Below are 243793 nucleotides of genomic sequence, written 5' to 3'. Positions count from 1 at the left end.
CCAGGACACTGTCTCCCAACCATTCACCTGCCTGCTTGCCTGATTGCCCCTAACTACTACTGCCTGCCAGCCTGATCATCCCCTAACCATTCCCCTGCCAGCCTGATTGATGCCTAACTGCTCCCCTGCCAGCCTGATTGCCCCTAACTGCCCTCCTCTGCCGGCCTGGTCGCTTCTAACTGCCCTTCCTTGTTAGCATGTTTGCCCCTAACTGTCCTCCCCAACTGCCCTCCCTTACTGGCCTGGTTACCCAACTGCCCTCTTTTGCCAGCCTGGTTGTCCCCAACTGCCCTCCCTGCTGTCCTGGTCACCTCCAACTGCCCTCCCCTGATGGTCTGGGTTCCCCCCCCCCCCAAAAAAAAAAATGTCCTCCCCTGCAAGCCTGATCGCCCCCAGCTTCCCTCCCTTGCAGGCCTACTCCCTCCCACTGCCTTCCCCTGCTGGCCTGATCCCTCACAATTGCCTTCCCCTGCCAATCATCTTGTGTCCACATGGGGGCAGCCATCTTGTGTTGGAGTGACATTCAATTTGCATATTATCTATTATATAGGATACTAGAAGACACATATGTCTGGGGATACTTTTGCATTACAATGGCAGAGTTGAATAATGTTTTGTAGAAAATGTTTGCTGACTGTTGCTCTAAACTGAGGCCATAATGATCATTTTAATATTGCAATCTGAACACTCACTGCCCTACTTAATCTCTTACAATGACTTCCTGTTGCCCTTAGGACAAAGATCAAAATCCGTAACATTGCTCAAGGACATGCATGATCTGATTTGAGTCGATCTTTCCTACATCATATCCTGCCACAACCACCACACCCTTCCACTTTCAATGCTTCAACTGTACTGTACTTTTTTCAGTTTCTTTTTTTTTATTGGGGCAACACTGGGTAATAACATTATGTGATTTTCAGGTACACAATATTATAATTTGACATCTGTATACTCTTATCGCATGATCCCCATTTGAAGCCATTACCTTGTTAGCATATACACTGAGTGGCCAGATTATTATGATCTCTGAACGCATAATAATTTGGCCACTCAGTGTGTGTGTATGTGTGTGTGTGTATTAGAGGCCCAGTGCATGAATTTGTGCGTGGGTGGGGTCCGGCCAGCCTGGCCAGGGGACAATTTGCATATTAGCCTTTTACTATATAGGATATACACTGAGTGTATATGACCCCCTTAACCAACTTTGCCCTTCCCCACCCTCTTTCCCCTCTATAACCACCAATCTGTTGTATCTGAGTTTGTTCTTGTCACTTTTATATTCCACGAGTGAAAGCATATGGTTCTGTCCTTTTCCATCTGACTTATTTCACTTAGCATGATATTTTAAAGATCCATTCAGTTTCTGGAATGTACCCTGTCTGCCCATTGGTTCCCATAGCCCTAATTTGCTGATAACATCCATTTACCTATAGAGTGCTGCTTTCCACTAGACTGCAGGCAGAGACACTAACTTTCTGTCTTGTTCATTGTGGCATCCTCAGCATTTAGCTTAGCATCTGGCACACAGTAGGCACTTAATATTCCTTGTTCTCCCTTACCCTACTGAATTCTGTCAATTCTCTTCTGCTATTGTCCACTGCTTTCTGTCTCCACCACAACTCCCCTAGTTGAGCCAACTGTTACATTGTGTCTGGATTCTTTCAATAGATACCTAGGCAGGTCTTCCCACTCTGGACTTTTCTCCACAGTGCAGCTGGACTAACTTTACCAAAATGCAAATCTGATAGCTTCCTAAAGAGTCTAAAACTCTTAGAAGACTTACAAAAATCCTTTGTAATTTAGATTTTTTACTTCTTTCTCAAAAGTACCAATATTAGAGTCAAAATGATTCCCTTTCAAGTCTTCAACTACAGATTCTCAACTCTGAATCTCGCAAATGATTCTCTTCACCTGCCTAAAACAGTATTCCTCACACCTTCCCTTTCACCGGGCATCTCCTACACAGTATTTGGGGATCATCTTTAGACATCTCTACCCCTGAAAGCCTCCTCACACTCCCAAGTCTGGTTAGAGGTGCCTTCTTTAGTATCCTATATTCCATTGCCCCCAATACCCCCTACACACACGACTTGTAGAATTACACAAAAAGCTTTGTGAGAGAAGGGACTGTCTGGCTTCTTTTCCATTGTATTTCCAGTATTTATACAAGGCATGGCACATAGGAGACAAAAAAAATTTACTAAAGTGAATTTTAATGCTTCAACATTAAAGCAATTTTCATAATTTTGAAAGAAAACTTTGAAAGCTTACATTAAATCTTGTGATTTATAATATTTTACCCTTCAATTTATCCCACATGGACCCTACACTCTTTTCAACTAGCACCCCCAAATTTCTTACTACCTTACATTGTACTCACCTCTCAAATATCCAAAACATGAATTTAGCAGTCTAATTTCTACCCTTGGGATCCTAGACTGCTGGGCTCAGGGACTTCATAGTCATAAAACCTTTCTAATTGGCTCCATTAAAATATGGCTTCTAACCCTACGGGATCCTCAAAATGACTTCTATGGTGCTTTCTATTCCCAGCCTATTCTCTCCTACAATATGTCTAAACTTTTACCACTTACCTCAAGTCCCCAAATTATTGTACACCTGCTCACTCTCAACAGATGATCCCGCTATTCTATCACCGAGGTAAGCTAAACTTTTTCTTTCTCTTGTCCCTATTCCTTCCTCTCAAGCTGAACCATTTATCTGTGCTCTTGAACTACTTCTCTGGCCCACTCTTGAGCTCTGCCACATCAATCTTGGTATTGTCATATTTCGTATTAAATTAACTCACGGTATCACTATGCTTCTTCATTGAGTTGCATCAGCTGGAGTGGAATCCACTCCACTGCTAGATTACTGCACACTAAGATGTACAGCCCTTCAATACTTGATATACCTCATTATCAAGGGTGCCTGAAGTTGACAAACCGAGAAGTGATGATGTTGCCATCCTTCTGCCCACTACAGCTCACCCCTGATAAGCTTGATCCAGTCAGATCACAAAGATAAAAGAAAGGACTATGTGCTGTGAATGAGACTGAGACAATAACAAGTCTTCTGCTCTCCCACTAATTCTCAAGTGTCAGGCATAACCCCAAGCTACAATACATGTATCTTGTCTTGGTGATTCTAGTGGTTAAAACTATGTTGCATTGTTTTGGGTTTTATTGACCTCAAATATGAGCCAAGAATGGGAACTTGAGAATTGGCAAAGATTCCTGGGCCACATCTCCTCTGGTGCTGTTGTTCCCTCCAAGCTTTAAGTGCTTCTATCAGGTTTTTTTCTAGGTCAAAGAAATCAATAAATATCAAAACACATAAAGCAGAAAGGTTTGTAAACATAAGTGAATTCCTAACTGGCTGGTGATGATTGGCTGGTGAGCTCCAGGACGGAGGGGCAGGGATGAGAACTGTCGATTCAAACACCACCACAGACCATTCAAAAAGGCCATTATCCCAAATCACTTCAGATTTCTGAAGTCCAGATGGGAGTTTTCAGCAAGCAAGGACCACAGCAGTGTTCCTCAGATCTGCACCACCATTTCTTCTCCCCACTCCTTTCCAAAACACATGCACTTAGCAAAGGCTTTGCATTAATTTTAACACAAGGATAGCAGAAATAGGAACTAGCTCTGAAAAGCAAAAAGAAAAGGAAAAACAAACCCTTTACACTTAAACTCTACCTTAAAGCAATTATTAGTTGTTATACTTTCATCTTTTGAGCCTTGCTCACTTACATACATTATTGTCAATATCTTTGAAAAAACATGTAAACATTAAACATTTTAAGGACCTTTCACAAACCAAATGACAGTAGGTTTTTATTAACATATCTTACAATGTTGATTATTCCTAGTTTTATAATTTCTGCTTAATTATAAAGATTGATTTAGCTTCTACAGTAATGTACTGTATTTAAATGATCATTCATACAAGGTATCACACCAGTACATTTTTTGAATAATATACACACAGCACTCTAACTTGGACCTGTTATGTTTAAAAGTGAATTTATAAATGGTACTTAAAAAAGTTATGGGGGGAAATTAAAGTTCTAGTTTAGCAGCATGCATGTATGAATTCAAGTACAATTTTCAACCAAGTGCTTTTTAAAAATTTATTGGTGACTAATTCACCAATATCAAAATAAACACTATCAAACCAAAATTTTAATGTTAAGGCTAATATTTTCACTCCACATCCATATGCACAACCATAAAACATTCCATATTAAATATGTAGTAATTAAAGTCTGAATACATTATACCATGTATATATAGCATCAGAGTTTCAAACTGTAGAATTATTCAAGTTCATGAATCCTGAAACAGTATTTACTAGAGATGTAAACTAGCATTTTTCTCTTCAACCACACTTACAAATGGTCTGGTATTCATAATGACTGATGCAAAAAAATATGACAGGCTGAACTTATGATACATTACTATAAAAAGTAGTAATGAGTTGGAAAGGACAGCTATTTAGTTAAACAGAATCATTCTAATCTTTCAGAAAGTTATCTTAATATTTTGGAAATGTATATAAAAATAGCAAGCTATTTCCATGTATTTTATTGTAGAGCTATAGGTAACTTTTTGACTTTTTGAACACATTTGAGTATGTATTGTTCTGCTCTCTTTATTTTAACCAAGGCCATCATTTAATGTCCACTTGTATATTCTGTAATATCATGTCATTCATGATTTTTAGAAGCTAGGTCTGACTTAATTTTTATGTTTTATCATTAGATTTTTTTTAGGTTATTTTTATGTGTAAAAATGTAATTTTATATAACAAGCCATGTTCAGTCCAAAGTATCTGGAATTGTTTGATAGCGCTAAGTATGAAATAATCATCAACTTAATTATTTGGAAGAAAAAAAACAGCAGCAAAATATAACATGCTTCTCTGTAATCTTCCTTCTGTTCTAATCGAGTTTAGCTCAATCATTCCCATTCTGAGTTAAAAACTCTACAAACATAAATTGCTTTTCACAACAGCATTTAAGAATGCAGATGTGAGGCTCGTTCATGAGGGTCCTCACCATTGAGCCTTTGCCTCCCCTTCAGGAAACCACGCAGAAATAGCAGTGATTACATTGCACAAATACATAGATGAACCCCTTGAGCTGAAAGAAAAGTTCCAAAACTGGGGAAGTCTGAGCATTTCCAATCCAGTCATTAAAAAAAAAAAAAAAAGGTGTGGTTGATAAAAGTGGGCATGAGCAGATTCAAAATCCGCCATGTGTATGCTCTTAAAATTTAATTTTATAGTCAAATCTATTTGTTACTATCTCCAGTAATTCAACCAACTGAAATGGAAAATTTTGATTTTTAAGGACTCCCTTCCCCAAGCACTCATGTATCTCCCAAAATGTACTGTATTATATTAACAGCAGCTACCTACTTATTTTACAATTATTTCAATTATTTACCTGGGGAGAATATTTATGAAATTCCTGAGAATGAATTAAGTTTTCAGCAAAGCCTTCAACTTTAACAGATTCCTCACAATAAGAAAACATTTTAAAGTTCTACTATTAAACCAACTTTTACTATACAATATTTCACATAAATCATGTTTTACAATTTTTTTCTAATTACATACAGCAAAAATCTCAAATCAACACAAGAATGGTGAGGGAAAAAGATGCATTATGTTTAGCAGATGCAAATTAACACATATATAAAGAAGCAGTAAAACTTTAAATAAATCACACCCACTCTAAGTATCAATGAATCATTGATATGCATTGCTGGGAGAATCAGTTTTAAATAATTTTGTCAAATTGTGCTTCTTATTAATTGTAGATTTTTAAAATGACCACATAAAGAATGATTTAACTTGTAGCTTATGTTCTCCAGATACTTTTTAAAATTATTATACCATTAATGCGATTACCAAGCACCTAATTTTGGAAAGGCTTCATAACGTATGTTTTCTTTTTTTCCCTCAGCAAAAGTGTTAATCCCCCAAATTAAGTTAAAGCTTATTGTTGATAAATTCTTAATGAAAATGATAATATAATGCAGTGCTGCGGTGGTGAGTCAGAGCCCATTGTAGTGTGGACCCCATCTTTTATTGATGTGATCAAAAGTATGAGAGATCCACTGCTGTTCAAGAACTTTGTATCTTTCCTTACAAATGTAGAGAGGCTTGCCTCGCCTAGGAAAAAAAAAGAGGGAAAAGGTATTAAAAGTAATAAAATACAATGAAGATTTCATACATATTTTTAAAAACAGAATTTTCATGGCAAAAATTTCACATAGTAATTTGGTTTATTTCATGTTTCCTTAGCAGGTTGATGAGGAAAATATTTCAAAACCAGAAATAGCTCTAAATTAATGACTGTCAGAATTTCTTAATATAAAACCTTTATTATTACAAAGCTAGCAATGGCACACTGTTCTTACCAGACCGAATGTCAGTGACACCCTGTGCCACCCGCACTCTCACCTGAGATCCCGGTCTTCCTCTCCGTGCGCGTCCAGGTACACCGAGCCCCACAGGCAGAAGCGGTGCCCCCGGATGATGATGATCACCGATGCGTTGACCAGAAGGAAGATTCCCGTGCCGGCACCGCAGTTCTGAGAATGCTGAAAGATTAAAAATACATCCAATAACTTCATAATCAAATGGACTTTACATTAAAAAATCAAGAATCCCTTAAGTAAATTTCTTCTAAATAAAACAGGCATGTTTTTAAAATTTTTAATAAGATTTTATCTAAGTTAAATTTACAATCTCATTTCTAACACTTTACTAAATACATTAGGAGGAATTTGGGTAAGGATTATCTAGAAAAACAATTAAAAGTCAATGTAAGGGTGGGGAGTACAATGGGGCAATAAAGGACATATATGTAATTTCTTAATCAATAAAGAAAAAAAATTAAAAATAAGCAGGCACACACACACAAAAAAAGCCAATGCAAACCTAATTCAGAAGTTAGCATCTACATTAGATTATTTGACTGTGGTTTCATTGCAGAACATTCAAAAGTATCCTATATAATAAAGAAGTGATATGCAAATTGACCATCACTCCAACACACAAGATGGCTGCCACCATGTGGTCAAAGATGGCTGCCCCCATGTGAACACAAGATGGCCAGCAGAGGAGGGCAGTTGGGAAGGAGCAAGCCTGCAAGGGAGAGCAGTTAGGGGGGGATCAGGCCTGCAAGGAAGGGCAGTTAGGGGTGACCGGGCTGGCAGAGGAGGGCAGTTGGGGGCAATCAGGCCAGCAGGAGAGGGAAGTTAGGGGCGACCAGGCCTGAAGGGGAGGACAGTTGGGGGTGATCAGGTCAGCAGGGGAGGGCAGTAGTAGGAACCAGGCCTTAGAGGGGGATAGTTGGGGGTAATCAGGCCTGCAGGGGAGGGCAGTTGGGGGGAACAGGCCTGCAAGGGAGGGCATTTGGAGGACCAGTTCAGCAGGGGAAGGAAATTAGGGATGACCAGGCTGGCAGAGAATGGAAGTTGGGGTGACTGTGCCAGCAGGAGAGGGCAGTTGGGGGTGACCAGGTCTATAGGGGAGGATAGTTAGGGGTGACCAGGCTGGCAGGGGAGGGCAGTCAGGGGTGACCAGACTGGCAGGGGAGGGCAGTTAGGGGTGACAAGGTCAGCAGGGAAATGCAATTAGGGACTACGGGCCAGCAGGGGAGCAGTTAGGCGTCAATCAGGCTGGCAGGGGAGCGGTTAGGGGGTGATCAGACTGGCTGGCAGAAATGGTTAGGGGAAATCAGGCAAGCAGGCAGGCAAGCGGTTGGGAACCAGCAGTCCTGGATTGTGAGGGATGTCCAAGATTAGAGAAGGTGCAGACTGGCTGAGGGGCGCGCATCCCCGGGCACAAATTCTGTGCACCAGGCCTCGGGTGTATCAGTAAAGGATAGTGGGAGTAGGAAGAGGAAAATTGTATTGTGAAAGGTTTTACTCAAAGCCTCAGGTGTTTTGTTTTGCTTTGCTTTACCCTTTTACTGGGTTAAAAAGAAGAAAAACAAACAAGAACAAAAAAGAACGAAATCTTTACATGTATTGTTTCACTCAAAGCCTAAACTTTTAGAGCTGGCTTGACCATATATATGTATCTATATAGCACACATCCATGTGATATGAAATTGAGTTTTCATAAAATAGCTATTATTTACTAATGCTTACCAATACACATTCGCAGTAACTTTGTTGCTTGCAGCAAAGTCCTTTCAGGCATACAAAAGTGCCACAAACAAGGCAAACAGCAGGATCTTTAGGAACCTTGGTGCAGACACTGCAGGTTTTTCTGTGGTAATACTGGAAAATGGTATTATAATTCTCAGGCAACTGTAGTAGGTGTGGTAACTTCCATCTTGACTCTTGGATAAGCAAGGCCTAAAACATTATCCAAAAATATTCATTAGTCCTAGGTATTTAAGTCATTAACACAAAATACTTATTTTTTAAAATGTTTTTTTTTAAGAATGGAAAAATCTGTCTACAAAAATGTGACTTATTTTCTTTATTAACACTCTTCTCATTTCCATTTTACAAATGATCAAAATAGTATTTCAAAAATTACCATTCTTTATTTTTAATGTTGTTTCCATTTAAAATATGATGCAAGATTTAGATTAAGCACCCTAAAAACTTAAACTTGTTATTACTTTAAAAGAAAAATAGTAAATATAACTAAGTATGCATGAAAAACATATCTAGATATACTTGTTTTATATATGCTTTTAAACAGTTATACATTTCTTAAAACCAAGTTTTGACCTTTCTTAACTAAATAGCTCATTGGCTTTTCTTTAGGGAAAGTCAAAGTTTTCACTCAGTTCTATTTCAATCCTTTATAACCTCGAGTAGGGGGTGGGGAGGAAGGAGACCTTTTTTCTATCAAGGCCATTTGGATCTTTATAACATCATTCTTGGGCCAGACCAAGCTATCCACTTAAAAATTAGCCTGCTGTATTCGGTCTAACGTTTAAGTAACTCATCCCTAATGCCTTGGCACAGCCAGACCACCTGACTTCGCCAGCCTTGTACATCCCGAGGGTCTTACATATATAAAGTACTGATCTCCTTCCTAGAAGATATAAAATCTTCTTATACCTCAAGCTAAGATATTTTGTCTTGATAAATTTGCTTACTTTTTTAAAAAAAGACAAATTAGTTCAATTTTCCTGCAAAATATACTTTATTGATTGTTTACAGGGATATAAAAATATTGGTAACAGCACTCATTTTTTTCTAGATGCTACTTCATGAACACAAATCAGATGTAGTATGAATCTGTTACCTTAAGAAACCGTAAAGATGGCAGGCAACTCTTATGTTGATCATCTCACATTATCTACAGCTATAATTCATCTAACTCAATGCAGTGGCTAAGTAGCTAACTTGGTGTTTATCAATAAGTTCATGGATAAAGTGACCATGGAAGGAAGATAAGGACAATATATGGGCCTACAATATGCTATTTTGCCAATACTCAATGCCCAACCCTGGACTCCAAAAATTGTTATTCCATAGGGGATTGATTATATTGGAACTCTTCCATCAGTGGAAGGAATGCAGTTTGTCCTCACTGAACTTGATACTTAGCTAGATTAGGCTGTGAACTGTCCAGTAACTCACACCACATGGCCTCTAATAAAAGAATCTTCTTCTATATAAAAGTGATTGTTCTCTCACAGCTAAAAACGCATAGATTAGGAAACTAGGGTTTCAAGGTGGTTGTGGCATCTTACATGATTTCATCTAAAAATTCAGTTTTTAATATCTACACCAAAAATCATTCATTTAAAATGTATGCCTGATCTTATACTATCAAATAAGTTATTTTTTTTAATATATTTTATTGATTTTGTACAGAGAGGAAGGGAGAGAGACAGTTAGAAACATCGATGAGAGAGAGTCATCGATCAGCTGCCTCTTGCACACCCCCCAACGGGGATATGCCCGCAACCAAGGCACATGCCCTTGACCGGAATCGAACCCGGGACCTTTCTGTCCCCAAGCCGACGCTCTATCCATTGAGCCAAACCGGCCTCGGCAAATAAGTTATTTTTACCTGTTGCTTAACACATGGCTCATATGAAAACAAAAATTTTAAATATGCTCATTACTTTTTCTCCTGTCCTGGTTGTACAATTAGACCCATCTCTTATTCCAAGTCATGCCTCATAGGTTTTCAGACATCAAAATATAACTTCAGATTCTAGCTACAAACTATGAATAAAGAAACTACTGGAGAAAAAAAAAATTATATGTAAGATTTCAATTAACTTAATGAATTTTCCAATCCTTTAAAAAAAAAAAAAGTATAAAGTGATATATTATCTCTTCAAGGACTTTGACAAAAAATAGAAATGAGTAAAAGAGACATTTATTATTTAATGTTTATCTTGCCTTTATTGTTCACTTCAATGTTTTAAAAATTAAGTGTAATAAGACACTTTTATCTAAAATACTAATCTTTTTACTTTCCCTTTGATGTTAAAATTAAAATTCTATTTTTCCCTGAAATTTGGTTCCATTCAATAGTTCTATTTCAGCCAATGACATCCTACCACCACTAATTGTTCCACAAATATTAGTTCACTAGTCTATGGCTGGCACTTTATAGAAACTAGGGATTCAAGGATATACAAATAAATTTTGCTTTGTGGAGCCACAAATCAGACATAATAAGCAGTGATAAATATGGCAACTGTAAGAGACAATGCCAAAAGTACTGTGATACAGCACAACAGTACTGTCATACAGAACAACAGAGGGAGGGGATTAAGCTTCAGAGAAATACGGAGTATCAGACAAAGCTTTACAGAAGAGGTAACAAAACCTTGATGGATTAATTCAGCAGGAGAAGGGTAGGAAGTTTACTTTAGATAAAAGTAACAGCAACAAGCAATAGCATAGGTGTTTGAAGATATATAGCACAGCTAAGAAACATTTTTTTTGGTTTGAGCAAGGTTATGGGCAGTGGAGTGGTACAGAATAATGTTAGAAAGATAGGCAAGATGATGAAAATCTTTGAATGCTACTCAAAGAATACACTGATGGGGCATCATCAATGGTGTTTAAGCAGGAGCAGGTTCCTATCAGAACTATGTGTACTCACTACTTTTCTTCTAATCATTTGAGTTCAAGAACATATCTATATATGTTCACCAAGTCCTATTTATTTTTCTCAAATGTCTCTTGCATTGGTTACATTCTAATTTCTACTATTAGGACAATAGTACAGAGTTTCTTCAGTACCTAAATAATCATCTCTGGCTTCCCTCTCTCCTTACTTCAACTTACCTGCTAAAAAAACCACCAGGTTATCCCATAAAACACTTACTTCCCTCATATTATGCCATTTCTCAAATACTGTACTAGCTAAAGAAAATGTCTGAGCACCAAACTATGGCATTCAACCACCCTCTGCTACCCCAACTCTCCAATACAAAACCTTTCTCTAGCTGAGCTGGCAGCAATAGGCCAGCAAATTTTGAAGTTCAAGATGTGACCTTTAAGACATGCTAGTCCAAATCTTTTATTTTTTTGTGACAGTTCACTTTCCAATAAGCTTACAAGTCCCTCATCTATCTTAAAATTCCTTTGTATCTTCCAAGACTAATGATATGATTATTTAAGGAAACAATAAAAACCTGACAACCTAAAACAAAAGTGACATAGCAATTCCTTAGCTTTACTGACTGAAATACTTCCGCTTTTACACTCAAAAACCAATATTATGTAAGTAAATCATTTTTCAATGTAATTAGCTTAATAAATGCTTCCAAGAATAGATGACCTAAAGTTTCATTAACCTCTTAAATATTAAATATTCATAAAGGTTCATTAACCTCTTAAATATTAGCACATCACCTTTACTGCAAGTGACCACTACTCCTTTAACATACCTTTCCTTGTTCTGCATGTCTTTCAGTAAATGAATTTATCTCAGAACACCACTGAGCTATAATATCAAATGCTGGAACTGGCCAATCCAGACAGGAGGCACTGATGAAGGGATGTTCTGTTTGGTAAAATGTTGGCAGAAGTCCCAGGCAGCTGGAAAGAACTGAAAATTCTTCTTCTTCCTTTTAGACATGAAATAGAAAATTCTCAAGACATTTCATCATGAACATTTCTCATTATAGATATTTTAAGTGTCATTATCATCAATTATTTTTGGATAGTAAGAAAACTTTCTTAACTAAAGGAAAGTACAGGGAGTAAAAGAAAAGAGAGAAAGGTCCCTGGCTATTATATCTAAATATACCCTTAACTCGTCCCTCACTAACTGCCCCCCACCCCCCACTGCAGGCCTGGTTGTAGGCAGCCATTTTGTGCGGGTGTGAGGGTTAATTTGCATATTACCTCTTAATTATATAGGCTATTTCCCCCTGAAATTTAATTCCCATGTGCCATAGCATCTGCTTCTTTTATACATTTATTTTCTAAACTAGAGGCCCAGTCCATGAAATTTGTGCACTGGAGTTTGGGGTCCCTCAGCCCAGTCTGCGCCCTCTCACAGTCTGGGACCCCTCAGGGGATGTCCACCTGCCGGCCTAGGCCCGATCTCCAGGCAGTCAGGCATTCCTCTCACAGTCTGGGGCTTTCAGTCCGGGACCCCTCGCTCATTACCACCATGAGCCCGGTTTCTGGCTGAGCAGTGTTCCCCTATGGGAGCGCACTGACCACCAGGGGGCATCTCCTGCATTTAGTCTCTGCACCCTAGTGGTCAGTGCACGTCATAACGACTCGTCGTTCTACTGGTGGTTCTGCCATTCGGTCAATTTGCATATATAGTTTTATTATATAAGAATAGTATTGTCATATAACTGATGAGTACAATTTATAGAACCATATATACTCTGAAAGTAAACATTAATTTAGGACAAAAGCAAAGTGACTCTCAGCGTAGGGTGACTATGCCGGCAGGGCAGCAGTGTCGGTGTGGATGAAGAATAAGAGTAAAAACATGGCATACACAAGAGGCAATGCTAAATAATTTGCATGTGAAACAAAGAGTTTTAAAGAAAGGAGGCCCTTGCCAGTGTTGCTCAACGGGTGAAGTGTTGACCCCCTGCACTGAAGGGTCTCAGGTTTGATCCTGTGCATGTAAGAGGCAACCAATTGATGTTTCTCTCTCTCTCTCTCTCTCTCCCCCCCCCCCCCCCCCAACCCTCCACCCTTCCATTCTCTCTAAAAAAAAAGAAATCAACTGAAAAAATATTCTCTGGTGAAGAGTAAGAAAAATAAATAAATAAATAAATCTGCCAGAAACATTTAAATAAATAAATAAAAATAGAAGTGAATTTTTTAAAACTTCCGAGATCCAATGTCAGTCAATCTTGAAGCTCCACTCAGTAATAACATAACCAGAGAAATAAGCCATCCAAGCACTGACATTTTAAAAGTTTATTTTTAAGGAGTTTGTTAGTCTTGTGAAAATCAAAGTATACTCCCTAATCCCTTTTTATTTAACTGAAAAAAACCATTTCTGAGGCTAATGTGTCTACTTTTCTCTGTCCATTGGATCAATTCCTGCCATTCTTCAAATCTTTCAGCTCCCCAGAGAGGCCTCCCTGATCCCTATTAATGAGACTCTACATTACTCAGTCCCATTCAGATAAAAGCAATCCTTCCACACCTTGTACACACCTCTCTTCTTGGATATTTGCTATTGGTCAGTTTAAAAATAAATGAGCCTTTCCTGTAAGGCTGTGGGAGTGGTTCCTGGGTGTAGGAGCTCTGTCTTGCCAGGGCTTGGCACATAATAGAAATTCAACCAGCATCTCTTTGCAAAAATGAACTAATTTTCTAGATTAGGTACAAATTTGAAATATGGTACAAAGATAAAAAGGCAAAATGATAAGAAAGCTTAAAAAATGTTAATTTTTTTAAATCTCTAGATGTAAAGCCACAAATCCCCCATTTATATACCTATGCAAAGAGGGCATTTTAAAAAACGACTTTGTTGAGGTGTAACTTCCATAACCATAAAATGAACCAACCTTAAGTGTAGTTTGATGAATTTTAGTAAAAGTATAGTCATGCAACTACTGCTACCGTAAAATTTAGGAAGAATTCCAACCAAAAAAAATATTCCTTTTACCCCTATGTAATCAATTCCAGCCCCTTCTTTTGTGTTTGTATTCTTTTGTGACTGGCCTCTTTCAGCATAACATTTTGGGATTAATTCATGTTATAGTGTGTATCAGTAGTCCATTCTTTCTTATTACCGAGTAGTAGTCCACTATATGAGCATACCACATTTTGTTCACATGTTCACTTGTTGAAGGACTTCTGGGTTATTTCCAGTTTTTTACTACTATAAATTAGGCTGCTATGAACATTCATTTACAAGTATTTATGTGGATATATGCTTTCATATCTTTTGGTAGATAAATAGGAATAGAATCATTGTGTTATACAGTTAAGTGTATGCTTAATATTTTAAAGAAACTGCCAGAATTTGACTATACCACTTTGCACTCCTACCAGCAATAAACGAGAGTCTATCCAACTCCTTATCAATACTTATAACATTAATTTGTACTCCACTAATCAATAATGATGTTGAACATTTTGTCATGTACATATTGGCCATTCATATATATTGTTATAAGAAGTGCTTGTTCAAATTTTTTTGACCACCATATGTTTTTTGTTTTCTTATTATTGAGTTATAAAAATTCCTGATATTTTCTGGATACAAATCCTTTCTCAATATATACATTTTTTATTTTTTTTATGAAAACTACAAACCCACAGATCTCAGAAGCTTAATTAATCCAAATCAGAGGGAATATAAATAGGTCCATTACTGGAGTTCTCAATGTTAAGGTGATAACATTATAATGTTACAGCATCAGTCCTTCCAACTAAGATGACAGTTCTAAATTAATATTTAGAGTCAATACAAACCTCCCCCACCCCAAAAAAAATCTAAGTAGGCTTTGTTTTTTATAGAAATTTCCAAACCGATTTAAAAATTTTATGAAAATGCAATGAATTGCCAAAACATACCTTGAAAGAGAATAGATTTTGAGAACTTATATTGTATGATCTCATGACTTACTATATTTTTTCAAGATAATATTTGGAAGAAAGGTTCTACTGCTCAAGTGTGTTAGAAAACTCCTGCTGCAGTGTCATGGGACTGAAGGGAGGGTGTGATGAGCCGTAGCAAACTGTGCTGTAGTCAGATGGTCCTTAGTACCATCTGAGGCTGCAGGACAGCATTGGCAGGCAGAAAAAACAGATTCTGGGGGGTAAGGGGGGAGTGGAGAATAATGCGGGCAGCTGGTAACAGACCACCATTGGAAAGAGAAAGACTGAATGTAGGTAAGTGTCCTGGCTGGGCAGCCCTCCCTCATGCCCGTGCTCACTAACATCAGTGCTGGGGGTAACTTCTGAAGTTAAAGGCATTCCGATTAAAGCTGGAGTCTTCAAGTGAGTTACTTGATTTGACAAGACCAAGATTCCACAGGTCTCTCACTCTATCCACTCTTTAGTGACTACAAAATCAGTCCCAGACAACCCTGATGTATGGCTGGTTAAATCATCACCATTTATTTTAGAAATATTTGTACTTTTAAAGTCACTTTGGCAACCCAGTGCCTGAATTGCTGTTAAAAAAGAAAAACCCGCCGAAACCAGTTTGGCTCAGTGGTAGAGCGTCGGTCTGCGGACTGAAAGGTCCGGGGTTCGATTTCGGTCAAGGGCATGTACCTTGGTTGCGGGCACATCCCCGGTAGGGGGTGTGCAAGAGGCAGCTGGTCGATGTTTCTCTCTCACCAACGTTTCCAGTTCTCTCTCTCCCTTCCTCTCTGTAAAATATCAATAAAATATATATATATATTTTTTTAAAGAAAAACCCCACAGCTTAATCCCTACTTTTTGATTAAGGAGATTCTCTTAGATTATTGGTGTAATACAGTGATGTGAAGAATTTTTGAAAATTTTTAATTTGTTCAATATCTTATAATCCTAAATATAAAGTTTTGGGGACAAATGTGTAGAGTTTAATCTCAAATCATTTGATAAAAAACAAAGCATACAAACTATGCAATGGCCAATTACATAGGAGAAAAGGAATAATTGAGTTTTAAATTCTGATATACTTAAGGCTTCGAAGACCATAAATATAATAAATATCTTAATGGCCACATCAAATTCACTGAAAATGAATGGCAGGTAATGCTAGAAACATAAGCCTAAAAGCTAATTTGGTTTACTTACCTTCCGCTTTCCTATCCTGTCACTGTCTTGCCTACTCATATTGACCAACAGTTCTAAGAAATATACTAAATTAGTGATAACTCATTCATCCAAGTTTTAATATAAGTGGCTATAAATCAAACATTTTGTTGTTCTAAATTACATAAACATAATCATATCTTCAGATAACCAGCTTTCTGATCAACGTAACTTTTAAAGGATATTAAAAGCAATTAGTGACAAATTTATCAATAGAGATAGTGATAACTATATCTATTGAATATGAATACTATGATCCTGTTAAAGTATTGGGCATTTATTATCACTGATCTAATCCAAAACTACGCCAATATCAAACATTAGTAATATTATCATAAAAATGAATGATGGTAACAAATAAAAAATACAATAACAATAAATATTCTAAATACTTATTCCTTTCAGTTAGACTAAAACAATGAATGCACCCTAATCTCTATCCCAAATTATACCTGGCAGCTAGGTAAATCTTCCCCAAAAAGGTGATGCTGAAGAAGGCTGGCGATTCTGAGGAAAGGTAAGCAGAAGTCCTGTAAGTATTTTTCCATGGATTCAGAAGACCAAGCAGTAGGGCTAACCTAAAGTTAAAAAAAGAAAACCTGAATAATTCATTCTATAACAGATATAGCTTTAAAAATTATATTCATAATGACAACAAAGTCTAAATTTTTAACTAAAAATAACCACTACATCTAACCTTAGAGAAAACATACCATTGCACATTCCTGAGCTCCTTCTTCATGGTATAATTTTCCTTTAGATAGTTCACTTATCACAAAGCTCAAAAGCACTTTATAAGACTTTTCTCCATCACACGTATTCTAGAAAAAATTAAAATATTAGTTATCTCAGTCACTAAATTTACAAAAGGTTAACATTAAAAAGAACACTTTTTAAAGAGTGCTGCATAATTATGATTACACTAGAAGCCCGGTGCATGAATTCATGCACTCTGAGAGGAAATTAATTAAAAGAAATATTTTAATATCGCTATTCACCCTTTCTCTATAATAGAAGTATTAACCAAGTTCATGACAACGACAGGTGGAAACACACATATGCGATTGGTACCAGCGAGGGCTTTATATGTATCATGCATGCACAAGTCAACTTAGCCTTTTATAGATATAGAATAAACTTGGTTAATTAGACTTGCTTTCTGATGTTGCTAAACCTCTTCCAGCCCAGTGAAGGGCCCCAACTTTTCTTTCAGGTAATTGTCAACAGCACAACAGTAAATATCGACATGAAGCAGATTATTATTGTAGATCATGCAGAGAGAACAAAAGGTAATATATTTAACTGCAGCCATGTCTGACTATATTCTGCACAGTGAGAAAACCTGAGGTCATTTTCAAGGTCCACCATTTCTTACTTCTTTTCAGTCGGGTCAAGTTTCTAAGCTTTCTAAATCTCCATTGCCCAGCTAATGAAAAAAAAAAAATAGCCAGAGAATCCAAGATGGCTGCTCGGGTAGGCACCTAGCCGCAGCCGCACGCAACAATTTCAATAAAATACAACTAAAATATAAAATGGACATTACCCAGAACTACAGAAAAGTCGACTGACTGGAAATTCTACAACGAGAAGCAAAGAGAAAACCAGAAGGAAGCGCGGAGGAGCTGTAAAAGCCCAAGGTACGGAGACACGCGGCGCGCGCGGAGAGGACGGAGCTGGAGAGGAGGGAGGCCGAGTGCCTGGCTGGCGTTCCCTAGCGGGAAGGAGATAAACACTCGGACTGTGCTGGGCCCCCAACTGCTCTGAACCCCCGTTCTAGGCCAGACCCCGGGGACCCAGGCTCATCCAGAGGGAGCTGGGCTGTAAGGCGGAACCCGGGGAAGCGGTGAAAGGAGGTCCCAGAGGCACGCACACTGCGCGCAGAGAAGGGCCGGCCGGCTGTGCCGTAGGACTGCCCTGGCGGGAAGGAGACAGGCTCCAGACTGCTCTGAACGCCACCTCCAACTCCACTTCCAACTGAACTGAACCCCAGTTTCGGGCCCATTGTGGGAGAGCTTACACTGTTTGGTAGCAGGCGAAAATCGAGGGCACCTTTCTCTCAGAGGTGCTTGCAACAAGTACTGAAGGACCCTGAGTCTCAGGAGTCGCATAGGGCGGGGCTGACGGAAGCCGAGGCTATAGGCTCCACCCTGAAACCCCGCCCCATCAGAAAAGCTGCATGCGAAAATGCCTAAACCAAATAGATCACAAACGAAAGAAATGGAGGACAAAAAGCGACTGGATATAGAGTTCAAAACCACACTTATAAGGTTCTTCAAGAGACTCCTAGAAAAGGCCGATAAAATAAATGAGACCTATGAGGATATGAAAAGGACTCAACAAGAAATGCTAAGGGATCAACAAGATATAAAGAATACATTGTCTGAAATAAAAAATATTATACAGAGTCCTAAAAACATAATAGAAGATCGCAAGAATCAAGTCAAAGATTTGGAACATAAAGAGCCAGAAGACACTCCTCTGCAGAAGCTAGTAGGCAAGAGAATCCAGAAAATAGAAGATAATGTAAGAAACCTCTGGGACAACTTCAAACGATCCAACATCAGAATCATGGGGGTCCCAGAAGATGAGAGAGAGCAAGATATCGAAAACATACTGAAAGAAATAGTGACAGAAAACTTCCCCCACCTGGGGAAAGAATTGGACTTACAAGTCCAGGAAGCACACAGAACTCCCAATAAGAGGAATCCAAAGAGGACCACACCAAGACAAATCATAATTAAGATTCCAAGAGCAAAGGACAAAGAGAGAATATTAAAAGCAGCAAGAGCTAAGCAGGTGGTTACCTATAAAGGAGCACCTATACGATTGTCAGCTGATTTCTCAACAGAAACCATGCAGGCCAGACGGGAATGGCAAGAAATATTCAAGGTGATGAATAGCAAGAACCTACAGCCAAAAATACTCTACCCAGCAAAGCTATCACTCAGAATCGAAGGTCAGATAAAGAGCTTCACTAATAAAAAAAAGCTAAAGGAGTTCATCACCACCAAACCAGAATTACATGAATTGCTGAAGGGGGTTCTTTCAGAAGAGAAAGTAGATAAAGATAAAAATTATGAACAACAAATACGTAACTATCAACAAGTGAATCTAAAAACCAAGGAAATTAAAAAAAAAAAATCTGATGAACAATATTAACTGTTGAATATAATAGAATCAGAGGTATGGAAGGGGAGTGAACTAATGATTCTTGGGGAAAAGGGGAGAGGGGAATGTGGAAAGAGACTGAACATAAACTGTGCACCTATGGATGAGGACAATGGGGAGTGGGGAAAGGGCAGAGGGTGGGGTGGGAAGCGGGGGGAAAGGAACACTTGTAATAATATGAACAATAAAAATTTATTAAAAAAAAAAAAAAAAAATAGGATTCCCCGAGTCTCCTATCTACCTACTCCAGGATTTCTGTGATGATCAAATGAGATGAGGCATGGGAAAACACTTCACAGACATTTGGTTAAAGTGTGAAATGTTTCCACCTGGCTATAAAGCAAGTCATGTTCCTGGACTGAAGAAACTGCAAGGAGGCTAGTCACTAGGGAGAAAAAGCCAGCATTGCTATGTAACATCATTACCCAGACATCATTACCTATACATTTACACAATGGAGTACTACTCGGCTATAAAAAGGAAGAAAAGTTTATGTTTTGCAATAGCATGGATGGACCTGGAGAACACTATACTAAGTAAAGTAGTCCAGACAAGTCAGAGAAAGACAAGTACCATGTCATTTCATTCGTATGTGGAATCTAATGAACAAACTGAACTGAGAAGCAAAATAGAGACAAAATTAGAGAGTAAGCAGACAGCTCTGGTGTGTGTGGAAGGATATTGGAGGCCGGGTGGTAGGACTGAGGTAAAAAAGAAAAAGAACTCATGAACATGGATAATAGTGTGATGACTCCAGGGGGAGCAAAAAAGGGTAGAGGTGGAAGAGGACATGAGAGGGGGATAAATGGTGAAGGGGGGAGCAAAGAAATCCTGGTATAAAATCTCTTTTAACAGATATTCCAAAGGGGAAAAAAATATGCTAACTGTAATGACCATTTTCCCAACACAACTGAACTTCCTTATCAAATTATCTCTATAATATTCTTTTAAAAAATATATATATTTAGGGAGGATCCAAGATGGCTGCTCGGGTATACACCTAGCCGCAGCAGCTCACAACAATTTCAAGGGAATACAACTAAAATGTAGAGTGGACATTGCCCAGAGCTACAGGTAGTCGACTGACTGAAAACTCTACAATAGGAAGGAGGGAGAAAACCAGAAGGAAAATCAGAGGAGCTGAAAAAAAGCCTAAGGTACGGAGACATGCTGCGCGCTCGCACGCACGCGCGCGCGGAGAGGTCGCAGCCCGAGAGGAGGAGAGGGCTGGGTGCTGCCTGGCGTTCCCTAGCAGGAAGGAAATAGAACCCCCAGCCTGGGCTGAACCCCCGAACCGGCAGCGCTGAGCCCCAAGTTATGTGCCAGACCCTGGGGACCCAGGCTCCGGCAGGGGGAGACAATCCCGGGGGACGGCGAAATGCGGGGCCCCCGGAGTCGCGCGCACATGGCGCGCAGAGGACTGAATGTTGACTCTGATGCTGGATTACCCTAGCCGGAAGAAACAAAGCCTCCGGCGGCAGCTCTGAGCCTCAGTCCAGACCGCCCCGAACTCCAGGTCTGGGCCAGTCCCTGGGGACCCAGGCTCGGGCAGGGGGAGACGGAGCTGTGAGGTGGAGTCCTGGGAGCGCGGCGAAAGGCTGAGCCCCTGGAGTCGCGCACACTGTGCGCAGAGGACAGTCTGTTGACTCTGATCCTGGACTCCCCTAGTGGGAGGGAGAAAGAAAGCTCCAGACTGGAGGAACGCCACGAGGAGCAGGAGCCCCTGCCGGACACCGGCCAGCCGGGCGCCAGCAAGGAGCCGGGCGACGGGGCCCCCAGTGGGGGGGGGTGCCCCTGAGCCTTCGACTGCTGAGCGCGGGCAACGGAGCCAAGGACGGGGGCTGCTTCCTGGGCGGCGCCGACCCCGGCAACAGGCTGGAGCAGCGCGGGAGCCCGCGGAGAACAAAGGGGTGCCACAGGCCAACCTGCTGAGCTCCCAGGACAAGGAGGAAGAAACCAAAGAAGTTCTCAATGTGAAGAAATCAAGTGAGAGCAAATGATAGTAAAATTACTTAAGAAAGAATACAAAGAAGATCTTGAAAAATCAAAGACTAAGTCAGAACTCAACGCACCAGCCAACATTGCAACATAAATGCGTTTTGTTTTTTTTTAAAAAAAGAAAAAAAAAAAGGAGAAAAAAGGGACAGAATGTTGGAACAGCGGCGACCAGGCCTAGAGTGGCCAGGCACAAGGCAGTGGCAGCTGGGCCCGGAGCAGCAGTGGCCAGGCCCCAGAGCAGCAGCAGCCAGAACAAGAGCATCAATGGCCAGCACTGGAGCAGCCAGACCTGGGGCAGTGGCAGCCAGGCCTGAGGCAGAGGCGGCCAAGCCCAGGGTGGCCAGTCCAGGAACACCCAGACACGGAGTGGCTGGGCCCGGAGAAGCCCGGTCCAGAGCAGCCGGGTTGGGAGCAGCCAGGCCCAGAACAGCAGTAGCCAAGCACGGAGCATCCAGGCTGGGAGCGGCCAGGCTCGGAGCAGCCGGGTCGGGTGCGGCCAGGCCCGGAGCAGCGGCGGCCAGGCTGGGAGCGGCCAGGCCCGGAGCAGCTGGGTCTGGTGTGGCCAGGCCTGGAGCAGCGGCTGCCAGGCTAGGAGCGGCCAGGCCCGGAGCAGCAGCTGCCAGGCTGGGAGCAGCCAGGTCCGGAGCAGCCGGGTCTGGTGTGGCCAGGCCCGGAGCAGCGGCTGCCAGGCTGGGAGCGGCCAGGCCCAGAGCAACAGCTGCCAGGCTGGGAGCGGCCAGGCCCGGAGCAGCTGGGTCTGGTGCAGCCAGGCCCGGAGCAGCGACTGCCAGGCTGGGAGCGGCCAGGCCCGGAGCAGCCGGGTCTGGTGCGGCCAGGCCCGGAGCAGCAGCTGCCAGGCTGGGAGTGGCCAGGCCCGGAGCAGCCGGGTCTGGTGCGGCCAGGCCAGGAGCAGCGGCTGCCAGGCTGGGAGCGGCCAGGTCCGGAGCAGCGGCTGCCAGGCTGGGAGCGGCCAGGCCCGGAGCAGCTGGGTCTGGTGCGGCCAGGCCGGGAGCAGTGGCTGCCAGGCTGGGAGCGGCCAGGCCCGGAGCAGCGGCTGCCAGGCCCGGAGCAGCCGGGTCTGGTGCGGCCAGGCCCGGAGCAGTGGCTGCCAGGCTGGGAGTGGCCAGGCCTGGAGAAGCGGCTGCCAGGCTGGGAGCGGCCAGGCCCGGAGCAGCCGGGTCTGGTGCGGCCAGGCCAGGAGCAGCGGCTGCCAGGCTGGGAGCGGCCAGGCCTGGAGCAGCGGCTGCCAGGCTGGGAGCGGCCAGGCCCGGAGCAGCCGGGTCTGGTGCGGCTAGGCCCGGAGCAGCGGCTGCCAGGCTGGGAGCGGCCAGGCCCGGAGCAGCCGGGTCTGGTGCGGCCAGGCCCGGAGCAGCAGCTGCCAGGCTGGGAGCGGCCAGGCCCGGAGCAGCCGGGTCTGGTGCGGCCAGGCCAGGAGCAGCGGCTGCCAGGCTGGGAGCGGCCAGGCCCGGAGCAGCAGCTGCCAGGCTGGGAGCGGCCAGGCCCGGAGCAGCCGGGTCTGGGGCGGCCAGGCCAGGAGCAGCGGCTGCCAGGCTGGGAGCGGCCAGGCCCGGAGCAGCAGCTGCCAGGCTGGGAGCGGCCAGGCCCGGAGCAGTGGCTGCCAGGCTGGGAGCAGCCAGGCCCGGAGCAGCGGCTGCCAGGCTGGGAGCGGCCAGGCCCGGAGCAGCCGGGTCTGGTGCGGCCAGGCCCGGAGCAGCGGCTGCCAGGCTGGGAGCGGCCAGGCCCGGAGCGGCCGGGACCGGAGCGGCCGGGACCGGAGCAACCGGTCCCAGAGCAGCCGGGTCGGGTGCGGCCAGGCCTGTAGCAGCAACAGCCAAGTCCAGAGCAACTAGGTCGGGAGCGGCAGTGACCAGACCCGGAGCAGCTGGTTGTGGAACGAACCAGAGCAACAGAGGCCAGGCCCGGAGCAGCCAGGCCCGAAACAGCTTGCTCCTCGCCTGTACCTGCCCACGGCTGCCTCTCAGACATGGCTGGAAACTTTTGCGGGAACTTGAGGGTCTGCTGAATCAAGTGATGAAGGCTTAGATCTGGATGTGTTGAGTTAGTATAGCGCTGGGGTGTTGATCTGTGAGTGCCTTGGGTGGGGCCTGGATGAGGCTGGTTGACCTATTTGAAAATGTCTTTTGTGTGAAGTGTATCATTGGGCATGTGGAGGTGTTATTGATATGAGAAAATGCTAAGTAACAGATTTACTATCTGAAAAGGGATTTACTATCGGGGAAAGGGAGGGAGGAAGAGACTGAACATAAACTGTGCACCTATGGATGAGGACAATGGGGGATGGGGAGGGGGCAGAGGGTGGGGTGGGAACCTGGTGGAGGGAGGAAGAAATGAGGAACCTTTGTAATAATATGAACAATAAAGATTGATTTAAAAAAATAAAAAAAAATAAAAATAAAAAATAATAAGTGAAAAAAAAAAAATATATATATATATATTTATTGCTCTAGGGTAGATTTGATCTGACAAAAATCTGTTTTCACTGGAATTATCATACCTGAGGATAAAGAATTATAGGGTGGGTTGAAATAAAAGAGGCTCAATGAAGAAAGAAAGGGATGAGAAGAAAAGAAGGAAGAAGGAAGAAGGAAAAGAAAAAGAAAAAAAAAGGAAGGAAGGAATGATACAGAAATCTAAGTAGGTACAAAAGTCACAATGATACATTTCATTACTTATATAGATGTTGCTATTATTTACTAGAGGCCTGGTCACAAAATTCATGCACCTGGGGGGGGGGGGGGGGGCGTTGCTCAGCCCACCCTGCTCCCTCTCACAGTCCAGAAGCACTATGGGGAGCAAGCCTAAGCCATCAGTCGGACATCCTTAGTGCTGCCACAGAAGCAGGAGAGGCTCCCACCACCACCACCACCATACTCACCAGCCATGAGCCCCACCTCTGGCTGAGCAGCGTTCCCCCTGTGGGAGCACACTGACCACCAGGGGGAAGCTCTTCCATTGAGCGGGTTGGGCCAAAACCAGCTCTCCAAAATCCCCCTAGGGGTCCCGGATTGTGAGAGGACACAAGCCAGGCTGAGAGACTCCACCAGTGCACAATAGGGGCCAGGGAGGGGCGCAGGAAATTGGCTAGCCTGGGAGGGACCACGGAGGGGTTCCAGGGCGTGTTAGACCATCTCGCTCAGTCCCAATCTGCCAGACCCCAGCAGCAAGCTCGCCTACCAATCAGTGTTTCTGCCCCCTGGTGGTCAGTGCATGTCATAGCAAGTGGTTGAGTGACCTTAGCATATCATTAGCATGTTACACTTTGATTGGTTGAATGGGCAACCGGACAACCAGCCACTTAGCATATTTGGCTTTTATTATATAGGATACTAGAGGCCTCGCATGCAAAATCACACTCAGTAGGCTGCCACTGCTCACAGCCCCACCCCACCCACCCACTGCTCACAGCCCCACCCACCCACAGCCCCACCCACCACCCACCACCCACCCTGTGGCACTCACAGCCACGCCCACTTGCTCATTGCTGCGCTGCTCGCCTGCCACTGCTCACTGTACTTGCTGATCCACCCACCTACCACCCGCTGCCGGCCTTGCTGCAGTCGGAGCCTGTGGGCCATGGGGGAGGGACTGAGAGGTGCTCAATGTACCACAATGTGACCAGTCATTTGGTTGTCATGGCTTTTTGTATATATAGATGCTACATATCTAAATATTTAGATCAACTGCAGAAAAAGCTAATAACATAGCAAAACAACCTACAGAATAATTATAAAGTTTCCTTTCATTCACTAAAGCCATTTATGTGGGTATAAACTTCTAAGCTACATCTGATAAGAATCTAACTCATGTTAAAGGTTTTATTAAGTATTTTTTAAATAGCTAATATTTATCAAGTCAAGAAAGAAAATTAACAGAAGTTACCTAAATTAGTTCATGTTCCTCCCATCATAGATTTATAATTGTCTAATGTTCTGTCATTAAGTCTTATTTTGCAGTTAGATTAATAGATTTAGATCCAAATGATATCAGGAAATGTTTTGGGGTTTTTTTGTTGTTTTTTTTTTTAAATATATTTTATTGATTTTGTACAGAGAGGAAGGGAGAGAGATAGAGAGTTAGAAACATCAATGAGAGAGAGTCACCGATCAGCTGCCTCTTGCACACTCCCTACTGGGGATATGCCTGCAACCAAGATACATGCCCTTGACCGGAATCAAACCCGGGACCTTTCAGTTCCCAAGCCGACGCTCTATCCATTGAGCCAAACCGGTTTTGGCAATATCAGGAAATGTTTTAAATACACAATTTTTCATTATTAGACAGTTTATTAAGAAAACATAGTTAAACAATGACATAGCATAAAAACTTAATATGCTTGATTTGAATGCTAACAATACAAATATCAGATTTGAGTGCATTCAGAAAACTGAAAGAATATTTAGGGGGGAAAAGAAGATAATTGCAGAATAAAAATTATCTAAGAACAAGGAGAAAAAATCATTGCAAGAAAAGACAAAAATCCATTTTGATAACTTAAAATAACAATTTCAAAAAGAGAGGCACCATTATAAATCATATATTCCAAATTCTCATTTACCTCTGGGAAAATTGAGGTTCATTGAGTTTTTATATCTTAACTAAAAAAGTAATATATATCTCTATTTAGTGGTAGAAGCTTGGCCTAGTACTTAGGTTCAATGGCCAACCACCCATATCCCTAATTAAGACTAATGAACATTGTGATGATACTATACTAAACTTTGTACACAAAATCATGACTTCAGAGTAAACTGGTGATAAAAGTGAAAGTTATGTTGAGTATATTTCATGTGTTTATAAATAATCTTCTCTCCCCTTTGATGTAAGTAATTTAATCCTCACCTGAGGATATTTTTTCCATTGATTTTTTTTTTTTTTTTAACAGAGAATGGGAGGTAGAAGAAGGGGAGAGAAAAGGAGGAAGGGGAAGAGAGAGAGAGAGACAGAAAGGGAGAGAGAGAGAAAGAGAGAGAGAGAGAGAGAGAGAGAGAGAGAGAGAGAGAGAGAGAGAGGTGAGAGAGACACAGCAACTAGTTGCCTCCCACTCAAGCCCCAACTGGAGCCTGGGTTCGAGTCTACAATCAAGATACGTGTCCTTGGTCAGGATTCGAATCCACAATCCTTCATCCCATTGGCCAGTGCTTTAACCACTTAAAAACCAGCCAGGGCAAATAGATATGATTTTAACAGAAACTTTTCAATGAGGTATAAAAACCTTTATAAACCTAACAAAGGTTTAATTTATACGACACCAATTGTTCTCAATTGTTTACATAATCTTAACTAAAGAGATCTCCTTTAAATTTGCTAAGAACCTTTATATTCCAACATTGGGGGGAGGGGGGGGGGAAGCAGTACTTAAAGAGGAATCATTAAGAAAAGGTTAGGATTATTTTTTAGGTTTAGTATATTTTATTTTTAAGCATATAAAGTATCTGAGAGGCAAACTTACAATCCCAATAGAACAAGAAAAAAAAAGCCTCAAACAAACTAGTAAGTACAGTAATTGAGTTACCTCAAACATAGCAGTTGTATTTATATGCAATACATTTCCAATACACCTTTCACCTTAGGATTTTTAAGTTTAGAAATGATAAGTGAAAAGCCATTTTTGGATTGTGACTGGGGACAGGGATAAGAAGAAGAAAAGGTGACATATAGTAAAATAAATAAATCTGCAGACACTGTGTTACTTCCTCACTGTGTTAACAAAATTTTTGTAACTTCTGTAAGTTTAAGACTTATAGCAAAAGCAAAACAAAACTGCCCAAATATAAAGGGATAAAAGCCAAGGTTTAGAAACAGATGCAAAAGACCTCATTGTACAAGGGAAACATTTTCAACGTTTTTAGCCTGAATGTGTTACATTTTCAATTAAAATGCTTTGTTAATAACTCATTTTATCTTTGAAATATCTAATCTCATTCATTCATACCTCCAACATAAATGAGTTCATCAAACTACTAGATGATAAATTCAGTTAAGACACTAACCTTTTTGAGAGCTCCTGTTTGTTTCCAGGCTGACCTATCTTCCTCATTGCATTTGACTGAAAGTGCCACAAGAGCTTGTGTGTACAGTAGGGCAAAAAGCACCTTCACAATGCAGGTGAAGTGGTCTACAAGAGAAAGAAAAGATTGTTATTTCTTTGGAATCTAGACATTTTACAGTCAAGACTAGAGGCCCGGTGCATGAAATTCATGCACTCGGGCGAGGGAAAGGGGGAGAAGTCCCTCAGCCTAGATTGTGAGAGGGCACAGGCCAGGTTGAGGGACCCCACCAGTGCATGATTGGGGCAGGGGAGGGATGCAGGAGTTGGCCAGCAGGGGAAGGACTGCAGGAGGGCTGCAGGGCGTGCCCGGCCCCTCTCGCTCAGTCCCATCAGCTGGACCCCAGCAGCAAGCTAACCTACTAGTCAGAATATTTGCCCCTGGTGGTCAGTGCACATCATAGAGATTGGTCGATTAGTCAACTATCTCCTCCCTGGTGGTCAGTGCACATCATAGTGAGCAGTTGAGCAGCCTTAGCAAATCATTACCATATTATGCTTTGATTGGTTGACTGGACAACCTGATGACTGGACACTTAGCATATTGGGCTTTTATTATATAAGATAATTTCACAAATATATGCCTTTCTTTGCATGTGTAGTTGATTTTTCTTCAACATTTAAGTAGTTAATAAAATGAGATGATAATGTGGTGATATACTTTCTACTCAACAAATCTGAAATTATGCCATCTAAGTTCCTTTATTTACCCACTGAATATATAAATGTGAGGCATTTAGCATAGTGGAAGGTGTGGTGTGTTTTAGAAGACCAGAGTGCTAATGCAACTCAATCTCAGAATAGCTGTGTAACCTTGGCAAATCCCCTACTAGATATCATGTATTTAACAATGTCTCGTAGACTGAGTGCTTAAAACCAATACTTCATCTACTTCTAATATGATATAGATCTTATAAATAATAACATAATATAATACAATATAATGCAATATAGAACTTCTAAAATAGAAAAAGAAATACCAATATTTTAGGTACTCTGAGTCTTAAAATGCAATGAGAATTATAACAATGCAAAAACAAGAGTAACAATAATGCAAGATGCTTGGTATATATTTTGTACTTAATAAATGGTAGCTTAATAATCATATAAGTAATTAATACTTATAAACACCTAATAACAGAAAATTTCCTCAAATGTCTCATTCAATCCTCAGAACAGTTTCAATTTGACAACTAAGCTTCAAAAGGATGTGCCAGTGGTAACAAAGCTAATAAGCACACAGGTCTGAACTTGAATCCACACACATCAATAGATTCACTGTTCCTTCTATTATTTTATGCTATTCAGTTGGTTGGGCATCATCCAATGCACCAAAAAGTTGCTGATTTGATTTCCCATCAGGTCACATGCCTGAGATTGTGGGCTGGATCCCCAGTAGGGGGGCATGCAAGAGAAAGCCAATAGATGTTCTGCTCACATCAGTTTCTCTTTTTCCCTTCCCCTTCCTCTTTAAAAATCAATAAAAATATTTTCTTTAAAGCCCTAGCTGGTGTGACTCAGTTGAGTGTCATCCCATGCTTTCAGAGTGATTTCCCATGTCTTTACCTCATCATGGACTAAAAAACTAAAAACAATAGACCTATAGGGAAAAAGCAATTTTATTTCATTGTCATTTTCTTTATTTATATGATTTCTATTTACTAAAAGTAGAGAAAACAACGCTATTTACTTCTAAATAATTCCACCAGATGAATGCTATATTTGTTGCTACAATTAGTAGAATATTCATTATTATACTATACAATCTAAGAATCTGAATTATAACGCTATACCTTTGCGTAAGGGTTGTGGCATCATTAAAATCTGGATGAGCAAAAGGGATGTAACATCATGATAAAGAATTGGAACCTCAGGCTGTTGTTCTTCATTTCCCAGCCTAAAAGAAAATGTATAATCACTTTAGACAGTATTGTACATCTTTTCTTTCTAATTCGTTTTCTATTTTATACATATATCTATGGAACAGAAATCAAACTTTCATAAGTAACTGAGAAATCTCAAAAGAAAAAGCTAGGGGGCCATAATTCTTGCCTAAAAAATAATCTTTTTTGTCTTTTTTAGTCCTCACACAAAGATATGTTTCCATTGACTTTAGAGAAAGGAAGGGAGGGGGGAGGGGGGAAGGGGCAGGAGGAGGGGGGGCGGGGGGGGGAGAGAGAGAGAGACAGAGAGAGAGAGAGAGACAGACTAATAGGAGAAACATCAATACTCATTCAGAAATATTTAAAAAATAAGATACCAACAGAAAAATGTACAGATGTCCTGAATATGTAATTCATCATCAATACAATAAAATTAAAAGGAAATAAATTTCATGAGGATTACAGAAAAAGCATATTTGAAATCTATATCATTAGACATACAATTTGATGTTGAAGAAGTATTAAAAGTGAGAAAATAGGAAAAGATACTTCAATTCTTAAAAATTTAATATTATAGATAAAAAACAGATGACATTATTAGTATTACAACTTAGTGAACTAATGAACCATACTGGAAATTCCTCAGATCTGTAGAGTAGCAAACAGTTAAGAAGTTAGGCCTCCAAAATCAGAAAGTTTTGGATTCAAATACCAGCTCTATTCCTTAAAAGCTGTATATCCCAAAAGAGTATGTTACTTAACTTTTCTAAGCCTCAGGTTCCTCATAGGTAAAAACTGGGATAACAATGGTACCTAGTGTATAGCATTATGGTGATGATAAAATGAGATTATATCAAAAATGCCTTACCATGAAATAAACACTAGGTAAGTTGTTCACAGCATTTACTACTATCCTAATGGGTATTTATTTTAGGGCTTAAAAAGAACACAACCCAGCAATCAATATTATGGAAAGCATAGTACCTATGTCTGTCCTTTCAATATATACTTTTTAAAATCTGAGGACATCCTTTCCATTAGTTTCTAGACAAATCAAGGCATGTGCCTGCTGATACAACACAGTAAAAAGAACACGCCGAAACCGGTGTGGCTCAGTGGTAGAGCGTCCGTCTGTGGACAGAAAGGTCCCGGGTTCGATTCCGGTCAAGGGCATGTATGTTGGTTGCGGGCACATCCCCAGTAGGGGTGTGCAGGAGGCAGCTGGTCGATGTTTTTCTCTCTCTCACTCCCTCTCTCTCTCTCTCTCTCTCTCTCTCTCTCTCTCTCTCTCTCTCCGTAAAAAATCAATAAAATAAATTTAAAAAAAAAAAAAAAGAAGAACATATTACTTCTATGGTATTTCTGGCAAAAGTTTATAGCTTGAATCTAATTACAAGGAAATAGTAGACAAAAAATTTTGAGAAATTCTACAAAATAATTGGCCTAAGCCCTTCAAAAAAGAAGTCAGTGTGATAAAGTACAAAGAAAAAGTCAGGAACAATTTCAGATTAAAGGAAACTAAAGAGATATGACAACTAAACACAAGCATGATTTTAAATTGTCTTTGCATTGCATTAGCATTTCCCAGGATATTACTGAAACAACTAGCAAAATCTGAATAGGTTCTGTATGAGGTAAGGGTCATATAAATAGTCAATTAACCAGCATCATTCACCATAAAGACTGCACTTCCCCCTCCTCTGAGCCATCTATACTATAAACCCAATATCTAGTACAACAAAAGAAAGGTTTTTTAATATCACTATTTTGCAGCATCTAATGAAATAACAGATTTAGGCAAGAATCATCAGGGATTGCAAAATCATTAGATGAAAGGCTGATGGGGAACTTTACAATGGAGGGATCAGACTTAGGCTATCTGAACCCACTGATCAATTCTGACATAAAAAGAGGCACAACCAGCTATTGTGTGTGTCCATTTGAATGTTTTATCTGTATTTTTCAAAAACAATTTTAATTAACTTAATCTTTCAATAATACTTACTGCGAATTCAATTCCTCTAACTGAGTGAGCTTTCTCCAGGGATTAAACTCAGAATCAATGCTATAAAGCCGCATGTGCAAGGCCAATACATGGAACAGCTGATCTAAATAAATTAAAGAAAAGGCAATTAGAAAGTTTACAAAATTCTTCCAGAACAAAATTCAGACAAAATGTCTAATTCATAAAGAAATATTTCCTATTCTTACAATTATAATTCACTAGGTTTAAGTACCAACTACTTCATGCTGTCTTTTAAGCTAAACTCTGAAGTATATCTAAACAATTTCAGTTAGTTTCTGGACTGTCCTTATACTCAATCTTAACAGGAATGGTTCCTTTTCCTCATCTGTCATAGACCTACTTTTCCTGGGCTTTGTGCTACAGCTTTACAACATGTACTTCTCACTATTGTGGTCTCATCCTAACCAAAATTTACTATTATCTTCATTACCCTGCCCTGAATAATACGGACAATAACAGCCATATAAATCAGTTAGGTGATGTTTTTTCTTTACTTAATATTTTCCCCAAAGTCTTTTTTAGGGACTTTTTAGGGGATTTTTACTTTATCATCTTTTGATTCAACCTAAAGAAAAAAATAAAAGCCCTGGTAGGTGTGGCTCAGTTAGTTGGAGCATCTTCCCATGCACTGATGGGTCTTGGGTTCAATTTCCGGTCAGGGCACATACCCAGGTTTCAAGTTCATGTTCATGAAAAACCTACTTCAAGTTCCATATGACACTTCTCTCAACTATACCCTTACAAGAAGTATTAAAGAATCATGCCACTTTACAATATAAAGTATATTCATAAATAAAAGCAAACATATATAACTTTAATAGGTTTTAACACATATACAACATAAATGCCTTCCTTAATAGTAGCTATATACTAGAGGAATCTATAGACAATACTAATTGTCATTATGAAAAGATTTTCTTAAATGTACACAATGAAAAAATTATTTTAAAAAATCCAGTTCAAGAACAATTTTTTATAGCTGAGAATAACATATTGTTTTAGAACCAATGTAAATCTGGTCAATTAGTATGACATTTATTTACTGAGTAATCACAGTACAGAAAGAGCTAAAATATTCATATGGTTTTTTTCTAAGTACAAGATTAATGATTTAAAGCATATAATCACAATTAAAATTGATTATATACAACATAAAAAGAATCTAAAAATATACCAAAAAATTACTTTGTCTCTATATGCTTTCAAAAAAGACATAAATAGAAAATTTTAGCACCATTTAATACTTACTTAAACAAGACCTTTTGCCAGCTGTGCTTGCACCCCCTGAACACAAATTGCCTCCTCGATGTATTAATTCAAGTTCCAAATTGGTTCTGTAAATAAAGCATTTTAATATATCTCACTCATTAGGCTGAAGCAATATTTCTTAATTTGTCTTATTGATATGACTGAGTCAACCTAAACAATAAAGTACAACTTTATTATTTGCAAAAGTATAATCTATGCAATATCAGTACAATTTTATTTCTGAAATTAAAAGGGGACAGCTTATTGTCCTTACTTATACAGCATATTCATATTTATAACTGCAAAACCACATGTCACAGTGTAATTGTTCAAAATTCCAAATGTTGGCAAATACTTTCCATATGGAAAATAACTACAATGCACTTCATAAACCTACAAATGAATCTAAAGAAAGAATCTGTATTCCAACTGTTAGCCACGGAGTAGGTGGTTACTATCAGACAACACACAAGGGAATACCAATTTTTCTATCAGAGAAATGGTTATCACTCATTGGAGCTTAGATGGTTCTAGAAATCAATACCAAGAAACAAAATCACTAACATAAAAATGACTAGGAACAACATAATTAACAGCAGTCTCTTCTGTGGACATCTACAATTAGTTTTATTAAAATATATTGTGTAACTGTTGATACTACTAAACATCAGTATTATTCATATAGACCTGAAATTATAAAACACTTAGCAATTATCAGCTTACAAAATAGCAATAATTAGCAAATTGACATTTCAAAAATCAAACCGATGCAGAATCTAAAGATTCACTCAAAAATAGTAAAAGTAAAATAGCAATTTTTGCCAAAATAATAAATAAAAATTCTGAGTCAAAACCTGTGTATTTTTACTTCAACAGTATTAATAATCTTAAATATACCTTTATTTGCCACTACTAACACTGAATGAAGTTGTTTATATCCTAGACATGCATTTGTCTCTAATAGTGAGCTATCCCCATTCTTAAGAAAAAAAATTAGGCGGCCAAGTTTCAAGCTTACTCTTTGTAAATGAATTCAAGAAAAAGTATTATGCTATTTTATTTAAAACAAACCACTTTGAACTAGTTCTGATTGTATTTTTGAACACGAATGTTTTGAAATGTTATTTTCATATATTTACTTAGAAATGCAAACTTTAAAATATTAATATTCCTAAGTCTGTACATTTGCCACCCATTTCTAAAGGAATGCTTTAATCCTCTCTATTTGTGGGGGTGTGGGGGACGGGGGGCAAAGGGGGAAGGAAAGCAATTTAACATCGATAATGTTCCTGCTCAGAGCCCCATCTGGTTGCTGCTGATAAGGGAATCTGTGTGACAAGGAAATTTTCCACCCTTCAGGCGATTTGCATTGCTCACTGAACTTCTAAAAACCTACCAGCAAGGAAGCAGGGACAAGGATTTCATATTAGTGGACAGAAAGCGAGCGGAGACCAGGATGTTTTCCTTCATCAAGGGAACATAAATGAGATCAATACATTTTGTTTTCACAAATCTTCTGTTGCCTAATCTGTAGGAAAAAATTAATGGCTATATTCTCTTATAAAAACTAAGATTTCCTAGACAGTACTTTTAAAGAGCTAACCAGAAACATGAGCAATTCTTACATTTGAATGTCAGAACTAGAATGTCAACTTTGATTTCAGTGTAATTTGCAAAAATATTCATTAAAATATAAATACAGGAAAAATTATGTTTATTCAACCATCAAATAAGATACTTTAAAAAATGACAAACGTTACTAGGAATTTTATTTTAATGAATACTTGACAGAAAACTACTAAATGTAATTAATTATTTCAAATTATGGTAGGACAATCTCCTACACAATATTATCTCTGAATTTAAAAAAAAAAAAAATACTACCTACCTACCCAAGGGGTTAGTATCATGTAATAATTTGTAAAACTTTAAAAATCAAAGTCAGAGGCCCTAACCATCAGCTTTTCCTTATTTCATTTATAACAAAATTTATCCTTTAATTTCAGACTTGCAAGAAAAGAGTCGCAAATGCATTTTGTTCTCCATGTCTAATCTTCCCTTACTGTTGAAAATCACCACACAATAGGGCTGGTAGCAGGAGTTTTCTGACCATTTCAATTTCTTCTTTGCTGCCCTCAGAAAATCTCCCAAGGTTTACCATATAAATAAAATTAAAAACAAAAAAATACTCATTATCCTATTAAAAATTTTTCTAAGAAATATTTATTTCTAAACATCAAAAAATTTAAGTTTCCTAAAGAGCAAAAAAAATTATGTAACCAGCAGGAAGAAATTCAGTTCTAGAAAACAGGTTGTAGTCCATTCAAAATTACTAATGTCAAATAAATAAACTTTTAAGTTCTAATAAACTCTACATTTAATAATCACAATGTTTGATTCAAAAGTAATTCAAATTAAGCTTACTCTAAATATTTTACTTAAATATCTAAGCATTTTAGATATTAATATGTTAATGCCTACTCTTTAGGCATAAAAATATTCATAATCTATAATCATAAGTAGTTATAACATAAGGTTATATGCTAGGTATAAGATAATTATGAACAATCTGGTTGTTTTCCTACCTTGATAAAATTATATCCTATTCAAGTAGGATATAAAATACTTTTTTCTTTCAATTCATGTTTTTTTTTCTGAGTCAATTTGGTTTTTGTTTGACTGTTTTCTATTTAGCGACTAAATAAAACTTAGAGAAGGCATGAAATTTTTTCTGTGAAAACTTGACAATAATCTAGGTAATTGTAACCAAAGGAAAATGAGGTTTTTAAGGATTATATACTTTCTCTTTCAGAATCTTTATTTTGCAGCTTTAGAGTTCATCATTAAAGATCAGAGAAGGGTGGGAAGAGGGAAGAGCATATTTTCTCTACATATATATATACCCTTATTAGTAAATAACATTTGACATTTGTTCCTACTTCTCTATAAAAGAAAAAAAAAACTGAAATTTGTGTATTTTAAAAGTCTCCTGAATTAGCAAACTTTATTCTGTAAGTTATTTATATATTTAAACCACAAATAGGAATCTAAATTTTCCACTAAACTAAATGTAAATTAAATTATTGGATTTATCTTACTATAGAAAAATTCCATATATAAATCATGCCCATTCAAACAGGATTTTCTTATAAGCCAAATCAAAGACATAATAATCAATGCTTTTGTGTGTGTGTGTGTGTGTGTGTGTGTATGTGTGTGTGTGTGTGTGTGTGTGAGAGAGAGAGAGAGAGAGAGAGAGAGAGGGAGGACACATGTATGTTTGCATAATGACATTTTGGTCAACACATATACCACCGTAATACCACAAAAAAATTTCCTATCACCTAGTGATGTCATAGTCATCCTAACATCATAGCACAACACATTACTCATATGTCTGTGGTGATGCTAGTGTGAACAAATCTGCCAAGTTGCCAATCGTATAAAAGCATAACACATACAATTATGGATAGTACATAATACTTGACAATGATAAATAACTATGTTACTGGTTTACATATTTACTACATTTTTATCATTATTTTAGAATGTACTCTTTATAAAATGTGTTACACTGGTAGCCACCACATATATCTCATGTTCATTGCATCTGTTTATTGCATTATCTTCCTGTAATTGATTTAATCTTGTGTTTGTTTTATACAGTAACATGCTATACGGGCTTATAGCCTGGAAGCAATAGGCTATATCATGGATTCTCGTTGTGTAGAGGAGGCTATGCCATCTAGGTTTGATAAATACATTCTATAATCTTTGCACAACAAAACTGCATATCAACATATTTTTCAGAACAGATGCCTATCATTAAGTAGCACAGAACTACCTATGTGTACACACACACACACACACACACACACACACACACCCCATAACTGAGTTGGTCTACATTCATCCCAATCTTCTATAGCATTATTACCACAATATAGTACAGGAGTTTTGTAGAATCTTGAAATCATGGAAAATTAAATTATATTCAATTTAGTTTTCACATAAAGCATATTTTACTGCAAGTATGCAATTGGTGACTCTCTAGAGACAAATATTAAATTAACTATTATAGCTTCCCCCAAAGCATTCTGGATAAATAATAATAGTCAGGAATGTGCAGGCTAGAAAGTTACTTCCCAGTCCATTAGATCCTTTTACATCAATCTGTGTCCAGCATTTGCATTCTTAAACCAAAGACTAACGTTTCCTTATCTTGAGCTCTAACTTGCTTGCAGCAATTTTCCTAAATCTGGTTCCATTTTTCCTGGGTTCTAAAGACTATATATAATTCATTTATCCTTTGTTATCGTCTGGTCCAGGAATGGGGCAAAGACAATGGCCATGATAAGCTACATGCATATATGACCTAAAAAAACAAAAACCTGAATGCAGGTGAAGAAAAAGGAGTATTGGAACCGAAAGAACACTAGACCGAGACTCAAGAGACCAGAGCTCTCGTCCTACTCCTGCCACTAATTTGCTGCATGACTTCCAGGCACGTTTTCTCTCTAAATGTTGCCTACTTGGACAAAATATGAAGCTTCTAGAGATATCCAGGGTCTACAAATCAGTTCTGGCAGAGCGAATTTACAAGTTCCTAATTTGCCCAGTTTCTTCCTTATTTCCTTCTTTTATGGCTCTCTGTTTTCATTCTATTAAGTTTTCTAAAATTCCTACTTGGAACTATTTCTTAGCCATTGAAAATCTACTCAATCGATTAGACTAATCCTACCTAATCTGAAAGATGAGAGTTATTTGCCTCTGTTTTCTTAAAACTGCTGCTAGCTACAAATAGAAGCTTTAGGACCTGCCTGATCTCGTATTTCTCTCCCTCACCTGTTTTTCAAAACCAATTATTGTCTTCTAGGATATTATTAGATCTTTTACTAGCTTATAACAAACAAAATAAGTTCTCCTTACTGTTCAACATGTTACAATGTTTTAATTCTCAATATTATTACTTTTTAACAACTTGAATAGTGATTTCTTTATACTACCTTTCATATATACAGTAATATTTACATGCTTTGAGGTAGATTTCTGTCTCAAAATGTGAACATATCCCACATATCCTACAATGCTTAATAACACTTAACTCAATATTTCACTAAAATAAACTCTTCAGAAAATGAAGGAAAAGTATACTTTTATAGTCCTTCTAGGAAATTCTAAAATCAGCCATAATTTCAACAAGCATTAAAAAAAAAATCCTTTCTTCAAATAAATATGAATGATAAATGAAATAAATCCAACTAAAAATAATAAGTAAATATAAAAGTATATACTGCATATACCTACCTAGCAACAGAATACATAAAGAGAAAATCATTGTCTGGTGAGCCTGGGGTCTTGCTATAGTCTCTATATTTCTTCTGAGTAGTATTTTTAATATCTTTCATTACAGATTCCATTTCTTTACTTAAGTTAGTTTCAGACTGTAAAAAATACAAACAAAAGTATAAAGTTTATTTATATCCATTTTCTCTAAAAATAGTCTAATACTATTGTTTATCGTATGAACATACTAGAAAATTAAAGTTAAAAAGTACATTAACTATCTATTATAAACGTATGTAGTACACAAAGATAAAACAGATCAAGAAATATTTTCTCTTATTTTAGGGATATTTTATCTCAATTCTATATTGTGACTGGTAACCCAACCACACAAACTATATTCTAAACAAATGAGTGGATGTCATTAAAATAATATTTTAGAACAGTTCCCATGTTTATAAAAAACCTGACTTTCATTTTCAAAGACTAATATTGATGCCCCTTACTTTAAGCAAACTATAAACACACAAATTTAGAAGTACCAAAGGGAAAAATCACAGACTCTCAAATTAGTCTTCAACTGAGAAAAAGAACTGCTAGAAGATGATTCTGAGTAGCTTTAAACTATGAATTTCAATTTCAAAAGTTTTCATAAGTTTACTGCAAAACCAGCCATAGCTGTCACTTCTCTCAAGAACTATCATAGCCCAGGCCAATGTGGCCCAGCTGATTGGAGAGCCATCCTATTCACCAAAAGGTTGCAGATTCAATTCCCAATGAGGGCACATACTTAGGTTGCAGGTTCGATCCTGATAGGGTGCGAACGGAAGGCAACTGATCGATGATTCTCCCTCTCTCTCCCACATATCCTAAAATCAATAAAAACATATCCTCAGCTGAGGATTAACTTTTTAAAAAAAGAACCATATCACAAACCTATAATAAGGTGAAATATTTAAGAGTTTAAATCAAATAAATAAATCCTACTGGATAGGATAAAAGATTGGTTCACTTAGGACAAATCACACAGTAAAATAGATCTGACTTATTAAATCAAGTATACAATATTCCTTCTCTTTAATATACATACACACACAAGTGTCTATGTAAATCTATAATTACACATATATAAAGTGTGTGTGTGTGTGTGTGTGTGTGTGTCTGTGTATCTTAATCCTAAAATACCTAATGGGCATAATTTTAAATGATTAGACTGTGCTTAACATCGCAAGATATATAGATATAATTTACTTATTTGTGTGGCTTTGTTTTTAAATATTTCAATATCTTAAAAAAGTTTAACCATATCTAAACTTATAGGATTTCATGATCTGGAAGATATATATTAAAACTATAACAATTAGACTAAGGCAAAGCATAGCCTTTGCTAATAATTTGTTCTATTATTCTCATTTTTATTTTTAATAATCACAAATAAGAGAAAAACTTCTAAAAGCAATTTCTATTAAATGTTAAAGGCACAGAATAATTTAAAAACAAAACAAATATAAAGGGTAAAAAGCAGAGCGGGGTTGACCAGGATGTTTCTGCCTTACACTGATGCTTACGGGGAAAGCTCCCGGCCGTCCCTGCAGCTCCTCCACTTCTTTCATGAGATCTTGCATGCTTTTGTTACTGGGACGTTGCCAAAGGTTATTTTCCATATTGCTTCCAGGATAACAAGGAAGAACACTGTTCGCAAACTGCCTGCAGAGAGGACAGGTGAATTCTCCTTTGTCCACTGAAAACCCCTGAAGAACCTGGTCATTCTAAAAGATGAAATAAACATACAGATGTATGATGCACACCTTTATATAAAATAAAATTACGCCACTACATTTTATGTAAATAAATGAAATATACAAAATAAGATATCTCTAATATATGCCATGAAAACATAAACAAAACCTCTCATTTAACTGTTGAAGCTTATCAAATTACCTCTCACAGCATGGCACTCATGCAATGGTTGCCATCACCAATAAACGCCTTAAGTATCCTACTCTTCTCTCAGAATTGAAACATTTAAATGACAAAAATTACTCTGAAATGTGGATTTAAGATAAAGAATAACTGAAAAAGCAGGCCACAGTAAAGTGGATCAACTTCTTCTTATACCTTGCCCTGCTTTCATAATCTGTAAGTGCCTAGTGAGAAGATTTTCCAAGTACCCATGTAGGTAAGAGACAGCTTTTGAGCATAAAGTAAGCCAAAAAAATGTGATGTGTCTTGTGTCTTAACTGCTGAAGACAACTGACTGGACTTTATACACAGCAGATCTGTTTAGGTTTCATGGACAGGAAAAAGATTTGGAGTATTCAGAACATAAATGTGATAGGAGGGGGATTAATTCCTTCCTTCAGATGTTTCTGATAGAAAAAGGAGGGAAAAGTAGAATTTTTGAAGCAAAGACACATAATGCACATATGCCTAGGAAGAAGCTCTTGCTTGAGAGACTGCAATACATCCTAACTAACCAGAGGACTTAAGACAGAAATTCAGGCTGATATATTCATTCCTTTCTTTTGCCTGACACCATCCCACTTCTATTTTGTTCTTGTAGGCCATTGCTGTTGTGTAGTCCTGTTACGTATATATCTTTTCCCAGTAGTCTCCCTCTTATTCTGTTAACTAGTATAATGCTTTTCTCAAAATATGTTTTTAATACATCATGTATATGTATGAATACTACAATATGACCATTATTACTAATAAGACAAAAATAATGAGAAAATAGGATTAAGGAAAAGAAAATAAATTTATTTGCCTATAGTTAATAAGGTAGTTAACGACAATGTCAGGATGAACTTAGGTTTTTCCACTCTTAATTTAGTGCCAAGTGATGGCATAAAGAGTTAAGATACATCTTCACTTAAGATACAAACAATTTTAAGGCAAACAGAAACAGTTAGATTATAATAATAATAATAATGTGATAAATGCAACAAAGAAGGCTTTCCAGAGAAGACTTGTGAGCTAAGTTTTAAAGATACAAAAAAAAAGAGTATACTACAAGATTGGGGCAAGGGACCTGATCACTGAAGGACATTCTGTGATTAGCTTCCCTATTCCTTTATTTTAAAAAATGGTAGGTTTACCTCCTTACCATGATTGAAACTCAATTCTTTCCTAAAGCCTCCCCAGAAGTCCTCTTGATTAGGCACTGCTCATTCTCCTACATCCCTCACATCTCAGCATCCTTCTCATCTCGTGATGGCTCGAGATAATTATCCTTGCATTCCCTGTCTTTGTGGCTCATGTCATTTAACAATACCATTCTTTCCTTCCCTTTTACTGGTCTCCACTACCTTCATTAACATGAGGACTTTGGTACCTAGTTCAGCTTTCCTCATCATTCCATCCTCCTATGCAACTTCAGTGTGTATGTGAACAACCCATCTTACTGACATGTGAGTCCTTCAACTACTTGGCCTAATCGGCTCCTATGGCTTTGACCTCCACTGTAACACCAGTACCACATCCTTGTTCTGTAATTGCCCAAAATTATCCATATCTGAAAACATTAAATTCATACGTCTTACTTTCTGACTGCCAACTCCTGTGTCCATTAGTTCCTCTTTTTTTGTTCGTTTATCAGGCCACTCCTATCCTGCCCGTACACCATGATCTGCCACTTTGAAAATTCTCAAGTCAATACTCCTCATTCCCTCCATATGTCTTCATCACACATACCTAATAAACATTCATAGAAAATTAATCCAATGTATGACTTCTCCAGTTCTGCATCAAACTGAATGCTGTTAGGGAAAACAGAAATAATTTCTTCTACAGTTTCCAATTTCAGTGGAACCCTGAATACTGCATGGCAATCTTGCTCCAACATCCTATGAAGCACTCTCTCACCCAATTCCAAAGTGGTTTTTCAAAACCACCTCTTCACTTGTAACATCCCTTTCACCTACCCTAGCTTCGTCCCCTGTTCTCTAGGCACATAAAGCCACACCTCCTGACTTAGAAAGAAGAGAATCATGGCAGCTCCTTCAGCTTCCTGACTTCTCCCACCCCAAATATGGAACTAATAAATCCTATCAGTCCTTCCATCCTCTTTCTTCCTTTATCCCGTTTGCTAATATCTCCTAATCACACTACTGTCTACCTACTGTGAGATTATTCCCAATCACAATCTTTCAATGATCACCATTATCTTTCACCTGATTCCTTACTCTCTTATGCTGCACATGCAATCTCAGAAGACCATATATATTCTATATATATATATATATATATATATATATATATTCTATATTCTATATATATTTCAAATATCTAACCTCTTCTCCATCTCAACTTCCATGACCAAGCCCAAGCAGCCACTATCTCTTGCCTCCTAAATGATATCACCACATATTTTCTAACTCTCCTGCAATCCTACAACAATCCCCTGCAAACACAACTACCACAATAAACTTTCTGAGCATGTCATATCTCTGCTTACGAGTCTTTAATGGCTTTAATGTATCTCTGGAAGGAATCTGTCTAGAGTCAAAAAATCCTTACATGGACTTTTACTATATGACCTCTGACTACTTCTCTCATCTTATCTCTCATCACTCAAGAACCTTACTTCATCAAATGTTCTAGCACTTTGGCAGATGTCCCAATAAGACCCTATATACACTTCATAATACTTAATACTTATATTGCAACTCTTTTTTTCTGTCTCACACAATGTATAGTAAATTCCTTGAGAGAAACTGTCTTATTCACTGTTGCATTCCAAAAATCTACCACAGTATCTGGGCTTTGAATAAATATTTGTTGAATGCACAATTGAATAAAGAGGTATGAAAATGGCATAATGTACTTACAGAGCTATTAATTAGCTTATTGATGCTAAATTAATGGAAGATAAAGCTAAAGCAACAGGCAAGTCTAGATCATGGAGTGCCTTGAATGCCATTCAGAGAAGAATAAACTTTATCCCATCAGGAATAAGTCAGTAAAGGATCTTTAAGCCATATGTCATCAAATTTACATTTTAGAAAGATCAATATAGTGATTAAAGTAGACTTGGATTAAGGAAACTGATAAGAACGCAAATGAAATAGTCAATAGGCATGTACAAAAAAGTAGAAGTGGGAACAATAAAGACAGAATATAGTCAAATGAGATTTTAGAAGGCAGAATCAATAGAATTTGGTAATGACTGAATGTGAGAGATACGGAATAGGAAAGGAAATAAAGAAATCCTGTTTCTGAGTTAGGAATACGGGAATAGACCTATCTAGCTTTAAAGAAGTTAAGCTGAGAGAAAGATAAAGTGACAAGCCCAGCCGGTGTGTCTCAGTGGTTGAGCATTGACCTATGAACCAGAAGGTCATGGTTAAATTCCTGATCAGGACACATGCCCAGGTTGTCGGCTCAATCCCCAGTAGGGGGCATGCAGGAGGCAGCCTATCAATGATTCTCTCTCATCATTGATGTTTCTTTCTCTCTCTCCTTCTCTCTTCCTCTCTGAAATCAATAAAAATATATATATTTTTTAAAAGACCATAGTTACAGGAAAATACAAGGTCAAGGGAAGAAATTTTAAATAGCAGACTTTGGTGTCCTTGTTAACTGAAAAGAAGGGACAGACCAGACCAAAAAAAAACTAAAGATACAGAAGAAAAAGAGGTTACTTACTGATAAACCAAAGCCCCTGTGGTAAAGGGGAGAAAGGAATACTACAGCATAAAAAGAAAGATTATTTCTGAACAGAAGAAAAAATACTACCTCAAAGAGTAGAAAAGAAAGAATTGGTTGAGATGCAAAGTCATTCATCAAGGAATATACTAAAAGCAAGGTAGGAAGCTACAGTAGTATGTGAAAGAGAACCACTGTTTTTGGTGAGAGGAAGAGGCAGTTTAGAGGGAAAAGGGACCTTGGGACTTAAGGGGGATAAGGGAGGCAAAGGTTTGGAATAGCTGCTGAGGAAACCAGCAGAGGAAACTGATTAAAGACAAGTAAATGAAGTGTAAGTGGTATTTACAGTCCATGACTTTAGTCCAGCAATTTTTAACCTTTTTCATCTTATGACACACATAAACTAATTACTGAAATTCTGAGGCACACCAAAAAATATATTGTTTTTGTGCCAATCTGACAAAAAAAAATAGTTATACTTTTTATTCATTCATACCAGATGGCTATTATTGTGTTGGGTGTTGTCACTTTTTTATTTGATAATCTGAGAGAAAAGAGGTGTCCTGACTAACATTTTTATGGCACACCAGTTGAAATTCACTGCTCTAGTCTAAGGCACTATTATAGAAAACCACAAATTTATGGAGATGACAGTTTACTTAGCTTTATTACTTTTCTAGCAGGGCTAGTTGCCTGGGTCTATGATCAGAGGAGGCAGATTAAACAACAGGTATTAAGAGTAGAACGGACAAAGTATAAGTAAGTGAGGCTAGGTAAGAGCTAATGCACCAGGGACAATGCACAAGGGTTAAAGGACTAGATATCTTGATGCCAGAAGCAAAACATAATAATAAAGAGTGAAAATAAGAGAATTTGAAAAATAAATAATATGGTGGGATAATAAAGCTTAATACTAATAAAGCTTAATATTTCAGAACTAGAATAGCAAAGTCTAAAATTACAGCCATGTCCTGGCGTCAACCTATGAACCAGGAGGTTCGATTCTCAGTCAGGGCACATGCCCAAGTTGTGGCCTCGATCCCCAGTAGGGGATGTGCAGGAAGCAGCCAATCAATGATTCTTTCTCATCATTGGTGTTTCTCCCTCTCCCTTCCTTTCTCCCTAAAATTAATAACATTTTTTAAAAATAAAATAAAATTTCAGCCTTGGACGTCAGCTACTAAAAAAATCCCTAAAGTGAAAGAAATGAAGAAACTGTGAGTCTAGATTGTTCACATAATGACCAAAATCACCCCAGATGAATTGGGATGTATATGCTGTAAAAATATTTAATATGAGGAAAGATACATACACCTTTAAAATTTATTCAATTAACTTACCCGTAATGATTCCATATAAGATTTATGACAATCTATATGTAATGTGTGTCCACAGGTTTGTACATAAACACCTCCTTCCCAGCCAATTGATACTGCTAAGAGACAAGAACTCTTAAAAAAAGAAAGACAAAATTCAATTAATTTTAAAGAAGTATAGACATATTTAAATATATCCACAGAAATCTCTGAATGATTTCATATTTGAACTTAGCATTCCAATTTGGTGACTAAATAGATTGTGGAGTTTTTAAACCCAGAGGAAAAGGAAGAATAACTTTGTATTTTTGTGATAAAGCAATACCAGATTTGAAAGCTCGAAGGCAATATCTTTAAACTAGAAACACCATAAAGATTTAGCTTCCAAATATCTATGCTTATATGAAAAATAATGACCAATTAGCCTTTCTCCACTCCATAAAATATAAGCTCTCACTATTATACTATAGTTCAGTGTAAACTATACTGCTATTGATGATAACTGTTTTATATGATACTTAATCTATGATTGCCATTAACAACTTCCCTCTTAAAGGGTCTACTTCCCTCTGACTTCTATAATGCGACTCTCTTTTGGTTTTACTCCCAACCCTTTAATCATTTGGTTTAGGCTCCTTTAAGTCTCTTCTTTCTTCCCCTGCCCCTTCAAAGTTTATATTCCTCAAGATTCTATTCTTAGTGCTTACTCACTACTCATTACAACTATTCTCCCTAAGTGATTTAATCAGTGAATTCACCTACCCTCCAAGTTAAATTAAATCTCTTGCCTGAATGACAGATACAAATAGCTGCCAACCAAAAATCTCCAGCTTGACATCCCTCAGACAACATAAAATTAATGTGTCAAAAATTTGTCATTTTCTCCATTACTCTTCCTTTTCCTCTGGGTTTAAAAGTTCCACAATCTATTTGGTCACCAAATCAGAAAGCTAAAGAGTTACTCTACATCACACCCTTTCCTTCACACCACAGTTTTAATTCCCAAATCATATGAATTCTGTCTTCTAAATAACTCATGACTTCAGCCTGACTTCTTCATTCTCTCTGTAACATTCAAGTCTGTGCATTGTTGGGGGTTGGGGGGCATGGGAATTCTTATATAAAGTATTTGTAATTGGTCTTCTTGACTCTGATTTCTTCTCACCAATCAGGGGCGGGCCCAGCCTGGGAAAGGGGCCTCCGCCGTTTGCCTACTGGCCTGGCCCGGCAGCCCCAACCAGGGTTAAAATGCCCGCTGGGAGTGGGGGTGGCTAGCGTGAGGGGCCTCAGGCATTCAGTCATTCTGCTGTTCAGTAAATTTGCATATTACCCTTTTATTATATAGGACAGTTGATAGTCAGTTAATAAACAAGCTGCTTCTTTGACCATGTATTATAAAAATATAATTAATTTTCTTTTTTAATAAAAGCAGTTAGCTGAAAATACTAAATCATTTGTTAATGTAACTGTTAGTTATCTTATTTGAATCCGCTGTAGTGTGGAAAAAAGGAAGGAAAACATTTACTAATATGAGATTAATGTTTTAGGAAGACTTAAATGATGTGTCCACCACTGTTCTAAGTGCTTATCATTCAATTTTCATGACCTCAATATTTATTAAAACCTCCTACAGTAAGTGGTAGTATCTTTTTACAAATAAGGAATACAAAAGTTACTAAGGTCCCTCAGTTATAAATGGTAGTAGAGCCCAAATTCAAACCCAAGTCTATCTGACTCCAAAGCTCAAGTTCTTCCCCTATATAAACACTTCCAATTTCAACACTTCAGTTTCAACAGTAATTGTACTGTCTTACATAACCAAAATTCTACACATCAACTCTATAAACTGCATGCATTTGATCTGAAGAGAGAAGAATCTACACAGCTTAATTCTATAATCAGTATCAATGCCCACTGATAGTAACTCCTCTTCTATATAGTCTGCCTGACAACCAAAATCTGATACTCTGCTGGAATAATTAAGAAATCCAATAAGTATCTACAACACACATAGCATGTGCTAGCCCCTCAGGAAACTATAAAACTAATATAAGAAATGGTCCCTGCCCTAGCTGGTTTGGCTCAGTGGATAGAGCATCGTCCTGTGGACTGAAGGATCCCGGGTTCAATTCTGGCCAAGGGCACATGCCTGGGTTGTGGGTTCCAACCCCAGGGTGGGTGTGCAGGAGTCAGCCGATCAATGATTCTCTTTCATCATTGATGTTTCTATCTCTCTCTCCCTCTCCCTTCCTCTCTGAAATCAATAAAAATATATTAAAAAAGAAAAAAAAAAGAAAAAAAGAAATGGCCTTAGTCCTCCAGAGGCACAGTCGAGGAATCATGTCATATACACATAAAATAAAACTATTGTATAAGAACACAAAAGAATTAATATAGGAAAATAATCTCACAATCACTAACAGAAACATAATAGATATTCAGTCCAGTTCATATTTCAGAACCTATTCATTAAAAATTTTTTTGCCCTGTACATGTAGCTCGGTTGGCTGGAGCTTTGTCCCAAAGTGCTAAGGTTGTGTTTTTGCTCTCCAGTCAGGGCACATACAAGAAACAACCAATGAATGCATAAATAAGTGAAACAACAAATTGATATTTCTCTCTCCCTTCTCCTCTCTCTCTAAAATCAATAAATAAAAAATTGTTATATAATTTTAAAAATTAAAAAAAGTTTTTTTCTGGAAATGAAGTAAGTATTCTGGCTGCAAAAAGGAGATACCCTAATTTTTCTCTTCTTTATTAGATCTCCTCTTCCCTCAAGATTATTTTGCTATTAGGTCTGGATTGTATTTTGAGTAAATCAAGTCATTATTCTGTTTGGCTTTAGGATGTATCTTCAACCATTTACTCTAAAATGATTCAAAATTATAAAATTAAAACCAAAATAATGTCAAGAAAATAAAATCAAAATAAAGGTGGTAGTAAATTTCTGCAAAAGCAGAACTTAGCACAATTTCACCATTTCCTTCAAAAAGAAGATACATATTCATCTGTGATTAATAAAATTATATGTGTACATACACATGGTAAAAATTTCAAATGAAGAAAAAATGTGTGAAAGTAAGTGTTTATATCTTTTTCCAAATAATGATAATTTCATTTTAAAGCCTCAAAACACAGTCCCCATTACCTAATCCAAACTACCTTGTAAAGCCTAACACCTGAGACCTCCTAAATGGGCTAGTTTGAGTATTAAAAACGCTTTATATTTATACTGACCTTTATTATATGTAAAGTGATCTGAAGTATTTTTAACCTGATGGGTTAAAAATTGCTACATAAAAGATCATTATGAGCCTTATATTACAGATGAGAAAACTGAGTGTTTATTGGCCAAGTTCACATTAAGAAATGACAGAATCAGGACCAAACCCATTTTTCTGATCTGGGACTTGTTCTACACTAGACAAGACCTCCTAACTAATTAGAGCCTTCTGCTTCCCCAGAATCCACCAGAAACCTTCTCCTCTGACCAGACCATTGAACCACACTAGACTCTGACTCTTATCATTAGGTCAGTTACTATTTATTCTCATTAAGCATTTTGTCTTCTACCCATCCTACTAGTTTCTTCCATTTAATCCAGTGCATATGGACCAACAAGAAAAAATTATATTTGAAAATCTATTAAGATAATCATTTCATATAGTTAAATAAAAATAATGCTTCATTTCACATTTTAAGCAATTTAAGTTATTATCATATATGTACTAAAATCAAGATGCAATATCCAAAACACAACAAGTGAAAGGAAACCCCATTTGGTAATCCAGTTAGGAAATGCTTAAAATGATACCAAAAAAGAAATTTTATAAAGAAATTAATGCTGTTGCTATTAAATAAATAAAGCTGGTCTTCCAAGATTTGTGACAGCTGAGTGCTACAGCATCTATGTGCAAAGAGCTAGAAAAAAGTCTACCAAGTTTACTAGAAACCATAGAAGCCATATATTAACCCTGCCCCTACTTCACATTTAAACAGCATCGTAATGGGATTTTATTGTATCCTAGAGGCCCGGTGCATGAAATTTGTGCATGGGTGGGGTCCCTAGCAACAGGCGGCAGGGGTGGTTCCTTTCCCCCTGCTGCCTGCCGTCACCACCACCAGCCCCGTCCCTGGGTGAACTACCAGTCAAGGGGACAATCTGCATATTGCGCTTTTATTATATAGGATCTTTAAGTGAAAGTAAAAAAGGAAACAAAAATCTTCATAAAAATATTCATGCCATATAGAAAAGTTTTTATAGTTAATACTTACGATTCCATTGTATTAAATTTGTATAACTCCCAATAAATAACATTTAAAACAAAGATATAACATTTATAACCTAAAATATTCACTTATTGACAGATTTCATTTCTTTACTATTCACATATTAATTTTTTTCCAATAAAGTTCCAGATTTTAAATCAGAATGACATTTTTCTAACTATGCGTCAGGAAAATATACATAAAACTCTGGAGTGAAATAACTATGAATTTTGAGACAAAAATACCAGTAGATAAAAAGGGTACTCACATCCTTAAAATAGCGTTGTAATAAGGAAAGCCTCACGTCGTGAACGGCTGCACATGTATCCCACGGGTAGATCTGTTCCTCTTCAGTGATAGGCAGCTTTTTTGGCTCAGTGTTGTCGCGGCACTGCCCCAAAACTACATTAACAACAGAGATAAGAGCTTATTAAATGGCCAACATATAGACCCGATTCACGTTAAGAGCCAAGTTATTAATATTATAATCAGCTAATTTTTGCACTATTAGACCCTAAAAAAAAAAAGTGATATTGTAGCGTTCTTCTAGAGAGTAAATAAAACTCCAAATATGCCAATATTTAATTTTTTAAAATATATTTCTTTATTGATTTAAGAGAGGAAGGGAGAGGGAAAGAGAGAGAGAAACATCAATGATGAGAGAGAATCATTGATTGAGCATGTCCCCTACTGAGGATCTGAAACCACAACCCAGGCATGTGTCCTTGACCAGAATCAAACTGAGACCCCTCAGTCAGCAGGCCCACATTCTATCCACTGAGCCAAATCAGCTGGGGCCAATATTTAATTTTTAAATTAGCAGTAAAATATGGGTATGAACTCTGGATGGAAAAATGGACCAATGGATTGATTGAAGGATCAATAGATGGACTGATGGTGAATGAATGGTTTCCAAAGTGTGTCCATTGAAAAAAGTCTAGAAATTATGACACTCCAGTAACAAATAATCTTTATTTCTAAATACACTATCTCTCATGAAAAGGAAACAGAGACCCTTGGAGAAAAACCTGAGTCCAAGGTTGGGAAAAGTTCAAGAAAAGCCTGGAATTTTGTGTAATAAAAAGTAAGGAGTAGCCCTGGCCAAACAGCTCAATTGGTTGGAGTGTCATCCTGTACACCAGTGTTTCCCAAACTTCTCTCATGATGAGAATCACCTGGTGGAGTTGTTAAAACACAGATTCCTGAATCCCAACTAAGAAGTGCTGAACTAGAATTTTTGGGAACATATAGGTAAAATTGCATACTTAACTTAGTGCTCTGTATATAAAATCTGTCTTAGAGCACTAGTTAAGTATACAATTTTACCTATATGTTCCCAAAAATTCTAGTTCAGCACTTCTTAGTTGGGATTCAGGAATCTGTGTTTTAACAACTCCACCAGGTGATTCTCATCATGAGAGAAGTTTGGGAAACACTGCTGTACACCAAAAGACTGTAAGTTAGATTCCCAGTCAGGGCACATACCTAGGTTGTGGGTTCGATCCTTAATAGGGGCACATATGTGAGGTAAATGATTGATGTTTCTCTCTTACATCAATGTTTTTCTCTTTCTTCATCTCCCTCTCCCTCTCCCTCTCCCTCTCCCTCTCCCCCTCCCTCTCCCCCTCCCTCTCCCTCTCCCCCTCCCCCTCCCCCTCCCCCTCCCCCTCCCCCTCCCCCTCCCCCTCCCCCTCCCTCCCTCCCTCCCTCTCTCTCTCTCTCTCTCTCTCTCTCTCTCTCTCTCTCTCTCTCTCTCTCTCTCTCATCAATGAAAATATATCCTCGGGTGAGGATTTTTTTAAAAAAGAGCAAAGCCGAAGCCGGTTTGGCTCAGTAGTAGAGCGTCGGTCTGCGGATTGAAAGGTCCCAGGTTCGATTCCGGTCAAGAGCATGTACATTGGTTGCGGGCACATCCCCAGTAGGGGGTGTGCAAGAGGCAGCTGGTTGATGTTTCTCTCTCATCGATGTTTCTAGCTCTCTATCTCTCTCCCTTCCTCTCTGTAAAAAATCAATAAAATATATTTAAAAAAAAAAAAAGAGCAAGGAGTAATTCAAACACTGAGGGGGCAGTCATTAGGATCTAAAGGAGTTCTGACTGGTCAAATTTGAGAAAATTTAAGTACTGAAAGAGTAATAATGGAAACAGATAACACATTCATTGATTCAGATGAGGAATCAAGTAAAAGGGTAAATTACTAGAGCCTCATCATATAGATTACCTACCACTTTAACCAAGTGATCAAACTTCACTGGCATCACCAATAATAGGACAAGCTGTCACTATGAGCCTCATTCTATAGAAGTGATTGGACTCATCAAAACTTTCTAAAGGTCTGGAGAAACTGCCCTAGATTAAAGTAGACTAACAGGAAATGACAATGAAATGCAATGCATAATCTTGGTTCTTGGATCAAGAAAAGACTTTGCTCCAAAAATATTACTGGGACAATTGAGAGAATTTTAACATAGAATATTAGATATTATTAATAACAGATTTCTTGGATATGATGATACTGTGGTTATAGTAAAAATATCCTGTTCGTAGGAGATACTGTCTGAAATATTTAGGAATAAAATGTCATGATGTATGCCATTTTCTTCTGAAGAGAGAAATAGAAAAAGAGAGTAAATAAGAGAGGGAAAGAAGGAAAGAAAAATAAATATGACAATATGTTAATTACTGGTGAGTGTAAGTAAAAGGTATCCAAATTTTCTGTAGATATAAAACTTTTCAAAATACACTTGAGAAGAGGTATATGGCAAAAGGAGAAAAACAAATACTAGGATTTTATAATTGTAAAAGCACAAAAAAGGGTAGTGAGGATATAAACGTACAGAGCCATACATTATTATAAGACTGATAAGCATAGGAAGAGCCATTCTTAGGGAAGGTAAATTAACCATAACACTCACTGTGGGCCCCAAGTTTTGGAGAGTAGTGGCAAAAAGAAGAGACAGAAGCAAGTAAATGCTAACAACTAAAATATGGTTATGCATTATGTATGCACTACTGTATTGGTTTGCTAGGATTTTGCTTTTGTGTCAGAATAATGCTGGGCTCCTAGAATAACTTAGGAAGTGTTCTCTCCTTTTTTTCCCTTTTGACAAGTTTGAGAAGAATTAGTGTTATTTAAATGTTTGGTAGAACAACCACAGAATCTATCAGGTCCTGGGCTTTTATTTGTTGAGATGTTTTTGATTATAGATTCAATCTCATATTTAAGGTCTGTCAAATTTTCTTTCTTCTTTTCTTAACTATTATTTTAATTGTCTAAAGTTTTACATAAGTCTCCTTTTTCCCCAATTGACCCCCTCCCCCACCTTCTATGTCTTCTTGAATCAGTTTTGGTAGTTTGTTTTAAGAACCTTTCCATTTCATCTAGGACATCAAGTTTATTAACAAAATTATTCGTAATATTCTCTTATAGTCTTTTTTATTTGCGTGTCCTTTTTTTCTTAGTCACTCTGGCTACAAAATTTGTCAATTTTGATATTTTCAAAAATGATTCTCTCTAGTGTTTTCCTTTTCTCTATTTCATTTATCTTTGCTCTAGTCTTTATTTCTTCCTATGTGCTAGCTTTGCAGTCAGCTTTTCCTATTTTTCTAGTTCCTAAAGTATAAAGTTACATTACTGATTTGAGATCTTCTTTTTTTGATGGAAGCATTTGCAGCTATAAATTTTCCTCTGTGCACTGTTTTCACCGCCTACATAAGTTTTGGTATGTTGTGTTTTCATTTTCATTTGTTTCAAAGTACCTTCTAATTCTTCTTTGGCCCGTTGGTTGTTGAAGAATGTGTTATTTAATTTACACATATTTGTGAATTTTCCAAGTTTCCTGCTATTATTGATTTCTACTTTCATTCCATGTGGTCAGAGATGATATTTTGGATGATTTCGGTCTTTTTAAAAGTATTGAAACTGTTTCATGGCTAACCCATGGTTTATCTTGAAGAATGTTCCATGTACAATTGAGAAAACTGTATTCTACTACTGTTAGAGTATTCCATACAAGTAGGCGGTATTTTTGTTAATTATTGTATAGTGTTATTTAAGTGTTTTATTTCTTTTTTTGATATTCTGTCTAGCTATTCTATCTATTATTGAAAATGGGAGATTAAAGTCTCCAACTATCGCCGAAACCAGTTTGGCTCAGTGGATAGAGCATCTGCCTGCAGACTGGGGGGTCCCGGGTTCGATTCCGGTCAAGGGCACGTGCATTGGTTGCAGGCACATCCCCAGTGAGGGGGGTACAGGAGGCGGCTGATTGATGTTTCTCTCTCATTGATGTTTCTGGCTCTCTATACCTTTCCCTTCCTCTCTGTAAGAAATCAATAAAATACATTTTAAAAATAAATAAATAAAGTCTCCAACTATCATTATAAAACTACTTGTGGCCTGGTTCACAAATTTGTGCACATTGAAAGGAAATTAATTAGAAGACATATTTTTATATTGCTATTCACCCTTTCTCTATAAGAGAAGTGTCAACCAAATTCACGATTGACAATGACAGATCAAAACACACATGTGCAATTGGCACCAGTGAGAGCTTTATATGTATTACACATGTGCGAGTAAACTGGACTTTTATATATGTAGAATAAATTACTTAATTAGACCTGCTTTCTGATTTAGTTTAACCTTTCCCAGCCCAGTGAAGCACCCCAACTTCTCTTTCAGGTAATTGTGAGCAACACAGCAATAAATATCAACATGAAGCAGATTATTATTATAGATCATGCAGGGAGAAAAAATGGTAAAATATTTAACTGCAGCAGTTTGCCTATATTCTGCACAGTGAGAAAACCTGAGGTCATTTTCAAGATCCATATTTCTTACTTCTTTTCAGTCAGGTCAAGTTTCTAAACTTTCTAAATCTCCATTTTCCAGCTAATGAAAAGAAAATAGGATTCTACTATGTCTCCTATAAATGTTCTATCTTCTAACCCTAATCATAACTCTACTTCAAAATACTTCAGTTTGAGAGAGAATAGAGAACATTCAGACAAATCCTTAAAAAAAAAATTTGTTTTGTTAACTATAGATTGGCAAACATATCTGTCAGTGGACTGTTTTAAAAATGGCACTTTCTCGTAGCTCAAGATATAAGGGCAAAGCTACCTGAATATGCCTTATGCAATTAAAATAATTAAGTTGACACCCCTGGACAGTGTGGCTCAGTTGGTTGGAGCATCATCCAGTGCACCAGAAGGTTAAGGATTTGATTCCCAGTACATATGGGAGGCAGCCAAAGGATGTATCTCTTACAATGATGTTTCTCTCCCTCACTCTCTTTCTTTTTCTCTCTTCTCCTTCCTCTCTTAAAAAAAAAAAAAAAAAAAAAAAATCAATATGTAAGTTGACAATATTTCTGGTGTTAAAATGCTTCCAGATTTTAGAAAAATTAAATTGCCAAGAATTCTAAACTCAGCAATTAGCTACCTAGCATTGGTAATACACCATATCATTTTAAGGAAAAAGACTGTAACGTATAAAGATCTCTTTCTGTTAAAAAGTTCTTCCAACTCATGTCCAGCAAGGTCAGATAAAACCAGATTAAGAATCTTTGCTATACAATTCTAAATCGACCCTTGTTATCTACATCTATAGTTATATCTAGACAAAGTTATAACTTCCATTCAATACAGATATTTATTACTCTGTTGTATATACTTTATTTCTAAAATATTCCCACTGAAAAAGTACTTTAATTTTACCTGAGGATGCTTGTAACAGAACAACCAATCCTGTAGGTCGGTCTTCAGAGGAAGGGCCACTTTGGCCACAAATAACACAATCATATACTGCCTCAGAAACTTGTGGTTCTGCTGTGGCGATCTCCATAGGAATATCATTCTCAGGAGAATCTGAGAGGAAAAATCTCTCTTCAATGAAAATGTGGGGAAAAACTTAGTTGAAATAATTTGGAGCTTCAATACCAATTGAGGTATATTGTAATAAAATTATGGAAAAATACCTTGCTAAAATAAAATGTTTACTTAGAAAAAGACAAAATATTCAAAGAGTTGATATAATGAAAGACTTTAAATAATATGTTTGTATTAAAATGTATTATTCACAAACAAAACTGAAAGGAAAAACACAGAAGCAAAGACATTTGTATTAAAAACACCTTTCAGACATTATAATTTAAGAAAATTGTTTTAATTTTCTTTGAGGCACCTCAGAAGGAAAATTTATTGACATCTCAGCTCTTGGGAAAAAATCGCAATATTTACTAGGAGATAAAAGAGAAACCAACTATTCCTCCTTTATTTATTCAGTTAGGTTTAATAAGAATTCATGGAGCCGAAGCCGGTTTGTCTCAGTGGTAGAGCATCGGTCTGCGGACTGAAGGGTCCCAGGTTCAATTCCAGTCAAGGGCATGTACCTTGGTTGCGGGCACATCCCCGGTAGGAGGTGTGCAAGAGGCAGCTGGTCGATGTTTCTCTCTCATTGACGTTTCTAGCTCTCTATCTCTCTCCCTTCCTCTCTGTTAAAAACCAATAAAATATAAAAATTAAAAAATTTTTTAAAAAGCCCAAACCGGTTTGGCTCAGTGGTAGAGCATCGGTCTGCGGACTGAAAGGTCCCAGGTTTGATTCCGGTCAAGGGCATGTACATTGGTTGCGGGCACATCCCCAGTAGGGGTTGTGCAAGAGGCAGCTGGTTGATGTTTCTCTCTCATCGACGTTTCTAGCTCTCTATCTCTCTCCCTTCCTCTCTGTAAAAAATCAATAATATATATATATATATATATATATATATATATATATATATATATATATATATATAAAAGAATTCATGGAGATAAACATGTATCTAATAGTTATTGAAAGTGAGGAAGGCCAAAATAAAGCTTTGAATAATTCCCAGTATTACAGAAAAATAAAAAGAAGCCAATAAAGAAATCAGAGAAAAAAATAATAATACATAAATAGAATGAAAATGGTAGCATAAACACTGGTACACTGCCTCCCACAATCACATCAAAATTACAACTAAAATACAGAACAACCATCATTCAGAAGCATCTGAAATCTGGCTGAAGGGAAGTCCTACAACTGGAGGAGTAAAGAAGAATGCACATTGAGACTATGGGAGAGGCAGGAGCACAGAATGGACTAGTCCGACACCCACACCTGGCATTTCGTTAATCAGACATCATCCAGAACCACAGGAAAGCTGACTGACTGGAAATTCTAAAACTAGAAGGAAAGAGAAAACCACAAGGAAAATCAGAGGAGCTGTAAAGGCCTGAGGTACGGAGACATCAGAAAGAACTTTCTAATTGCAGCTATTCAACAACAGAATGTACTTCCTATAGTAAAATTCTGATCTTCCATCACTCCATTGTTTACGTAAAGAACAGAAATAATCTCCTTGTAATGTTTAAAACTTATGGAAGATTAGACTAAATAGTGCCCAAAATAATAACTATAATTATGAAAGTTCTAAATTAATAAATCTTGACTTACCAACATCCATTGCAGTTTCCATAAAGCTTTTCTGTCGTGAAGCAAACTCTGCAAGCAATTTTTGCTGCCTCTCTCTAGCTTTTTGTCGCCTAAATTAAATAGAAATAAAGTGATAAGTACCAGACATGCTAAGGTTTATTTGCTCTCTTTTAGGAGTATATAATGTATGAAAAGGCCTTTGTACAGTTAACAGCAATAGGAATTTGGGATCTAATGATTTTTAACTCAAACAAAATGTTAATTTTCTTATTTGAAAAGTGTACTGTGATTATATAAGAACTAGAGGCCCGGTGCACAAAACTGATGCAGGGGAGGCGGGGGTCGTGTCCCTCAGCCCAGCCTGCACCCTCTCCATTGTGGGATCCTACCTGGATCAGGCCTAAACGGGCAGTCATCCCTTTCACAATCCAGGACTACTGGCTCCCAACTGTTCACCTGCTTGTCATGTAAATTGTTATTTATAACAATCTATAATAATAAAAGCATAATATGCTAATTAGACCAAGCTGGGGCTTCAAGGGAAGCCCAGGTCCTGGGTGCCTGCCGGCAGCTGGAGGGAAGCTTGGGTCCCAGGTGCCAGAGGGAAGCCAGGGCGGGCAGCTGGGGGAAGGAAGGCCTATTTTTGCATGAATTTCATGCTTCGGGCCTCTAGTTCCTATTATAAAGAACTAATAGAGGCCCGGTGCACAAAATTCGTGCATAGGGGTTGTGTCCCTCAACCCAGCCTGCAAGCTCTCCAATCTGGGACCCCTTGAGGGATGTCCGACTGCCCATTTAGGCCCACTCCCAACTGCTTGCCTGCCTGCCTGCCTGATCACCCCCTAACCACTCCCCTGCCAGCCTGATTGATGTCTAACTACTCCCCTGCCAGCCTAATTGCCCCTAACTGCCCTCCCCTGCAGGCAGGGTCCCTCCCAACTGCCCTCCCCTGCCAACCCAGTCATCCCTAACTTCCCTCCCCTGCCAGCCTCATTGCCCCTAACTGCTCTCCCCTGCTGGTCTGGTCCCCCCACAACTACAAACCTGGGTCCCCCCCAACTGCTCTCCCTTGCAGGCCTGGTTCTTCCCAATTGCCTCCCCTGCTGACCATCTTGTGGCAGCCATCTTGTATTGACATGGGGACAGACATCTTTGACCACATGGGGGCAGCCATCTTGTATCTTGGAGTGATGGTCAATTTGCATATTACTCTTTAACTAGATAGGATGAGAAATCTGGACTTTCCTATATTCATAATATTCCAAATCCTTTCATCTATACTTGTAACATAATGAAATCACATCAACAATAAAGTACAACTACATATGTGACTAAAATTGCTCCTGACACAGTTACCCAAAATGACTTCCTAACTATAAGGTCAAATGGAACAGCCAATCTTCTCTGAACTTTTGCAGCACTTAACAATGTTGAGAACTTTCTTCCTTCCTGAATCTCCTCATGATTTCTCTAATGCCACTCTCTGAAGTTCTCCTCCTATTCTAATCTAGCTTCCCTTTTCAGTTTTGTAGACACTCCTTCCTCAGTCACTCCCTTTAATGTTTTCTTCTTGAGTCCTATATTAAGTGTTCTCTTACTGTACACACTCTTCCATATACAAGGTTTTAATTATTACTTATGTGCCCAAATCTGTAGCTATAACTCAGAATTCTCCCCTACATGTCAAATTTACTTGACTGGACATCTTCACCTGGATGAACCCCTTAAACTCAGTAATGGACAAAACTGAGCACATCAATTTTACTGTTAAGCCTGAGTCTCCTCCTATCCTCCCTTATCTTGATAAAAAGGAAAATCATTCAAGAAAGATTTTTTAAATTTTATAAATATCAGGATTTAACAGCAAATTAAAGGCAATCTCAAGTTCCAAAAGCTAGAGCTATAAGTATGTTTTAAAACATTCCTTGCTTAATAATCAGTGATCACACATTGAAAAGAGTGGAAAGGACCAAAAGGAACTAAAATAGTCTGATTTTTATTTTCAGATATATTTAAAATATATTTTTAAATTTTCTGTACTCATTTAAAGTTAAATTGATAAAAGTTTTTGAAAACAGCAGGAGAGTTATTAGATTCCCATGGTAATTACAGCAGTTGCAATTTTCCACAGAGGCCTATAAGTTTAAGGCAGTAATTTAATGCTGGGGTCAGAAGCCTTGTTTTCTCAACACCAACTAACTCAAGCATACTACACACACAAGCACCAACTACGTTTGGTTCCATTTATCTTACAAAGCATTAAGCTATGATTATAGATACTAAACACCCAGGTCCTCAGATAGCCAATAAGGGAAGCTATATCAAATCTTTAACTGTACACTTCATGTTAAAAACAGTAAAAATAAAATAAATTACCTTTCTTCTTTGTCCAATGTTTTCTTCTCTGCTGCAGTGACTTTTCTGGGTGGTACAGGAGGGGTCACTTTTCTACATATCTCTTCAACGATACGTTTGTTCATTCTGCTTTGCAATGCAGCTTTTAGTAAAATTCTTTCTACTGCAGTTATACCATCTCCATGACTATATTTAGGAATTTCTGGTTGGATCAAAATTTCTGTGTCATCAAGCCAAGGAGGATAGTAGGAGTTTTGTTTTCCTGAGAGTTTGTGGTGAAGTTTAATTAGCAAAGACAATATGCTTTCTTTAATTTCCAAAATGGCTGTAGTTAACTGTGGAGCTGAACCAGGAGCAGACCATTTACTTGAAGTTTTAGGACGAACCACCTGATTTGCTTCATTGCTGCTACGATTGATGATCTCCTGAAACTTCTTTCTACGCTCTGCCACTAAGCTGAAAACTTGGGCTGTACCAGAATTCTACCATTAAAAAACAAAAAGAAAGAAATCAAAGAAGTTATTCAGTGCCGAGTTTAAAAACATATTAGTACTATTGATACATTTTCCAAGGGGAATGTTCAAAGTTTCATGCAGATATGTTTCAATAGATTTTCTTTTTAAGAAATCTGACTCTTTACTAAATATACTTAGACTCACTCAATCTGAAAATAACAATGAAGAGAAGAAAGGAGATAATCCAAGATAACACCTCTTTTGCAAACTCCTGAATCTATCTATCTACTAGAGAAAACAGACAAAGCTTGAGTAGTATCTATAGTCATATTAAAGAAAATTCATAAATTAAGTTCCTCATCAGTTTTAAAAAAAAGAAAAGCTGTTCTACCCAACATTCTTTCAAGAATACCATATTTGCCCTAGCTAGTTTGGCTCACTGGATAGAGCAACAGTGCAAACTGAAGTGTCCCAGGTTCAGTTCTGGTCAAGGGCACGGACCTTGGTTGCAAGCTTAATCCCCTGACCACACCAGCCCTATCACCCCACGGGCACATGCAGGTTGACAACCAATCAATGTGTCTCTCTCACATCAATGTTTCTGTATAGGTTTCTCCCCCTCCCTTCCACTCTCTCTAAAAATCAATGGAGCCCAGCCAGCATAGCTCAGTGGTTCAGCATCAATTTATATAACAGAAGTTCACGGTTTGATTCCCAATCAGGGAACATGTCCAGGTTTTGGGCTTGATCCCCAGGATGTACAGAGGTGTATAGGAGGCAGCCAATCAATGATATTCTCTCATCATTGATGTTTGTATCTCTCTACCTCTATCTTACTCCCTGAAATCAATCAAAATATATATTTTTTTTAAATAAAGATCAGCCGAAACCGGTTTGGCTCAGTGGATAGAGCGTCGGTCTGCGGACTCAAGGGTCCTGGGTTCGATTTCGGTCAGGGGTGTGTGCCTTGTTTGCGGGCACATCCCCAGTGGGAGGTGTGCAGGAGGCAGCTGGTCGATGTTTCTCTCTCATCGATGTTTCTAACTCTCTATCCCTCTCCCTTCCTCTCTGTAAAAAATCAATAAAAATATATATTTAAAATAATAATAAAAATAAATAAATAAATAAATATCAATGGGAAAATATCCTCAGGTGAGGATTTAAAAAAAAAAAAAAAAAAAAATACAGCCAAAACCGATTTGGCTCAGTGGTAGAGCGTCAGTCTGCGGACTGAAAGGTCCCAGGCTCGATTTCGGTCAAGGGCATGTACGTTGGTTGCGGGCACATCCCCAGTAGGGGGTGTGCAAGAGGCAGCTGGTCGATGTTTCTCTCTCATCGATGTTTCTATCTATCTCTCTCCCTTTCTCTCTGTAAAAAAAACAATAAAATATATATATTTTTTAAAAATACAATACTATACTAATTTCTAAAAAGTGTCATATTTTCCAGTGAAGAAAATTATAAATTAATTTTTTCTACATTAATAGGAACTGCTAATTAATTTCATTTTTAAGGAACTTCAAACATTTAAAAATTATTTCTAACATATATGCTTAAAATTATTCATATGAAATATAAAGATGAAAAATCAAATTGATGTGCTTCATATTTGAATGATTATAAATTGTTATTTGAACAGATTTTTAAAAACCATTTTTCTTAATTTAGATATAAATAGCCTTTATGCTAAAGCTGTCAATCTGCATTAGAGCTTTTAGAAATCATTTTTAATTAAGATACACATTAATTTGTTTAAGCAAGAATAAAAAGAATGCTCCAATGTTTTGATTAGTTAAATTATAATATACACTATTTTTCAATAGTCCAAACTGTTTTTCTAATTTTTTTAATCCTCACCAGAGGATATTTTTCCATTGATTTTTTTTTTTTAGAATGGAAGGGGGCAGGGGGAGAGTGAGCAAGAGAGAAACATTGATGTGAGAAGACACATGGATTGGTTGCCTTCCACATATTCCTTGACAGGCCCCTGACCCAAGCTGGGGATTGTGCCTACAAGCAAGGTATGTGCCCTTGACTGATAATCGAACCCGCAACCCTTTGGTCTTCAGGCTTATGCTCTAACAACTGAGCAACTTGGCGAGTGCCAAATTGTTTTTCAAAGTAATCTCTACCAGCATAAGAGGCAAATGCTGCCTCTTATAAAGGTTCTAATATTTTAATAAAAACTATTTATGATGTTCACAGCAAGAACATGTTGTCAAAGGCAAAGAAATCTCATACCACAGGACTCTACTATGAGAAATGTCTGATTCAATGTTCCCTACTCACAAAAATATAGATTGTAGGCATTAGGTGTTTAAGTTTAATTATTTGACATGTCACTGCAATATATTTCACTTCTGCTTTTTAAAAATTAATTAAGCTACATGCAATGAGAGCTGATTTCCAAAATGAATCCAAATATACAATATATGGAGTTTTAAGATTTGAGAGCTTATTTTACCAAAGTTAATTAATTGCCATAATAAAAATATTATAAATGGGCATGCTACCGGCAATTAAACATCAAATTTATTTTGATTTAGGAAACATTTATTTTTAAGTTGTTAGTAACAATGCTAAATGTAAACAGACCCAAATGTGCTGCTTATAATTAATGTAAAATACTACTAATACTACCAAGAAAAACCCACTATTAAACACTCAGTATTATTTTTTTAAGTTCAATATTATGAATTTCCTTTAAAATTATTCCTAAATCACTATATTAAAAACACACACGTATACATTAAAGAAACACCTCTTTAAATTTAACCATATTAATTAAACATACATATACACACACAAATACTTGAGTGTTTATCCACATTTCCGGTTAAAGCCATATTGCTAGTTAATGCAAATATCACATACATCTACCTCTCTTTGAAGAACTTTAGGCCTTCGTGAACTCTGGCAGATTAAAGGAAAAAGAGAGGTGAGGCAGAAGCTGCTTAGATATGTCAGAGAAAAGAAAAGACAATTTATAATCACCTACAACCACATTTATTTTTCTTTTGGATATCACAGGATGACCTAAACAAGATATCTGTGCGAACATAACATAAAGCCTTTCCTTTTTTTCTTTCTCCCTTTCCACACTTACATGTAAAGAACCCAAGCCATCAGAGCTGGTACTTGCAGGTGAGTCTCTCTTCACTTCAGGAGCAGTCTCTGGAACTCTCACTCTAACATAGTTTATAAAGTGTCGCATATTGGCTACTAAATTGCTGCCAGGAAACCAACTGTCGTGACAACGTTCTGGTCCACACACTGATGCCTAAAACATAAACATAATGAATATCAAGCCTTGTCAAGTCAGGTCTAAGGTACAAAGGAGATGTAACAAGCCCAAATAATCATCCACTGTCTGTCATATTCATAAATCCTCACAGCTTCATCCACAAATTATAAAGAGATAATAAAACCAAATTCAAACACAAATTAAAGAATAAATTTTTCAATACTAAGATAGGTAAATTCAAAGGAAGTCAGCTAAATTTCTCCTGAAAAGTATATTATAAATCTGAAAATACTTAACAGTACAGAACATTTTTCATCGCTCATTAGTATAACCAAATAATGGTAATATGGAATAATTGTAGAAGAATGTGTGAAAAATCAACTAAAAGTCTGACCTAGAGTTAGAGGAATCTTAATGATCCTTTAATATCTATGAAAGAATATATATTGATTCAACTGCCTAATCTTTTTATTTGTTTGTTCTTTGCTGTTGTGTTGTATTTTGTCGTTTTGAAGGGAGGGAATGAGGATGTCTTATATTTTAAAATCAATTTGTAGAAACAATTGCTTTTATGGAATGATACTTCTAAATTCCTGAAAGATCTTAACTTGTATACTTAAGTATTTTAAACATCCTATATAATAAAAGGCTAATATGCAAATAGACCAAACAGTGGAACAACCAGTCACTATGACGTACACTGACCACCAGAGGGCAGACACTCAATGCAGGATCTGCCCCCTGGTGGTCAATGTGTTCCCCCAGAGGGAGCGCACTCACCAGAAGCCAGGTTCACAGCTGGAAAGCACAGCAGTGGTGGCCAGAGCCTCTCTCGCCTCCATGGCAGCACTAAGGATGTACAACTGCCGGCTTAGACCCACTCCCCGGCTCAGACCCTCTCCCCGGGGGTCTAAGCCATCAGTCAGACATCCCCTGAGGGCTCCCAGACTGCGAGAGGGTACAGGCCGGGCTGAGGGATGCCTCCCAGCCCCTGAGTGTAAGAATTTCATGTACCCGGCCTCTAGTTCTCCCATAAAATACGATTCATTTCATTAACTTAAAATCTTAACCTAAAACATTTGCTTCTCAAAAATAATCCCTAATCAAATTATTAGACTTTCTAGACGAAATGATTATTACCAGTAATCAATGTTATTACCATAACACCAAAAATTCATTAACTACTTTTCTCAGATTTACAGATTATAAATTTGCCAATTTCAAATTCAATAATTCTTCAAGTAAAGTGTAATGTATCAGTGAAAATGCTAAAAACCCCTGAATTTAAAGATCAAAAACAGCCTTTTCCAGTAGTGGATAAGATCATATATAAGAAGATGATTTTGTAAATACATTTCAAGATGACATATTACCTGTTATAAACTTTAATGTCTAAAAATATATGAAACTACTTACTTCTTCATCTGATTCCTCATCAGATGAATTTTCAAGTCCTAATTCAATCAGATATAACACCATGCAGAGTACGTGTTCTGACAGATTTTGATGATCCATTAAAATCTTTAAAAAGGGAGAAAATACCTCATAATTACTTTTTTCCACAAAATATACATTTAAATACCCAAAAACATTTTAATGTCATAGATTTTAAAAATAATCATATATATGTATATATGTATATATATATATATATATATGTATATATGTATATATGTGTGTGTGTGTGTGTGTGTGTATAGCATGGTCAAACAAACATGTAATAAAGCTACATCTTGATGAAAAGACAAACTAAACCAAAAGTACAAGTTCCCTTGCAAGATCACATAGTATTTTAAGCAATATCTAAAAAATAAGAGTTCATTGAGTTCCTAAAGGTTAACACATTAAACAGTCCACTAAATCCATTATATAAATATACTAGCATCTGAAAAAATAATTTAAAGAGAATATTTTACATCTTAATTTGCTGACTCTCTTCTACTGATGACAAGGATATCAGAGCAGCAGTAAGAGTGGGTTGAAGGCTGGGAGGCAATAGAGGTCATCCTTTTAATCTGCTACTTTATAGAGAGGAAACCAAAGCTCAGACACACATTCAGTTGTGTAAGCAAAACTAGAACACAGATTTCTGACTCCCAAAGAATGTCTACCATTATTACACTGCCTCCTCTCAATAAATAAAATATTACTAAATTCAAATAAATTTTGGCTTGAAATCCTGTGACATTCTATCTTACAGCTTTAATTTCATAGCTAAGGAAAAAAAATCATTGTATTAGATACTGCAGAAAAATTAAAGTGACTTTTCTGGGAAATTTTATTAACATGTTCTATATTAATGTTTTAACAAGCATGGCAGGAGAAAAAATGTTTTATTGACATTGGCTTTTATAAAGTTGACTTGCCAATGCAATGTCAATTATAAAAGTTTTTTCTATAAACATTAAATTAAGAAAAGCTATTACAAAGTTCAAACTTTAAAAAATGTTTTCCTAATAACCTTATAACAACTAAACACTCCCTTTATATTTTTTATAAAATACTATAAAAATAAAATATAAAAATAAAATAAGCAAGCAAATAAAAGGTTGGAAAATATAACTTGAGAGAACATAAGTCATTCACAGTAAGACTTTAATTTTTAAATCATAAATTATTGACTTACTACTTATTAATTATAACAGTGCTCAGATTCACCATCTGAACTAGTTATTTAACCTCTAAAACTCAAAAATCATACCTGAAAAATAAAAATAACAATTGTAACTCATAAAATTTTTGCTAAAATTAAACAAATGTATATAAGGATATATAAAGCATTTGAAACAAAATCAAGCACTAAGTAAACATTCAAAAATGTCTGATATTTGTAAAATAAATACAAATATCATTTTAGTATGGAAAAATATTTTACTTTTTTAATGAAGAAAACAAAAATTTAAATCCTGTTACTGAATAATCCTCTTGGAAATTAATAAAAATAAACCATGTAAGATATTTTAAAACACACATCTAAAATCTTAACAGAAATAAATTGAAAAATTGCTCAGGTGGAAAAGAAGGGAGACATACAAAAATCTAAAAGGATTATTCCTTTACTAGTACATAGTAAATATTAATTTAAAAAATCGTGTTTATTTAACTAAGTTTAATAATATTTTCTTAAGTAATTAATAAATGTGTATGTAGTCATTGGAAATGTGCATAACAAATATGGTTATTTTTCTTTTTATGCCTTTTAATTTTTAATTTTTCAAATTCTAATTAGGAAGGACAGTAATTTTTCTTTGTATCTAATTATATAATATGTTTATATTTATAGGTACTTTGTAACTGTCTACAGTAATTTTATCTATATAACATGAGTATAGTTCTTTTGTCTTTCATCTCTTATCCAGATTACATCATAAATATGCCTGTTTTATATGCATACATATACTCCACAATATTATGCATATAATTTTTTTAGTACACTATTAAAGTTAGCCAAATAAATAAGTCAGTTTATGTGAGAAGAGCCAAGAATAAAACAAATTCAAGGTAAGAGAAAGTAAAAATATCATCTTTTGAGTTTCTAAGGTCTTTAACAGAAGCAAAACCTTAATGTGTCATATAGGAACCCATTCACATCCCTCTATGTCACATTCCTGGTAAGAGTTAAAAAAACAAGAGAACAACCTTAAACACAGTGTGACTGGCCCCATTGGCTGTCATCCTAGTTTTGTCATTTTAGTGGCTACTGGTGGTTTTTTGGTCCCTGTTGTTCATTCCAAACTTCCAGTAATCTCACCATATTACACTTCTTGTTCTAAAGAAGCCATTTATAAATATTCCTAATCTGAAACTTGGAAACTATAGTTATTCCATTATTTTTAACTTAGAATGCATAAACATGTGATTACAACATATCTTCATACATCTTAAATGTATAAATACACTTTGCTTTATAAATGGTACTTTCACATAAATATAATCCTTTAGCACTTCTATTTGAAAATTATGGAAATGAATTCTAATCACAATCTTTCAATTCAAATCACTACTGTACCTTGTAAAGCAGAGTGAATAGCACAATATGTAAAGTTTTACAGTGCAATAGTCTCATGAGGCCTTTATAGCTGGGATGGAGTGGTGTCCTTTTCTTATAGGGAGGCCAAGGATTTCCAGGGAACTTTCCATTCTGTTTTAAACTGTAAAAATAAAACAAAACTAAAATTAGATGATAGACTCAAGATTAAACTATAGTATAAACTGTGTTTTATTGTCATTAATTTTGTCACATTTCATATGCAGTATTTTTTTTTAATCCTCACCTGAGGATATTTTTCCAAATATTGTCCACCATTTTTAGAGAGAGTGGAAGAGAGAGAAAAAGACAGAGAGAAATATTGATGTGATAGAAACACATTGAGCTGAAACCAGTTTGGCTCAGTGGATAGAGCGTCGGTCTGCGGACTGAAGGGTCCTGGGTTCAATTCCGGTCAAGGGCATGTAGCTTGGTCGCAGGCACATCCCCAGTGGGGGATGTGCAGGAGGCAGCTGATCGATGTTTCTCTCTCATCGATGTTTCTAACTATCCCTCTCTCTTCCTCTCTGTAAAAACTCAATAAAATATATATTTTTTAAAAGAAAGAAACACATTGATTGGTTGCCTCCTACACGACCTAACCAAGGCCCAGGCTGAGGAAGAGCCTGGAACAGAGATACGTGCCCTTGATCAGAATCAAAAATAGGACCTGTTGGTCAGCAGGCTGACACTTTCCACTGAGCCAACAGGCTAGGGTTATGCAGTACTATTTTTAATCAATATGCAGTACTATTTTTAATCAAAAAATTTAAATAGGCCCTTGCCAGCATTGCTTAGTGATTAGAGCACCATCCTGTGCACCAAGGGGACTTGGGTTCCATTCCTGGTCAGGGCATAAACCCAGGTTGCAGGTTCAATCCCTTGTCAGGGCACACAGGTGGACAGGAGGAAACCGATTGATGTTTCTCACATCAATGTCTGTCTGTCTGTCTGTCTCTCTCTCTCTCTCTCTCTCTCTCTCTCTCTCCCCCTCTCCCTATTCCTGTCTCTCTCTCCTTCCTTCCCTCCTTCCTCTTCTTCCTCCCTCCCTCTCTCAATGAAAAAATACATATCCTCAGATGAGGATTGAAAAAACCAAATGAACATTATTATTGCCTTCTATATTGGATAAAAATGGGTGGAGAGAGCTAAAACTAAAGTTAAATATGAATGGAAAAATGTTAACAAAGGAAAATAAACGGAAAGAATACAAAGTAAAGAGCTAGGCAAACAAATTTCCAGTTGTGCCCTGGCCAGGTAGCTCAGTTGGTTTGAACATCATCCCCAAACGCCAAGGTTGTAGGTTCAATCTCCCTTCGGGGCACATACAAGGATCAACCAATGAATGCATAAATAATTGAAACAACAAATCAATGTATTTATCTCCCTTTCTCTTTTAAAAAAAAATCAATAAAAATATATTTTTTTAATTTCCAATCATAATCACTGAACAAAATAGATAAGCTAAAAATTCCCCAATACAGCTCGGAAAGCTGAATAAAACATAAAATATAACCTTTTGAAGGCATATTTGAAGCACAAAAGAGAAAGCAGAGTTCTCCAAAGTAATGGGAAAAAATTAACAACAAGCACTAACACTGTGCTTGCCAATGGTTTTCAAGGTGTTTGAGACCTCAAGATCTCTCACACAAGGTTCAGAGACGGAACTGAGGACCCACATAAAGTTGAGACCTGAAAAGCTTTACCTTCAATGAAAGGATAACTTATAATGAAAAATAAGAAAGTTTGTCTCTTCTGTGATGGAAAAATAACAGACTCCCAGGAAGATAATAATCATGAACTTATATGAATTAACAGCAGACTCAAAACAACAAAAGGCAAAATCTAAGAGAATTACACAAAGAAACTGACAAATCCACATCCTTAATAAAGGACATTAACATACTTCTAACAGAAAGCCCAATAAAAATAAATTGATAAGGATTTTAAAGATTTTTAACAATACAATTAACAATCTAAAAGAACATCCATTAATTAGAGAGTATACATAATTTTAACTAATTTTAGAATATTTATAAAAATTGAAAAACCAGTAAGATACAAAGTAAATCTCAACAAATATAAAAAGAACTAATATACAGATCACAATCACTTATCACAAAGCAAATAAAACTAGAAATCAAAGATAATCCCAAGCCCCAAACATATAGATCTAAACCAAGTTTCTCAACCTTAACACTAGTGACATTTGGAACCAGGTAATTCTTTGTTTGGGGAACAGACCTAGCATCTACTAGATGTCAGTAACAACCGCCCCAGTCAAGTGTCTGTGAAGGACAAAAATCATCCCAGGTTGAGAACCACAGGTCTAAATGAGCTCAATTAAAAGTCTATGTGAAAAATAAAAGATGCAATTCTGTTTGCTTCACAGAGGGCCTAGTATATAACAAGCATTCCATAAAGATGTATTGTTAAAATTCTCCCTTTAAAATTGATTATAAGACTTTGAAAGTTTCAGCCCAATCCTAGTCCAAATTTCTATTTATTACAATGTAAAAGAGAATAAAATTTACTATTCATTTAATTCTTATCTAATACTCAAATGACCAGCCACCACCACTGCCTCCTTAAAAAAAGGCAGAACCATTTAAAACAACAGTATTTAGAAAGGCCACATTAGGTTTTTCCATGCAAATGCTATCTCCCACCCATCTTTCATTTTTCAATGTGAACCACTCAAATTTGTTTATTCAACTAATATATTCTGATGCCTACTATGTGCCAGCACCGACAAGAGTTATTAAAGATGTAAAAGAGATATACAGACAAAAGTATCCTCCCTCAAGGAACTAACAGTACAGTAAAAGCATACAAATGTAAAACTTTAGACAATAAAAAAAACTGTAAAGCAAAAAAGCATAGGAGCAAGTAGTTATAAAACCACATGATAAGCATAGAAAGACACTGCTATGAAAGCAGGAAAAGGGGAACCTCAGACTATCCCCCTAGTGGTTTTAGAGAAAAATAGGGAGAAATGCTGATGAGTAAACCAAACCAGGTTTTGTTTTTGTTTTATTTTGGGGGAGGTGTATGGTAAAATTTGGCACCAAAATTTTCTTCCAACGTATCTGCAATGGAATTTAAATTCAACATATCTCTGTTATTACAAAGTCTGGCAAAAGAGGAGTTTCAATTATACCTAATACATTTATACTTTGATAGTTATCTGGACACTTACTTTTTTCAAAATTAAATCAATTTAAACTTGTTTTTAAATGTTTACCTTAAGCTTTAGAAAAGCAAAAATAAAATATGATGTTCAAAAATATAATATTAATTATGGAGGTTTAAAAATAAGTGGGAATAGTACATTTAAAATAATATACAACATACAAAATTGAATTCATTAAAAAGATATCCTTCAAACTTTATTTTCTGCAATCATCAACATTTTAAACTACTTTAAATACTTACAAGTAAAATTCATTTTATTTTGGCTATTTTCCCAGTTAATAGCAATATTACCACACTTTTTGATACCCATCATCTCTGATGTCAGACAATTTTATTCTCTTAACTTGTGCCTCCTCTAGTGGTTTAAAAGTAGAACAACACAAAACAATCTTTGAATTCCACTCATTTTATGTTTTATAAAATTTATTTTTATAATATTAAAATCAGATTTTGGATCAAGATTTTGAGAACATAAATCTCAGCCATATTTTTTAATATTAAAATATTTTCTCCTTTAAGGACTGACAGCATACTTTAACCCTTTGCACTCCGCTGTCCCCTCTCAGGGGACATCGGAATTCTAGCATATCACTCGGATGTCCCCTCTCAGGGGGGACATTGCAGTTTATTAGTGATTACGGGGAATTGAGTTAATTCAACGCACGTTTCCACCGCAAAGTAGTGTCGAGTAGCTGGTAGCCAATGTCCAGAATGGTTCGGAGTGCAAAGGGTTAATTAGAGCATATCACATTTGTGCTATAATTGAAGTGTTTCTATATAAATACAAAATGTCCTTTATTATACTAATCAATATAATGAACTTACAATGCTGTATATCTGTCCATTGCAGACTGCACATCTCTACGGTAAACTGTTCGAAGAATGACCATGACGGGGTCAAACTCCTGATCCCAGACTTCAGCTATTATTCAAAAGAAAGTAGAAACAAAACACTGACTTCATAGGAAAAAGCCAATCTCTAATTATTAATTACATTTAAGTATATTTTAAATTTAAAAGACAGGAGAGTTTAATTCGATATATTTGCTTTAATAAGCTTGATGTCATGAATAATTTCATCATTATGAAAGTCCTCAAGTTCACCAAGAACTAGTGAGCAAAAATTTTTATATGATAATACCTCACCATAAAAATTTAGTTCACTGGGTATTTTTTGTAAATTGTCAACTAGAAAGTGAGAAACACAATGCATTAACACTTTTCCAAAGTTGTCATGGTAATGACATATTGAAATTGATCTCCTTACCTTCTCTATAATTAGGAACCACTATCCTATGTATGATGGTACGCAAGATGATTTTTAAGTATTAACTGTACAAACCTTTTTTAATAATTAGATTAACATGTATTAGAAAAATGTACATTATAAATAAAACCTGTGATCTCACTAATAATCATGCATAGGATGAGGCAAAGTTTTAAAAAAAAAAAGTAAACCAATTTAAGAAAATGCAGTATACTATGTATATAATAATGGAAATGATATTTAGATGTGGCTAAATCTAAATAATTCTAGAAACTGCTACCTCTTTCCTATATTAAGCTTTTCCCCCCCTCTCAGTCTCTGTAGCAGAATTCTCAACATTTAAAAACATAGTAAGAAGCTTAAGATTCTTCCTACATATCTACTATAATTACATCTTTCTGTCATAAGAAACTTTTAACAGTTGTTCCTATTTTATTTTTATTTTTTCTTTATTGATTAAGGTATTACCTATGTGTCCTTATTCCCCTATTGCCCCACACACACACACCATACTCCTGGTGTTTGTGTCCACTGGTTAGACTTATATGCATGTATACAAGTCCTTTGGTTGATGGCTCCCCCTTCTCTCCTCCCTCCCCTACTTTTCCTCTGAGGTTTGACGGTCTGATCAATGCTTCTCTGTCTCTGAATCTGTTTTTGTTCATCAGTTTATGTTGTTCATTATATTCCACAAATGAGTGAGATCATGTGATATTTATTTTTCTCTGATTGGCTTATTCACTTAGCATAATGCTCTCCAGATCCATCCAAACTGTTGCAAATTGTAAGAATTCCTTCTTTTTTACAGCAGTGTAGTATTCCATTGTGCAGATGTACCACAGTTTTCTAATCCACTCATCTGCTGATGGGCACTTAGGCTGTTTCCGAATCTTAGCTATGGTAAATTGTGCTGCTATGAACATAGGGGTGCACATATCCTTTCTGATTGGTGTTTCTGTTTTCTTGGGATATATTCCTAGAAGTGGTGTTACTGGGTCAAATGGGACACGCTATTTGTCTTAAAATATCTTAATTATGATCTAAGATCCTTAAGATAGTCCTTCACAAAGACTTTTGCTACTGTTTCTATTATCGTTTATTGTCCTTCACCTTTAACTCCATTAATTTGTAAAATTAAAATGCCAATGCTTTTATTAGAATTATGAAACCATAGCAATGGAAGAAAACCTTAGTGCTTAACTAGTCCAAAAGGCTTCAAACAGTGTTCCACTGGAGCTGAATCTCCAGAGGTTTAACAGGGGCCACTTTGGAGCAAGGAGGTACCACAACAGACAAGAAGCTATATGTCCACTACTCACACACACCTTTATAAGAGTTGGGCTGCTTGTAGCAGGTTTGTATAGCAGATTTACTTAAGGCTTAGTTCTCCAAAATTATTAAAATAAATAAATAAATAAAGGCTTATTTAATCACTTTTGAAAACCTAAAAACCATTCATTTTGCAAATAAATCAAATCCAAAGATAAATTTTCTCAACATCACACAAGTAGCTAATACAATTCAGTACTGTGTTTGAATATGACACCCAATTTCTTGACTCTAATCTACAAATATCCAGTGCTCCATCTCAATGTCTAAAACTTTATTGTGTATGACAATAATCTTGAAGAGCTTGTTAAAAAAGCATACTCCTAGAATCCATCCTTAGCAATCTTAATGAGAGCAGATTTGGTTTTCAATAAGGACCTCAAGAGAGTCTGACAGAGGGAATTCCCACCACACACTTTAATAAGCACTGCACTATACAAGAACACCACACCCCTTGGAAGCTCACCTAAATTTTAGATACAAAAAGCTTTCTGCAACAAAGAAAAACTTTTCCTTTAATGGAATATATCCCAACCAGAAACTTGGGATTGTTCTTGGTAAACTCCCTGAAAAATCCCACACAATAAGGCTTATTCTGCTGTTTTGCCAAACACAGGACATACTATTTAAATAGCATGTAAATAGTGGGCATCAGTTTTTTGTTTAGAAAATGAGTATTAAGGAGGTCATGAAGCATGTAACTGTTATTTCTTTCAAAATTTTACCTTATATTAGAGAAAATGTGAAAGTGAAAAAGAAAAGACTGTGAATCAAGACTTCACCTACTCTTATCAAACATGTTATCTATAAATCCTGGGGGAAATCTTAGAAAATCAACCATTTAAGGAAGGATTCTGTTTTCAAAATGTAAGAAAAATGTTTCAGTATTCTATGTAGATTTTGATTTTACCTGCTTCAAATTAAAATATGGGTGGTAAGCCCAGACCGGTTTTGCTCAGTGGATAGAGCGTCGGCCTGCGGACTGAAGGGTCCCGGTTCGATTCCGGTCAAGAGCATGTGCCTTGGTTGCAGGCACATCCCCAGTAGGGGGTGTGCAAGAGGCAGCTGATCGATGATTCTCTCTCATCGATGTTTCTGACTCTATCCCTCTCTCTTCCTCTCTGTGAAAAATCAATAAAATATATTATGGGTGGTAAGAACTAATTCCAAATCAAATTTTGAGAGCAAATACATTCAAAATGTTTTAGGTATATATTTTGTTTTATAATTTGTGGTTTATTTACAGTTCATTAACTTATAAAAATGAACTAGATACAGTTCATATATAAAGTTCCTTTTATAATTCAGTCATATAAAAAGCTTTATTATAATATAAAAACCATAGATTTGTAAATAAATAATAGCAATATCACTGTATACCATAAAGTACAAACATACATCTATTAGAAAGTTGAAGAAAAAACCCAAAAACAGAATAAATAATAGGCAAAACATTTGTTTTCAGTATACACAACTTACCTTCAGGAAAACTGATATTTAAAAGAATATTTATGTATTTAAACGTACCTTTAGGAGTATACATGCCTTGTTGCATAGAACCTCCAGGTTCAAAAACAGGAGCCTTAAAATCAGCTACAGCTGATAAAACTGATTCAAAGCTATAACTGCCTGGAATAATGCCACTTTTGGGATTGGGATTTTCTGGAATATAATGTATGTGTCAAGAAAAAAAAAATTCATGACTAAAAGCAAGCTTCATAATCTTACCAAGGTACCCAGTTTCTGTTTTTGTTTAAAAGGCAGAATTATCTGTAATATATGAAGTTGGCCACAAGAGGGCTATATAATTCAATAACTTTATAATTGTGAATTTTAAAAATATTTTTAATCTGGATGCCTACTAATAAAGTATATGCTGAAATAGTCCCCAAGTATATTTCCCCAAAACAAATTAATCAAATTTCAGAAGAGGAAAAATAAAACTCTAAAAAAATTAATTTATATTTTCATCATTTTGAAAATGTGTGCTTTCCCTTAGAAAATCAGAGAGCAGACTAAAAATTAACCAAGATTTTTATGAGTAAAACACAAAATGTCATCCTCAAAGTAAAAAGAAATAGATGCTAAGCAAATTTTTTAAAAGAAGGAAACCAGAAAACCACAGATTCTTTCCCACTGGTTTCACATTAAAGTGTACAATTCCTTCAAATTCAAAATTTCTAAAATGCTTTTGCTCTGTTACAGCACTGATACACAGTATATAATTATTTCAAAAATTTCTAAAACAACGTCAAATGGATGCTGCTTATGAAAAATCTTCAATGTTATCAAGTAGGAATTTCAAGAGGAGTCATTTCACAAAACTGTAGCAAACTATTCCAAACATATTCACAATATATAAAGTAATTTAGTCAAATATTTACAAGAAAAATATTTATCACAAAATAACATGATGATCCTGGTCTAAGATTTTGTAACAGTAACAAAAAATAACATATTCATGTATGCTCAGTCCTATACAAGGAACCATAAGTTTTCAAAGTTGTAGACAATAGTCCTTTCCTTAAAAACCTCTTGGTTTAATAGTAAACTCGAAGAAAAAGTCCTTAGAATGTTTAAAACTCTGGTAATAATAAGTTAAACCTCTAAATTTTAACCAGAATTCCAGACAGGCTATACGATGAAGTACTCGCTGCCTTTTACAAGGTGTCCGGCTTTCTTTCACAAAAGCTGTCCTAGAAGGGCATACATATCCTCGGAGCCCAGAGTCATCAGTCCTGAGGTCTAACGGAGGCCTAACAAGAGCTTACTGAAAGTCCTAGATGGTTTGGCTCAGTGGACAGAACGTCAGCCTGCAGATTGAAGGGTCCCAGGTTCAATTCTGATCAAGGGCATATGCCCAGGTTGCAGGCTCGATCCCCAGTAGGGGGTGTGCAGGAGGCAGACGGTCAGTGATTCTCATGATTAATGTTTCTATCGCTCTTTCCCTTTCCTTTCCTTTCCTCTCTGATATCAATTAAAAAAAAAAATTTTTTTTTTTTAAAGAGCTCCTTGAGAGGTGACAATTAGAGGCAAACACATCTGTCACTAGCCCTGAACACACAATTGAACAAACATTTGGAGTTATTTTTTCCATACTATTTTCAAATTCAAATAAAATTTTAGTCAAAAAAAGTGACATATCTTTAATCCATAAAAAGTACTTATTATTTAGACCCTGCAACTATTAGTAAATTAAACTTTTAAAAGGATATGAGGTCCAGCAATGAACTATGTGTCCTGTCATTCATACACAGCTGGGCTACCATCTCTGCCCTAAGAATCTCATCATCAGACATTCCTAAAAATAATTAAAAACAGAATTAATAAATCTGAATTATCAAATTATAAAGAAACAACTTACCACACTTTTTATTAAGCTGTCTAACCAAAAATAAGATGCTTTAAAAATTAAATATCAAAGAATGCAAAGCCCCAAATATAACTGCATTTTAACTACCTGCTGTTTGCAGGTCCCTTAAATTAAGGGTCTTAACATATTAAATTTGAAACACTGTTTAAATATGTCCATATCCCTTTTTTTCCATAAGCCAATTATTAACACTGGGAGGGAGAGGAAAGAGAAGAAAATATTTAATACCCAAGTATTAGCATCACTGCTTTTTACCTAAATGTAAACGCAGACTCAAAAGAATCACAAGAAATGTAAGAGCGCCTTCTAACATTGACCTCTCATGCTCTGCATCAAGCACTGTGTTTTGATGTTGCGAAGCCATTGTCAACAAATCCACTACTTTAAATCTATGAGAAATATTTGAGACAAATTTTTGAATGTTAAAACAAAATTAACTTAAATTTCAAATACTTCCTAATATCTGTCTTATAAAAGTATGCTTACCTTTCAAAGACAGATGAAATAAAATAATCTGGGTCAAGTCTAGAAGCACAAACCTTAAAAAGACAAAAAAAATCTATTTTATTTCTACATATTCAATTTTACTTCTTACATCAATCACGTTGGGTGTGTTTAATTTTTTGCACCTAGGATGTTTTGAAATCTTGGGGATGCCGGAACCGGTTTGGCTCAGTGGATAGAGCGTCGGCTTGCAGACTAAAAGATCCTGGGTTCAATTCTGGTCAATGGCATGTACCTTGGTTGCAGGGACATCCCCAGTAGGGGATGTACAAGAGACAGCTAATTGATGATTCTCTCTCATCGATGTTTCTAACTCTCTATCCCTCTCTCTTCCTGTCTGTAAAAAAATCAATAAAATATATATATTTTTTTAAAAATCTTGGGGAGACCTTACAAATCCAACAGGAGATGACCCAGGTGCTCTCAAGGAGAGCTAACTCCAAAAGACAGTAAATAACTCCCTGGAGAGCCAGTCTCTTATATGCAAATCAGTCACCCCCTTTATCTAACTCAAATATAACAAGCCAATATGTCCCCTACAGTAAATCAATCTAGGACCAAGAACAGATAGCCAGGGATGGTCCCTATGCCGAAAAACTCCTCTAAAATTATTCAAACTAGCCAATTCTAACGTGTTTCCCCTACTCTGACTTGCCTTTCCTATGGAAACACCAATAAAAAAGAGAGAGAGTTCTACTCTTAAATTTCCCCCTCCGCCTGCTTCCACCTCCTGCACAAATCTAATGCTTCCTCTGAGGTCCTGCATGATGTGGCATGGCCCCTTCTCTTGGGAAATGTAACGAACTTTTCAATAGCAATGACCTCTCTGTGTTGTCACTTTGTCATATGGATAAATGAGAATCCTGTGGGTACAAATGAGACATTTCTAATCTAAAATACAACATCTATTATCAAGCTGGCTTACCTGTAATAAGTAAATGTCAGGATCAATCATGGAATTACAGAAATGAGATTGAACATAGGTCATGGCTTGTCCTTTGATTTGCAGACCATTTCTTACCCACATATTACTGTGGATTTCAGCAAGACTTGCCTAGTAAAATAAAAATTATATAAATTGGACAAAGAAGTCATCTAAATTCAATTTTTATAAAATATGTTATATTGAAAAATCACTTCAAAATATTTTATAACTTAACTGGAGGCCCAGTGCACGAAGATTCGTGCAAGAATGGGCCTTCCTTCCCCTGGCTGCAGGCACCGCCTTCACTATGGCCCAGAGCCGCATTTCCGCCTTCCCACACTGCCCAGAGGCCCAGAGTTGCTGGGGTGGTGTGAAACACGTGTGTTGTCGCAAGCATCCTGCCCCACCCCCCACTGCCTGCATATGCAAATTAACCCATCATCTTTGTTGGGTTAATTTGCATATTCACTCCTGGCTGGCTGGTGGGTTTTGCAAAGGTATTGTGAATTTGCATCTTTCTCTTTTATTAGTATAGATCACAGTATGAGCCTGACATTCTGTCCAATGTTTAAGACATTCAATTCAAATATGTACTTTAAATTTTTTAAAAGCTTTAAGTGGTCCCTTTTGTTGGAATTGTATATGTGAGTTCATTTTATAAAAGTTAGTGATGGCTTCTAAATATATTTACAGTAATATTCACTGAAATTTTCATAAGGAATCTATGAGAAATATTTGAGACTAATTTAATGTTTAATTCTTTCCTCCTCAAAAGAAAAAGCTTTATATAATGCTTAAAGAATATAGGAATGAGCATAAAACAAAGCTAAATGTTCAAAGTCAATAAATATAAGCAATATCTTTAATTCATCTTAACTCAACTTTCAATCCAAACTAGCCAACTTCCAAATAACTGGCAGATTAGACAGGATCAGATTAGAACAAATTTTCTTACTATATAAATATTTAATTCTTTGTTTATGTTCTGTATCAATTAAAACTTAGTCATAACTTCATCACTTATTTGTTCCAAGAGTTAAAGTTTAATAATGATTAACAAATCGAAAATTGCCAGAAAAGCAAATTGAAGTGCAAGTCTCTCTAATGTATATAAATTAAAGGTTGGCCCACAAAATTATAGTGTTAGAATGGAAAGAAACCACCGAGCTTATATAGACTGATTCTCCTCTCTTTTATGTCCTCTCACTTTACAAACGAGGAAACTAAGAATCAAGTAGGTGAATTACCCTAAACAACATGGATAATAAAATAGTGATGCCTCCAAGGCTATAATCCATTAAGTCTACTGACTCCCCAAAACAGAGCTATAAACTTTCCCTACAAATAAATATAGTGAAAATAATTCCTGAGAAAACTATAACTAAATGTAAATCTCATAAAAGCAAAAATCCCTAAATATAACCTGAAAAAAATATGAAAACTAAGTTTAATTTTTTTTAAATCTTTATTTTTTAAAGTATTACATATGTCTTGATCCCCCACTGACTCCTTCTAGCCCACACTTGCCTCCCACCCCCTGCCCCAGTAAAATGTTTTTCAAACATTTTGGCTACTAAAGCAATGATAATGGCATACAAATAAAATAAAGGAAGAATCATTTAACCAAAGAATTTAATCAAAATGCTTTAAGAGCCTGAATACGTACTTGAATTTGTAGTGGATGAATCATTAATTTCATTAACATTTCCTGATCTGGTAAAACAGAATCCAAATCTAGTTCTTGACATTTCACAGCCTAAAAAAATATGATTAAAAAGTTACTAATTGAATATTTACTTTCTAATATTAAAAAAATTGTTTAATGACAATCTTACCTTACTCAGAAACATAGCAAAGTAACGATGTAGTGGCAGATGAAAAGTGACTTGGTTGGGAGCTGGCTGGAATAAACAAAGAAAATCCACAAGTCAAAGGATGTTTTACAGAAGTTCAAAGAAGGTTTTAAAATGGTTAAACCACATTTTCACCTTGACTTATTCCGATATTTTTAATCAAGATTTAAAATTTTAGAAGTATAGCTTTAAAACACACATAGAATAGATAAAGCCATTCTATTTTAAACACCTAAATATAAGTTCCTGAAGGCAAAAATTGTATACTACTCAACTCTGAATCCTCTGAAGCCTTTAGCACAGAACAAGAAATGGGAGAGATGTTCCTTTACAACAGGCCACTTGGGAATCTTCAAACGCATGCATACCAAACACATAATAGTATCATGAACAACAATTGCAGCTCACCAACATTGAGCACTGGTCATGTGCCAGTCCCCACTTTATTCACATTACCCCATTTAATCCTCATAAAAATCCTGTGGAGTAGGAACTATTAATAATCTCATTTTATAAAAAGGGAAATTTAAGCTTAGAAAACTAAGTAACTTCATAACAAGTAGAAGTTATTCTGGACTCCACTGTTATATTCAGAGTGGTAAGAGCCTCTGACTATAGTTCTCAATTGAGTATAGCTGAAATGCTTGCTTAGTTTCCTTCATGAGCTAAGTGAGATGTTTCCCATACAGTGCTGAACACACAGCCTCCATAATTAAGCTTAGTACAACATATCTTAAGGACTTTGGGCAACCTTGTGACTATTATAGAATTTATATTTTAAATCTGTGAATCCCACGGGTCACACTATCACTATAGGGCAAAAGTACATGACAGCTGTCTTTTTTAAACAAATAAAAAAATTAAAAAATACTTCAATGCTTTTATAAATTTTAGTAGCTTTTTCATGTTAAAAAAAATATTATCCAGAACATTCAGATAATAATGCTAATTTAGTATCAGTATAGAATTATAAAGAACTGTAATATGTCATATCCGTGAAAGTTTTTTCAAAAATATGAGAATAGCATCTTCCTCTTTATGTGAATAAAAGTCTATAAATTAGTCTAATAAATATGTGTGCCTTCCATAAAAAGGAAGAAATTTCTGACACATGCTACAAGATGGATGAACCTTGAGGACTTTTTGCTAAGTGAAATAAGCCAGTCACAAAAAGATAAATACTATGTGATTCCACTTATATGAGTTACTTAGTCAAAATCATAGAGACAGAAAGTATAATAGTGGAGTAAGACTAGGGTGTAGGGAAGGGGAACTTAATGGTTTAGTTTTAGTTTTAAAAATAAAAAGATAGCAAAGGTTCCATCTGTCTAGGATTCAAAAATCACCCAGGGAATTGAAGTAGTCTGAAACATGGTCTTCCTTCTACATATGACATATTGTGATGCCACTTTATAAGAGGAATAAAAGGGACTTCTGATAGTAAAAGTGGCTAATTAATTAGAAGCAAGCCTTGTTTAATCCATACAGAGCCTGTTATTCATTATTAACAATCACCTTTATTCAAACCCACACAAGAATGATGACCAATTTAAAAAGTTGTGATACCCTTTCCATCAATATTCCCTATGCTCTTCACATTGTCATTTTTATCTTCAAATAAAACTAAGTTACTCCTGACAAATACTGAGACATACACATTTAAACACAGGAAAAAATGTCATGCCCTTCTCTAGGAAACAAACAAACAAACATAAGTAACGCTCTGTGTAACCTCCTAGATGTCAAAGAACTGGTGTCCCACTTCTTCCTTTTTAAAACTTAATGATATTATCCATTCTGACTTCTTTCCCTTGTCCTATGAAAAGGTATTCATTATTTTCAATGTTAAATGTAATCAAACAGTTCTTTTCTTAAATGCTTTTACATATATCAAAAATATACATACCTCATCTACAAAGTTAATTGCTTCAAACCATTCTTGAAGAGCTTCAAGGCAATATTTAACAACATTTCGAGTATATTCTTGGGTTTCCTAAAAAAAAATAAATTATACAGCATATATATATGTGTGTGTGTGTGTGTGTGTACTTTCAACTTCAAATTACATGAATACATAAAACTAAGTTATATGCACTATATATAATGGTAACATATTTTTTTCAAAACAAGTACATTTGTCATTTCAAGAAATCATCCTTTCACAAACAAATACTAACAATCAATGACAATTATAAAAATTAAAGAACACAATCTGCTACCTGTTATATAATATATTCCTTTAAATTAATCAAAACTGAGATAGATTTATGATATAAACCAGATTCCATTTTAAGATATATAAAAATATTATAAATTCTCTAATTTTATTGTTTAATAGGTACAGAGTTTCTTTTGGGGGATGATAAAATGTCTTGGAAATGGATAGTGATTATGCTTGCACAACATTGTAAATGTACTTAATGTCACTGAAGTAGGCACCTAAAAATGGTTAAAGAGGCAAAATTTATGTTTTATATATTTACTACAATAAAAAAGAACAAAAATAAAAAGGGAAGAATATATGACTACTGTAAGTAACCTATAAATATATTTGTTTGCAACAGAATTTAGAAGAAAAACTGAAAAGTATGTGCCACTAATGTTTTATGGAGAAATGGATCCAGTGAAATAGGTATCTATTAAGTTAAATGGGAAAATAAATGATGATAGACTTTGCAAACATAAACTGGGCAAAAAATTTGAATAGAATTTACATGAGAAGATGCTCAACATTACCAGTCATTAGAAAAATAAAAATCAAAGCCACAGTAAGATACTATCTACATAAACTAGGATAGCTATAATTTTAAAATGTAAAATAAAAAGTTGGCAATGATAGAAACTGAAACTCTCATACATTGCTGGTGGGTATGTAAAATGCCCAAGAGAATTAAAAGTAAATATATTTCCACAAAAACTTGTATACAAATGTTTACAGAAACAATATTCATAGTAGCCACACAAAAAAAGGAATCAATTCAAGAATGGACACGTAAAATCTATGTGATGGAATACTATTCAGCCATAAAAAGAAATGAAGTATGATTAACATATGCTGTAACACAGCTGAACCATGAAAACGTTATTAATTGAAAGAAGCCAGACACAAAAGTCCAAATAGTGTATGATTCCATTTATATAAAATGTCCAGGTAGACAAATTCAAGCAGAAGGGAGATCAGTGGTTTCCAGGAGATAAGAGGTTGGAATTGGGAGGTATGAAGCAGGAAGGGGAAGGGGATAAAAATGTTCTGAAATTAGTGGCAATGGTTGCAAACTTTGTGAATATACTGTGAACTACTGAACTGTACACTTTATTTTTTTAATATATTTTATTGATTTTTTACAGAGAGGAAGGGAGAAGGATAGAGAGTTAGAAACATCGATGAGAGAGAAACATCAATCAGCTGCCTCTTGCACACCCCACACCGGGGATGTGTCCGCAACCAAGGTACATGCCCTTGACCGGAATCGAACCTGGGACCTTTCAGTCCCTAGGCCGACGCTCTATCCACTTAGCAAAACCGGTTTCGGCTGAACTGTACACTTTAAAAAGGTTAAAATAGTAAATTTTATGTTATGTGAATTTTAAATATATTAATATGTAAATATCTTTTTACATATGTAAATTATTTTGGGCCTCTAAAGAAAGCTAAGTTTCACATTCATTGTTGACTTCTCCTTCATCCTGCTTAGTTCCCATGTCCTGTTAATTCTTCCTTGATATTATTATTTCATAAATTCACTCCTATTTCTACCTATTTCTGCTACCATCCAAACCAAATATAATTTATCTAGTTTCCTTGCCAATAGTCACTCTGTTCTAATCTATTCCATTTATAAAAATTTATCTTTATAAAAATATTATTTTAAATAATATTCTATTTCCCATCTCTTACAGGGAAAAGAAATCTAATGGCACTTATAAATTATAATAAATAATCTGTCATAACCAAACTAACTGGTAGATAATTCACGACTAAAGAAATTTTAAAAACCAAATGTTCTCCTACTTTATCAAGGGTTTGGGCAAAAGAGTACCATTATTCCTTCTCAACACTAATATAAACTGGCACAATCCCTTTGGAGAATAATTTAAAAAGGTGGATATCAAAACTCTTTTAATAAGTGGCCAGTTTATTATCCCATTCTTAAATACAGCATCTTACCTAATAAAAGAGAAACATGCAAATTAACCATCACTCCACTATGCCCACAGCCAATCATAGTGAGTATACAAATTAACCCAACAAAGATGGAGGTTAGTTTGCATGTGCAGGCATGGAGCAGTGTGATGCCTGCTATGAGGGGAAGGGGGGCAACGGATGGAGCTACAGAAGCGGTGCTCCGGAAAGAAGCTAGGACTTGCCGGCCCCCGGGTGGGCCGGGAGCAGGGATGTGCCAGCTCCTAGGCAGCTGGGAGTGAAGCCAGGGGAAGGAAGGCCTATTCTTGCACAAATATCGTGCAACAGGCCTCTAGTATTTAATAATCTGTTCAGATCATCTCTCTCCCATCTCCCCACCACTAACAAACCCACTCAAAAAAAATTTAGTATGCATGCTAACTACTTGTTAGTTTATTATCTTTGGCAATTTACTTAAATTGTATGAGTCTCTGTTTCTCCATATGTAAAAATGGGAATTAATACTACTTACTTCCTAGTTCTGTTATGAAGAAGCAAATGAAATAATTATGTATAATGCTCTATGTCAAAAAATAAATAAAATGCTCTGTGTCATAGTCTAGCACTACTTCTGACAAGGCCAGACACTTCTGTCAAGTATGCAGTAACCCAAAGTTGCCACTAGGTGGAGATTTTATAGCTTGTTCTGTTCAAAAGGCAAAAATTAATAATATTCTAGAAATGAGCCATCCTTTATCCATTCTATCATTATTAAACAATCTAGTACTACTCTTTTAACTAGCTCTTACCATTTTCAACAATCAAAGAGAATTCAGGGCAACCAATAGAAAGTAAGCAGAGAAGAAATATCCACAGAACTTAGAAAAGTAACTTAAGTATTGGGATGGATTACAAAAGAAAGAATCAGAGGCAGAAAAACAAGTTAAGAAATTGTCTTAACCGCCCAGATCTCTTAAATATACAGAAATGAATTAAGACAGAGGGAAGAAGTGGGAGGGAGGTATTTCTGGAATGGAAAAGAGAACTCGTGGCATCTCTTACATACTAAATAAGGCAGGTACAGCAATGGGAGAAGGTTTATAAATTAGCTGATTGCATCATTTAAGATACCATTAAATAACATAAAGGACGCAGTAGGAACAGATGATTTCAGAAGTCAGTTAGGGACCTGAGAAAACATGTACCTATAAGGAGATCTATCTACATGAGTAGCCAGAGCTGTTGGAAATTTGAACCTAGCAGGACAGCAATCAAGTTGTGAGTCATCTGCATTTAGAAAATAGCTCAAGTCATGAGAGAAAAATATAAATCTGCTTAAACACATACACCTAGCCGAAACAGGTTTGGCTGAGGGGGAGAGCGTCGGTCTGCGGACTGAAATGTCCCAGGTTCGATTCCGGTTAGGGGCATGTACCTTGGTTGCGGGCACATCCCCGATAGGGGGTGTGCAAGAGGCAGCAGGTCGATGTTTCTCTCTCATCGACGTTTCTAGCTCTCTATCTCTCTCCCTTCCTCTCTGTAAAAAATCAATAAAATATATTTTAAAAAGAAACACATACACCTAAAGAGTATATGGAAGAGAGCCTCATAATGACCCTGTGAAGAAGTTCAGGCTTTGCTGTCCTTCATTTTACTTTCTTAAAAATAAGGATAAAGACTGAGACTGTGAAGTTCAAATAGTTTAAAAACAGCAGGCAAAGTTACCTACGTAGAAAGAAGCAGAGCCCAACCGGAATCCAGAGTTTCAAAATATTTCCGCTATAAAATCTTGTCCAGCATGCTTATTGATACAGGCTAGCAGGTTGGACTTCTTGGTATTCATATAGCAAAATCTTAGTCAAATTCTTAGTTTAAGGATCAGGGAATTCCATTTTTCTGGATTATCCAAGGATTCTGCAGTCCCATCAAACCAATACTTAAAAATACAAAAGTAAGCCCTAACTGGTTTGGCTCAATGGATGGAGCATATGGCCTACTGACTAAAGGATCCCAGGTTCGATTCTGGTCAAGGGCATGTACCTTGGTTGCGGACACACACCTAATAGGGGGTGTGCAGGAGGCAGCTGATCTATGTTTCTCTCTCATCAATATTTTTAACTCTCTATCCCTCTCCCTTCCTCTCTGTAAAAAATCAATATATTTTTAAAAAATACAAAAGTAAAAATGTATTTGTATACAAAGACATAAATACACACAATTACAAATAAGCTTTTTCTTATCCAATTAAAAGAATTTATGTTGCCGAAGCCGGTTTAGGTCAGTGGATAGAGCGTCAGCCTGCGGACTGAAAGGTCCCAGGTTCGATTCCGGTCAAGGGCACGTACCTTGGTTGTGGGCACATCCCCAGTAGGGGGTGTGCAAGAGGCAGCTGATCGATTCTCATCGATGTTTCTCTCTATTCCTCTCTCTTCCTCTCTGTAAAAAATCAATAAAAAATATTTTTTTTAAAAAGAATTTATGTTGCTGCTATGTTACCTTTAGATTTTGTTTATAAACAATTGGAATTTGTATAAAATGTATGCTGATTTTGTGCTTGGGATCTTAAAAGTGTAAACTTTACTGGTAACTATCCTCATTCCTTGAAAGATAAGATGAATCAGGCAACTAACTGATGATGGGTAAAATGAAACAATAACGATGAGTGTAGAGATTTATATTCACAAGGGAAGGCTGGAAAGATCTGGTAATATAAATGAAGTCCAGCCTGCCTAAGAAAAATAGTTACTATCTCAAGTCAGCTTTCATAGAGATTAGTTCAGAACTAAACATTGCAACCTTATTATACACATGTATACAAATGTTTTCACATCTTTTTTCTTAATTGATTATTGTAAAGGCATTTAGAGAAATTAACAGAAGTTAGCATACCCTCACTTTACAATGTGATAAAAGCCCCCACATTGGCTGTGCACAGGCCTCAAGTTCAGCAGCAAAGGCAGCATAGTAGGTCTGAGACTCAAATTCCACATGCTCATTTAGTTCTCGCTTGTTTAAGTTCATACCTTACAAAAATTAAACAGATATAAACCTTATTAATGAGAATAAGATTTCCTATTAAAAATCAAATAAAATAGTTCCAAGTACCAAACATATTCTAATATGCACACAAATAGCAATGTGTATAGAAATAAGTAAATTGTTAAAAATACAACAATCTAGTCCTTTTAAAGTTCTTTACAAAATAGATTTTTTAAATAAATAATTTGCAAATTATCTCTTATATAACATAATTGAATATATTGAATTAAAAAGTCAAAATTATTTTAATTGATGATAGTTAAAAACACACATTTTTATGAAATTTTTATGGAAGCATTATGAATCTTCTTAGAAAATAGAAACTTCCAGAATAATGGTTTAAAATACTAAAAAAAAATACATTCTTATTCTCCTGTTTCCTTTTTAATATTCTAACATTTTTTAACTCTGATGTATCTTCATGAATACTTTATTAAAGTATTTACAAATATCAATTAATTAAAATGAGACACTTCACACATAACCCAAATAATGTGCTATTATCATTTAATTAGTAGTTGATAGCTCCACATTAGGCATTTGATAAAATAAATTAACAAAAAAATAAATTCATACCTTGAAAGAAAGATACAAAGCTCATCCATGTAACTAACAGACCATGGTCCTCCAAAAATTTCTTAGCCACACTTTGATGAGAAAGAATATTAATGAAATCACTGACAAGAGGCCAATAAGTGTTATTCTTCAGTAATGCTTCTCCACAGTTCACTACCAAATGGAAACTATTTTCTTCATCTAAAACAAACACACACAGACCAAAAATAAGTTTAAAAAAAAAAAAACTTTACAAGGATAGAGATTATACACTTTAGATTCAGAGACACCTAAATTCAAACCTAGTTTGCCATTTAATATCTATATGGCTTTAAGCATGTTAGATTCTGAATTAATTTACACATCTGTAAAATGGAAAAAGACACTATCTTAAGGGAATTAAATGAAATGTTAACATAATACTTAGCACATTATAATAATGTTTACCATATGTCCAACATATTATATGATACTGAGTTAACTATGTTTAGAAGACCATATTATTTTCTTGATTCCAATGATAAATGCAATATTTCAGTCCAAATCAATAAATATTTTTATTCCTAGATTAATCTCAATCCATCTTACCTATCAAACTTGTGATTTAAACCATATATTTAATTACTTTCTACTCAAAGAATATGTAAATACAATAAAACAGTATTTCAAAAATGAAAGAACCGAAAACATACATAAACTTTAGCCTTAAAAAAGCCCTCAAAAAAAAGTTTCAGTTTCAGTTTTTAAATTTTATTTTTTATTTGAGAGAGAGAAAAAAGGCGAGAAGAAAGGAGGCAGACAGAGAGAGACATTGACTTGTTGTTTATGCATTCATTGGTTGCTTCTTGTATTTGCCCAGACCAGACATTGAACCCACAACCTTAGCATATCGGAATGATGCTATAACCAATTGATCTACTTGGCCAGGGCAAAATCCTCAAAATTTAAATACATTGTTGGGGAGACAGTATGCTTATACAAAATCTTTTTTTCTTTACAAAATCTTTACTTATAGAAGTTATCACATAAATGCATTAGCACTCTTAACTAATTCTAATTAAACTGATTCACTGGACAAACAAGCCCCCCAATCCCACTGTAAAATATCTTAATACCCATAATCTACAGAATGCTTGGTATAAAAAAAAAAAACAACCTAGTATAAAAGCCAAGTACATATATGCTTATCCAGAGTCAGTTTTTGTTTCTGTTCATGTAAATTGTTGTTTTTATTATAATTAGAAAACTTAAATTAAAAGTATATAAACTGATGAAATATAAAAACATAGAGAAACATTACAAAAACTGGATCATAAGCTTTTAAGAGACCATAAAGGTGCCTGAAAAAATGCTAAAAAATCTTGGAGGGAAAAAAATATAAAAGCCTAGAAAGATTTGTTTTTGTTTTTTCTTTTTTATATATATATATTTTATTGATTTTTTACAGAGAGGAAGAGAGAGGGATAGAGTCAGAAACATCAATGAGAGAGAATCATCGATCAGCTGCCTCTTGCACACCCCACACTGGGGATATGCCCACAACCAAGGTACATGCCCTTGACCAGAATCGAACCCGGGACCTTTCAGTCCACAGGCTTACGCTCTATCCACTGAGCCAAAGCCTAGAAAGATTTGTAAACGTAGTGAAGCCATTAAGATCTAATGTTCCTATTCTACCTTAAGGAAACTGAAACTGAAAATCACAGATGATGCTTTACAGATGTTATATATATATATGAAAAAGAACTCTATTCAAGGAAACAATACCTTAAAAATGCTTTGCCCAAAATTAAAAGACTGGAGAAGGAGCATGCATTTCTGTTTTAGGTTAAAATGCCTTGTTTAAGATAATGTATCTTTTTGTTGTTAATCCTCACTCGAGGATATTTTCCCATTGATTTTTTTCTTTTCTTTTTTTGAGAGAATGAAAGGGAGGGAAAAAGACAGTGAGAGAAACACTGATGGGCAAAGACACATCGATTGGTTGCCTCCCGGACCTGGATAGGGGATCATACCTACAAACAAGATTCATGCCCCTGACCAGAATCAAACCCAGGACCCTTCAAGGGCCGATGCTCTACCCACTAAGCCAGGGCAATATGTATCATTTTAATGATTCCTCACTTTAACCAACTTTTTCAATTAACCACCTACTTGTCAAACTCATAAGTGAAGAGGGCTTCTACTGAACCTCTTAATTTCCATACATTAAATTTGGGTTTCAGTCTATTATATAAAATTATTTTTCCTACTCTTGATGTTTAATATGAATTCTTGTTTTCTTTTAGCAAGATTTATATCAGTTTTAATTTTTGCAAGGTATGAACTTAAAAAACTAAATGAGCATGTAGAATAATGCCTTTACTCCTGAACTTGAGGCAAGTAAGGGACTCTTTTCACACTGAAATTTAACTATATATAAGAACAGGACCCACAAACTTAAGTATACTCTCTTTTTTAGTGCTTCTCAATAGGATGAGCGAGGGTATAACTGAATGAGAAAGAGGGACTCAGGGACTTTCTATAAATAACCCACACCTGAGATTCAGAAATGCACTATGGCTGACAACTACTGCCACTGTAGTTGTGAGCCATTGATATTGATGGGAGAGTGCTTAGAGATGCTGGGATTTTAATATATTTAAACACTGATCACTATTCTATTTCATTAAAAACAGAAGATAAACAGAATATAATTACTCAAAATCACTATTTTTCTTGACACTACTTTAAATATTGGTCTTGTGATAAACACCTTCAAATCTTTAATGAAATAAAATGATTAGTCTTCAATCAATATGACAAGTAGAAGAGTATTGGACCACAAAAAGAGCAGAAAATCAGTAGTGTGAAACGCTACTGAAAATCAGACAAGATAAGGTCCAAAGAGTGGCCCCTGGTTTCTTCATCATGTCCAGGAGTAGGGAACATCTGGCCCTTGGAAGTCATTTGGTATGGCCCTGCCAAGCATGAGTGGTGAGTTGATTAAATGTTTGACCAAATATAGCAGGTTAATTTTTAAGTTAATAATGTAGCATGGCCCAAGAACGATGTTATAAATATCCAAATGGCTCTTGGCAGAAATAAGATACCCCACCCTGATGTAGGCCATAGAAAAGGCTACAGTGTAATTTATTAGATTAATTGGGACTCTTGAGACTTGAAGAGATTGTATTAATAACTATATCAGAACAACAGGCAAAATTTGGGGCTGTTTTGGGAACACATGATATGTGGTTACTGGAGTCGTCGACAATTTTAGAAAGAACAACAGAATGATGGAAGCAGACAATAGATTGAGGTGGGTTATTGAGTGATTAGAAATAGCATAACTTTAAAAACTCTCTTTGGAAAGTTGCCTATGAAAAAAAAAAAATGGGAGGCAGACGCATATACATCTTCTTCCCAAATATTCTTCTTTGTAGACCAAATAAAACCATATAATGTAAGCACAGCAAAATCATTTAGTCAACAAAATAGACTCCAGATTCTTTTCAAAAGAGCTAAATTTAAAAAGTTTTCTAGTTTATAAATTAAAAATACTATTTTTAAAAGGCTTTTTCAAAAATAAAAGAGCAATATGTATAGTTAAATCTCTAAGAAGTAAAAGGTCATCTTACATATAACACAAAGTGGATTTTAAATTTTCCTTTAAAGAAGTGAAGAGGTATATTGCTCAATGTATAAAATGTATTATTCTCCCACTACACCTACAATTGGAAAATAGGCCCACGGTGACCAAAAGTATGAGTTTTGAAGTCAAACACCCCGCTGTACCACTTGACAGCTGTAAAATTACAAATTATTTATTTAACTCCCTAAGCCATAATTGCCTGATTTATAAAATGGAGAAAGCAATATCTATAATACACATAAAGTACTAAGAAAAGAGCATAGCAAAGTGCTCAAAAGATAGTAGCTATCATAATTATTAGCTAGCTATTATTACACTGAGCATATATCAATTTTCAGGCTATGGTATCACATCTGAAAACAGGTAGTAAAAGCTGATATGCAGCAGGAGGCAACAGTGGAACAAAGCAAGTCTTAACTACAGAAAATGGGAAGGCCCTAAGATTTAATCTGAAGTACTGTTGTTATTTTAAAGGTTAACTCCAGGTGCCAACAAGAGAATACACAGTCTTATCAATGTTGGCCTGGCTGTGTCATGGTGAAGAACAAAAATTCTGAATCAGAGGAAATGAATTCTGAATCTTGGCTCTGTCATTTACTTGCCATAGAGTATACAGTTTAACTTCACTAAGCCTCAATTTATTCATCTTTAAAGTGGGAATAGTAACAATGTCAATCTCAGAGAGTTGTTCAGAAGTTTAATTAAAACAACATACAAACAGTATTCACACAGTGCCTAATACATAGCAAACACTCACATAATATATATTATTACAGGGAAGTAAAGTCAAGAAGAAAGACTACAGAGAAATGAGAATGTGATAAGGTCCTAGAAATATATGGCAATTTGAGACTCCTGGGCAGAAAATAAGAAAATCAAATATCTCACTATGGCATCACAGAAAAATCAAGATTTATTCAACTCTTACATTATAAAAAGTATAGGTATAGTAAAATGTCTGAGGCTGGTAGTAAAAATTTTATGATAAAAAAGGAACATATCTAATTAGGAAATGTTTAAATTATAGTAAAGCCATATGATATTAATTCCTGCAACCATTAAAAAACATATTCTTGGCACGTACACTATGGTAACATATTTTAAGTATGTATGTATATATACATATAAATATACTACTAGTGCATGAAATTGGTGCATGGAGGGGTAAGGGGGAGAGAAATGTCCCTCAGTCCAGTCTGCAACTTCTCCAATCTGAGATCCCTCTCATAATCCAAGACTGCTGGCTCCCAACTGCTTGCCTGCCTGCCTTCCTGATTGCCACTAACCACTTCTGCCTGCCAGCCTGATCACCCCCTAACGACTCCCCTGCCAGCCTGATTGATGCCTAACTGCTCCCCTGCCAGCATGATTGCCCCTAACTCCTCTCCCCTGCCAGCTTGGTCACCCCTAACTGCCCTCCTCTGCAGGCCTGCCCCACCACCACCACCACCACCAACTGTCCTTCCTTACAGGCCCAGTCGCTCCCAACTTCCCTCCTCTGCCAACCTGGTCACCCCTAACTTCCCACCCCTGCAGGCTTGGTTGCCCCCAACTGCCCTCCCTTTCAAGGCCTGGTCTCTCTAAACTGCCCTCCCCTGCTGGCCTGATAGCCCACAACTGCCCTCCCTGGCAGGCCAGGTCCCTCCCAACTGCTCTCCCCTGCTGGCCATCTTGTGGTAGCCATCTTTTGTGCACATGGGGGCAGCCATCTTGTATGTTGGAGTGACGGTCAATTTGCATATTACTCTTTTATTATATAGTATTATCAAACAAAATGACAGAAAATATCCCAAAATGTTAAACAAGTAATTTATTAATAACAACACTACAAGTGCTTTTAGGAGGCCAATGCCTTATCCATTAGGTGACTGGGGCTTCTAAATTACAGGTGATTTTAAAGTTTTATTTTAAATGTTACTGAAAATTTTCCAAAAATTTCTTTTATAAATAAGTACTATTTTATAATATTTGAAAGCTGCTTTTAAACATACAAGGAAGTTTTAAGACTAGGTATACACAGTATACTAATAAAACTAATTAAAATAATTCTGATTTTACCTTGTAGCTCACTTTTAATAAGGCAACTTTCCATCATGTATAATAGCACAGTGACCATAATTTCCAGCAGCTGACATTCTTCTGTTACCTGTCTTGCTAGCTCCTCATTGCTGAACAACTGAACACTAATATGAACAATTCTGTTAGACATCGTGTCTGATTCATGACTTTTTTTCAGTGTTTTCATAATGAAAGCATAATGCTGAACAAAAGTTTTTGTAAAAGCAACCTGTAAATGTTTTAAATAGAAAAAAACACACATTAGTTTAACTTTCTTTTATTACACATTTCCAACATATTATATTAATCATATTAAACTATTTTAGTTTGTGATGATGCCCAAGGTAATTGAAAAAATAATTTCAATGATGACAGTAGTTGTAAGTCATATTTCCCCATTTTTTGAAACATCAACAAAATATTTTGATAGTTAAAAAAGTTAATAGGCATTTTAAATTAAAATTTTAAAGCAATTACAAATATCATAGTTTAAAATACAAATTCTATGTCATAAATAAATCAATTTATTGTCAAAGTATTTTTCTTTGTTCAGTGCTACCTACTTTAAAAACAAAACCAAAAGTCTCAGCTAAAAACTATCACAGGTTTCATATAACTTAACAAGTGAGTCTATGTGATTACTCCAAAAGAAATATCTTCTCCTATTTGTTTGGAAAGCTGACCACTAATCTGACTGACTATTTTTTCTGTGTAACATGTACATTTATTTCCTAAGCAATTATAATGTCACCAAACAATGGCATTATTAAAGTGTTACTCCTAAAGAGGCCTTATTTCCTAAGCCATAAAAAGAACTACAGCATGATGCATTTCCGTTTTCATACACTAGGCTATGTCACTTTGCCATAACTATATAATGGTAACAGGTGGGTCCAGATACCCTGGGACAAGAGACTTCATCTCTCTACATGAGTACATCAGTCAATAACTGTTCTGTATTTAACTTTATGGAAAGCATAATCCAATGTTTTCCCATACCTAACCCCACAATCTAAACTCAATTGGTCCCATTACACATACTCATAGCATCTATACCTCTCCTTCGAAGAATTTGTAACAACATATTTATTTGAGCAATTGTTTTTATGTTTGTCACCCAGCATTCCCTTTGGATCAAGTTCTATACAGAAAGGCAACCCTTAGGAATTCTGTTTAGCAGTGGTGCTTTGCCACAGATCTTTGATACTATGTTTCCTCTGCAGGCTCTATGCTCTTTCACAGTGTTATATCAGTCCTCAGAGCTACAATACAATAAGCCACCGCTGAGAAATACATTTTTAAAATTTAGTAGAGAAAGGACAAAGAATATGGAGCAAAGTTCAGAAAGGAAGTGGGGGAAATGTATATACCTTATACTCTTGATCTGGAAGCATATTGAGTAAGAAAGTTACCATCTTCTGAGGGAATTCATATTTTATAGTCCAAAACAATAGTTCTTCTAGGAAACTTTTATGTTTCAAAACATCCATTATGGATTGATCTGTGTAAAAAAAAAATATTATCTAATGATTTAAGTTTCTCATTTCATCTAAACCTTACTATAATTAATAACCCATCAATCCCAAACATAGAAACCCACACCTGAAACCTATATATACAGTTATGTTGACCAATGTCACCATAACTGTATATATAAATTTAAATTAATTAAATAATTAACTAATTAGATGGTAATGATGGTTTTAAGCTAAAAACGTCCTATTAAGAACATAAAGTCCAAATCTAATTTTTTTAATTTTTAAAAAGAGGGGAAATCTTTACAAATTCAATAATTCTTCGAAATTATCCTTCATAAAAGAAATATTTATTTCACCAGAAAGAATAATTACTAATGCATTGCTTACTATAATATACAGAAGCATTTACTTTTTTCTAGTAAAAAATATACCAGGCAAAGTATAAAGAGTGTTAAATATGCTTACTTGCACTAGATTCAAGAGTTCTTCTTCATGTATACAATGCCCCTTTCTAATGAAAGTATTCAAAAGGGGATAAAATTATCTATTGGAAAGCCTATTTCTAAAACCAACTGCCACTCCTTAAAGGTTAAGGCTGTCTCTTGCTAATCTCTGAATCCTTGCCATACTTAGTCAACAGAAACATCTCAACATATATATGATGAACTAATATGTTTAATACTTTAGCTATCTCTTTTACTTTCTCCAATTTTCCCTCTAAAAATGAACTAATTCTTACTATTAATCTCTATTGGAGCAAACTATCTTGGGCTACTGCTCTGAATCATCATCTCTATATAAGGACATCAAAAGGATACAGCAAATATCAACTATAAGTAGACTAGTTCAGTGATAGTGCTTATGCAGGAACTGGAACTACAATAGATGCAGATTTGAAGGAAATAGTATCACATGCACCAAAATATGCAGGTGCAGCCATAACTACATTACAGTTCAAGTTGTCTTGCAGGATAACTTTGTAGAGTTTTTTCAATTAACCCTAACCAATTTCACAGTTTTTCTATTGTTGAGTAAGTGTTCACACCACATCTCCCTCAGGTAATGAGTCTATCCCAACTCAGATGTATCTCAAGGACTCTGGTAAAAACATGGACAACTCGAGTAAGTCAAAGGGCCAGGTAGCCATATGGGTTTCTATTTTTTTTCAGGCATCACAGCTTCTCTGCTGCACCAGGGAGAAGGGAAGCATGATTGTACCAGTATGTCTGCATCCTGGACTGCAGACAAAATTTCATGCCCTTTGCTAGTAGCCCACAAATTAAATGAACTAAGTAACTAAGAACACTTACCAAACGAGCCTCAACTAAAACTACCTGCTTATTCCACCTTTTCAAGCAGTCTTAAATATTCCACTTAATCAGCACCAGAAATAAGAAGCTTCTTTTCATCAAAATATTATTTTAACCTCTGATGACTCTACGAGACCATATTAGCCCAGACAATAGACCGTATTAAACTTTTGATTGTGGCAAAAATCCAAAGTACAGGCTTCCAACCAGAAACCAGCGTTCAGCTGCCGGGCCAGAGCGGCTCAGGAGCTGAGCATCACCCCGTGCACCAAGACGTCACTAATCTGATGCCCAGTCAGGGCAGACACATTTATTCACGTTCTCTCTTTCACTGTCTCCTCCTTATTTGTCATTTTTCACTTTAAAATGCATATGCCAGACTATAAAAAGATGTAATCCACATTAAAACTGTACACCTAAAACACTGGCTACAAATCAAAGAATTAATGAAATGACTTCTATTTTTCTGGCTCAAAAAACATAATAAAAATTTTATTTTAAAAAACATATAACAAAATCCCAATAGTAAGGGTTTTGCTTGCTTTTAAGGTCCCCCACAATCACCCCCTAAAAACAGTTTCTCCATTATTCAACAAATATAATTAAATAAGTCTCTTTTCAAACATATCTCAGATATCAATACGGATAGCCAATCAAGTGTTCTTAGTGATTAAGCATTTAGAAGCTTTTTATACAAGTTAAAAATAAAATATAAATACCTTTGGTGCTACTGCTTAGTTTCACCCTCTTTCTCTTGCCCAGACCTTGACTTCCATCCTGATCCTCCTGGAGGAAAACAGAATTAGCATTATAAGAATGCTATTAGTGAATTTATATATTTTACATTAATATATGTATGTTTATAAATGATTAAATATAATATAGTCATGCTTACATATTATTAATCAACACATTTTACTTTTCTGTCTTTGCTGTAATATCTTTTAATACTGCTAGTTTTTATTAAATTATATAATGAAAATCCTAGTATTAAAATATAAGAGCTCTTACACTTAATCTGTTCTTCTAATGCAAAATGCCTAAATAAAAATTTTTCTAACCTTATAAATATTTTCATATAAACAAAGAAGCTGAAGCGAAGTCAAGCTGATGGGCATAGGAAGAAAGGAGAGAAGAGGCAGAAGGCTAAAACAATCAATAAAGAAAAAGGCTTTGAAGAATCTATGACAAACAAAAGTCATAATCTGCACCTGGGGAAATCATTTGGATGCCCAGGAAAACATCTTGGAGTGGTTTGAGGCAGTCTCAAGGGACGGTACACTGCACCACAGCAACAGAGTGGGAAGCTAGGGAGTTGAGACAAAGCACAGGGAGGAGGAACAGAGGAAGCAGCCTGCCGATGGTGAAACCAAGGTGTGACTAGAAGTGTGCATCGGAGGGAGAAAGCCCAGTGCACAGGTGCACATTTCTAATTTTCTTTAAATGTTACTGAAAAGGCACTTGCTATCTTTGTAGCTGAATTCAGGAGTTCTTCCCCTCCAGCTAAATGTTATGATTCCACTCCATTTTCCCAGCTTTCCTAAACTAGAAAATTGCATATGAATTCAAAACTTCAATGCTATACTATCATTTTCCTATTTTCCAAACATATATGAGCCAACTGGTACTATAAGGACATGTATGGTAGTATTTTGGCATACAGTCTATTGTGCTAACAGTGGAGTTTGGTGGCATGTTAGAATGTAACACAAATTCCCAGATTTCCCAAGCAGAGCCCATCACATCTTGAAAGCAGAAAAGCAGTCTTGGATTCATGCTGCTGTTCTATCTACTATTATAGCTTCCTCGGCTTATACATCACAGTCTTAAATTCTGATTTCTATCAAGTCCAGCATCAGTCCTCAGGGCCAGTCTGGGGTTTTCCAGAGCTACATTCTACATTTACTGAGCACTATAATATGCCCTCCCTGTTAATCCCCACCCTTGCCAAGGCCTCCATAATAATCTCCTGGCAGCAGGACTAACAAACTACTACTCTTCCTCTGCCACCCTCACCCTTTGCATTGGAGAAACTCAATCAAAATGAAACTTGGAGCCTTAAAAGACAGAAAAGAGACACAGCCCTGGCCAGTGGCTCAGTTGGTTGGGCATCATTCTGTGCACCCAATGGTTGCTGGTTCGATTCCCAGTGAGGCACACTCTCAGGTTGTGGGCTTACTCCCTGGTGGGGGACATTCAGGAGACAGCTGATCGATGTTTCACTTTCACATCGATATTTCTGTCTCCCTCTCCTTTCCTCTCTCTCTCTAAATACCAATATTTTTAAATCTTTTTTAAAGAAGAGAATAATGTTAAATCATGCCACGGGATCCAGGGGATCCCACAGTTTGAGATTTTAGCCAATAGACATTTATTCTGAAACTGTTCTCCCAGCCCTGAGAAAAAAGACAAATTTGGAAAACTATGTTATATTCCAGGTTAGGATTGCTTAATTATTTCTCTTTTTTTAATATATTTTTATTGATTTCAAAGAGGAAGGGAGAGAGAGATAAAAACATCAATGATGAGAGAGAATCATTGATCAGCTGCCTCCTGCACGCCCCCTACTGGGCATTGAGTCTGCAGCTCAGGCATGTGCCCTGACTGGGAATTGAACCATGGCCTCCTGGTTCATAGGTTAACGCTCAACCACTGGGCGGCTTCATTATTTCAAATATAAAGTTCCTATGAAAAGTATATCCTTGATCAAGCAGTAGTCTTGGAAATACAAAATTTTATTAATTTCCCAGTCTTATAGTCTTATCTAAAAGACAAGTAAAATTAGTCAGACAAAGGAGGAGAACCTCATTCTAAAAAAAGAAGACAACATAAGCAAAGGTGCAATAACAAAAGTTCATAAACATAGGCCAGTGAGGTGAGCTGGACATCATAATACACATCAGCCAAAGCAAGGAAAGGAGATGATCTCCATCCTTGTATCTAAAGGAGACAAAGTATGCTATATTTACTGTGTACCTTGTTATTGAAAGCCAAATATTTTTTCCCCTGCTATAAATCAAATGTGATGAATACTTATATAGTTCCTATTTACTTTTGTCAAATTATTTCTCTAGGATAAATTTCTAGAACTGGAATTTCTGTTCCAATGATAAATACACTTTAAAGACTTATTGACAAATTGCTTCCAGCCGGCAGGAAGGCCCCAGCCAGCAGTCTGTGAGAAGGCCTCGGCTGGCACCCAGAAGGCCCCAACATGCCCTGATCACCAGCCAGGCCTAGGGACTCCACACGTGCACAAATTTCATGCAACAGGCCTGAATTTTATTTAGTACACTAAATAAAATCTGTTACTAGTAAAGCATACACCTTGTTATAAATGTTCAAAAAGACCATTAGTGAAAAAGGCAGAATACAGATAGCACATATACATGAAACCCTTAAAATATACTATATATGGGGTGGATTAAAAGTGAGTTCACAGTTGTTGGTATGAAAATAATACAATAATTAATAAATAATAATATAAGAATAAACTATTTTTGTGTACTTACAACTGTAAGCCTGCTTTGCCCACCCCAGTATAAAAATGATAGAATACAGATGTTAACAGTTAAGACACCTCTAAGTGATAAGAATAATAGGAAATTTTATTATATTTTTGTTAATGTCTATTTTCTCTTTACTCTATAATGAATATGGTCTAAATTGGCAATTTAAAAGCTAATCTGGAGAGCTTAGGCCAAGACAAAAATAAATGTTACTTCTTTCCTAGACACAGTAGAAATATCTGTGTTGAAGATCAGCTTTTCATGTGCCCACAAATCAAATCCAATTCGTGTAAATAAAGTCGACTTGTTAGCAAGGCTGTTGGATGCATAATGCTAGGTATGCTAAAATAATATGAAGATTTTAATCAACAATATAAGTACAAACATAAAATTATAGATTTTTCAAGATTATATCAAGATATTTAGATTATTTTAATAAAGTGCTCTGTAACATCAATAAACTATTTCATTATGTAATATTTTTCTAAAGTTTCTACTGGCAATAGATACAAGTAGAAACTCCTTTCCTATCTGCCTGGCTTTAGTCAAGGAAGTGCACACGCACCCATTCATATTCAACTCAGTATTCTCAGATCTTACCTTCTGAGAAGCCATTCCACCTCACCACAACAGTAATGTTATAAAGAACTTACTAGAAATATTTATTATATTAATAAACACTATAAAAATTGAAATTTCATATTGGCATTCTATTTTCCTGTAGATTGCTCTTTTTAATAATCCTTGACATATTAGGTATAACTTAGTTATATAATTAGAAAATCAGTTACATTTCATATTCTTTTAACAAGTTACTCTAGACTTCTCTAAATTTCTTAAGACAATTTCATTGTACTTATAACAGCAATTTGGATAAATTTTGGGCTAGCTTCCTAGAAGAAATGTTTGTCTATATCTCCTCCCACTTCTAAACTACTAAAAGAGAAATTAATTATAAACAAATAAAAATCTAAGAACAAGTTGTAGTAATACTTGTTCTGTCACTAAGTAATTATATGATCGTGGCTAAATTATTCCATTCTGAGCATCAGTTTCCTTGTCTACAAAATTAAGAATTTAAACTAGATAATATCCAAAAATCTGTACAGTTTTAAAACTTTTTAAATTCTATTTTTTAAAAGTTTTAAATTGTAAACCTCACCTCATCTGAAGAATCTAGTTGTGCCAATGTTCCTGTTGCACCTGCAAAACCTTTGAAAAGGAAAAGAAAAGTTGCCCTTCATAGTTGTTACATAATGCTTTACTTGCTACATCACAATGTCAAAAGCTAAGTTTTGTTATATTAAGACACTCATTCTAATAGTTATCTTGGCAAAGTTCAACATTTATCTTTAATAAATTTGGACCTAATATTCTATAAACTTTATACTTTCAATAGGAAATCCCAGTGAAATCCAAATATAATCATCACAAATAGTATTTCAAAAGTATCTCTATTTTTTCTCCTTTTTATTAAATTTATTTGGGTGACACTGGTTAACAAAATTATACAGGTTTCAGGTGCACAATTCTTCAACCCGTCATCTGTACACTGTATTGTGTGTTCATCACCCCAAGTCAAGTCTTCATCCCTGACCACAGCCCTTCTCCACACAGCTCCTTTCCCTCCAGCAAGCACCACACTTCTGTCCCTCCAGAAGTTTTTCCCTTGTTTTTTTCTTTTTTGCTCAATTCCTCCACACCCCAAAACCCTACCCCAACCTTTTTAGTTTTAAACTATGGTTTACTGCCGAAACCAGTTTGGCTCAATGGTAGAGTGCCGATCTGCGGACTGAAAGGTCCCGGGTTCGATTCCGGTCAAGGGCATGTACCTTGGTTGCGGGCACATCCCCGGTAGGGGGTGTGCAAGAGGCAGCTGGTCGATGTTTCTCTCTCATCGACGTTTCTAGCTCTCTAGCTCTCTCCCTTTCTCTCTGTAAAATATCAGTAAAATATATTAAAAAAAAACAAAAACAAAAAACTATGGTTTACTAAAATCCTGAGCTACTCTTAAATATAACAACTGCTACATTTTTTACTACTTAGAAAAATCTTTAAACTTTTATTACTCTTCTTACAAAGAATGACACATTATTTAAATTTCTCCAATAATGAGTGAAGTTGGAAGGGGGTTATTTTGTTTTAATACAGGAAAGTTATAATTATCCAAATTACATATTTAGACAAACCTGGTACTGTCAGAGTGCTAGTGCCAGCAGATATCTCCTGAATATCATATACAAGTTTATCCTCAGGACAGGTAATTCCAGAGCTCTTCAAAGCTATAAGATACTTTTCGTGACTTTTCTTTGCACAAGTATTTTCTCCAAGACCTAATATTTAAAACAAATTTAAAATAGGATTAAAATATTCCATTTGAAATATAAGTACAGTCAACTCAGTCACTAGAATATATATTATACATCTATAAATAGGTGAATATGCTGTTGAAGAGAAAACCCTAGAATGAATTATATAAAATAGTTTCACACCTTTGTGAACTCATGTTTGACATTAACAATCCCAGAATGTACAGCACATTTGTAATAAATAATGAAACCTACTAAGTAATTGAACATCTAAAATATGCCAGAGATTATATATAAGGCACAGAGGGGCAAAGATTAATAAGGCATGATTCCTGCCTTCAATGAATTAGTGGTAGAGAAAGAAGGATAATATGGTAAAAGACAATTATGTAGCAGATTTCACCTTATGGTTTGATAACCAGTGTTCTAATACTGTGCAACCAATTTACCCAAGCAGAGTATTTAGGACAGGCTTCCTGGAGAAGATAATCCCTGGATAAAATTTTAAAATATTACAACTGAAATTACTGTTAACTCCTGTTTTATTACCATATTTAAGGTATTAAAAGTATAATTTCTACAGAAGTATCCAAAAAATACTGAAAAGTTTAGGTTCTAGAATTGAACAATCCTAAAACTTTCACTTTAGTATTTCAGCTTATTATTGATAAAATTTTCTATTGTTTTGCTTTTTAATATATTATGGAAGATGAATAATAAAAGAAAATACTAATATTTAAGAATTCCTTAAAAGAAAAAAATCATTTTGTCTGAAAGCCAAATTACCATGTCATTTGCCACCTCTTCAGGCAGACTGTGTATCTTAAATTAAGATCTCAGCCTCTCTGATTATAAAAAGGTATAAATGTGTTTCTTTAGTATTTGCTGAGTTTTATTTCTCTCTTTACTAGCTTCAATAACAGCAATAGAACAGTTTTATTTTGTTTTTTAAATCTCTAATCTCTGAGCTGGTATTAAAACATAAATAAATGAATAAGTTTGCAAAGAATAAAGAACTTGTAGTGTTCTATGTAAAAAATGACAATGTCTCCTGAGTAATAAGAGACATATCTCACTAGGATAGATTTGTAATACCTTTTAGTTAACAAAATACATTTCATCAATCTCTCACAAGCCTGAGAAAAATGAATATATAAAATCTTACATGGTCTATAAGCATCTACCTAATCTAGAACTAGCCTAATACAGTAGCCTTTCTTTGTACCACTATCCCCATAACATACATTTCATTTCAACTTAACTGGCCTTTTTTATTCCTTTTTTAAAAATAAGCTCATTTTCACCCATAAATATTCCCACATGTACACTGTATTGTGATATTCTTTATATTTATCCTGTTTGGGGTTCAGTGAACATCTTGGAGAAATAATTTTATATTTCTTCATCTAATTTGGGGAATTACAGTCATGATTTCTCCAAATGTTTTTTAATGCCCCAATTCTAACTCACCTGTCGTGATATTTGGTCATCTGATTTTAATAGGTCCTTGAGGCTCTGTTGTGTTTTCAGTTTTCTAGGTTAAATAATCTATTGATGTGTCTTCAAATTCACTCAGTTTTTCTATGTTGTCTAATCTACTGCTAAGCCCATCCAGTATATTTGTCAATTAAGTCCTTGCACTCTACAGTAATTTTCAGTTCTAGAATTTTATTATTTATAGTTCCTTGCTAAGATTCCTTATTACTTCAATCATAATTATTTGAACAGGTTTTTCTTTAATTACTTAAACATCCTATCTAATAAAAGAGTAATATGCAAATGACCATCATTCCAACACACAAGATGGGCTGCCCCCGTGTGGACACAAAATGGCCACTGCAAGATGGCCAGTTGGGAGGGACCAGGCCTGCAAGGGAGGGTAGTTGTGGGCAATCAGGCCAGCAGAGGAGAGCAGTTGGGGGTGACCAGGCCTGCAAGGGAGGACAGTTGGGGGCAACCAAGCCTGCAGGGGAGGGCAGTTAGGGATGACTAGGCCGGCAGAGAAGGGAAGTTGGGGGCGGCCAGTCCTGCAGGAGAGAGCAGTTAGGGGTGACCCGGCCAGCAGGAGAGGGCAATTAGGGGCAATCAGGCTGGCAGGGGAGCAGTTAGGCATCAATCAGGCTGGCAGGGGAGTAGATAGGGGTTGATTCGGCTGGCAAGCAGAAGCAATTAGGGGCAATCAGACAGGCAGGCAGGCAGGCAAGCTGTTGGGAGCCAGCAGTCCTGGATTCTGAGAGGGATGTCCAACTGCCCATTTAGGCCCGATCCTGCCGAGATTGGGCCTAAACGGGCAGTTGGATATCCCTCAAGGGGTCTCGGATTGGAGAGGGTGCAGGCTGGGCTGAGAGACACACACAATGCCCCCGTGCACGAATTTTGTGCACCGGGCCTCTGGTATTTATAATAACTACTTTAATGTCTACCTGCTAAATCCAATATCTGGGCTATTGCAAGTGAGTTTCTACTGACTGTTTTGATAACATATTGAACATTGCTTTAAAAAAAAGAACAGTTTACTGATTTTTTTTTTTTTTTTTTGAGAGAGAGAGAGACAGAGAGAGAGAGAGAGAGAGAGAGAGAGAGAGAGAGAGAGAGAGAGAGAGAGAGAGAAACATGATGTGAGAGTGCAACAGCAATATGCTGCCGCCTCCTGCACACCCTTTACTGGAGATGGAGCCTCAACCCGAGCCTGTGATTTTGACCAGAAATTGAAATGGCAACTTCCTCATACATAAGACGATGCCCAACCAACCGAGCCACACCAGTCAGGGTGATACTGGATATTCTAATGACACATTATACAAGATTCTGGATTCTGTTATCTTCCTATGAAGAGTATTCATCTTATTTTATAAGACAGTTCAATTAATAGCCTGATCATGGATGTGAGGGCGATCTGGTTGCAATATATGTCACCTCATTGATCGTCAGGATTGATCCAGCTGATCTGGCTGGCTAGGCGGGTGTCCCCCTTCTCCCTCACCACCCATGTGCATCCCTCCCAAAGCTGCACACTTGGTCGAAGAGGACAACCTTCCCCACAGAGGAGAGGACCAGTCCTCGGTCAAGGGTATAGGAGTAGCTGCCCTCTCCTGCTAGAACCTCCAGACAAGCTTTCAATTAATAGCCTGATCACCTAGAACTCATGAAGGTTTGGTTTAAGACTTTTGTAAAGAACAGATATGTGGAAAGCCTAAGTTTCTCTATATGTCCTCTGAGCTGACAGAATAATCTCCATATTCTATCTTCCTTGCAGATACTGTCAGGGCTTTAGGCTTCATTTAGGCTGATCTAGACCAGCCTTTACTCTAAGGATTGGCCTTCTGTCTCAGCTAGATGCCTGAGTTATTAACAAACTCCAATGTCTCCCAATTCTACTTAACCAGTTTTATGTTGTTTATAGCATAAGGGATGGGCCAATAGTCAGAGAGGAAAATGGCCTCTACCTGGAATCTAATCCTATCCCATTACCACCCAACTCCTCTAGCCTTCTGTGAAGCTTCCTCACCTTCCCCATCAGTGCAATCGCTCTCTCTTTAGTATACACATGTCCTACCCTTTCATTGTATTTACTACAATTTGTCATTAGTCTGAGGGTTTTATTAATGTCATCTCACTCATTATACTATAAGCTTTATAAGGGTACAAATAGGATTATCAGGTTTATTAATTATCTTCTCTACCCAAGCTCTAATACCTAGCCCAAAGTTATACCACACGGTGAGTACTTAAGTATTTGCTGAAGAAATAAATATATCTGACTATCTCTAAATAACACATGATTAACAATAAACATGGAAATTATACCAAGAAACAAAACAAACTTCAATCTTCAAAACTTGCTATTTATGAACCAGTATAAAGAATGCCATTTAAAATATTTACAACAGATTTTTAAATAATTGATATGTTTATTGTACTATAAATTTGAGCTAAATGAACAGTATAGAAACTAAAATATTTTATATAACAGTATAGTATACTATATAAAAAACATACTCAACAATTCCAAGTTTTAAAACTTAAACTCTACATTATTATAAAATCCTAAACATTATTATTAAAATCCTAAACAACCCAAAAGTTTAGAATACCAAAGATGAAAACATAAAATGGTGGTTGTTATTGTTGGAAGGGAGAAAGAATATAGTTATGATATGTTGCATCAAAAATTAACACCCTAGCCAGTTTTGCTCAGTGGATAGAGCGTCGGCCTGCAGACCAAAGGGTCCCAGGTTCTATGCCAGTCAAGGACATATACTTGGTTGCAGGCTCCTCCCTAGACTGGGAGTTCTAAAATACACAATTTCTAATAATCATAGCAATATAAGCCAATTTTAACATTCTTCTACTCTTAACTCTTTACTCACCAGAAGTCAGATCTTTGTAGTTCTGTTGGTTTGTCAAAACCTGAGTAAGAACAGACCGCATTGCCCCTCCCATTTTAGTTAGATCTTCCAAAAAGGAAATTTGAGGTTCCAAAAGCTGAAGAACTTTGTTAAGGTCTTTTTCTGATGGTACATCAGCTGCTAAAGAAAAATAAATAAATCATTATAATTAACTTTCTTTAAAATATTTAGATAAAAATAATATTTTGTTCATTTAAAGTTATAGTGACTTAGATGACAATATTTTATAATCCAGTGTTTTTCAACCTTTTTTGGGCAAAGGCACACTTGTTTCATGAAAAAAATCACGAGGCACACCACCATTAGAAAATGTTAAAAAATTTAACTCTGTGCCTATATTGACTATATATAAAGTAATTCTCTTGAATAGGAATCAAATAAACACAAAGAAAGTATTTTATAATTACTTTATTATGAAATATTAAGTAAACAAAATAGTGAAAAATTATAAAATTCTTGTCTTGTCTGCACCTACGGCACACCAGGCAACATCTCGCGGCACACTAGTGTGCCGCGGAACAGCGGTTGAAAAACGCTGTTATAATCAAAAAAGTTAATATAGAAGCTGTGTGGAAATTAGGTATCCACTCAGCATCCAGCCCAGGGCAGACTTGGTCAGGCATTTGGTCCCATAAGAAAAGTTTAATGAGGAAAAAGACACCATAGGTATTATTTAATTTGTGAAAGAAGCATTTCATTTGAGGGCTCTATACTTCCAGATACATAAATGTAATCATAAGATCATTTCAACTTACATAGTATTTAAGAAAAAATTAAAAAGACCAAAATCAAATACATTGTACAAAATTATGTCAGTTCTGAATTTAAACCTGTGTAGCAAATAACACGTATTCCGAAAATACAGACCTGTGTTAGCTGTAGGTCAAAGCAACTAATATGAAAAATAATTGGCCGGGACCGGTTTGGCTCAATGGATAGAGCGTCGGCTTGGGGACTGAAGGGTCCCGGGTTCGATTCTGGTCAAGGGCATGTACCTTGGTTGCGGGCATATCCCCAGTAGGGGGTGTGCAAGAGGCAGCTGATCGATGACTCTCTCTCATCAATGTTTCTAACTCTCTATCTCTCTCCCTTCCTCTCTGTATAAAATCAATAAAAAATATATTTTAAAAAATAATAATTGTTTTCAGAAACATGAAATGTTTTTACTAAAACAATTTAAAAATACCAGACAATTTATGCCTAATAGAGATAGAGGAAGAAAAGGGAAACTTGCATAGTAACTGAAAAAGAATATTTAAGAGGAAAAGAAAACAAATGCTTTAGAGAAACTGAAGTCTGAAAAAAGAAGTGAATAGAGATTTAGAGCTTAGCATCTACACTAATAAAAGAGAAAAATGCAAATTGACTGTAACTTCGCAACACCCACCAGCCAATCAGGAGTATGCAAATTAACCCGACAAAGATGGTGGTTTAATTTGCATACACAGGCGCAGAGCAGCTGGGGGTAGGGTGGCTGCTTGTGCGCTTGGGGTCCCGGAACGACTCCCGGCCACTCTGGGCCTACACGGGCAGACGCTGAGCAGCCGGGGGCGGAGCAGGAATGCGGTGGATGTCCCCACCCTGAGGCACTGCACACACGCCGGCACCAAGGCGCCTGGGTCCCAGGGACAGGCGTCCTCAGGAGCCAGGACACTCTGAGCCTGTAGGCCCACACATAGGCCTGGAGCTGCCGGGGGCAGGGTGGAAACAATCCCAGGACCCAGGCACTAAAAGCCGGCATGTGCGCCAATGGCCAGGGGCGAGGCAGGAACGACCCCCGTAGCAAGCAAGCAGACAGCAGACTGCAGGGCCCTGCTTGCCCCTGGGCATGGCAGTGAGGGGCAAGCAGTTCCCCGAGGGTCCCCAGAGAGACCAGACACCAGGGCCCTATTTGCCCCTGCAGCAGCAAGCCAGAGAGCTGTCAGCAGGGCCCTGCTTGCCCCTGATCCCCGGGGCAAAGGGCAAGCAGGCCCCCACCAGGCCTTGGGTGTCGTAAAGCAGGCAGGTCCACAGAGAGTAGAGAACCACAGGAGCAGGCCTAAACTGTCAGTAGGACATCCCTGAGGGCTCCCAGATTGGAGAGGGTGCAGGTCACTGAGGGACCCATCCCCCCTCCCCGGTACACAAATTTCGTGCACCCAGCCCCTAGTAATTGGTTAAAAGAAGAATGAATATAAGGGAGCTAACAAGGTCTGGTGTGCCCAGTAAAGGGGACATCAATTTCATTGATTAATTCACCATCTACTCCATCATAGGCACTGAGAAGCAAAACTAAATTAGGACATAGTTACTAACCTCACAGAACTCACACCTAGTTCAAAGATAATGTGTGAATAAAATTCTAGACAATTATGATCCTGCGACCCAAACCAAAAGCCTTACTTTCTCAATAGAAAATTAATAGTATGTTATTCATCTTTATAATCTCCCCCGATGACTTATACAGTTAACATAGTAAATATTTAATTAACTTTGATTTTTGGTTCCTAAGAGCTCTAACACAAGTCTGACATTGGTTTGAGGATTGTAGGGTGAAATGAAAATGGAATTCAAGGCAACGGTAAAACCACAAGATCTCTGAACTTCCATTACCACAGATTAAATAATTTCAGGTCCTTTCTTTAATTTTAAAGTCTTTTTTTTTTTTCCCACAAACACAAGAAATTTATGCTAGGCATAATTAGTTATTTAGAGAGGAAAACATCATAAATCTAAGTTCATAAAGTTTATCTTAAGACAAAAAAGTGCTTTCATTCATTCCTTTATGTTTTCAATAATGGTAACAGATAATTATCAAGGCTATATATCTATGTTATCTACCTTTATAACTGCTAAATGTCACCATAGAAAAAAATAAATATAATGTACTTGTTTGAAATATTCTGTGATTGTGAGAAATCATACAGAAGGCAAGTTCAATAACTCAGATGGTCTCTGGTTCATTCATTCCAAAGACAGAGTAGTTTGGAAATAAATCAAAATAATATTTCTTTCTATATTTTACAAGACATACTCTGAGAAGAGTAGAAGTATTTAACAAAGGATTGTATAAACATAAGAAAGTGGCCCAACTCAAATTGGGACCCAGGTAACAGATAGAGACTTGACTGACAGCAGCTGCCCTCTCACTACAACAAGACTTGTTTGAGTTGTCTTGTACCTATGGTGTGGGGAAGTGGGTTTTTGATATCTAAATCTAGCCTACCACCAGGAACGTTCAGGGCCTACTCAAGAAGGCAAATAATCCTTTCCACTAATATTATAGGGTAAAATAAGATTGTTGTTAGAGTAATAAATTTGACAGTAAAAGAGTAGACAAGTTTTCAGGCTAATTTAAATCGGCTAATTGAAATAAGCACATACCCAAGAAAAATTAATTATACTGGACAAAAACCTGTTCCTAAAGTGTTAACTGAAATTTTTATTGGTAGTTCATCTCATGATAAAATCTCACAACAGGAAATGAACCTAAAGCAGTCATATTATAGTGCAAAAAATTAAAATTTTAAAGCTATCAAGACTACGTAATAGATGAAACCAGTTTGGCTCAGCGGTAGAGCGTCGATCTGCGGAATGAAAGGTCTCAGGTTCGATTCCGGTCAAGGGCATGTACATTGGTTGCGGGCATACCTCCAGTAGGGGGTGGGTGTGCAAGAGGCAGTTGGTCGATGTTTCTCTCTCATCGACGTTTCTAGCTCTCTATCTCTCTCCCTTCCTCTCTGTAAAAAATCAATAAAAATACATTTAAAAAATAAAAAATAAAAATAAAAATAAAAAAAGACTACGTTATAAAATTTTCAAAAGCTTCCTAATATTTAAATCAAAATAGGGGGGAAAGTAGAAGAATATCATGGAAGAAAAAATATCCTGAAAGTAAATTACATCTAAAAAATTTGTACTTTAGAAAATTAATTGTAATGCTAACAAGATACCATGAAAAACACACATGCTGTCAAAACAAGGCAGAGGAAAATCATTTGGGCAAAAAATGAAAAAGGATCCCAGGTCAAATTTATAGAAAATATTCCTTTACTAACTTTTGGTCGAAAATATGTTTGTATATTTTCAGAAAACAATTCCAAGACCATGAGGATTCTGGCAACAGAGAAGAATTGATAGGACTACTCCAGCCATGAAGACAGAGAGAATCAGCCCAAAGATGGAAGATGCTGATGACGCCTTGCCATAATAGCAGTCAGCAGCTGTGCATCACTGCAGGTTGCTCAGGATCAAACCAGAGAGGGTTGGACCTGCATTGCCACCATTTGTCCACCATCCAGAACTGAAATATCATTGCTGACATGTATACATAAGGAACTGTTTGACACTGAAATTAGGTCTCAAAAGAACTGGTGGCCAAGAAAGAAACTCACTACAGACTGATTCATTTGCCTTTCAGCATAACCATTATTGTTTGTCTCATTTTCGGTTCTTATATTTACAGTAAGACATGACCTCACTCATCTAGGGGAAATGATGAACATAGACTGATGAACAAGAACAGACCCAGAGACAAGGAGGCATGGACTGGACTGTTGGACCTCAGAGGGAAGGTGGGGATAAAAGGGAGAGATCAACCAAAGGACTTATGTGCACACATATGAGCCTAATCAGTGGTCAAGGACAATGGGGGGTGAGGTCATGAGTGGGGAGAGATGGGAGATGGAAATAGGGAATGAGGACAAATATGTGATACCTTAATCAATAAAGAAATTAAAAATAAATTAATTAAAAAAAGAAAGTGATTGCTCACAATGAAGAAAATATAATAGCTTTAGGAATAATAAAGATGCTATGTGATATTTCTTCACACCTAAAGGGTGAGGGAGATACAGAAAATAAAAATGTGTGCCATAGTTTCAAATTAAATCTAAGATTATAGCATTAAATAATTTAAAACCTCTAAAAGTAATGCAAAATGCCCTCCCTTATATAACAAAAATGCAAATATCATTAGAAAAGTAAAAAGCAACAAAAAATTAATAAATCTGTTTTACATCACTTGTGGATATCTGTAATCCACAATATCAGACTAACTAACAGTTAATAGCTAAATCCAAATATTTAACTAAAGTATATTAAGAAAGACTATGAATAAATCTTAAAAGGTAAAAAGAATATCTATAATTTGCATATTTCTTTTCTCTTTTTAACACTATCATGTTGCTTATACCACATACATTCTTACCAGCCATTTGACTCTCATAATATATAGAGAGGAACAAAAATATATAAATCCCTACAAAAAAGGGGGGAGGAGGGCAAAGCTATAGACAAATAGCTATAGATATTGGTGAAAGAGTATAATAGTTTAATCTTCTGAAAATCTAAGTTAAGCCAAAACCAGTTTGGCTCAGTGGTAGAGCGTCAGTCTGCAGACTGAAAGGTCCCAGGTTCGATTCTGGTCAAGGGCATGTACATTGGTTGCGGGCACATCCCCGGTAGGGGGTGTGCAAGAGGCAGCTGGTCGATGTTTCTCTCTCATCGAAGTTTGTAGCTCTCTATCTCTCTCCCTTCCTCTCTGTAAAAAGTCAATAAAATATATTTTAAAAATCTAAGTTAAATTCAAACTTTTCCAGGATTCATAATTCTGCTCTATCATAATATAACTGCAAATAAAGTCACTTTAACCCTGTAAAATGATTATTTCCTCATATGCAAAAGGCCAATAAATTTTATCAAAAACATCTTTGAGCTGAAACCGGTTTGGCTCAGTTGTAGAGCGTTGGCCTTCGGACTGAAAGGTCCCGGGTTCGATTCCGGTCAAGGGCATGTACCTTGGTTGCAGGTGCATCCCCAGTGGGGGGTGTGCCAGACACAGCTGGTTGATGTTTCTCTCTCATCGACGTTTCTAGCTCTCTATCTCTCTCCCTTCCTCTCTGTCAAAAAATCAATAAAATATATTATTTTAAAAAAAAATCTTTGATCCCAGGAACACAGAGTGCCAAACTGTGCCAACTAAAATGTTATTAATATTTAATGAGTTTTTACTGAATATTTCACAGTCTCCTATAAAAAATATTGCAAAAATATGATATCCAAAAAAAACTCACCTGTTATTAATGCTAAACTTTGTTATCTGGAACTTAAAAAGAGTACTAACAAAGAAGAGATTAAACATACCTGGTTCATTATAGCCTTCTCTTAAGTACTGAATGAGACAAAAAATAAATCTTGGAAGCACAAATTCAGACATCATTAGTAAGTCTTTGGGGACACAAGGGATATTTGAACTTGATTTAATTTGATGTCTTCTGCAAAACCTGTAATATGAAAAAAAAAAACACACAATTAATAGTGATGTCTTATCTGCCAAGAATACAGTACTTCTATTTACAATATCCATAAATGGAATGCAAGGCAATATCAAAGCCAATGTATTCTTCCTTTATAATTTTTAAGTCATGGAGTTAAAAGAACATATAGTTTTATTAAGTCTTTAAATTAAAAAATGGCACTGATGGATATTTCGTCCTAATAAAAGAATATACTAATTAAGTTCCCACTAGAATACAAAAAGAAAATCTCATTATACAATTTATATTTTAACTGCAATTTATTACTTCCAACTACTATTTTATTACTTCTATCCTTTATAAACCACTAAGTATAAATTAATCATTTCCCAAGAATTTGCATTCCTTAACTCAACTATTTCTAACTTTTTGCATTAACGAGTAAGTGATATAAAATGTTTATTTTTAAAGTTTATACTCTTGAGTATATGCATTTCAAATTTTTTTTATATTTATTTTAAAGTATGACTGGTATACTTGGGCAAAAAATGAAGAAAACTTCATTCACAATCCAAAAATCACAATTAAGGTATTTTGTGACTAAATACAAAATAACCACCACACTAAACATATAAAATGCCTAGAAATAATCTTAAGAAGGGTGTAGAAACTATTTTAGTTGAAAAATATAAAAGATCTGAATAGAGAAAACTACATAATCAAATGGGAAATCCAATTTTTTTAAAGTCTGTTCCACCAAACTTAATATCATTAGATTTAAATCCCAATGAGACTAATTACAAACTAATTGTAAAATTCAAATGGAAGAACATATGTGAAAAAAATCAGTACAAATGAAAAAAAATTGATAGTGACCTAGACCTTAAAAACACAGTACAAAGCTATTATAATTAAGTATCTGTGGTAATGTGATAACATCAATGGACCACAATGGAGTCTAGAATCAGGCTATGTAAATTCGCAAATTTAACATAATAAATGTGGCATCTCAATTCAGTGGGGAGATGACAAATGAAGTGCTTTAGGACAACTAATTATTTAAATGCAGAACGTAAATTTGATTTTTCTTATACCATAAGCAAAACATATTCCATGCAGATCAAAATCAAATGTGAAAAAAGTTATCAGGAAAAAAATAAACATATTCCCCTAAATAATCTCCAGGTCTTGAAACAAAACCCATAAAATATAACAATTAACTACATCAATCAAAAGCTTCTATGCAGAAGACAGTTACAAACTGGAAAAAATATTTACAATATGTAAAAAGATTAATATATATGATCTATAACTCTCAAAAAAAAATAAGAAAAAGAAAACAATTTGATAGAAAGGCCATGTATAATTCACAAAAGCAGTACTGAATAGCCAATAAACATGTGAAAAGATGATCAAGTTCCGTAATAATAAAAGCAATGAATCAATAATCAAATCAGCAAATAAAACAATGAATAGCCTCCCTTTTTACATTCATGTGACTGAAAACAAAATTAGGGTAATTCTGTACATGTTGCTTCACGAAATGCTTTATTCATAGTCTTTCTTAAGTATACTATTTATTTTATTTTAAAAAATTAAAGCAATGAATTTCATTAAAATAAAGTATGAGTACCCTACTGGTTTGGATCAGTGGATATGGTGTTCCCCTAGCCCATGGACTGAAGGGTCCAGGTTCAATTAAGTACCGAGGTTTTAGCTTACTGGAGGCAATCATCTCGCTCTGTCTCCCTTCCTTCCACTCTCTCTTGATGAGGATTAACAAAAATTAAAAATAAATAAAAATGACCACTTTAAATAAATACTAAAACATGAGTAACTAGAAAATGACCATTTTGTGATACCTACTGAAAAATCTGACCCATACTATGAAGCCACTAAAGGAAGGCTTGAGGGGAATTTTTTCACTTAGAGATCAGACTATTAAATCCTTACCAATCTATATGATCAGAAGTGAAAAAAATTAGGCTTGTAAAACACACAGCACGAATTTCAAGCACCATTTATGAAGTGTTCTTACCAATGAAGATGAATTTGAATGACACCACAACTCTAGAACTAGCCTCCATTTATAAAGTAACAAAGAGATAAAGGAACAAGTTAAATGACACCACAAAAAAGCAAAAAGACAAATCATGAATGTAGAACATTATATAGGACTTCACTAAGGGCGCTGGGCCCACATTCGGTGTGCAGATGTTTTATTTAGTTGTACATTTGAAGCCTGTATGGTTTTATGAGCCAATGTCACCCCAATAAATTCAATAATTAATAAATCCTATATAATAAAAGCCTAATATGCTAGGTGTCCAGTCATCTGTTCAACCAATCAGAGCATAATATGCTAATGATATGATAAGGTCGCTCAACCGCTCACTATGACATGCACTGACCACCAGGAAGCATGTAGTGAACCGGTCGATCAGTCATTATGATGTACACCAACCACCAGGAGGCAGACACTCAGACTGGTAGGTTATCTTGCGGCTGGGGTACAGCAGATCAGGCTGAGCAGAACGAGCTGGACATGCCCTGGAGCCCTTCTGTGGTCCCTCCCTGGCTGGCCAACCTCCCATGTCCCTCCACAGCCCCGATCGTGCACCAGTGAGGACCCTCAGCCTGGCCTGCGCCCTCTCACAATCTGGGGCCCCTCAGGGGATGTCAGAGAGCCAGTTTTGGCCCAACAGTGGAACAACCAGTCGATATGATGCTCAATGCAGGAGCTGCCTCCTAGTGGCCAGTGCAGGGGGAGTGCAGCTCAACCAGAAGCCGGGCTCATGGCTGCTGAGTGCAGCGGCAGTGGCAGGAGCCTCTCTCGCCCCCACAATAGCGCTAAGGATGTCCAACTAATGGCTTAGGCTCCCAGACTATGAGAGGGCACAGTCCAGGCTGAGGGACACTGCTCCCCAAAACTCCCACAAGTGCACGAATTTTGTGCACCAGGCCTCTAGTAAATAAATAAAATACAAAAAAAAAAAAAAAAAGACATACAGGATAACTGACTCAGTTTATTCAACCTGTCAAGGTCAGAAGAAAAAGGAGGCAGAAGGACTACTGTAAGATAGTCCCAATAGCCACATGTACTATGTAAACTGATTGTTAAAAAAACAACTTGAAAAGGCATTTTTCAGACAATTGGAAAGCCTGATTATCAACTTGGTACTAGTTCAATAGGTAATTTTATTAGATGAGAAAAGAACATTATGTTTACATGTTAATGAATATTTGATAATATTAAGGAATTATTTTGTGTAGGTGTGATGGGGGGACATATGTAATAATCTGAACAATAAAGATTTTTTTAAAAAAACTTATTTATAAGTTTGTGATCAAAAGGAAAAATTTTGTACCAAGAATAAGTAAGTGATTATGTATACTACTCATTTGGTTTTAGTTCCAAAATTTAAAGCATTAATTCTTAACCTCTTTTGGTTCATGGGCCCCTTTGAGAATCTAATGAAAGTCATAGCTCTTTCTTAAGAAATGTATATACACATATAAAAAATAAACCATTCAGAGGATTCATACCTGCTGAAGTCTATCTACCTTTAAGGCAGAACTTCTAATAGTTAGGTCCAGTAATTTATAAGGAAGAGAGATGTATTTCCTCAGTCCTCAGGGCAGACAGAAGGGCAGGGACTGAGTAGCCTCTTCAGTTGCCTCAGTCTCCCATTCAAACATCATTTCCATATTATGAAAAAGGATAGTAACTGTTATCCCTTAAGGTCCAAACCTTTATTAAAAAGGAAATTTGGCCCTGGCCAGTTTGGCTCAGTGGATAAAGCATCGGCCTGCAGACTCAAGGGTCCCGGGTTCAATTCCAGTCAAGGGCATGTACCTTGGTTGCGGGCGTATCCCTGGTGGGGAGTGTGCAGGAGGCAGTTGATGGATGTTTCTCTCTCATCAATGTTTCTCCCATCTCTCATCAATGTTTCTAACTCTCTATCCCTCTCCCTTCCTCTCTGTAAAATATCAATAAAATATATTTTTAAAAATAATAATAATAAAAATAAAAGGAAATTTGAATTTAAGAACCTCTTTCAGCTGGACATACAAAATCTAAGTAAAATCAAGAAAACTTTTTAAATGATACCATTTTTAATTTAAGAGCCTTTAAAAGACAACAAAGAACCTGGCCTCTGTGACAGCTTAGAGAACCAATGGTTATCTAAGATAGTTTAATTAAAGCACCTATAAACATAAGTGTAAAGAAGAGAAAACCGATGAAAGGAAAGCCAGAATAGAAGAATGAGAAAACACACTGGGCTGAAAGATTGAAAGATGCAATGTAAGGTTCAACAGCTTTGAAAAGCAAGAGAGAAAAAGGATTAAATAAAGGAGGGCACAGAAAGTTCTCTTAGATACTCAGTGCAGGAAAGAAATCAGTTCAAAAGAGCTACTGGGCAGAGTAAAGAACAATTTGAATATAGAGTGTCAAGTGGCTTCAAGGAGTAAAATTTCAACCTGGAACTAAGCCCAATGAACAGCAATAATGGTCTAAGCAAACTTTGGACTGGTATTACAGGAGTGTATCAGATGACTGTGGACTTAACAAATTAATAGCCAAAAGACTAAAGAACCAAGCTCTATGAGCCCATTTAAGTGATGTTAAGACTGTCCAACATGGATGGAACATACTATAAAATCTACAAATAGAAATGGTCTTTGTACTTCAGGCTGAGCAGAGTATGGGAACTAAGACATCTTACATAGCAAGTATTCCATAAAGGCTTGATGAAACAAAGACTTAATGTAACAGAACACCAAAAAATTATTTCAAGGGTGTCTAATTTAATAACAGGGAACCCATTTAATAATCCCAGGTTTCAAATATGCTTTGAAGTACCACTATTACACCTGACACTTAGACCGTAGGAGCATAGGGGCCTTGCTCTCATGGAACTAATTTTCTATTGGGTGGGGAGGAGATTAGAGGACAGAGAGAGAAACAAAAAATTAAATATGAATAATAAGCTCTATGAAAATTTAACATGACTTATAGAGTGCATCCATTAGGCTCTGTTAAATCAGATTTGCCAGGGAAGGCTTTTCTAAAGAGGTGATATATATGCAGGCTACAGGCCAAGTGACACGAAGGAGCTAGGCTAGGTATATAAAAAGCTCTGCAGAGAATACTGTTAAGAAGCCTGACAAATACAAGTATATATATTTAGGTACTAGTGATCTCTCCCCGAGTGAACAGGAGAAGAGCTTTCTAGACAACTAGAAGGGCTCCAAAGAAAAAATGAGGCAGGAAGCAATGTGTTCATCTTAGCAGTTTATAGATACTTTTTTCAAGGAACACAATGGTTTCTAATGATTAAGAAGATTAAATATTCCTTAGTGAAGTAGGATGTTATGGCAATAATGGAATGGCCCAATGAAATGATATAAAGAGACTAAAGGCCCAGTGCATGAAATTCATGCATGGCCGGGGGGGAGGGTGGGTGTCCCTCATCTCAGCCTGCACCCTTTCCAATCTGGGATCCCTCTCACAATCCAGGACTGCTGGCTCCCAAATGCTCGCCTGCCTGCCTGCCTGCCTGCCTGCCTGCCTGCCTGATTGCCCCTAACCACTTCTGCCTGCCAGCCTGATCACCCCCTAATCATTCCCCTGCCAGCCTGATAGATGCCTAACTGCTCCCCTGCCAGCCCGATTGCCCCTAACTGCCATCCCCTGCCAGCCTGGTCACCCCTAACTTCCCTCCCCTGCTGGCCTGATCACTCCAAACTGTCCTCCCCTACCGGCCTGGTTGCTCCCAACTGCCCTCCCCTTCTGGCATCTTGTGGTAGGCATCTATGTCCACATGGGGGCAGCCATCTTTGACCACATGGGGGTGGCCATCTTGTGTGTTGGAGTGATGGTCAATTTACATATTGCCTCTTTATTATATAGGATGATAAAATGACCTTATCAAGTTTAATTTTACTTCAAGCCTTTTTTATTTCTAGAGAGAATGGAAGAGAGGCAGAAGGGGGAGAGAGAAAGAGAAACATGGACATGAGAGAGACACATCAATTGGTGGCCTGGTGGCCTCCCACATGCACCCCCAACAGGGTCAGGGAACCTGCAATGAAGGTACATGTCTTTGTCCGGGAACCCTTCAGTCCTTGGACTAATACTCTAACCACTGAGCACAAGCCAGGGCTTACCTCAAGCTTTAAAACATTTCATTGAAGAACAACTGTTAGAAAATTGCAGCTTAGTAAAATATCACAAACCAAACTTAAATGACTAAAAGCAGAATTCTTGGACTTTAAGAAAGAGAAAGAAAGGGAATAGGAGAGGAGCAAAGGGACAGAGGATTCTGAAGTCTGCAAATTACGGAATCTTTAAGGGGAGTAGGAGTACAAGGAGAGGCTTTAAAAATTAGACAAGTATCTGAGATAAGCTCCCCTAAAAATTTGCCTTTGGTGTGCACATCCCATTCCCAACTTAGCACATATTACACATATATAAGCTACTTTGCATATAATTTAAAATAATAAGAGATTCTTAGAGAGTTGCCCCAAACTAAAAGACCCTAAAAATAATCTGTTCTCTTAATTTTACAGAAGGGACAATCTTAGGAACACTAAATGACAAACCTGTCTGATAAAATTGTTTTAAAACTCCTGAAACAGCTAACGGACACAGACAATAGTTGGTAAAGTCACAGGGTGGGGCAGGACTAGTTGGATGGGGGCAAAGGGAAGGAAAACAAGGAACATCTGTAATACTGTCAACAATAACAGGAGAAAAAGAAAAAGAAAGAATAATAGAAAAAAAAAAAACTCCTGAAGATCACAAAAGGCATACCATAAAAATACACGTTATCAACCTAAACTAATCTATAAATTTAATACGAACCTCAGTAAAAATGCCAATAAGGAATATATAAGTTGGTTGTAAAGTTTGTATGGAAAAGTACCAATAGTTAAGAAAATTCTGAAAAATGAGAGTTATGAAGTTAAAGTATCAATAGCTTTACCAGATATTAAAACTTACTATAAAATTTAAATAATCAAAACAGTGTATCCAGCCTTTAGGGAGCTTACATTCTAGAGGTTAGAGATACACATCTATGATAATAAAAGCATAATATGCTAACTAGACCAGATGTCCTTCCAGACGACCTTCTGGACCAGTGTTTCCCAAACTTCTCTCATGATGAGAATCACCTGGTGGAGTTGTTAAAACACAGATTCCTGAATCCCAACTAAGAAGTGCTAAACTAGAATTTTTGGGAACATATAGGTAAAATTGCATACCTAACTTAGTGCTCTGTATATAAAATCTGTCTTAGAGCACTAGTTAAGTATACAATTTTACCTATATGTTCCCAAAAATTCTAGTTTAGCACTTCTTAGTTGGGATTCAGGAATCTGTGTTTTAACAACTCCACCAGGTGATTCTCATCATGAGAGAAGTTTGGGAAACACTGTTCTGGACGAAGCCGCGGTGGCGGGGGCTGAGGCAGAGGCGGCTGGCACAGCGGAGGGGGGCCAAGCCCCTTGCACTAATTCTGTGCACCGGGCTTCTAATTAATGATAAATACAATTAAATAAACTATAGAATAAAGAAAGAAGGAGTCAGGTCATAAATTCAGTTCCAAATTCAAGAATATGTAGTCTTATGCCTCCACTAAAAAAGTCACCAAATGACAAAGAAAGACAGTGAAAGAGGAAGGAAGGAACAAAGAAACTAAAAAACAGTCAGAAAACAACAAAATGGCAAGAGTAAGTCTTTACCTATCAATAAATACTTTGAATGTAAATGGATTAAATTCTCCAATCTAAAGATATACACTGAGTGGCAAGATTATTATGATCTCTGAATGCATAATAATCTGGCCACTCAGAGTGTGTGTGTGTGTGTGTGTGTATCATTCAGCCATAAAAAAAGAAGAAAATCCTGCCATTTGTGACAACATGGAGGGCATTATTATGCTAAGTGGAACAAGTCAAACAGAGAAAGACGAATACTGTTATGATTTCACTTATATGTAAAAACCTGAAAAATCTGAATTCATAGAAACAGAGTAGAATGGTGGTTTTCAGGGGCTGCAGGGTGAGGAAAATGAGGAGTTATACTAGACATAGGGTATAAACTTTCAGTTATAAGATGAGTAATTTGGGGGACAGAAGAGGGCTTGAAGAAGTTTATGGGGGGAAAGGAAGACCTATGTAATACTTTCAACAATAAAGATGTTTTTTAAAGATGAGTAATTTGTGGGAATCTAATGTATAGTATGGTGACTACAGTTAACAATATTGTGCTGTATAGTTGAAATTTACTGAAAAAAAATTTACTGAGGAAAGAAGGTAACCATGTGAGATGGGGGTATGTTAAATAACCTTATTGTGGTTGGTATTCATTTTATAATATACACATATATCAAATCATCATATTATATACCGTACCTTAAATTTATAGTTTCATTTGTCAATTATACCTTAATAAAGCTAAGGGGAAAATCAGGCTGCATGGTCCTTCTAATTAAATTAAATTAAATGACAATGAGAAATTTTCTTAGTTTAAGAATCTATTATAGCCCAGCTAGCGTGGGTCAGTAGTAAGCTATCAACCTATGAACCCACAGTTCTCAGTTCAATTCCCTGTCAGGGCATATTTTCAGGTTGAGGGCTCAATCCCCAGTGTGGGGTGTGCAGGAGACAGCTGATCAATGATTCTCTCTCATCACTGTTGTTTCTATCTCTCTCCTTCTACCCTTCCTCTCTCAAATCAATTATATATATATATATATATATATATATATATATATATATATATATATATTTTTTTTTTTTTTTTTTTTTTTTTTAAAGAATCTATTATAGCTAGGCCAGTATGGTTCAGGTATTGAGCGTCAACCTATGAACCAAGAGGTCATTGGTTCAATTCACAGTCAGGGCACAAGCCAGGGTTGTGGGCTTGATTCCCAGTAGGGGCGTGCAGGAGGCAGCCAGTCAATGTTTCTCAACAATGTTTCTATCTCTCTCCTTCTCCCTTCCTCTCTCTCTATAAAAAAAATAGAAAATAAATAAATAAATAAAATTATTTTTAATGTAAAAAAAGATATTCTATTACAAATAGTATTTTAATACAAGCATTAAGCCTGAACCTTCCTAACCTCTAATCTCATAGCTCTTTTTAGTTTAAAAAACTCTTCATCACCTTGAGATTTTACATTACCTTAAATACATTTCATATTAGAATTCAGGTAATATCACATACTTATCAATATTTAGTTATCTACTAGAGGCCCGATGCACAAAAGTCATGCAAGGGGCTCAGCCCCCACCATGGCTTCGTCCAGAAGATTGTCCAGAAGGATGTCCAGTCTAATTAGCATATTATGCTTTTATTATTATAGATTACTTAAAGCAGATACTGGCGCATATTTTACTAATAGTTTAAACTGTGCATATACATTTTATACACACTTTCTTAAGTATATACAATAAATTTGATAACATAAAAACACTTAAAATACACTAATATAGAAACTCAGAATCTGAGTTAAAAACTCTTCTCAATATTACTCCACATAAATGTAATAGAAAGTACCACTGTCCTTTTTCTCAATGAGAAGGGTTAAATAGTGCTAAAGTTCTGGTTTATAAAAACCTAAATGTGCCGAAACCAGTTTGGCTCAGTGGATAGAGCATCTGTCTGCAGACTGAAAGGTCCCAGGTTCAATCCCAGTCAAGACATGTACATTGGCAGCTGATTGATGTCTCTCTCTCATTGATGTTTCTAGCTCTCTATCCCTCTCCCTTCCTCTATGTAAAAAATCAATAAAATATATATTTTTAAAAAACAAAAAAAACCTAAACGTCTTTTTTTTCAGAATACCTAATTACAAGAGTGTAATATGAGTAAATAATAAAAAATATTAACAAAACTATGATAACACATTACAATAACAATTTCAGAGATTAAGAACACCTACATTGGAGAAACCAAGATGGCGGCATAGGTAAACGCCTAACTGCAGCCTCACACAACAATTTCAAAAAATGCAACTAAAATATAAAGTGGACATTATCCAGAACTACAGGAAAGTTGACTGACTGGAAATTCTACAACTAGAAGGAAAGGGAAAACCAGAAGGAAAATCAGAGGAGCTGTAAAAGCCTAAGGTACAGAGACAGGGTGCGCACGTGGGGAGAGGATGGAGCCGGAGAGGAGGGGCGGGCTGAGTGCCTGGTTGGCGTTCCCTACCGGGAAGGAGATACAAGCTCTGGACGGTGCTGAACCTCAGTTCCGACAGCACTGAACCCCAGTCCTGGGCAAGACCCTGGGATCCCAGGCTCATACAGAGGGATTCTAGGCTGTAAGGCGGAAAATCAGGGGAGCGGCGAAAGGCAGAGCCCACGAGCTGCGCACACTGCGTGCAGAGAACTGACAGTTGACTGTGCCACGGGATTGCCCTAGCGGGAAGGAGACAAAAGCTCCGGACTGCACTGAACTCCACTTCCAACTGCACTGAACCCCAGTTCCAGGCTCATTGGGGGAGAGACTAGACTGTCTGGTAGTGGGCGAAACTTGAGGGCACCTTTCTCTCAGTGTTGCTTGCAGCAAGTTCCAAAGGACACTGAGGAACACTGAGACTCAGGAACCTCATAGGGCAGGGCTGACAGGAAGCCAAGGCTGTAGGCTCCACCCTGAAACTCCGCCCCATCCAAGCTGAGCACAGAGGCTTTTGAATAAGGCTGTCTCCCGGCATAGACACAGCTGATCCTCACAGCCAATTGGCCTGGAGGTCAGTTCCTCCCAGTGATACTAACAACAATTAAGACTTAACTACCAAAGGCTATACACACAAAGGGGTCCACAAAGGGGTGCACCAAGAGTGTTCACCTCAGATAACTGGGAGGCTGACCCACTGAACCATATAGGACACCTTAACACACAAAGCCATCCTACCAACTCAGGGAAGCTGTGAAAATGCCGAGACAAGGAAACAGATCACAAACGAAAGAAATGGAGGACAAAAAGCAACTGGATATAGAGTTCAAAACCACGCTTATAAGGTTTTTCAAGAATTTCCTAGAAAAGGCCGATAAAATAAACGAGACCTAAGAGGATATGAAAAGGGATCAATTAGAAATAAGAACACACTGTCTGAAATAAGAAATATTATACAGAGTCCTAAAAACAGACTGGAAGATCTCAAGAATCAAGTCAAAGACTTGGAACACAAAGAGCCAGAAGACACTCCTCCGCAGAAGCAAGAAGACAAGAGAATCCAAAAAGTTGAAGTTAGTGTAAGAAACCTCTGGGACAAGTTTAAGCGAACTAACATCAGAATTATGGGGGTCCCAGAAGATGATAGAGAGCAAGATATCGAAAGAAATAGTGACAGAAAACTTCCCCCACCTAGGGAAAGAAATAGACTTACAAGTCCAGGAAGTGCACAGAACCCCAAACAAAAGGAATCCAAAGAGGACCACACCAAGACACATCATAATTAAAATTCCAAGAGCAAAAGACAAAGAGAGAATATTAAAAGCAGCAAGAGCAAAGCAGGTAGTTACCTATAAAGGAGCACCCATACAATTGTCAGCTGATTTCTCAATAGAAACCATGCAGGCCAGACGGGAATGGTAAGAAATATTCAAGGTGATGAATAGCAAGAACCTACAGCCAAAAATACTCTACCCAGCAAAGCTATCACTCAGAATCGAAGGCCAGATAAAGAGCTTCACTAATAAAAAAGAGCTAAAGGAGATCATCACCACCAAACCAGAATTATATAAATTGCTGAAGGGGGTTCTTTTGTAAGAGGAAGAAAATAAAGATAAAAATTATGAACAACAAATATGTAACTATCAACAAGTGAATCTGAAAACAAAGGGAATTAAAAAACCTGATGAACAATATTAACTGTTGAATATTATAGAATCAGAGGTATGGAAGGGGAGTGGACTGATGATTCTCGGGGAAAATAGGAGTGTGGGGTGCAGGAAGAGACTGAACACAAACTGTGCACCTATGGATGAGGACAATGGGGTGTGTGGAAAGGGCAGAGAGTGGGGTGGGAACTTGGTGGAGGGGAGCAATGGAGGAGAAAAAATGATGAACTTTTGTAATAATATGAACAATAAAGATTTACTTTTTTAAAAAAAACACCTACATTACAGATTTTTCTTTTTTTTTCTTTTTTTTTCTTTTTTTAGTGAACTATATAAAAGTATCCTTGTTTAAATATATATATTTTTTTATTGATTTCAGAGAAAGGAAGAGGGAGAGATGGATAGAAATATCCTCAATGAGAGAGAATAATGGATTGGCTGCCTACTGCAAGTCCCCCACTGGGGATAAAGCCCACAACTCAAGTATGTGCCCTTGACCGGAATCAAACCTGGGACCTTTCAGTTCACAGGCTGATGCTCTATCCACTGAGCCAAACCGGCCAGGGCAGTATCACTGTTTTTTAAAATTTCACTTTACACCACTTTACTTGAATGTAACTGTTTTTGCTAACCAAAAGAAATACAAAAAGAATTTTGCTCTTACAAAAAAAAAGTCAAAAAGCAAAAACAGTGTTCAATGTTTGTTTTACAGTGAGCTGTGGTAGAGCCATTCAGAAAAATAGAAGACACTTAAAGATGTTGATAAAAAAATATATATATACTTCCTATTGTTTCATTCACATGTAAGCAGTCTGAATAACCAAGTGATATTTTTCTGAATACGAGTAGATACATTGATCCTTTTGCTGAAAAATACCTTAAAGGCTGAAACAGGTTTGGCTCAGAGGATAGAGCGTCTGCCTGTGGACTGAAAGATCCCAGGTTCAATTCCGTCAAGGGCATGTACATTGGTTGCGGGCACATCCCCGGTAGGGGGTGTGTGGGAGGCAACTGGTCGATGTTTCTCTCTCATCGATGTTTCTAGCTCTCTATTCCTCTCCCTTCTTCTCTGTAAAAAAATCAATAAAATATATATATATTTTTAAATACCTTAAAGGAACTAACCTCGATAATAGGTGTTTTCTGGTAGTAAGTGTGCTGATCACCTGCCTGGCATTACCAAGTATGGTGGTAACATTTATATTGTGTTCTTACTGCTGAATACAATACAGCTGCTGCCACCATGTGACCAAAGCCTAAAAGCACAATTAGGGCTTATCCTATGAAAAATGCTATGTGTTTTATTGTAAGTGCCATTGACAGAAAAGGCAACTCTGAAGCATCTTTACGAGGGATCTGGAAAGAGTACAATATAAAATGGGAAATCACCCACCTTGGGGATGCTCTCAATGGGCTACCAGTCTGAATGAGAAATGCATTTGGAAGAAACTGTCACAAAGCAATGAAACAATTTTAAAAAAAAAATGTTTTATTTCTTTTAGAGAGAGGAAAGAGAGGGAGAGAGACAAACATCGATCAGCTGCCTCCTGCACTTCCCCTACCAGGGATCGAGACTGTAACCCAGGCAGATGCGCTGGCCAGCAATCAAAACGGCAACCTCTTGGTGCATGAAGCAGTGCTCAACCCTAAGAAACCTAACACTCCAATCAGAAAAAAATGTATGCACATCTATGTTCATAGCAGCACAATTTACAATAGCTAAGATGTGGCAACAGTCCAAATGTCTGTCAGTAGTAGATGAACGGATAAAAAAGCTGTGGTAGCCCTAACCGGTTTGGCTCAGTGGTAGAGCGTCGGTCTGCGGACTTGAAGGGTCCCGGTTCGATTCCGGTCAAGGGCATGTACCTTGGTTGCAGGCACATCCCCAGTAGGGGGTGTGCAAGAGGCAGCTGATTGATGTTTCTCTCTCGACTATGTTTCATCCTCTCTAACCCTCTCCCTTCCTCTCTGTTAAAAAAAAAAATCAATAAAATAGATTTTTTTTTTTTAATAGCTGAGGTACATTTACACCATGGAAGTTTATGCAGCAGTGAAAAAGAAGGCTCTCCTACCCTTTGAGACAGCACAGAGGGACCTGAAGAGTATTATGCTAAGCGAAATAAGTCAGTCAGAGAAAGACAAGGATCTCATATGTAATCTAATGAACAAAATAAGCTGATGAACAAAATAGATCCAGAGATATAGAAGCATGGAACAGATTGTAGAATATCAGAGGGAGGGCAGGAGTGGATGGAAAGAGATCAATCTAATAACTTGTATGTATATATGCATAACCCATGGACACAGACAATAGGATGGTGGAAGTCTGAGGCAGAGGGCAGGGGTGGGTTATAAGGTGTCAATTGGAGAAAAAAGGGGACATATGTTATACTTTAACAATAAAGGTTTTTTTAATGAAGGGTGGGTTTGTGGAAGCTAATAAAGTTGATGTTGGCTCTGGCCCGTGTTGCTCAATGATTAGAGCGTCAGTCCAGGCACTGAAGGTTTGAATCCCGGTCAAGGGCGTGTACCTGGGTTGCAGTTCGGTCCCTGACCCCTGGTAAGGCATGTGAGGGAAAAAAACAATCAATGTGTCTCTCTCTCATCAATGTTTCTCTCTTTCTCTCTCTCCTTCCTTCCCTTCTTCTTTTCTTTCCTCCCTTCCACTCTCTAAAAATCAATGGGCGCCCAGCTGGGTGTGGCTCAGCATTTGAGCGTGGACCCAGGAACCAAGAGGTCACCGGTTTGAGTCCCGGTCAGGGCACATGCCTGGGTTGCAGGCTTGATCCCCAGTGTGGAGCGTGCAGGAGGCAGCCAATCAATGATTCTCTGTCATCATTGATGTTTCTCTCTCTCCTTCTTCCTTCCTCTCTGAAATTAATAAAAATATATTTATAAAAATAAATAAATAATTAATAAATAAAAATCAATGGGCAAAATATCCTCGGGTAGGAATTACAAAAAAAAAAAAAAATGTTGAAGAGGTTTTGGCATCCCATGGCCAACAACTTACAGATTAAGAATTAATGCAATTGCAAGAGGAAAAGATATGACAACTAACTTTGGACCTCAACTTTCAATATTAAAAAAAGCAGATATAGCCGAAACCGGTTTGGCTCAGTGGATAGAGCATGGGTCTGCGGACTGAAAGGTCCCAGGTTCAATTCCTGTCAGGGGCATGTACATTGGTTGCGGGCACGTCCCTGTTGGGGGGGGTGCAGGAGGTAGCTGGTCGATGATTCTCTCTCATCGATGTTTCTGGCTATCTATCCCTTTCCCTTCCTCTCTGTGAAAAATCAATAAAATATATTTAAAAAAAGAAAAGAAAAGAAGAAAAGCAGATATAATCTGCCTGCCCTGATGATTCAGACAATGATGAGATGTTAACAGATGACCCTCTGCCTCTCTCTTCTACACCTACCTCCCACTACCCCAACCTCCATCAACTCTGCTTAATACAGCATCATCACCACCTCTCACTTACCAGTGAGCTCGCTGCTTCCCAGATCTAGTAAGGCAAACTATACCATACATACATTATTTGTACTTTATCTAGGCTGTGTACTTATATCATTCCGGTTTTTAATATTGTTGGTGTTATTTTAGGTTTTGTATGTTATCTGGTATGATTTGGTAGGTTATTTGGGAGATCTAAGAATACTCAAAAATTTCCATATAAATTAATGGTAATTGCTTTTCACTTTGTACCATTTTTGCTTACAGAAGATTTCATAGGAATACTCTATTTTCTCATAGCAGAAAAAACCTGTACTTGGGACCTTTCAAACAGAATTTTTTATTTTTTTATTTTATTTTTTTCAATTTTATTTTATTGATTTTTTACAGAGAGGAAGGGAGAGAGATAGAGAGCTAGAAACGTCGATGAGAGAGAAACATCGACCAGCTGCCTCCCGCACCCCCCCCACCGGGGATGTGCCCGCAACCAATACACATGCCCCTGACCGGAATCGAACCCAGGACCCTTCAGTCTGAAGACCGACGCTCTACCACTGAGCCAAATTGGTTTCGGCCAAACAGAATTTTTTTTTTTTTTTTTTTTTTTGAAGGTAGCATGTTTATTTTTGAAAAAAAAATTAAGTGTGGGAACATTTAAATCACATCACCAGAAATAGTCACAGCTTGAATTTTGTTGTATTTCCTTTCAGTATTTGTCTTTGCTTAAACGTATTATTTGTGTGCATGTACATACATATGAATGAAATTATCATATTAAATATACAGATTTGTATTTTTTAACATTATATCATAAACATTGACTGGTTATAGTAGTCTCTATCCAGGGTTTCATTTTTCTTTTTCTTTTTTTTTCTTTTTTCTTTTTTTTTATGTCATATGTCTTTATTTATTTTTTTTTTAAATATATTTTATTGATTTTTTTTTTGCCCCCCTCCCTCCCTCCCACACATCCCCTCCCTCCCCAGAGTTTTGTGTCCATTGGTTGTACTTATATGCATGTAAAAAAGTCCTTCGGTTGATCTATTATCTCCCCCAGATCTTCCTCCCCTCCCTGCTGTAATTTGACAGTCTACTTGTTGATATACTGTCTCTATATCTATCTTTTGGTTCATCAGTTTATAATGCTCTTTATTATCCACAAGTGAGTGAGGTCATGTGGTGTTTCTCTTTCATTGATTGGCTTATTTCACTCAGCATGATGTTCTCCAATTCCATCCAGGTTGCTGCAAATGATGAGAATTCCTTCTTTTTTATGGCCGCATAGTATTCCATTGTGTAGATGTACCATAGTTTTTGGATCCAATCATCTGCTGACGGACACTTAGGCTGTTTCCAAATTCTGGCTATTGTAGATTGTGCTGCTATGAACATAGGGGTGCATATATCCTTTCTGATTGGTGTTTCTAGTTTCTTGGGATATATTCCTAGAAGTGGGATTACTGGGTCAAATGGGAGTTCCATTTTCAGTTTTTTGAGGAAACTCCACACTGTTCTCCACAGTGGTTGCACCAATCTGCATTCCCACCAGCAGTGCACGAGGGTTCCTTTTTCTCCGCAACCTCGCCAACACTTGTCCTTTGTTGATTTGTTGATGTTGGCCATTCTGACAGGTGTGAGATCAAACAGAATTTTTAAAATATATTTTTATTTATTATAGAGAGAGAGATGGGAAGGGAAAGGAAGAGAGAGAGAAACATCAGTAGGCTGCCACACCCAACCAGGGATCAAACCTGCAACCTGAGCATGTGCCCTGACCAGAATCAAACCAGCAACCCTTCGGTGCATGAGACAACACTCGAGTCATACTGGTCAGACCTCAACCAGAATTATTTACCAGACTTCTCCTTTTCTTCTCTTTCTCATACTCTCCTATGCATATATACATACGTGCATATATGCATATATACAATGAAGATTCGTGCAAGAATGGGCCTTCATTCCCCTGGCTGCTGGCACTGCCTTCAATCTGGCCAGAGCAGCCTTTCTGCTCTGGCCCGGAGCTGTCTTTCTGCATTCCCACATGGCCCAGAGGCCAGGAGCAGCTGGGGTGGTGCAGAATGCCTGCATCGTCGTCATGACGATGCCACAAGCATCCCACCCCCAGCCACTTGGTGCCTGTGTATGCAAATTAGCCCACCATCTTTGTTGGGTTAATTTGCATACTCACTCCTGATTGGCTGGTGGGCGTCATGAAGGTACAGTCAATTAGAGTGTTACTCTTTTGTTAGGTAAATACACATGAACAACACACATAAATTCATGCAGATATCAAAGAGAAACTAAGTCTCTTTACAGGGAAAAAGAAAATGTACTCACATTTTAAGAACCAGCACATCTTTGTAAACTACCTGATAAAAAGACACTGCTCATAGCTTATAATAACCCTGATCTATTATAATGAGGCATTGTTTAGCAAAATGGAAAGTCCTCAGAAACTGTCTCCTGCCCAGGTTTGCTAATAATCTTAATTAGTTGAGAAAGAATATTGTGGGAAGCCACCTACTGCTGATACTATCATAAGAGGGCATCAAGGAAGGCCAATGGACCTTGGGTGTTAGCAGGCTGATGCTAAGCACCGATGGTTCCATGTTGAGACTGTGGTGGCTCGAAGCAATTTTCTGACCTAATAGCCTCAAAGTAATGTTTACTGGACCTTACTGATCTTTACTGATCTTTATTGACCTTAGAGATGGTCTGTCTGCTAGCTGTTTGCTGTGCTTTACTAAAGGCAAGATGTGTATCTAAAACTGAATAAAAAGCAGATAAGGCCAGATTTCAGTGTGCCTCTCCAAGAGAGAGGTCTCCACCTGGTCCCCTATAACTTCTAAGTTCATATTTCTTTTATGGTATTTTCATTTGTGCATCAGCCCTTTCTTTAGGTCCTGAACCCTAGCCATGCAGGTCACAGCACAACATGCATCTTTAGATTAAAAAAACAAACAAACATGGCTCTATTATGTAAGTCCACAATGTTTTTCTTATAGGCCAGATAGTACATATTTTAGGCTTTAAGAGGCAAACAGTCTCTGTAGCAACTACTCAAGTCTGTCTGTCAGCAACCATGAACAATATAAATAAATGAGTGTGATTTGTTCCAATAAAACTTTATTTATAAAACCAAGCAGTTGATTCTTGTACATTAATGTTAACTCCATCTTCTACAAGGATCCAAATGATATATAACCATAGAATTGAAAATGTAAAATTCTACCTAATCTATTAATTACATGAATCCATGTTCCAATAATCAATGAGTTCAATGCTCTTAGATTATGAGGAAAGTATTTAAAATACAGAGATCTCAACCACTGCTTCAAAAATCTCAACTACAAAATGAAGAGTTGGTAGTAAATGATCTTTAGGGTGCATTCTACCATTGAAATTGTATGTGCACCTTTGCAAATAAGCAGCCTAAGGGCTGGAAAGATTAAATCACATTTTGTTGTCACCATAAATAATTGCCAGAAAAAGTAACCATGGATGACAAATTACAGACAAATATATGTACCTCTGAAAAGGTGTTAATCAGTAAGCAAAAGAGTGGTTCACATTTCAAAACAATATTTATTCCACAGACTCCAATTCAGAAGATCTGGATCCCAGCTATGTTAGTGATCACACATTGAATAAGACCCTTAACTTCCTTTTCCACAAAATGAGGACAAAAATACTACCTCACGGCTTATTATCTGGACGAAAAGGGTAAAAAATGTAATGTAAAATAAAAAACTAGCAAGATAATGGGTGTTAATAAAGCAATACAAAGAATTACAATAAATGTGAATGGTAATAAGCATACCAATTAAAAGACAGAGATTTTCTGCCAAAACCGGTTTGGCTCAGTGGATAGAGCATCGGCCAGACTGAAAGGTACCAGGTTCGATTCCGGTCGGGGACATGTACCGTGGTTGCGGGCACATCCCCAGCAGGGGGTTTGCAAGAGGCAGCTGATCAATGAAAACCACTGTCTTTAGATATACTTAAGGTAAAAGTAAAAGGATGGAAACAGATATACCATGCAAATTCTAACTTACAAATGTCGGACCGAACAGAAACAGACCCGGAGACAGAGAAGCAACAATCAGACTATCAAACCTCAGAAGGAAAATAGGGGAGGATGGGGGTAAGAGGGAGAGATCAACCAAAGGACTTGTGTGCATGCATATAAGCCTAACCAGTGGTCATGGACAACAGCGGGGGACATATGTGGGGAGAGGTTTGGGATGGGAATGGGGGGATGAATGTTATGGTATGATGTTAGATGTTAGTTTGTTACATATGTTCCTTATTATGTTCAGGTATGTTCCCTCTATTCCTACTTTGCTAAGAGATTTGATCATAAATGGATGTTGGATTTTGTAAAATGTTTACTTTGCATCTATTGATATGATATGATTTTTATCTTATTTTGTCTATGTAGTGTATCATGTTAATGGACTTGTGAATACTGAACCAATCTTGCATCCCAAAAAACCTATTTGATCATGGTGTATAATTGATGTGTTGCTGAACTCAGTTTGTTAGTATTTTGTTGAGGACTTTTGCATCTATCATCATCAAAGATATTGGCCTACATTTCACTTTTTTCTAAATGTCTCTGTTGGGTCTGAAGTTAGCATAGTGTTGGTCTTGTAAAATGCACTTGGGAGCATTCCTTTCTCGTTAATTTTTTGCAACATTTTGAGAGGGGTAGGTGTTAGTTCTTCTTTGAATATTTGGTAAAATTCACCTGTGAAGCTATCTAGTCCAGGACTTTTATTTGATGGGAAGTCGTTGTTTTTTTCAATTTCATTAGTAGTTACTAGAGGCCCAGTGCACGAAATTTGTGCACAGAAGGGGGGTCCCCCTCAACACAGCCTGCATCCTCTCCAATCCAGACCACTCAGGGAATGTCAATCGGGCCTAAACCAGCAGTCAGACATTCCTCTCAAAATCTGAGACCACTGGCTCCTAACTGCTCACCTGCCTGCCTGCCTGCCTGATCACCCCTAACTGCCCCTGCCTGATCACCCTCAAGTGCCCTCCCTGCCAGCCTGGTCGCCCGCTCATGGCCAGCAGCTCGGGAGCCAGGGGAGGAGGGAGGGCCGAGAGGTGCTCCATGCACTTCATAGTAACCAGTCGTCTGTTCAGTCATGATGGCACCTGGCTCTTTATATATTAGGATTCTTCTCAATTCACTCTTAACAGATTGTATGTTTCTAAAAATTTATCCATTTCTCCCAGGTTATGCAATTTGTGGCATGTAATTTTTGATATTTTCTTTAAAATTTTGTATTTCTGTGGTGTCAGTTGTCACTTCTCTTTCATTTCTCATTTTATTTATTTTGGTCTTCTAATTTTCTTGATGAGTCTAGCTAAAGGTTTATCAATTTTGTTTATCTTTTCGAAGTACCAGCTCTTGGTTTCATTGAGTTTTGCAGAGCAGCGTGGGGCGGGGGAGTTTCACAGAGCAGCGTGGGGCGGGGAGAGTTTTGCAGAACATCCAGCAGTGAGCTTCGAGGGCGGGCAAGCTTCACGTAGCCCCCACCTTAGGTCTGCCTTCACAGTTCACCCAGATTAGGTTCTGATTGGTCGGTTTCTATGCCATTCAGCGTCAAAAGCTTTGCCTCCTAGGCAGCCATTGGCAACTCGCACTTCACCCAGATTTGGTTCTGATTGGTAGGTTTCTTTGCCAGTCAGTGTCCCTATCTTTGGGCCTGATCAAAGAAGCAGGGCTCCCCGAGAGAAACAGAGGCATGGCTGCTGGCGAAGTCAGGAGAGAAAGAGCCAGGCAACAGCTGATCAACAGCTGCCACGCATGCTAGAGATCAAATCTTGCCTCTCTCTGAAGGCCTCTCTCTGGGCCTGATCCACAGGCCCTGGGCAGTCAGTGCTGGGTCACTGGGCCGGCACCAGCTGTAGTCAGTGCTGGGTCACCACAGCAACCCAGCACTGACTTCTGATGTTCGGTGGAGCCTTGGTCATTACAGACCCTGGCTCTTTATATATTAGGATAGTTTCCATAGCCTTTGTGATCTCATCCCACAAATGAATTCTCAGTTGTTTTCTTCCTTTGCTTTGTATACCTGTTAATATCACATTTATTATATCAATACTAAAAATGTTAGTTTAAAAAGAAAAAGACCCAACAGAATGGAATATTTAAAACAAAACAAAAAACAGATTAAATGGAAGTACAAACAAGAATGTCATTTGTAGAGACAGTAGAAAGAAGTGTTGAGTGGTCAGGCTCCAGAGCCAGCGTGCCTAATTTAGTGCTTGTGTAATCTTGGGCAAGTTTTTTAAAACTCTGCGCCCCACTTTCCTTTTCTATGCAATGGAATAATAACAGCAATAATCTCAGAATTGTTGAAAATTAAATGAGTTAAATCATGTAAAGCAATTAATATTTTTGTTGTCATTATATATATATTTTATTGAATTCAGAGAAGAAGGGAGGATAGAGAGATAGAAGCATCAATGATAAGAGAGAATCACTGATCAGCTGCTTCCTGCACACCCCACACTGGGGATCGAGCCCACAACCCTGACCAGAAATCTAACCGTGACCTCCTGGTTCATAGGTCAATGCTCAACCATTAAGCTACACCAGCCGGGCAAGCAGTTAATATTTGACCACTGTTTTCCAAATAGGTGGATAAAAGTCCAAACACTGTTGATAAGGCTGTTAGAAAACAAGGAGTCTCATTCCCTGCTTAGTACTAAGCCTTATGGAGAGCAATTTGGAAATCCAACTTTTGAGAACTTATTCCATTGATATTCTTTTTTTTTAATATATATATTTTATTGATTTTTCTACAGAGAGAAGGGAGAGAGATAGAGTGTCAGAAACATCATGAGAGAGAAACATCGATCAGCCACCCCCTGCACACCCCCCTCTGGGGATGTGCCCACAACCAAGGCACATGCCCCCGACCGGAATCGAACCTGAGACCCTTCAGTCCGCAGGCTGACGCTCTATCCACTGAGCCAAACCGGTTTCGGCTCCATTGATATTCTTTCATAGGTCTGAAAAGACAGGTATACCAGGTTTTATATCTCATAACGGAAAACAAATATCCACCAAAAGTGATGATTAAACAAAGTATGGCAACTTCATGACATGGAACACTATGTAGCAGTTTTGTTTTTTAAACAGACTGGCATGGAAAGACCTCTTAGCCTTTTCATAAGTGAAAAATGCAAGATGTGTAGAACAATGCATATAGCATGTTATGTTTTGCATAAAAAAAGACTAAAAATCAAAACACATATTCATCATTGTTGGTTTTTGCACTGAGAAACTAACAATGGTGGAACAAAACTGGGCAGATGGAAGACAAGATGGGAGGGACACTTCAAACTGTTTATGTTTGGGCTTTTTTTTATTTTTTTAGCTATATGAATATTTTACCTATTCAAATATTAATTTCAAAAACTATTTTTTAAATATATATTTTATTGATTTTTTACAGAGAAGGGAGAGGAGAGAGATAGAGAGCTAGAAACATCAATGAGAGAAAGACATTGATCAGCTGCCCCCTGCACACCCCACTCCAGGGACGTGCCCGCAACCAATGTACATGCCCTTGACCAGAATCAAACCTGGGACCTTTCAGTCTGCAGACCGATGCTCTAGCCACTGAGCCAAACCGGTTCGGATCAAAAACTATTTTTTTAATGTTAGTACTTGGTGATGGGGGGACATGAAGAGATAAACCAAAAGAACTTATATCCATAGCCCATGGACAATAGGGTGGTAAAGACCTAGGGGCATCAGTAGGGGCTGGAAGGAGTGGGGGCAAGTGGGGGGGAAGGAGGGGGGAAAGGGGAAATGGGAGACATCTGTAATACTATCAACAATAATATACATATGAAAAAATGAATGTCAGTCTTATACCTTATGCTCTTGAATGTTAGCTGCAATTATTACTGTTATTTTTTCCAAATATATATATTTTTTATTTCAGAGAGGAAGGGAGAGGGAGAGAGAGATAGAAACATCATTGATGAGAGAGAATCTTTGATCAAGGTGCAGCCAATTAAGTCCACAACCCGGGCATGTGCCCTTGACTGGAATCGAACCTGGGACCTTCAGTCCTCAGACCAACACTCTATCCACTGAGCCAAACTATGTAGGGGTATTACTGTTATTAGTAACACTAGTAGTAGTAGTAGTAGCAATCTCAAAAAACCTTTCTTGCCTAAACCGGTTTGGCTCAATGGATAGAGCAACGGCCTACGGACTGAAAGATCCCGGGTTTGATTCCGGTCAAGAACATATACCTTGGTTGCGGACACATCCCCAATAGGGGGTGTGCAGGAGGCAGTTGGTCGATGATTCTCTCTCATCGATGTGTCTAACTCTCTATCCCTCTCTCTTCCTCTCTGTAAAAAAATCAATAAAATATATATTTTTTTAAAAAAACAACCTTTCTTTTTTAAAATTTATTTCTATTGACTTTAGAGAGAAGGGAGAGGAAGAAAGAAATAGAAACATCAATGATGGGAGAGAATGATTGATCAGCTGCCTCCTGCATGTCCCACACTGAGGATCAAGCTTGCAACCCAGGCATGTGCCCTGACGGGGAATCAAACCGTATCCTCCTACTTCATAGGTCAATGCTCAACCACTGAGCCACACTAGACAGGTATCTAATTTTTTTAATCCTCACATGAGGTTATGCTTTTCATTGATTCTAGAGAGAGAGGTAGAAAGAGGGGAAAGGAGGGAGAGAGAGAGAAAAAGAAAAAAAAGAAAGGAAAAAAAACATCAGTTGCCTCAAGCCTACCAGAGATAGAACTGCAACTTGGTATTGCCCTGACCAAGAATCAAACCGGTGACCCTTCAGTGCACAGGATGACGCTCTAACCATTGAACTACTGGCCAAGGCTCAAAATACCTCCTTTCTAAAGCCTTTTTCTTACTTTCTCTGCACAGAAGCCTCCTCTAACTCCTGAACTATTTAAGGAATTTATCATTTTCTATTCTATTGTAAGTGTCTTACGTCTTATTCATGTTTAATATCCCAGGAACCTTGCTTAGTTTAGTGGATACAAACATCTGTTGAAAGTTACCTACAAGTACTCCAAAGAAAAAAAGTGACCATTTCTAAAGGGATTATACTCTATGAGACCTAAAATTTTAAAAACTTGAATAACTAGCCCTTTGCACTCCGAACCATTCTGGACATTGGCTACCAGCTACTCGACGCTACTTTGCGGCGGAGTGCGTTGAAATAACTCAATTCCCAGTAATCACTAATAAACTGCAATGTCCCCTGAGAGGGGACATCCGAGTGATATGCTAGAATTCCGATGTCCCCTGACAGGGGACAGCGGAGTGCAAAGGGTTAAATTTGCTAACATTCAACTACTGCCCAACTAAAATTTCCTCTCAGTCACAGAGCTTTTCCTTTGCCCAGGACTTCCCTAAGCATGGGCATCGTGTCCCAAGCCAAAACACTGCATGTATAATACTAACTCTTTAACTCACTGCAATCCCTGAAATGTCTTCTCTTCCAAACCCCAACACCATGGTACCCCCCACCTATTGAAAAAAAAAAAAAAAAAGCATTTTGTTGAGTGTCTCCTTTTAGAAAGATGGCACGTATTACATACACAGTGAATAAGGTGCCCTTTTAAACTGGAGAAGAGCGAACGTCTGATTCCTGATTTGCTCCGTGTTTGGTCTGTTCTTCTGGTACAGAGGGTATTCTATAACTGACTGCTCGGGAGCCCGATTCGAGATGTCATGCCAGCACACCAAATGCCCCACTGACAGCTCAACAGTCGCTTTCCCTACAGGCCCCTCCCTCCCACTCGCTCCTCCCTCCACCCCCATGAGCTCCAGGGCTGCTTCGCACAGAGACAGCCGCACACTGACAGTTCAGAAGCCCTTCTCCCTGCGCCGTCCTCCCCCTGCGGGCTGCAGGACCACCTCCCCGCTGCCTCTCACAACCCCGCGATCCAATTCGGATCCAATTCGGCCCACCTACCCCTCCCAGCCAAACCAAATCACAGCGTCACGTCTCCCCAAGAAGCACGCAGCTGTCTGTGCACAGCCTTTCCCAACAAGTGCACCACTGACAGCTCGACACCAGACTCCCCAGGCATCCTTTCCCTCCTGCTACCCCAGCAGGCACAGGCTCCTTCCTCGCCATCACTCAAGTCGGGGCCCCGGCTTCCCCGCAACATTCTCAGCCAGTCTCTTCAACACGCTCCCCCTCTCCCCTCCCTGTCACCCCCTCTCCGCCGCTGACAGCTCCGACACCTCCATCCGCGTGTGCCTGCACCCTCCTCCCCGCGCTCCTTCCCCTTCGCAGCTCAGGATCGGGCCCCCACGTCCCCATCCATCGCCGGGCTCCCAAAACCCAGGCCTGGACCCCCCGCTGCGCCCCCCGGCGCCCCGGGGGAGGGAGGGCTGCACTCACCCGCTCTCCCGCATCACGTTGCTGTCCCCGCAGTCGCAGGCGCCGCCGGCCTGGCTGCGGAACATGTTGAAGTCGTGTCCCGTGTGGTCGCCCTGGTGGAAGCACTCGGCGCACAGCGACATGCACGGGGAGATGCCGCACGTCCGGCAGCGGTAGGCCACGAAGTTGGCCGTCCAGACCAGGCCGCAGAGCGCCGCGGGGTCGTAGGCCCGCACGGCCGCGCAGAACTCCTCGTAGCCGCCGCCGCCCGCCAGGAGGCACTTGCACCACTCCAGGGCCTCCTCCTCGGCCGCCGCCGCCGCGCCGCCGCCGCCCGCCGCCTCCTCGCCGTCCGCAGCCGGGGCCAGCGGCCGCTCGGCGCTCAGCACCCGCTCCAGCAGCGCCTGCAGCTCCTCGGCGCCCGCCCGGTTGTCCGGGCGGCTCAGGGCCGCCTTCAGGTGCGCCGCGGTGGCCGCCTTGTCCAGCGCCGGCCCGGGGGCGGGCGGCTCGGGCTGGGGCGCCTGGGGGCCCCCGGCGGCCGCCGCGGCCGCCGCCGCCATGATGAGAGCTCAGAATTTGGAGAGCCCAGGGCCGGCGGCTCCTCCCGGGAGGGTGGGGGAATTGACTGCTGCGATCGCTCCCCCGCCCAACTCTCGCGATAGCCGGGGGGAGCAGCCGCGCACCTTCGCCCCGGCGCCGGCGCCGCCCCCGCGGACTGCGGCGCTGGTGCGGGCTGCGCACGCCGCCGCAGCTCGGCTCGCCTGGGAGCCTGCCGCATCCCCTCCCCGCCGCCTCCTGGCTCTCAAAGCGGAGAGCGACGGAAAGATTTCATGTGACAATTCTTTAATATGAAAAATCTTTCATGTGGACAATGGTGGTGGTGGTGGTGGTGGTGGTTTTTTAATGTGCCTGGATATAGGAATTATACGCAGCATCTTTCAGATGTGTTTTAAGCATCTGCATTTCGTTTCTGCGATAGAAATCCCCACTGTCAAATCCGTAATGAATATGTCAATGGCAAATGGACGCAGGAAAGGTGCTCAGCATCATGAGTCGTGAAGGAAATGCAAATTAAAACTATGAGATACCGCTATACACACCCACTAGAATGATCAACAAGACAGACAATAACAAATGTAAGCAAGGATGTGGAGAAGCAGGCACCCTCATACTTCACAGATGGGGATGTAAAATAGTACAGCATGTGGGGAAATGGACATGTTTGACAGTTAGCTTGACATTTATTACAGAGCCCTTCAATTCCACTCCTAGGAAGCTACCCAAGGTAATTTACAACATATATTCACACAAAGACTTAAAGGTAAATATAGTAGCCAAAACAAAAACAAAAACTGGAAGCAATCCAAAAGTCTATCAATTCATAAATGGATAAACAAAATATGATATATCCATATAATGGTATACTACTTAACAATAAAAAGGCATGAAATATGTGCTATAACATGAATGAACTTCAAAAATCTTATGTCATGAAAGAAGTCAGATACCCTCCAAATTTTATATTGTATGATCCCATTTACATGAACTGTTCAGAAAAGGCAAATCTATGGAGACAGAAAGTAGATTAGCAGTTGAGTAATCTATGGGAAGGTAAGAACAGAAAGTGGCAGCAGCCGGGACCGGTTTGGCTCAGTGGATAGAGCATCGGCCTGCGGACCGAAAGGTCCCGGGTTCTATTCTGGTCAAGGGCAAGTACCCTGGTTGCAGGCACATCCCCAGTGGGGGGTATGCAAGAGGCAGCTGGTCGGTGTTTCTCTCTCATTGGTGTTTCTAACTCTCTGTCCCTCTCAATTCCTCTCTGTGTAAAACCAATAAAATATATATATATTTTTTAAAAGTGACAGCAAATTGGTACTAAGGGTCTTCATAGAATGATAGAAATGTTCTAAATTTGGATTGTGATGATAGTTGCACAACTATGTGAAATTTACTAAAAATCATTGTGTTCTCTAAAAACAGGTGGATTTTATAGTATGAAAATATACCTCAATAAAACAACTAATGATCATAATCAGTGGTAATACTCATTGTTTGAGATGAATAACAACCCAGTTTCTGTCCAGATAGAAACTATTTTACTGCTTTAGCTTTCAAAATCAATATGACAAGCTCTCAAATTTTTGGTTCTCCTAAAGTATCTGGAGCTTCTATCATTTGTATCCAGGAAGTCTGACATTTTTCCTTTTCAATGCATTAGTGTAATATAACAATTCTTCTTCTAAATTACCTCTCAAATAACAGTGCTGTGTAATGGGGAATTCCTACAGCGATCATATTTCCATGAGGGAAAGCCAGATTGAAATTCAGCCGAAAACTCAGTAGTCACTTCAATGTTATATACCTCATAAGATTTCATTTAAGTATGTTACTATTACTCCACTGAAGACATTGAATAAATAATGCAATATGCTGCAGTTACTGAAAGCTAAAAATAGTACCTAAAAAAACTGTGCTTTTACATATTTCATCTTAATTAATGCAAAGAAAAATCTGGTAATACTTCTAAATTGGCTTTTCAGATTAAAATAAAACACACAGATCAGTTAAAAGCTATAGATAAATAATAGATAACATCATTACATCCAAACTTAAAATAGATACCTTCAACAGAGAATTTAAAAATTAATGTAAATACTTCAAAATTGTTTTTGTTTGTTTGTTTTAAATATATTTTTTATTGATTTTGTACAGAGAGGAAGGGAGATAGTTAGAAACATCGGTGAGAGTCATCGATCAGCTGCCTCTTGCACACCCCCTACTGGGGATATGCCGGCAACCAAGGTACATGCCCTTGACTGGAATCGAACCAGGGACCTTTCAGTCCCCAAGCCGACACCCTATCCATTGAGCCAAACCGGTTTCGGCTCAAAATTGTTTTTGTATTAATTAAGATTTTCTTAGTTGCAAGTGATAAAAACCCAACTTGAACTAGCTGAAGCCAAACGAGGACCATATTAGATCACACAGTAACCCACGGAGGAAAGGGGGAAATGAACCTGGATGTGTATCCATCTTTGTTTTCGGCGAGCATCAGCTCTGTGGTCTTCTGTGCATGGGCCTCCTCCAACCCCAGCTCTAGGCCATATCCCATTTCACAACAAAGAAAAAGGGTCTCTTCTCTGCCAGATCCACATCAAACCCTAGATGGCCCATGCCATCCTTACCATCAGAATTAGAGGAGGCCATACCTGCCAGGCACATAAATATACAAAATGCTTAGAACCTTAATTTTTCAATTTCTACCTGGCCTCCAAATACACACAAGACCTTCTCTACATACACAGAAAATTTGCCAGTTCTAATGACAAATGCTGAAATTTCACATGGTAAGAAACATTGTTCCTACTATGAACAGGAATTCCTACAAGTGAGCACATTTAAGAAACACAACCATCCTGAGAGGCACTTCTCATTATCCCTATTTTACAAATAGCGGTGATACTCTGCATTTCACAGCCTTCAAACCATAAGAACAAACCCTGGTAGAAAAACTATTCATTGTTCCTGAGTGGGCCTGTCTTTCTCCCATCTTCTTCTCCTTCCTGCCTTCCTTCCATCTTAAAAGCTACCTTGCAACTATACTTACTGCTAGTCTCTCATTTGTTTAATATTGAAGCAAAGACATTTTAGTAATTTCTCAAGTTGTGCTTTAGAAATATTTTGGAGAAAAAAAAGCATGACGGTGCATTAAGTGTCTGACCTATTTTAGCTCCTCTACAGGAGCAACTTTTCCAAGGTTATGAATGCTTGACAACTCCCTAGGGTCTTTTTTTATTATCATTCGATACCATTTCAAGTTGTCCTACTTTTCTTTTCCTCCATTCTTTTTTTTTTTAATCCAAGCAAAGTTTCCTTCTCTGCATCCCTATTAAAGACCAAAAGATTTTCACCCACTGCCCTATTCATGCAGCAAATTAATTCAATAAATGTTTGTTGAGCTCCTACTAATTACTGTGAACAAAACACATGGTCCATGGCATGGCTTAGCATGACACATTCACATATAATGCTCCTTACACTGAGCTTACACACTTATGGGAACATATTATATATTGTAACCTAATTTACAAATACGGTATTATTGTTGCTACAACTATAATTACTTATAATCTGGGAGTAAAAAAAAAAAATACTAACCACAAAATAAAAGACTAGCAAAATGAGTTAACTTAAAATTTCTATTTATTAAAAGAAACAGTTAAGAGTTACAGACTTTCGCCGAGACCGGTTTGGCTCAATGGATAGAGTGTCGGCTTGGGGACTGAAGGGTCCTGGGTTCGATTCCGGTCAAGGGCATGTGCCTTGGTTGCGGGCATATCCCCAGTAGGGGGTGTGCAAGAGGCAGCTGATCGATGACTCTCTCTCATCGATGTTTCTAACTCTCTATCTCTCTCCCTTCTTCTCTGTACAAAATCAATAAAAATAAAAATAAAAATAAAAGAGTTACAGACTTTCACCCACAGCCAACATCATACTCAATGGGCAAAAACTATGAGCATTTCCCTTAAGATCAGGAACAAGACAGGATGTATACTTTCACCACTCTTATTCAATATAAAACTGGAAGTGTTAGCCACAGCAATCAGACAAGAAGAAGAAATAAAAAGGCATCCAAATTGGAAAGTAAGAAGTAAAACTATCATTATTTGCAGATGACGTGATATTGTATATAGAGATCTCTAAAGATTATACCAAAAACTACAGTATTAGAACTGTTAAATGAGTTCAGTTAAGTAGCAGGATACAAAATAATAAAATCAGTTGCATTTTTATACACCAATAATGAACTATCAGAAAAGGAAACTAGCCGAAACCGGTTTGGCTCAGTGGTAGAGCATCGGTCTGCGGACTGAAAGGTCCCAGGTTCGATTCCGGTCAAGGGCATGTACATTGGTTGCGGGCACATCCCCAGTAGGGGGTGTGCAAGAGGCAGCTGGTTGATGTTTCTCTCTCATCGACGTTTCTAGCTCTCTATCCCTCTCTCCTCCTCTCTGTAAAAAATCAATAAAATATATTTATAAATAAATAAATAAATAAATAAATAAATACATTTACTTAGAAAAGGAAACTAAAAAGAAAAATCCCATTTACAACTGCTTCAAAAAGAATAAAATAGCCTGGCCAGTGTGACTCAGTGGTTGAGCATAGACCTATGAATCAGGAGGACAAGGTTCAATTCCCAGTTAAGGCACATAACAGGGTTGCAAACTAAGTCCCCAGTAGGGGGCGTGCAGGAGGCAACCAATCAATGATTCTCTCTCACCACTGATGTTTCTATCTCTCCCTTTCCCTTCCTCTCTGAAATCAATAAAAATTTATATTTTTTACTTTCTCTTCTTCTAAAAGAAAGTAAAAAGCCAACCCACAAAATGGGAGAAAATATTTACAGACTACTGGTATATAACTGACAAGGATCAAGTATGTAGAATATACAAAGAATTCTTACAACTCAACAACAAAAACATGAATAACCCAATTTTGAAATAAGCAAAGGGTTTTGGATTGTTATTTACCCAAAGAAGCTATAGAAATTATCAAGAAGCATATTTTAAAATGTTCATCAGGAAAATATAAATCAAACCACAATTAATTGCTACTTCATATTTGATAGGATGGCTATCATTTAAAAAATAAAAAATAATAAGTGTTGGTGAGGATATGGAGAACTTGTTTATAGGAACGTGGTCAGACATTGCTTATAGGAAGCTAAAATAATGACACATGAAGGATCTTTGTGGTGATGGAAATATTGTGTATTGATTTATCTGTCAATATCCTGGTTGTGATACTATACTATAGTTTTGCAAACTGTTATTATTGGGAAAAACTGAGTAAAAAATATACATAATCTCTATGTGTTATTTTTTATGGTTTTATATAAATTTACAATTATCTAAAAATAAAAATTTAAATCAATTTTTAAAAGGAAAAAATGTTTACAACCGCATATAGGTTTGTTTTCTTTCCATATATCTGGCTACTTTCAATCATCCATTTGATTCAAACTCCTTACTCCAGCCATCTTCCTCTCAACAAATACCAACAACAACAACAACTATTGGGCATCTGTTATGTGACAAAGAATTTTATGTACCAATTTTATGGGTAAGAACTTTTATGCATTAACTTATTTAATCTTCACAACAGATAACTTTGAATTCTACTTTTCACAGGAAACAGCAGCCTCAGACACCACTTCCTCAACTTCATTCTCAACCATCCATATATATACATTATTATTTTCAATATATATATATATATATATATATATATATATATATATATATATATGTGTGTGTGTGTGTGTGTGTGTGTGTGTGTGTGTGTGTGTGTATTTCAGAGAGGAAAAGAGGAAAGGAGAGGGAGAGAGATAGAAACATCAATGATGAAAGAGAATCATTGATCAGCTGCCTCCTGCACGCCCCCTTCTGGGGATCAAGCCCACAACTTGAGCATGTGCCCTTGACTGGAATTGAACCCAGGAGTCTCCAGTCCACAGTCTCAGGCTCTATTCACTGAGCCAAATTAGCTAGGGCATCCATCCACACCTCCTTTTCTTCCTTTAATAATGAAAAGAAGGACCCATTTCGCAGATTAAAGGCAATCCTTTCACTTAAGCACAGAATCTATTGTACTTCTCAGGATCCTAACTCCATCCAATAACCTCTTTCTTATATTTTGAATCCCTGCCCTAACCTTACAAATCCATCAATAATTCTCACTCCCCTTTTCGTAGCCACATTTCTTAAAAACTTTTTCTACTCTTTCTACTTCTGAACCTTTCGTTCAATTCAAAATCCACTACAAATTGATTTCTGCTCTACTCTATGAAAGCTTGACCTCTTGCCAGCATTTCACACTACTACCTATTTCTTTATTTAAACTCTCTCTTCTTTGGGCTTCTCTGACATCACTACTCTGTGAGAGTTGAGGTAAGTGACACGGGTGACCTAAAAAGAGGGAAACTAAGTTATAATAAATAGGACATGCTCGTGACCAAGGAGGCAAAGGTGAGGAGATCCCTGCTTTTTGAGAGGGAAGTTTGGAGATTGAAGACAGAAAGGGCTACACTGGGCATTAAAACAAAGTGACCGTGACTTTCACCCTCTTTTCCCCATCATTTTCCCTATCATTTTCTCCTCTTTGTTCCCTACCCTTTGAGTGTAACAGGTGGGGGCAGGGGAGGGGGGTGAACCCGGCTGGGGCGCTGCGAGAAGGGCACAAGTGGAGGTGGATGGAGATTGAGTCGCCAGCGGAACCCGGGAGCCAGGCCGCGGTTGCAGCTCGGAGGGAGCACGGGGACGGACGCGAGTGCGCTGGGTTAGCGGCGCTTCCGGCCCCAGCCCTGGCGCCGGCAGGCTCTTCAAATACTCAACACGGTGCGTGAAACCTGGGCTGGAGCCGCCGCTGATCGAGGATCCTGAGATCGGCGCGGGATACCCTGGAGGCAGGCTGCTCAGAGGCTGGCGGAAGACTCTGCTCCCCGATAGCGCCGGGAGGAGACGCACACGGCCTGGTCCGGTGTGTCCCGGGCCCTTTGGCCAGCGGCGCTGATAAATGGGCGGGGGTTTGGGGGCACGGAAATTCAAATTAAACTAATTTCTCTGCAGATTCGGTGCGGTTAAAACCTGAGAATCCACACTTTTTAAAAAATGAAGAAATTAAGACTTAAAGAACTAGAGAGTCGCCTGCAACAAGTGGATGCATTCGAAAAGCCCAAGTTACTTCTAGAACAGTATCCCACCAGGCCGCACATTGCAGGTAGGGCGGCTGGTGACCACGTCTTTGCTTCGCGGGTAGGGTTATACTCCATAATGAAATGAGGACGGTTATTTATATACAAAGAACATCCAGAGGAAATCTGCTGAAAGATTACATATCACATTAGAGAAGACTTCCTTGACATCACAGCTAAAGACACCCCACACACAGACACACACGTTGTCATTTTACTGTTTGGGTTTTGCATACCCTTAAAACTGTCAGACATCTTTTTAATGTGTTTGTTTCTCTCGTTATACTATAAACTCCTTAAGGGCAAAGAATTGGTCTTTTTCACACAGTTCCCAGTGCCTGAAGAGTTTCTGATACTAGTTAGGAGCTCAGTAAATATTTGTAAAATAGGGATCAATTTCTTTTTGCAAGGAATTGTCAGCACAGTTTCTATGCTATACTCTATCCTAGAAATGAATACTAGAACTGGCTAGCTGAAGGGCTTTTAACAAATCCTCTTTAAATATGAGGATGCATTTCAATTTTAAAAATAATCTGAGTGAGAATCAGTAGTGTTGCTTGATCGGAGAGACTGATAACCAGTAATACAGGAGAGAATACAGGAAGAACCATTCATATTTAGTAAATGTATTATCAAAGGTCAATGGGGAGACTTAAGGAGAATTAATTTGTTGACAACACCTGCGAGGAGGAAACTCATCCAGCTCCAACATAGTTCTGTTTCTAAGCTGCCAGTGAAAGTTAAGGAACTTATCTCCAACATACTGTCATAATTTCAACCAAATATTAAGACCAGTTTACTCAATTTATTATATATTTTATTAATTTTTTACAGAGAGGAAGAAAGAGGGATAGAGTTAGAAACATTGATGAGAAAGAATCATCGATCAGCTGCCTCTTGCACACCCCCTACTGGGGATGTGCCCGCAACCAAGGTACATGCCCTTGACCAGAATCGAACCTGGGACCTTTCAGTCCACAGGCTGACGCTCTATCCACTGAGCCAAACCGGTTTCGGCCCATAAGTGTATTTTTGATAAAAACTATTGGATCCTGGGGCTGCAGTAATGGCCAATAATCCTTGTAGGGTTCATATATCCAAAGGGAGATATAAGTGATCTTACTTATGAGTAACCTTCAGCATAGACCAGACTTTTGTGTATTTGAAATATCCCTTTCCAATCTCAGTAGCTTCTGCTCTACAACTCAATAGTTCTATCATGTCTTATTAGTGGATTATGAATATATGTCTGTAGATCATAAATATGTGTCTGAATATGTGAATCTAAAAGCTATATTGTGGGTTTAGTTTTTCCTTTCCCATTCTAGTTTAAGCTTATGGTACCTGGTGACAAATTTATTGCAAAAAAGTTATGTGCCTTTTTAATGTTAATGCTGTGGTTCCTGGACTTACAGATTTCAAAAATTAGTAAAATTTCAAAATAATTTTGGACATCGATATAGGGTTGCCAAATTTATATATTAACAAGGAAAGATATTTTTAAAACTTATTCTTCCCATCCTTTCATAAAAATATTTCAACATCAAAGATACCTGACATATGTGTGTGGATGGCAATGTTTTGAACAGTTCTCATTTATCTCAAAGTTTTGTCATTCTTGGCATTGCCAGCAGAGACTAGTTTTGGGGAACCATTAGTATGGGTTTTTTTATTTTTTGTAGGACCTTGTATTACATACCAAGTTATATGCCTTTGACTGGGGTACCATTTTGGGGAGGACTAGATAATGAAAGATAAATTGTTTTAACAAGTCATTTGCACAATTTGGATTTTGGTAATCAACTTGCTTCTTCTCTAATATGTTTTTTGATCTTTTAGCATGTATGCTCTATACAATTCATAATACATATGATGACATTGAAAATAAAGTGGTTGCAGATCTAGGATGTGGTTGTGGAGTACTCAGCATCGGAACTGCAATGTTAGGAGCAGGGTAGGTTCAGTATATATTATTTGGTATGGGGTGGCTTTAATAAGTATGAAGTGAGGGGATTGAGAATCTGATAATGAGCTCATTTTCAATGAGCAGAACAAACAAAACAAAAAAAAAAAACTAACAAAACAGTAACTGAGGCAAGCTGAGGCAGATGTCTCCCTTGTATACAAACCCTGCCAGATTGGGAAATCATGCTGTTGAAAGGTAACACTCACTCTTACTTTGCCAGTTGAGTTAAAAAGGTTATGGTTTTTATTGTTACTGTTTTAACTTGGAAGCCATAAATAATCGGTCTTTGTCTATGTTTTGTATTTACAGATTGTGTGTTGGATTTGACATAGATGAAGATGCATTGGAAATATTTAATAAGAATGTGGAAGAGTTCGAGTTAACAAATGTTGACATGGTTCAATGTGATGTGTGCTCATTATCTAACAGAATGTCCAAGTCGTTTGATACAGTAATTATGAATCCTCCTTTTGGAACCAAAAATAATAAAGGTTAGTAGCAAAACTCAGGTATATTGGTTTTAAAAACCAATTGCTCATTAATTGTTCAGGTTAAGTGTTTTTATCACTCTACAGTAAATACACCAAGCTCTTATTTGTAGTTATTACAATTTCAATTTGTTTAATGCATGGATAGGGAATTGAATTTTTCAATCTTTGTTTTCACAAATTTGTATTAAATGAAAAAAATATTTTTTACTCCATCTGGTTTCAATAATGATTTACCTGCCCTTTGTGAATGATTACGAATCCTATAAAGTCTTTTATACTTTTAGAACCTCCTTTTTCTTTTTTTTTTTTAAATCCTGGGGGATATTTTTCCCATTGATTTTAGAGAGAATGGAAGGGAGGGGGGAGAAAGATCAATGTGAGACTCATATCAAATGGTTGCCTCTCCCACCAGTTTGGGTGGGGAACCTGCAACCCAGATATATGCCCTTGACTGGAATAGAACTCGAGATTCTTCTATTCTTGGGCCAATACTCTAACCATTTTACCATGCCAGCCAATGCTAGAACCTCTTTCTTTTGTTTGCTTTAGTATATATTTTTATTTCAGAGAGGAATGGAGAGGAGGAGAAACATCAATGATGAGAAAGAATCAGTGATCAGGTGCCTCCTGCACACCCTACTGGGGAGCGAACCTGCAACCTGGGCACATGCCCTTAACCAAATCAAACCCGGGACCTTTCAGTCCGCAGGCAGATGCTCTACCCACTGAGCCAAACCAGTTAGGGCTAGAACCTCTTTTTAATACCCTAACACACCCAAGGATTTCATCATGTGTCCATCAGTAACAGTGACTCTCTGTGGCTTTGTGTGAATGCTGTGTGCAAGGAGGATAGGAAATCAGTAAGAGGGAAAGACATGCATAGTTTTAAAAAGTCCTCCTTGCACCCCCCAACCCCATGTGATTCTAATTACTACTCTATTCCTTTCTTCCCTCTTTGAAAGTTTTTGGAATATGATACTAATTTTTTTCCTTTATCCTTATTCAAATACATTATAGTTCTGGTTTTATTCTATCAACTTATATTTGGATATTTTACTTATTTGTATCCTTTTTGCAGAATTTGAAGTGGCTGTTTTAATATTTATTACTACCTGGTATTCACTTAATCTTCTATTTTGATAACAGGTATATAATTTAAATTGGAGCTTTTTCTACTGTTAACAGGAACAGATATGGCATTTCTAAAGACTGCTTTGGAAATGGCAAGAACAGCAGTATATTCTTTACACAAATCCTCAACAAGAGAAGTAAGTTCAAATCATCACGACATTGTCATTTATTTTTGAAATCATGAATGTTGTAAGGATTTGCTGTGGAATTTATTTACTGGTAAATAAATCTAAATACTAGACAAAACCTGGGCATGTGCTCCAACTGGGAATTGAACTGTGACCTCCTGGTCTATAAGTCGACGCTCAGCCACTGACCAACACTGGCCAGGCAAGTCTGTATTCTTATACAGAAATTCCAGATCTCAAAAATGGGAAAATATACCCAAACTAGGAATATTTATTAAATTCAAGAAAAAACTACAAAAACAGTGTCGGTATTGTTTAAAATTTAGGGAAATTAAATAGTTTATCAACCAGCTTAATCATACTATCATCATGAATAAAATGCTTATAGAAAATGTTAATAGCTCTAGATTTCTAGCAAATTATGCACATAATTTATTTAGGGGATTATGGGCAACTTTTTTTCCATTTATGTTGAAATGTTGTGTATATTGTTTTTAAAAATTAAGAAGCAATTTTTATAACAAATTAACCAAATATTTTATGTAGTTCAAGACCTAAAAGTGGTTAATGTTTAGTACTTACTGTGTGCCAAGACAGTTCAAAGCACTTTTTATATTCCTCAACAATCGGATGAGAGATACCATTATTATCCTCATTTAACAGATGAAGAAACTGAGGCACAAAAAGAATGAGTAGCTCAGGGTCACATAGCTGATAAGTAGCAGAGCAGCAGCTCATGTTTCCAGAGACCATGTTCTTAATTATCCCATACTACCACTGACCATGTCATAGATCTCTGTTGGTTTCCAGCATAGTTATATATATATTGATGAAATAATGCTGTAGAAACCATGGTAACGTTATACACTTTGATGTATTTCTGAAATAATAGCTTTGTGACTTGGATTTTATTTAAGTACTAGTGGCCGGTTGCAGGAAGATTCCTGCAATAGGGCTTCCTGCTGCAGTCGCTGCCCTGCCTGCTTCCCTTCCTTCTCTGTGCTTGGCTTCTTTCTATGCTGTCTTCAGTCTTCACTCTGGTCTGGATATGCAAGTTAACCATCTTGGTTGGGTTAATTTGCATACTTGTCCTGATTGGCTGGTGGGCGATGCAAAGGTGCTATCAATTTGCATGTTTCTCTTTTATTAGGTAGGATGTAATTTGGCTCAGATGGTTAAATATATTGAAATGGTTTGGTTTATTTTCCAATGTGATCCATTCAGTTGAAAAAAACTTAAGGATCTAAATTCTAATGAAGTTTTAAAAACTTGAATTTTTTGAAAACTACACCAAGTATTAGTAAAAAGCAATTTAAAAATATTTACAAATCAGTTCACATTAACATATTATTATGTTCAGCATATTCAAAAGAAAGCTGCAGAATGGAAAATCAAGATAGACATCATTGCAGGTAAGACAGTTTTTAAGTTTCTCATAAAACAAATATAAATTCTATCTAAGAAAGCCAAGATGCATTAAAGCCAAATCGGAATATTTATACAGGTGCTGAGAAGATACTGTAAATCTCATTTTTGTGTTGCAAACAGACAGCAAATGGAGTAAAGGCAGGGTATCAATGTTTGTCTAAGACTGTCCCAATTTATGTATTGAATTTTACTGAAAATTTCTATTAGTGCCGAAGTATTGGTCACTCCAGGCTCAGACCCTTTATAGCTTCATAGTGACTGAAAAGCTTGGGTTGAGTTGGTCAGACCTCAGTTTGAAATCCATTCATAGGAAATACCAGATTATGCCTATATCACAATATATATATATATATATATATATATATATATATATATATCCTTTTTAAAAATGTTTTTGTAGAAACATCAATGATGAGAGAGAATCATTAATTGGCTGCCTTCTGCACACCCCCCTACTGGAGACTGAGCCTGCAATCCAGGCATGTGTCCTTGCCTGGAATCGAACCCAGGACCCTTCAATCCACAGGCCAAAACAGCTAGGGCTGGATCACCTGTCTTCCAATTTTCTAATTGCCCCTGAAGTCAAATAACATTAAGCTTTTTTTTAGTAGGGGATAGAATATAATCATCCACACTGAGTAAATCATGCTTGGTACATTTTTATTAGTAAACTGAATATTAACAAACATTAAAATAGGGAAAGCATACAACTAGAAGCTAACTGTAATCCAAATAATCTTGAAAAGTCTGAAATAAGAGTACAATAAGGGGAAATGTTTTTACACGATAATAAACTATGAACTAGCACGGTGGTGTAAACCATATAACTAGATCTATTACTGTCCTTAATATAATGTGTAAACGGTCAGTCTTTCTATTATATTCTGTATTGTCATTCCTTACATAGTTTAAGTTATTAGAATATGCAATATGGAACACCTCAGAACAATTCCAGTATACTACCAAACCAGAGCCTTGCTACTCCAAATGTAGTTTTAGGTCATTACCCATTGACATCCCTTGGGAGCTTGTTAGATTTGCAAAATTCCAGGCTCCACTCATATCTACTGAATTATATTGCAATTTGCACCTCAATGCACATTAAGATTTGGGAGCTGTGACCCAGTTAGAATTTATGTTGTAAAATATGAAGGGCTAGGTAGACTCATTGCCATCACTCTAAAATGGATCAGTAATAAGTTTGGAGGACCTACATTATACTCTAGAAAGGAAGAATATGAAAAAATTTGTTTTCATTTAAGAGCATAGTTGGAAAATACATGGCTACTTACTACTATTAACTAAAATCCAGACAAAATTTTAAAATAATCATACTTATGAGATTGCTATCTATTGATTAGAAAACTAAAAATAGGAAGGTACTATCATTTTCATAGGATATACTTTTGTCCACTTATAATGCTTCTAAACTCTTCCCTATAACCTCAAATTTTGGTATAAATTACCAAAATAGCAAAAATGCCGAACTCAACTTGCCATGGGTAACCTTGGGGATATATCATGGCAGTCCTTGGATACCAAGTTAAAGTGACAGGTCTAAAATCTTCAGTTTACCAACATTTAGTGCTTTCTTAATTCGTGTTTAAGGGTGGTAAATGCTTAGAAATATAGTTTTCATCCTTAGGTGGCATTTTTTGTGTTTCTTTTTTTAATAGAGCTGAGATATGACCTGCCAGCATCATACAAATTTCATAAAAAGAAATCAGTAAGTCTCTTGAACTTTACAGTAAGTAATTCTTATATTATCAAGTTGCCTGAGTAAATACAAGAAACCCAGCCTGGGAGACAGATTATGGAATAGCCTATAATCAACAGCCAATATTCTGGTTTAAGATAAATTATTTCTCAAATACTTTGGGCAAAAAAAAAGAAAAAATAAACTTAAGTTTTTGCTCTTTTTATATAGTATATATTTTATTCATTTGTACTAATACATTCTCATATTACAAAGGCAATTTAGTACAAGAATCTTTCTTTTGATATTTGAATCATCTGAATAACATATAACTGTACATTAAAAAAAAATCCTCATTTGAATAACAAAAAAGACAAGCTAAACAATAAAAAATTTTTCTTTCTTACAGGTAGACATTGAAGTGGACCTAATTCGGTTTTCTTTTTAAAAGCATCCAAAGACAAACGCAGCTGAAAACCTAATTAAAATGAATACAAAATTTGTTTACTAAACTACTGGTCTCCGGCACCATTTTCTGTTTTCTGCTGTTTTGATGCAGGTTCTTCTTTGTCTGTTTCTTCTCTTGCTCTTTTTACTGGTCCTATACAATAACAATTAATTTTTGTTAAGTTCATTGTAAGGATTACTCTCTTTTAGTAAGGAGCACAATTACCAATGAGAAAGGCTTTTCTTATAGTACACACTTTCTGCTCTCTAACCTTAATTTCCAAACATCCTTGTTATCAAATTGTAAAAACAGCACAATCAGGGTAAATTGCAATCCAACAATGCCACTCCGACAGAAACTGAATAACCACATCGCTATTCTCTCCCACAAATAATTTCTCATGTAAATACCAAATGACTTAGAAAAACTTACCAGATGCATCATTTTCATCATGTTCACCATCACTATCAAATTTAGTTTTCTTGCCCTGGAACTGTACTTTTCCTTTAGCAGACCCAGTCTGGGCAACTTTATTTCCCTTTCCTTTTCCTTTAAATCTTCGACCTAAAGTGACAATTGAAAAATCAGTGAAGAAATGTTTTAAATATATTGTCACTGTCTTTGAACACCTATTATATTTTTTACTCAAGCAAATGAGTAAATGTCCAAACTCAGAAAAAAATAAGAATTAATAACCTTTTGACTTCCATTTGTTTAGGGATTCTTGTTGGTCATCCATGATTTTTTTCAATGCTTCTTTTTCCACATCTCCATCTAGTACTTCCCATGTCACGTCTTTGTTCCTTAATTGAAGGTTACCATTATTTGCATCTTTGGCTTTATCCAGTGCTTCCTTAGCTTTTTCTTTAAATAGAATTATTCCCTACACCAAAGACAAAAAAACCACACCCTTAAGTTTTTTTTAGTCTCACAGTTAATACCTTCAAAGTAATTTTTCCTAGCCTGCAAAATCTTCCATGCCATTACCAGTTTCAATGAATTTCAGTGAACATCAGGAAGGAAGATACTACAAAACTTGCAGTCACTGATACAGCCATTTACAGCATAACAGAAAATATCAGATATCACCTGGCCAATATGGCTCAGTGGTTGAGAGTAGTAGACTCATGCACCAGATCACTGATTCAATTCCCAGTCAGGGCACTTGCCCAGGTTGCAGGCTCCATTCCCAGTAAGGGGCGTGCAGGAGGCAGCCTCTCAATGTTTCTCTCTCTCTCCCCATTCACCTTTCTCTAAAAATCAATAAAAATACATTTTAAAAAAATACAGATTTCACATGGAGTCAAAGCAATCACAAAACGGACAATTAAACTATTTAAATAAATAATGAAAATTTGCTTTCTGCTAATTATTTCATGTGAAAGATAAATTTCTGTGCATTTTTCAACATTGGCATAAAGGATATGAATGAATGTTTCCAAACCTCTTTTGCTCCTCTGACAAAGTCTATCCATTTTATTTCACCATGATTTGAGAAAAGGATGTGCAAATCTTCTCTACAGGTCTGATCATCCAGGTCCCCTGAAAATTTCAACAAGCAGCCAATCTTTTCTTCTAGAGATTTCTATAAAAACATACAAGGCAATAAAAGTTTAATAAAAGCAACCACAAATCAGAAATAGCTTACACCACTCTATACCTATACAAGACTAGAAACTAAAATGCTATTTTTAAGTACTTTAATAGTTGGTATATTTCATCCTTTGTTCTACAATGGCTTTTAACTATTTTCTCCAAGTAAAATTTAATTAGTTATATGTTTTAGTTATATAAGTCTGTTTATTAAATCACTTCTGGATAAATAATAATTTTAGCCAATAGTACTTGGCTATTACTTTAATGTAATGACAACTACAGACTTGCTTACATATTTTCTGGAAAGTCTTCAGATCTTTTATTCTCATAACTTCAAATTCTTAGAAATCAGTAACATATACTTACTAATTCAGCACTTTCTGCTAACTTTCGTTTTTCTTCTTGCTCTCTACAAATAAAAATATAATTAGAATTTTCCATTTACTATATGAGAAAATTAAATCACGGTAAAAATTACCTTGATCATAATCACTAAACTTAACCAAAGCCAGTCCTTAGAATTTCTGATTGTCCAATACTAGCACATACAATGTGGCCTTCAGATTATCAAGGCAGTTTAAGACCCCAATGTTTCATAAGTAAAGGGTTACCATATTTTCCGGCGTATAAGATGACCCCCCTAATTTTACAGTTAAAACATAGGTTTATGCCTATATTCGCTGTATAAGACTACCCCCCACTTCTGAGGCAACACCAGTTCTTTTTTTTTTAATAGACTGCCTCTCTGACTCTGGCCAATCTGAGCAGGCTTTTTACTAGAACACAGTGTAGCCTATTGCTACTCATTTCAAAGCTCATCATCAGCCCCATTTCTCAGAACCACTATCTGCCTTGGTAAAGATTTAAGGAATTAAAATGTTCCATTAGCTCTATTTACTTACTTTTTAGCTCGTAATTTAGCTTCCACTTTATTTTGCTTTCTTTCTTCATTTTTCTTTGCAAAGTAATCTTCCCTAAAGGACACAAAATATAGAGGCTAAATTCATGAGAACAAAGATTTCAAATTATTTTGAATTATTTAAGACATGGTATAAAAAATGTTGATTTTTTTTCTATCAACATAATTACCTAAAAATTCAAAAGATATCAAGGAAGTTACTCTTGTTTTTAAATAGATTTACTAAGAAGTAATTCACATGCCATAAAACTCACTGTTTTAAAGTGTATAATTCAATGCCTTGTATTCAGATTGTACAACCATCACTATTATCTAATTTCAAAACATTTTCATGACCCCAAAAAAGGAATTCCATATCCATTAACCATCCCCTATTGGTTTTCATTTATCATTCATGTATTTTTTACTTATTTTTTAAGTATATTTTTTATTGATTTCGGAGAGGAAGGGAGAGAGAGAAATATCAATGATGAGAATCATCAATTGGCTGCCTCCTTCACACCCCACACTGGGGACGGAGCCAGCAACCGAGGCATGTGCCCCTGACTGGAATCAAACCCAGAACCTTTCAGTCCACAGGCTGACACTCTACTGAGCAAAACCCTACCTCATTCATGTGTTTTTTTTGTTGTGTTTTGGTTTTTTTTTAAGTAAACTACCAGTTATGTAAGTTTCAAGAGTTTTCTAGTGTTTGTTTCACAAAAGGAGAAAATTCTAAAATCCTTCCGAGACCCAAGAATAAAAACAATTATAGAAATCACATTAAAAACATATCCTCAGCCGAAACTGGTTTGGCTCAATGGATAGAGCGTCAGTCTGAGGACTGAAAGGTCCCAGGTTCGATTCCAGACAAGGGCATGTACATTGGTTGCGGGCACATCCCCGGTGGTGGTGGGGGGGGTGCAGGAGGCAGCTGGTCGATGATTCTCTCTGATTGATGTTTCTAGCTCTCTATCCCTCTCCCTTTTTCTCTGTAAAAAATCAGCAAAAATATATTTAAAAAAAACAAAAAACATATCCTCAGCCTCCTAATTATAGATACTTCTATCAATCTGCCTCCCAGTGTTTATGAGAGTTCAAACTGTACAATACTGTTCAAAACTGAAGACTATTAGGTATCAGTTCTTTTTTCTGCTCACTGTGATACTACAGAGAAATTATTCTTCATTACTGCTCAGCAAAATCATCGTATATGCTTAATCATCACTTGTATTATTTTATTTCTTCCAGTATCCTTGCATTATAGTATCTGTGTCACTGGTTTTTAAGAGCTTGTTTATGACTAAAGATGTTAACCATTTCTCATGCATTGCAAATAAAATACCATGCTTTTTCTTATTATTTTACTCTGGTGTGTTTTTTTTTGTTGTATCAAATTTGTGTATTAAATATAATCATGTTCTGTTTAAAAACAAACAAGCATATCCTCGGGTGAAGACTAAAAAAGAAAAAACAGCTGAGACCGGTTTGGCTCAATGGATAGAGCGTCGGCTTGGGGACTGAAGGGTCCCGGGTTCGATTCCGGTCAGGGGCATGTACCTTGGTTGCGGGCATATCCCCAGTGGGGGGTGTGCAAGAGGCAGCTGATCAATGACTCTCTCAGCGATGTTTCTAACTCTCTACCTCTCTCCCTTCCTCTCTGTACAAAATCAATAAAATATATTTAAAAAAATAAAAAGAAAAAAAAGAAAAAAGAAAAAACAATTTTGAGAGTGTAACACTGAGCATGATTATCACAATGCATCTCTAAATCCGGTTTAGTACACAGCATATTTAGAATACTATGTTGTAGAGAGCACTGGGATTGGTGGCCGAGTCTAGTGGCATCGGCAGAGCCACCTCCTGGAAACATACCTTGCCAGAGGCAGGTATGTTGTCAGCCTAACCTTTAGCTCAGGTGCCAGGGGGTGGGTTTCATATCTAAGTTCAGCTAAGTGCCAGAACAGACACAATTATCCGTGTTCAGCCAGGAGTGACAATTACAAAGAAGCCATAAGAATGAAGAATTGCAGCTTAATCCTTAACCATGATTTCACATAATTTCCTGTGTCTTAAACTGTAGTAAACTTCCCAGTATCAGAGATGCAAATCAAAACAACAAAGCGGTACCATCTCACACCTGTCAGAATGGCCAACATCAACAAATCAACAAACGACAAGTGTTGGCGAGGTTGTGGAGAAAAAGGAACTCTCGTGCACTGCTGGTAGGAATGCAGACTGGTGCAACCACTGTGGAGAACAGTATGGAGCTTCCTCAAAAAACTGAAAATGGAACTCCCATTTGACCCAGTAATCCCACTCCTAGGAATATATCCCAAGAAACTAGAAACACCAATCAGAAAGGATATATGCACCCCTGTTCATAGCAGCACAATCTACAATAGCTAGAATCTGGAAACAGCCTAGGTGCCCGTCAGCAGATGATTGGATCAAAAAACTATGGTACATCTACACAATGGAATACTATGCTGCCATAAAAAAGAAGGAATTCTCATCATTTGCAGCAACCTGGATAGAACTAGAGAACATCATGCTGAGTGAAATAAGCCAGTCAATGAAAGAGAAATACCGCATGACCTCTCTCATTTATGGATATTAAAGAACATTATAAACTGACGAACCAAAAGGCAGATATAAAGACAGTAAAGCAACAAGCAGACTGTCAAATTACAGCGGGGAGGGTAGAGAGATCTGGGAGGAGATAAGAGATCAACAGAAGGTCTTGTATACATGCATATAAGTACAACCAATAGACACAAAACTCTAGGCCTGAGGGAGGGTATGTATGGGGGGCGGGGGGGGGGGGGCGCAATGTTAAAATATGTACACAGATAATAATTTAATTAAAAAAAACAAAAAAAAAACTTCCCAGTATCATGCTGTGTATAATAAACACGCCGCACCAATTCTGGGTCACTATCTCCATCAGAGGGCAGCATCCCACCTAGTCCCAGCTTAACCTAGTGTCCATGTCTATTTCTTTTTCTCAATCCCCCCTCACCCCTACTAGGGACTCGTCTGCTCTCTAGCTGTGCTGGCTGCGACAAGGAGAGAAAACTTATACTACTATGTAATGCACAAGTAGGAGACTATGGTCCTCCATCTAACTTTATCATGCAAATGCTCTGGTTTGTCCAAGTTTTCAGACACATTGAAAAATGTGATCCAAATCTCTATTACATAATCCTTTGTACTATATAAAATACAGGCATAGCCGGGACTGGTTTGGCTCAATGGATAGAGCGTTGGCCTGCGGACTGAAGGGTCCCGGGTTCGATTCTGGGCAGGGGCATGTACCTTGGTTGAGGCCACATCCCCAGTAGAGGGTGTGCAGGAGGCAGCTGGTCGATGATTCTCTCTCATCGATGTTTCTAACTATCTCTCTCTCTTCCTCTCTGTGAAAAATCAATAAAATATATATTTTTAAAAAATAAATAAATAAAATAAAATACAGGCATAGCTGAAACCGGTTTGGCTCAGTGGACTGAGAGGTCCCAGGTTTGATTCCAGTCAAGGGCATGTACATTGGTTGTGGGCACATCCCCAGTAGGGGGTGTGCAGGAGGCAGCTGGTCGATGTTCCTCTCTCATCGATGTTTCTAGCTCTCTATCCCTCTCCCTTCCTCTCTGTAAAAAATCAATAAAATATATTTTTTAAAAATAAATAAAATAAAATATAGGTATATAGACTATGAGAACACATAAAAATTGTAGTGATTTATTCTCTAACACCAAAAGCCAAAATTTTAGTATCCAGCCTGATTATGAATTTTAGATGCAAAATAAGTCCTAAAACTCAGCCTCGTTTACTAACTGCTAACAGAGAAAAGGTATTAATAAACTTTTCTATGTATTCTCAAAGGATTGTTTCCACTAAACCAATTTCAAGCATTTCTCAAAGAACCCAATGGATACCAAAACTACTGGACTTAGAGGATGTTATTCCATATTCCTTACCCTAGTGTGAAAATTCAAAATAACTAAGTGGCCAGAAGAAACATCAGGAAAAAGACTTACTTGAAAAGTATTAGCAGATCTGTGTCTTTGTATTTTTGTCCAGGGGTCTCCACAAACTTTTTAGCAGATTCAATGCTATCAAACACAGCAAATATTGATCCCTTTTAAAAGGGGGAGAAAGACTTTTTTAGTTATATCCCATATATTTTTCAACTAGAAAAAGTCTGTTACATCATACAACCATACCTTAAATGCTTTATGCAATGTTCTTCTCATCTGAATATTTAGTACTTGACCTTTATCTTCTAACCATTCTTTTATGTCATCAAGGGTTGCATCAGTAGGGAAGCCTTTCTGTGAGTAGCAAGAAATGTACAAATGACTTCTTAGATAAACAATTAGCAAGAAATTCTGAATCCTTTTGTCTTGAAATGAAGCCATGACATCCATCCATCCTTCCCTCCCTCTCTCAAATGTTTTGACAGCTCTGTTTCAGAGCTATTGCTATCCAGTACAATAAGACTTATCTAGGATTCAATTCCAAATAATCCAGCTGTTGTAGAAAAAATAATCCAGTTAGAACAGGAACAAGATTCATCAGGTGTTAACTGTTACAATTAGATAATTGTACAATCTACTTTTGTATGTCTGAAATTTTCCAGAATAAAAAATACTTAAAAATTAATATTCTAAAAAAAATTGCTATCGAGTTTAGCTAATGACAAATAAGAACAGGTGATATGCACTGGGTGTTTATATGGTAAATATTTTACCCAATGGTATATGGGTTTTTCATTTGATTCTCATAACACTTCTGAAAGGTAAAAATATTATCATTTATAAAGATAAGGCTTAAAGAAATTAAGAACATATAGTAGGTGGTTAGGGACATATAATAAGTAGTGAAGCTATGATTGCTGAGCCCTTGTTCTCACCAACTCTACCATCCATTTTTTCTAAACAAATGTTATAATTAAGTGCATTAAAGGCCCACTTACAATATAAACAGATCTGTTTTTTACATCATTTTTATACTCATCAGTCACTTCAGGGAGGGGTTTGTTTGGAGATCTTCTGATTTTGGTTTTATCTTCACTTATTTCCATGAGTTCTGCCTTTGATTTGCTCAGTGCTTCTACTATTACATTAAAGTCTGTTGTTAGACGGTTTAACCTGAAGAATATGTATAAAAACATTGTAAGACTTAGTACTAGCACTTGTTAACAGAAAATCTAAAGATGGTTTTTAAAAGGTTTTTACCTATTAAATTTTATCATTATTTCCAAAGGTACCCAGCCTTCATCCAGTTTGATTTGTTCCTTTAAAAATTTGTCCCGTGGCAAATTGAAATCGCCAAAATAATACTGCAAGATAATTACAATATATTTCAGATCATTGTATAATATTGACTCCAACTCTGGAAGGTTTTTATTAAAATTACTATCACATCACTAAGTTATAGTCTTTAAAAATACATGTCATGCTCTGGCCAGTATTGTTCGTTTGGCTGCACGTCATCCCAAGCACCAAAAGGTCGCCAGTTCTATTCCTAGTCAGGGCACATGCCTGGGTTTCAGGCTTGACACCCAGTGCAGGGTGTGCAGGAGGCAGCCAATCAATGTTTCTCTTTCTCTTTCTCTCCCCTCCTCATTCTTCCTTTCTCTCTAAAATCAATAAAAACTTATTTTAAAAAACACGTCAGAACTTAAGTAGCAATAAATATTTCCTCCTAAAGATACCATAATTAAATATTTATAATACAAATTTAACAAAAAGGTAAAACTAAAAGTCAAACAATGCAATTAACAGATATGTCAACAAAAAATAAAAATATACCTAAGGATTTAGTATATAAAAAAAATCTCTTGCTTCAAATCAGTGTGGAAAAAATAAATTTAAAACCTGGAGTAACTGGTTAATCACTCCAATTTTTAAAAGTTAAAAGTGTAGCCAAAACCGGTTTGGCTCAGTGGTAGAACGTCGGTGTGCTGACTGAAAGGTCCCAGGTTCGATTCCGGTCAAGGGATGTCCGGTGGGGGGTTGCAGGAGGCAGCTGGTTAATGTTTCTCTCTCATTGACGTTTCTAGCTCTCTCTCTCTCCCTTCCTCTCTGTAAAAAAATCAATAAAATATATATATATTTTAAAAGTTAAAAGTGTATATCTAATTTAAGCATAGAATCACCCTTTCTCAGTATAAAAACAAGGTAAAACTATACATGAAAAACTATACAAGTGTGACTGCTTAGAATGACAAAAATAAGACAAACACAGAAGTCTATTAATAATTCTTAGGAATTAAGGGAAAAGAAAAAAAACTCCAGAAAACTCTGATAGAAAAATGAATAAAGGACATTTTTTTAAAAATCACTCAAACTGTATATGTACTATAAGCATAAGTTCAATGCATTATTAATTCAAAGAAATATAAATTAATGAAATAGAATTTTTCACCTGACAAATTGGCTGAAATTCTAAAAACAAGTATACCTAGTATTGGTCTGAATACAAAGAAATAGTCATGCAGGCAGATGTAAATTGGACTTAATTATTGAAAGTTTTTAAAAAATGTGTATAACCTGCCAAAACCGGTTTGGCTCAGTGGATAGAGTATCGGCCTACAGACTGAAAGGTCCCAGGTTCGATTCTGGAAAAAGGGCATGTACCTTGGTTGCCGGCACATCCCCAGTAGGGGGTGTGTAGGAAGCAGCTAATAGATGTTTCTCTCTCATTGATGTTTCTAACTATCCCTCTCTCTTCCTCTATAAAAAAATCAAAATATTTTTTTAAAAATGTGTATAATCCTTTTAAATCAGTAAACATGTTTATTAATTTATAAAGATATGATAAAACTGTTATAGCTAAAATATTGGAAATACCCTACATATCAAATAGGGAATTGGGTGTATTGCATCCCATGTTTGGTGGAGGAAAGGGAAGGAAATAAAAACTATGTTAGTGTCAGCACTGACCAAAGTGTAAAAGTGTAAAAGGTACTATTATCCTCACTTCATAGACTAGGAAACTACAGAAAAAAGGTAAGTAACATTAGTCTACAATGTTATCTTTTGAAATATCTGCAGTCTTTGGGTTTCATAAACTGGCTCCACCAATATAAACAGGTGTACTATTTTATGTACAACTAATTCCAAGAATCAAAGACAAGCCAAATATTGAATTATGGGTCAATATATGACCAAAATTAAATGTTATTTCTGTATTTGTTATGAGGCCCTAAATTTCCTTTGGAAGAGCTTGTTTTCACAGTTGAATAGTACAAGGATCATACCTCAATTTGATGACAGATTTTGGCCTCCAGGGCAGCCATTTTTTCATCACCGTTTTCAGCCATTGTGGCTACCTGTAAATTTTTTCAAATTGGAATTATTGCTTATTTTTTAGCATAAAACTCAAGATCAGAAAAAGAATGTTCCAAAATTATCAGTATCGCATTGTTTTCTTTTAAAAGAAACCAATAATTTTTAGTTTCTCTACTCAATTCTCAAATTTCAAAAAAAGAAAACGTTGGAATAAATGATGGAAAAGTGAAAATGTGCACACCCCTTTCAGTAAATCACTGCTCCCTCTTCTATAACAAAGCAAGTGGTTATCTTCTTTATGGATCTAGTTTGGTGTGGGTCAAATTTCTTTTAAAACTAGTCACAGTTGACTGACTAAAATCTTTATCAGCCAAGATTAAGCATCATAACTTTGGGGGGAGGGGGGAATTCACATATTTCTGCCAGGGTCCAATCAGATGCTGTACAGTAAGAAGCATATGAGCCGGAACCGTTTGGCTCAGTGGATAGAGCGTCGGCCTGCAGACTGAAAGGTCCCGGGTTCTATTCTGGTCAAGGGCATGTACCTGGCTTGTGGGCACATCCCCAGTAGGAGGTTTGCAGGAGGCAGCTGATCGATGTTTCTCTCTCATCGATGTTTCTAACTCTCTATCCCTCTCCTTTTCTCTCTGTAAAAAATCAATAAAATATATATATTTTTAAAAAGAAGCATATGAAATGACAACTTGAAAGCCTGCAGACACTGAGACAAGGATAAGCTGGGATACAGTATGCCTACTCATTCCCTAATGTACTTATTGGCTAACCAGCATCCTGCTCGGGCGTGCAGGAAGGAGGAGGCTGTGAGGTTGGTTTGCTAGGGACCCAAAACCACCACGTCTCCTCACTTCAAGTGACCTGCCCCTAGAGCTCTATGAAACCATCCAGGCACCCACATCGCACACAAGTACCCAGGGTCTCATCAAGAGTGTCTGCCATTCGCTGCCTCCCTCGCTGGCACACTCCTCGGAGGCCTCGCGCAGACTCGGTAATTACTACACAATAAACCGAGTGGGTGCACGCTGGGAGCTCTGGCAACAGGAATTTTTATATGGTGCACATCCCACTACCAACTTTGCTCAGCCGTATACCCTGGACTGCCGACCACCACCTACATTCCTAAGTTATCACCATGATGTAGGGCCCCTTGGAAAACAAAGGGGGAGATAAAGGACTATTTTTAAGTCCTTACAAGCCGCCTCAGCTTACCCAATTTTAGAACTTCGCTTCATCCTAGTCTTACCCAGAATGTAAAAATAAGATGTGAGATATGAGCCACAGTTAACATTTCGCACAGAAGCCTGAATGTGAGTGAATGGAGAAAACCCTAGAAAGCCGAGTTTCGCCAGGGGAACACCCACAGCCCCGATCCTCGGGCCTCCGCTCGGTCCCACGGGATCCCAGGACACCCACCCCCCCGGGAACCCACGGGGGGGCCGGCCCCCCGAACGGCCGCCTGAGGCGCCCCGCGAGGCGGCCACGATGGGAAACTTCAAAGACGCAGAGGGGATGCGGGCAGCTTCCGTCCACAGACCCCGCCAGGGACCCGTCCCGAAGCAAGACCCCGGCTCGCTCGCTCGGGCCCCAACCGCGTGCGCAGAACCCCAGGCTCCGGCCTTCCCCTCAGGGGCGCCTCTCCCCGCCCGGGCCAGCGCGCCGCCTCCGGCCGCGGCCCACGCGGCCCAGGACCCGGACCTGAGGCAGGAGAGAAGCCGAGGCGCCCGGCATGAGGCAGCAAAGAAAGGAACGCGCGCCGCGGGGCACCACGCGGAGCAGGGCCTTTTGTTCCTCCTCCTCCTCCTCCTCCTCGTCAGCCCCGGAAGTTACTCACCTAGAAGGTGCCGGTCCCGCAGAGCCGGGCCACAGGATCGCTGAGAACGCCGCGCTCGCCGCTTCTAACGCGCGCGCAAAGAAGATGGGGGCTGTCCCGGCAGCCCTTGCGCCCGGTGCGAGTGGCCGCGGCCGCGCGGCCTCGGGCGCGCAGAGGCTGGCGGGGCGCCGGCGCAGCGTGTGACGCGTGCCGGCGCAGTGTGATGACGTGGCGGTAGTTCCGCCCCTACTCCTTGGCCCTCCCCAAGAAATTGGGTTTCTGTGTCTGGCCGAGTGATAGAGAGGATATTAGCGTAATTATTTGTTTTTGTTTGGGTGGGAGAGGGGGTTGATTGTTTATTTGGTTTTATTTTAGAGAGAGAGGAAAAAACATTATTAACAATTAAAAAAATTTTTTTAAACAATTTGTCCCGCGTCCCGAGGCGTTTTGTTTGGGGGGAAAGGGGGTTGGTTTTTTTGTTTGTTTTTGGTTTTTTTTTAGAGAGAGAGGAAAAAACATTATTTTTAACAATTTAAAAAGAAAAAAAATTTAACAATTTGTCCCACGTCCCCCAGCGTTTTTAAAAAAAAGTCCCGATTTTTTAAAACGCCGCGGGACGCGGGACTAATTGTTAAAAACCGGGATGTCTGGTCACCTTATGTTTGGGGGGTTTTGATTGTTTATTTGTGTGCTTTTTTAGAGAGAGAGGAAAAAACATTATTTGTTGTTCCATTTCCAGCATTTATGCATTCATTGGTTGCTGCTTGTATGTGCCTGGGAATCAAACCCAGAAACCTTGGCGTATCAGATGCGCTGACCCAGTGGCAAACTCATTGGTCAACAGAGCCAAATATCAATAGTACAACGTTTGAAATTTTTTTTGCGGGCCAAATTTTTTAAACTTAAACTTCTTCTAACGCAACTTCTTCAAAATAGACTCGCCCAGGCTGTGGTATTTTGTGGAAGAGCCACACTCAAGGGGCCAAAGAGCCGCATGTGGCTCACGAGCCGCAGTTTGTCGACCACGGCTCTTACCAACTGAGCTACCTGGCCAAGGCAGTACAGTCATTTTAGAAAGCGACTTAGTAATATTTGCTAAAGTTTAAAATGTGTATAGCAGATGACCCAAAATCCACTCCTAATAATATATTCTAGGAAATTTTTCACATCTGTGCACAAGAAAACATGCTCAAGAATATTCATAAAAATGTTGAATAAATGCAAAAAAGGGGGAGGGAGGTAACTAAATGTCCACCAAAAAAGTACAGGCAAAGTTGCGGTGTAATTAAACAATGACATCATAAACAATATTGTGCCCTGGCCAGTATGGCTCAGTTGGTTGGGCGTCCTCCCATACACCAAAAATAAAAATAAATAAAAAATGTTTTTCCCCAACCAGGGCTGGTGATTGAGCCTGCAACCAAGGTATGTGCCCTTGACTGACAATAGCACCTGTGATCCCTCTAACCACTGAGCACACTGGCCAGGGCAAGACTCTGAGCTTTTTAAAAAAATTATTTTTAATGTGTTTTTTAAAATCAATTTTAGAGAGACAGCAAGGGAGAGGGAGAAATAGAAATATCCATGAGAGACAAACATCAATTGACTGCCTACTGCATGCCCTATACAGGGGATCAAGCCTGCAATCCTGGCATGTGCCCTCACTGGGAGTTGAACTGGTGACCTCTTGGTTCATAGGTCGACGCTCAACCACTGAGCTACACTAGCTGGGCAAGACATGCAGTTATGATTTACAATAGCTTTATTAATTTAAAAGAATAAACCCTATTTCCTATACTTACAACTGTAAGCTTACTTCTGCCCACCCCTATAAGTATCATCAAGATATTTGAACAGAAGAGTGGTAGGATCACAGTGTCTTATGGATTATATTGTTACTATTGTCAACAGGGATTTACAAGAAAAAAAGTACAAGGCAAGGTATCTCTCCAATCAAAAATCTGGCTGCAGCCCTAGCCTATTTGGCTCATGGAATAGACATCAGCCTGTGGACTGAAGGGTCCCTGGTTCAATTCCGGTCAAGGGCACATGCCTGGGTTGTGAGCTTGATCCCCAATAGGGGGTGTGCAGAAGGCAGTCAATCAATGATTCTCTCTCATCATTAATGTTTCTATCTCTCTCTCTCTCCCTCTTCATTCCTCTCTGAAATCAATAAAAATATGTTTTTAAAAACCAATTAATAATAATAAAAAAAAACTGGCTGCAAACTCTCCCCCAAGGCCAGAACTAAAGCTGCTTTACAAGTTGAGGAGACTAGGACACTGGATAACTGCCTGGGTAGCTCTCCTTTTCCTCATATTAAATTCTTCTAAATGTTTGGTTTTTACAGACAAGGAATGGGAAAGATAGGGATGGGATCTGATGAGAAAGTTCCCGATCCTGGACTTATGAGTCAGGATGCTGTGCTACTTCCACAGATGGTTTTTAATATACTTTTGCAGATGTTTTCTCATAAAACTTTGAGCGTCCTCATTGAAAAAGTATTTCAAAGCTTCAACTCATCCATTGCTATGGCCAGGAACATCCTTATTTATAACTTATGTAATAAACACACAGAGGTCCACAGATGTTGCTATGGAAAGATGCCCAGTTAGAACTTTTTCAAAACAGTACATGCATGCAAGATGAAAAACTCAACTAGGGAATACGAAGTCTGTGTCCAGTTAAGAGAATAATGGTAATTTAAATTGGGCACAATTTTTATTTAAATTTCCCAACCATTTCATAAACCAGGTATTTGCTGTGATTTTGGTGAGCTTGGACTAATGGGGCTTCTGAACAGTGTGCAATTCCTGCCCCACACCTTCTTAGAGAAGTTTCTTCTTGTTCAAAGAGATAAAGGTTATAAATTCCATCACTTTGCCTTGTTTTATATATATATATATATATATATATATATATATATATATATATATGTATTTATAGTTGATCAATCAGCTGCCTCCTGCACACCCACCACCGGGGATGTGCCCAAAACCAAGGAACATGCCCTTGATCAGAATCAAACCTGGGACCTTTCAGGCCACAGGCCGACGCTCTATCCACTGAGCAAACTGGTTAGGGTTCACCTTGCCTTCTTAACTTCTTTTAAAAGCAAAGGTAAGAAAGAGAATATTTTTTTCATCGATAACTTTGGGTGTCTTATATTTACTTAAAAATACTAGAAAATAGTTTTATGTGTCTTTTGTCTTCATTGGACATCCTAAGATGTTGACAAAGGGGAAAAGTTATCTAGAGGAGTCCTCCTATGAGAGCTTGGCTAGGCCCCCAAGAATAAATGCCCTATGATAGAAACTGGAGTATAGAAAAGCGAAAAAAGCTCTATGACTTTTTCAAAGACCTTTAAAAAAATTATGGAGAACAAAATCCTGTAAAACTTCCCTGTTTTTTTTTTTTGTTTTTTTTTTTTCCCTAAAATTCCTACTATTCTTTCTCCCATATGATTAAAAACCAAAGTCCCAGTAAGAAACTAGAAAAATTCCCTGGCAAGTGGAATAAGAAAATTGAGACAAATGACCGAACAATTAGCTGGAATAGCTGAGCAATTAATAGTCAGCTGATGAATCATAAGACGGTTGTCCCGAACCAAAGACACCTAAGAACGGTGGTTTAAATCACTTTAGAAAGGGAAAAAGATAAAAAACATACACACACAGAGACTAATCCACAATAGAGGTGAAACTAAGCAGAGAATAACCCTAAATTTCATTACATACTAATTTTATTTTTTGAATTTAATTCAAAGAACTTTTTATTTATTTATATTTTTAAATTGATTTTAGAGAGCGAGGAATGGGGACAGAGAAAGAGAGAGATGGTAGAGGTAAAGGCGTACAGGCTCATTTTAATACATCAGCATACTAAACGACACACCCAGAAATCTACTAACTATTCTGTTGAGATCCTCCCCTGGGATGTCTCCTAAAATTCCCGCCTGTAGAAAATAGATAAAACCTGCCGAAGCTGGTTTGGCTCAGTGGATAGAGCGTCAGCCTGCGGACTGAAAGGTCCCGGGTTCGATTTCAGTCAAGGGCACGTACCTTAGTTGCGGGCACATCCCCAGTGGGGAGTGTGCAGGAGGCAGCTGATTGATGTTTCTCTCTCATCGACGTTTCTAACTCTCTATCCCTCTCAATTCCTCTCTGTGTAAAATCAATTAAAAATATATTTAAAAGAAGAAAATAGATAAAATCCACAGGACAAAGGACACCAGTGTGTGCTGCTCCTTGAGCATTCCCGTACCCCCTTTCCTCAGGTGTGTACCTTGCTTCTTCTAGCCTAAGCTCTTAGGGTCGGATGAGACTTGCACCCAGGGGAGCAAGTAGTAACAGCAACTCATCCAAGCTTACCTCCTGATCCTGTCTCCAGGGGTCCCAAGCTTTAATAAACTTACTCACACTTTCACGTAAGCTCGTGTATTGAAATTTTCCAGCACAAGTCAAGAACCTGGAGGTCGAGAAGGATCTGGACCATGCCGGGGCAGGGCCAGCCCTGGTGTGGAAGCAGCCCAGTAGCACCAGCTGGTACTTTGTCAGATTTAGCCCCACTTTCTCTTTTGCTTTCTGTTTGGAATTCTTGAAGAATTCCCAAAGTATTGAAAATTCATACCTAACCTGCACATTCTGAGACTGAGATGTATCTGTGTGAGAGAGGGGTGGGAGAAAGCAAATGAGTTATAATGTGCTAATCTGCTTTCATAGGTGACTTTGAGAAGCAGAAGACTTTCCGTGGGCAAAGAGGCTATAGATGTTATGAAAGAGGAAGTTGGGAACACCCTGTGCTGCTTTTACAACTTCCCTGAAAATTCCAGGATCTTGGAAAGTTTTAACTCTAATTACCCTTTTGCCTTTGTATTATTATTATTGTGTATTTTCGTTTCAGTCTTGATATTTTATAGCAATAAACATCCCTAGAGCCCAGATAAAGGTCTTAAAATACCACTTTCACTAACAGACATCCTAGCTGCTTGGAGAAATGGCTGATTCCAGGTGTGGGGGCTAAAAATACAATATATATATATATATATATTTTTCTCTCATCTTTTAAATTCTTTTGGCTGGGCTAATAAATTAACAGAGATAGATTAATAGGAGAAAATCAAAGTTTAATACTTGTACACGGGGAATTCATATAATATGCCTGAAATTTTCAAAGACAGTAAGGCAATATTGTATATTAAAAAAAAAATTTTTTTTTTGACAAGAAAGAAGGGGAGGCGGAGTATTAGATTTCAGAAGTGAGAATGGTGATATTCAGGTAGTTGAGGAGGAAGGGAACGTAGATGGCAGAATGCTTGTTCGGCAACTCAGAAACAATGGGACACAGGGGATCTAGGTAACAGGCCCAGCCTGAAGCCCTCTTGTTTTCTATACTTACTTCAAATTAGGCTAAGGTAAACATCCAAAGATTTCCTTCCTGGAGTAGGCCTTTCCATCTGAATCTCTTACGCAGAAAGGGAAGGGTCAAAGGTTCTTTCTGAATCTCTTCTTTCTTAATAAATAGCTTAAAATCAATATCCCAAAAGGCAAAAAGTTTTGGTCCTCTTCACAGGTTTGAGGCAGGAAATGTACCAAAAAAAAAGTATGAAAAGCAATCTGTAGTGCCTGCTGATATGGCTGTATTTTACCCAGTTATTAATTAACTGGAAAGGAACACAGGGAAGGCCAAATATTAGAGGTATGCACAGTAAAGTCTGGGTGACATATAGAAGGTACTGGTTGGTTAGAGCTGGGAACAGGTCATTGGCCAGGATGGTATGGCCACTGCATGGACAAGAAATCTGAGATACATCAACCAAGGCGTTCCCTCTCTTGCCCTTGAGCCTGACTCCTGCCTTTCAGGGCTCCCGCACACTTGTCCACAGCCCACAGCCAGGTGGACCCCACGCACAACGGACTGATGGAATGAAACGAGCATGATGTCACGTTGGAGCCAGCTCCACCATGGGATGGAAACTCTGGACACTGGCTTTGCTTTCAGCTCTGCTGAATCCCCAGGTGCACTTCTTCCAGGACTGGTTTAAGGGAAATGGGACTTTTGAAACCCAGAGATGCAATGTCACGCAAATAAAGCTTTCTGCCACATCTCATCATCCTACAAGGGCCTCCGGAAATTCTTATTCCAGTGGTACCCCGAGAACCTCACTCCTACTGGTAAAGGAGGGCAATCCACGCAATTCTCTGATGACATTTCCACTGGCTCAAGATAGAGGAAACTGAGCATCAAGAAGAATAACTGCAACATACTGAAAAATGCCAAGTACCTTTAAATGCTTGAGTCCACAATAATTAAAAAACACCAATAAACCTGATAAATCACCTTTGAAGGATGCTAATAACTGCTTATTGTGCGAACTAATACATAAAAGATGAAGGAACCAAAATTCTGCCACTCTGAAGCTGCTTTTTGGGATTTTGACTTTAAGCTGTTTAATACGCTCTTTAGAGATCACACCAGCTGGGGTATGATCTCATTTATCTTTACCTCCTCATGGACCCTGTCTCCAAATACATTTGCACTGGAGTAAGGACTTCAACTTGTAAATTTTGGGGGACACAAGCATTCAGTCTATAACACAGCATATATTTACATAAATGTGAAAATAAAGGCTAATGTGCCTTTAAGCAATTAGTACCCTAGATATTGATCCTATTTCAATGAAAGCTAAACATTAAAAATAAGAAGTGTGAGAAACAGCAACTTTTAAAATTTGGATACTTAAAGAGTCCTTTTAAAGTCATGCTTCAAACCATCTCCCCAATTTTAATCATTTCGTAAAGCAGTGTTTACCTTCCCACAGCAACAGCCTGCATGCAATTACAGTAAAATATTTTTTGTTCATACTACAGTGATTTGGAATTGGGATAATTCTGACAGAAATGTTTACCTCCTAATCCTTTCTTGTGTGCACAAATCAATTGCAAAACAAAATTTTACAGAAAATAAGAGCTGCAAATTAAACACCTCAGATCACAAACTCTTTTCAATATCTTTCAAATACCTCAGCATGCTTTTCTGTAAAAAGACTTGATACCGCCCTGACCGATTTGGCTCAGTGGATAGAGCGTCGGCCTTCGGACTGAAGGGTCCCAGGTTTGATTCCAGTCAAGGGCATGAATCTTGGTTTCAGGCACATCCCCAGTGGGGGTTGTGTAGGAGGCAGCTGGTCAATGTTTCTCTCTCATTGATGTTTCTGATTCTCTATCCCTCTCCCTTCCTCTCTGTAAAAAATCAATAAAAAATATATATATTTTTAAAAATACTCGATACCATCATCCTTCCCAAAAAGTATGCTGGGTACACAAGTGAAATGCTAGACCTTGAGAATACTAAGAAGAAGAAAACGTGATCCATGATCTCAAAACTAGCTAAAAGACATACTTATGCATATATAAATGATGTATCCTTTAAATGTGAGTTTCCTGTGGCTGAAACGGTAAAAAAAAAATAATAATAATAAATAAATAAATAAATAATAAAAAAAATTCCCAGAGGTTGGACTTGAATCAGAATTTTCTAGGACCTACACAGGTTAAAAGCCGGGGAGCCCTGGCTGGTGTGGCTTAGTTGGTTGAGCATCATCCAGTGCACTGAGAGTCACTGGTTAGATTTTAGTGGGGGCACATATCCCAGTAGTGGGCTGGATCCCCAGTAGGGGGCGTGCAAGAGAAAGCCAATTGATGTTTCTCTTTTCCTCTCCTTCCTTCCTCTCTAAAAACAACGAAAAAGATATTTATTTTTTAAAATGTTATTTAAAATAAATAAATAAAGGGAAAAGTGAGTGCAACTGTTCGCATCTATTCCATAAAACAGATCTCTAAGCATGACTAGGCAATGTATTGGTCCGGCATTAACTGCTAAATGTTCTTGAGGGCAATAAAATAGTCTGTAATTCAGTTAACAGACTGAAAAAGTCTATAATTCAGACTATCCTTCAACTCAACTGGCCCAAATTCAAGCAGCTTACCACATATAGTGCTTTATTTATTTTTATTCAAAATACAAAGCCATATTAAAGAACGACATTTAAATAAATTAAAAATCATTCCATATCACCCTACACTAACACAATGAATTTCAGTTTTGCAAATTACCTTCCACATGCATAAAGATTTTACAAAATCACAATCATAGTGTGCATACTATTTTACACTGTGCTTACTTTACTTACTACTTTATAGACACATCCATATTTCTGCAGTCTCCCAGTTACTTTAATAGCAGTATAACATTTCACTGTTTTTATTGGCCCATTTTCTTCTTTAACATGTAGATTATTTCCAATTTTTTGCTATTATAAGTAATACAGACATAAACATCTCCATGCATTTGCATTTTTCTGTTTTGTTTGTTTTGTTTTTATATTATTCTTATGGTTCTTTCTATGTAGTACCAGGTTGCAATCCAAAAGGGTTGAATCTATTTTATTGATTTGAGAGAAAGAGAAAGAGAGAGAGAGAGAGAGAGAGAGAGAGAGAGAGAGAGAGAGAGAGAGAGAGAAAAATATCAATGATGAGAGAGAATCATGATTGGCTGCCTCCTGCACATCCCCTACTGGGAATCGAGCCTGCATATTGGGCATGTGCCCTTAGCCGGAATCAAACCTGGGGCCCTTCAGTCCAGAGGCCAATGCTCTATCCACTGAGCCAAACCGGCCAGGGTATTATATCTATTTAAATGCCATCTAAAGTAAATGCATTTAAACAGTTTCTTACTAAAATTAAAAAAAAAATGAAGTGTTAAGAAATTTTAAACTTCTGTATTTAAAGTTAAAAATAACTGTTTCTTTTTTTTAAGAAAAATGAAGGGTGTGGATAGGTGGTCTAACAGATTACTAAAAGTTTAGATGAGTTAATTTAAGCAATGTTTCCCAACCTTTCTCAAGTTATAGCACACATGGACAGTTATAGAAAATGGACAAAAGTGTTGCAGGCCCAGAAACTGCAGCCACCCAGGCCACTTATGGCTGCCCCAAGGGCTATGAGGATCCATAGCTAGGCACACGTATGACCCAGAGTGCCAGTGTGCATGGGTTGGGAACCTCTAACTGAGGAGAGGTTCTAGGTAGTGGCAGAAATGGGAAATGGATGCAAACTTCTCATCAAGGTATTTTCTACTGTATCACAACTGTTCTGCATGCTTTCTGGCTCTAAAATTCAATTTTACATGCAGATGTATCTGTACTTAAAAATAAAGAGGATTTTCTAACATGCTTAAACAAAAGATACCTAATCTAGTGATTCATATCAAAGCTGAATATTAAAAACAGTTCTTACCATCAGCAAATGTTTGACTATTTTCTTTGCAATTTCTCAGATTTACCAGTCTTTTAAATTTAGTTTGTAAACTCTCAACAGTAATTATCTTTTGTACAGTATCTTGTCTATATGCTAGTCAGTAAATAAAGAATAACAATGAGTTATACACACAACAAAGGAAAAAAAAAAACTAAACTTAAAGTAAGACCACATTCTAAATAATTCTAAAGGTGATTAAAAAAAATACTTTTGTAAAGTGTTGATTTTGTAGAGGTAGAGAAGATTCCCTCCTTAAATTTCAAATTCCCTACTAGTGAAACAAAACCTTAGTGTACACTGTCAATTACATTAGAGGGTCATAAGAGACATTTCATTCCAAAGAATGATTCTGTCCTGCACCCAGTGTCCATGCTACCAGGAGAAAAAATTTACTACAAAGGCATTTCCCCTTTTACCAAGTGTCCAATATTCCATCCCACCTTTGAAAATCAGATATTATAGATGCTAACCCCATTGCTCCAACTGCAAATATACATTAGATTTCTGTTGATCATTCATCACTAGGTTGGGGTATAGACTTGGTGTTGGAAATGAAAATTTACCTACTATGTGCCAGGCCACAACAACAAACAAGGAACTCCAAACTCTGCAATTTTTTTTTTTTTTTGCTACCCCCCAAAACAGTGATTACTTGGTCATTTCTACAAATCCAATCAGACATTATACACACAAACACATCCGTGGGACCGCATGGCACTTGGAAGATTACCCACAATTTCCCACTTATTAAGGTCTGGATCGTACTTTTCAATGCTCTGAAGATACGTTCCCTTTGAGTAGGAATATCCCCCAGTGACATAGATACATCCATTCATGATGACAGCACCACACTCCATCCTTCTTTCCATCATGGGAGCGATCTCTTGCCACTCATTTTGTTCAGGGTCATAGCATTCCGTGATTGTGGTTTGTCCGCCAACTAGATAGAGCTTACTTTCAAATGGAACTGAACACAATCCATATTCTATTAAAAAGAAGAAAGCAAATTTTTATTAGGATAACAAACAAAAGAGATACCTCAGGGTGGTGATGTAATGATCCTTTATAATTATGCATACAACCATAGAGTAGTTGTGACATTTTGACTCCAGCTCACGATACCACAACACTGAGTCATGGAATTCATTCCCTTTCACCTGCCATGCTCTCTCAGGCCATCTTCACTGCCTTTGCAGGATGCCAGGGAAGAAATTATTCTCAGACCGCTACCTTCTGGGAGTTTTGCAGCACAGACACAGTTTATCCTATACCTATGTGTAGAGTCCCTCTGTGACATGAAGACATTCTACATAACTGGTGTAAGTTCCTTCGGGTCTCAGCTGCCATCCCTGTAACCTGTGGCAGGCAATCTGTAGTATCTGTTGCCATAGCTGCAACACAGATTACGTTGCTTGTCAAGTCTCACAGTGCTGGTCAAGTTAAAGCAGAGAAAGATAAATATCACGTGATCTCACTTATTTATGGACTATAATGAACAACATAAACTGATGAACAAAAACAGATCCAGAGAAAGAGAAACATAGATCAGACTGTCAAACCTCAGAGGGAAGGTAGGGGAGGGTGGTGGTAAGGGAGAGAGATCAACCAAAGAATTTGTATGCATGCATTTTAAGCCTACCCAATGGACACAGACACCAGGAAGGATGAGGGTATGAGTGGGTAATGGGGGGATAAGGACTCATATGTAATACCTTAATCAATAAAGAAATTTTTTAAATATATTTTATTGATTTTTTACAGAGAGGAAGGGAAAAGGATAGAGAGCTAGAAACTTCGATGAAAGAGAAACATCGACCAGCTGCCTCCTGTACACCTCTTACTGGGGATGTGCCCACAACCAATGTACATGCCCTTGATTGGAGTCAAACCTGGGACCCTTCAGTCGGCAGGCCGATGCTCTATCCACTGAGCCAAACCCGTCTAGGCAAGGAAATCACATTTTTTATCTCAACATTCTCTCTTTCTAAAGAGAGGCTTATAAAGCTTTTCTTTCACAAAACCATGAGGGCATATTAAGGCACAGAGGGTAAAAGGTACAATTTATCCATTGATCCAACAAATATTTATTGGGTTTGATTCCATTCAAGGACATGTACCTTTGTTGCGGGCACATCCCCAATAGGAGGTGTGCAAGAGGCAGCTGATTAATGATTCTTTCTCATCTATGTTTCTAATTCTCTATCCCTTTCTCTTCCTCTCTGTAAAAAAATCAATAAATATATATTTAAAAAAAAATTTTAATGTGATTTCCCCATTAAGAATGGAAGGGGAGGGGAGGATCCAAGATGGCTGCACAGGTAAATACATAACCGCAGCCGCACACAACAATTTCAATAAAATACAACTAAAATATAAAATGGACATTGCCCAGAGCTACTGGAAGTCGACTGACTGAAAATTCTACAAAAAGGAAAGAGAAAACCAGAAGGAAAATCAGAGGAGCTATAAAAGCCTAAGGTACCGAGACATGCTGCGCGAGCACAAAGAGGACGGAGCCGGAGAGGAGGGGGAGGTGAAGTACCATGCTGGCATTCCCTAGCAAGAAGGAAATAAAAGCCCCAGACTGTGCTGAACCCCAGAACCGATAACGCTGAACCCCAGTTCTAGGCCAGACCCTGGGGACCCAGGCTCAAACAGAGGGAGACGGGGCTGTGAGGCGGAATCCCAGGGGAGCGGGGAAAAGCAGAGCCCCCGGAGTCGCGCACATTGCGCGCAGAGGATGGAATGTTGACTCTGATGCTGGATTGCCCTGGCAGGAAGGAAGCAAAACCTCCGGCTGTGCTGAGCCCCAGGAGGTCACAGTTCAATCCCTGGTTTCAGGCTCCATCTGGTGTGGGGCATGCAGCGGGCAGCCAATCAATGTTCTCTCATCATTGATGTTTCTGTCTGTCTCCCTCTCCCTGCCTCTCTGAAATCAATGAAAATATATTTTAAAAAGTAAAGAAAGATATCTCAGTCTTCCTGTAGCAATAAATATATTTAAAATAAAGTGATTCCTGCCCTGGCTGGTTTGGTTCAGTGGACAGAATCAGCCTTTGGACCTAAGTGTCCCGGTTTCTATTCTGGTCAAGAGCATGTTCCTCAGTTACAGGCCGAGGCCCTCTCTTTTCCACTCTCTCTCAAAACCAATGGGAAAAAATCCTTGGGTGATGGTTAAAAAATAAATAAAATAAAATGATTCCTGATAATTTTACCCATTACCCAAATACAACATAAAGTTCTATTACACTGATGGAAACTCTTTCCTCTTCAGCTGTAACTGCCTTGTTTCTCCTTGGTCACTCTAAGACACATGTGTCAAACACAAGGCCCGCGGGCCAAATCCAGCCCGCCAGGCCTTGCAATGTGGCCTGCACCGCGCTGTCATCACCGCACTCCGCTGTCAGTTTATGACGTGGTCAGTTTATGACTGTTCAGTAAAACATTCGGCCTGTGATTTAGGCTGGATTTTAGATTTTGGCCCCTTCTCTGATTGAGTTCGACACCTCTACTCTAAGAAGTAACCTAGAGTGGCTGAATCTAGCTCACTGTGCTCTTAGCACTCAGCAAATATCTGTGAGACAAATGAATAAACGAACCATTTCAAACCAAGCATGGGAATAGTGCCATTTGTCACAGCCCTGAGTTTACACACAAATATTCACAACAAATTCATGGCAGTCTGCATTAGGTATTACATGAGTGAAATGAAAACATCCATGCAGGATTCTGAGACAACCACATATTTTCATGTATGAAATGATTTCAATTTTTTTTTTTTTCCCTAAGCGGATGTGAGGAATGTTATACATTTGACATTGACCCTGGAATGACTGTCAACTCCTTTCTCTCCCTAATTTCCTGTATCTAATCAGTCAAGACAGCAATCACGCTTCTGACTAAAAAGACCTTGAAAGCTTTCCTAATATTACGTCCTTACTTTATTGGAAAGTAAGAACCAAGAGCTTAAGCTGTTACTCTGGAGAGCCAGGAGAGAGCTCTCTTCCCACACAACACAGCCACCCACAGGTTTTTATCCTTTGTCACTTACAGCTGCTTCGCTGTTCTTCATACACTCTTCTTCCTCACCTCATCGCTTAACTAATGCTGTTTCCCAAGGTTCTGCCCATAGCTGTACTGTTGATCCCACACTCCCAAGACATCTCACTCATGCCCACACCCATAGCCATCACCTCTAAGTAAACAACTCCCAGATCTATATCTAGCTGCATTCTTTCTCCCGAGTTGCAGAACCGAAATTCCTATTGCTTTCTGCACAGCTCCCGCTGGTTATCCAACTCATTTTTCACATTCAACTACAAAACTGAGCTCGTTCTCTCTCCACTTCTCCCTTCCTATGGGCTGTTCCTTCAATCCTCTCCATCCTCCTAGTCAACCAGCCAGAGACCCTGGAATGACTGTCAACTACTTTCTCTCCCTCATTTCCTGTATCTAATCAGTCAAGACAGCTGAGACCGGTTTGGCTCAATGGATAGAGCGCGGCTTGGGGACTGAAGGGACCTGGGTTTGATTCCGGTCAAGGGCATGTACCTTGGTTGCGGGCACATCCCCAGTAGGGGGTGTGCAAGAGGCAGCTGATTGATGACTCTCTCATCGATGTTTCTAGCTCTCTATCTCTCTCCCTTCCTCTCTGTACAAAATCAATAAAATATATTAAAAAATAAATAAATAAATAAATAAATAAATAAGAAAAATAAAAAAAATAATCAGTCAAGACAGCAATCACTACCAATTCAAGCAATGTCGAATCTGAAACATTCCTCATAGCTGCCCATTTCCTACTCCACCACTTCAGGCTCTCAGCTTTTCCTACCTGGTTTATTACCAATAGTTTCAGCAGGCCTCACTGTTGTCTTCCTCCCAATCTATTCTAAAAGGAGCTCTCTTAAAATTAGAACTCATCACATCTCATTCTCTTGCTCTGACACCTCTGACAGTTCTCCATTTTTAAATTTTCCTGACTCATATTCCTTCCGGACAGCAATCACTGTGGCCACGTAGTGGTTGTTGCCTTTAGATGAGGATTATATCCTCTGGCATCGGTCTCTCCAGGAATGGAGAGCCACCCAAAGCCCAATGTAAATCAAAATTTTTCAAATTGGATTATAAGTTCCCCCTGATTTATACTGCAATTTAATGTTTATTTCTAATCAATTTTTCAATTTGTCATGGCTTTTCACACCTTGGCTTAAGTCTCACTGACTTTTAGACTTTTTCAAGCAGTAGGAACAAGTTATATGTAATTAGAACATGCTATAAGATATTTATTTTTCAAAGAACCCCTTTATGAAATATGTATTATTTATAATGTAAATAACTATCCTCTAGTTTGTTAATCTGACGTTTCATATGTTGGATTTTCTTTGTAAAGCTAACTCAGAGTAATAGCTAACTCATAAGGTTAACAGGAGGATCAAATGAGATAACAGTGTAGTTGTGAAGAGCATGGTGTTCCCAGGCAGATTGCCTGGATTAAAACCTCATCTCTAACAAGCATTAGCTGGCTGACCTTGGGCAATTTATTTACTGTGTGCCTTAGAAAATAGAGATAATAATAGCAACTAGCTCACAAGATTGTGGTAAAGTTTACATGGATGGATACATGTAAAACTATTGGAATAGTTTGTCCTGGCACATTCATTCTGAATAAATATTAGCTATTACTCAATATGAGCTGTTATTATTATTTTCCATTATAACTTCACTAGAGGCCCAGTGCATGAAAATTCATGCACTGGAGGGGGGTCCCTCAGCCCAGCCTGCCCCCTCTCACAGTCCGGGAGCCCTCAGGGGCGGGAGGCGACCTGGTGATCAGGAGAAGGTGACACCCTCATCACACTTCTGCTGCTGCCACTGCCAGCAGTGCAAACCTCAGCCAGCCCTGGTTACCTGAGCCTCGGATAGCCCTGGGCGGCTTGGAAGCTGCCATCTGAGGCTTGCCTGCACCTCGGGCCAGCTCTGGGCGGTTGGACAGCCACCATCCAAGGCTTGCCTGTATCTCAGCCGGCCCTCCTTGCCTGAGCCTCAGTCAGTGGGGGGTGCAGGAGGACCCAAGGCCCCCGGCGGGGCTGAGGGGAGTCTGGTGGCAGGTGCGCAGAGCGGCTGTCCCTGGCTGAGGAATGGAGGGTACTCTCAACGACATGAGTTATAACTTCCAATTTGTTGGACACCAGTCAGGCTTCAGTTTCGGGGGAGGCAGGAAGAGAAGGATGGGCAGCTCTCTGGAGGAGCCTTGGCGAGCTGTCAGTCATTGGGGGGTGCAGGAGGACCCAAGGCCTCCAGCGGGGCTAAGGGGACTCCGATGGCAGGCATGCAGAGCAGCTGGCCCTGCCCCCACTGTGGGTGCTGACATATTTGTGACTGCGCGATGGTCAATTTGCATATTACCTTTTTATAATATAGGATTGGTTATATGGAAAGTGATGGGAGTTTGTGATAATACATATAGGCTACTAGGAAACAGTCTCTCCATTCAATGACATCTTCAGAGCCAGGACAGCGTGAAGCTGAAGTGTCTTCTTATGCAAAGCCCATGATATACGGAGATGTAGCACCTGATTCGGGTGTGCTCTACCTGAACTGTGAGATGACATATGTGACCTATGGGTATTAGTAGCTGCAGTGGTCAAAAGCAGGAGAGCCTGCTCCCTTAAGGAGAAGCGGGTTGCTCAGTAGGTGTAGCACAGTTTATGCAATCTGTCTGAACTGAGTCCTCGTCTATCACTTCCAAACTGTGTCCTTGGCAACGTAATCACTTCTAAGCTTCCACTTCCAAATACGTAATGGGGTAAACAATGCCTACTAGCAGAGTTGTAGTTAGAATTTAAGGTATAATATTACACGCAAAGTGTTTAGTTAATACCTGGCCTATGAAAAGTGCTCAAGGTTAGCTGTTACTATTCCTCTCAGATGGTTCCAGCTTATGAATTTCAGTTACCGTATTTTCCGGCGTATAAGACGACTTTTGAAACGAAAAAAAAGCCTGCTCAGATTGGCCAGAGTCAGAGAGGCGGTCTATTAAAAAAAGAACTGGTGTTGCCTCGGAAGTGGGGGGTAGTCTTATACAGCGAATATAGGCCTAAACCTATGTTTTAGCTGTAAAATTAGGGGGGTCGTCTTATACGCCGGAAAATACGGTACGTGCCCCAGAAACTCACATGGAAGCCTGATGCTATATGGGAAGTGACTCAAAGTAGTATGGTGATTTGGTGATATTAATCTTTCCTAATGAAAAACTTAAACATAAGGCATAACTGTAACAGGACATAGCTCATGCTTTCCCCAAGTTCTTCAAAGACACAAGTCAGAGAACAGAAGACACCAAAGAAAGCAGGCCATTCCTTGTGGGCAGACAACATATCCCCTTTATGATTGTTAAAGTAAGGCCAACAGAAGGCTCTCCACATTGTAGGAGGGAATGCCTAACAGTTATTGAAACCCAGAAAGAGTATGCTTCTAAAAGAAGAAAACATCTCCTGCTGAACTGAATCACCAGGTACCCTTCCCAACTACTTGATAGACTAGTGCCTTTTATCTGCTATAAAAATTATGTTTATATAAGGCATGTAAATGAAAGAAAGCACATAAGGAACAGAAAATAAAAAAAGAATCTAAGTGAAAATTTTTTTTCCCAAATATATTTTTATTGATTTCAGAGAGGAAGCTAGAGGGAGAAAGAGGGACACATCAATGATGAGAATCACTGATTGGCTGCCTCCTGCATGCCCCCTACTGGGGATCGAGCCTGCAACCCGGACATGTGCTCTTGTCCGGAATCAAACTGGGACCCTTCAGTTTGCAGGCTGATGCTTTATCCACGGAGCCAAACCAGCTAGGGCTGAAATTTTTTTTTTTTAAAGAAACTACTTTTAATCACAGAGGCTTAAAATGTATGTTGGGGGGGAAGTATTTGTACACATGATCTAATCTGGGTAATCTAAATTGGGATTATTGTTACATGGACAAATGACTATTTTGAGCCTTTTAATTAAATCCATGTGTAGTCTACTATAAATTTAGCGTGTCCCTATCTCCAGCCCATTTCTAGCCGTCTCTTACACTGACAGGCTGTATCATGACATACTCTATTTTGTTACCTGGATGGGGGCCAGAAGTGATGAGGCTCCATTCGTTGAAATCCGAATTGTAGCTCTGGACCTTGTCATAGGTGCAGCTCCCTCTGTAGCCACAGTGTCCACCAATGACGTAGATAACTTCATGTAACACACAGGCAGTAGCATTTCCCACACCTGTGTGTTAATTAAAATCACATCTTCAGATTGATCTTTCATTCTGCTTTGCCATAACTATTGTACTGTCTTTGTTATTATGGATAGTAGATAAAAGGCACTGTCCCTAGGTGCTCTGAGGGATCGAAGAATGAAAAAGAAAGGCTCCTGCCCAGACAGTGTGGCTCAGTGGTGGAGCGTCGACCTATGAACCAGGGGGTCACGGTTCGATTCCTGGTCAGGGCACATGGCTGGGTTACAGGCTCGATCCCCAGTGTGGGGCGTGCAGGAGGCAGCCGATCAATGATTCTCCTTCATCATTGATGTTTCTATCTCCCTCTTCCTTCCTCTCTGAAATCAATAAAAATATTTTTAAAAAATAAAAAGCAAGGCTCCTTGTACTCTTTTAAAAGAGGGTGCGACATTTACACCTAAGAACACAGGGTACGGAACTACTACTGTGGATGTGCAAAACAAAGAGACATTACTTTTGACTTGGGAAATCACGGCAGGAGGTGGCAAAATGTGACTTGAGCCTTAGTAGGTAGGACTTTGGCAGGCAGAGGGGAGAGGAAGCCACTCTAAGGAGGGCAAGGCAAGTGCAAAGGCTTCCTGGAAGATTCAGGCAGTGGTTTTGACTCTGCCGCCCTGGAAGTGACGGTGACACACCTGGGGTTGACCTGTGGGAATTAAAGCTGGCAGAGTAAGTTGGAGCCACGTGGCAAAGAGTCCTGATGCCCAATTCAAAAATTTACACTTGATTCAACAGGATTTTGTTGTTGTTAAGCCTCACCAGAGGATGTTTTTCCATCAATTATTATTATTTTTTTAATTTTTTTTTTTAGGGAGAGTAGAAGAGTGAAAGACAGAGAGAATCATTGATGTGAGAGAAACACATTAATTGTTTGCCTCCTGCATGAGCCCTGACCAGGGCCCGGGCTGGGGAGGAGTCTGGAACCAAGGTACGTGCCCTTGACCAGAATCGAACCCGGGACCATTTGGTCCACAAGCTCTATCCACTCTGCCAAACCAGCTAAGGTGATTCAACAGGATTTTAAAAGTTTTTAAACAAAGGAAAGGAGGGTAGACTCTATAGCATAGAAGGATAGAATTAGTCCAGGTGCAAAGTGTTGAGGGCCTGAGTTAGAAGCGGCCTTGGTATAGACTCTATGCTATAGATCAGTGGTCGGCAAACTCATTAGTCAACAGAGCCAAATGTCAACAGTACAATGATTGAAATTTCTTTTGAGAGCCGAAAACAGACTTCTACACATGGGCCACGAAGTTTCAATAGCACTGTACGTGTGTGCCCACATGTGGTATTTTGTGGAAGAGCCACACTCAAGCGGCCAAAGAGCTGCATGTGGCTCGCGAGCCGCAGTTTGCCGACCACTGCATAGAGGAAGGTGCACAGAGGCAAGAGACAAAGGTAAAACAGGAGGGCCTTGATGACTGACTGAGTTGAAGACAAGATGAATTCTGAGGTCCTGAGCTCAGAAAACTGGGGAACACTGATGTCACAGAAAAATGAGAAAGAGAAAATGGTTTCAGCAGGGGAACAAGAAGAAAGAATGATGATGAGGTTCATTTTAATCAAAATGTCAGCTTAGTCTCTCAACCAACTTTTATTTAGCATGTTACGTGGTGGGTGCAGTTCAGGCTCCTTGTTCATTTCTACTCCAAAACAGAAGTGAGTTTATTTCTTTAACATGCTTTTATTGATTTTCAGAGAGAGAGGAAGGTATAATAGAAGGATAGAGGGATAAAAACATCAATGAGAGAGAAAACCTCATTGATCAGCTGCCCCCGGTGTTCCCCTTCCCTCCCAATGGGGATAGAGCCTGCCACCCAGTATGTGCCCTGACCTGGAATAGAACCAGTGACCTCTTGATTCCTGAGGTTGATGTTCAACCACTGAGCCACTGCAGCTGGGCCAAAAGTGAGTTCATACGCAGGGCAGTTGTGATGAGGGGGTAAAAGTTAAGAGTTCCTAAAAAGCCATCTATTTATTTCTTCTTCGTACCTCCCTCAACCAAAAAAAAAGGAAATTAATTTGAAATTTGACTCTTCCCAATTTCCCAGGGAAAGAAGCTAGTTCACCTCAAGACTACAAAATAAAATAAACGCGGGGGAAACGTTATCCTCTCTACATAAGACTGGGAAACTAAAAGCTCAGCAGAGTCTGAGCATCGGAACTAGCCAACACTACACATAACGGACAAAGTGTTACCCTTCCTGCGATGATGAAGGATAACCAGGAATCAAACCTTCAAACTAAAAGCATGAAAACTTAGACATTGCAAACCCAGCTGGTAAGCGAGGGAGGACTTTTGCAGAGGAAGGCCTCCATTCCCCTTAAGCTGTCAAAAGCACGTTCAGCTTTCTTTCGTGGTGGGTACACCACTGCAGCATTTTATTTTCAGCAAGCGCTGCTTCAAAGGTTTTAACAACATTTCAGTGAAGTAATAGGTTTCTGTCCTCAAAGCTGTAAACTACAAAATCACGGAACTTATCATTAAGAAGCAGAGGCAGCCCAGCTGGTGTGGCTCAGTGGTTGAGCATCAGCCTATGAACCAGGAGGTCTAGGCTCAATTCCCACCAGAGCACATACATGCCGGGGGTGCAGGTCCAATCCCCAACGGGGGGCAGCTGATCAATGATTCTTTCTCAACATTGATGTTTCTATCCCTGTTTCCCTCTCCCTTCCTCTCTCTGAAATCAACAAAGACATTTTTCTTGCAAGAAAAGAAACAGGCAGAAATGTATCTAGGTTTACAATAGCTGCTAACACATTTGCAGTGCCCTTATTTCCTTTGTAAACGAGGAGTCAGACAGGACATTTGGAATCACCTTGGAGAGGGGACTGACAGTCTGTAAGTGAGTGTCATGCTCAGATAGAATAAAAAATCAGAGCAGTAGCCGAAACCGGTTTGGCTCAATGGATAGAGCGTCGGCTTGGAGACTGAAAGGTCCCGGGTTCGATTCCGGTCAAGGGCATGTATCTTGGTTGCGGGCATATCCCCAGTTGTGCAAGAGGCAGCTTGATCAATGACTCTCTCTCATCGATGTTTCTAACTCTCTATCTCTCTCCCTTCCTCTCAGTACAAAATCAATAAAATATATATTTTTAAAAAAATCAGAGCAGCAATAGCAGTGGGTTTTACGCCACCTTCTTCCACCCTACCCACCACTGCTGCACCTTTACTGCTGCACCTTTGGGAAGGAGAGTGGTCAGGATTTAATATGAAAAATAATTCTGCCTCAACGAAGCTGTCGTGTTCTTCTATATAATGTGACGTTAATGAGTACAATTCCTAATCTGCTCAGTGCTTCCCGTGCTTGGGTTCATTTAATCCTCTCAAAACTCTAAACTAAGTCATGTCACTCCCATTGTACACATGGCAATTTGCCCACGCTCGCCAGCAAATGCGTGGAAAGTTGGGATTTGGGCTCAGGCAGTTCCATTGCAGAAGCAGAGTGCCTGATCACAAGACCACTCTGCCTCTCAGGCTTCCTGCTTGTCCTTCAAGGATCATACCAGGTCAGATTCCCACACCCTCACCAGTGTTAAAAAAAGAAACAGAGAGGCCTGGGAAGAAACATTTGGAATAAAATGACACAAATTGGGTAGCCAACCACCAACTGTTTATGTGCAACTTCCCGGCACCAAAACATAATGTGATTAAGATTCCAGTGTAGCTTTTTCCGGGGGGGAGGGAAAGAGAGCGAGGCTAATCTAGTACCAAACAGCAGAAAAGATAGAGTTGACCAGACAGACAGTGAGACTCAGCGGCGTGCCTGGCTCTCTGTGCCACATGAGGGATCTGCCTCTCTCTTTAACACCATGTGACAAGACTTGAATCAAAAAAAGCAGAGGCTCAACGAAGAAGTGCTGGCGAGGATGTGGAGAAAAGGGAACCCTCGTGAACTGGTAGTGGGAATGCAGACTGGCACAGCCACGGTGGAGAACCGTATGGAGTTTCCTCAAAGAATTAAAAATGGATCTGCCTTTTGACCCAGTGATCCCACTCCTAGGAATACATCCAAAGAAACCTAAAACACTAATTCGAGAGAACATATGCAGCTCTATGTACAATAGCCAAGATCTGGAAACAGCCCAGGTGTCCGAAAGCTGTGGTACATTTACACACTGGAATACTATTAGGCCATACAAAAGAGAAAGAAAGTCTTACCTTTTGTGACAGCGTGAATGAACCTGAAGATTATAATGCTAAGTGAAATAAGCCAGTCAAAGAAGGACAAATGGTCTCACTGATAATGTGGGATCTAATGAACAAAATAAACCGAGGAACAAAACAGAAACAGACGCATGGGTATATGAAACAGACTAACAGCTGTCAGAAGGGAGGGAATTATTTTTGGGGGGATGCTGGATGAAATTGTCCCATGTACCAAAAGGTCACCAGCTCCATTCCCACTCAGGGCACTGTGTCCTCTTTGCCAGCTTGATCCCTAGTAGGGGGTGGGCAGGAGGCAGCTAATCAACAATTCTCTCTCTCTCTCTCTCTCTCTCTCTCTCTCTCTCTCTCTCTCTCCCTCCCTCCCTCTCAGAAATCAATAAAAATATATTTAAAAATAAGAAAATAAAAAATAAGAGCAGAATAAAAAAAGGGTTCAATTTCAAGAGCAAGCCAATATAAATAAGCACAAACTAATAAAACTACACTGCTTTCTCTATTTAGCCTTTGCCTTAAATGCAAATTCTTAATACTTGCATGAGATCTAATCTCAAAACAGGTGGAAGCATCAGAAGAATGAGTTATACTGGTTTCTAATAAAAAAGATGTCTTTTCTAGCCTGAGCATTCTAAAAATCATAAATCTCAGACAAGTTGGGAACTGCTATTCTATGGTTTTACTTGGAACATTCTGCACACCGTGATTTGTATAATCCACTCTAGTTCCTAGATAGCATTCCAAAGCAAACTCTTCTTTAAAGTTATTTGCAAGAGAAGCAAGACTGTGGGCCTAACCTCAAACATCTAAAAAAAATAACAGAACAAGCACAATCTGCACTTACCTTTAATCATGTTCGCAATGGGAATCCACTTCTCTTTTAGTGGATCATAGAACTCGGCCTCTTCCGCCGGGGCCCCTTTCCTGTAGCCGCCCAGCGCATAGACACAGCCACCCAGGGTGACGGCGCAGTGGTAATACCTGGCATTGAGCATCGGCAACCCTTCCGTCCACTCATCGCTCTCACTGTTATAGATCCACACTGTGTCAAGAGCTTCTATGTTATCTGTCCTGTAACCCCCCGTTACATAAACGTTGGGTCCCAAACATGTGACCCCATAGCTCTCCCTCGTATAATCTGGCATCTCTGCTCCCTGGATCCAAACATTTGCCAAGGGGTCCCATATGTGAACCTCTGACAAAGGGTGCCAGTAATAGCCCCCAATGATGTACATCGTGGCTGTGGACCGCTGGGAAATCTCCTTATGCATGGGGCTCAGTGCATTGTAAATTAGAGACCGTATCTTATTTTCGGTGAGCAGGCAGCGTCTTTGGAGGCCTAACGCTGTTTTCAAATACACGGGATCTATGTCTATGTTGATATAGCTTAGCAGGTTATACAGGCAGTCAATTCGGTTTTCCACGTCATGAGCGGTCCACTTGATAACTGGCTCTATGATGGCTTCTTCTTTCCAAACATTGAGGTTCTTTCTGGACAAGATAAACAGCAACTTTTCAAAGCTGATTTCCAGAAATTCTTCCTGTTGCCATACCTCCTTAAACCTTGAACACAGGATTCTCTGCGATTCCTTCTCTAGCTCCGGACACACGTGAAACTCTGCAAAGGAGTGCATTCCGATACAATTATCAATGTCCAGGTGCCTCACCAGAAACTGCTCACAAGCTTTCTTCACGGAGAGGAACTGCAGCAGGTCTGCTGCTTCCAGCAGGCTCTGCACGTTTCTCTTGGTTATTTCAATCTGGGAAGTGTACGCGTAATTGACAAGACCTTCCAAAATATCATGGTGGATGCCAAAGATTTTTATTTTGTTTTTAAACTTTTCTTTCATGTCAGCTGTGAACATTGCCTTAAAATAATTGCTGCAAGCCGCTAAAACAGCTCGGTGGCAGTGGAAGATGATGCCTGACGGGCACTGGAGGGTGATATCCGTAAATAATCCATCCGCGTAAAATGTCCTGAAGGCATCCAGAAAATCCACGGGATGCGCTGCGTCCTTAAAAAGGTAAATGTAATCTTCTTGTCCTTTTAGAGCCATGGCTGCAATACATATGAAACAACGTGTTTTCAGTTTTGCATATAATCAATAATGCACATTCCAATCGTTAGAACGATTGCTTGGCGCCAAATAAAATCCAAAACTAGACTAAGTTCGACATTCTACATGCAAGATGTGGATGGACTCTTTTCGTCATTGAGGCGGTGGTCAATTTAAATTCAGGGTAGCTCGGAGCCTGAAATGAAGCCCCCGGATTTTTCAATAGTCCTTTCTAGGGGGAGAAAAAAAAAATTGCACAGATGGAGACTGTGCAATTGGAATTTTTTTCTACCCCCATTGCACAGTCTCCATCTGTCCCGAGCGGGCGCTCCGAGGGACATCCCGCTCTTGGCAAACAAAGCGCCCGAGGGGTCACCCCATTCAACCGAGGGGCGCCGCCGGCCTGGGTTCGATCCCCATTCCACCGTGTTCGCTCTCCAGTCGGTTCGAGGTGCCGAGGAGGGGCGATGGGAAGATGTGGGGCCAGAGCTCCGGGAAGAGGGAGCCGGAGCCTCCCGGGAGGAAGGAAGGAAGGAGACGGCGGAGAGCGGCGCGCCCTCCCCGCGGAGCCGGGGGTTTCCGCGCCCCGCGCCCCGCGCCCTGCCCGCCGGGGCCTCCGCCGCCGCCGCCGCCGCCCTCGGCCCGGAGCCCGGGTCCCGCAGGTGCGGGGGCCCCGCGCCCCGCCCGCCCGGCCCGGCCCCGCGCCGCCCGCCTTTGTCTCGGCGCCGCGGCGCGGGCTCCGGGCGGCGGCCTCGCCCTCGCGCGCCCCGCTCCCCGCTCCCGCCCGCCGGCTCGGCGCGGCCCGCACCTACCTCGGCGGCGCCGGGGACTGCGGCCCGCGGCGGGCGGGGGCGGGGGCGGGGGCGCCGCCGGACCCTCTGCCCATCTTTGGAAGCGCGCGGGGAGGCCGCCCGCCAGTGCGGCTCCGGCCCACGGACGGCGCCTATTTTGGTGCCCCGGCTGCTCCCGCCTGCTCCCGCCTCCCGCCGATCAGCCCCCCGCGGGCCGGGGCGCCGGAGCCCCGGGCGGCGGGGCTGAGCCCTCCGGGCGGTCCCCCCGCCACAGGGGGGGCGGCTGCCGGGGACCGCGCGGGCCGGGAGCTCTCCGCTCTCCTGGGGTTTTCTCTCAAGCACATGCACCCCCGAGCATTGCCCTCCGGACACACTGAGCTCAGTCCTGAGCTAAGAGCACATGGAGGGCTGGAGGGGGGTGGCCTGACCCAGTAGCTCCCGCCAGACCCAGGGTGGAAGAGAAGGGAGAGAATGCAACAAAACCTAAGGTCTGGCGCTGAGGTTGTCTTCAACATCCAGGAGGAGCTGCGGCTTTCCCACCAACGCCTCCCGGCCCCCAAACCGAGCTCAGCAGTGAGCGAGCCCCTGGGGGTGATCTGCGCGCCAGGGGTTAACCCGGGGGCTTTGGCATAGACTCGGGGCAGCCAGGCCCGAGGATGCAGGTGACCCTATTTGGAGCAGAGGACTCACCAGTCTTCCTCCCGGGGATAGCCAGCCCAGTCACGTAAGGATGTCCATGCGCTACTCCAGAAAGTTCCTTTTCTGATCCAACAAAAGCCGATATCAAATAGTTTCATGTGTCATTCACTTATTTGTAGGGTTTTCTTGAGAGCCTGATAGGGCTAGGCGCTGGTAGTAGAAGGGTGAATACAGCTGTCATAGAGATTAGAGTCTAGCCTTCTTAAGCCGGGAAGGAGACTTGGATGAAAGGAACCCCCAGTCTCTCTCTCTCTCTCTCTCTCTCTCTCTCTCTCTCTCTCTCTCTCTCTCTCTGTGTGTGTGTGTGTGTCCTGAAAGACAGAATATACAAATGGACAATGGCCAGACTGTATGTGACAACAGAACTCCGAATCACATAAGCAGTCCTGGAAGCCAAATCACAACCTCTGCAGCAGTTGGACCAGAACAGGCAGGACTGGTGAAGACTGCCAACTTCCCTATTTTTACCCCTACTTCCAACTCAGGACCACCAGAGAAAGCCAAATAGACTCCCTAAACCAATGACATAAAATACGCCCTGTTTGTAGTAGCCCGTCAAGATTGCTCAGGCCAGCAATCTCCAATCAGAGCAGGCCTGAGACCTTCCACCTTTTAAAAATATATATATTTTATTGATGTTTTTACAGAGAGGAAGGGAGAGGGAGAGAGAGTTAGAAACATTGATGAGAGAGAAACATCAATCAGCTGCCTCCTGCACATTCCCCACCGGGGATGTGCCCGCAACCAAGGTACATGCCCCTGACTGGAATTGAACCTGGGACCCTTAAGTCCGCAGGCCCACACTCTATCCACTGAGCCAAACCGGTCAGGGCCCGTCCTCTTTGTTATCACTCTTATTTAAAGCTTTCCCATTCCCATGCCTGTCTGAGCCTCTTCCAAGAGCAAATGTGGGTGACTGACTCTTGATATAGCAAGATCTGGGGGGAAAAAGAAAAAAAGAAAAGAAAAAAGCTCTTTGTTCTCATTTCAGGGGGTTTTAGCTTAATTCCACATGTCAGATCATCTCAACTGAATTATGCGGGATGCTCGTTATGCAGCATCCCTAGACTTCACAGTGATGGAGACCTAGGAATCTGCATTCTAATCAAGGGCATCATGTGATTCTTCTCTTGCAGTTAGAAGTATGTGGAAATGGAAGAAAAATGAAAGGTTTAAAACCCAACATATGGCAGACAGTTTGGTGGAGAAAAAAAGTAAATGAGATTTAGTTTCAGGCTTCAATTTCATCTCTGCCATTTATCTAACATGTAACTTCAAACACGTTACTAACCTTCTCTGGTCCTCCGTTTTCTGATCTGTAAAACACACACAAGAACATAACTTAAGGTTATTGGAAAGATAAATTTAAAAATATGAAAGCACTTACAATGTGGCATATAAATGTTAGTTAGCTATTATAATGAAAGGATATTTAAAAACCTCAATTTGGAAATTAGCATCTTATTAACATTTCTTTAAAAAATTATGAACTTTGTAGTTAATGGTAATTAGAAAGTTTGTCTTTCATTATTGATGATATGTCACTCAAGGATACGATTGTGACTGATTGAAGATCCGTTGTCCTTTCCATGTTTGTCACTGAAGTGTGGAGACAGCTGTTAGTGGCTAGGATGGTAAGGTTCATGTGCAGAAATTATTACAGGCTCTGGCTAATTCAGATTAGGAGCTTCTAGAATCATAGCTGCATGTGGAAGATGATTCTTTTTATTAATTTTTTTTAATTTATTGATTTCAGAGAGGAAGAGAGAGGGAGAGACAGAAATATGAATGATGAGGGATACTGATCAGCTGCCTCCTGCACACACCCTAGTAGGGATGGAGCCCACAACCTGGGCATGTGCCCTTGGTCAGAATCGAACCAGGACCCTTTAGTCTGCAGGCCGGCGCTCTATCCATGAGCCAAACCAGCTAGGGCATAAATGATTCCTGAATAGCAGAATTTACTCTTTCCATTGAGCAGAGTTATTTCAGATTGCTGCATAGATTAATGAAAAGGTTTGCTTCCATTGCCTAATGTTCCCTAGTTGTGAATTATTGCTTCAGAATGTATATTAACTATATGTCAATTAAATGTAAATGTAAAAAAGAGCAGAAAAAGTGTATATCAGTGTACATTAGACTGCTTCAACTTGCCAAGAGAGAAACAGGTCTTGCAGGGTATTGCCCGCAGTTCCTCTTTCCCACATGCTGTATCAAAGAGACCATTGCAAACTAATACAGCTGATGCACTCAGAACGTCTAATTAGCAACTATATGTTAAATAAATTAATGACACTGTTCAAGAAAACATGTGCCATCTGTGAATCCAAGTCTTAAAGAGATAAAGAGCCGCCCCAGAGATGAAGCATAAACAACTCTTGGCAGCCATCAAGCTTGGCATGGAGTTAGGTGCCATTTGACATCACACTTTGCTTTTCAAAAGACTCCTGGTTTCTAGAAATAGCAATTTTATTAATTCGTTTATTGCTTTTACCTTTTTAGTACATCTTCCCACTAAGTATTGCCCAGTCATTAAATGTTTGATATGCTAACTGTGATATGATTATCGATGTGTGAAAATGGCAGTTATCTACAGGAAAGTTTGTGTGCTTTGTTTGCACACTGTCAACAAGTTGCTGTTAAGTAAAAAATAGTGGGTATAATTTATCTGGCCACAACATAGAGCTCGGTGGGTCAGGCATGGCACAATTCATTCCACTCACGCTGAGTGCAATGTGAGCAATGTGCTGGTTGTGCAGTACACAACCAGCATAGGTATACGTGGCTGCCCAGAAGTTGATGTGTTGGAAAAGTCTTTTTGGCATGCTTCCCCCAAAAATGAGAAAATAAACATTCTTTTTATTATTATTATTTTACTTAAACACGTTTTTTAAAAATATATTTTAAAAATTGATTTCAGAGAGGAAAGAAGAGGGAGAGTCAGAAACATCAATAATGAGAGAGAATCATTGACCGGCTGCCTCCTGCAAGCCCCCAACTCGGGGTCAAGTCCAAACCCAGGCATGTGCCCTTGACGGAAATTGAGCCTGGGACCTTTCAGTTCGCAGGCCGACACTCTATCCACTGAGCCAAACCGGGTAGGGCAAAACAAATTTTTAATTACACTTAACATTCAGTATTATTTTACATATGGCACCATGCATAGTTATTACAATATAATTGGCTATATTTCCTATGCTGTATTCTACATTCCTGTAACTATTTAGTAACTATCAATATGTACTTCTTAATCCCTTCACCCTTTGCAGCCAGCCCCCAACTCCCTGTCCCTCTGGTAACCATCAGTTTGCTCTCTGTATCTATGAGTCTATTTCTGTTTTGTTCATGTATATTATTCTTTAGAGTCCACATATAAGTGAAATAATATGGCATTTGTTTTTCCCTGTTTGATTTATTTCATTTAGCATGATACTTTATAGGTCCACCCATGTTGTTGCAAATGATAAGATTTATGGCCAAATACTATTCCGTTGCATGTATGTACCATTTCTGCTTTATTTAATTGTCTATCAAGAGGCACTTGGGTTGCTTCCATACCTTGGCTATTGTAAATAATTCTACAATAAAAATTGGAGTGCATTTATCTTTTCAAATTAGTTTTTTGGATTTCTTCAGATAAATACCCAGAAGTGGAATTGTTCGGTCATAAGGTAGTTCTATTATATTTTACATTTTTGAGGAACCTCCTTATCATTTTACATAATTGGTTGCAACAATTTGCAATTTCACTAACAGTGCATGAGGGTTCTCTTTCCTCCACATCTTCTCCAATACTTGTTGCCTGTGGATAAATTGTTTATTTACTTGTTGTCTGTGATAGCCATTCTGAAAGTTGATGTCATATCTCATTATGATTTTAGTTTGTAATTCTTTAATGATTAGTGACATTGAGCACCTTTTCATATTTCTGTTTGCCATCTTCATGTCCTCTTTGGAAAAGTGTCTATTTAGATCTTCTTGCCCATTTTTCAATTGGATTGTTTTTTGGTGCTGAGTTGTATGAGTTTTTTTTTTTTAAATATAAATTTTAGATACTAACTCCTTATTGGATGCATCATTGGTGAATATCTTCTTCATTCAAATACACTGTTTTTTCATTTTGTTGATGGTTTTTTTTTGTTGTAAAAACAAAACAAAACAACTTTGTTTGATGTACAATAGTCCCATTTGTTTATTTTTTTTTCTTTAGTTTCCCTTGCCCAGTGGCGATATATCAGGGGGGAAAAATACTACTAAGAGCAATGTTTTCTTCTAGGAATTTTATAGTTTCAGGTATTACATTTAGGTCTACTGGTATAATCCATTTTGAGTTTTGTTTTTGTTTTTTTAACATGGTGTAAGAAGGTGGTCTAATTTCATTTGTTGCATGTATCCGTTCAATTTTCTCAACACCATTTATTGAATATGCTGTCTGTTTTATGCCAGTACCATGCTGTTTTGATTACTATAGTTTGTAGTATAGTTTCAAATATACTACAGGTAGCATGATACCTCCAACTTTGTTCTTCTTTCTCAAGATTGCTATGGCTATTTGGGATCTTTTGTGGCTTCATGTAAATTACTGGATTATTTGGTCTAGTTCTGTGAAAAATGCCATTGATATTTTAATGGGGATTGCATTGGATTTATAGATTTGGAGAGATGTAAAGGACTTGGCAGAGCTTCGTAGGTAAAGGGAATAATGTGGCAGCGAGGACAGCCGATTCATGAGGCAGCTGGCCTGATGAAGTAAGTGAAGGAGAGTGATGTGAAGAAAGTGGTGTTTGGGCCCTGGCCATAGAACCAGAAAAATCAGACTCAATTGATTAGCTTTGAAACCTATTCATATATTAGCCAAAACCCACTTACAAAGTTTTATTCCAATATTCCCCACTTTCAACGCTTAACTTACTTCCTCAGGCCAGCTGCCTCATCACTACCTCATAAATCTGTGTCCTCACTCCCACATCATTCCCTCATCTGGGAAGCTCTACCAGTCCTTTCCATCTATCTAAATCCTTTCCATCACTTAAGGTGTGGATCACAAACCACTTTTCTCAGAAAGCTTCTCTTATATTTCAGTTAATCAATTGAAAGAATACAAGACACATTGCTGTCTGGTCATCCAGTCTTTCCTTGACCCAAGTACTTTCTGTGTGTGCTGATTACTAAGATGCTTTATGAAGCATACTTTATTTATACATTACATGTGTACATTTCCCACTTACCTCTTCAGTCAAATTGTAAGATCTTTGAAGGGGACATCATTCTTTGTAAGACATAGACCTACACTTCTTATCCTTCCACAGGTTTCTGTTTTATTTGTTTGTGGTGGGGGAGTTGCTCTTAGTAGGAACCCCCAAAATATTTGTTGAATGAAGTATTTCAGTTCTTAAAATTGTGCAATAAGATCTTTCTCTGGATTTAAATGTGAAGAGGCTAAGTCTTAATAGATCCCTGAAAGTATATACTTAAACATTGAACCTAGAATAAAATATTGATTGGCCAGGTTGTGAAGAGTTATGATTTTGACATGTAACAAAATCCAGAATATAGATGTAGATTGATATAATAAATGTGAATTATCAAGTTTTCCATTTGGGACTAATTATAAAATCTTATGTGGCAAATAGTTTAATTGTCAATATTTTTTACTGGTTGTTTAGATAGATAAAAAGACAAACTAATATTTTACTAAGCGATGTCTTCCATAAATGGGAATTTCTAAGAATTCCTGTGCTGGGAAACATCCATGTTTGTATTTTGTTTCCATATGAACCGTCATCACACAGACATCATCAGTCTGTATGGCATAAACAAGTAGGGTAGATTTAGCTTTTGGCCTGGAATATTTATAAGCCTTTATAAAGCATATCAAAACATATGTCTACAACAGAACCATCACACTTTCTACCTAAAAAAGAAACCCAACAGAGTGCACAAGATGACAGTATTAGGTAAAACCATTTAGTCAATTCCCTACAACTGGTCTCATCTGAAGATGTGCTGTGGGGTTATTAGGTCGGGAAAGAACTCCTCCTCTCATATCTGATCATAGGAAGAGGGAAGTGGCTATGAATTCCAGTCCCACTCACACTATTAATAGAGCCACTCTATCCTGTATGGTGCCTCCCTGCAGTTGCCCTGTTGCTATAGCAGCCATCTCTTGAAGCTATTTATGAGACCATAAAGGAAAATTTACTCTAACATGCCTTTACAGCTAGTATAAGCCAGGAGCTAAGAAAGTCAAATGTTGTAAAAGTAAATAAGGATGTTGGCATATCAGATAACATTTTTTAAATATAGAATAAAGATGTAATTATAACTTGTACTACTACAAAAGCTGATTTAATCTAAAAGATGTGTGCCACTATCATATAACACCTGGGTGGGAAAGAAACCTAATATATATCTAACATAGGAAGGATATGATTAAGTTAGGCATCAGAAATATTAAGCAATCAGATGGTGATTGCTGTGCTGTGGCAAGGCTGTGGACTTGGTGATAAGGAATTTTTTTTATAAATATGTTTTATTGATTTTTTACAGAGAGGAAAAGAGAGGGATAGAGAGTTAGAAACATCGATGAGAGAGAAACATCGATCAGCTGCCTCCTCACACCCCCCACTGGGGATATGCTCGCGACCAAGGTACATGCCCTTGACTGGAATCGAACCTGGGACCTTTCAGTCCGCAGACCGACGCTCTACCACTGAGCCAAACCGGCTTCGGCAGGAATTTTTTATATGGGGAAAAATATTTTGTATCTATGGCTTTAAGAGTAGCAGTATTTAGTATGTATAATTGCTATATCTTCATTTGATCCACATTTTCACTGTGCTCTGGGTCTTACAAATAATGTAATCAGCCCTGTCTGAGCTGTTCAGCTCTGGACCATTCACTGGCAGATGGTTGTGGGCTATGCTCTCTCTCTCAGAAAGTTTGCTTTATTTCTTTAAATTTGTTTTTCTTCTTAAAAAAGTATAGTTGTATTATAAAAATTAGAAAATAGGTTAGCAAAAAAATTAAATCATCCTCAAAACTCTGTAAGGCAGAGACATTTTAACTAGCATCTCTTTATACATTATAATGTTTGGTGTCTAGTCAGAGAATAAAAAATGATTCATTACTTTATAGTATAATATAAATTGTCAAGCATCTATATATATAAAAAGCCAGCAACCGGAACACCATAATGACCCAACCAGAACAACCAGCCGCTATGACACCCACTGTGGCTAGTGAACCAGCTGATCAGGGGGTAGGGCCAGCCAGCCAACCTCCTGCAGCCCCTCGCCCTGGATGGCCCCACCCCCGATGGGCTCCCATCACCCCGATTGGCCCACAGTTCCTCGCCCCTGCCAGCTCTGTCCCTGATTGGCCCACACACACCCCAATCAGGGGGCGAGGCCAATCGCCCTTGGCCTCTCCCCTCAGCTGGCCCTGCCCTGATTGGTCCCAATAAGGACAAGCTGGCCGGCCAACCTCCTGCAGAACCCTCCTCCCGACAGGCCCAGCTCTGATTAACTCTGATTGGGGCCAGGCCGGCAGGACCCCACCCATGCACAAATTCATGCACTGGACCTCTAATGTAAGTTATAAAAAAGATATGCATGTGAAAAGTAGACTATTCCCTGAGAATAGTCTATTAGCTATTGTATTAACTTTCCATTGCTATATAACAAATTACCACTAATATAGCAGTTTAAAACAACACAAATATATTATCTCACAGTTTCTGCGGGTCAGAAATCTGAACATTGTGTGACTGGGTTCTCTGCTCAGGGTCTCACAGGCTGAAATCAAGCTGTCAGCCTGCGCTGTGTTTTTCATCTAGGTCTTCTAAGCTCACATGGCTATTGGTAGAATTCGTTTCCTTGCAGAATTATAGGATTCAAGTCCCTGTTTCTTTGCTGGCTGTCAAGCTGGGGCTGTTCTTGGCTCCTCGATGCTGTCCACATTACTTTACTTACTACATGCCTCCCCCTCCATCTTTAAACCCACGATGGCATGTAGAGTCTTCATGCGCTGTGAATCACTGACTTCCTCTTCTGCTACCAGCTAGAACAACTCTCTGCTTTTAAAGGGCTCATGCGCTTAGGTCAGGTCTACCACCATAATCGCCCTGCTGTAAAACAACCTAATCACAGTAATAAAATACATTAAAATACATCAAGAACCGAATCACAGTAGTAATGTCCAGTTCACAGTACTGGGGATTACCCTTGGCATGTATACCAAGTAGTGGGAAATCTCTGGGACCATTTTAGAATCTGCCCACAGGAGGTTCCTCCTTCTCTATCCAATCCTATTATGACTTTAATATTTAAGTCTTCTTCAATTCACAATTAACTCTAATATATTTATTTTATAAGCTCACATTTCAGTATAGTAAAAAAATATCCACAAGGAAGTTGCTTGTCCTTGGGGGAAACATTAGGATTCTTTTGTTTATAAAGGAAATATTTTAGAGAACAAGAATCTTATGTTTTAATAAGCCTAGTTAGTGTGTATCAATATATTTGTTTCATACAACCTAATGAATAATAGCCCGCATGTTCAAGTTAGATGTTTGTATTTAAAAATGAAGATTATGCCCGGCTGATGTAGCTCTGTGATGGAGCGTTGACTCATGAACCAGGAGGTTGTGGTTCAGTTCTCAGGGGATGGGGGGAAGGGAATGCAGGAGGCTGCCAATCAATGGTTCTCTCTCATCACTGATGTTTCTATCTCTTTCTCTCTGAAATATAAATAAATAAATAAAATAAAGATTAAGGCCAGATTATCTAGAAATAATCAAAATAAGATTTAGGCCCTAGCTGGTTTGGCCTGCAGACGGAAAGGTCGTGGGCTCGATTCCGGCCAGGGGCACATGCCCAGGTTTCGGCCTTGATCCCTAGTAGGGGGCATGCAGTAGGCAGCCAATCAATGATTCCCTCTTATCGTTGATGTTTCTCTCTATTTCTCTTCCTTCCTCTCTGAAATCAATAAAATATGTTTAAAAAATAAAATTTAGAAAATATTAACACAATATGATACAAACAATATTTTTCACAAATATGACAATATTAATATCCTCCATGTATGAAGTACTTAGAAAAAGAGGTAAGAACATAAGACCCTACAGATAATTGAGACAAGGACATACCAAACATTAAAAAAAACAACAATAACATGGAAATAGAAATGACTTAGTTTATTGATTTTTAGAGAGGGAGAAGAAACATCCCACCCACACCCCACCAGGGATGGGGCCCACAACCCGAGGGAGTGGCCTGACCAGGAATCGAAGCAGCAGACTTTTGGTGCATGGGACAATGCCCAACCAACTGAGCCACACCAGCCAGGGTTTATTATATGGGCACAGTCGCTGACTCCTCTTCAAAAAGGAAGTCTAATTTCCCTCTCTTTGAGCATGGGCTTGTCTTAGTGCTCTCCTCTAACAAACAGACTGTGGCAGAAGGTAATGGTATGCGACTTCTAAGAGGAGGTCACAAAAGGCATAGCAGTTTTCTCTTTGCACTCTCTCTTGGAAAGCAGCTCACTTGGCAGGAGACCATGGCTTTAGGACATTCGAGCAGCTCCTTGGAGAGGCCCACGTGGCTGGAAATTGAGGCCTCCCGCCAACAACCAACAATAAAATGAGATTTTGTGATAACAACCAATGAGAAACCGAGGCCTCCTGCCAAAAGGCATGCGAGTGAGCCATTTTGAAAGCAGAGCCTAAGCCCTAGTCAAGCTTTCCTATGAATACTGCCTAGCACATATCTTGACTCATTTCAGATCCTGAGCCAGAACCCAGTTAAGAGCTCTGAAATTCCTGACCCATAGAACCTGTGAGATGATTAACACTTAGTCTTAAGCTGTTAATTTTTTAAGCTGTTAAATTTTGAGGTGATTTACTCTGCGTCAAAGTAATAGTCAACTACCAAAGCTTACTCAAGAAAAACTACATAACCTGAATAGCCCTATATCTAAGAAAGATATTGAATTAGTAGTTAAAAACCCTTCCAAGAAAAAAATCCATGCCTATAAGGCTTTATTATTGAATTCTTCCAAATATTTAAGAAATAGTACCAGCTATTAGTTTAATTGTTGCTCCTTTCAATATCTTTTTGGTTTTTTTTCCTGACAGCTTTAGCCTTTTTCCATCTTTGGTTAGCAGCAGTTTTACAATGATGTGATTTCATGTGGTTTTCTTTTGATCCTGTATAGGGTTCATAACGAATCTTGAATCTGTGGTTTGATGTTTTTCATTGATTTTGTGAAATTTTCAGTCATTATCTCTTAAAATACTGTTTGTTTGTTTTTTGTTGTTTTGGGTTTTTTTTTTGTCCTTTCTTTCTGGACACTGATTTACTATGTTAGATCTCACTGTATATTCTGTGTCACAGATATTTTGCTAACTTCTGTATTTTCATTGTTTTGTCTCTCTCTGCATCATTCTGGATATTTTCTTCTAACTTTTGTTCATTTACTAATTCTCTCTTCTACCATGTTTCCCTGAAAATAAGACATCCTCCGAAAATAAGACCTACTTACAGGTTTCCTTCTGAGTGAAATATAAGGCATCCCCCCGAAATAAGGCCCTCCCTAGGCTAAACATGAGAGATTTGGTCCACTGATTCTGAAAGAAATGGAGTCACAAGAAATTCACCAGGAAATTCAGGAAATGGATTGTTATGATGATGTTCCAGAAGATGATGACATGATTGTCATTGAATAAACGAATAAATTCTTGATACTGTAGGATTCACAGTTTGTCTGGTTTGTGTTGACAACTACCGTACTACCGTAGTTGTAGTAATAAATTTCCTTTATTTTCATTTAACAATATTCTTGTTAAATTGTTAAACTGTATTCTTCTTCATGGAAAAATAAGACATCCCCTGAAAATAAGACTTAGTGCATCTTTGGGAGCAAAAATTAATATAAGACACTGTCTTATTTCCGGGGAAACAGGGTACTATGCCTGTTCTGTTGTCAAATCCATCCTTTGATTCTAATTTCAGCCATGGTAATTTTCCGCTCTAGTATTTCCATATATTTTTTAAAATATAGCTTTCAATTCTTTGCCCAAGCTCTCCTCATTTTGTGTCTGAAAACTGTGGTATCTGGATATCCCACAGATCTGTTTAACTGGAAGCTTCTGCGGGTATTCATTGTTTCTGGGTGTGGCTTTTTATTGTGTCCTACAGTGTACTTGCAAAACTTTATAGATTTATCTTAAATACCAGCAGAAGCTTACCGGATCAATTTTCTATTGCTGCATAACAATATCACCACAAACTGAGTGTCTTAAAACAACACACATTTATTGGCTTAGGTCCTATGGGTGAGGAGTCCAAGCACAGCTCAGCTGGGGACTCCATTTCAGGCTTTCACATATCTGCAATCAAAGTGTCAGCTATGGTCTCAGCTTAGGTTCCACTGGGAAAGGATCCACTTTCAAGCTCACATGGTGGCAGCTTATAGCTCCCTACGGACTGCTGGACCAAGGATCTACTTCTTGCTAACTGTTGGCCAGAGGCCATCCTCGGTTGTTTTTCCTGTAGCCCTCTCCAAAGGCCAGTTCATAACATGGCAGCTTGCTTCAAAGTCAGCAAGGGAGAGTTCGATAAGATGGGCATTAGAATATGATATAATCACATATACATAATCATCTTTGTAGTATCCTGTTGATTAGAAGGAAGTCGTATTTCCCCCTCTCCACACACAAACCAGGCATACCAGTTACAGGAATTGTGGGGGGTCACTTTGGAGTCTGTCCACATACTGAGGATGTTAACATCCTTTTGAGAGAATTTTATTTCTGCCAAGCACCTGGGAGCTCTAAAAAAAATCTTAATCTCAATCCAATTCCAGGGACTTATAAAAAAAAAAAATGCTGAGCTGCCATCCCTGGGTAGGTATGCTTATTTCTGGATCATTCTTACCAGTTTTGAAATTGTTACTCAAAGGGGAAAGGTTTATCACTGCAGGCCTCTTCCCCTTGGTAGCACAATATTGTTAAAATAACCATTGAGCATCTCAGACAATAATTACAGAACTAGCGGACACTTCTAGGAAAAAGCAGCTCACCTACTTGGGTTTCTGTGGTTTGGTAGCAATTGTTCATTGTTATCACCTCTCTCAAGGCTTTAAGCAGATGTTTTAAAATTTTTGTTTAGCTATCAGCTTTTCTAGATGTGTTCTTTAGAAAATCTGGTCCAAATTACTTGATCTACCATTATAATAAATAAAAGTCTTACAAATTACATAATTTGTAATTTGTTACTGGCCTCAACATATCCTATAAAGAGGTAATGTGCAAATTGACCCTCATGCCATCACACAAGATGTCCATCAAAAGATGGCCAGCAGGGGAGGGTAGTTGTGGGCAATCAGGCCAGCAGGGGAGGGCAGTTGGGGGGGGACCAGGCCTACAGGGAGGACAGTTAGAGGCAACTAGGTTGGCAGGGGAGGGCAGTTAGGGGCAACCAGGTCAGCAGGAGAGAGCATTTAGGGGCAACCAGGCTGGCAGGGGAGGGCTGTTGAGGAGGCCCAGGCCTGCAAGGGAGAAAAGTTGGGGTCAAGGGGGGACCAGGACTGCAGGGGAGGCCAGTTGGGGGTGACTGGGCTGGTAGGGGAGTGCAGTTGGGGTCAACCAGGTCTGCAGGGAAGGGCAGTTAGGGGCAACCAGGCCAGCAGGAGAGGGCAGTTAGGAGTTGATCAGGCTGGCAGGGGAGTGGTTCCAGGGGTTGATCAGGCTGGCAGGCAGAAGCAGTTAGGGGCAATCAGGAAGGCAGACAGGCAGGCGAGCGGTTGGGAGCCAGCAGTCCTGGATTGTGAGAGGGATGTCTGACAGCCGAACATCCCCCAAGGGGTCCCAGATTGGAGAGGGTGCAGGCTGAACTGAGGGACACCCTCCCCTTCCCCAGTGCATGTATTTCGTGCACCAGGCCTCTAGTAGAAAAATAATAATCTATAAGAGTAAATGTGTTTAGCCGAAACTGGTTTGGCTCAGTGGATAGAGCGTCGGCCTGCGGACTGAAAGGTCGAAGGTTCGATTCCGGTCAAGGGCATGTACCTTGGTTGCGGGCACATCCCCAGTGGGGGGTGTGCAGGAGGCAGCTGATCGATGATTCTCTCTCATCGATGTTTCTAACTCTCTATCATTCTCTCTTCCTCTCTGTAAAAAATCAATAAAGTATATTAAAAAAAAAAAAAAGAGTAAATGTGTTTAAACGTAATCTAACCTGTTAAAGATTTTTTTCATCCTGAAAGAATTACAACCTACCCATTTCCCTCCATTAAATTATATTGAGCTTTTCTATTTCTGGAGCTTTCCATAGTGGAAAAGAAAAATTCTAATATTTTACACAATGGATATAAACACCTAAAACACAAGAGCCTAGAAATTAGCATGAAATTATAAACCTTTTTACATCACTTGCTATTTTGCTAACATTCTACATGAATCAGTATCTTAAATATTGAGTATTTCTACAAATTACATATGTCAGTCAAGACTAAAGAGTAGAAATAATACACTGATTAAACCAGTATACTGGAGTTAGAGTTGTGATACCGATATAAGTTTAAAATATTTGAGAAACATTGATTTGTATTTAATTTTATTTACTTTTAAAATATATATTTTATTGATTTTTTTTTTTTTTTTTTTTTACAGAGAGGGAGAGGGATAGTTAGAAACATCAATTAGAAAGAAACATCGGCCGAAACCGGTTTGGCTCAGTGGTAGAGCGTTGGTCTGCGGACTGAAAGGTCCCAGGTTCGATTCCGGTCAGGGGCATGTACTACGTTGGTTGCGGGCACATCCCCAGTAGGGAGTGTGGAGGCAGCTGGTTGATGTTTCTCTCTCATCGACGTTTCTAGCTCTCTATCTCTCTCCCTTCCTCTCTGTAAAAAATCAATAAAATATATATTTAAAAAAAAAAAAAAAAAAAAAAGAAACATCGATCAGCTACCCCCTGCACGCCCCCCACTGGGGATGTGCCTGCAACCAAGGTACATGCCCGAGATCAAACCTGGGACCCTTCAGTCCGCAGGCCAATGCTCTATCCACTGGGCCAAACCGGTTAGGGCAATTTGTATTTAATTTTAAAAGGAAAGTCTGTAATTGATGAAAACTTGGGTAATAGATACTGCATCCCTACCTTTAAAATACACTAATTTGGGTGCTAGCTAGTTTTGCTCAGTACGTAGAGCATCAGCCTGCAGACTGAAGGGTCCGGAATTTGATTCCCACCAAGGGTACATGTCCAGGATGCAGGCACATGTCCAGGTTGCAGGCACATGTCCAAACCCCATTAGGGATGTGCAAGAGGTAGCCAATCATGATTTCCTCTGGTCATTGATGTTTCTCACTTCCTCCCCCTTCCTCTCTGAAATCAATAAAAATATATTAAAAAAAATAAAATACACTGATTTGGGAATAGAACATTATACATATTTGGGCTATGTGAATAAAGCGTCACGTTTAAATATCTAAGAAAGTAAAATATATGACTATTCTCTCTGAAGAGAATAATCAACCACCTTTGGTAGCGACCACTAGTTGCACTTACCTTAATTCTATTCTCCTCTTTTTTCCACTGTTTTCCAGGCATATGGCCATCTGGAATAAAAGCTATATTTTTCATCCTTCTTTGCAATTAGGTGGGGGCATTGTGACTGAGTTTTGGCCAATGCAATTTAAATAAGTATGCAACTCACTGCCTTCCTTCTTGCTGGCCATAGAATGTTGACATGAGCCAAAACCGGTTTGACTCAGTGGTAGAACAACGGTCTGCGGACTGAAAGGTCCCAGGTTCGATTCCGGTCAGGGGCATGTACATTGGTTGCGGGTACATCCCCGGTAGGGAGTGTGTAAGAGGCAGCTGATTGATGTTTCTCTCTCATTGACATTTCTAGCTCTCTATCTCTTCCCTTTCTCTCTGTAAAATATCAATATATTTAAAAAAAAAAATGTTGACATGAGGGTTGAGAGCTTGAAGAACCATTTTATATCAAGAGTTGATAGCCATGCCTGGACCGGTTTGGCTCAATGGATAGAGCGTCGGCTTGGGGACTGAAGGGTCCCGGGTTCGATTCCGGTCAAGGGCATGTACCTTGGTTGCGGGCATATCCCCAGTAGGGGGTGTGCAAGAGGCAGCTGATCGATGACTCTCTCTCATCGATGTTTCTAACTATCTCTCTCCCTTCCTCTCTGTATAAAAATCAATAAAATATATTAAAAAAAAAAAAGAGTTGGTAGCCAAATGCTGAAATTGGTAGAGCAAAATAGCAGCCTTAAGAGACATTTACCTCTGTAATTCTTTAAGTGAGAAGGAAAAATATTTTTTTTAAACCACTGGCATTTGGGATTTTAGTTGTATGCTGCTGTACCCCATCTTAACTGGTACACATTGCAATTGTTGGCATATTATTCCTTTATTAGAACTTGCAAATGAGAAATTATTTCAATACCCGAAGACCAAACTACAACACAAGATTCCATAGGCTCAAGATTTTGAGACATTCTGGAAAGAGTTTTCTGTAAAGTATATCCTTTCCGTGGCATGGCAACATCATTTTTCTTTAAAAAGGTTATTGGGCAAAGATCATTTCCTCCATCACCTATATAAACAATCTGTGTATAATTCACTCCTTCTTGTAACTGTTTATCTACAAATTCTACCAAAACTACATTTTTGCAAAGGTTTTTGGGGCACTTATTGCAAGAATGAGCATGATAATTTTCCACAGTGAGAAGACCTCTGCCATCAAAAGCTGCTGGATTTGTAAACACTTTATCAAACACATCACGAAAATTGGTAGCTTCTAAAACCCAATCAATGAAGACAGAATTTGAATCTGAAATAATGATGCAATCAAATTTGTCCTTGTTCTTTCTTATAAAGTTTAAAAGCTCCACCATCCCTGGAGTGAAAGGTATTGATGCCATTGTTCTTTTCATTTCATCTTCTCTTACACCCTCCTCTCCCAAATACTCAAAGACTCTGCCCATAAATTCTGTCCAAAATCCTTTTTTATAAGAATCCTGTAGTTCGTTAGGAAGCTTTTTCTCTGGGGCACATTGTACAATCCAGGTGTCACTATTGTCATCTATGATGGTATTGTCAAAGTCAAAAACCAGCAAAATTTTCATGGTTCCAAAACAGATTTAGGATACCCTGAAAAAGAAGAAATATTATTCCCTAAATACTCCATTTTACATATATAGCTATTATTTAATAAACATTACTGAGCATTAAACATAGGGTGAATCTGCTAAAACATAGGGTGAACATAAACAAATTAAAATAATTAAGCATTTTAGGACTACCATTTAAGCATATTTGCCTAAGAAGCAAAGTTCATATTTGAGTATTTTAAGTGAATGGAAAATAGAATATCTAAAAAGGATATCCACGGTATTATTATGATCCTATGGGGATTATTCCTTGAGCATTTAGAATTAAGCTATTGAGAGAAGTAATGAAACAATTATTCTCTTACAGTCTTACTTAGAAATGTTTAAAAATAATACAGAAAAATGTATGCTAATTACTCATTTTTGTCATCACAGCCAAACTTATTAGTTTAAAATATTTCTCTATATAAAAGGCTAATATGCAAACTGTCACCTCGGGAGTTCGACCAGGAGACCAGGTGTTCAATCACTAGCTATGATGCGAGGTGACCACCAGGGGGCAGCACAAAATGAAGGAGGGACCCAGGCCAGCAGCTGGGGAAGGCCCTGGCTGGCAGCCTGAAGACCTGGATTGGCCCTGATTGCTGGTCAGGCCAAGGGACCCTATCCATGCATGAATTTCATGCAGAGGGCCTCTAATTTACAATAATCTTCATATTAAACAATAGGTCTCTATGTACTAACCAAAATTCAGACCAAACTTAACATAACATTAAATCTTGCAAACTTTAGCCGAAACCGGTTTGGCTCAGTGGTAGAGTGTCAGTCTGCAGACTGAAAGGTCCTGGGTTTGATTCCGGTTAGGAGCATGTACCTTGGTTGCGGGCACATCCCCGGTAGGGGGTGTGCAAGAGGCAGCTGGTCGATGTTTCTCTCTCATCGACGTTTCTAGCTCTCTATCTCTCTCCCTTCCTCTCTGTAAAAAATCAATAAAATATTAAAAAAAAAAAACCAAAACAAAAAACGAAAAAAAAAAAACCAAAAAACTAAGGAGCTTACCCAGATCTTGATGAATAGGATCTGGGCACACCCAAAACTCAAAAATAAATAAATAAATAAAATAAAATTAAAAAATTAAAAAAAATAATAAAATGAAATAAAATAAAATAAATCTTGCAAACTTTAAATACTTTTTTAAAAACGTGTTTAGAGTAACTGTATTTTCTATCCCACATGGACATGAAGTGTTTTTGCCTTGAGCTCTGGTCACAGTTGTACAAAACAAATGGCTATTTTTAGATTTTCCAATAAGACATTACTTGGTGCCTATCATGTTTAGCATAAAAAGAATTAACAGTCCTGGCTGGTGTGGCTCGGTTGGTTGGGCACTGTTCCCTGCACCGAAAGGCTGCTGGTTCCATTCCCGATTAGGGCATATGCTTGGGTTGCTGGCTCAATCCCTCATAGGGGATGTGCAGGAGGCAGCCAGTCTATATTTCACTCACATTAATGTTTCTTAAAAAAAAAAAAAAAAAAAAAGCATTAACAAAGAAATATTATATATGGTCCTAGCCACAAAGTCTATAATCTAGTTGAGAATACACAGCACATCTAAAACAATCAGAGATTAGCACAAAACAGTATATCATTAAGTATTTAATTACACAGCACAGAAACATCTCTACCATACAGGAAAAAGAGCAAGATCATTGAGTTTGTAATGGGTAGAGAGAAAGATAAAGGTTGCATTGTGAGCAAACCAGTAGGACAGAAGTGAACCCATCACTAATTGATAGGAAATTTGCTTAAAAATAGCTCTTATTTCTGATTAAGAGCTTCTAGTTGGTGGTGAGTTCTCTTGTAATGTTGGGGAATGATAAAAGCACACTGCTTTCATTGAAGTTGTCTGGCCTATAATCTTGTAGAATTTTCAATGCACAGTCTACTTTCATTAACTTCAGCGTGATATAAGAAGATTGGATTTCCGAGGGCCAATCAGCTATTTTTCCTACTGGATGAAGTATTCTGCAACAGACATTAGCAATCACATCAAAAACCTCAAGTTGGCTGAAACCGGTTTGGCTCAGTGGATAGAGTGTCGGCCTGCGGACTGAAAGGTCCCAGGTTCGATTCCAGTCAAAGGCATGTACCTTGGTTGTGGGCACATCCCCGGTAGGGGGAGTGCAAGAGGCAGCTGTTCGATGTTTCTAACTCTCTATCCCTCTCTCTTCCTCTCTGTAAAGAATCAATAAATATATATATATTTTTTAAAGAAAAGAAAGAAGGGAAGTCTCCTTTGTAAAAATCAAAAACAACAACAAAAATTTCAAGTTGGTAATTGTAATGGTGATTAATAGTGAACAAAAAAAAGTGTTTAGGCCGAAACCGGTTTGGCTCAGTGGATAGAGCGTTGGTCTGTGGACTGAAAGGTCCCAGGTTCGATTCCGGTCAAGGGCATGTACATTGGTTGCGGGCACATCCCCAGTAGAAGGTGTGCAAGAGGCAGCTGGTCGATGTTTCTCTCTCATCGACGTTTCTAACTCTCTCTCCCTCTTTCTTCCTCTCTGTAAAAAATCAATAAAATATATTTTTTTTAAAAAAGTGTTTAGCTTGCAATCAATTTCTAATATCAATGCCAATGTTAAAACTAAATGGTGACAGGATGCTGTACTTGAAATTCTAACCAAATTACTTGGAGTGGAGGTTAGTTTAGTTCTTCTGAACTAGTAATAATTTTTTTTTTTTTAACAATTTTTACATTTATTTATTTACTTACTTATTTCAGAGAGAAGGGAAAGGGGAGGGGGGAGAGAAAGAGACAGTGAAAGCCAGGGAGAGAGAGAGAAAGATCAATGTGAGAAACATCAATTAGTTGCCTCCTGTATGCGTCCTGACCAGGGATGGAACCCACAACCTAGGTATATGCCCTGACCAGAGTGCCAAATAATCAATAAGTAATATGATTGAGTAATCACATTACTTATGATATGACAATTACTTAAATCTTTTACTTTAAAGATAATATAGGTCAACTATACATCTCAAGAGAAAAGAATAAATTGGTTAACAGATGGTATGAATGAATATCATGTAAAAATAATATTATACATATTACCAAAATAAAAACTATAATTAGTATGTATAAACCATTTAAAAAAAAAGAGTAATATTTTTAGTGAGATCACCATATACCAGACACTTAACTAAGAATTTTATAATTATCTCATTTAACTATCATAATCCTATTAAGTAGGAATTATCCTCACTTTAAAGATACGTAAACTAGTGCTTAAGTATTAGATAGGTTGGTTAAGTATTAGTTAAATGTCAGAGCTGAAATTTTTACTCAGGTCTGCTTGACTTCAAAGCTCATGCTTTTAAGAACCACACTAGTGTCTAAGAAATAAAATACAGTATTTAAAGAGTATTGATCAGTTTAAAAATAAGATACTAAGGTCATTTTAACAAAAAGAGGTTTAATTACATGAAAACATTCATTAAAGTACATACTACCTATAATAATACCTCTGTGATATACTTCATAACCATTCTGAGGTTTTAGCAAGAAATTCTACAAAGAAAAGTGAAGAACCCCAATAATAAAAAAGAGACAAATAAAAATGGAAAATAGGTTATTAACCAATGTTACCCCAATAAATTTAACTTAAAAAAAAAAAAAAAAAGGAAAACATGGCATTTAACCACATATATTCTCTGGTTTATTACAATAGACAGCCAGCAACCCTGGCTAACGTGGCTCAGTAGTTAAACATTGACCTATGAACCAGGAGGTCCTGGTTCGAATCCTGGTCTGAGCATATGCCCAGGTTGTGGGCTCAATCCCCAGTAGGGGGCGTGCAAGAGTGCAGGAAGCAGCCAATCAATGATTCTCTCTCATCACTGATACTTTTTTCTCCCACTTTCTCTCTGAATATATATATATATATATATATATATATATATATATATATATATATATATATATATATATATATATATATATATATTTTTTAAATACATAGCCAGCAAGTGAAATAGAGGTCATTACCCAGATAAGAGTAAGTATTCAATGTCTCTCAATTTAGAATATCTGGAGAATAATTAATCTTGATGGTATCTCCTGTTGTGTAAATTTAGATATATACAGGGTGGGGCACACAGTTATTTGTATGAAAAATAATACAATAACTAATCAATGATACTACAAGAATGAACACTGTGTGCCCTACCCTGTAATATCCTGAGACTCTGTATCCTTGAATCTCCAAATGCCTAATTTAGCTGCCTCTGACTGGCTCCCAGAGATTTAAGTGCAGAATTAACTTTCCCATAGAAACAATGTAATAAATAGCAACAAGGCATAGTTGACAATTACATTAGGACCGTACCTAGGCATATTTTAAATTAAATATGACTTTTAAGCATTCTGAATTGAATTAAAATTTTTTCAAGTATAACTCATTGTTGGTTAAAAATTTCCTCAAGCCTAGATTTAATTAGCTACAAGTTACTAAATTTCCTGAACTATTGACCTAAAAATACTGAGATATGTCATAAGTCTGAAGTTAATATAGTGCCACCACTATTAATTTCTATCTGAAAGTGAACTTTTTTTAATTTCATATATTTTGTATTCAAATTTTCACAAAAATTTTAAATATTTTAAATTATTTAAAAATACTTATTAAAAATACTTACCCAACTAAGTATTTCCAAGACAATTAATCTTATTTCAGCATAGAGTTACAGTCATGACAATCTTCATTTTCCAACACCAGCCCGTTTCTAAACAACATTACTCCTACTCTATATGCAGGTAACAAAGTCTTCTGGTTTGGAGCAAAGGAACAGAGACTTCTTAGCTCCTAAAAGTAATAAAAGCTTATTTAAGATATTTTAAAATTTGTTTTCTAAAGATGCTATTTTTTTTTTTTTTATACCAGAAAAGCACCTATTGGCAACAGGAAAATCAAAATCTTGTTTAAACACAAACCTTAAATGTAAAATGAAATGTTATGTAAATATACGTTTTTACCTGGTGGATACAATCACAAGTATTACACTGATTATGTTGAGAATTACAAATTCCACTTTTTCTTTTTATTTGCTAAATAACAGACAAATACTACATTCTGCTGTCAATAAACATTCAAAGATTTGGCATACTTGAAATAAAAGTCTCAAAAATTTAGGATATGCACAAAGATTCAATTTTAAGAATGTGAACCTATGCCCTAACTGGTTTAGCTAAGTGGATAAAGTATCTGCCTGCGGATTGAAGGGTCCCAGGTTCGATTCCGGTCAAGGGTATGTACATTGGTTGTGGGCACATCCCCAGTAGGGGGTGTGCAAGAGGCAGCTGATCGATGACTCTCTCCCATTGATGTTTCTAACTTTCTATCTCTCTCCCTTCCTCTCTATACAAGATCAATAAAATATATTTTAAATAAATAAATAAATAAATAAATAAATAAATAAATAAATAAGACATGTAGCCTTGAAATGCTTATTGTCCATTATAATAAAGATTTGGGTTCCTGCCGAAACCGATTTGGCTCAGTGGTAGAGCATCGGTCTGCGGACTGAAAGGTCCCAGGTTCGATTCCGGTCAGGGGCATGTACATTGGTTGTGGGCACATCCCCGGTAGGGAGTGTGCAAGAGGCAGCTGGTCGATGTTTCTCTCTCATCGACATTTCTGGCTCTCTATCCCTCTCTCTTCTCTGAAAAAATCAATAAAACATATTAAAAAAAAAAAAAAGATTTGGGTTCCTTAGCCTAACTCCATGTGCAGGTGACTTCTGACTTTGAGACTGGAGTAAAATTGTTGATATTCTGACTCCTGCTTCTGCTGTAACTCATCTCTGACCACGGGGCCTGCAGCTTCTACAAAACTGTGGCAGGCTAAGTTGTTAGTGGGCAAGGAGGGTAGAATCTCTTTCCCAGTTTTTTTAAAAATATATTTTATTTTATTTATTTTTAAAATATATTTTATTGATTTTTTACAGAGAGGAAGAGAGAAGGATAGAGAGCTAGAAACATCGATGAGAGAGAATCATCGATCAGCTGCCTCTTGCACACCCCCTACTGGGGATGTGCCCGCAACCAAGGTACATGCCCTTGACCTGAATCGAACCTGGGACCTTTCAGTCCTCTCAGGTCGATGCTCTATCCACGGAGCCACACCGGCTTCAGCATCTTTCCCTGTTCTTGACATGTTAAAAGCTGTGCTTCACAAAAACAAATAAACAACAAAACCAAATATTTTATTAACGCCTTTCATACTTACCAGCATTCTTCTGGTGCAACATCTGATAGAAAACCTGAACAAAAACGGTAAAACTATGTTAGAACTTTAGTGACTAAACACGTTTCTCCTTCCATTTTGAACAACTCCGATTTGGTGCCTCCTAAGGACGCATTGCAGCCAGCAAGCTGGTCAGGAAATCCCTTGTTCCTCGACGTGTCGGAAAAGTGTCTTTCCAAACCAAGCCCGCATCCACTCTGAACGGATTCTGGTGTCCTTCCAGGTCTGGTTGATCCTCCAAATACAATCAATTTACTGTATCTACCAAGCAACTTTAAACACACTAAAGGTCCTACTATGAGTGTTCTGAGTCAACTCCCAAGTTTGAAGTTTTTAAAAATATATATATTTTATTATTTTTTACAGAGAGGAAGAGAGAGGGATAGAGAGCTAGAAACATCGATCAGCACACCTCCTACTGGGGATGTGCCCGCAACCAAGGTACATGCCCTTGACCGGATTCGAACCCGGGCTGATGCTTCCAGTCCGCAGGCTGATGCTCTATCCACTGAGCCAAACTGGTTTCGGCTGAAGGTTCTTATGTTTAAGAAACTAAGCCCCTTCTGGCCCGAATTATAAACTAAAGTATTTAAACTCCGATTTTCTGTCGCTGAGCCCCTGGGTTTCCATGGCTACGGGAGAGCTCTGCCCCCCCCCCCCCCGCGCCCACGCGCGAGGGGCCCCGTGGCGCACCCACCCCGCCGGCCCGCGCCCCACACACCTGCCGGCCGCCGGGAGGGGAGGGCAGGGCAGGCACCCCGAGGGGTCGGCGGCGGCGGCCGCTGACGGAGGAGGATGAGGCACCAGCCCGGCCCCCGGATCGCCTCGCTGGCCGGACCGGAGCCCGCAGCTGCGCCGGCCTCCGCCCCGCTCCCGGGAGTGTCCGCGCGCCGGCCGTGGGGACGCCCCGCGCGAGCGCCGGCCTTTGCCTCTCGCGCAGGCGCAGCCGGTGCTCCCCGGCCCCGCAGCCGGCGGCCGCAGGCTCCCGGTTCTTCCGCGGCCGTCACTTCCGGCGGCGTTGCTAAGCAACCGCGCGGCATTTCCAAACTCTGGAGACTGCAGCGCCCCGCGGCGCGGTCGCCTTTCCAAGTCCGAAAGCGCCATGGGCACCTCGGCGGAGACGCTCGTGCGGTTCGGGAGGCGCTCCGGGCAGGCCAAGGGATGCCCGGGTGAGCTAGACTGGCCCACACTGGCCTGGGCTTGTTTCTGACCCCCTCCCCCTGGACTCGGGGTGAGAGGCGAGGGTGACAGGTGAGGGGGTCTAGTCCAGGTGAAGGGGACTCCCAAGTCAAAAGCAGCGCGGGGTTCTATGTACATTAGACAGTTTTGCCCTCAGATGAATGGGTAGGTGGGGAAATTTACATAAATAGCCCGGCCGGTGTGGCACAGTGGTTGAGCGTGGACCCCTGAACCAGGATGTCCAGGTCAGGGCACAAGACAGTTTCCGGCTGGATCCTCAGTAGGGGGCGTGCAGGAGGCAGCGGATCAATGATTCTCATCCTTTTTAAAAAATTTTTTTTTATTTTTTATATTTTATTGATTTTGTACAGAGAGGAAGAGAGAGAGATAGAGAGTTAGAAACATCGATGAGAGAGAGTCATCGATCAGCTGCCTCTTGCACACCCCCTACTGGGGATATGCCCGCAACCAAGGTACATGCCCTTGACCAGAATCGAACCCGGGACCTTTCAGTCCCCAAGCCGACGCTCTATCCTTTGAGCCAAACCGGTTTCGGCTGATTCTCATCTTTGATGTTTCTATCCCTCTTCCTCTCCCTTCATCTCTCTGAAATCAATAAAAAACATTTGAAAAGAAAAAGTTTATATAAATAGAGGTGGAGAAAAAATAAGTAGGCTGATCCAATTGATCTGTGTGGTTGCAGTTCCAAGAGTCTGGATTTACCTTACTCAGAGCTCACCAGTTATGTTTGTTAAAAAAAAAAAAAAAAAAAAAAAAAAAAAAAAAAATTAAATAAAAATCAGTGCTGCCCTAGCGGGTTGGCTCAGTGGATAGAGCATTGGCTTTCCCACTAAAGGATCTGGTCGATCCCCAGCAGGGGGCGTCAAGAGGCAGCTGATCAATGATTCTCATCATTGATGTTTCTGTCTCTCCCTCTCCCTTTCTGAAATCAATATATACATATGTATGTATGTATGTATGTATATGTATGTGTGTATGTATATACACACACACACACATATATATTTTTTAAATCAGTGCCATTTTTTAAACTTCACCGCTGGCTGAGGTAGTGATGATAATTGAATACAAACAAGAAACTTATGTTCTGGAATTAGTGGTGATGTTTGCACAGCTTTGTGAATAGATTAAAAATCCCTGAATGTTATCCTTTACAATGGTGAGTTTTATGATATGTGAAATGTATCTCAATTAAAAAGAGAGATTTTGTAAGTGTTTAAACGATGACAGGCCCATGGACTGATTTTAGAGACCCATAGGTCACTTGCCACTGCTTTTGTCCCCTCTCTACTCCATGAGTCTGTCCATAGTCTTACTATGCCCCTCTCTTTTTTCTTGTTCCTTCTTTCAACTGTGGCCTGTTTAATTTCTGGAACAGCCACTTCGGGCCTTGTGTGAGAGCCACTGTGAGGAAGGAGTCTTTGAAATAAGAATGCCCTTAGAGGAGTGAACTGTACATCAGTCCAGTGAATTAGAGTATGGATGTGTGAGGTCATCTGTAGCTCTGATATCAATCAGAGCTCCTTATCCTCAGAGAGATGGGGGAACTTGTCCCAACCTCAATGGCCTGAAAGTAAAAAAACTTTCCTAGATTTTCTGTGGGTTCTCTTATTTCTTTATGCTTGCCCATTTCTACCGCTTTTAGTCTCTTGATTCTCTTCTTGAGTCAAAGTCCATGAAAAGATCTTGAATAAGCCCTAGCTGATTGTTCAGTGGTTAGAGCACTGGACCGCTGACTGAAGAAGGGTCATGGGTTTGATATTCCATTCAAGGGCACATACCTTGGTTGTGGATTCAATCCCTGGCCACCAACTGATGTGTTTCTTTCACTGGATGTTTCTTTCTCTGTGTCTCTCCCCTCTCTTCTCCCTCTCTAAAATCGTTGGGAAGAAATACCCTTGGGTGAGGATTAACAACAACAACAATGAAAGATCTTGAATAAAACATCTCATGAGTGCAGTTACTCTGCTGAAGATTTGGGATGTCACAGAGGAGTGATCACAGTGCACCACACAGCTTCTGACATGCAGCTCTCCTTCCGCTGCTTCCAGAGCCCGTGCACCACTGACCACAGGAGCTCCAGGCTTCAGGTCTGATTGATCTGATTGATCTAGAGATATAATGGGATCCTCATTGTCCCAGGTGCTTCCTTTGTTTCCACTTTGTGGTTCACACTACAGCCTCCTATAAGGCTGCCGTGGTTCTTGGAATCTGGCCTTCATGCATCCTCATTCATATCTAGCTTGAGAGTCACTCTCAGATGTCTTTACCAGAAGAACAAGAACGAACTTTACTAAAAGTCTCAAATAAACCTCTTCTCCTATTTTTTAATTTATTTATTATAGAAATAATTATTGGCAAGTGAGATGCAAGTATTCTTAAACTAATGAGGCCCACCCGGGAACTGTAGTCAGTTCTCCAAATTACATTGCTGGTACTCCATTAGAAAGGGGTTGAATGGAGTCAATTATAATGTCTACAACCCCAATAGGTGAACATTCCCAAAGTTATGCATTTATAAACTCCTATGTAGCTAAATTGAAAAATGCTTTTATAACAACCAGTTGGGTGGGTATTATTGACCTCAACTTTAAAGACGTTGATAGCAAGACTCCAAGAAGTTAAATGACTTGCCCAGGTTTACACACCAAGGAAATGACTAAACAAGGACTCAGATCTGTGTCTTTTGATTTCGGGGCGTTGAACCTTTCCATTTAATCCCAGTTGCTCTTAAGAATACAATTATTGGCCGAAACCGGTTTGACTCAGTGGATAGAGCGTCGGCCTGTGGACTGAAAGGTCCCAGGTTCGATTCCGGTCAAGGGCATGTACATTGGTTGCGGGCACATCCCCAGTAGGGGGTTTGCAAGAGGCAGCTGGTCGATGTTTCTCTCTCATCGATGTTTCAAGCTCTCTATTCCTCTCCCTTCCTCTCTGTAAAAAATTAATAAAATATATTTAAAAAGAAAGAAAAGAAAGGGCAATCATGGTTATAAAAAAAAAAGAATACAATTATTATTTCAAACAATTTCTAGATGTACCAATATAGAAATGTCTGAGGAAAAAAAAAGATCACACTCTTCTTGAAAGTTTTTAATATTCATTTTTAACACTTTACTAGAAATAAAAAACTCGAACGAAGATCAAGATCTCTATCTGCCTCTTCTACCTAGCAAAGTGGATCTCCGGCAGGTCACCATCATTCCACACGATGAGTGGGAAAGGATTCGAGACAGCATTGACGGTTTAACAAGAAAAGCAGCATGCCTTCGAGCAGAAAGAAAGGCAAAGAAAGACATGCATCTCCGATCCCAAGAAGTGGTAAAACACTGGGCTCGTACATATGCAGTAAGTATTGACCACCCAGGAGTACACAAGCACTGAAGGCTTATATTTTTTCTTAGCATACTTGTAAATATTTTTACAGATAGCCCTAGCCATTTTTGCTCAGTGGATAGAGTGTCGGCCTGTGGGCAGAAGGGTCCCAGGTTGGACTCTGGCCAAGGGCACAAGCCCGGGGTTGTGGGCTCGATTCCCAGTAGGGGTTGTGCAGGAGGCAGCCAACCAATGATTCTCTGTCATCATTGATGATTCTCTCTCTCTCTCCCTCCCTCTTCCCCTCTGAAATAAATGAACATATATTTTAAATATATATATTTTTTTTACCTATAAAACAAAAATGCATTGAGACACATTTTCAACACCTTTATTTAGGTATAAGTGACATACAATAAATTGGACATATTTAAAGTGTACAATTTTATGTTTTTGGCATATAGACTCCTGACACCATCATTATAATTAAGACAGTGAATATATTCATCGCCCCAGAAAAGTTTATTCATAGCCCATTTTACTCCTCTCACTCTTCCCCCCCACTTTGTCTCCTGTCTCTAGGCAACTATTGATCTGCTTTCTATATTAATTTCACTCAACATGAAATATTTTCATGTTGTGTGTATCAATTATTCATTCACTGTTATTGCTAAGTGGTGTTACCATGTATGGATATATACCACAGTTTATCTGTTCAATTGTTGACATTTGAGCTGTTTCCAGGCTCCTATAAATAATGCTGCTGCCCTATCCGGTTTGGCACAGTGGGTAGAGTTTCGGCTTGCAGACTGAAGGGTCCCAGGTTCAATTCCAGTCAAGGGCACATGCCTGGATTGCAGGCTCGATCCCCAGTAGGGGACGTGAGGAGGCAGCCAATCAATGATTCTCTCTCATCATTGATGTTTCTCCTCTTTTTTCTTCTCTGAAATCAATAAAAATATATTTTAAAAAGTAAAGCTGCTTATGAACATTCATGTGTAAGTGTATGGATATATGCTTTCATTTTTCTTGGGTAAATATCTTGGTATAGAGTAGCTGAATCATATAATAGATGTATGCTTATATATTTTTATGTAAATATTTGAAGGAACTTTGAAGTAAACACAAGAAATTAAAAATAGTAGTTGTCTTAGAGGTTGCAGATGTAAATTAGGACTGGAGGGAGAGTTTCACTGTATACAATGATATTATTTTTGGGTTTTCAATCATATAACTGTGTTACCTACCTAAACATTTCAATTAAAAATTAGCTCATGAGTGTAACTTTATGTTTTATTTATTAATGATAAATGCAAATACAATAAAGACTAATAATGAAAGTTCAAATGATCACATTACAATGTTCAGTTTTGTAAAATGTAATGGAAAAATGAAAACAGATGCCTGCTTTGGTCTTTTTTGCAGGGGATAAAAGAACAAAAACTCAAAGCCAAAAAGAAGCGTGATGAAGAACTAGAGGCAGAAAGACAGATTCTTGATCTGGAAGAAGAAATATATAAACAAGGAGAAAGAAAAAAGGCCATTGAAAGTGCAAAGCAATATCAATTTTACCAGACAGAAAGACTGAAAAACTTTCATGTACTACTTGGATTTTCTTGAATTTTTATACACACTTAACATATTTATACACAATTAGACTTTATTTTCTTAAAATACTGTAATTTTTTTTAATTTTTTTTTTTAGTCAGGACTTCTTCTTAGTAGAGTGATGAAAGAACGTGATGCCCAGATTGAATCCCAAAAGAGTAGAATAAAATCTGATAAAAAATGGGAGGAACAAATGAAACTCGACATTGAGAAAGCTTTTAAGGAAGAACAAGAAAAAGCACAAAAACAACGCAGAGAAAGAATAGCTGTTGCCAATGATCATTTAAAACAGTATGTATATATAAATTATCTTATTTGTACCTCCCTCTTTTTCTCATGATGGATATATCTTTTTTTCCCCGGATTATAAAAGTAATATATGCTAAAATACCTACTAGGTAGGAAAAAAAAAATACAGGGAAAGAGGGTAAAAATCATTATTATTCCCTTACCCAGAGATAATATATCGTCACTGTAATGCTACAGTACAAACAACCACACAGTCTAGCAGCATTCACCAATAAAAATTTATTTCTCATGTATCTGGGGGTTGGTTGGTTGTGGCTGGCAGCTTTTGTTCAAACTGCAGGACTGGCTGGGTTTGCTGTTGTGGGCAAGGCTCTGATCTGCTCCATGTGTGTTCATTCTGAAGCCCTCGATGAAGGGCCAGCAGTCACCCGCGGGAAGCTTTTCTTACCGCTTTGACAGAGATGCAAAAGAATGAGCACAAGCTTGCAAGACCATGGCTAATCCCAAAGCCAAAGGTCAAGGAAACGCATGGCCCACCATGAGTCTAAAGGAAGTCATATGGCTCGGGCTAACAACATTGGAACAGAGAAATAGACTCCATGGAAGGGGGGAGTGAGAGAGAGAGCCTTTTTGAATAATCCAATCCACCACAATAAGCTGTTTTTGTTTTGGTGTATAGCCATATAGACCTTTTTTGATGGAGGTGGTGGACATGGGTGGATATTATAGAATTATAAAACACATGCTGAAACCAGTTTGGCTCAGTGGTAGAGCGTTGGTCTTCGGACTGAAAGGTCCCAAGTTCGATTCCAGTCAGAGGCGTGTACGTTGGTTGCGGGCACATCCCCGGTAGGGGGTGTGTAAGAGGCAGCTGGTCTGTGTTTCTCTCTCATCGACTTTTCTATCTCCCTTCCTCTCTGTAAAAAATCAATAAAATATATTAAAAAAAAAAGAAAAGGAAAATAAAAGAAACATCGATCAGTCCGCAGGCCAACACTCTACCACTGAGCCAAACCAGTTTTGGCTTATAAAAAGTTTTATACCTATCTCTTCAGAATGTTTTATTGAAGTTACTAATACTTATTATATACAGCACATATTTAAGTGTGTATACATTTTTTAACTTGAATGTTATACAATATACTTTTCTGTGACTTCATTTTTTCACTCAATAATATACCTTGAATATCTTTATGCAAGAATATATGGATCAGTCACATCTTTTAAAATAATCATATTATATACTAAGCATGTACCATTATTTATCCTATATAATAAAAGCCCAGCGACTGAACAGCAGAACAACCAGACCAACTGATTGCCCAGTCGCTATGACACACACACTGACCACCAGGGGGCAGATGCTCACACACAGAGGGCAGGTCCACAGCTGCTCAGCTAACTGAGATGAGCAGAGCTCCCACAATGGCCTGATCCCCGCAGGCCACACTCTCCCACCAATGCACTAATCCCATGCACTGGGCCTCTGGTTTAATTATAATTATTATTGAGGGAAATTGGGGTGTCCCCTATTTCTAACAATGTTACAGATCATCCTTAGCATATATCTTGTATAACTTTTAAAAATATATATATTTTATTGATTTTTTACAGAGAGGAAGGGAGAGATATAGAGAGCTAGAAACATCGATGAGAGAGAAACATCCACCAGCCGCCTCTTGCACACCCCCTACTGGGGATGTGCCCGCAGCCCAGGTACATGCCTTTGACCGGAATCGAACCTACGACCTTTTAGTCCGAAGACCGACGCTCTACCACTGAGCCAAACCGGTTTCGGCTATCTTTTATAACTTTTGTGCAAAGATGTATTTACATAAGATAGATTTTTTTAAATGGACTTGGATTTTACATTTGGAGAATGACTGCCAAATTGCCCTTTGAGAGGCTTTCAGTGCATTCATCAGTGATGTTGACACCCTTTATACTATAATCAATATGGGTACTGTTTTTGGCAAAACGTATCTTTTAATTTACATTTCTAGTAATTTTAGTGAGACAACATTTTTTCATGTGTAAGTGTCCATTTGTTTGGGTTTTTATTATCGTGAATTGGTTATCCCATTGTTCTCTTGTGTAGGTTGTTTTATATTGGTATGCATGTTTGTCATTGATTAAAAACTGATTAATAAGAAGTTTTATATATATATTGATATTCTAATTTATTAGTCATTACAGATTTTGTCATCTTTCTGAATGGCTTTTAGTAGTTAGGAGATATTTATTTATTTATTTTTAAGGAGATATTTATTTTTATGTGTTCAAATCTCTCTTTTTGTTATTATGATTTTATTTTTGTATATATATTTATTTCTCAGAATCACAAATGTCTAAGTGACATAGACATCAATTCTCAGGATGTATGTGGTGCCAGATTGTATTCTGCAGTTATTTTAACCCTTAGTAAAAAGAGAAGAGTAACTTTTTGATTTATTATAATTTTTTTCCTTTGGCAATGTAGAGATCCTAGAGTTTGTGCAAGTTATGGACAGAGCCGTTGGCAAAGGGAGGCAAATATTTGCCCAGCGAATCACCTTTGAGACATTTCTCTTTTTATGTTGGCGGTTGCAGCTCAGAGATAATTATAGGTAGCAGATTAATCTCCAGCAAGCTACCTGGCAAGTGCTAACACCTTCCCAGGCCATCTGCCCCCTGTAGTCTTTGCAGGTAGGCTTTGTTTGGGCCACAGGATCACCTTTCCAAGTGATCTTGGGCAACAGGTTAGAGGTTCAAGCAGATTTAGGATTTGCTTTAGTTGTTTCTTTGGCTTCTGTTCATGTAGTCCAGGTGTTTGTCAGGCTCCGAGGTAAACACAAATTCCTTCACAGTGATGGACTCTGTCTTTGTGGATGGTGGCCAAGTATTATCTTCTTCACTTCACTCTTTACTGACACATTTCCCCCCCAGAAGTCTCTTGAAACTTCAGGTATGTGAGTAAGACCTTATTGTAGCTTCTAGTAGTGATGTAGAATTTCCTTCATTCCATTGCTTGCATTGAGGGGAATCAGGAGGAAAACGTTTGACACGTGAGTTTGGGTTGCCAATTTGGCTCCAGAGTCTTACATCTTAAATTTATTAAGAAAATTCAATTCTATAATTGAATACAACAGAGAAAAATGAAAATTTATTATTATAAATATTTTTTAAATAAATGAATTTACCAATTATCACTAAGTTGTGATTATTACATCTCTGGCATAGGCAGCTAAAAAGAAGGTGGTACTATTCACCAAGATAAGAACAAGAGACCAGAAGGGTATGAATTTGGTCTTACACATAGTCCGTATATAGTCAGGTGGTGATTTTCTATAAAAGTCACATGTGTGAATTGTAATCGAGTCAGACCTCATATTTGATGTTTGACTGCTGATTTCTTTGTGGGCCTCACCCTCCCTTCCCCTGTGGTCCTCATTTGAAAAGGCTGATAAGAAGGCCCCTGGACTTCTCTTTCCTTTGGCACCAGCAGAGAATTTATATCTCCTTGTGATAGGAACTTTTCCCCTGCCCCTCCCCTTAGTCTGGGGGAAGGCCCGGATCTGCTCCCTTCGCTACGCCCACGTCATTCCAGACCTACTTGTGCCTGGACAGCTCTCCCAGGAGTGTAACACCTTCTCTCAACTTCTCTTGGGGCGTGGAAGGTCATCTGAACCAAATTTTGGGTAGGAGCCCCTAATGCTTTTAAAGGAGGACAACACAACATCTGTATAAGCTCCAATCAGATCTGGGCTAGACAAATAGATTTGGGGCCTTCCGGATGTGAATCAGAGGTTTCATGACAAATGGTACTCTGATTATTAGGTAGAGGCTGCCCAGTGTATTGGGTTGGGAAGGTCCAAGATTCAGCAGTGAAGAGCTTTGCATTGGTGTCTGCTGTGGACATGGGTATTGGAAGTAAAGATCTGAATGTTATGTCTTTCTTCCCTGAACTAGAGGCACATGTGACAGAAAGGTTTACTCCTCAGTCTTTTAGTCCATGTAAGTAGGTTGTGACTCTATCCTGTGCCTACCTATTTTGGAATTAAAAAACAAAACAAAACTAGAGATAGCAGACAGCGGCCATGGAGCAGCCTGCACATTGTTGATGGGATGACCGGCAGACATTTTTGGCCTCAGGGTTCTTGCCAGCATGTGGAGGAATGGAGACCAGAGGAGGGCACTCAGAGCCTGGGATAAACTGATGGGAGAGTCTCCTGTAGTGATAGTGGTGGGTCTTGGGAGCCAATTGTCCTGGCCCGGTCTCTACAGTGAGGAGGCTCTTAGGGATCTCTGAAGAACTCTGACATTAAGGCCTTTGACAGAAGCAACATTTGGGAGCTTCCAACTCAGAAGGTAAGCTGGTCAATGCTGGCTACAGGAGGGATGACAACCACCGTGGGCAGTGGGATGGGAAAGCTTTGTTTCTCTCGTTCTATCAAACCCCATCTCCTGCGTGGCTAGACCCATATGTAGAGAGCGTGTCTAGTGCTGAAACTGAGAAGCGCTGGGGATTAGGGACTTTTCTGAAAAAATGATGTCACGTTCCACCATACAGTCCTTCAGTGAACTGGTTCTTCCTAAAGGAAAGGACTATTTGAAATCCTAGTGTGGGAATTAATTTGGAGAAAGAATGAAACAAATTTCAAAGGAATGGAATTATTGGTAATTCTGAGCTAACCATTTTGGATTTGGTTTTAACCACTGTTCTTTATATATGTCTTGTCCCCCTCCTCCCTAAAAAACACACAAATTCCTTCTTACAGTCTCAAATTATCCTAAATTGTAATATAATTAATTTATTTAAAATATAACATTTTTTTTGGTTTGTTTTAGGATAAAGGAACATGAAGAGGAAGAAGAAAGGAGGAGAAAATCTGAAGAAAGTGACGCTGAGGAAATAAAGCGACAGAATAAATTATATGAAATAGAAACAAAGAAAAAACTAGAAAAGAAAAATAAAGAGATAAATGAAAGGAGGGAACTATTTTTTGTAAGTTGAAAATACAGCATCTTTTCTAAATATGTACAAAGTCCAATGACTACATTTTAATATATTTTTTTGTAAATAATAGTGAGTTAAAAACAAGTTGCTATTAAATTGGGTTTCTAAGTGTATTGGGGAGAACTATACTTGCTGTGGTTTTTATGTGGATGTGCTCGCATGCAAGAAGAACAAGAAATAAGAGAATGAAGATTTTTTTCGTAGGTAGGTATTTTTACATATATATACTGTATACGTACTTTATATACATACTTTATATACATAAACATATATATTAATTTCAGAGAGGAAGGGAAAGAGAGATAGGAACATCAATGATGAGAGAGAATCATTGATTGGCTGCCTTCTGCACACCCCCTACTGGGGAATCAAGTTTGCAACCTGAGCATGTGCCCTTGGCAAGAATTGAACCCCGGATTCTTCAGTCCACAAGCTGATGCTCTATCCACTGAACCAAACCAGATAGGGCGCGATAGGTATCTTTTAAATATTTTTAATGTGTGTACTATGTGACTATATTAACTATTTTGTAAAATATATTTTTCTTGACTTCATTGAGAAAGGAAGAGGGAGAAAGAGATAGAAACATCAATGATGAGAGAGAATCATTGATTGGCTGCCTCCTGTACACCCTCTACTAGGGATCAAGCCCACAACCCGGGTATGTGCCTTTGACCAGAATTGAACCCAGAACCCTTCAATCTGCAGGCTGATGCTCTATCCATTGAACCATACCAGCTAGGGCAGATGTGCTTGTTTGTTTTTTGTTTGTTTGTTTTTTTCTGATTATTGAGTTATTTTAGTTACATATTTTTAAAGAAATGAATTATTTAAAAAGAAATACAGAAAAGCATAAAGGAGATATGAAAGTCGCCTATAATTTCATATCCCAAAGATAACTAATATTTGATATATTTCTTTCAGTTATATATACATTATAAACTTTGTACTCATATATTTGCTAAATATGCTACTTAGTGTTTATAATCTGTTTTCCTCTTACTCATCAATTGTATTATTAATATTCTTCCATGTCACTGGAAGTATAATTTATTTAACCATTTTTCCATTATGAATATTTGAGCTTGTTTCCAACTTGTCACCATTATAAATAACTTTGAGATGAAATGTATATTTCTTTTTTTTCCTTTTTAAAAAAAAATATATTTTATTGATTTTTTTACAGAGAGGAAGGGAGAGAGATAGAGAGCTAGAAACCTCGATGAGAGAAACATCGACCAGCTGCCTCTTGCACACCCCCTACTAGGGATGTGCCCACAACCAACGTACACGCCCCTGACCAGAATCGAACCTGGGACCTTTTGGTCCGCAGACCGATGCTCTACCACTGAGCCAAACCGGTTTCGGCGAAATGTATATTTCTGATGTTCTTTTGGGATAAATTTCCAAGAGAGAAATGACTGGATCAGAAGCTGTGACCATTTTATAGGTTCTTGTTAGATATTTAGATGTTGAAAGATATTTTTCTTGATAGGCTAACACAGAACTTTTTCTCTAAGGAATGTATGAACGATAAAAGTATCATCAAAGCCTTAGAAAAGCAGCAGCAAGAGGAGGAAGATGAAAAGATTAGAAAATTTATCAAAACAAAAAAGCGTCTTACACAAATGAGGAAAGAAAAAGAAGCTGAAACAAACAGGTAAGCTTTTAAAATAACTCACATAATTAATAAAGCACTACCTGAATTACTTTGTTGTGAATGAGAAGTTGTGATATGAGAGTAGCCTTTAGGAACCAAGGCCTCAGTATTTTGTGGATGACTCGAGCATCTGTGTCACAGTGACTTCCGTTCGGGGCATGGGAGTTGGGGTTTCTCTGGAATATCAGAGGCTGGGAATACGGAGAGCCTCTGGGCTGGAGACGGCTGCGAGGGGCATTGCTGTACATGCGGTTGTTAGAACTGTAGTACCGATGACCTCGCCTAAGGTGAATAGGTAAGAAGCGAAGATGGCATAGTCCTTAGGACAAATGCAGAAAGAAGGTAAGGTGAAGACCACATCTAGAGATTGGAGGAAAACCAGAGAAACAGCAAAGGAGGAGAGTTTCAGTTAAATTTAAAAAAAAGCAATATTTAGTGTTAGATCAATAAAGGTATTAAATGAGGTCTTAAAAATTATCTCTTGGATGTAGAGGTCAGTTTAGTGAGGAGTTTGGGATGAGGCGAGAGGAGTGTGGGAAGCCAGCTCCAGTACATCGTGTTTCTGTCTCAATCGTGCTCTTCTCTGATGGCTTTACATCACACGTAGAGTCTTTACTATGGCCACTAGGGCTCCACACCTGTCCTGATTCCCCACTGCCTCCAGCCTCACCTCAGGCCTGGGCTCCCACATTCTCTCCATCCTTTCCTCTTCCTCGCTCACAGGGACCTCTCCTGGACCCTCTCTGGGGAATGCTCACCTCTCTTAACTCAGGTCATTACTCAAATATTGCCTTCTCATTGAGGGTTTCTCTGTCCACCTTAAAATTACAACCCACCCCATTCTCTCTCTCCCTTCCAACAGCCCCATTGCTATCCCTTTAATTGCTCTTGTTTTCCTGGTTGCATGATCTAGCACTATTTTAATTATTTATTGTTTGCTTTCCCTCTACCCCAGCTATAACAAAAGCTCCATGATGGCAGAGACTTTTAATGTTTTTGTTTATTGTTAGTCTCAGCACTTGGAATAATGTCTGGCATATAGTAGACAATCAATAAAAGTGTTTAAAATATTGTTTTGAGCCTAGATGAAATGTCACCTTTTCCATGAAGCCTTTATTTTTTCTTTTTTTTTCTTTTTGTTTTCATTTGCTCATATAATTTTCTAGCTTTCTTGTGGCATTTGTAAAGTTGCCCTTTGTTTAGTTATTCATGCAAATGTTAATTACCTTGGGATAGGCACTGTGCACTTTCTCATATTTTCTCCCACATTGCTTTGCAAATTCACTTAGTGATTTAGTGACTTTGTCATATCTAAATGTAATATGACAAATTAAATTTTTGACAAATTATGACAAAAGTATTTTTGGCCCAATATCCTAAATAAAAATGCCCCAATCCTTTAAAATATCTGACTCTCGCCAAAACCGGTTTGGCTCAGTGGATAAAGCGTCGGCCTTATCCACTGAAGGGTCCTGGGTTCAATTCCTGTCGGGGGCATGTACCTTGGTTGAGGGCGCATCCCCAGTGGTAGGTATGCAAGAGGCGGCTGATCATGATTCTCTCTCATTGATGTTTCTAGCTCTCTATCCCTCTCTCTTCCTCTCTGTAAAAAAATCAATAAAATATATTTAAAAAAATATATGTGACTCTCCAAATTATTACTGACTCCATAGCAGATCTATTCATGAAGATTTAACAGGATGGTTGCTTTGTTATAGGCTAATGGAGGAACGTAGAATAAGAATAAATAACTTCCTGAGTGAAATAATAAAACAGAAACTTGACAATGAAGATATGATTCTTGCTAAAAATAGTGAAGAAGTTGAGGCTGAATGGGAAAAAAGAGAAAGAGACAAAGTTGAAAAAAATAAAGCAGAATTAAAAGCGATTGAAGAACATAGAGTCTTAGCGGTAAGCAATTCAATTTTGACAAATAAAAATTACACCAAAAAAAAAAAAAAAAAGTAAGCCCTTCCCACTGTCCTTTCTACTCCATCTGTGTCCCAGACAAAAAAAAAAAATCAAATTTGAAAAATAATGTATGAATTATCTTCCTGAATTTCTGAAATCAGACCATGTTTACTTTCTAACAGAAGATAATATGACAATCAATCACAAATAATATATTTATAGATGCAAAGTAATAACCTCTTTTGTTCTAGTTTGGTGAAATATGCCATTGGAATTGCACTGGATAGTATGGACATTTTAATTATGTTAATTCTTCCAGTCCATGAACATGACATAGCTTCCTCTGTGTCTTTCTTCAGTGTCCTATATTTTTCCCACAACAGTTCTTTTATCTCCTTGGTTAAGTATATTCCTAGATACCTTATTTTTTGTCGTTGTTGCATTAGTATGAAAAACAAAACATTTTATTCATTTGTATACTTTGAATTTGAATGTTTTCAAGACAAATCAAGAAAAAATTACCCTGTTGCATTTCTGTATTCCTTAATTCTTCAGAATTTATTTCCTATATGACTATCATAATATTTAAATTGGATAATTTATAAACATTGTAGCAACTAATTTTTTTTACTTACAAAGATATTCCTACCTTGAGAAGATCTAGCTTTTTTTAATATTTCTGTATTTTTTTTAAAACAAATATTATTCTATTTAAGTTTTCATTGTATGTCCTGATATTTGGGAGATTAAGAAAAAACCACAAAAAAAAAACCCCCAAAGTAAAATGTCCACACGGGAATGAGCCCAGGTGCATACAGTTTTCTGCCCTTGCATTGCTCTGGGCTGACTTTCTGCTTGGAGCTTCTGAACCCATGCCTTCTTTAGAGAGCAATGGTTGCTGAACATGGTTTCAGTGTTTTCCTTTACCTTTTAACATCTAGATGAAAAACAAAGAGGAAGAAGAAAGACTAAGAAAAATCGAGGAAAAAGAACATTTGTTGGCTGTCATGAAAGCAGACCAGATTTTCTGGGAGCATGAAAAGGAGAAAAAACGTAAAAGTGATAAAGAACGTCTTGAACTTCAAGATGCCCATATTCAGAAAATAGTAATTATTCCTAACTGTTTATACTTATTTTAGCAATAACTATGTAATATAGAGTTCATGCGAGTTTTCGTTCCCAAGCAGATTTCTTTGACAAGAGAGATCAGCTGGTCATTATGACACAATCAAATATATAAGAAACAGTTAGATTCTGTTTTTATCTGTATTGAAGTTTCCAAACTAGATTTATGTGTTTTGCACAAATATTTATCCTTCTTTAGTGTCAATAGGGCTTTAGTAATATTAACAAAAACACAGCTTAACAACTTTATTTTACTTTCCCCTCTTTATAACTCTGTATATATCCTCCTTTACAATAAGAGGGTAATATGCAAATTGACCCTAATGGTGGAACAACCGGGAACAGCTGGTCACTATGACACACAGGGGAGGGCAGCTAGGGAGGCCAGGCTTGCAGGGGAGGACAAAGAATGCTTCTATGCACATTGGCATATAAATATCTGTTTGAGTTTCTCCTTTCAGTTCTTTTGTTTATATACCCAGAAGTGGAATTGCTGGGTTACATGGTAATTCTATATTTAGTTATTTTTAGAAACACTGTACTGTTTTCTACAGCAGCTGTACCTTTTTACATTCCCACAAGCAATGCTCAAGGGTTCCAGTTTCTCCAAATTCTCAAACAAATTTTTTTTCTGGGTTTGTTGTTGTTGGGTTTAATATAAATATATATTATTGATTTCAGAGAGGAAGAGAGAGAGACATTGATGCTGAGAGAGAATTATTGATTGGCTGCCTCCTTCATGCCCCCTACTCGGTTAAAACAGAATCTAACTTCACATTTCTTATCAAATCTGGGATCCTTCAGTTCCCAGTCCAACACTACCCACTGAGCCAAACCTGCTAGGGCGGTTTTGTTGTTCATTGTAACCATCATAATGGGTTGGAAAGTATCTCATTGTGGCTCTCATTTGCTTTCCCCTAATGATTAATGATGTTGAGCATCTTTTTACAAGCTTACTAGAGGCCCGGTGCATGAAAAGTCATGCACTCGGGGGAGAGGGGGGGTCCTCAGCCCAGCCTGCACCCTCTTGGAGACTGGGACCCCTCGGGGGATGTCCACTTGCTGACTTAGGCCCGCTCTTGGGGGAATCAGGCCTAAGCTGACAGACATTCCCCTGGCAGCCTGGAAGCGGACCTACGCCAAAGTCGGACATCCCTAGCACTGCCGAGGAGGCAGAAGAGGCTCCACTTGCAGTCCAGCTTGTGGCTGAGCGGAGCTCCCCCTGAGGGAGTGCACTGATCACCAGGGGGCAGCTCCTGCATTGAGCGTCTGCCCCCTGGTGGTCAATGCATGTCATAGCAACTGGTTGTTCCCAGTCGTTCCACCGTTAGGGTCAATTTGCATATTACTCTTTTATTACATAGAATTAGCTATTTCTATTCAGCCTGAAGACTTTCTATAGTATGTTTTATAGTACAGATGGGCTAGCAATAAATTCTTCAGTTTGCTTTTCTTTTTTTATTGATATTTAGAGAGAGGAAGTGGGTGGGAGAGAATGAGAGAGAAAGAGGGAGAGAGAAAAACATTGATCAGCCAAAACCGGTTTGGCTAAGTGGATAGAGCGTCAGCCTATGGACTGAAGGGTCCCGGGTTCAATTCCGGTCAAGGGCATGTACCTTGGTTGCGGGCACATCCCCAGCGGGGGGTGTGCAGGAGGCAGCTGATCGATGTTTCTAACTCTCTGTCCCTCTCAATTCCTCTCTAAAAATCAATAAAATATAAATAAATAAATAAATATCACTTGTTCCAACTTCAAATTATTGGGAAACAGCATGTAGTTGGTTTAACTTAGCTCAGATATTCACTGCCAATTTAATCTTACAGGAGTTCCTGTGGCACATGGTATATTGGGATGACTTAGGAGAGTGGATTTGAGTGAGTTCCTTCAAAATAGTGGATGGGTAGGGACAGTGATTGGTATGCCTTCCACACCTACCTGCCAGAGTACGCATTATTAAATGGTAGAAACAGGATTCTAAACGCGGTTATTTGATTTTATCTAAAGTTCATGCCTTTAACTATTTTGCCGTATTGTTTGAAGATGTATCGTAATATATGGCTATTAAGGCAAGTTTCATTGAGTCACGACTTCTGAGCATGATGATATTGTGAGATACATGGCAAAGTTTCTGAAATAAATTATAGTATACAAGTTGTCAGAACTTGTCAAATATCAATGAGTTTATAAAAGTATATCTACAACTTCTAATGCTATATATATTTAGAAAGTTGGTCTCATTTACCAATATGGAATTGTACTTTCTTTCTTTGATAGGCCGAAAATAAGCTTAATGCAAAACAAGCAAAAGAAGACCATCTACAGTATTGCAGACTTACTGAAAAACTTTTGGCTGGAAAGGAGAAGCAATTTCAGGATTATGCCAGAGAAGTAATTAAATTTGAGTCTGAATCAACAAACAAACATATTTATCCTCTTGTAAAATCTGTACAGAGAGGACCCGGAGGTGGCCATGGACCGGTTCTCACGGACAGAGGTGGAGTAAGACCTAGCTATCAGGCAAATGAGGCCACTGGAGAACAGCTCCCTTGTTATTATTCGCATGGATCGAGATATAATAGTTTTCAAAAGTCTAAGAAAAGGCTAGGTTTTACATGGTAGGAAAAGGTTTAAGATTGAGAGACTAAATTGTAGTCAATTATAAGCTCCAAATGTAAGTGAATTACTTGCTTATAATTCAATAAAGTTGCTCTTCATCTAAGTACAATTATGTTGGATCTTCACTATTGAAGGTTAATTCATTTTTTATATATACACAAAATATATACACAAAATAAAATGTATAATTTTAGTCAGTTAAAAATGTGTTCAGGCCAAAATTGGTTTGACTCAGTGGATAGAGCATCGGCCTATGGACTGAAAGGTCCTGGGTTTGATTCCTGTCAAGAGCATGTACCTTGGTTGCAGGCACGTCCCCAGTGCGGGGTGTGCAGGAGGCAGCTGATGGATGTCTCTCATCGATGTTTCTAGCTCTCTGTCCCTCTCTTTTCCTCTCTGTGAAAAATCAATAAAATATATTTTTAAAAATGTGTTCAGTAGCATTTATATTCATAATATTGTATAACGATTACAATTATTGAGTTCCAGAACCTTTTCATTGCTTAAATGGAAACCCTGTACCTATTAAGCAGTCACTCCCCAACCCCCCTCTCCATAGTCCCTGGCAAACACTAATCTGATTTGTCTCTGTGGTTTTGCCTATTTGGTTATTTTATATAAATGGAATCATACTGTGGCCTTATCTCAGACATACTTAGCATATTTCCAAGGTCTATTTAATGTCCTACCATCATCAGCATTTCATTCCTTCTTATAGCTGCATGGAAGTACTACTTTTCTCTTCAAAAAATTGTGTACCATTCAGTACTTAAATTTTAGTTTCAAATAACACTAATGATTACTGAATGCAATTTATGGCTCCTTTATGGTTTATTTTATAGTGTATCTCACTAGACGTGCAAATTGCCATGTCTTAAGGTCAGTTGAAATAATTCTTCTACATGTAGTTAGGCAACCAACTTGATACAAGTTCAGTGTCTTTTTTTAAAAATAAATTTTTATTAATTTCAGAGAGGAAGGGAAAGGGAGAGAAACATCAATAAGAATCATTGATTGGCTGCTTACTGCACTTCAGGAAATCAAGCCTGCAATCCAGGCATGTGCCTCCAACCAGAACTGAACCCAGGAACCTTCAGTCCGCAGGCTGATGCTCCATTCCCTGAGCCAAATGGGTCAGGGCTTCAGTGTTTTTATGAGTTGCATTCCCCTGTTCCTTTAGTTTTTTGACTGTGGTATAAAATGCAGAATGCAAATTTTACCATCTTAAACATTTTTAAGAGTACAGTTCAGTAGTATGCTAGTATATTCACATTGTTGTGTAACCAATCTCCGGATCTTATCTTGCAAAACAAACTATATACCCACTAAACAACTCTCCATTTCCCCTCCCCTCAGCTCCTGGGACCTACCATTCTACTTTGTTTCTATGAATTTGACCACTTTAGGTACCTCACTAAGAGAATTTATTTCCACTAGCATAATGTTCTCAAGGTCATCTAATGTTGAAGCATGTGCCAGAACTCCTTAAAACAATATGAAATTACACACACACACAGTCTAGTGCATGAATTTCTGCATGGGTGGAGACCGACAGGGTTGGCTTGGCTGGGGGGATGGGACATGGGAGGTTGGCTGGCTGACCCTGCCCCCAACTGGGGCAGAGCTGGCCAGGGGGAGGGGCCACAGGCAGTTAGAAGGCTGGGCCAGCCCCCAATCAGGGTGGGAGTGGGTTGAATGGGGGTGGGGCCAGCTGGGGGGAAGGGCTAGGAGTGGTTGGCACTGATTGAACTCCAGGTCAAGGGGACAATCTGCACATTAGCCTTTTACTATATAGGATATCCCAAAGTTTATTCCTGCATTAATGGACACTTTGGTTTCCATCTCTTGGCTTTGGTGAATAATGATGCTATAAACACTGGTGTGCAAATCTCTGAGGTAATATTTAAATTCTTTTGGATATATGCTCAAAAGTTAAATTGCTTTATGACAATCGTTTAAAATTTTCTGAAGAATCATCCTATTGTTTGGACCATAAGCTGCACTTTCCATTCCCATTTTGGACCAGGTGCACATTTCCCCTAACATATTTTGATAATAGCCATCCTAACGGACATGAGGTGCTAGGTCATTGTGGTTTTGATTTACAGTTCCAGTTTATCAGTTGTGAATTTACCAATGTGGAGAAATGTTATCCGAGTCCTTTTGAATTTTTTCATCCATTGCTTTTTTGGTTGAGTTGTAGTTCTTTTTATTTTATTGATTTTTTTTTTTTTTTACAAAGAGAGGGATAGAAAGTTAGAAACATTGATCAGCTGCCTCCTGCACACCCCCTACAGGGATGTGCCCACAACCAAGGTGCATGCCCTTGACCAGATTGAACCTGGGATCTTTCAATCCGCAGGCCGCCACTCTATCCACTGAGCCAAACTGGTTTAGGCAAGTTGTAGTTCTTTACATACTGTGGATATTAACCCCTTATCAGGTATGATTTGAAAAATTTTCTCCTCCAGGTTACCTTTTCACTGTTGTCCTTTGCTGTTTTTTAAAATAAGTAAATATGTGTATTTTCATTTAACTCTTGCATAAAACAATTTTTCTTTGCTGTTTTTTAAAATAAGTAAATATGTGTATTTTCATTTAACTCTTGCATAAAACAATTTTTCTTTTTACATTTATTATATCCTAGAGATCACAGTCCAGTGATATAAAGATCCTCATTTCCCACAACATGGCACAGTATTCTGTTGCAGGTTTATACATTTTATGCAACCAGCAGCATACCAATAGATATGTATGATCTCATCTTTGCTACTATAAATTCCTGCCAATAACTTTGTTTCATATTTTCATCAGTGTATTTTTGAAATAGATTTCTACAAATGGAAATGCTGAGTATAGGTGTAAATTACACAGATCATCATTCTCTCAGGGACCAAGTCTTACAGCAAAAATATTTGAGGTCGCGCCGAAACCGGTTTGGCTCAGTGGTAGAGCGTCGGTCTGCGGACTGAAAGGTCCCAGGTTCGATTCCGGTCAAGGGCATGTACGTTGGTTGCAGGCACATCCCCAGTGGGGGGTGTGCAGGAGGCGGCTGGTTGATGTTTCTCTCTCATCAACGTTTCTAGCTCTCTCTCTCTCCCCCTTCCTCTCTGTAAAAAAAATCAATAAAATATATTAAAAAAAAAAAATGTGAGGTCATGATCCTCTCTGGGAATGATGAAACATAGCTCCTTGAGTAGTAAGGTGGATTATTCCCCCCACCCACCTCAAACATTATCATGTAATTTCAGGACTTCCTCACCATCCTCTAGGCTACACAGGGCAGTGACTCCTGCCCATACCCCAGATTGTGATTAAGTATATCTGGGACAAGGATGGCCACCTATACTTAAAAAACAAAGCAAAACAAAAAACAATATAGATGTTTCTGTAAGCAAAGCCATCTTCCAAATCATAACTTCTGGTTTATGGATCACATGTTAAACAAATCCCGCTAAAAGACTAATGTAGCTGAATATTAAAAAGAACACTGTATACAATGATTCCAAAATTGTATGCCAAGGGGATCTAAGGGACCATAGCGAACTCACAATGGCACAACTGGTAGGATATTTTAAAAACTTAAAGGTAAACAATATTGGACATCTATAAGACTCTATAGGTATTATCGTTTAAGAAAGTTCAGTTTCAATATATTAGATATGCCATTGCTTTCGATGACATCCTATTTTTATAAACCTGGATGTTTAGCAGTTGCTGGGATAAAATGCAAGTAGGCCATGATAATGCACAAGAGTGATGGCATTCTGATTCCAAACTTTGAGTAGTGCACTAAGTTGCACACTTCCCATTAGTAACCAATTGTTTTTAAATATGAGTGATATAATTTTTTTCATTGCTACCAAGTTGTTAGGGCATGCTTTAGCTATTTGAACTTATCCATTTAATAGAACTAATATATATATATATATATATATATATATATATATATATATATATATATATTGGCCTAGGGTTGCCATGCAAAGGCAAAACGAACTAATAAAATCTGGGAACCTCTGTCATATATTCTTTCAAGTGTTTTAGGGAGTATATTATATAGGGGTGATGACTAATTTTAGATAAAGTTATCTTCACGTTATAAAAACAGGAAACTGATTACTTAAATGTTTTATAACCAACTTAACTGAGTGTAGGATAAGACACTGAAATATAGTTTTCTCCCTAACATATATAATTGGATTCTATTGGGCTAGACTTTCTACTAGAGTTAAGCAAAAAAAAAAAAAAAAAAAAAGGCTGTGCAGCTTTTAAATTAATCACAAACAATTCAGTGTAAAGAATAGAATGGCAAAACACATAACAGTGGATACATACTAGTAACTGCTCTAAACTGCTACTTTGAATAAAAAAAAAACCCATAGCTAAAATTTGTGCAAAGATTTAAACTGAAACCAAGACATTTTGAGTATTGAGGACTATGGGAGGGGGGTTGAGAATAAAAAATTATGAACCAGCATTTAAAATAAAAGGAAATACAATATTAGATTAAGAAATGTTTAGTAAAGAAACCTAGAAAGCAATGAAAATAGAAAAAGCAAATTGATACTAAAAGTATTTTAATACACAATTTGCACAGTCCATATGATGAAGCGCTTACATTTTACATATTCTCCTGGTTAAATAAAGCATTTTAAAAACACTGCAGAACCTGGAAGTTTAATAATATTCACCTGTTAATACACACAAATCATTGGGATGGTCAGAATGTTTTTACCTAAGCATATATACTTTCTGTGACTAGCTCTTAAGCTAAGTAGGTAAATTTTGCCTATATACATCTCATTTAAATAACAACCAAACAATAAGTCAAAAACTAGAATCAATTTTTCTTATAATTAACATTTTTATGGTTTTAGAACCCTTAAACTGGAGGGCCAATGATACAATAGCGTTCCTAATGCTGGGAAATTAAAAAGCAAATGGGCTTTTCTACTAGATAGTAATACAAATTCCAAGTATAACCTTAAAAGCTTGCTGAGGCAAAAGACACATCGCAATTGGAAGCATCATGATTAAACATTTACACTACGGTTTATTCCTAAACCTTCTGGAAATCGTCATTGAATTCTTAAATAAGTTCAGTATTGTTAAACACTACTCAGTCCCCCCCCCCCCCCCCAATGCAGATTCTATATCTCCATGGGTGAAATAAAATTGTATTTTAGTTGATTTTCATTATTTAGTTTTTAATAAAAATAAAGGTTAAATAAACAATTTTAAAAATATAAAAACAAACTATTTATTATAGTATAGTTTATTTAATACAAACTATAAAAATTGATATATCATAGTTTCAGAGCTTAAATTCTACAAAATGCAGTTTGCAGAAAACAAGTTACTAGACTAATGATAAGAAAAGCAGCATTTTGAAACATTTTACAATTGTTAACAAGAGCTTTATTCCTAAATTTCATTAAAAAATATACATCACAGTGACTTTGAACTTGGAAAAGAAGTGCTTTAGTTGTTTTTTTCCCTTCCACAATGAGAGCAGCCACAACTTTTAACATCCCCACGTACTAATACCCAATTCACTATTGATCCTTCAAAACACAATAAACACTCAAAGGGAAAGAAAACTCACATCGGTAAACGAATTGCTTTAAGAAGAAGAAAAAGGGGGGGTTGTGGGAGGAAACACAAGCCAGTCCCACCACTCCCTCCCGTACCTCAACAAATCCCTTCTCCTACCTTGCTGACAGAATTTTAAAAATTTATGTGATTTTTCTTTTCCTTTAATATTGACTTCCTGTGTCACAGCCCAGCCCAGCGTTTGCCGTTACCTGAACCTTTTAAAGGCAGCTGGAAAGCCCACTGCAGGCCGGAGTCAGCCAGTGCTGTATATCCTGGAGTTTACTTTTAAACAAGTATTTATAACAAAACATATCTTTTCATGATAAATTGGTTATAAAGCTACAATCCTTGGACTGGAAACTTCATTCAATTCTAAATGTATAAATGATAAACTGAGTAATTATAGTAAACATGACCAGAAGTTAACAGAAAAATGACTTTTGTTTCTCCGTAAAAACCATCTATATGGTGTATATTTAAAGTAAACTTACCTTCTAGTGAAGGTAAGTTTATTAAAGGTTCAAAGTCTGATTTTAAAAATTTGCCACCTTGCTGAAACCGTTTTGGCTCAGTGGTTAGAGTATCAGCCTGCAGACAGAGGGGTCCCGGGTTTGATTCCGGTCAAGGGCATGTACCTTGGTTGCCGGCACATCCCCAGCGGGGAGTGTGCAGGAGGCAGCTGATCGATGTTTCTCTCTCATTGATGTTTCTAACCACCTCTCTCCCTTCCTCTCTGTAAAAAATAATAAAATATATATTTTTAAAAATTGCCACCTAGGGTGAAGCACAACGAACTCCTTATTAAAAAATATACTAATGTGAAAACAAACTAGAACTGTCAGTTAATACCATACTCAAAATACCAGAAATCCAATGTGTTCCTGTCCTTAACATTAGGAAATCTTTACTTTTCAGTTTCCTATCTATCACTGGGTACAAGAATCAAAAGCAATTCAATAAAGCCAATATGAATCAATATCTCACTTGTGCAGGGATAGGTTTATCAGTCAAATTCTTAAAAAATTCTGTGAAGGCTTTGATTTACGGAGCTTAAGAACTACAATGGTCTCTGTATGAATTCTCTAACTGTATATTTTTAAATATGGTAAAGCAATCAAGCAGCTCCTCTCTCTACTGGTCATTTAGTATCAATCACTCTGTTGTGTCAATTTCTGTGGAAGAAAAGTGTTCCCTTGAAATAATAATCATGAAAAATTTCTCAGGCAATAAAGACAAACTTATTTAAATCTTTAGGAGGATATTAAGTCAAAGATACTTAGAGGTTCCCAGCCAGTGTGCCTCAGTGGTTGACCATTGACCTATGAACCAGGAGGTCACTGTTGGGTTCCTGGTCAGGGCACATGCCCGAGTTGAGGGCTCAATCCCTAGTAGGGGGAATGTAGGAGGCAGCTGATCAATGATTCTCTTTCATCATTGATGTTTTTCTCTCTCTTCCTCTCCCTCTGAAACTAATTACATATATTTAAAAAGATTCTTAGAGGTAAACTGTAAGCTCAAACATAACTATAAAATTACAAGAAGGTATTAAATAGCTGTCTTTTAGGGAAACCGAGTATGTTCAAAGTAATAACTAAAGGTGGTACAACTATTAAGAATGTAGTGGGAGGAAAGGACCATTTGAGCTGTGTGCTATTCGGATGCAAAGGAAGACTTGAGGTACAGTAAATGCTATTTAATCATTTTCTAAATGTTCTTTATATTCTGAATATAAAACTTACCTGACAGCTATCATCTCCTTTGCCAAAATCTGTTCTATTGTTAAAACAGCTAATAAAGCTTTTTTTGTTTTAAAGGCTTAGCATGGAGTTGGTCTTCTGATATAAATACTTATAGAAATTACTAAATTTTCCCCCATTTGTTATTTGCCTATAATTCTTAGTAGATAAAGGTCTGGGATCAGACAATATAGAAGTATGTTTATTTGTCATGGCATTTTTTTAAAAATAGAACTCGATTAGAAATCTTTTCTTAAATAGCATCTTTCTTGATGTGCAAAAAGTATATAACAAATATTTTAAAAATGCAATGTATTGAATTTAAAATAAACAATAACTAATTTAAAATATGTAAGAGATTATACACTCTAGACTCAATTAATTACCTTAATGTGGGTGTGTGTTCAAAGTTTCAAAGGAATCAACCATCCTGAATTATCATAAACATCTATTACTTTTATAATCAAGGAAAAAATTAGACTCCACTGTGGATATTTATTTCAAGGAATTACAATCATATAATTACCCTATTATTCATTATGCAAACAGCTACTACCATAATGCCAACTGTATCATTAATGTTTTAATCACATTATGTTAAGCACTGCTTCATTTAGTACTAACAGCATTGACTAGCTACTGGGTTTACCAAGAAACTGACACTATATTGACAAATATTAAAGTACAAAACACTCTAGAAGTTACTATTAATTTGAATTCTAAAATTCCTTTTCAAATGAGGCAGGTTTTGTGTTTGCTGGATGTTCAGTATTTTATTTAGAAATTACAAAATAAAAGGCCACACATCACAAAAATAGCAATGTACAACACATAAAATTTTAAATGGACTTTAGATATCTTTAGTGTTTAACTCTGTTAGCTATTAAATTTTGCAATTTTCTACTCTAAGTGGCAATGTTATACATGCCTAGGTAAAATAATGCTAATAGTAATGGTATAAATCACCTGAATAGAAAGAAACCAGTCATAAACATGCTACACACTACTGTGATACATATATTAAAAAGAGATATTTTCTTGCCATTTGAAACAGCTATGAGAATTAGTGCAGTTTAAGTTAAACACACACACACACACACACACACACACACACACCAACAACACAAACAAAACATGCAGAATTAATACTCAACTCTTATAGGTCAGTGACCAAAAAAGATAAGTCTTGTCAATACTAACAACTTTTAGAATCAAACAAGAGTTGCACAAGTGGTATGCTTTAGTGAGAAAAGTATTTTTCCATTTTGGAGAAGGATAATAAACAAGGTTCTCTAAAAGCAAATGAAATCAACACAGATTGAAAATCAGTCTGATCTTCCAAGATTACTTGTCAGATGCTGTATAACAGCAAGTCAAGCTTAATCAGTACATCAACTGAAAAAAAAATTGAACTATTTTTGATAGTTAAAAACAGAACTAGACATGAAAAATATCATGAAACAAGCTATGAGTGGAATTATAAAGAACAGCATATGAAATACTATATAAAGAACTAAATATCTATTTTAAAGCACAAACTGCTATAACATCAAAATTAATGCCTTAAGATATCAAGTTATTAGGATCCTGTTTCTGCATAAAAATTATTATAAGCCATAAATTCAACCAGAAAATCTTTATAAGACTTCATCATGAGTAACATGAGCTTTTGTAACAATGTATTCCAACAATCAGTTATATTTGTTTCCAAATGAATGATCACACAAATTAAGGAATAGCTTGTTTGCTATTGGCTGATTGTTGCAACACAAAAATGTATACATGAAATAGTGAAACACAGCACACAGTATTACACCAAAGTGTTTTTCTCATTTCAAGTTTATTAAAACTTTAGCAGTACAAATTATCCAGCTTGCAGATTATCAAAAGATCAACTCAATAAAGTCCACGTTAAAAAAGAAAAAAAAGGACAAACATAAACAACCCAAAACAATGAGAAGAAACAACATAAAGGAGATTCATCAGCAAGTCTCTAAAACTTAAAATCTGAGACAGAATAGAAATAAATTTATACAACTCACTCATCCACTTTTGTCTTCATCTGTTCCAGGGCTTGATTCATGATCAAATTTTTTATTTTTATCATGTGCGTGGTCATTTTCTTGACCCTTTGATTTTTGGTTTTCTTTTTCCACTGAGGATCTGGTCTTCTCATCCTCCTTCTGTTTTAATGTGGAGAACTTTAATTCATTGTCCTGACTACTTTGTTTTATTTTTGTGATTGGACTTTGCTCTCTATCCGCCTTTTTATCTCTGTTATCATTTGAACTATTATGATCACGATTTTTAGAGTGCATTCTCTTCTCACCCTCAGAATTTTCTTTTCTGTGTGAACTCTTACCTTCTTGGTTTCTATGTTTTTCTTTGTTCCTGCTTTGACTTTCTTCTCTCTCTGAGCTCCGTGAATCTCTCCTCCTTCTCTTTCTATCTTTACTTCTCGATCTTCCTGGTGTAGCTCTTCTCTCTCGGCTCCGTGACCTTCCTCTTCTCCTGTACTCCTGCTCTCTGTATCTATGGTACTCCTTGCTTCTGCTGCGGTCACGGTCATGACTTCTGGATCGCACTCTTCTGCTCCTGTCCCTACTTCTGCTTCGTTCCCTTGTTCTACTATTGTAACTGTGTTTGCCTTTAGTTGTATCGCGTTCTCTACTTCTAGACTGTGCCCGTCTATCCTTTTCCTTACTTTTATTATGATCATGCTCATTACTCTTTGATTCTAACTGTTTAGACTTCTCTTTACTTCTACTCCTTTCCTGATCTTTTCCTTTAGAATCGGACTTTTCTTTTTCCTTTGTACTCTCATGATCCTTTTCTTTACTTCTTGATCTCATCCTCTTTTCTTCATGTCTATTATGCTTTGTATCCCTTTCCTTACTCTTTGATTTCTCTTTGCTTTTACTCCTACTTTTAGACTTGGCCCTTTTCTTCACCTTGTTTTTATTATACTTATCATCTTTTTCTTTCTCTGAATTTCTTCTGACCTCTCTCTCTTTGCTGTTAGATTTATGGTCTTTAATTTTCTTTTCTTTTTCACTTTTTCTGTTTGGACTCTCAGACACATGCCTGAGATCAATTATTTTCTTCTCTTTTACTCTAACTGGGCTTCTTTGATTTTCTTTTATTTCATTTATCTCACTCCTAAAATGTAAGAGGGGGGGGGGGGGGAAAAGCCTTTTTATTAAGAAAAAACTGGTATTATTAGCTAAAATGATAATCTATTTTCCTTAAGATACCCAGAAACGGCTACAAATAACTGGATGCACTTTAGTAAAAATATATTTATATTCACTACCTTTGAAATAATATAATTAAATCTTACTTATCCCCTTTGATCCATCTTTCACCACTTGATACTCTCATTCTTTGAGCTCTTTGCATCTCTTGCCTCCAATGTGGAGGAGTCTCACTCCGTCTGAAACGATCCCTTGATCTGGATCTAGATGGCGTTCGATAACGCTTAAGAAAATAAAAAGGGGAAAGTTAACTTAGAAAATATAAAAGCATTATACCATAACTAAAGAGTATATATTTCTAGGTTCAAATAAAGTGTCTGATATTTCTATGCCCTCTAAAATAACAAATTTCTCCAATTTTCAGACAGGAAGTCAATGAGAAAGAAATACTTCAAAAACATCTTGAAATTCCAAATAAGCATTAACCACAGAAACTCTAGCCACCCAAGCCTTCTCTAGAGAACTGTCTATTTAAATGATGCTCAAGCAGGATAGGTTTAAGAACCCTCACAAGTTGCCAAGTTCCAATTGGAAATATGTGATCTTGATGCATCAAAGCAAAAAGTTCCATATTATTAAAAAACAAAAAACAAGTCAATGTACAGATACTTATTTATTCAACTAGTAGTTTTTCAACTCTTAGAATGGCCAACCACTTGACCACATACTGAGGAAGTATTAGTGAGTCAAGACACACCTGATTTTGCTCCCTTGAAACTTATATTCTACAAGGTTAAGAGAACAGAAACAGACATATTATCACAGATATGAAACATATATTCATAAAGAATGAATATAAAAGGAGAAGTAAAAGGTGCTCAGGGAATATATAACAAAGATATCTAATCTAGTGTAAGGAAAGGGTAAAAAAGTTAAGATGATAAGTAAAAGCTAAAAGCTATGGAATATGTATGAGAAGATACTAGGCAAGGGTGAGGAAAAAGAGATAAAAGGGGGTGAGGATAGATGGGTAAGGAAGAACATGTTAGACATAGAAATATACCATGTTTGAAGGTCCTGAGATAGAAAGAAATAGCATGTTTTAGAAATGATCAGAAGACAGATCAGTGTGGCCAAAGACAAAACTGCAAAGGAAAGTAGCACTTGATAATCTGATGAAGTAAGCAAGGACTAGCTTTTGTGAGGTCTTGTAGGTCATGGTAATAATTTTGGATTTACCATAAGGACAACAAAAAGGAGTGACACAATTAGATTTTCATTTTCAAAAGATCACTATGGAGAAAAGATTACATCAGTGATTCTCAAGTGTGGTTTAGGAATCCCAAGACTCAGTATGGTCTAGGGAATTTGTGAGGTCAAAATTATTTTCATAATATCACATTATTTGCCTTCTCCACTTTCATTCTTTATCTCACAATGGAATTTTTCAGAGACAACATGGCATGTTTTGATGTATTTGCTTTCATAGTTAATAGATTATGTGCTTATATATAGTAGTCTTGTGTTTTAAATACTTCTCAATTTTAATTTCCAGAAGAGTAAATTTTAATAGATATAATTCACATCAACAAAAGCTCTGTTGAATCCTCAATAGTTTTTAAGATTATAAAGAGGTCCTAAGACAAAAAAGTTTGAGAACTGCCATGAGAACAGTTAGGAAGATATTTACAGTTCTGAGAATATATGATGAATTGAATTAAGATTACTGGAGTGGAGTTTGAGAGAAGATAGATTTCAGAGTATTAAGGAGGTTAAACTGAGAGGACTTGGTGATGAATAAGATATATATGGTAGCAAAGAAAGGAGAAAAACAAAATGATTCTTGGGCTTGAAATTTTAGTAACTGTACATGTGGTGGTGGCTGCCATGAGTCCAGGAATCTAAAGGAAGAAGAGGTCTGAAGAGAAAGTGCTTATTGTATATACTGAGTTGAGGTGCCCATTAAGCAACTAAATGGCTATCAAATAAGCCTTTGGTGAGAGAAGAACAGATGAAAATTTGACATTTATCAGCATATAGGGAGCCACTGAAGCCATGGGAGTGATGAGATTATCCAAGGAGCATATGCAAAATGAGAAGAGTTGGAAACCTGTTGTAGCACAATATTTAAAAGTGGGGTAGAAGGGTATGAACTGGCGCTGGAAACCCAAGATAGAATAGCCAGAGATAGGAAGAAAATATGATGGGAGTAAAAAGAGTATTACATGCCGAAACCGGTTTGGCTCAGTGGTAGGGCGTCAGTCTGTGGACTGAAAAGTCCCAGGTTCGAGTCCAGTCAGGGGCATGTACATTGGTTTCGGCACATCCCCGGTAGGGGGTGTGCAAGAGGCAGCTGGTCGATGTTTCTCTCTCATCGACGTTTCTAGCTCTCTCTCTCTCACTCTCTCTCTATAAAAAAATCAATAAAATATATTTAAAAAAAAAAAGAAAAAAAAAGTATTACAGGTAGGGATATTAAGTAATACAAAGACTGAAAGGATCCACTGGATTTTGTGACAGGAAGCTAACCACAGGGCAAGTGCTGCTTTCAGCAGAATGGTAGATGACAAACTGAAATGGCTGAGGAATGAGTAGGAAGTAAATAAACAATATACTATGTATACCTAAGTTTCTAAAA

General features: G+C 38.1%; 7 protein-coding genes across 36 annotated transcripts in view; 2 read left to right on the top strand and 5 right to left on the bottom strand.

The window, feature by feature from the left end:
* Nucleotides 1-2199: 2199 nt before the first annotated feature.
* Nucleotides 2200-138164, bottom strand: UBR3 (ubiquitin protein ligase E3 component n-recognin 3). Of its 5 annotated transcripts, none has more exons than XM_084892284.1 (40): nucleotides 137555-138164; nucleotides 111694-111833; nucleotides 105532-105690; nucleotides 101042-101185; nucleotides 100015-100064; nucleotides 96063-96129; nucleotides 93926-94056; nucleotides 92556-92784; nucleotides 86885-87064; nucleotides 86159-86292; nucleotides 81053-81139; nucleotides 79129-79194; nucleotides 78960-79049; nucleotides 77294-77422; nucleotides 76351-76403; nucleotides 76120-76253; nucleotides 75707-75792; nucleotides 74019-74160; nucleotides 70721-70817; nucleotides 66683-66824; nucleotides 64090-64194; nucleotides 62536-62709; nucleotides 62310-62342; nucleotides 58996-59456; nucleotides 56641-56729; nucleotides 54880-55029; nucleotides 49429-49562; nucleotides 44916-45026; nucleotides 39486-39698; nucleotides 37951-38087; nucleotides 32644-32729; nucleotides 31375-31477; nucleotides 29280-29383; nucleotides 27431-27555; nucleotides 16967-17074; nucleotides 16706-16831; nucleotides 11906-12085; nucleotides 8175-8384; nucleotides 6478-6617; nucleotides 2200-6186 (listed from the first exon to the last, which is right to left on the bottom strand). In XM_084892284.1, the coding sequence occupies exons 1-40, from the start codon at nucleotides 138091-138093 to the stop codon at nucleotides 6069-6071; spliced, it is 5706 nt and encodes a 1901-aa protein (XP_084748410.1). In that variant the 5' UTR covers nucleotides 138094-138164; the 3' UTR covers nucleotides 2200-6068. The 5 variants fall into 5 exon arrangements, with proteins under 5 accessions (XP_084748410.1, XP_084748412.1, XP_084748411.1 ...); XM_084892286.1 differs by having other exon boundaries at nucleotides 39498-39698; XM_084892285.1 differs by having other exon boundaries at nucleotides 105532-105687.
* Nucleotides 138165-144868: 6704 nt separating this feature from the next.
* On the top strand, nucleotides 144869-152668 carry METTL5 (methyltransferase 5, N6-adenosine; the record flags this gene model as incomplete). Of its 2 annotated transcripts, XM_084892363.1 has the most annotated exons (8): nucleotides 144869-145075; nucleotides 145165-145315; nucleotides 147129-147243; nucleotides 147565-147746; nucleotides 148932-149014; nucleotides 150366-150417; nucleotides 152110-152159; nucleotides 152539-152668. In XM_084892363.1, exons 2-8 carry the CDS (start codon nucleotides 145207-145209, stop codon nucleotides 152575-152577), a joined length of 630 nt encoding a protein of 209 aa, XP_084748489.1. In that variant the 5' UTR covers nucleotides 144869-145075; nucleotides 145165-145206. The 2 variants fall into 2 exon arrangements, with proteins under 2 accessions (XP_084748489.1, XP_084748488.1); XM_084892362.1 differs by lacking the exon at nucleotides 152539-152668 and having other exon boundaries at nucleotides 152110-152216.
* On the bottom strand, nucleotides 151077-164369 carry SSB (small RNA binding exonuclease protection factor La). Of its 4 annotated transcripts, none has more exons than XM_084892344.1 (12): nucleotides 164216-164369; nucleotides 162336-162407; nucleotides 160309-160412; nucleotides 160047-160221; nucleotides 159295-159402; nucleotides 159109-159209; nucleotides 155076-155147; nucleotides 154540-154582; nucleotides 154022-154162; nucleotides 153274-153460; nucleotides 153010-153141; nucleotides 151077-152730 (listed from the first exon to the last, which is right to left on the bottom strand). In XM_084892344.1, the coding sequence occupies exons 2-12, from the start codon at nucleotides 162396-162398 to the stop codon at nucleotides 152642-152644; spliced, it is 1215 nt and encodes a 404-aa protein (XP_084748470.1). In that variant the 5' UTR covers nucleotides 162399-162407; nucleotides 164216-164369; the 3' UTR covers nucleotides 151077-152641. The 4 variants fall into 4 exon arrangements, with proteins under 4 accessions (XP_084748470.1, XP_084748469.1, XP_084748471.1 ...); XM_084892343.1 differs by lacking the exon at nucleotides 164216-164369 and adding an exon at nucleotides 164080-164211; XM_084892345.1 differs by lacking the exon at nucleotides 160309-160412.
* Nucleotides 164370-171993: 7624 nt separating this feature from the next.
* KLHL23 (kelch like family member 23) lies at nucleotides 171994-189797 on the bottom strand. 6 transcript variants are annotated; one of them, XR_014795744.1, is made up of 6 exons: nucleotides 188826-189097; nucleotides 186801-188015; nucleotides 181629-181781; nucleotides 174277-174496; nucleotides 173491-173604; nucleotides 171994-172633 (listed from the first exon to the last, which is right to left on the bottom strand). XR_014795744.1 is itself a non-coding variant. In XM_084892333.1 (5 exons), exons 2-5 carry the CDS (start codon nucleotides 188011-188013, stop codon nucleotides 172597-172599), a joined length of 1623 nt encoding a protein of 540 aa, XP_084748459.1. In that variant the 5' UTR covers nucleotides 188014-188015; nucleotides 188826-189097; the 3' UTR covers nucleotides 172000-172596. The 6 variants fall into 6 exon arrangements, 5 of the variants coding, with proteins under 5 accessions (XP_084748459.1, XP_084748458.1, XP_084748456.1 ...); XM_084892333.1 differs by lacking the exon at nucleotides 173491-173604 and having other exon boundaries at nucleotides 172000-172633; XM_084892332.1 differs by lacking the exons at nucleotides 171994-172633; nucleotides 188826-189097 and adding an exon at nucleotides 189495-189797 and having other exon boundaries at nucleotides 172647-174496.
* A 15122-nt stretch (nucleotides 189798-204919) lies between these two features.
* PHOSPHO2 (phosphatase, orphan 2) lies at nucleotides 204920-212888 on the bottom strand. Its single transcript, XM_084892361.1, has 4 exons — nucleotides 212668-212888; nucleotides 211929-211962; nucleotides 210340-210506; nucleotides 204920-205681 (listed from the first exon to the last, which is right to left on the bottom strand). The coding sequence occupies exon 4, from the start codon at nucleotides 205654-205656 to the stop codon at nucleotides 204931-204933; it is 726 nt and encodes a 241-aa protein (XP_084748487.1). The 5' UTR covers nucleotides 205657-205681; nucleotides 210340-210506; nucleotides 211929-211962; nucleotides 212668-212888; the 3' UTR covers nucleotides 204920-204930.
* Nucleotides 212742-231046, top strand: CFAP210 (cilia and flagella associated protein 210; the record flags this gene model as incomplete). Of its 3 annotated transcripts, none has more annotated exons than XM_084892320.1 (9): nucleotides 212742-213115; nucleotides 216320-216494; nucleotides 217887-218060; nucleotides 218167-218360; nucleotides 223146-223302; nucleotides 224835-224974; nucleotides 226693-226885; nucleotides 227827-227991; nucleotides 230286-231046. In XM_084892320.1, 9 exons carry the CDS (start codon nucleotides 212742-212744, stop codon nucleotides 230628-230630), a joined length of 1917 nt encoding a protein of 638 aa, XP_084748446.1. In that variant the 3' UTR covers nucleotides 230631-231046. The 3 variants fall into 3 exon arrangements, with proteins under 3 accessions (XP_084748446.1, XP_084748448.1, XP_084748447.1); XM_084892321.1 differs by having other exon boundaries at nucleotides 213002-213115; nucleotides 216268-216494; XM_084892322.1 differs by lacking the exons at nucleotides 216320-216494; nucleotides 217887-218060; nucleotides 218167-218360.
* Nucleotides 231047-239782: 8736 nt separating this feature from the next.
* PPIG (peptidylprolyl isomerase G) overlaps nucleotides 239783-243793 on the bottom strand; it is a 36989-nt gene continuing 32978 nt past the window's right edge. For all 15 annotated transcript variants that reach the window (XM_084892314.1, XM_084892301.1, XM_084892315.1 and 12 more), the window contains 2 exons: nucleotides 241302-241438; nucleotides 239783-241120 (listed from right to left, as the gene is read on the bottom strand). In XM_084892314.1, the coding sequence (XP_084748440.1) occupies nucleotides 240004-241120; nucleotides 241302-241438 (1254 nt within the window). In that variant the 3' untranslated portion in view covers nucleotides 239783-240003. The remainder of the gene's footprint in view (nucleotides 241121-241301; nucleotides 241439-243793) is intronic.

The sequence above is a fragment of the Pipistrellus hanaki genome (genome assembly GCF_964339955.1).
Source record: "Pipistrellus hanaki genome assembly, chromosome: 8".
Lineage (NCBI taxonomy): Eukaryota > Metazoa > Chordata > Mammalia > Chiroptera > Vespertilionidae > Pipistrellus > Pipistrellus hanaki.
Note: the sequence above shows the minus strand (reverse complement) of the source record. Positions and strands in the feature narration are given on the sequence as shown.

Coding starts and splice junctions, on each gene's coding strand:
- UBR3 (XM_084892284.1), bottom strand. CDS start 138,093: ATGGCGGCGGCGGCCGCGGCGGCCGCCGGGGGCCCCCAGGCGCCCCAG. Junction 76,254..76,350: donor ATTTCATCTGTCTTTGAAAG/GTAAGCATACTT, acceptor TATTTCTCATAG/ATTTAAAGTAGTGGATTTGT. Junction 29,384..31,374: donor TTAGAGGAATTGAATTCGCA/GTAAGTATTATT, acceptor ATTTTCTTTTAG/GCTGGGAAATGAAGAACAAC.
- SSB (XM_084892343.1), bottom strand. CDS start 164,112: ATGCCGGGCGCCTCGGCTTCTCTCCTGCCTCAG. Junction 160,222..160,308: donor ATAATGATAAAATTTAATAG/GTAAAAACCTTT, acceptor CATATTCTTCAG/GTTAAACCGTCTAACAACAG. Junction 155,148..159,108: donor GATCTGCTAATACTTTTCAA/GTAAGTCTTTTT, acceptor TGTGTCCTTTAG/GGAAGATTACTTTGCAAAGA.
- KLHL23 (XM_084892332.1), bottom strand. CDS start 188,013: ATGGCTCTAAAAGGACAAGAAGATTACATTTACCTTTTTAAGGACGCA. Junction 181,782..186,800: donor CATTGCGAACATGATTAAAG/GTAAGTGCAGAT, acceptor ATTAACACACAG/GTGTGGGAAATGCTACTGCC. Junction 174,497..181,628: donor CACTTCTGGCCCCCATCCAG/GTAACAAAATAG, acceptor TCTTTTTAATAG/AATATGGATTGTGTTCAGTT.
- PHOSPHO2 (XM_084892361.1), bottom strand. CDS start 205,656: ATGAAAATTTTGCTGGTTTTTGACTTTGACAATACCATCATAGATGAC.